Genomic DNA, 231,208 nt, shown 5'->3' with positions numbered 1-231,208 from the left:
TTCTCTCTTAGAATACAGTGATAAACACGTAACTTCAAAGCAGCAATGTATTGTAAAGTGACCATCAATTTGACGTACACTAGCTCTCAACTGAGATACGTGATAAGCCCGCATATAGAATTCTGACAGAATTGTTTTCAAATGTTTGAAAACAATGCTGTCATTGATCTATAAGATCCGCTATTAGACAAATCCGTAAGCCTTTAATACTGACCCATAGACTGCTTTTTGTCAACTTGGCCACGTGTGTACTGGTAACAATGTAGACACGGTACATCTCCGCCAACCTTGCGGTCCATCGCAACCATGAAATGGACCTGTAAACCATTTTGTTCCGGTTACTAGTACAATAAGTTGTCTTTTAGTAAGTAATACATAGGCCTACCGACCTCCGAGGCAACAACACCTTTGAACACGTGAGTGACTGTTACAATATTTAATACTAATATTTTTAATTCAAGCGAGGTTCGTGAATTTCTTGCTAGCACTTCTCATAAGGCTCTATCCCCTTTTCGCACTAGTGGCAAATTCAGTAATTGTAACGACTATCATCAGTGTTAAATGAATTGATATTAAAATGGATATATATTCATTTCGAAATTAACTCTACCACTTATGCTTTCCTGCTAAAACCACTGACTGATTTACAAACTTAGACTATAGATAAAAAGCCCTCTAACTATATCTAGTCCACACGGACAGAGTCGCGGGTAATTGCTAATGATGTAGTTATTTACAAAATTATTCTTCCGCATCGTTCTTAAATATTTAATGTACCATAGACCTTAGGGTAAATTTGATGAAAGATATAAGCAAATAATTCACCTAAAAAGCTAGCGATAAAACAAATTATCCGTATTTGGTAGTATACCACTATCTTCTTCTTCTTAATAATATTGTATCGTTCAGAATATTAGGAAAAAATTATTGATATTAAACATACCCATTTTAATTTTAAACTAAGCCCTGTATTCAAAGGTAAGAGCAAAAATTAAATAATTATGAATATAATGCAAGTTAAATTGGAACATTTAACTTACATTCTTTAACTATTGAAAGACTAAGAAATTAAGAAGCAGAGTACGTTAAACGACTATTTATTGCGCTCACTAGTCGGTTAGCGATCAGAGAGTTAAGCAATTTTTGGCGCGGACAACTCATAGGTTATTGGCCGCTTAGTTTAATTTAGATTTTAGCATCTTCATTCTTCAATACTTAAAAAGCAGGAAATAATCGGTAACAATGATGTCTATTAACAGTTGCTAAACAACTTATTTAAGAAATTTTAACACTAGTTTGTCTACTGCAGTCCTACAGCGTAGTAGAGATCCTAGGTTCGCAGCTATCCGACAAAATTGAGAAGGCTTATGTAGCTGATGGTGGCCAGTCTAATTCATCTACTTTATTTTGGAAATACACAGCAATATTAATTACAGTTAAGACAAATCGTCAATGCCAGACACTATTAATTAACAAGACAATAACTATTCGATAAAAAAATAATTTATAGATTATACTCCTTAAGGTCACAACAGACGTATTGGAACGGAAATAGTCTCCGCCACGCCATTCTTCCTTGCCGTCAAACGACTAACCGTCAGCAGCTCGAGTTAGTACGGTGACGATCCCTTTCCCAACCGACTCTTGCTATGAGCGTTAACTACCGTCCAAAGAAGCTGTTACATTATTATTTACAATCACGTGCCAAGATATAAAGAATCAACACAGTCTGAATTTCAAGGTACATTAGCAATATAACGTAGCCCTATTGTACCTTACAATAATTAACATATTATTACCATCACAAACGATTCGTCAAATAAACATGATTTAAAAAACATCTTATTTTTATTATGGAGGTCACTTTGTGAATGTGAATGGAGCAAAAGTTTGCAGGGAACATAGCTTATAGTGTTCTTTGGATCTGCCTGCTACCGTGGAAAAAGCCGTTATCTATACTAATATTATAAAGTTGAAGAGTTTGTTTGTTTGTTTGAACGCGCTAATCTCAGGAACTACTTCTCCGATTTGAAATTTTTTTCTTTGTTAGATAGCCCATTTATCGACGAAGGATATAGGCTATATACCATCACGCTACGACCAATAGGAGCAGAGCAGCAGTAAAAAATGTTACAAAAACGGGGAAAATTTTGATTAATTCTCTCTTATGTGACGCAAGCGAAGTTGCGCGGGTCAGCTAGTTTTATATGTGTCTCTGTACCTCGATTCTCTACCACTATCGACTACCGACAACCGGCTAGCTATCGACATTTGACATTTAGAATGTACTGCCAAAATGTTTCCGACGACACCCGTCAGAGGCGATGATCAGATTTTCATACAAAATTTCTCGATGACAGTTCGGTTGTCGGTAGTCGATAGTAGTAGAGAATTGAGCTACTGTTCATATGACAGACAAAATATTCATAGATATTACTGAAACAAGAACTGAAAATAATATTCATTTCATGGGCTAGAGGTTTAGGCACGTGTCTTCTCCAACAATGAGCAAAGAGTTCCCCACGCTAGTCAAGCGCGGATTTATAGCTTAGCATTTTTTTGTTTTAGTTTTAGTTTCGTCTTTTAGAATTCTTCCAGAAACTTTCAGGCATGTAAGGGTCAAGTGATGTTAACAATGTTATCTATACTATAATATTGTAAAGCTGAAGAGTTTGTTTGTTTGAACGCGCTAATCTCAGGATCTACTGGTCCGATTTAATAAAAATCTTTCAATGTTAGATACTCGTAGTCCATTTACCGAGGAAGGCTAGAGGCTACATATCATCACGCTACGACCAATAGAAGCAGAGTACAAGTAAAAAATGTTACAAAAACGGAGAAAAAAATTACCCATTCTCTAGCTCGTTTATCATACTTCTAAAAGTAAGTGTGAGTAGTGTCGTAAACATGCTAACTCGCCTTAGTTTTAATAAAATGTTTATAGTATTAAAAATGCGTTATCAAAACGCGTATTCAACGCTTGTCATGTAAACAGGCTTTGCGGGCTTTTCACGTATCTCAGATGACAAATTGTGTATGTCAAATTGATGATCACTTTTCAGTACAGTGCTGCTTTGACGTAAATTGTTTATCACTGTAATCTAAGAGAGGACACAATGTACAGCACAGTGGCTATTCAATAGTTGTCAACTAAGTAACGTGATAATCCCCTGAAGCTGTGCGTCTGTGCGAACTTAACCCTCTTATTCATAAACACACTATAAACCTATTTTAGTTAAAGAACTACTACAATTTGTTTTTTCTTTTTCATTTCGCTAAGGAGAGAAAGAAATAAAACTCTGTACGAGCCTTTCATAACTTCATATATTTTTATGAATAAGAGGGTTAGTGATTTTTTAGTAAATTAGTGATTTGCCTTACGTTTTAAACCCAAGTGGTATAACATAATCTTTCACATTACAAGCACGTGGAAGGCCACGCGTTCAATTAATGCCTTTTCTTTTCGGTTATTACCAAGAACGAAGCACATCGATTGTGTTTTGGTAATGAAACACAGCACCAAGTTGTCTATCTTATTGTTATTTCACTCTTATACCACGTGTCAAGATTGTCATGATTGGTTATTACTGAAGTTACAAGACTTAAATACACTTGTTTTAACGTCTTACTCGTTCGTTTCATAACTAGCGAACCTTTAAGACATGGTACTGCATGAACTCGGAACTCAATTGCAGTTCAATACTCGATTTTTTGTTTGTTTTAAATTGTAGTAGTAGTAGTAGTATAGAATAGTAGTAGTTCGGTGGTTGGCTGCAAGTCAAATTAGATAATATATAAAAATTCTAAAAGACACATACTTAAATATTATTGAAATACGACATAGTGACGACATAGTTTCGTTAATTGGTCAGAATCAAAAAGTGGCAAATGTAATTTTGTAATATTTTTAATGCATACTATGAGCATATTGGATGAACCTTTTACGAGTACAAGTTTAAAAATATTTTTGCTTACTAAATAAATATTTAACTACTTTATTTTCATAAAAACTCATTAACCAATAGGCACACTAAAGATTCTCGCGTGAATCACTTCTATTGGGGAAAACCTTCCCGTCCATATGGCGAGGGTCTTTGTTTTATAATATGTAGTGATGATAAACAACATTTATTCCACAGAAAATCACGTGCAGTTTCGCTGAAGATGTAAAGATTATAAACTGGAATAAGCATGGCCATCATCAATGTGGTCAACGGAGCGGTGCCGAGTCATTGGGAGCAATCCGCCCATATATACAGACAGGTATTTCTATATATATCTCTATTATTTATATATCTATTACAACTGTACATGTACATATTTTTCTGAGTTTTCTAAAAAATGGTATAAGAGCCCTGCCTCTCTAAGACGCCTTGGTGGCGTCGGCACGTATCCCGTACGTATACATACGTATAATAAATAAATAAATTTAACCCATTAATGTCCCACTGCTGGGCAAGGGTCTCCTCCCGTAATGAGGGAGGGGTTAGGCTTTGAGTCCACCAAGCTGGCCAACTCCATTTTGTCAACATACTATGGCAATTAGGGAATAAATTTCGACATTACGAGTATACAATTTTACTTACATACGGTAAAGACATCAGTGTGCTATGTAATTTCTATATTTAAGATTATGTACTGTTGGTCTTCCTATGTAAAATAAAATAAAGTTAACAAATACTTTTATTTCGTATCACAGGTTTTCGCGTCAGTAGCGGCATTTATGCTGACGATATCAATGGGCCAGACGCTAGGCTTCACGGCTGTGTTGACGCCGCAGCTGAAGAATGACCCCAACTTCTCCTATGATATGAGATATGACTCCTGGATTGGTATGTTTACCCAATAACCTACTAGTAGATAACTTACTGTTAACGAGCAGTGGAACCCTTCTAAACTATGCATAGTATATCAATTCATTTTTCACTCACCTATTGATAGTTTAACTATAGATTGTATTAGTATCTATACTAATATAATAAAATTGTAGAGTTTGTTTCATCGAACGCGCTAACCTCAGGAACTACTGGTACGCATTGAAAGATTAGTATACTCTTGGATAGCCTACTTATTGATAAAGGCTTGCTATATAACGCTATGTTACGACAATAAGGAGTGGAGTAGTAACAAAAAATGTAACAAAAACGGGGAAATTTATGACCCATTTCTCTTATGTAACGCAAGCAAAGTTGCGCGGGTCAGCTAGTTTAATTATAAAGAACATGTCGCTAATGAAAATATTATAGCTATCTCTTCTTATATTTCAGCTTCTACCGTTCCGTTGGCAGCAATCATAAGCTGTGTCTTCGCCGGAAACTTGAGCGACAGGATTGGGAGGAAAATGGCCCAGATCACCCTGGTCTTGCCTTTCATTATAGGCTGGGTCATCACAGGCTTCTCGACCAACAGCACACAGATGCTGGTCGGGAGATTCATCACCGGCGTCTGCGTGGGATTCGTAAGACCAACCACAGTAGTCTACGTTGGAGAACTAACCGAGCCCCAGTACAGACCCATCGCCTTGTTCTGTCTCTCTGCAGCCGCACACTTAGGAATCTTAATCAGCCACGCCTTAGAAAAATGTGTTCACTGGAAAACTGCCTGCTTTTTATTTTCAATACCGAATATCATAAATGTGGTGATACTGATGTTCGTAAAAGAGAGTCCATTGTGGCTTCTTGCGAAAGGAAAAACTGAGGAAGGTGTGGAGTCATTTAGATTATTCAGAGGAAATAGTGAGAAGTCAGAGAAAGAACTGGCTAAAGTACTTGAGACTAGCAGGAAGGAAGAAGACAAGTTTTCCGTCAAGGACATGGCGAATACAGTTTGTAGTAAACCGTTTATGAAATCTATGGCCATTGTATTCCTCTTATTTATATCATTTCAGTGGAGCGGTGGAAATACTATATCTTTCTACGCCGAAGATATATTCGAGAAGACATTTTCTGGTGTTGATTCATTCATGCTGATCATGGTAACTGATTCTATGAGGATAGTAACCACAGTGATAATGTGTGCACTTGCTCAGCGCTTTCCTAGGAAACCTTCTTACTTGGTGTGTTGTTTGAGCACTGGGTTTTTATTAATAGCCTTAATTATTTACTTGTGCATAAACCCAGAAGGGCTTGTGTGGTTGCCCGTGACCCTCATGGTAACATACATAATGTTTGCGACTGCGTTAAGTGGAATGACGTGGTCATTCGTCGCCGAAATATTTCCGACCAAAGTGCGTGGATTAGCGTCTGGTTTAAGTACAGCAATATCTTTCAGTTTGTTGTCCATTTCTGTTTTTATTACGCCTGAGATTATGAACAGATACGGCACAACGGCGTTGTTTGCCAAATTCGGGTTTTCTGCGCTTATTGCCGGTGTGCTCTTGAGTATTTTACTACCAGAAACTAATGGAAGAACATTGCAAGATATTGAAGATTCGTTGTATAAGAAGAAAGATGAAAAAAGCGGTAAAGATGTAGCAACTGTACCATCAAGTCAATAAATTATAGTAACTGTTTTCAAGCAGTCAATTATTTTGACACGCATTAGAGCGCTTACTGAAGATAGATACTAGTAGAACTATTTACAATACCCCACTTTAAAATCTTTACTTCAACGTGTGCAACTATGTACTTAATATTTAAAAGAATGACTGAGTCTGTACTAACTAGCTTTGTATAATGTTCATATATTTTTGACTTCAAGAATTAATAAAGTAAGCTTCTATGTAAAAATAAATTTAATACTTAACCCCTAAACCCTAACCACAAGTGCCTAAACGAAATAAACAAGTTGTATAGGTTATATTTAGTATACTTACCTAGGTAAAAAAAGTTCAATTCAGGCAGTCATATAGAACACAAAATTAGACATGTATTTTAGATAATAATATTGATAAAAATAATACTTAGATACAAGGTTGGATAAAGTTGAAAACAAATAGGCTTTTCTTAAATCTTTATTAGGTAAAAAGTATATCACACATAGAATGTTTAATGATCCGAATCAATAATGATATTTCGTATATCAAGTATACCTTTGTGCAATAAAAGAGAGTATAGTTTATCCATTATTGCTGATTATATAGTCGGCGATCTAAGCAATATGACGTCATAGTTTGTATCTATTCTTGTATAGGGCGTGCGCATTTTAAATGGTTATATCAACAAGAAAAAGTTATAACATAAAGGTTTTAACGATACAGTTGATGTTCTTTTGAATCATACTTCTGGTAAAATAGTTATATAGGTAAATATTGCTGGCGGTAATAGTAGATGTATATGAGAGTGAATGGAGCAAAATAAGTTTAATAGTGCGTCTGTTTATCGTATATTTTTTTTTTAATGTTCTGTCTCATCAAGTCAAACCTAATATTACCTTATTACCTAGATTAAACGTATCGATAATGTAGTTCCTAAGTTGTCGATAACTTAATGGTATAGTCCAATCTAGACATCACTGAAGATAGTTGTATTATGACGTAGATATTATATCGCTCAGCGTTCAATATACTTACGATAAGTGGGTTAGACAACCTCTGACTGTTATTGCATAGATTGGACGGTTATTGCTGTCAAAAATTAGCATCTTTTTGCTATGAAAAGCGATTTATAAGTCAGATTTGGTAAAATATATACAACGTGTCCCAAAACTCAACGTCAAAACGAAAACCTGAGCAAGGCCGAGTTGTGTGCAAATAATGAATTGAATTTTGTAGGAGCGTTACTTAAGAATACTCCACATAAAAAAAGAACTAGAAAAGAAGTCATTTGTTGCCACAGTAGACTAAACTCATCAGAGGGTGGCAATTTTACAAAAATGGTTGTCATTTTTAAACTACACGAGATAGATTTTTTTTAATTACTTTTTGAGAGCCAACACAACTCGGCCTAGCTCAGGTTTTCGTTTTGACGTTGAGTTTTGGGACACGTTGTATAAAGATAGGTGCCTCCAAACAACTTGAACTATGTCGCTTAAACATTATAATTATTTATTTCTTATATTTATTTTTCTCTTTTCCCCGGCTAAATGACGGCACTATTATTATAAGCCTATATACCCCCGGTTTCTGAGGTACATTTAGTGGTACTTTATCTATTCAATAGCATTGAAACTCATACAAAACTGAAACATGAACATGAAACTCATGAAAAACGATATTGAATAGATAAACTACCGCTAAATGCACTCAGAAACCGGGGGATAGTCGCACAACATAATCAAAGATTTTAAGGTCCACTTGGAAAGAACTACAGGGTGCGGCGTCGAAAGCTGGCGCTTCGGTCGCCTGTGGCAGAATAGTCAACCGCGCTACGTTGGTAAATCAGTAAATCGAGAATCATCTGCGCTAGGTCTATGTTTAGTTTATTTTCTAAAACACCTGCTTGTGTTCAAATTGTTTATTGACACCTATAACAGGGGTTATGTCCTATCAAATACCTTTGAGTAGCCCGACTAATCCTGCCGTAGGTATCAAGTTGACTCCTACGGTAAATAAATAAGTTCGGACTGTTTTCTCCTATTCGTTATTGTAGTTCATTTACCTATATGACAAAACATCTACATATAACTAATCATATAACTATCGAATCCGACAACTATCAAATATAATAATGTTTAAAAAAAAATTGCCTACGATCTCAAGTAGATATAATTCGCTGTGAATCGCTCAGCCCTAAGTAAGTACCTAAGCCTAAAACGACAACCTACAACTTCTGTACTATCGCATTGCATTACTTGCTTAATGCCTTTATTTCCTTACCTTTTCATCAACGTAACTCGGCGGCAGTTGAAAGTCTCAACCAGTCTGGCTCAGCCAACGACCAACTCTCGCATGATCCTTTGTGTGTTCTAGAAAACATCAGATACTTTCAATCCAGTATTTGGGTCACACGTGCGATACATTTTTTATACTAATTCGCAAGGAGAGTAAAATGTGCATAATGCGTACAAAAGAGTTCATGTTTTCAAAATTACCGGACCATTAATTCAGGGGAGCGTTGGTCCATTCAATCTCGCAGCTGCCCAACGTCCAATTACAGTACCAACAATAATAAAATGCATTTAGGAGACGTATTATATTTGTTACTATGCCGTCGACTCCTTTTAACTGTATAGCCAGATGGCAGACACATAGGGACAGAAGGGTGGCATTTTATAAAGCCATACGCCGGTTTATCAAATAAATACTTACATGGAGATTCTTTAAAGACGATAAATATCAAAAGATCTGCACCGCTTTTGATAAAAGATATGAAATTTCAGGTTGTCGGTTCAATCTCGTATTGTTAAAAAAACGGCCACAGAAAGCTTTTATAATAACAATTATACAAAACCTTTTGTCGGTGGGTTTGGAAGACTGAATAACTACTGTTACATACTTAACAAAATCCTGTTTATTCTTAAAGGATTAAATGAAGTATATTTTAAATCTATCTTTTATGTTTGCAGCATTCAAATAATAACTAACAAAAGGTTCCCAAGCTAACCCTCGTTTTGTTGCTAACCATTTTAACTACTACTTTATATTATTCATAATCTATACTAATATTATAAAGCTGAAGAGTTTGTTTGTTTGTTTGAACGCGCTAATCTCGGGAACTACTGGTCCGATTTGAAAAATTCTTTCAGTGTTAGATAGCCCATTTATCGAGGAAGGCTATAGGCTATATATCATCGCGCTACGACCAATAGGAGAGTACCAGTAAAAAATGTTACAAAAACGGGGAAAATGTTGAACCATTCTCTCTTATGTCACGCAAGCGAAGTTGCGCGGGTCAGCTAGTATCACATATCTGTTGGCATGTGCTCCTAACATATGGTTTTATCAGGGAGTAATAATATGGATACCTGGTTAGACGTCTTCTTTAACTGATATTTAACTCAGCTCGTAGCCTTATCTATACTCTATCTATCTTTCAATTGATCTATCTATACCCTCCTATTTTATGGTGTAAATGAAGTGTCGTTGTTTTATTAATTTTGGTATAGTCATGTGAGGTAAGAAAACAATCTTGTTACAGCGTTCAGGTTAGCACAGCACTTGTGTATGCAACTCAAGTTATTAGCTTTATAGAGGAATAGATGAGATATGAAACTATTTATTACAATAGTTGATAAAACTAGGACACTTTCTTAATACCAGTATGCCTAATTATCATACACTAGCTGACCCGCGCAACTTCGCTTGCGTCACCTAAGAGAATGGTTCAAAATTTTCCCCGTTTTTGTAACATTTTTCGTTGCTGCTCCGCTCCTAATGACCGTAGCGTGATGTTATATAGCCTATAGCCTTCCTCGATAAATGGGCTATCTAACACTGAAAGAATTTTTCAAATCGGACCCGTAGTTCCTGAGATTAGCGCGTTCAAACAAACAAACAAACAAACAAACAAACAAACAAACTCTTCAGCTTTATTATATTAGTATAGATAATTTGACGACGTGACGCTAGAACCAAAATTATCTAGAACAGGGTGTTCCAACCTTTTTTCAGTACGGACCCCTGGCGCCACTTTAAAAGGATTAGCGGAAAAAAGGACTTAGACAGCACATAGATCTGTGTGGTCTGAAAGAGATGTGACTTTATTTGTGTAATATAATCATCATCTATACTAATATTATAAAGCTGAAGAGTTTGTTTGTTTGTTTGTTTGAACGCGCTAATATCGGGAACTACTGGTCCGATTTGTAAAATTCTTTCAGTGTTAGATAGCCCATTTATCGAGGAAGGCTATAGGCTATATATCATCACGCTACGACCTATAGGAGCAGAGTACCACTGAAAAATGTTACAAAAACGGGGACAATTATGATTCTCTTATGTGACGCAAGCGAAGTTGCGCGGGTCTGCTAGTTGGTGATGAAACTCAGGTCACATTGTCACATGTCTTAGCGTCATGACTTATGGCACTATTAACTACCAGTTCTGCCTCAAATATTTTAATATAAACCAATTCTTTAGTAAATTCATGTTAGTGGTGAAGAATGGCCGTGAGTTTCTTGCTAACTCTTCTCATAAGGCACTAAGTTACCCCCTTATCGAGCTTAGATTCAGTAAATGTTACGACTATCATAAGTGTGTGATTAGATTTTAATAATTAGTGTGAAAGTGTACTTAAACGCAAGCAATAGTTAGTTCAGTGATGTACCTACACATTAATAGGGTTAAGGGATTGACATCAAAACCACCAGAATAAGATAAAAAAATACCGTTTATTGAACGGATAGCATCACTGACAATCAAAGATTATATAAATTCGCACTTATAACTAACTTATTATTTAGCTTACACTATACTTCGTTGCTGGCAATGCAAACTCGATAATATAATGTTTGTAGTTAAGCATCATCACATGAGTAATTCTGCCCCCGATAGTAGAAAAGACGCATCTAACATTCTTGGCGCAATTGAGTATATATTGTCGGAAGTAGCAAAAACAGGCGCAATCTGCCCATAGCTTTTATATTTTTCTATGTCGCTCCGTTACAATTTAGCTTAGCGAAATAAAGCGCCTTTGTACACTCTTTTATACTTATTTGCTGCCTTTTCAACTATAGGGCATAAATAAACATTAAACGCAAAATAATTAAAAGTAAAGTGTATTCGCACAGCATATTATGACATTTAAATGACCAGACTAGACAAAATGTGAGAGGTTGTATCTCAATACATATTTGGCAAACCTTATTATTTAAGACTAACATTAGATCAGAATTATATTATTATAGAGAAAAGAATCTTAATTCAATGCGTTTAAAAATACAAAAGTTAGACTTTTACTCAATCACATAATTATATTAATATCAACATACAGTAGCCACCTTTACACACACACTATAGCGCATGAAACAACAATCGCGAGTGTATGGGAAAAGGAAAGACCACGCACCGCGCTCATCTGTCAAGCCCGCGAAGAAAATCGCGAGCGAAGACCGCACTGCCTTCCCGCGCGTAATCCTGCACGCTCCTAAGAACGTGCGGCAGAGTGTATGTGTAAAGGTGGCTATTGTCATTTATGATTACATTCTCCTTATATATTAAACAATTCGCTTTGGTATATACATTACAAAAATTCGCTTGTTGTTACAAGAAATCGCATAGGCTTACATACTATGATATACACACTAAGTTTATAAAAGATACTTATTGAGCTTTCTTTAATTAGTAATTGTAATAATATGAAGTACAAAACAATATATTATGGCAAAGAATAATACTTGTAAAATACACTTAATACAGGGACATTGAAAACAAGTTATAACATGTTAGGTATAGACCCCATACTTCAAATTATATTTTTTATGACATGATTAAATGGTATCCAAGTATTTTCAGCGCAAAACAATTGTATAAATATCAAACTAGCCCATCCTGTATCAATAGATGAATGGATGTATACGAAGCAAGAAAAGTTGTAAGGATCGTACTTAGTGTCGTTACCTGGTCTCTGCTTACTCTTATGGAAAAATGTGTTTGTGTGCAAAGCTCTTTTAAATTAAACTAGCTGTTATATTCGACTTGATCCGTATAATGAGTTTCCGTACAAAGTTCAAACTCGGGTTTGCTTTCGATCCTACAGTCAAACTGCATCGGCAGTTTTGTAGGACATCAACTAAATAACTGTTAGTTCACTCAAAAAAGCAAGTGTACAGTGCGTGAGCGGGATCCTAAGCAATTTCTTCAGAATTCGGTTCAGGATGCTTAGAGTGTAAACGTACTAAAAATCCTCGCCTCTACGACCGACCCGACCATATTCTGACCGATCTTGAATCAATTTCTGAAGTAATTGCTTAGTATCCCGCTCACGCACTCTACACCCGCTTTTGAAGTATACTTTGAGCGAACTATGTGTTATAAAGATGTTTAATAAATAAATAATTGAAAATGTTATACAATTCTCTAGACGCCAGATCTCAGCCACAACTCATTGAATAGAATTCGAACCATACAATCATATAAACTTGAAGAAGTGAGGAAACATCCAGGAATACTTAGGCATAAATATGTCTGCCTAGATGGACATAGTCTCAACTAATTAAGTCATTAAGACTTGTGTCACAACAAACTAGAAAAAGCCAGGGATACCTAGGCACTAAAATATATCTGCCTAAAAGGACATAGTATGAACTATTCAATCATTTAGACCTGTGTCACAACAAACTAGAAAAAGCCAGGGATACTTAGGCATTTAAATATATCTGCCTAGATAGACATAGTCTGAACTAATTAAGTCATTAAGATTTGTGTCACAACAAACTAGAAAAAGCCAGGTATATTAGGCATAAATATGTTTGCCTAGATGGGCATAGTCTGAACTATACAGTCATTTAGACTTATGCCACAATAAACTAGAAAAAGCCAGGAATACCTAGGCATTTAAATATTTCTGCCTAGATAGACATAGTCTGAACTATTCAGTCATTTAGAATTGTTCCATAACAAACTACAAAAAGTCAGGGATACTTAGGCATTTAAATATATCTGCCTAAGAGGACATAGTCTGAACTATTCAGTTATTTAGACTTGTGTCACAACAAACTACAAAAAGTCAGGGATACTTAGGCATTTAAATATATCTGCCTAAAAGGACATAGTCCGGACCATTCAGTCATTTAGACTTGTGCCGCAACAAACTACAAAAAGTCAGGGATACTTAGGCATTTAAATATATCTGCCTAACAGGACATAGTCTGAACTATTCAGTCATTTAGACTTGTGCCGCAACAAACTACAAAAAGTCAGGGATACTTAGGCATTTAAATATATCTGCCTAGATGGGCACAGTCTGAACTATTCAGTCATTTAGACTTGTGCCGCAACAAACTACAAAAAGTCAGGGATACTTAGGCATTTAAATATATCTGCCTAGATGGGCACAGTATGAACTATTCAGTCATTTAGACTTGTGTCGCAACAAACTACAAAAAGTCAGGGATACTTAGGCATAAATATGTCTGCCTAGATGGGCATAGTCTGAACTATTCAGTCATTTAGACTTGTGCCGCAACAAACTACAAAAAGTCAGGGATACTTAGGCATAAATATGTCTGCCTAGATGGGCATAGTCTGAACTATTCAGTCATTTAGACTTGTGCCGCAACAAACTACAAAAAGTCAGGGATACTTAGGCATTTAAATATATCTGCCTAGATGGGCACAGTCTGAACTATTCAGTCATTTAGACTTGTGCCGCAACAAACTACAAAAAGTCAGGGATACTTAGGCATAAATATGTCTGCCTAGATGGGCATAGTCTGAACTATTCAGTCATTTAGACTTGTGCCGCAACAAACTACAAAAAGTCAGGGATACTTAGGCATTTAAATATATCTGCCTAGATGGGCATAGTCTGAACTATTCAGTCATTTAGACTTGTGCCGCAACAAACTACAAAAAGTCAGGGATACTTAGGCATTTAAATATATCTGCCTAGATGGGCATAGTCTGAACTATTCAGTCATTTAGACCTGTGTCACAACAAACTACAAAAAGTCAGGGATACTTAGGCATTTAAATATATCTGCCTAGATAGACATAGTCTGAACTATTCAGTCATTTAGACTTGTGCCGCAACAAACTACAAAAAGTCAGGGATACTTAGGCATTTAAATATATCTGCCTAGATGGGCACAGTATGAACTATTCAGTCATTTAGACTTGTGCCGCAACAAACTACAAAAAGTCAGGGATACTTAGGCATTTAAATATATCTGCCTAGATGGGCACAGTATGAACTATTCAGTCATTTAGACTTGTGCCGCAACAAACTACAAAAAGTCAGGGATACTTAGGCATTTAAATATATCTGCCTAACAGGACATAGTCTGAACTATTCAGTCATTTAGACTTGTGCCGCAACAAACTACAAAAAGTCAGGGATACTTAGGCATAAATATGTCTGCCTAGATGGGCATAGTCTGAACTATTCAGTCATTTAGACTTGTGCCGCAACAAACTACAAAAAGTCAGGGATACTTAGGCATTTAAATATATCTGCCTAGATGGGCATAGTCTGAACTATTCAGTCATTTAGACTTGTGCCGCAACAAACTACAAAAAGTCAGGGATACTTAGGCATTTAAATATATCTGCCTAGATGGGCATAGTCTGAACTATTCAGTCATTTAGACCTGTGTCACAACAAACTACAAAAAGTCAGGGATACTTAGGCATTTAAATATATCTGCCTAGATAGACATAGTCTGAACTATTCAGTCATTTAGACTTGTGCCGCAACAAACTACAAAAAGTCAGGGATACTTAGGCATTTAAATATATCTGCCTAGATGGGCACAGTATGAACTATTCAGTCATTTAGACTTGTGCCGCAACAAACTACAAAAAGTCAGGGATACTTAGGCATTTAAATATATCTGCCTAGATGGGCACAGTATGAACTATTCAGTCATTTAGACTTGTGCCGCAACAAACTACAAAAAGTCAGGGATACTTAGGCATTTAAATATATCTGCCTAACAGGACATAGTCTGAACTATTCAGCCATTTAGACTTGTGTCACAACAAACTACAAAAAGTCAGGGATACTTAGGCATTTAAATATATCTGCCTAGATGGGCAGAGTCTGAACTATTCAGTCATTTAGACTTGTGTCACAACAAACTAGAAAAAGTCAGGGATACTTAGGCATTTAAATATATCTGCCTAGATAGGCATAGTCTGAACTATTCAGTCATTTAGACTTGTGTCACAACAAACTAGAAAAAGTCAGGGATACTTAGGCATTTAAATATATCTGCCTAAGAGGACATAGTCCGAAATATAAATACTTTATCGATCAGATATACCAGGGAATACGCCGGGGACATTAGCGCCAACTGGTATAAAAATTACGTCTAATATTGTAAATATTATTAAGTACAAATAACCCAAGCAAAATAGGAACTAACAAAGGTAAGCCTGCTTGGTTCCCAGCCACTTGGCATAGATGGGAACAACAAAGCCGTTGAACTCACGTAAAAGATCAGAAAGACTCCTGAAGAAACTACTAATTGACTGTAAGCCAAAATGAAAAAGGTGATATGATCGGTCGGTACTGCTAAGTAATTTCGCATTTCCTTTATTAAAGCCGAACGTCCACCGCCAGCTAAAATAAGTTAGTTTTGTTTAGCTCGCATAGTTGAAAAGTTTATATATTTTACTAAGCTTAGCTTAGTTTGCGGTGGACGCACATGTAAGAAAAACTGTCTCGACTATGCGAGCTAAACTGAACTAACTTATTTTAGCTGGCGGTGGACGTTCAGCTTAAACCTCCATTTCCAATAGCTAATGCATTTTAAGTAAGTAGTTCTCGAACTTTGAAACAAAGGAAAAATATATGTCCAATCAGCGTGCATTTTTGGCAAATGGCATACGTTTTATTATGCGGAAGAAGTCGCAGGCTTCAGCTAGTATCAAAATAATAGACAATAGGTGCCTTCACACGCGCTCTTTGAAGTGCGCGCCGCGCTCTTCCCATTGCTGTTTCACGCGCGAAACAGCGTGTGTGTAAAGGTACCTATTACGTGAAAATATTTGTAAGGACTTAAAAGTCCAATTCAAATAATCACATGAGCTCATTACTTATACAGCACTTTAATTATGTATTCCAATATTATCTCCATTCAAATAGCCTACTCATAATTAAATATATTATTCTTTACATACAAAAATATCCCCAGGAGCAAGCATTACCTCATAACGACACTTCAGTACAATAATAAATACCAACCTAAATTAAATTTATAAATTGGTTTTACCTAACTACAAATAAAAGTTTATTATAAATTTTGCGGAAATTCCTAACAGGAAACCGTCTTTAAAAATGTCTAGAAGAGACATTGACAAATAGTATTTTAATTTAAGGGTAGCTGCTATAACGACCCGCTCTGCAATAAATAATATCACCCCTTGAGGCCCTCAGCGTCCATTATAACAGCGCCACTAAAACTATACAAGTACACTACGTAATGTAATTGTATTTCCCTGTTTTGATTTTTGACAGGTAAATTCATGAAATTCAGTCTTTGGCAATATATCGAGTCTTGTTACAAGGATTTTGACTTATATAAGAGTGTAGTTAATCTGTATAGTTAGGTGTTTTATCTACAACATGTTTACCTAATTCAGAAGCAGACCACTAAGCAATGTTTGAACTTCTCAAAAATTTAGATTGACAATGAATATTATAAACGTGTTTAAGTTGCGTCGACAGCGTGAAATAGTGTGAGACGGAACACGGGACGGCAGCGGTAATAATATCGGTTTTCGTTCGGTTTCGATCATGTTCACTACTCATCACACGAATGATACCATCGGTTGCTCGCCAAGAAAGCGCCATTAAACGTATCATTGCAATTAGGACACTGCCAATCAGGCTCGTCATTATGATGTGTATTGAAGTGTTCAACTATCTCAAGCTTTAACTTCGGAGAACCCTTAAAAATTTTTGTACATACGACGCATTCTATGCTAAGCCAATCATTAAAAGGAGGTAAAGATTTGAGATCATGCTTTCCTAATTTATCAACGAACATTTCATAAGATGGTGTGACAACTTCGACAATATGCAAGTCCACGTTCACGTCGTTAGATCTTTCTTTGTACAAAGACCGAACGTATTGGTATTTATTGGCAATAGTTGTAAACGCTGCCGGCACTGTATAGGTGCCGGACATCGCTTCAAGATCAACCATAAGAACGCTGAAGATGACTAGCAACCAATGTCTGATTTCACCTTTAAAACCACGGAGCAGCATCGCGAAACAATCAATTAAATTATCTTTTGTACTTGTTCTAGTGTCACTACTGGCCTGCACTTTATTTAATATCATGTCCAGACTTTCTTTTCTTATTTCATTACCCGGTATCGCTTTGTCAATCAACCAATGTTTACGCCTGTAGTTAACTACTCTTCGTATCATTAAATTTGGTAAGTCAATTATTATCTCGTAAGTCCAGTAGTTCAATATAGATTCGAAACTCAAGCTGCAGGCCCTTTCTACCCTACATCTTTCAAAAACATCGGGAGTGATGTAGGTAATTAAATCTTCTGTCTCAGGGAATACGTGAATGCGTATTTTGTATAAGTTTCGTATTTGACAATATACTTTAAAAGCCAGAATGTTTTTATCATAGCGACTGTCTAAGTAAAATTCTAAAACTTCTTTTTTAGACTGAGTTTCTGTTAGACGGAACTCTCGACTTACATTTCGGTCGTCATCTGAAGTTTGATGAGAATCTCGGTCTTGATCTACATCTCGGTCTAGACGCTGATTTTGAACTTGATCTAAATCTACAGCTAGACTAGCGTCTTCATCAAATTCATTGACGACAGCTAGAGTCGGATCTTCATCTAATTGTTTGACTACAACTAGAGTCGGATCTTCATCTAATTGTTTGACTAAAAATAGACTAGCGTCTTCATCAAATTCATTGTCGACAACAAAACTTGGCTCTTCATCTAACTCTTTGACGACAACAAGACTAGGTTCTTCATCTAACTCTTTGACGACTACAAGACTAGGCTCTTCATCTAACTCTTTGACGACTACAAGACTAGGTTCTTCATCTAACACTTTGACGACTACAAGACTAGGTTCTTCATCTAACTCTTTGACAACAACAAGAATAGGTTCTTCATCTAACTCTTTGTCTACAACTACATTTCGTTCTTCATCTAAGTCGCGGTCTACAACTACATTTCGTTCTTCATCTAAGTCGCGGTCTACAACTACATTTCGTTCTTCATCTAAGTCGCGGTCTACAACTACATTTCGTTCTTCATCTAAGTCGCGGTCTACAACTACATCTCGTTCTTCATCTAAGTCGCGGTCTACAACTACATTTCGTTCTTCATCTAAGTCGCGGTCTACAACTACATTTCGTTCTTCATCTAAGTCGCGGTCTACAACTACATCTCGTTCTTCATCTAAGTCGTGGTCTATAACTACATTTCTATCTTCATCTAAGTCGCGGTCTACAACTACATTTCGTTCTTCATCTAAGTCGCGGTCTACAACTACATTTCGTTCTTCATCTAAGTCGCGGTCTACAACTACATTTCGTTCTTCATCTAAGTCGCGGTCTACAACTACATTTCGTTCTTCATCTAAGTCGCGGTCTACAACTACATTTCGTTCTTCATCTAAGTCGCGGTCTACAACTACATTTCGTTCTTCATCTAAGTCGCGGTCTACAACTACATTTCGTTCTTCATCTAAGTCGCGGTCTACAACTACATTTCGTTCTTCATCTAAGTCGCGGTCTACAACTACATTTCGTTCTTCATCTAAGTCGCGGTCTACAACTACATTTCGTTCTTCATCTAAGTCGCGGTCTACAACTACATTTCTATCTTCATCTAAGTCGCGGTCTACAACTACATTTCTATCTTCATCTAAGTCGCGGTCTACAACTACATTTCGTTCTTCATCTAAGTCGTTGTCTACAGGTAGATTACGTTCCTCATCTAAATCCTTGACTACAACTACATATCGAATTTCATCACAGTCTGGTTCTATCACTAAATATCGAACTTCATCAACATCTGGGCCTACAACTAAATTTCGAACTTCATCAACATCTGGGCCTACAACTAAATTTCGAACTTCATCAACATCTGGGCCTACAACAAAATTTCGATCTTCTCGGTTTAGAAGAACATCAGTCTTTGGAGATATATCGAGTCTTGTTAGAAGGATTTTGACTTCTTTTAGGTGTGCAGTTAAATCTGCATAGCTAGATGTATTATCTACAACATGTTTATCTAAGTCAGAAGTAGAGCATTCCATATTGTTTGAACTTGATCGCAAATCTGGAACTTCTCCATGAATTTTAGTCATCTTTGATAAATCAAGTCTTTCTAATACTATTTTGACTTCTTTTAAGTTTTTGGTAAGATCTACGCACCTGGGTACTTTTAAATTTAAATCTACATCTGAAGCACCACTATCGAAGCTGAAGCCATTTAGGTCGTTGGAACTTCTTCCCAAATCTTGCAAATCTTCATATATTTTAATCATTTGATTTAAATCTAATCTTTTTAAAACCACTTTGGCTGATTTTAAGTGTCTTAGATCTAAATTTTCAGGTACTTTTAAATTTAAGCCTACATCATGTTTATCTGAAACATGTTCATCTAAATAAGAAGTAGAATCATCCTCGAAGTTTGAACATGATTCGAAGTCTGGCAAATCTTCATGAATTTTAATCATTTGATTTAAATCTAATCTTTTTAATACAACTTTGGCTGCCTTGACGTGTTCTAGATCTATATTTTTGGGTACTTTTAAATTTAAGCCTGCATCATGTTTATACGAAACATGTTCATCTGAATAAGAAGTAGAATCATCCTCGAAGTTTGAAGATGATTCGAAGTCTGGCAAATCTTCAAGAATTTTAGCTATTTCTGCCAAATCCAGGTTTTGGAAAAAATCTTTTGGATCATTTGCGGGTAATAAATTCTGACATTTGGCTACTTCTAAACCCAAGTCTTCATTAGAAACGTGTTCTTTCAAAACAGAAGGAGAATTATTCGCGATGTTTGAACATGATTCCATATCTGTAACTATTTCAGAACGTAAACTAGGTGATTCACCTTCCAGACAAGAAACAGACCGTGTTTCATTTTGTAAATCTACGCCTGATACCACTTTGTCGGTGATTAATTCTGCTTCTAAATTAGATTTAGCTCTCTTTGGATCTACCTCTGAGTTAAGAAACATTTTACGTTTATTTAATCTAACTTTTAACAGAGGAACAGGAATTATGTCTACATCTAGTTCTGGACCTAAATAAGCTTTCAATAGTTGGCTGAAAGTTAAGTTATAGTATAAATAAATAGTATCGTTCTTTGTGGGTGTTTTTGGTTCTAAAATTAACATTTTATTACCTCGTTTTTTTACATTTTGTTCAGTATCCGAGTCTTCAGTATTATTTGTTTTTGCTTCAATAATGTATTTGGTAACGGCGTCGTAGACACGTTTTAAAATTTCCTCATAATAATCTCTGAGAATTCTTTCGATCCGTTCGTAATTGTTGGTTACTTGGTCATCTAATTCTTGTTCTGCATCTTCCAAGACGTCATCTTTTAACGCGAGCCATACTTCTAGAGCTTTGTGAACAATTTTTTTGAATCTGCTCTGATCACATTCGGTGCATAAAGAAATGTCTAAATTGCACTCTCTCTTTAGCATAGTTTGAACATCAGGGAAATTTAACCAGTCCCGGAAAGTGCGATCCTCACATTCGTCATATGCAGACCGTCGCATGGCCCTCATAAATGGACGATCTGGAAAAAAATACCAATTTAGCAATAGATACAACTAATCTATAGGGTCTCGTGAGTTAAGTATTAGATTAACTACCTTCGAGCAACACTGTCCGATCAACGATAAATTATTTCTAAGGATCTTTAGGTATTATGTTACTATTAGTAAGTAAGAATATTAGATAGTAATTACACCTGACAGTTGAATAATCTGATGATTTAATTGATCAAAGTAAAGTCAGTTTGAGTACGGTCGTAATTGTCTGCGATATTCGTATTACCTAATTGCGATAGAAATGCGCCGAAGATTCAAGACAACTTTTAAGTACAGTTCTTTAAATTATTTTACAAAACGGAGCAGACAAGAAGAAGAAGAAACTACGGGTCCGATTTGAAAAATTTAGTGTTAGGTATGCCATTTATCGAGAGCTACTATGACTATATGTCATCACGCTACGACCAATAGGAGCAGAATACCAGTAAGAAATGTTACAAAAACGGGAAAATTTTTGACCCATTATCTCTTATGTGACGCAAGCGAAGTCAGCGCGAGTCAGCTAGTCTATTATAATATTATAACCACATACAAATAATTTGTTTCATATTACTAAATATATCGTATCTTTTCAATGCTAAAATTGATGGTTGATATTACATTTTTTTTCTTAACTTGTTCTACATTTCTATCGCAAGTCCCCAGTTAACTAATTATATGATTATTATAAAATTAATGACACACAAGAGCTCCTTTTACGTACGATGCCCGATACGATAACGACCAAACTATAACAGTTTAATATTTAAAACTATAATTATTGTTATCTACACTGCAAAAAAATCAGATAAAAAATCTAGCTGTCTACAAAGCAAAACATACCATGCAAGAAAGTAATCGAACCTGAAAATATGTTTAAATTCTATAACAAAAGATTTAATGTTATGAAGAATACTCATTTTTATTTATTTCCAGGTACAGTAATAATTTTAGTATTGTGTGACTACTGACTTGGTATTTTGACAATATGATGTACTATATAGAAGTAAAAAAGCGATTTTTGGTGGTTAGGTGTAGGTTTTAGTTGTGTTAGTTTATGTAAAAAGCGAAAATAAAATAAACAAAATTACCATAAACTCACACGCAGATGAGTCAAACAGGTCTCCCAGTTTAGTAGATTCTTTGTACTAAAGGAACAAAACACAGCTATTGCATTAAAATTTCTACACAATACCTAATATTAAGCATTTACCTTTATTTACTACTATCAAGTTAAATTCATGAAAATATAAAATAATAATATCAACATTTTAGAAAATAAATTGAACTAAAGAAATACTAGAACTAAATACTCATATCTGATATGCCATAAATAATAAATATATCTTTGCGTTGCAACTTTTCTAAGAAAACAGTTTAAGATATTAGAGAGAGTGAACAACGCACATTGTGTTGATCATGACCACTTTATACATTATTTTTTAACAGTAACCTAGTGTTGAAGTCTTTATCTGTTAACAGGTACTTTTACAGTAATTGGTAGCTCCACATCCTATATTTCAATGTGACAAAATATCTTTTTTTTTTTTATTCAGTTTTAGTGGGATAATTTGTTAATGGGATGGTGAAATCTATGTTTAATGTTTAATGCTGTTATATTTTTACTGATGCACCACCCATAGATTTCATATTATTATTTACCCACACTTAAATAGAAATATATTAAGTATTCATGTCGAATTATATATTGTTCTGCATATACATAAATTCGTAAATGTCGCAATGCATAGTTAATGAATGGATAAACAGACTATCTGTAGAACATAGAATATACACCAAGCAAATAAATTCAATTAACTAATATCCCATGAATCCCATATTAAATGGGGGTCCATTTAATAAATAAGACATCTGCATAAATTTTAAAATTATACATGAAATTAATGATTTACTATAATTCTTGCCATAGATTATTTACATAAACCTCACCTAGGTTAAATTTATGAAGAGAACAATCTTTTTTATAAAATCTGACTCCATCTCTCAATGAACATATCTCCTAACTAGCCTATATCGCAAGCTTATTTTATAGCACAGACTTTTCCAACTATACATTTATGAATTAACTAATTAAGTCTAGTACTTTATTGGAATGGGAGTTACTGCAAGATTAAAGCAGCAAAACTAACCCTATACGAAAAATAAATAACTTATACAGTTGAAATTATATTCTATTCTACTATTTCTATCTTATATCAAAAGTAGTCATGTTTCACACAAAATATGCACAGCATATCCAATACTTTAAAATAAAATCAGAAACAATAAACAAAGCAAATGCACATATGCCAATAAAAATTTTGATACTGTCTTCTCAAATAAAAAAAACAGTGTAATAAAGCCAAAAATTAATAGAGAAATGACAAGAAAATTTAAATACTAATATCGCTAGCTAAAAACTAAATTAGCAGGATCACAATATAAATACTGAACTTACCATCATTTGCTCTTATATCTTCTAGCTCAGGGATTTGAAATTCGGGTTTTGTCCTATTAACTCGAGATGGTCGCGAACTGGCAGCTGGTTCACTACTGCTATGGTGAAAACTGCATGATGGCTGAGCACCGTCAGATTGTTCGTAGTTAGCAGATAGTGTATCTCTTCCTGATGGTTCATGATTTGATGGGTCATCTGTGGCCGGTCGTACTATACATGAATTAAATAGAACATTTCTGGTAGCTGGTTGATAACCGGCTGCTACTGAAGATCTGCCTGGCGTCTTCGCTCCTGTGCTTGATGCAAGTTGACCACTCATTTTTGGTCAGAAGAACGTCTCTCACTTCTTGTTTTAAACACTATTCACTTATTACACAAACACAACCGTTTTTGTCAGTGTTCAGTTCTTAGCTACTAATCACTTCTTACACAAATTATCGTCTGAAAATATTGCCAAACAACTTGAGCGTGGCGGGGCGCCGAGGACTATCGAGTGAACCCGGTGCGGCGTCTAAGTTCTTTTAGGTAACTACTGCGCCATTCTCGGTTTAAGTTGTTTTGGCGGCACCTATAGCTACGCACGACACTAACAGCACGCGTGTGCAACTGCGACTGCGCGAGTTAACCGTTAACGTTTGACAGCAATGGCGGCTGTTCCGTGATGGAGGGGGGTTTATCTGGTGCTACCATCACTTATTGTAGGAATCTACCAAAATATTTATTACGGAAAAATATTTAGCATTTTAAAATTGAAAGTTAATTTGGATACTACTTTAATTTCCTTCCTATGCACTACGGCTTTAAGTCTTGGTATACCGATGCCTCCATTCCGCTCATTTTCCAATCCCGCATGTTACGGTATCAGGGGTGCGGGATTCGCGGGACTGAGAGTGCGATTTGCCAGTGATAGGATGCTGCTGCAGACTATAATATTACCTCTACAGGTACAGTAGTTTGGTAGATGACACTGTCTTGTCTTATAGTTAATTGTCTCGTCGCAAAATAATGTTTGTGTAGAGAGCTGACAGAATTACCGTGAAAAATAATTAAAGCTGTTATTACTTCTATAACATACTTTCAACAATGTTTGTACATTTATCCAATTTTTAATGTTGTTGAGCAAAGTTAGGTGTACCTTATAATACCTAATGTAATACAATAGGCAAATATTTTGTTTCCGTTTCCTGTTTTAAAAAAAACGATCGGTATAATTCAATTGATCTCATGTCATTATAAAAAAAATATCGATTTTAGAGTTGTGTTGATATGTAAAACATATGCTCTATGCGTGTAAAAATCGATCGGAATTCTGACCACCCATGACCCAACAGCTGGAGTTTTTAATCCCGAGGATACCGCAATATTGGAGAATGTTGTGAGCGGGCAATACCAGATTTCACTGGACTGAAAATTCCCATACCGATATTTAAATTGTGTACGGGATGAACTACTATGCTCTTTTCATTCCTGGATGGAGCTAAAGAGAATCATGAATCAGATCCCTGTAGGTATTTAATCGCATTTGTCTTGAAAATTACACTGTTTCTGCTACGAAAAACTATAGGTATTTTCTTTACGTATACTAATAAAAAAAAATATCCCTAGCACCTCTATTCATTCTTATTAATCTACCAAATAGTAGATTTTTTTAAAACTAGTCACACTTATTGCTGCTTATATTTTCAGCGTATTATAAAAAACCGACTATACTCAAATTTTTAGATGTCTGCACCACCATGGTGAAGAGTAACAATTTTAACTAGCAAAGAATGCACTTTAATTGAATTTTTACATATCTGCCCTTTTTTAAAGATGAAAAACAGCACATAACGTTGGAAGCTTTACGCATTTTCACTCTAATGGTTCTACATTTACATAGCTACACGAGATAATATATGATGATAAATAAATAAAATAAAAAAATTATACATTTTTTGATTCTTTAAACAAGTCTCAGAAAATCTATCTAACTAGTATTTTACTATTTTAGAGGCGTTATCACGCGTTGTGCTCATAGCGTGGTTCAATGCTTCCTATCCTTATTAGATAACATAATTTACTTAATTTTTTCATAGGGTTATTGTTCAATTCAGTTGTTAAAGCCGCCCAAGAGGCGGTCGACCCATGTCTAAAGCCTTTCGAGCCTTTAAATTAATATTTACAGTCGTCATATCGACTGTCATTATTTAGCAATCGGGGCCAATTTTTTATGTGCCCTCCTAATTCAAATAATAGCACCTTGAATTTAATATTTTACCGAAATTCTTCTGATACAAATTTGGAAAACCAGTCTGAAGTTCTGCAAATTCAGCTTACTTGTGTGCACTGCAATTGGTTATCTTTATACCATTTAACTATCTTCTGTATGTAGGTAGTTAGGTACTAGACCAAATGATTATATAATAGGTATGTTATAAATAAAACTCAAATTATATTGATAAGAATTGTCTTTTATTCAATTGACAGTTTCTTTATTGACAAAAATGACATTTATTTTCGTGTATATTTACCATTGATAGACCAATTAATTAAATTAAACATTTTAGAGTTAAACTACACAGGTATACAAATTAAGTGACTAGGAAGTGCACTAAGCGTCGCGTCGTAGACTCTTAGTACTCCTTCATGTCATAATCAACTGGTAACATTCGCAGAATGCTGGCAGCATTGCCAAATTGCGTGGCCATACCTACTATTCAATCTTTGTGCCATAGAATGCCACCATTCTGGTATCGTGTTGTCCAGGTGAATGTTTACAATACGTACGACAGTAGTTCTGAAAATGTTATGGCATACAGACATAAAATCTCCTACGTTTTTGAGATCAGTTCATATAAATACCTAGGCTAAAATCCTTACGTCTAAAGCAAAAAATATATAATTAACAACATATTCGTACATGTAAAAAGCATTAAATGCACTTCCATTAAGTCATACTAATTCAGTCCATTGCATCTATTCGCTAAAATTGGACATTTTTTTATTTACTTAAAGTTTAGACACTTCCCACGCAAGTAGTCGCAGGTTCGAACCTAAAATTTCATGCGAACATAAATTCTTAATCCTTGAATATCCTTTTAGGATTACAATATTAATAGTTTAAAGTAACCAGAGGATGTCCGGTACTATACACCGCGACTACATAACTCAGTCACAATCACTGCAGTAAATATGCATTAATACAATTGTTATTCACTTATTCTAAGAATACTACGTACATCAAATACTTATGTGAATAACTACAGTAAATGTTAACTTAAAAATGTCCTATTCCATTCCAAATATTTTTACCTCCCATAATTTTTACCCTCATAGGGTCAATTTCTCAAATTCGATACGTTTCATTTCACTCTAGTCAGTACATAATTTAGATGGCAATATTTGCCACTTGACATAATTTATCTTTAATAATATCTTAATACAAAGGAGGATGCCAATGTTGGTCCCACCCTCAAATAGCTAAGTTTGATCGTTGTATAGGCAATCTAGAGCTGATTAAAAGTAACTTTAGCGCCAAGTTAAATATCTTCGTTCGATCAAAAATATTCTATACTAAACATTGTAGTATTATGCGGGTTGCAGTCCGAATAATATACAAGGCTTAGTACGTTATACATGCCGATTCGAAGCTATGGCCCTCCCACCTACCCCGCATTGTCGCCTATCCTTTGACAGTGCTCTCTTCAATGCCGGAGGCGGGCGCATGGTCGTGTTGGACCGAAGACGGAGCAATAAATTAAAATTGTTACACAATTTCCTTAGTTCCTGGTATGCACAGGACATATTTTAAGAATATCCTAACTCAGCTTGGCTAAGCCGGCTTAATATAGCTTCGGAATAGCTTAGCTTTCATTATGTAACCCGTATTACATCCAAAATCAATGTTACAAATGCTTTTTAAAAAATGGCACCATCCTTTTTAACGTTAATTTACCCCGTTGCCAATTTTTTTTAAATACGATTCCCCTTATTTCTAATAAGAAATTATTATACATTTTATTTTCAATCTTGCCATATTCAGCTTCATGTTTCATTCTTCAGCTTATGACGCTGTTGGTAACATTTTAGGCTCAGCCATGATGAGAATGAATCAATGTATAAAAATTGGTATTTGACTAGCTTCACAATTTCCATTTCAAATCCGATTTCAACAATAGCACTTGCTTTTGATGTCATATGCAAGTATTTTTAATACAAAGAACATAATACATTTTATAAAGAGTAGCTGATTTGACTAACAGTCAAATTACATTATAACTAACAATCTTATTATATTATCGGCACACAAGTTATTTGACAATTATAAGTGCCGGTGTTTAACATCTATGAATAAATAATTTGATTAAATATTATTATGGTTTAAATTGTTAAGAATATTAAGACCCAGTTTCTCCGCGGATAAGGGTCGGACAGACAGCAAATGTTGTAAATCTTATTTTCCTTACAAAAGCCTTATATAGCCGATCCTTATTCGATAGCGAATCCGCACCTTAATTTTAAAATATATCCTTAATAAACATGTATAAATGTTTTGACACCATGTGATTATTATATTAGTTAATACACAATAATGGGTCTAATATGTTAGACCAAAAAGTTACTTAATATTATGAATCACACATTGTTCAAAGTTAAACCTCAAACTTTATTTTTTGGGTTTCTTGCGGCGCGCGTCCGGGTCTTCCTGTGGAGATCTGTTGCCGTACAGATCAACAATGCTATCCCAAGATAGCAAGTCTGAATGCAGCAGCTGAAATAGAAACAACACACCATGTGAGTCAAACTCTCATACAGACTCTATCCAAACTTTTTAAAACCCATTCTTCATACCCACAATGTATAATTGTTAAAAATGTATTAACATTAAACACTAATTAAAATAATATATCGCACCCCGGTGCAACGCTGTCACTTTTGTAAAAAATGCAAAAATGAGTTACTTATGTAGTAATTGTCTTAAAGCACCTCTCCTTTATAATTTTTTAGTGAGTTGAGTGAGATTTTTAGTAAGTGTGAGTTGTCCAAAAAAAATTAGGCACATAAGAGAGAATGAGTTAAATTTTTCCCCGTTTTTGGTACATAGCTCATATTGGTCGTAGCGTGATAATATATAGCCTATAGCCTTCCTGGATAAATGGGTTATCTAACACTGAAATATTTTTTCAAATTGGACCAGTAGTTCCTGACATTAACGCGTTCAAACAAACAAACAATCAAACAAACTCTTCAGCTTTATTATAATATTAGTATATTAGTATAGATTATGAGGATACTAAAATGAGCCGTACCTCCAAAATACGTCGCGCCGCGATGTCCACCGCCACTCGCCTATTGGGGCACACGTCGGTGGTGACCTGGTGCTTGCCCATCGTCATTGTCACTTTGACTTGCCCGTTCGCAAGGTACGTCGTCTGATAACGCACGGGCAACATACTCGTTATTATCACATCTTTTTATACACGACTACCGTCATAACAAAGAAAATTAACAACTAAGTCTACTTAGGCAGACGTACATCATTGATCATTCTCAGATAATTGAAGTTTTATATTTAAAACGAAGAAGCGCCGTTATCGTTGTTTTTAGTTAGAAACTCCTTTTTAATATAATTGAATTTTTAACTCTATTTGCAATATGCATTTGGATTATGGTTAATATTAGGAAATTTTAGTTGTAGAACTGTATTTTGATATCTCTGCTCCTAGTCTAATTACATCTTAGTAAGAGTATAAGATAGCACTTTCCTTTGCTCATTCAAAATATATTCGCTTTCGACAAATTTCACAGCTACGGACTTCTTTCTTATGACGGTAGAAGAGGTTACTGCAATCTAAACTACTAAATGGATTTATATACTTCATGCAAGATTTAAGTTTTATGCAAATTAGGTGCAATATGATGATGAAGTAAACTCGATATTATTATTAATAATACGCTAGTTATGTTGTCAAAACGTTAAGTCTATTGTGGACCTCCTTGACCAACCTTTCGGGCATCGGCCGGGCTACAGACATCCATGGTCTCACACTTCCAGTTAATGCTGATAGCAGATGGCAGTCGGTACGAAAACAAACTTTTAGTGTGGCGACTGTGAAGACGTTACACTGTGCCGAGTTGAGTCATTGTTAACATAATATATTGAGATGTAAGCTATGAATAATACCTGTATATTAATAATCTGTTCGTCCGTGCAATGACGGGCTAAACACGTCCTCAGCAAGTCGTAAGCTGACGAGCTGCGAGGAACGTGAGACACCTCGGCGAGCTAGAGAGGACGGTCTTCATTCATATTGATGAAGTCGCTAGCGTCTCCGCTCTGATAACATTACACAAATGATTCATTATGTAGAAAACATCAAATTATTTATGAAATAGATCATATTTTATTTCATAAATGATTTAACAAGGGATGGCGACAGTTGGGTGACAGTGTAATCTTGTGATATACGTGGCCGCCGCAGATTATTACGAAGTTCTTCTATCATCATTCTCGTGGGTTTCTAGTTTAGTGCTGCATGATGATTATTATCCTTGGGAAATTGGGAAAGACAAAAAATAATGGTAGATAGGTACATCTGTGTATTTTGGAGTTGCTGTTTGTGGTGTGATGATGTCCAAAAATATGCGATTAGCGTAGCAAATGATGTCTAAACTTCAATATATAGTCGCAGAGTCCGATGCGCCAGCAGACGCACAGCAATAGATCCAAGACCGGTTAAAAAGCCAGTGTGGCGCTTCAAATTGAAATCGTGTGAGAGAGATGAACTCAAACTCAAATCGTCAAACGTCCTAATTAGTTAAGGGAGGAACCAGATTTGCAGCATTGATTCGTATGGTGTTCTTTGAGAACTGTTTGTTAGTAAGTAGGTGGTAAAAATAAACACGCAGATATCGATGCCGAGAAAAATGATTCCTCCCTCGAGTGAGCGCCCAGGTGAGAGTGGATGACAGAGCTGCTGGGTGCTGATCACCGCTCACGTGCGCGTTGTCAATGGCCGCGTTTTCACTAGGAGGCATTTATCCAACGATTCTGCCGCTCGACATCAAACCTACGCCACCTGGATTTGTCGCTAATCGATTCTCATAACGTTTATATCCTTCATTATTAAAATGACACGATGCTATTCAATATTGTGGATGTGTGTAGAGAAAAGGAGTGTGGTCCAACAGGAGCATGCTGAATAACCTCTAAATTCTAGGTCGAGAACAGAGCACAAGAGCCGTGAACAATGCTATGTCAAGGGATAATGTCTGCAGTCGCCGAGTTAGTGTACGGCGATGATCCGCGACAGATGAGACGCAACATGTCCCATAGTGACAACGCGAAATAATACGAAGACAAGTAAGAAACACAATCGGAAATCGTAAGCTAACTATACAAATACGATAGTTTGCTTACGATTTTGCTATTCTAATGAAACTTACGCAGTGTGAAACTCACTCTCCCGACAATCCACCCTGAGTATTTAGAGCGCGTTAAATATTGAAAATATGTCGTTCATTTTCTTTTATAATAAAAATGTTTTATCAGTCTATATTCAAAGGAAAAAAGAGGTTTGGGAAAGAATTCTTTCCTATCAAACCTCCATGACGTTCTGTGACGAAGTCTTCGAGCCACCAGAGCACAGGAGCGATCATCGCGCCACACACGCGCTCCAACTCGACTGTAATACATTTAATCAATCTCATCAATCATGGTGGAGGTCTGCCACTCTACACTACATCACCTTGTCTATGGAAAAAACAACAGGTATTGTGTGGAGCTTAAGTAAACTCACTAAGTTCTCTGGGCGAGAGCTGGCGAGCCGTAACACCGACTCGCGACGGTGACCGCGATTGAATTCCAATCGGAACTCCGGTAACGCGACGCCCATGAAGGGCATGTCCACCATAGTCGCTGGATTGCACTGCACCCAGCACATCCTGTACACACACCGTCGCCGATAGTTGGTAAACTTACGAAAGTACACCTCGTACGTCTTAACTAAGGTGGAAATACTATTACAAGCCCCATACAAGTGCGTAATTATAGGAGTGTTAATATCTGAAAATCTGGAATTATAACGATATCTCGTGTGTCTCTTACCTGTTGGGCGCAGGTTTGGTTGTTTCAGTGATCGCCAATGTCCTCGCCGACACCTCTGCGCTCACTATAATGTAATAATGATTATGTTAGTTTTCGGAATATCCGTGGGAGACAAAAAAGTGGGACAAGAATGTAAACTCTTTAATTACGTTATCTTATCTAGTTGTAATTTTTTTTCAAATCCGATGTCAAATACGGTGTTAAATAAAGTAATAGTTACCATATGTGGGGACTTGGTGTAGAAGCCGGCCATCAGAATCATAGTAGCTCGAATCCTCGAAAGCTGAGGTTTCGTAGCTAACAGCTTCAAAACCCAAGGATTCGTAGCTACTTGATTCATAGCCGGCGATGCCAAAGTCGAGAGTCTGGTAGCTGGTGGCGGTGGATTGGCCTACAACAGCTTGTCCAGCCGGTGGAGGTATTGTTATGGAAAAGCGGGCGGTGGTCGGTCCAGTGTCCGGGCCGGTGAAGCGGTCATTAGATGGCCCGATGGTAGACAGGTTAGTGTTAGAGAAGTGGGTTGTCGGCGGAGCGGCACCAGACGGGCCCTCTGTAGTCGAGCCAGAAGTAGGAGAGCTAGTGGTAAATTGTGTGGCGGTAGTTGTTACAGCCGTAGAAAGGGGCGCGGTGTTAGTTTGCGCAGTAGAAAGGCCTACACCGGAAGAGCTTTCTCGATATGAATCGGCGGTGTATGACCGTGAAACGAGTGCGCGCGTGGTGTATTGGTCCTCATCTAACGTGTCATTGTCCGGGTTGGATCTTGGATGGGCGGTGGGAGACCGCTCTGCGGGCGAACGTGTTATATTACGATCTTCAGCTTGTGTGTCCGCCAAATAAAAATCATCATGGTACAGGGAGTGCGGATCGGTGGGGGAAGACCGCGCGGCGGATGGGCGAGCTGTGCTTGCCCGCACGGTGAACGAGCGATTATTAGTTGAACGCGCGACGGATGGACTCATAGTATACGAGCTAGTCGTGTGTGTAACGGCTCTGGATCTTCGTCCACCTGATGACCGTACAGATGGTGAACGAGCAGTTGACGGTCCGGCATCGTATAAGTACGGGTTGTATGGATACGCGGTGTACTGATCGGCGATGGAAAGCTGCGCAGTAGATAAGCGCGAAGCGGATGAGCGCGCACGGGATGAGCGTGCATGAGGTGAACGCGCGGTATTTGGACGGGCAGAGGATGAGCGTGCCGCGTTCACACACGCGGAGTAGGAGGCCACACTAGATGAACTAGCGGGAGATGAACCGGCCGTAGACGACCGAACACTAGATAAACCGGCCGAGTATGACCTCCCAGTGGATATTCCACTGCTGGTCGAGTACGCTGTGGGTGAGCTAGATGTAGATAAGCTGTCGATTGAGGACGGCGCGGTAGTGGTGACAGCCGTATTTACGACAGGAGCAGGCTGCTCGTCTGGGTCTACCACTTGGGTGAGAGCTAGATCTGCGAGGGTATGAAGATTTTCTGTGTTGTAGTGATCTGGATAAGCAGCCATCCCAGATGTATCGGAATGAGTATACCGGATGAATCGTATAGTGTTAGGGTCATCCGGATCCTGTAGATCTGTGCGAACGGTTATTTGCGGACTAGGTAAGTCAATATTGGAGGGGCCGGACCGAATGACGAAGGAAGGGCCAGCCTTGTCGACAGCGGACGGGCCCGCGCACTCGATATGGGCGAGATAGGTAGGGTCGATGCCGGATGTAATAGCCCGCTCATCACCAGCCGACGCAACGGCGCACTCTAGACTAGAAAGATAGTCTGGGTCAATACCGGACACTTTCGGAGGCTCGTTGCCGGCCACATCCGTGTCGCATATAGCGGTAGGACCGGCGGCATCAATACTAGTAAAATAGGCCGGGTCAATACCCGACGCGTTAAAATGGTCGTTATCATTTTCATCGGCTTGGTCTATACTGAGACCTGCGGTGGTGATATTAGAGAGATATGATGGGTCAATACCGGACATGTTAGAGGGGTCGTTGGCAGTCATATCTGCACGTTCTATACTGGTCGGAGAAGCGTAGACCATACCGGAAAGATATGCGGGGTCGATACCGGATAAATGAGCAGTGTCAAAACCGGTCGCTGCGCCGCGGTCCATAAGGGACGGGACCGCGTCGTCAATGCCGGATATCACGGCGCTTTCCATATGGGACGGACCTGGTTGGACTGTATTGGACGATTCGGTCCAAAAAATGCTCGGCTGACCGGCTCGGACTATATTGGACCTACCGGCCCAATCAACTCCTGACGGCCCAGCGCAATTTATATCTATTTGTGTCTTCTTCTTAAGCCGGTCTGTATTGAACTTTCTGGAGCGATTGACACCGGACTGTCGGGCGCGCTTCACATCGGGTGACGCTGCTCGGTCGGCTCCAGATGAACGGGCACGGCGGATAATCGACTTTTTGCGCCTGCTCACTCTCGTCGGTCCGACAATGAAAATATAAGTTGGGCTGACGCGGTCTGCAGCAGAGGGGCCGGCGCGAACGGTGAATGGCGGGCTGACTCGGTTGCTGGACCTCAAGGTGCTGCCGTCGTGAGGGGAAGCGGTGCGCTGATCTCCCTCGGACCTAGCGCGAAGCAGGACACGCGGAATGGGGCGGCTGGGGCTGCCTGCGTCGACTCCGTCCACGCGCACCACTTCTGGCAGGTCCGCGCGCTTGAGAGCGCGTCCACGAGACGAGGTACTATCATCCTCGCTCTCAACCTTGACCTCATTTTGGTCTGCAAAGTAATATACAATTAGCTATCTATGTATTATGAATATCACAATAATAATTATTGAAGATAGAATTATTGGAATATTAATACTGTCCTATTAGGGTATCGAATCCCTGTCTGCGTCATTGACCAATCGACGATTGCACTCTACAGTATGTAGGTACATTATATTATTAATAAATTAGTGGTGTTCACTTTACCACAGCAAACATTTTTCATCGATTTATTCAATCAATTTAGATTTTATTAGAAAACGTTCAGCGCTATTATAACTTAATGTTTGAAACATTTGGTCCTAAGAGAGAATTACGGGGCACGCATGTGCTTTGGTCGCATCACTGCGGACAGCTTACAGTCGGAACTGGCTACGTTGACGTTTGTAAGCAATATGGACGCTTTCGTCTAGAGCAGTGCACCTAGATCAGCCCAACTCTATTACCTTCGGGATCGGGGTTGTTTTCGTCCGAAGTTTGATTATCATAGACATCGACATAGCATGCTGGTTCACTCTCCAGTGGCGACTGCTCATTGTCAGCTTCATCTAAAATATTAATATAAAATTCAGTAATGTGATGATTTAAAAACTACTAAAGGTTATTTCTTTCATTGATTTTATATTATTAAGTTTCAGGCCTAGCCTAGGCAGAATGACGTATGTAGAGGCTCTTACAGAGCTACCGGGTTTATTTTGCAGTAAATAATAATTTGAAATGTTTTGAAATGTTATTATAACTGCTGTGATTTCGTCCTTTGACAATAAAACTCTTGAGTGATTTGGCATTGTTCCTCTGTTTAACCACACAGTGGATTTTGGCAGCAAAACAGAGGAGTATTTTATTTTAACATCATTAAGTTTACATTGATTACAATGATAGAAAAGGACTTTGCCAAAATTCGGTTGGAAACGAATTCCCGGTATCAGGTCCGACGGTAAACTTCCCAGAGGTGCGATTTCCCACCATTATGTACTATCAACAACCACTGATAAATCAACACTCCAAGAGAATCTCAACATATTTTACAAAGATTTTGACCGCAAACGCTGGCTACTCGATAGTACTGACAGTAGGGAACCGCGTTACCGTTTGTAAGTATAACAAAGGACGCAAAGCGACGTGGTGCTCCAACACATTTAAGTAATGTCTTAATATGGACCAGTTTTAAAGGTAACTAATTTATAAGCTATGTTGCGCTTCATTTCATTAGTTAATAATTGCTTGTCGCTGGACTCGAACGAGATACCGTCAGCTACAAATACGGAAATTTTAAATTGATTTATTTGGACGCTATATTGTTTTAACATGCGACGCATTTTACGAGCTTTTGTTTTTAGCTCTATAACTAGTCGGATAGCAGTGACAAGTAATCATTTAGCTACATTAATAATTAGGTATTTATATAATTTGCTGCATACGATATATGTATAACGACTAGACAGATACACAGTGATTAGCTAACCTAAGAACAGCACAGCGCGGCAGAGCTCTATTGTATATTGATTCATTTGTTTCGTCGCTTAACGTCCTATATTGTGAACTGACGCTTAGTTTACACACATTTATTAATCAGTAAGACTAGGCTAACCTGTCCACCAAGGCGAAGGTGAACGCTATTGTATGTTAGAGCATTTATTAAATCTTATTGGTAAAGCTCCTTCCGCTTCGGTGAGCAGGCTGCCTATTAATAATATTAATCTAGGATACATAACATTACATTACTAAAGGGTAACATTCTCCTTCAAGGGTAAACATTTATTAGGATATATCAGCCGAGAGCAAAGCATGCAGCGAAGGGAACATTCAATAACCGACAATATAAAATACTTCATACTACTTAAATGTGCACTAAGCACCTACCTAAATAAAAAAAAAATCGCAATGCAAAGCATAACGTATATCTTTTTATTTTAAGGTACTTAAATACAGAACAGTATCTATTAAAATAAAAAATACTAATGTGATTATAAAAAGCGAGGCCACATATGATTCTTGGACACTAGGTATTCGTCTGATGCGACGTAACTAGAATCCGTCTCTAATCCGGGAGCTGGCGCCAATTGTGAGTCTTCGCTAGCTTGCTGCCGGTTACGTTTACGTAACGCGCGATTCATCCTCCTGCGTTTGAACGTCCGTTCGTCTTCGCCCGACGACTCGTCCGTTGTGTTTAGGGGCGAGATTAGAGGTGGTGGGTCGCGGTCGCTCATGTTTTAACTAAAAAAAAATCAGGGTTCGAAATTATGAAGATAATCATTTCATTTAAATCGAATGGGTGTCAAATCATTATCGTGTGATTATAACATGTCACTGTGTATGGTAATTATATTATCATCGGGTGTCGTTATGCACCAATAGAACACTCAAACTCATTTTATATGAAGTCACCTGAATTTTAAAAGTCTTTTAAATAAGTAATAGATTTTACTGTAGTACTTGTTTAGTGATGTATCATAGACAAATCATCACTTCGAACCCTGAAGAATGCGACTGGAAAGCATTGCATTGAAAATATAGTTATTGCTTTGCATTAGCAGATAACTCGGCATGTGTTAATGCTATGGTAAATAACAAGTGTATATATTATAAAATGCATAAACATTTTACTGCGCAAAGCAAGCTATTTTATTTTGCTTTAGCACAGCAGTTATTTTTGTTAATTTGTTAGTAAGCTATATATTTACAAAATCTTAGCATAATAGCATTATTTAAATTATCACCGATATGATACCCAAAAACTATGAAATATTACTGAGAAATGAGCTTTAATGATGATAATATTTATACAATATGAAATAAATAAATGAAACAAATTATTTTATTGATATAAGCTGGCAGTTTATTAGGATTCTTGCGTTTAAAAATGCATATAATGATGTATAAATATGTAACAACTAGATTTTTTATATACACTGTACAGTTGTACACTAACCATCATGATACAAACTATGAAAATCTATTTCATATAAAACTAACACTGGCCTTCGGGATTCAAATTATTTAGAAAACCACATTCAACAAAAAAGTTCCATTTGAATATAATTTCTTTTAGCCATCAGCCCACTGTTTGAAAATTTAAATTTTAGTCTAACAACGGCACTTAAGTTTACACACTCAAAATGAAAACAAAACACTTATACATTATTTTGTTTATATTCTACATAGGCCTCTTGTTCTAATCCTGACTTGAGAAGTGCTATCCTGTTATCTATTGAAACATTCTCAATAATAGACTGGAGTTTGTAATAGATTTTGAAATACTATTTAATTCACCCTATTACATAAAATCTAAAATATCAATGTCAATAAGTGTGTTATATCTTGAATTTTAGACACACTTCTGCTAACACCTCTGTCTAGTGCAAGCATAGTGTTATAATACAAAGAGATAGTAGATAGAAAAAAAACCAGTACTATCTATGCCCACAACCATAAGAACAATTGTCCAACACTGTATTGCAAAAACAGCTCTAATAAATTTCTAAATTAATAAAATACAAAAGCCTCTTGTCTGAATATTGTATCAGCTCACATTGGATTAATTAGTTGCAAATTTTTCAAGTAACCACAGGTCAATCAATGACTTTTGACCTGATATAGTTGTTAGGGAGTTTCCGGGCTATGAGACAAAAAGGAAACACAATTTATTCTTAATGCTCATGGGCAATGGAATACACAGTTAGTGCTCACTAGTCCTGTTCATCCAAAAACCACTTAGCCAAATAGAACCCGAAAATTTGTAATACTCAAATGAAGTATTTTACTATTAAAACAACTAGTGTGAAGGCTATCTATTCTATTACAAATAACTAGATACTCCCATCTTCGCTCTGATATTAAAGTTATAGTGCAGGGAATGTAACTTTTTGCCGAGATTGGCATATCTCTAACTACAGTCTACTATTGGCTAATAAAACTAATATTATGAATGCGAGCTTATGAGGATGTATGTTTGCATCTTTGTAACTCGTTCACGCAAAAGCTAAAATTTCATGTAGGCTTTCATAAAATTTGGTGCATATAGATTAACACAAGGAGTACTTTTTACTCCGAGAATCTATCCACGCGGACAAAGTAACGGGCAGAAGCTAGTGCTATCATAACTCATTATTACATTAATGATCAAACTATTGCACACACACCATCAATCATGATCCACACCATTAGTAATTTACTGGACATTGTACAAACAACTGCACTTGTTATTTGAATCTAAATAGAATCACAGAAACACTTCCTTCTTAGCACAATATTGATTTAGCTCATTACTTTTCTGACACATTGCCAATGTAGAGTCAATACAAAAATAACTTCAAATATGCAATTTTACACAATTGCACTTACATAGCATCTATGAGCATTATAGTTGATGTGACATTACTTAGTTTATGTTAAAACTGCAACTGCTTATTTTGCAAATTAATAGGAAATGAACCTGAGATCTTTGTCAGCATTATGTGTTACTTATAATGAAATAATTGATAAATCAAAATGGCCAAAATGTTGGTTATTTATTGATTCTTTAATTTATCTTTTATCTGCTTAGGCCTCTTGAGCCATGAACGAAAGTGCACTATACCTGATGCCACCTAAATCATCTGCAATAGATGAATACAGGCTAATGGTAGTATTGACTATTCATCGGCAGTATGTTAAACTCACAATTCATTTAGGTTTGAACACTCTAGATAAAATAGGAGGCTGTTTATCAGGTACGTTCTTTGTTTATATTCAGATGTGTTTTGCAATTCCTGAGTCAAGAAATGTGTTATTATTCTTTGCCTATCTCTTGTGAAATGTTCTCGAAAACAGCTTGGATTTGATGTGACTGATATTTGCGATTAAACTTGTAGTTATTACATAAGATCAACATTGTAAGTGACAAAAGAGGGTGTGTTATGCACTTCTGCTAACAACGCTGTGTATAGCAGGCATAGTGATAAAAAATCCTAAAATGATACTTTCATATTGCATTTCCTGTGACCTATCAGGTAGGTCAATGAACCTTGCTTTAGATTTCACAATATCGTTTGCTGATCGTCGTATTCCTGAATACCAATCATGATTCCCAATTTTAAGTAAATAACTTAATAACACTACCTATACACAGATAACACTCTGAATTGCATAAAACAGCTTTAGTAAAGAAAAAGCATAAGCCTTTTGCTTTATTCTTCAGTTCTGAATATTTCAGATTGTAATTGATTTATTACTGGACTGCACTTTGTAAGGTAACATAGGCCATTGACCTTTGACCTGATTTAATAGATAGGAAGTTTCCAGGCTAAAGGACAAAGAGGAATCACTATTTTCTCAATATAATGTGAACTATGGGATATTTATTGGTTCAAAGTCCTAGATCACACCTATCTTGATTTCTATCTTTCTATTCTCGCTATAATAGGCTATGAACTATTAGCCAGCCCTACCGCTCAACTTAACTCCAGGCTACTATTTGGTCATTTCCTATAAGAGAACTCCATTGATTGTCAGATGCAAGACTCATAACCACATATTATTCTGTATCGCTTAAAACCGTTCAATATACAAGTCCACTGGTAGAGTAGCATTAATTATTGTGTTTTGTTAATAGAATATTTAAATTGTGATAATATTACATTAAAATGTAGGAACTGTCTCAATAAGTTAATAAATATCATGTTTTAGTAACCCGAGTCTGCTCGCTATTGAATTTAGGCGCTCAATTCTTAGTTTTTGATGATGGCTTTATTAACTACTTTGATTGATACCTTTTATATTAGTCGTTATTTTACATATTGGAATGTGCTGAAAGGAGCAGTGGTAGTATGAGACTGTTTTCAATTAATAATTGTTTCTCATCCACTTCTTGCTTCATATAGACTTCCTTTGTTTCAGTGATAGCGGTTTAGCTAAGCAATGGGCCTCTTTACAGCAGCTGAATTGAGCTGAATTATTTCATACGACATATGAGGCTTTAGACAAAGACATCGACCCATTATACAAAATGCCGGCAAAATGCAGAATACCGATAGCTGCATTAAATATGTTACTGTTTTATCAATCGATTAATCCGCAAAACATATTTACGATGTATCGCAAAGAGATCTAAATAATTTTTCATCCATCGCACTTTAGAGAAATTAAATCGATATTTCAGATTTCATTTGTTTTATGCAAGGTAATATATTGATATCAAAAAGATACTTACGCGATGGATCGCTCACTCCTAACTAATCTAAGTTGCTTTTAAGCAACAATTGGACCAATTTAAGGCCCCCTTATTAGAGAATAAATTTATATTCCACTAATTAATTATGCAGTTGCACTCTAGTTTTCCGAGATGGGAGGAAAAGACCTCTTTTTTTTTTCAATTTTCAAGTATTGATTTTAAATTGTACTCCGGTCTGTCAGTGTTGCCTACGGTAATAAATTTACTGATATAAACTTGTATAACGGAACGTAATCTTTTATGCAAAACTAAAGAGCAAAGTAAAAGTTGAGGATTGCTTTTACCCCTATTATTTGTGCGAAAACTAGGTATATTCGTTTCAGGAATCATTTTGACACTTTTGACAAAAAACATATGGAGAATCTGTAAAAATGTCAAACATCTTGAATAAAATTATCTAACAATAACCTATATTATGGGACCGCAACCAATTAAAATAATTAGGTTTTTAATTTTTGAGCACTTGGATGTTTTTTCTAAGCTAAGGACCAAGCCTAGTCATATCCGCGGGGCCGGGCGCTCCTTTTTTCTCCTTAATATCCTATCGGTAGGTAACCTATCATCATTGGCAGGTTTTCATCACTTTCTCTTGGTCATGCTATTATGCATGCCATACCAGTAGGTATGCCCATATTGATCACCAAGACATGTCGGTGCCAATGTTGCTGTGGAAAAACCTATGGGTATTATCTTCTAATACCTACCTACCACGGCCATCCAAAAAGTCTAGGTACACCTTCCAGATGCAGACCATTCTGACAAATCATGAAATCAAGAAATAAATTAGTCACACAGCTGAGATAATTCTTTGAAAACTGATCACCATTTTGTGATATACCTACTTATTTCCCTCTTCTCAGTGGCTTCCATGGTCTAAATTTTATTTTCTGCTACTCCTCACAATACCTATACTTACTTTGTGTCGCAGCTTCCTAGGAGAACTTTAATATACCTACTGGACACATGACCGCAAGCCTGCATTACAGAATTACAGACTATTTATTCATGGATCACATACCTAGGTATTATAACGAACATGAATAATTTAATATGGGTAGAGGTAACAACAATGCTTACTCAGTAGCTCAATGTTAGCCCATTATTATTTAATCTACAGTCGATTCATATTTGAGTAACATTCAATTTTAACTTCTCATGACGGATGTTTACATACATACCTACTAAAAATCACGGCTTTTCCATAGGGGAACTTAAAGATCTAATGATGCCACTTGGCAGGATCCTTACAAACTTCTCTTGCTTCATTCACATCCTTATATGTATGTTATAGGATGTTAATAATGTTGTTATGTATGGATGTTAAAATGACTTAAAAATATTCAATGTCATGATCATTGTAGAGTTCAAATAGATGATAATGTACCAACTTTCTTGGTTGTAAAACGAGGCATAGGATAGGTATACCTACCTACCTACTTCTAGCGATCAGGAAGATACGGACTCTTCAGTCGTTTGCTCTTCATGGAAGTGGAGGATATTGCATTAAACCCTATACATAAGTAATAATAATTATTTAGATACCTACCTTTCAAAATAGGTAAATACCTTCAAATATATAGGAAGGTATTCCTAGTATTCCTACGCCTAATCCAGATATTCATTAAAGAAGGACACATAGTAGGTAGGTAATTTATAAAAGAAAATTTTAAGTTTATACCTACTACACACGTTGATAAAAATGATTGCAATTTGAGGGCTTTCGTTCATGTCCACGATATTCAAAGAAAAGTAGACTATGTGTGGCACAGGATATAACAGGAGCACGTTTATATTAATTTATATCCAAAAGATATCTTCTCCTATATCTTTCCCGGTCACTACATGGTGATAATCCAGACATTATATTGTCTTCCCTTTATGATGTGACTCCCTGAACAATTTAATAATAATTAATAGATAGTAGATACCCATTATTTTTTACGGGAAGAACCTCTAACTTTGTTTTTTTTTTACTGGCAGTAAACAATAATTTTATTTTTTATATTCCGTTTCATTCATATATGTAATGGCGCCAAAAATCGATTTATCATTACATACATTTTCTAAAATTAGAGTATTTAGCATTATTGGTTCCTACCATTATTGTTAAATTGCTAAATACGGGTTTTAAACGCGATGAGAATTTTAAAGTTATTTGTTGGAAACAATTTAAAAATAGTGAAGCCCATGTGAGGGTAGGTAGGCATCAAACTCGCGCCACAAGGAGACGACGCTTGGCAGCTACATCAGTCTCCCCGTGACTATGGTCGATGTATTTCGATTGAAAAGTCGGGCAACAAATAAGGTATTGTACCTTAAAACTCTTTAAGTTATTTAGCTTTATTTCGTTGAAAATCTTCGATTTCGATTAATCATATTACGATTTCAGGTCCGCTTGGAAGGAATTGCGGGGCGCTATGCCCTGTTGAAATTGATAGAACAGACAACCTAGAGTCCTCTGCACTGGGTGACCTAGGTCTACATTGAGTTTGCTTTTAGAAACAATTGAAGAGGTCTGGCGACACATACACAGGTATATAAATAAAATGGTTCTAAAAAGTTATATTAACGCAAGTTTATAAGAGTTCCTTTTATAGTCAAAAGTAAGAAAATAGAATAGACACAAAATTATTACTTTGTACTAGTTTGTGTCTAAAACTTTGTTCGCGATGTTAAGGGAGTTTTGATTGCCATACCATTATCTTCAATTTCATATTAATCTAAAATTAACAATATACCTAGGTAGGTACCTACACAACAATTTTTGCTAAGCAGTACTTTGTAGCTGGGGTTTTATAGTTCCATGTTGGAAGACTAACCTTGAGACTTTATATTTAAAACTCTTAGGAGAAAATCCTCATCAGGGGCATCATTATTTGGTTAAATGCCATAGCTTGTTTACAATCTACACCAGGAATACTAAATTCAAAATAAGTACAGGCCTATAAGTTGTCTAGATTTGAATAACCAAAAAAGGTTTCATTCAAATCATGAAAGTTATACATTGTACACACCATATTCTGACCACTCAATGATTTGAATTGATAATCGCATCTTGGTCTGAGGATAAGATAAATAAAAGGACAACTTTATATTCACTGAAAGTATATTAGGACACTAATACCCCTCAAGGAAAGTTAATACAATAAATTGCTAAAACCTTTTCTATAAAACACAAATACAGGACTATTCAAAATCTCTCAATTTCTTTGTCCCAGACATTTTCTGGACCATTGAAACTGAATTAGTTTATAGTATCGGTTTAACAGTTTACAGAAGGTTTTTAAAAATTCAAGTTTGTGATGTTTTGTAGTGACCTGGTATCTTATGATAATGCACAAAGCATTGTCCATTAACAATTATTTGTGAGGCCTGCAAACTAATGATATTGTGGATTTCAAAGTTTGAATCTAACATCTTGTGAGTTTTAGTGTAACGTAATATTGTATGTTTAACTAGAAAATGTTGGGTTTCCACTGCTGGGCTGTGGTACTGGTGTGTCAAGACTTGAAGGCTTCTTATGTGTTCTGACAGCCAGCATCTGAAATTTATGACATAATCATTAAAATATAAGTTTATTATACTTGGCCAGCGTGGTGGACTCAAGGCCTAACCCCTCCCCCTCGTTTGGGAGGAGACCCTTGCCCTGCAGTGGGACAGATATGGGTTATTAAAAAAAAAAAAAAAAAGGTTTATATCAATTAATGGTGTGCTCATTGTCTTGGTTGTGTAGTTATGAGTCACAGAGTCTATGACTAGTGAACTGAGTTTAGATAAACTACCACTAAATGTACCTCAGAAACCGGGGGTCATTCAGTGATACTGATTAAAGCTAATAGTCGAAACAAATTATGTATTAAGGCTTATTCAATTAAGAGCGAAAAACGTTTGATCCATAAGTGTTTAAGTCAGAACCATAAAATATGCTTTGCACTTTAAATAAAAATCATGTTCAGTAGGATAGTAGTTTGTAACCATTATTAACCTTAGACAGTCAGTTATGTCGTGTCGTGTGATGCACTATAAGAATAAATATAATGTTGATACTTACTATTTTCAAATGTTAGGATGTCTTTTCTTGCTTTTTGTAAGTCATAAGTTATAAGGTCCCCTGCATTCTCTTTGTGTGAGGAATCCACTCCATGTACATAGCTAATGTCATGAGTGAAGAATGCTTAAGTATTCCTGGATGTTTCTAGTTTATTGTGACACTCTTCAAGAGATGATGCAGGGCAAGTATTATTGCAAGTAATAAACATGATGTTACACACAAAACTGTGCATTGTGGTTGTGGGCTTTCATCAGATATTCTGTAAAATACAGTTTAATGATTAGTTTGGATTATGAAGTGGGTAATTTTTTATACATACTGTCATTTGTGCTTGTGCTAATATAACTAGTCTTAATGACTGAGTGAGTGATGCTGTCAAAAGCTTTAGAGTAGTCTGTGAATACAATATGTCAACATCTGGTGAAAAGAACGAGTTAGCTAGAGCTAGTAAGAAAGTACAATGTATATTATACAATGTTTGTTAACATTTAAAATTCAAGTTGAATCTATACTAATATTATAAAGCTGAAGAGTTTGTTTGTTTGAACGCGCTAATCTCAGGAACTACTGGTCCGATTTGAAAAATTATTTCAATGTTAGATAGTCCATGTATCGAGGAAGGTTATAGGCTATATATCATTACGCTACGACCAATAGGAGCAGAGTAGCAGTAAAAAATGTTACAAAAACGGGGAAAATTATGATTCTCTTATGTGACGCAAGCGAAGTTGCGCAGGTCAGCTAGTAATGAATATATCTAGCAATCGTATAGTAGTTAACTGTTGATACTTAACTATTACGAAGTTAATCATTCTTGTACACAGTCTTTGTAATAAGTAGTGTTCTGTTGAAACCTGGATATTTGTGTTGCTTCTTGTAGGTCCTCATTATAAGGTCCCCTGCATTCTCTGTGTGTGAGGAATCCACTCCATTTACTTAGCTAATGTCTTCGAAGAATGCTTAAGTATTCCTGACTTTTTGTAGTTTATTGTGACACTCCTCAAGAGATGATGCAGGGGAAGTATTATTGTAAGTTATAAACATGATGTTACACACAAAACTCTGTACTGTTGTGATTGTGGGGTTTCATCAGATATTCTGAAAAATGATAACAAAACATCATACATTATTTACTAATCAAGAGAGAAACCAGCCCACAAAGGTAGCAGTCTGTGAGACTACATGCCCATAGTAGTGTAATAGAACTGTAACATTCTTAGTTCAAAGTTAATGACTGAGTGAGTGATGTTGTCAAAAGCTTTAGAGTAGTCTGTGTTACAATATGTCAACATCTGGTGGAGAGAATGAGCTAGCTAGAGCTAGTGAGAGAGTTCAAAGAATGTTATACAATGTTTGTTAAAAGTTGAGAAATGAATATAATATATCTAGCAATCATATAGTAGTTAACTGTTGATACTTACTATTGCAAAGTTAATCATTCTTGTACACAGTCTTTGTAATAAGTAGTCTTCTGTTGAAACCTGGATATTTGTCTTGCTTCTTGTAAGTCATCATTATAAGGTCCCCTGCATTCTCTTTGTGTGAGGAATCCACTCCATTTAAATAGCTAATGTCGTCGAAGAATGCTTAAGTATTCCTGACTTTTTCTAGTTTATTGTGACACTCCTCAAGAGATGATGCAGGGGAAGTATTATTGCAGGTAATAAACATGATGTTACACACAAAACTCTGCAGTGTTGTGGTTGTGTGCTTTTGTTGAATATTCTGTAAAATACAGTTAATTATTAATGACCTGATATAAAGTCATGTGATGGATTTTCGAGAATAATAATAACCAATACATATTTATGTATTATGTTGTTTTCCATTGCTTTGATAAGATGTAAGTGCACAAATATTATACTATCCATAACTCCATAGTAAAGGCAGAATATTTGTACATATACAAAGTGTTTTGTAACTATCTAAGATTAAGAATAACATGAATGTTAATTGTTGACACTTACTTAGAGTGCTGTTGACGATTAACACCTGGGTATTTGTCTTGCTTCTTGTAAGTCATCATTATAAGGTCCCCTGCATTCTCTTTGTGTGAGGAATACACTCCATTTACATAGCTAATGTCATGAGTGAAGAATGCTTAAGTATTCCTGACTTTTTGTAGTTTATTGTGACACTCCTCAAGAGATGATGCAGGGAAGTATTATTGTGAGTTATAAACATGATGTTACACACAAAACTGTGCAGTGTTGTGGTTGTGAGGTTTCATCAGATATTCTGTAAAATACAGTTCACATGAAGTATTCTGTAGTGTGGTAATCTTTAATTAATACTGTGCTATGTTGTATTGCTTGAATGCTTAGCACAGGGTGTATATGTACCTACATAAGTTATCTTAATGACTGAATGAGTGATGCTGTCGATAGCTTTAGAGCAGTCCCTGAACATATTATTTGAGTATTTAACTGAACCAATTTTTTCTAGTATCATTGTGGTCAGAGAAGAGCTAGTGAGAAAGTCTAAATTGTGTTCTACACTTTAAACAATTGTTTGCCAACATTTTAATATAGAATTAAAAAATTGCAATAACAGAAGGTTAACAGTTAATACTTACTATTCTTTGCATTGCAACTTGTCATTACATGTCCTCCTGCATTCTCTTTGTGTGAGGAATCCACTCCATTTGAATAGCTAATGTCGTCGAAGAATGCTTAAGTATTCCTGACTTTTTCTAGTTTATTGTGACACTCCTCAAGAGATGATGCAGGGGAAGTATTATTGTAAGTTATAAACATGATGTTACACAAAACTGTGCAGTGTTGTGGTAGTGTGCAGTCCTTGGATGTTCTGTAAAATACAGTTTAATGATAAGTATGGATTTTTAAGTTCATTGTTAAATCATATTGTCATTGTGCTTGTGCTAGTTTTAGCAATTTAGCTTTAAAGTAGTCCCTGAACACATTATTTAGGCATTTAACTTAACCAATCTTTTCTAGTATCATTGCGGTCAGAGAAGAGCTAGTGAGAAAGTCTAAATTGTGTTTTACACTTTAAACAATTGTTTGCCAACATTTAAGTATAGAATTTAAAAAAATTGCAATGAAAGAAGGTTAACACTTAATACTTACTATTCTTTGCATTGCAACTTGTTATTTCCTCCTGCATTCTCTTTGTGTGAGGAATCCAGACCATTGACATAGCTAATGTCAAGAGGGAACAATGTCTAAGTATTCCTGGATGTTTCTAGTTTATTGTGACACTCCTCAAGAGATGATGCAGGGGAAGTATAATTGCAAGTAATAAACATGATGTTACACACAAAACTCTGTAGTGTTGTGGTTGTGATCTTTCCTGAGATACTCTGTAAAATACAGTTTAATGATTAGTTTGGTTTATGAAGTGGGTCATCTTTAATACATACTGTCATTTGTGCTTGTGCTAATATAAGCAGTTTTAATGACTGAGTGAGTGATGTTGTGAAAAGCTTTAGAGTAGTCTGTAAATACAATATGTCAACATCTTGTGAAGAGAACAAGCCAGCTAGAGCTAGTGAGAGAGTACAAAGAATGTTATACAATGTTTGAATGCTTGTCAAACAGTTGAATAATGAATATATCTAGCAATCATATAGTAGTAAACAGTTGATACTTACTATTACAGAAAAGTTCATTCTTGTACACAGTCTATGTAATAAGTAGTGTTCTGTTGAAACTTGGATATTTGTCTTGCTTCTTGTAAGTCATCATTATAAGGTCCCCTGCATTCTCTTCGTGTGAGGAATCCACTCCATTTACATAGCTAATGTCATGAGTGAAGAATGCTTAAGTATTCCTGACTTTTTGTAGTTTATTGTGACACTCCTCAAGAGATGATGCAGGGGAAGTATTATTGTGAGTTATAAACATGATGTTACACACAAAACTCTGCAGTGTTGTGGTTGTGAGGTTTCATCAGATATTCTGTAAAATACAGTTCACATGAAGTATTCTGTAGTGTGGTAATCTTTAATTAATACTGTGCTGTGTGGTTTTTCATTGCTTGAATGCATAACACTGCGTATATGTACCTACATAAGTTATCTTAATGACTGAATGAGTGATGCTGTCGATAGCTTTAGAGTAGTCTCTAAACACACAATTTATGGAGCCTTTAAAGTTTACCAGTCATTTCTAATATCTAATTAATTTTGTGGTCAGTGAAGAGCTACAGAAAAAGTGTAAATTGTGTTTTACACTTAAAACAATTGTTTGCCAAAAAGTGCAACAACAGAAGGTTTACGTTTAATACTTACTCTTATTTGCATTTATGCAACTTGTCATTAAATATTCCCCTGCATTCTCTTTGTGTGAGGAATACACTTCATTTACGTAGCTTATGTCTTCGAAGAATGCTTAAGTATTCCTGACTTTTTCTAGTTTATTGTGACACTCCTCAAGAGATGATGCAGGGGAAGTATTATTGCAGGTAATAAACATGATGTTACACACAAAACTCTGCAGTGTTGTGGTTGTGTTTTCATCAGATATTCTGTAAAATAATAACAGAACATCATACATTACTTACTAATCAAAAGAGAAACCAGCCCACAAAGGTAGCAGTCTGTGAGACTACATGTCCATAGTAGTGTAATAGAAATGTAATATCCTTATTTAAAGGTTAATGACTGAGTATGTGATGCTGTCAAAAGCTTTAGAGTAGTCTAGAGAGTACACTCTATCAACATGTGGTGAAGAGAATGAGATAGCTAGAGCTTGTGAGAGTTTAATGTATGTTATACTATGTTTGTTAACATCTGAGACTAATCGTTGAGTAATGAATAGGTATAATATATCTAGCAACTATAATGAAGTAAACTGTTGATACTTACTATTACAGAAAAGTACATTCTAGTGCACAGTCTTTGTAATAAATTGTCTTCCATTGAAACCTGGATATTTGTCTTGCTTCTTGTAAGTAATCATTATAAGGTCCCCTGCATTCTCTTTGTGTGAGGAATACACTCCATTTACATAGCTAATGTCATGAGTGAAGAATGCTTAAGTATTCCTGACTTTTTGTAGTTTATTGTGACACTCCTCAAGAGATGATGCAGGGGAAGTACACAAAACTCTGTAGTGTTGTGGTTGTGTGCTTTTGTTGAATATTCTGTAAAATACAGTTAATTATTAATGACCTGACATAAAGTCATGAGATGGATTTTCGAGAATAATAATATCCAATACATATTTATGTACTATGTTGTTTTCCATTGCTTTGATAAGATGTAAGTGGACAAATATTATACTATCCATAACTCCATAGTAAAGGCAGAATATTTGTACATATACAAAGTGTTTTGTAACTATCTAAGATTAAGAATAACATGAATGTTAATTGTTGACACTTACTTAAAGTGCTGTTGACAATTAACACCTGGGTATTTGTGTTGCTTCTTGTAAGTCTTCATTATAAGGTCCCCTGCATTCTCTTTGTGTGAGGAATACACTCCATTTAAATAGCTAATGTGGTGAGTGAAGAATGTCTAAGTATTCCTGACTTTTTGTAGTTTATTGTGACACTCCTCAAGAGATGATGCAGGGGAAGTACTGTTGCAAGTAATAAACATGATGTTACACACAAAACTCTGTAGTGTTGTAGTTGTGGGATTTTCTCGAACAATCTGAAAAATGAGTTTATTGCTAATAATCTCATATCATGTGAAGGACTTAAAAGTGGGTCATGTTTTGGAAGTCAGATTAAATTGTGGGTCGGCTGTCACTTTCGAATATCTATGGCAGTCGTTAACAGTTGTCAGAAGCTTGAAAGTCTGACAACCAGTCGTACCCAGGTAACTGTAATGTGGAGGTCTGATAGGCAGTCGCTTCATATAACATACTGGTATCCAGCTGCATCTGGGTGGTACTAGAAGTTGACTCCAATATAATTGGAAGAAAGGCTAGGCTGATGGTGATTGTTATTGATGTATTTTCAAGTGCGTCATCTTAATTAAATACTGTCATAAGTATGTAGTTTTGGATTTCTTGGTTGGAATAATAGAAGGTTATAACATAGTACTAATATAAGCACTCTTAAAGACTGAGTGAGTGATGCTGTCAAAGGCTTTAGAGTAGTCTGTGAATACAATATGTCAACATCTGGTGATGAGAATGAGCTAGCTAGAGCTAGTGAGAGAGTTCAATGTATATTATACAATGTTTGTTATAAGTTGAAAAATTAATATATATAATTTATCTAACAATCATATAGTAGTTAACTGTTGATACTTACTATTACAGAAAAGTTCATTCTTGTACACAGACTTTGTAATAAGTAGTCTTCTGTTGAAACCTGGATATTTGTCTTGCTTCTTGTAAGTCATCATTATAAGGTCCCCTGCATTCTCTTTGTGTGAGGAATCAACTCCATTTAAATAGCTAATGTCGTCGAAGAATGCTTAAGTATTCCTGACTTTTTGTAGTTTATTGTGACACTCCTCAAGAGATGATGCAGGGGAAGTATTATTGGAAGTTATAAACATGATGTTACACACAGAACTCTGCAGTGTTGTGGTTGTGTGCTTTTGTTGAGTATTCTGTAAAATACAGTTAATTATTAATGATCTGATATTAAGTCATGTGAGGGATTTTCGAGAGTAATATTTATGTATTATGTTGTTTTCCATGCTTTGATAAGATGTAAGTGGACTAATATTATATTATCCATAACTCCATAGAAAAGGTACAATATTTGTACATATACAAAGTGTTTTGTAACTATCTAAGATTAAAAGTTGAATATAAATGATTTTTAAGAATATCATAAATGTTAATTTTTGATACTTACTTAAAGTGCTGTTGACAATTAACACCTGGATATTTCTCTTGCTTTTTGTAAGTCATAAGTTATAAGGTCCCCTGCATTCTCTTTGTGTGAGGAATACACTCCATTTACATAGCTAATGTCATGAGTGAAGAATGCTTAAGTATTCCTGACTTTTTGAAGTTTATTGTGACACTCCTCAAGAGATGATGCAGGGGAAGTATTATTGCAAGTTATAAACATGATGTTACACACAAAACTCTGCAGTGTTGTGGTTGTGTACTTTCCTTGGATATTCAGTAAAATACAGTTTAAAGATTAGCTTGATTTATGAAGTGGGTCATCTTTAATACATACTGTCATTTGTGCTTTTGCTAATATAACTAGTCTTAATGACTGAGTGAGTGATGCTGTCAAAAGCTTTAGAGTAGTCTGTGTTACAATATGTCAACATCTGGTGGAGAGAACAAGCTAGCTAGAGCTAGTGAGAGTGTCCACCGTATGTTATACTATGTTTGTTAACATCTGAGACTACTAGTTAAATAATGAATAGGTATAATATATCTAGGAACTATAATGAAGTAAACTGTTCATACTTACTATAATAGAAAAGTTCATTCTAGTGCACAGTCTTTGTAATAAGTAATCTTCTGTTGAAACCTGGATATTTGTCTTGCTTCTTGTCATCATTATAAGGTCCCCTGCATTCTCTTTGTGTGAGGAATCCACTCCATTTACATAGCTAATGTCATGAGTGAAGAATGCTTAAGTATTCCTGACTTTTTCTAGTTTATTGTGACACTCCTCAAGAGATGATGCAGGGGAAGTATTATTGCAAGAATTAAACATGATGTTACACACAAAGCTGTGTAGTGTTGCGGTCGTGCCTTTTCGTCGGATATTCTGTAAAATACAGTTTACATGAAGTATTTTGTAGCGTGGTAATTTTTAATTAATTCTGTGCTGTGTTGTTTTTCATTGCTTGAATTCGTCACACTGCGTATACATATGTACCTACATAAGTTATCTTAATGACTGAATAACCCCCGGTTTCTGAGTACATTTAACGGTAGTTTATCTTTTCAATTACGGTTTTTTTTATATGAGTTTTGACACTTTTGAATAGATAAACTACCGCTAAATGTACCTCAGAATCCGGCGGTAAGTGATGCTGTCGAAAGCTTTAGAGTAGTCTCTGAACACATTATTTATGGAGCCTTTAAAGTATTCCAGTCTCTCTTATTATCTTATTAATAGTGTGGTCAGTGAAGAGCTAAAGAGAAAGCCAAAATTGTGTTTTACACTTAAAACAATTGCTTGCCAAAAAGTGTATCATAACCATTTATAGATTTAATTTGCAATTACAGAAGGTTAACAGTTAATACTTACTATTCTTTGCATTTTGCAACTTGTCATTACATGTCCCCCTGCATTCTCTTTGTGTGAGGAATCCAGAACATTTACATTGCTAATGTCGTTGAAGAATGCTTAAGTATTCCTGACTTTTTCTAGTTTATTGTGACACTCCTCAAGAGATGATGCAGGGGAAGTATTATTGTAAGTTATAAACATGATGTTACACACAAAACTCTGCAGTGTTGTGGTTGTGGTTTCATCAGATATTCTGTAAAATGATAACAAAACATCATACATTACTTACTAATCAAGAGAGAAACCAGCCCACAAAGGTAGCAGTCTGTGAGACTACATGTCCATAGTAGTGTAATAGAACTGTAACATTCTTAGTTAAAGGGTAATTAATGACTGAGTGAGTGATGTTGTCAAAAGCTTTAGAGTAGTCACAATATGTTAACATCTGGTGAAGAGAACGAGCTAGCTGGAGCTAGTGAGAGAGTACAATGTATGTTGTACAAAGTTTGTTAACATTTAAAATTGAAGGTGAATAATGAATATAATATATCTAGCAATCATATTGAAGTTAACTCTTCATACTTACTATTACAAAGTTAATTATTCTTGTACACAGTCCTTGCAATAAGTAGTCTTGTGTTGAAACCTGGATATTTGTCTTGCTTCTTGTAATAGATCATTATAAGGACCCCTGCATTCTCTTTGTGTGAGGAATCAACTCCATTTACATAGCTAATGTGGTAAGTGAAGAATGCTTAAGTATTCCTGACTTTTTCTAGTTTATTGTGACACTCCTCAAGAGATAATGCAGGGGAAACATGATGTTACACTAAACTCTGCAGTGCTGTGGTTGTGTATATTCTGTAAAATTAATGTATTGTTAATTAGCTGACCCCGCAAACTTTGTTTTGTCTTATAGATTATCTAAAATGACTATTAATAATAGGGGTTGTTGATGAAATAGTAAACATTTAAAGATAAGGCATAACGGTAAATTACTAAGGGGTATGAAAAATAGGTGTTGACCGATTCTCTGACCTATGTAATATGCTCACAAAATTTCATGAGAATTGTGCCGTTTCAGAGGAGTATTAGAATGAACATTGTGACATGAGAATTTTATTTATAAGACAATCTAATAACAGTATCTTGTGATGTATTTTGAAGTATGTCATCTTAATTAGATACTGTTAAAAGTATGTAGTTTTGGATTTCTTGGTTAGAATGATTAAAGGGTTATAACATAGTACTAATATAAGCACTCTTAATGACTGAGTGAGTGATGTTGTCAAAAGATTGGAGTAGTCTGTGAATACAATATTTCAAAATCTTGTGAAGAGAACGAGCTAGCTAGAGCTAGTGAGAGAATTCAAAGTATGTCATACAATATTTGTTAAAAGTTGAAAAATGGATATAATATATCTAGCAATCATATAGTAGTTAACTGTTGATACTTACTATTGCAAAGTTAATCATTCTTGTACACAGTCTTTGTAATAAGTAGTCTTCTGTTGAAACCTCCATATTTGCGTTGCTTCTTGTAAGTCAACATTATAAGGTCCCCAGCATTCTCTTTGTGTGAGGAATCCACTCCATTTACATAGCTAATGTCGTTGAAGAATGCTTAAGTATTCCTGACTTTTTCTAGTTTATTGTGACACTCCTCAAGAGATGATGCAGGGGAAGTATTATTGCAAGTTATAAACATGATGTTACACACAAAACTCTGTAGTGTTGTGGTTGTGCCTTTTCGTCGGATATTCTGTAAAATACAGTTCACATGAAGTATTTTGTAGTGTGGTAATCTTTAATTAATACTGTGCTGTGTTGTTTTTCATTGCTTGAATGCATAACACTGCGTATATGTACCTACATAAGTTGTCTTAATGACTGAATATTGATGCTGTCGAAAGCTTTACAGCAGTCTCTGAACACATTTGAGGAGCCTTAAGTTTTCCAGTCTCTTTTATTATCTTACTAGCTGACCCGCGCTACTTCGCTTGCGTCACATAAAAGAGAATGGGTCAGAATTTTCCATGTTTTTGTAACACTTTTTACTGTTACCTACTCTGCTCCTATTGGTCGTAGCGTGATGATATAAAATATGCTTTTTTTTTCACGAAAAATATTCTCAAAATTATTTATTTCTCTTAGTATAACGAAGTCGCGCTAAGATATCCGCCATTAAAACAGTTGCCATGGCAACGGAATTTTGTTAATTCAATGTCATTACAATATTGATTTTTCGCGACTTCGTTGAATTTTCTGAATTTTCCCGGGAATTGCGTCATTTTCCCGGAGTAAAAAGTAGCCTATGTCCTTTCTCGGGTATCAAAATATCTCCATACCAAATTTCATGCAAATTGGTTCAGTAGTTTAGACGTGATTGAGTAGCAGACAGACAGACAGACAGACAGACAGAGTTACTTTCGCATTTATAATATTAGTATGGAAGTATGGAATAGTATGGAATTAGTATGGATTAATAGTGTGGTCAGTGAAGAGCTACAGAGAAAGTCTAAATTGTGTTTTAAAAAATATTATTTATTGAATGCAATAACGGAAGGTTAACAGTTAATACTTACTATTCTTTGCATTGCAACTTTTCAGTACATGTCCCCCTGCATTTTCTTTGTGTGAGGAATCCACTCCATTTACATAGCTAATGTCGTTGAAGAATGCTTAAGTATTCCTGACTTTTTCTAGTTTATTGTGACACTCCTCAAGAGATGATGCAGGGGAAATATTATCGTAAGTAATAAACATGATGTTACACACAAAACTGCAGTGTTGTGGTTGTGTGCTTTCCTCAGATATTCTGTAAAATACAGTTTAATAATTAGTTTGAATTATGAAGTGGGTAATTTTTTATACATACTGTCATTTGTGCTTGTGCTAATATGACTAGTCTTAATGACGGAGTGAGTGATGCTGTCAAAAGCTTTAGAGTAGTCTGTGAATACAATATGTCAACATCTGGTGGAGAGAATGAGCTAGCTAGAGCTAGTGAGAGAGTCCACCGTATGTATACTATGTTTGATAACATCTGAGACTAATCGTTGAGTAATGAATAGGTATAATATATGTAGCAACTATATTGAAGTAAACTGTTGATACTTACTATTATAGAAAAGTTCATTCTAGTGCACTGTCTTTGTAATAAGTAGTGTTCTGTTGAAACCTGGATATTTGTGTTGCTTCTTGTAAGTGATCATTATAAGGTCCCCTGCATTCTCTTTGTGTGAGGAATCCACTCCAGTTACATAGCTAATGTCGTCGCAGAATGTCTAAGTATTCCTGGATGTTTCTAGTTTATTGTGACACTCCTCAAGAGATGATGCAGGATATTATTGCAAGTAATAAATATGTTACACACAAAACTCTTTAGTGTTGTAGTTGTGTGATTTTCTCGAATAATCTGAAAATGAAGTTTATTGTTAATAATCTCATATCATGTGAAGGACTTAAAAGTGGGTCATGTTTTGGAAGTCACATTAAATTGTAAGTTGGCTGTCATTTTCGAATATCTATGACAGTCGTTAACAGTAGTCAGAAGCTTGAAAGTCTGACAACCAGTCGTACCCAGGTAACTGGGTTGTGGAGGTCTGATAGGCAGTCGCTTCATGTAACATACTGGTATCCAGCTGCATTTGGTGGCACTAGTAGCCGATTCCAATATAGTTGGAAGAAAGGCTAGGCTGATGGTGATTGTTATCTCTGCACTCTTAATGACTGAGTGTGTGATGCTGTCAAAAGTGTTAGAGTAGTCAGAGATATACAATATATCAACATCTGGTGAAGAGAATGAGCTAGATATAGCTAGTGAGAGAGTTCAATGTACATTATACAATGTTTGAATCTTTGTCAAAAAGTTGAATATTGAATATATCTAAGAATCATATTGAAGTAACTTGTTGATACTTACTATTATGGAAAAGTTCATTCTTGTACACAGTCTTGGCAATAAGAAGTTTTCTGTTGAAACCTGGACATTTATGTTGCTTCTTGTAAGTCATCATTATAAGGTCCCCTGCATTCTCTTTGTGTGAGGAATCCACTCCAGTTACATAGCTAATGTCATGAGTGAAGAATGCTTAAGTATTCCTGACTTTTTGTAGTTTATTGTGACACTCCTCAAGAGATGATGCAGGGGAAGTATTATTGCAAGTTATAAACATGATGTTACACACAAAACTGTGTATTGTTGTGATTGTGGGGTCTCATCAGATATTCTGTAAAATGACAACAAAACATCATACATTCCTTATTAATCAAGAGAGAAACCAGCCCACAAAGGTAGCAGATTGTGAGATCACATCTCAATAGTAGTGTAATAGAAATGTAACATTCTTAGTTAAAGGGTAATTAATGACTGAGTGAGTGATGCTGTCAAAAGCTTTGGAGTAGTCTGTGAATACAATATGTCAACATCTGGTGGAGAGAATGAGCTAGCTAGAGCTAGTGAGAGAGTACAATGTATATTATACAATGTTTGTTAAAAGTTGAAAAGTGAATATAATATATCTAGCAATCATATAGTAGTTAAATGGTGACACTTACTATTACAAACTTTGTAATAAGTAGTTTTCTGTTGAAACCTGGATATTTGTGTTGCTTCTTGTAAGTCATCATTATAAGGTCCCCTGCATCCTCTTTGTGTGAGGAATACACTCCATTTAAATAGCTAATGTCGTCGAAGAATGCTTAAGTATTCCTGACTTTTTCTAGTTTATTGTGACACTCCTCAAGAGATGATGCAGGGGAAGTACTGTTGCAAGTAATAAACATGATGTTACACACAAAACTCTGTAGTGTTGTAGTTGTGGGATTTTCTCGAACAATCTGAAAAATGAGTTTATTGCTAATAATCTCATATCATGTGAAGGACTTAAAAGTGGGTCATGTTTTGGAAGTCACATTAAATTGTGGGTCGGCTGTCACTTTCGAATATCTATGGCAGTCGTTAACAGTTGTCAGAAGCTTGAAAGTCTGACAACCAGTCATACCCAGGTAACTGGGTTGTGGAGGTCTGATCGGCAGTCACTTCATGTAACATACTGGTATCCAGCAGCATCTGGGTGGTACTAGAAGTTGACTCCAATATAATTGGAAGAAAGGCTAGGCTGATGGTGATTGTTATTGATGTATTTTCAAGTGCGTCATCTTAATTAAATACTGTCATAAGTATGTAGTTTTGGATTTCTTGGTTGTAATGATAGAGGGTTATAACATAGTACTAATATAAGCACTCTTAATGACTGAGTGAGTGATGTTGTCAAAAGCTTTAGACTGAGATATACAATATGTCAACATCTGGTGAAGAGAATGAGCTAGCTAGAGCTAGTGAGAGAGTTCAATGTATATTATACAATATTTGTTAACATTTGAAATTAAAGTTGAATAATGAATATAATATTTTATATAGAGCAATCATGTAGTAGTTAACTGTTGATACTTACTATCACAGAAAAGTTCATTCTTGTACACAGTCTTTGTAATAGATAGTGTTCTGTTGAAACCTTGATATTTGTCTTGCTTCTTGTAAGTCATCATTATAAGGTCCCCTGCATTTTCTTTGTGTGAGGAATCCACTCCATTTACATAGCTAATGTCATGAGTGAAGAATGCTTAAGTATTCCTGACTTTTTCTAGTTTATTGTGACACTCCTCAAGAGATGATGCAGGGGAAGTATTATTGTAAGTTATAAACATGATGTTACACACAGAACTCTGTAGTGTTGTGGTTGTGTGCTTTTCTCGTATATTCTGTAAAATACAGTTAATTTACAATTGTCTCATATTAAGTCATGTGAAGGATTTTCAAGAGTAATAATTTCCAATACATATTTATGTATTATGTTGTTTCCATGCTTTGATAAGATGTAAGTGGACTTATATTATATTATCCATAACTCCATAGAAAAGGCAGAATATTTGTACATATACATAGTGTTTTGTAACTATCTAAGATTAAAAGTTGAATATATAAGAGATATAAGAATAGCATGAATGTTAATTGTGGATACTTACTTAAAGTGCTGTTGACAACACCTGGATATTTGTCTTGCTTCTAGTATGTTCTTGTAAGTCATCATTATAAGGTCCCCTGCATTCTCTTTGTGTGAGGAATCCACTCCATTTACATAGCTAATGTCATGAGTGAAGAATGCTTAAGTATTCCTGACTTTTTCTAGTTTATTGTGACACTCCTCAAGAGATGATGCAGGGGAAATATTATCGTAAGTAATAAACATGATGTTACACACAAAACTGCAGTGTTGTGGTTGTGTGTATTCTGTAAAATAAATGTATTGTTAACTAGCTGACCCGGCAAACTTTGCTTTGTCTTATAGACTATTTCAAATGACTATTAAAAATAGGGGTTGTTGATGAAAGGGTACATTTTTAAAGATAAGGCATAATGGTAAATGACTAAGGGGTATGAAAAATAAGTGTTGACCGATTCTCTGACCTATGTAATATGCGCACAAAATTTCATGAGAATTGTGCCATTTCAGAGGAGTACTAGAATGAACACTGTGACATGAGAATTTTATATTTAAGACAATCTTATTACAATATCATGTGATGTAGTTTGAAGTGCGTCATCTTAATTAAATACTGTCATAATTATGTAGTTTTGGATTTCTTGGTTGTAATGATAGAGGGTTATAACATAGTATTTATATAAGCACTCTTAATGACTGAGTGAGTGATGCTGTCAAAAGCTTTAGAGAAGTCTGAGATATACAATACGTCAACATCTGGTGAAGAGAATGAGCTAGCTGGAGCTAGTGAGAGAATTCAATGTATATTATACAATGTTTGAATGCTTGTCAAAAAGTTGAATAATGAATATATCTAGCAATCATATAGTAGTAAACAGTTGATACTTACTATTACAGAAAAGTTCATTCTTGTACACAGTCTATGTAATAAGTAGTGTTCTGTTGAAACTTGGATATTTGTCTTGCTTCTTGTAAGTCATCATTATAAGGACCCCTGCATTCTCTTTGTGTGAGGAATCCACTCCATTTACATAGCTAATGTCAAGAGTGAACAATGTCTAAGTATTCCTGAATGTTTCTAGTTTATTGTGACACTCCTCAAGAGATGATGCAGGGGAAGTATTATTGCAGGTAATAAACATGATGTTACACACAAAACTCTGCAGTGTTGTGGTTGTGAGGTTTCATCAGATATTCTGTAAAATACAGTTCACATGAAGTATTCTGTAGTGTGGTAATCTTTAATTAATACTGTGCTATGTTGTTTTTCATTGCTTAAATGCATAACACTGCGTATATGTACCTACATAAGTTATCTTAATGACTGAATAAGTGATGCTGTCGAAAGCTTTACAGCAGTCTCTGAACACATTTGAGGAGCCTTAAAAGTTTACCAGTCATTTCTAATATCTAATTAATTTTGTGGTCAGTGAAGAGCTACAGAGAAAGTCTTAATTGTGTTTTACACTTTTGTTTTCCAACATTTAAAAAATATTATTTATTGAATGCAATAACGGTAGATTAACAGTTAATACTTACTATTCTTTACATTGTAACTTGTCACTACATGTCCCCCTGCATTCTCTTTGTGTGAGGAATCCACTCCATTTACATAGCTAATGTGGCGAGTTAAGAATGTCTAAGTATTCCTGGCTTTTTCTAGTTTATTGTGACACTCCTCAAGAGATGATGCAGGGAAACATAAACATGATGTTACACACAAAACTCTGCAGTGTTGTGCTTGTGTGCTTTCCTTGGATATTCTGTAAAATAATAACAAAACATCATACATTGCTTACTAATCAAGAGAGAAACCAGCCTGTGAAGGAAGCAGACTGAGACCACATGTTCATAGTAGAGTAATAAAATTGTAATATTTTTATTTAAAGGGTAATGACTGAGTGAGTGATGCTGTCAAAAGCATTAGAGTAGTCTGTGAATACAATATGTAAATAACATCTGGTGATGAGAATGAGCTAGCTCTAGGCTTGTGGGAGAGTACAAAGTATGTTATACAGTGTTTGCCAAAAGTTGATACTTACTATTAAAGAAAAGTTCATTCTTGTACACAGTCCTTGCAATAAGTAGTCTTCTGTTGAAACCTGGATATCTGTCTTGCTTCTTGTAAGTCATCATTATAAGGTCCCCTGCATACTCTTTGTGTGAGGAATCCACTCCATTTTTATAGCTAATGTGGTGAGTGAACCTAATATCCTGATACCTAAGTATCCCTGACTTTTTCTTGTTTATTGTGACACTCCTCAAGAGATGGTGCAGAGGATTATTGCAAGTAATAACCATAGCTTTTGGAAAATGCATACTGTGCTGAGCTCTCAAACAAGTTTCGAAGCGTACAGGATCAATGTACATCATAAATTATTTAGAAGTGTGTTCTGTGTGTTTAAAATCTCATATGTTTGTGTCCAATTACTGAAGAGCTTTATCTTTAAGACAATGACTTTATCTTGCCTAATGTGGCTGCTTTATTTTAAAATATATTAAAGTATTGGTCAATGAATCTTCACAACTTATTCAGATGTCCGCTTTAGGCTCTCCATTTATTGCTGGGCTTGAGATCCTGCTCCCTTTTCTTCTAATAGCCAGCATCTGAAGTTATTCATTTAGAAATTTAGTTTATTCAAATCAATCAATAATAATTAACACATAAATATATTGACCTCTAACTCTTTCACAAAGTAAATAATGATTTTAACTTCATGTGTTTTCAAGCAAATGATTGAAATGTAGTAACTCTCCCTAACTTGAACAAGGAGAGCATAGGGACCGGCTTCAGTAATAACAACATTAGGACGCCATTTTGTGATGTTGTTGAACCCACGAGGTCAATGCATACAAGCTTGCCGGTCTACTTACTTGAATCAGCCGTGAAATCTTGTTGATAGCGAAGTTCGAAGAGCTGTCCGTCCTGGCCGTTTGTGACTACATCTTCATTCACCAATTACTCTATTAAATTCAAGTAATAGCAAATGTTCTTGTGCTCTATTGAGTTGAAGCCGTAACCGTTTTTAATTGTTATAACTGTCTTGTTTCTGAATGACTTATATAAAACAAAAGCGTCCCTAAAGGTTGCAATTAAAATATCATTCGTTAACACTACACTTCACGGCGTAAAATTACCGTTACGATTTTCGATAGTCCATTGTTTTGTGTACAATAGTTCCGAGACCGACGCTGTGTGAAATGACAGGTGCCAAACGCCGAAAGCTTCATGCGCCGTTCCAAGCTCCCCGTCCCAAGCTTTTTGTCTATGGGCACGCTAACACTCGCGTTTAGTTATTGCGGCAGCTTTGGAGAATAAAATAAGAAACTGGTTATTGGTATTGAGTAAGTTAAACACACAAGGAAACTAAGTAATCTTGAATTAAAAATAACTGAAAATTTTACTTGCGTATGAATTAGGCGGATTTACCCCGCGTAACAAGTTTGGCAGAGTAAATTGTTTGTATTCAAATTATAAATGCGAAAGTTTGTCTATCTGTTTGCTCGGCTAAACTGCTGAACCAATTTAGATATATTTTAGCATGGTGTTGGCATTTTTCCATGATAATAATCTGTAGATATACCTAAGTTTAAGGTTTAGTAAAAGCTTGCCACGCGAACAATACACTTACGTAAAAGTTTATTAAATGGAAAGATATGCATTTTTTGTTGAATATCGTCGAAATTAAAAATATTTATTTTTTGTGATAAATCAACTAACAGACATTTAAAAACAAAACTACATTGTAATCATAAATGATTACACGTGATTGTTTCTTTCGAAAGGTTTGTTCTCCTTCACAGTCAGCTATTGACGATAAAAACCTTGGCTTTTGAAGCCAAATAACCGTTTAAAAAGCTTTACTAATACAATGTTTTCCTGTTAATTCACGGTAGTAATCACGTTTTCCTGATGTCGTAAATTTCGAGTATTGCTAAAGTAATTCCGTAAGAAGATTGTATGACTTCTGAACTGTTTGCACAACTTGTGGTTTCAAGAAAGATGAGGCAATACAAGGAAGAAAACGGCACGAGCTTCGGATGTTTTTTTTAAGACCACTGCTGTACTGCGTGTTGCTCTAGTGTCGTGAGGACTTTACAAACATCGGACTCAAAGTATAACTAAGCCCGAAACAACTACTTGTGGATCGCACAAATAATATAATTGTTCCATGAGGGAATCGAACCCACGACCTCTCGACACAATAAGAGTGACGTGGCCACCTTTTTTCTGAATTAAACAGTTAATAAAATAATTATAAACCCTATCGTATTCTTCTCCGCACTGTGGGCTGAGGCCTTTATATTATTCGAAAACAAACATGTTTTGCAAGAGATGTCGTATTTCAGCCCAATAATATTGTTATCTACATTACCTACCAACCAGCTATTTCATAATTTATAATCTCTATAACAATATACATGTTAGTGTCAAAAATTATATTAGGTATTAAGTTCCGTGTACGAGTACCTACGTGGCAGAGGGCTACGTATTGATTTGGATTGAAGAACAAACCTATCATAGTAAAGAACATACCTACCTTGCACTTGGGAATTCGCGCCCATTAACTGCGTTATGACTTTCCGATATGCTGTTAAAAAAATAAAGTAATTTTAGCCTAGTAAGAAAATGAATACTTTTTACGTTTACGTACGGCTTTTCATTCAAGGTTTCTCTTACTCTATGAAAATTAAAAATATTAATTACTGTACTGCTGATGCCATGGTTGGTAGTTATTGTTCCTATTCGTTATTATTTGTGGTGTGTATGTAGGTACGTGTATTATTGGAATAAAACCACAAAATAAATTTTAGAAAGTTTATTGCAGGTCGAAAAGGCATTGGGGGAACATTAAAGCAATCATACATCGAACCTGCGACCTTACGACAGCCGCTAATCTATTATCCTTTACATTTCTTAATTACAAGTACCGAATGCAATATTATTGATACTTAAAGTCAAATTATGTATTAGTTCTGTCTGACACATTTTTTTAAATTATTTGTATATTTGCCAAAACAGTTTCTGTGATAAAGTTACTAACAATTTTGAAATTATTTTTGCCAATGTGTGATACTGAAACAAATTGTAAAAGAAAACAATTCTTTTTTGTTAATAAAAGTGCCAGTAAAATAAACTTTTAACTATCCAAATAGTTAATTTTAATCGCTCTGTTGATTTTATAGTTGCTTGTTAAAGGAGGTCTTTCCACTCAGTGGCGCGTCAGTAAAAAATCAGTCACCCAAAAATTCTTTCAGTTGCGGACCAAAACTCTCCTTGCAAACCAACTTTTACGTGGCTGAGTTTTTGCGTCACTTTCATGGACTCCGTCCCAAATAATCGAAAACTTTTAAATGAACCGCCACCGCGTTATAATCACTACAGAAATAATAGAAAAAAAGATATCTACAGTTATAATTTTTTTTTTTACTACACTACAACAAGATTTTTTGTCATTTGAAACGTTTAGTTTCTTCAAGGCAGTGTGGTCGCGCTGGTTGCAACGTTCTAGATCAACAACGCCATATAACTGTATGAAAAAAAACAGTATTCCAGATTTTAATTTACGAGGGAGAATCCGCAGAAATATTGATAGCCTCTCTCAAAGAAATGTTATAGCTTTTATAGTTTTTGATGGACTTTTTACTGGCACTTTTAAGAACAATTTTCTGTATTAATTCTTTGACTTGGTTGATTAAATTTTATTTCGATACAAACTAAAATCCTTTCATATAAATTTTGACATTCAACAATTTATTAACATATCTTTGCTTATCGAATTTTACAGCTTAATATTTTGTTTATTCATTGCTTTCGGTACCTCCTCCTACCATTTGTATAGTAGTAACAATAGTCTTTAAATCGTAGGTATAAATATTTGAATACTAATTGTTTCTATTATTCTAATATTAAGTCCGATATGCTGAGATTATGAGAATTAAATAACAATAGTATATTTTCGTTAGCTTTTTATTAAAGTTATATACGAGTTGTCTTGATACTTTAGGAATTATCACTTTTACCAAAGACCCAAGGTGTAGAAGAGTTATTTACCTTATTTACCTACCATTATGTACTTTCCAGTTTTTAAGGTACTCTTGTGTTTGATGACAACTATCTTAGTAAATGTATCTACGTTCATATCAAGTATAATTTTCTTATAATTTCTGCTCATCCATCTTTAAATCCCTATTTATATCGTAGCTTTAAATTCTATAGCTGTTATTGTTCTGCTAGCTTGTGAGTACCTAGTTAGGTTTCTTTGTAAGATGTATTTGTAATTTTCTATTCATTCCAGTGTTAAGCGGAATTCAAGTATCAGTATAGATTTTCTCGTAGACTCATAGTTTCATATTTAGCTAATCGTTAAACTCTGCTAGCTACCAACGTGTCAATGTCGTAATGATCAGACGAAACATCATAGTTTCTGTCATCAGCATTGTTAGTTCAACAGACTTCATGTTCATTACTTTACTTAAACTTTTAAATATTATAACTAACTTCGACTTTAACTTTCTACTAATATCATACTCCACACTATCAACAATGGGGTAATCAGGTCCACAATTATCTAATAGCAATCAACGTTTATTTCTGTCTAGTATATTATATTTATTGTAAATCCAAAGTACATTGATACAAAACTGTAACAATCAGAACAGTACATGATAAAACAAAACATATTGAATATATAAGAGTATAGCTCTTCGCATAATCTCAGCCAACAACGAACAAATATTTCAGTTCACTAAAGAAAAAGCAACACTTATTTATTTTAGTTTAATAGATATAATGTAATAATTGTATCACAAACTTGATACTTAGTGTTACAGTCCTCACAACTGGTGCTTTTTGATACAGTGATATATAAATCTACAGAGTGCTACAATCCTCTCATTATGACAATTCAATTATTTCTCATAAACGTGGTCAACCCGTAAAAACAAACTGGTACATCTGATTCACTTCCAACTGAAACACAAACGAGGCAACAAGCGCAAACGAACAACTGAACAACTCATACGTTTTTACGGGTTTATATACTGTATAACTAACAATAATATATAATATAATTGATATATTTTAAAATAACACAACACATGAATCACATCGTTAAACAACTAACATCTATTAACGGTAAACATTCATCTACTACTTTGATAATCATTTAAATTGAATGTGCTATTGATAACATAATTATGTTATGACTACGTGGTATAATATCATAATATTTAAAGGTAAATGTCGTATGTAATTCGTATTTTCTAATGCCAAAAACAATGACCGCTTTCCGTGGTACCGGACTGACACCGTGACCTCCTGCAACGAACCGTCGACGTTCGCTTACGTCGATCGTACAAAGGAACATGTAGTTGTTGAGTATAGAGACTTACCAAGCAGAAATTATTTGACTCAAGGAAAACAATTATGACGACAGCGGCAATTATATCTTAGAAGGATTGTCGTGATGAGATTTTGAGGAAAAACTTTGAAATTTGAACAGTTGGTTGGAAATTGTAACTCGATTGGCACTGTGACTTTCGTATTTACCTAAGTGGACCCGATTGGAGCAAATCTGAGCGAGTCAAACGTGAGTTGTCTCATCACGACTGCAAGAGAGAGATTGGGTTTGCTTCCCACAAACGTTGCTCGGTGGAGATTGCCCAAGTGTTGCTCCCGAAACGGGCGAGGGTATTGAATGGGAACTCAACGAAAGGGTGTTAGCACCCTGTATGATCTTCGTTAACCTACCGTCCGCCGCTGAACCTTCACACCGGCGAGCTCCGAATGGATACGCCGTGTAAACGTCCAACGACGGAGCTTAGTTACAACGCAATACTACGCTGGCGTGCTGACCGGTGCCTCGGCGGACGAACATCATATCGCCTCATACTATAAATCGAAGGTAAGTCGCGACGAGCGCGCTCAGTGAGCACAGCGGCGGTCAACACGCAGCGTTACTCTAACGTACGCCTCTACCATACCCTCTATTGCAGGTACTAGAACGTGCTCCTGTACTTATTAACTAGTAATAAGTATTAATAGCTATATACATTACAATCTACATGTCCCGACCGTTCCTCTACGCGTTACTCATGTCTGACCAATCTACCGTAAATTTTGTATTCCCAATTTTTTTCAATAAACTTTTATAAACAATAGCAAAATTTCACATTTAATACTAACATCAATAAATATTCGCTAATAAAACATCTAGTCAGATCCATATTATTCAATTTCGCTAGATAAATAAATGTTTAGATCTAATGTTAATATAATAAGATATTCATATAGTTGGGATAGCTTGCACAGATATTACATTCAACAACGATTCATAATACTTGTATCTGCTGAGAACGAAAACAGTGTGAAAACACACATCAAAACATCGATTCAACCATTATACTGTTGAAGGTTACATAGTATATAGAGCTGCATGAAAAGACTCGATCGAGTACAAATCGCAAATATCGATAGCGGAGAAACGGTCTTATGTAGATGATCGAACGTGATCGTGGCGTGCGGCCGGCGCCGGCGGACGTCGGCCGCCCACGTTAGGCCTTAAGCGTTGGACTCCTTGAGGTCCGTGAGCCTCGCCAGCTGCGCCGGCTCCAGCTCGTCGGGGATGGAGGCGCGGCCTCCGCGCGGCGCGGCGGGCGGCGACTGGGGCGCGGTGGGCGGTCCTGACGCCACCGACGCGCCGCCCGACTCGCCCTCGGACGCCGTGGAGCTGGACTGTGGGTGCGGCGCCGAGTCGGCCGGGCCCTCGTCCGAGTCCTGCAGGCAGACGGCCGTCTGCTCCGACAGCGAGGACTCCTCGTCGTCGTTCTCCTCGGGCTGCGGCTCCGGGGTAGGCTCCTGCGAGGACTCCTGCGCGGGCTCCTGGGCCGCGTCGGCGGCGGGCTCTGGTGGCGGGAACGGCTGCTCGGGTTCCTCTACCATGGGGGTGGCGGCGGTGATGACGATCTGCGCTACGCCGAGCCCGCAGTCATCAGACGACGGCAGCTCAACTTTCGGGGGCTCCGGAGCCTTCGCAGGCTGGGGAGGCTCCTCCTCGTCCTACGGAAACGGTCCATTTAGTTATTTGGAAACACAAAAGGGTTCCGAATGCGAAAGTTAGATATAACTGAAGAAAGGCATTCCGAAACCGGTGACATGCATCACGAAGCGACATGCTATGATATCGTGACTGAAGAAGTTGATCCAAAGTTTGTAGAACAAGATTTAGAAAATATAAGTTTCCGCGATAGTTCCTGTAAGTAGTAGTTGAGAAGTAAGACATCAACAGCAACACGCTACTCGTCTATACAAGCGTCGACAAGCAACATTAACAAGTAGTATCGCAGTAGGCGGGATAGATTGCTATGATAGAGCCAAACCTCATCCCAGTTCTCGCCGATCGCCTCGTCGACTGAAGCATGGAAAAGAATTTACACTCAGTTAACATTTATCACATTTAATGTACACGCACAATAAAACTTAAATACAAGATAACTGTACAATGGCTAGTTTAAAATTGCCTATTTTTATTAAGCAATAGTTATATTTACAATGGACGTCAAACATTGATAATATCTTCAAACTGACCTCTGTGCAAGATATGTTTTAGCTAGACTTTAATACGGTTCGTAAAGGAACCTTCAGTTATAAATAGAGAGCTCTAGGGATCCATTCGCTGTTGGATCTGTGTCCGTACGCTAGGAAGCCACGCACTTCCGATCCAATGTACCGAGTAACTCGTATAGGCATTGATTAATTGACTACTGGAAATAAGTTAATTAGAAATATCCCTGCTCCCTGTGGGCAGCGGAACTCAGGCTGTTAGCCCGTAGAGATATCGTAACTTATGGTAGAAGGAACTAGCCGAGTAAATAAGGCTAGATAGTTTGCGTAAAACTTCCGAAGTGAGAAGAATTATTTTGTTCGCATAGTGCAGCTTCATATTTTGATTCAATTGTATTGTATCGTTTGTAAATAAAATCTTTTCACTAGAGCTAGTATTCCGAAAAGCGATATTCGATATTCCTTCAAAATTTGCAACGGAGTTTTATTTTATTCGTAGTAGACTCTATAAAGACAGAATATTTTAAACTTCGTCTAATTTAGTTGGGTCAATTAGAATACCCGGTACAAACTTTCAAATACCCAATGAATCACAGACTTTTCTGTTCGACAAATTAGGGTATTAAGAGCCTAAACTTGTCACTTCTCTGATCACTTGAAACCTTTAGACAGCGTATTACCTGTGGAAGTGACGTCACTCACCTACTATGGTAACGGCGGGGGCTGAAGCGCCGCCGAACTGCGTCCCGTACTGCTCCTGCTGTGGTCTAGACAACTCAAGATTAAAGCTGAAGTCAGGCTGGCTATCCATGGAGTCCTCGAGGTCGGCGGGCGGCGGCGGCGGCGGCGCCAGGGGCGGTGCGGGACCTTTAGTGTTGTTGTTGTCATTCAGGATCACTGGCAGCGTCCACGGGTACAAATATTTCAGCCAACACGAACGTAGCGAATTTCGCATGCAAATTTCGACTCCTCCAGCCAATTTTTGGTTTGGTATTATTCCCATTGATTGTCAACGATTCGCGTTATTTCTAAACTCTATGGTAACATTTCACTATTTTTAATCAAGTCGATTCTTTTTCAACGAATCATAGACAATCGTTACGCGTGCATTTAAAAAATTATAAGACAATCGAAGCTGACATCAATAAAATAAAAACAATTATATCGTGAACACATATTGCTTTTCAATAACATTAAATATAGACGATAATGTGAACTGAACAAATTGCAATACAAATCGGTGTTTTTTAACATTCTTAGTGTAGTAAGTTTTGTATGCTCACTGTAATTTGTTTGTATGTAAAATTATTATAATTGTGAAAGTTATTTAGTGTAAACAATCATATAGCATTCACTAATCGTAGATGTTTCGAATAAGAAGCAAAAGTAACAAAATCAGGTTTTTTTTAAAAGCTTTTTCATCTTGATTTTAGATCATGTTTCAAATTTCAATACCTAAGAAGCGCTATTAGCTTTTAGTTCATATATTTATTAGAAAATAATCCGTTAAACTGTTATAGTACAAAATAAATCAGTAGAAGCCACAATGCAAAGTTGCGCTGTTTCAAAAATAAGAAAAGTCATCAAAATTATGCAATATATTTATTATTATAATACTAAGAGATAAATTGCACAATAATTAATAAGTACTTCGATTTACCTTTATGTTTATACTAGTGAATATATTTGTTTTATAGTCGCAACAAAACGCATTTGATATACTAGTCGTAAAGGTCGTATAGTACATATATATAGTACATATACAGTATATTGAACCTTAACCTCAACGAAAAAAGAGTAAAACTCGAGAAATAGTCTTGATAGATATAAAACATTTTGTAATTACAAAACTGTAATTATCAAAGTTATCCAAAGTAGCGACAACAAAACAAACATTTTAGCGTAGCATCTACTCCTTGCGTTTCGTGCAAATCATGCAAATTTCGTGAAAGTGAAGGTCTGAGACCGTGCTCAATTGAAACCATGCATTTGGGAACCAAACCACTATACCGATATCATTCAGCCAAAGCTAACGTCTCACAGATCTATTTACATATACACTATTTTACTATATTTTTTTGTTTTTCTACACATTTGGCTTGAACGAGGACAACTTAGCTCTTCAAAACGTAATATCCCTTTCCTAAAAGCTTAATTTAAATATGACATTTTAACGTAAGATTTTTTTATGGCTGCCGATTAATGCAGCACCATTTGCGTAAAAGTTTACTTTAGTTTCATCCCGGATTCTTTACTATATCTATCAAAAAAATCGTCCAAATTCTTTCAGTCTGAAGTTTGAATAAGTTCAGCTTGAAAGAATTACAAACATCCTCACAATCATTCACATTAGTCGGGAAGGTAATTTCCAAAAGTACAAATTTAGCTATTCCAAGAACTAACTCGAACAAACATAAAATCCAAAGAAACAACTAAAACCTTATTCTCTAAATAGAAAAGATCAAACGTAATTACAAATACTTCAAAAGGCTCAATACGTTTGCAAGTAACATGCAAAGGCTTAGCTGCTTTGATTAAAGCCTTGCTTTTAAACAGCCGTCTTTATGCCCTATATTAATAATACCTAGTTAATTAAAGACCTGTGTAATTGCTGTTTCCTTCGATACAGCTACAAATACAATGTGTTTCACTTAACTATTGCCTTACCTTGTTATTTTACTTAGTACTATTTGCGATATATTTCAACTTGTTATTAGCGCTGATTGCAGCGATTTGTTAGTCTTTAATTATGTAGATACTTAGAAATTGAAAGAGAATATGAGAAATGTAAGGTTTTGTATTTGCATTTTGAGCTATGTTTTCTTAAGTCAGATAGATTTATAGACTGATTTTTATATATGGTTTGCTAAAGTAATAACTATGTTAACTATAGTTTGACTTATATCCGAGGAAAAATTAGGAAGTTTTGTAGTAGTCACGCATGTTGTTTCTAGAGTCATCTCCAGAGGAAAGAATTTGGAAATTAGATAGTCTTGAATTGACAAGTTTTACATATTTAGACGTAACATTAAATGTACCGGAAACCATTTTTAAAATGTTATAAAGTAAGATTCTCTAAGTTGTCCTCTTTCAATCAAAAACATTTGTATCAAGTATGCCTGCTTACGGTCATCTTCCTGTCCTGGGGGGGAGGCGGGGGGAGACGCGAAAACTGGTGGGGCTGAGCCAGGAGGAGACCAGTCCTCGGTGCCGCTTAGTGGCTCTCCGTTCTAACCCAGTAATATTACCAATTATATATACATTTGTAGAAGAAAATGTAGTTTTATAAAGCAAGTAACTAAGAGATTTGACTTTCAAATTTTTGAGCTACAAGACTTTATTGTCAGCCATGCCGAAACATCAAGTAATCCAAGTTGTATTAAGTATGATCTTGTTTTTTCCTGTGTTATATTCGTTTATGTTTATCAATATAAATTGTATATGTACGTTAAAATATGTTGGAGTACTCTCTGGAATAAGTAATCAAATATTTTTTCAATATATCGTGTAATTGAATTTACACTCGATTGCAAATATAGGTTAAGTAATTTTTTCAATTCAATGAATTATTAAAATGTAACAACAATGTTCCACATGATTTGTTTAATTTCAATTGTAATTTTCTCTCTTTGTTATACAATTTTTATTTATTTTATATAAATATTTTTGTATAAATATTTTTGTATAAATATTTTTATATAAATATTTTAATATAAATATTTTTATATAAAATAAATAAAAATTGTAAAGTCGAGAATTATTGTTCGCAACTCACCCACGTAACTAGCTAAAGTCAAAAACTTATACCAAGATTTTTGAACTTAGTTTCGACGTAAGAAATACATATTATGTTAGATAGATAAGATCGAAAAAATAAACATCAAAGTTGACTGGAAATCTAGAAAAGAAACAGAAAATAAAACAAAATAAACTTGTAAATCTAGCTTTTATAACAAACAAAACAAAATGGAAAACACACAAGAAATCAGAATAAAATTGGAAACACACAAAGGAAATCTAAACCAAATGAAAAAATCACACGAAAACAAAAAAAAAAACATTGTAAAGTAAAGAAAATAAGAAAAGAAAATGTCTACGTTAATGTTTACGACGATATCTTCTACGTTTAGGTTTGCCCACCTCGTCACATTCCTCCACGATCAGCGAGGGGAAGTTCCCGGTGATGCCGTTGGCCTCTCCGCGCCACCAGCCGTCGTCCACGCCGTGGGCATCGCGTGACACGATGCGGATGATCTGTCAACAACACGAGTATCAGAAAAGCGAACTGACGGTCATACTTACGTGAAACGAACCAATCCAGAAGCGCAGGCGAGGACCACGCAGATCCGGTTAATGATGCCCGCTTAAAGCTGACCTGTCCTTCCTCGAGCATCAGCTCGTCAGCTCCTTCAGCGTCGTAGTCGTACAGAGCGAAGCAATATCCCAGCGTCGGCAGCTGCGGCTCGGCTTGCTCGGCGGCCTTGGCCGGTTCCTCGACCTTCGGTTCTTCCGGCTTAGCGGCCGGGGCAGAAATCACGGAGATCTGATCAGGCGACTGCACCACGTCAGCATCCTCCCCTTCCACGGTATAGTCCACGGAGGAGAAGGATATCTGCGACACCAGGCCCGGAGCGCTGGAAGGCTGCAAACAACAGAGTCTTAGGGAGAGCCCAACTGTCGAACAGTGACATACACTCATGCGCTTGATAACAGTGCTCAACATCAATAAAAAAATAAAATTGAACTTATCTTGCTGCATAAATGATAGTCAATAGTTCGGTTTCCGATTGCACGACGAACCTATAATCATAGAGATCCTGCAAATGTTACCTTTACCTATGACTCAAAACCATTACCATTACCATATGTAATTAGCGCTCAGCTTTACCATAGAGAGGGGTCTTGATATGATTTGTATGTGTTAGTGTACAGTTTACCATTGTGATAATGTTCAAGAAATGTAGCACCTCTTCTTCGGACATTGTTGTTTCTTAAAGATCATTCAGATAAAGAGTAAATCAGTCTTGAAGGGAATCATTTCTTGATGTAATGGGAGAAGGAATGAGTCTTCTGTGCTCAGTGTTCCGTTTTCTCTGAAGGAAAACCTAGGGAACCGAACTGGATGGCAGAAAAGAAATTTAAAGAAAGCACAATCAGAAAATGTTTATTGAGAATTATTATTATCAGGCATATTGTAATAATAAGTAACAACAGATATTTCTTTGTGAAGGAACACAACGTATTCACGACAGAATGGTCGGGCAGCACCTACCTGCTCCCTGTCTACGTCAAGATAGTTATGTGGCACATAGCCCTCCTCGCCTCGATAGTTCCTAGCGCGGAGCCACCCGTCGCCGTCGCCCTCGCCGACCACTTCCAGCTGCTCGTTCTCGATTATCGACAGCTCGTCGGGATTTTGAGCCTAAAAGAACGACATGATTAGTAAAATAGCCGGAACAAACTTAAAGATAGAACACACAGTGGAATGAAAAACAATATTATGATCGTATTATCTTTATTTACAATCATTGCCTACTCCTAAGGGACGTCGGGGTGAAATAAAGAACGCAGGAAAACAAGGTTTACCGCAGTTGCTAACATGATTTAATGTTAAAATTTACAATGGTCACTACAACTAGGTCGTGCATTTATCTTTAGTCCCCGTCAATTGAATTTATCAGATATCCTCTACTTAATAATAAACCTGTACTTTGGTTACCAGATTCGATTTTTGACAGCTGATTGCCCGTAAACAGTAGATATTAAATCCAAGATTGATGAGTTGGAATTATTTTATAATCTTGAGCTGTAAATCTTTACTAAAATGTCAGACAGTTTCAATGTTGTAATTCATGATTCATTTTCATATGACAAACAGGTATATTATCATTTTCTGAAAAGGTACTTGTTTCAAAGTGAGTAGTAAAAAATAAATAATACGAAGGTTATCGTTATAGTAAATTCAATTGACTGGGACTATACGTTTACCAAACGTGTATTAAGGTTTGGTGTGTGGTGCTAGGGAGGTCTCCGATGTCGTGCCGTTGTACCCGTTTCTTGCCTCTAACTGAAAACATGACACCCTAGCAGTTTGTGGATTACTGAATTGACCTACTCTATCAAGCTGTGTCAGGATTCATCAGTAGGGAAGAGTTAGAAGAAAGGAAACAAGCACTCTATCTCTGATATAAAGACATTTTGGTATAAGGTATATAAAGTTCTTTGAACAATAATTAGTCTAACCATTCTGTCCAACTGCGCGCTTGCAAATAAATGCGTACTCAGACAGGATGGTCAAATAAATGTTAACTACATCATTGACAGTGCATTGTGTTTCAGGGGTCGATCAATAAGATCCTAATGGTCAAACACAAATAAAACTCATTATTTCATCACAGTCAAATTCTCTTTTCGATATGCATTTAATATACTTGCATTGCCAAAATAGTTTCCATTATAATATACTTATATCTAACAACTTTGAATTAATTAATTCATTGTTAAATCACAACATTCACTTTTAGATTGCTTTCATATACTTGCATAGTCGAAATGTTTTGAACATCAATAGTGGCCTACATCTACATACTCGGTTATAATCGAAGAATGTGCTTTATTCCTTGTCTATCGGGACAGGTGACAATCGGAATGGTTTAAATTGGTGTCGATTTGATGGCGTTGAAGTCCAGTCGCGTGTAGTTCCCTCCGACATGTACTTTGCGGAAGCGCCAATTGAGTTGTGCCTAAATTCAGCAAAAAAGCGTAATATACTAAAAATTCTATTAGAACAATGAAAAAATGATTACTAAGATACGTGGCAAATTTGTACTAAACTGGAGACCAGTGTGTGACTGTTAGAGCTGGCCGGTGTCAGGTAGTGTTCTTTGTTTCGTACGCCAATAAGGTTTGCAAGCTTCAAAACTTCTTTGTTTAGGTTTTATTTTAAGCAGCAATAGCGGGTATCTGAAAAAAAAGGTAGGGTCGAACTTACCGTGTAGGAGTAGAGAGCGGTGCACTTGTAGAGCGGCGGTGCCGGCGGCTCAGTGGTCTCGGGAGCCGGTTGCTCGGGCTCGTCCCAGTTCACCTGGGTGGGGTCATCCCAGCCGACGGTCAGCTGCTCAATGCGCATACGCTCTTCTTCAAGCACAGCTACGAACAAAAGAGGTATGATGAAGACGAATACCGAATAGAAAGAATATGAAAATTTTGTAGCATTGTATCGAAAGAAGTGAGTTAGTAATCAAATAATACTCTTCCAAATTCTAAGTCGTCAATCTAAAAAGACATCCTACTTCTTCCTATGATTATAGTATATAGTTATCTCTTTTTCTCACCATCAACGTCTTCATCGTGCTCCTCCTCGCCCTGGGAGCCCGAGGTGGTCCTCTGGTGGCTGCTGGAGGCCACGGTGGCGGCGGCCGAGGCGCCTTCGCCCTCGGTATTGTCGCTGTCATAGAACGAGTCCGAGCTCGGTTGATCCTGGGAGAAAAGGAAAGGTATGATTTATTGTGGAACTTGATTCTAAAGTATCGAGAAATAATGCTAACTACGTAGGTCTTCATTTAGGAATACCAAGGAACGAAAAAGATTACAGAAACAATTGAGTTTGGAGACCTATAGATTAAATAGAAAAAATGTTCGCGATGCTCACCAGGCCTAAGTCTGATTACTAACTAGAAAGATTTGTAGATCGTAAGCACCTAAGCATTTTGGAATTGGCGCTAATAAGTAGTCGGCCTAATTTTGCATTTAATGCAGACTATCTATGAACAATAAGTATTATATTTTATTATGCGTAATTTTAAACTGATAGTGGTTTAGGTTAGGTATTACAGTAATTGTATTGCCAGCTTTTAAAGAGCTTGTTAAAGGTATTCAATTTTAAATTCCTGTACCTAATATTGATGTTCAAATTTATTAGTAAAATAGTTACTCCATATTAAAAATATTTAAGATTCAAGCTCCAAATTGTGGTTTAAGCCTGTCAAAGTAGATATTTTGGTATAAAATCTTTCAGCATGTTGATCTTTAAACTATTTTCCGATATAGATTCCTTTTACAGGAAATATTTCAGGAGAGAGCGTTTGGCGCTTGCGTTTTTACAAAATGCGCCAGTTTCGCTTACAACGGTATTACAGGCACGCGTATTGGCTGAAAATTCTATCATAAATGGTTTCAGGTAAACAAAGTTATTTAAAACTGAATACTTCACGTCGAGGATAGAATTTAATGCAATTTTAAATTTTGCTTCAGTTTTTGTTGTTGGCGATATTTTGTAATTAGTGGTTCCGTTAAAACATTACAACTTTAGGAAGAATGTTAAGAAAAAAAGAATTATGGTTTATTCTTCATTCAAAATTATCATTCCTCTTCGAAAACGATTAATAAAATAGAATGAATTAAACGAAAATATATAGCATCATAGTAATATATATCCGGCTGCCAAATAAAAAAAAATATCATTCGAAAGATTATTTTATTAGAAAATAGTTCGGAAACATCCTTAATAACAATAAATAACTTTTAATCTATAACCTCACTTCAACTAACTCCAAAAAACCCACGAATATATTCCACAATAGTTAAAAACTGAAATCAAACGCATGTGCAACTGCAACGCAACTACAACTGCATTAAAACTTGAGTCAGCAACTACAACTCGCCGTGTCCACTTTGTCTAACATCCACGATACAATTACCAACGCTAACTAATTGAACACTTTTGTTAAAACTGCAGTTTAATAAAACTACGTAATTTCATGCCAAAGTTTTCTCGATAAGCCTTCAAACTTTATACGCTAAGTTGGCCCCTTTTTTTTCAACACGATGAAAGTTTTTAACCGACACTAATAGGAGGATGTTTTTAATTCGACCGTATTATTTATTTTTTATGTATATTACCACATATTTGCATTGCGCACAATAAATTAACCAACAACTGCGTAGTGTCACTAGAAATAGACCTAAAATATGTATTTAGGAAATCGTTACTGGAATTATTTTTCAAAGCTATCAAACTAAATCATAAAATTACCAATTACTTTAAATTATAATTTACCAGAAACGTAACTGTCTGTTTAATAGTTAAAATAATTTTGTATAAGTACCTACATTCGCGTAAACAATTGAACACTTGGTCATATTAAACTCAAACAAAACTACACGCGAAGCAAAACACCAAAAAAAAAAACTATCAAAACCAATTCTAAAAACACAATTTTCACAACGCGAGACGTTACAAAACACATCATCAATATACTACTTACGGCAGCTCCCGAGGCGTCAGTGCGGACACTGAGCAGGCTGCTACTACGTGGCAGAGAGGTGTCTTGCACTGCCAGCAGGTCTATCTCCTTCAGCCACTCGTCTACCGGAGCCCCGCTGATGCGCAGGCATTCCAGACGAGACTCGTACTTCGCCTTCGACGTCTCGCTGCGGCGGATGCTGGAGCGCAGGTCGTCTAGGCGCACCTCCAGTTCGGGACCGTTAGGGTCGCTTGGGTCCACCTAGGGGGAAATAATTGAGGTTAGAATTTTGTTCTGTGTTCTTCGATTATAATTATTGGAAAATTCGCGAAATTTTTATCGGTTTAAGATATGAAAATAAGATTAAATAGGTGTACTTTGTTGACGTTGTTTTGATTAAATTTTTAAGTGATGAAAACGGGGTTTATATTTAGAACGAAATATTTGAAGATGTTTTAAAATATTTATTTTAATCAATATTATAATTTTTTCGTTTAGTTGCATCCTCAAAGTAAAAATACAAGAAACTTTATTATTTAGTAACCGATTAATGAACGCTCGAAACTTTTAAAAGCGTCGAAAATCTTCTCAAATTGGAATTAAAAACTGTAAAATCACCGACAAGAAGCTCACCAGCTTCCTGCAATAACGACATAAATATGACAGTTGTATTCCCATTGCGAAGAAACAAATCTCTTTGAAAGCTGAACGAAAGTGTAAAACGAGCGTTCAGTAAAAGTGGGTGTGAGTGAGTATGTGATGTGTGGCGCGGCTCGCGTAGTGATATTGACTGCAGTTTCAAGACCAGTCCTGGACATAGCATTATGAATACGATATCAGTGACCTCGAAGCACGACGCAGACATACAACTTGCACGTGGGAATCATCGGAAATACGACCAATTGAATTTTACATACGTCATTACAGTGACATTTGTTTTAGAAGGCATGAAATATTATTTAGAATTTTTTGTTAAGGAAAAAGTTTTTGAGAAAATTATTACTTGTGTTTTCGATCTTGTAATAAACTAAAACGTTTGCGTAATTACATATTTCGGACATTTTTATTAAAGATATTTAATTATCATTTGCGGGGCACGAAATGAGCACCTTGCTCTACTTAGAAAACCTTGTTCTTTAAATTCACAATCAATATGCCATCGAAACAGGTTGAGCGAAAGCGATCGAAAATATTTTAACATGACCAGTAACAAAATTAGAATCTCGATTAGAATTTAATGTTAAATAAATTCCGTGCCTAAAAAAAAAAAAAATTCCAGATACGGAATTAAAAAAAAACTGTAAAAAAATTGTTCTTACCTTCTGGCCAGCATCGCGCATGGCTTGGTAGAGATGCATCTTGCGGGTGGCGTCCCGGGCCAGGGCCGTCTCGCGAACGACGCGTGTGGCCCAGCGGCGGGCCTCTCCGGCTAGGGTCTGGGCCACAGACTCGTGCTCGATGGTCACGGTGTCAATAGGATCGTTGTCGCAAGCCTCGAACTCGTACTAAGCAGAGAAAGAATAAGTTATATTTGGTCTATAATATTTCCTAATATGGTGATACCACTACTCTAATATTTACTTTTAGATCTATTAAATAGCTAAATAAAGACCTTTTTATCCACCATCATACCATATTAGATGCTATTACAGTTCTATTTATTTCTTTTTAACTAAACGTATCTATAGGTACTTTGCTAGGGTCGAGACCAAAAACTCAAGACTAAACGTCCGAAAATACTATCGCTACGATTAATTTTCGGAAAAAAGTTACTAAATAATTAACCCAAATACTTTTAACCCCAGTAAAAAATTACTCATAAAAATGTAGTTACCAAAACCACAGAAGCCTATGTTCTATAACTATACTTAAATATCTGTTAATTATCGACAAACGGCTAGCTATCGACGAAAATGACATAGTTATTATACTTATTTTAAATATCAAACAACTCGATACTCGATAGTAGTGACTGTATACAATTTTGCTCCATGTTTTACTGGCCAGTCATATCATTTACCATTAAAATATTCGTGTTCGAAAAATGGACATACAGACATTTAAATAACTATTTTAATGTACGGAATATTTATAACTTAATTTGCAAAACAAACAAGCGAATTGTCGCATAACGAAGGCTTCATCAAAGGCCTATTAGTACTTATTATCGTAATTGTGTCTGATTGTGGCGGCCCTTAGAGTTCGCACTATACCTTACATTGTGTATAAACACAAACTTATATTAGTCATTAATTGTTTTATTTACTGCAGCTTGTAATTTTGTTCACATAACACAAAGCTTCTTTTTCTATTCCGTGGTTTTGCAAGTTTGTGATTCTTTCGCGCTTTTTGCTATATCTCTGTTCAAAGATTTAGTTAAGTAAGTTTTTTTATCGTCTGTCTAACAGAAATTAATACTGAGGTGCGATTTCCTTCTTCTATCAACTATCGACTACCTGTTATTGACAAATTTTGTATGAAAAACTTAAACTGTGTTAAACTATTTTCTTCATATCATTTGAAATGTCAAACGGTCGCTAATCCGTCGCGCTACTGCATACATCTACCAGGTACCTTGCTAAATAACTACTTCTTTCTATTTCTATCAATTTTCTATTGTTCTACAAGATATTATTTCCTACAGTTTGTAATTTAACCTGTAAACGCGCATCGCATACATTACCATTTAGACGTAGATGATGAAAAACACACGGCTTCAATACGAAGCAGTGTATATGAAATGAAAGTAATGAAAATGAAGAGAATAGATTTCTTAAAATAATGTATGTTGCACGCATTTTCTATAATTTCGTTATATGTAACGAATTACTGTCCTGGGCATGCGTTTGCTCTTGGTGTCATCGCCCGTTGTCGACACCATGTGTTAGTGTCGACAAGCAGATTGCACCGATATTGACTACTAATATAATATACAAAGAATTTATAATCGTTCTGTAATTGTTGCAATGTAAATAAAAAAAAAATATTTTACATTTTAAACATTGGCACAAAACTGTTTAAAAACGATCTGTAGTTACTAGATCTATCATCGACACTTAAGCACAAAAGCACTCGTAAAGAGTCGGCAAGAAATAGTCATGATTTTTTTATATTCTTATGATTTGGTCGTACTAGTTTTGATTTAATTTTCATTCGCCTCTAGAACGATTACAAATTCACGGTATATCACTGCAAAGATGAACATGAGAGTTTTTAAGACTCCATTTTCAGTGCTCTATCAAGTAATTTCAGAAATATTGAATTTAGAAGCCTTATTTAAACCACATGCAATGGGCCTAGCCTATAAAAGCTTCTTGCAGCAAAGCTAAAACCGACTCAACACTTTCATCATACGTGGTGAGATCATTACTATGATTCAATTTTTTCACAATTTAGAGCAACTTAATACAGCACTGAAAACGATCTCAAAATCATGAAACAGAAGTATTTGAAACCTCTGCCATCACAAATTCCTATCGCATTTCTATCACTGAAAATATTTAAGCAAGACTTATTCATAGACAAGCTTGCCCTGCAATGTATTCCCTATTCCCATGCACCTAAAGCCTATCTTCCTGCAACAAATCGGAGCGTCTCTTACCTGGATGTGCTGCTTCAGTACCGGATAATACAGGTACAGGCATTGCAGGTTATATTCCCTGGTCAACTGCTGCGCCTGGTCGCGGATCTTGCCGAACGAGTGTTGAGTTGCGGAGCAAGTGAGCAGCTCCGTACGACCCATGAGGGTGAGGAACTCAGACACCTTCTCATAGACTGCCGACTCCATGGACTGCATGCAGGTCTGCAGTTCTACCAGGAAGTAACGGTTCTGGAGAACGGGAGATACGTTAATATCTGTCTTTTTAAGTCTGGTTGGCCCCATTCGTTTAAAAAAAGATCCTTCCACTTAGTGGGAAATAAAAAAAAAATCAACTCTTAGTTACTGTATTAGCTTCAACAAACATGCAAACAACAAGCAAGAATATACAACTAGAGACGCGATTTCCTATCACTATTGACTAGCACTCCTGTTTAAAGAACTGATCTACCTGATTATTCAGGTACAATTTTTTCAAGTACATTTTAACTCCCAATAGTAAAAGTTTAGAAAATCGCATCTCAGATATTAAATATATAAACCACACAGATCAAAATTTGATTGAAATGAACACTGCAACATCCGCGGTGTCGTGATAACCACTACGCCACGGACATCGTAGGTTTATTTCGAATGTCGGACTGTTTTGTAGCGTATCACCAAGCTTAGTGTAACACACTCAGATACCGTCCTTTTACTCTCCCTCCTGTTTGCGTGACTATTACTATTGTATGTAATGACATAAATCGCAGCAGGGCTTTTTAATCTGTGCCTGTAGTGAAAAAGGATATAAAACTCCGATCTTTCGATGAGTTTTAAAATTTGAGAGCACTTATATCTCACTTTTGCAGTATTTTTTGTGTAAGGTGTTTCTTTTGCACATTGCTAATTCGTTTTTGAAGATAAACTATATCGGTTTTCACCAATTGATAGATTTTTTTTTTCTTAACACGCTGGTATACTTAACTCATTTTCGACAAAATGGGTCTTATACCCTTTTTCACTAGAGGCACCGAAATATTATAGAAAGTAGACGTACTACAATTACCTAAATTTTTTATTGGTTACAAAAATGTTGGGTTTTATGTTTAAAGGGATGTCTTTTGGAGATGAGGGGGATGAAAGAATAGGATTAGGGAGCAGGATTTTAGGAGAGACATGTTAAAACCTGAGAGTATGAATGAAAACATTGATATGGATGAAGTTCACAACAACCGCGGCAATAGCAGACAACCACCATTACGCCACGGAGGTCGACGAACTTCACATGAATGTCAGTCCAGTCAGGGCGTATTACTAAGCTACAAGTAAGACGTAATAGGTTGCACTGTTTGCTCTCCCTCCTGTTTCCCGTTCCTTTTATCATGTATCAATATAAGGAAATGCTGAAGGAGGTTTTCCTAAAATTAAAGCAGTTTAAAGCAGAAACTAAGGCTAAAGAGATTTTTCTAAAAGAAATTAGAAGAAACTCAATAGCACTATGCTCGATCAGTGAATCAAAACCAGCAATTATATACATGCCTTTAGATACAAGTAATCAATAAACTAAATTTTTTAAGGCATTTAAAAAAACGTTGGTAAATATTGCGTTGTCTTTACCTGGTGGGCGTTAGCAGCAGCAATGCTGAGGAGGTAGTCGTTCCTAGCTCCAGTCGACTTCTCCTCGAGCTGGTCGCGACGCGAGGACACCTTGGCGCTGTTCTTCTGCAGCGAAGTGATCGATTGGAAGAAGGAACCCTTCTTTTTCTTCAACCTATGACAAAACGATTCAAATTAACTGGGTTAATTTTTTTTATTGGACATTTCCCGCACTAAGAATCACTTTTTGTCGCGGAGTTTTACAAACATACAAACAACGTCCAACCAGATTCGAAACAATAATTTGTGGATCGCACAAATAATTGTTCTGAGTGGGAATCGAACCATGAACTGATGTATAAAATAAATTATAATTAAACAAAAAAAGAAAAAAAAATAATATGAATGTCGAAAAATATTCTTTAAGCCTTCCTATTTTCGGTTAAGGTCTAGGGCAAAAAATATTTTTCTGTTATTGTCCCTCGTTTGCTCAATCCTTAAAAATGATTAGTTTTTAAGGAGTCGGTGATTAGAGGTTGGTAACTCTGTACAAAATACAACAAAAAGTATTTTTGTACATACATAATATCACACCTTTTCCCATAGGGGTAGGCAGAGACCAAAAAACGTCACTTGGTACAATTCTTACAAACTTCCCTTGCCTCATGCACATCCTACACACACATAAGATATAGTCATACAGGATCGCTGGTTACGAGTACCACGCAGCTGACCTTTTTTCAAGACATCTCCGAGATATCAAATATTTTTGTAAACAGGAATAATAACGTGTGATTCGTCTCCTCTTTGGAAATACTTCATAAATAATGTTAGCTAAGACTAAACGTAGACAAGACGGTGGAACGGTAAATAATGCGGACATTGCGTATTACGGCAAAATTTCTCTTACGCTCTTTTGTATGTCATACTTCGATCTACCAAAAGGCGAACCTACAGTTCGCGTCTTCAAGACGTAAGCGACAATTTTTCAATAGCTCAATAGTCAAAACAAGTATTTTGTCAGCCTTAATCAAAAAGACCATTTCGGTATAGCAACAGGGTAAGTAATCATGTTACTTATGGTTTATAACCAGGCTTCGTTTGCCCCAAATAAGAGGAGACTGTACATACTATCTGGATGAATTTTTGGACATTTTGGCGATACTCCAAATGGAGCGGCGCAGTGGTAAGGTCATCTATAGGAATCGATATAACGCGACCAGTTTGAGCAGGATGTACTGCGAATTTGTACATACTCTGAGTTATATACGAAGGTATAGGAAGTAACGTAATAAAACATTACTCGCATAAAATAAGGGGCGAACATTTTGTCATGTACCAGAGAAGGTACTAAATTCTAGGCTACTATTGAGAATATTCTAGTAAAAATTCAAAACGCCCGAGTCGAGATTTAACTTGACAAACAAAATCAAGACGTTTGGATTAGTCGTATTGTACACTACAATCTAAGCGATGCGCAAATAGTTAAAAACGTTCAAACTGGCACTTAATTTAGTATTCATTTTTGAAAATATGAAAACTCGCAAAACAAAGGTTGTCGCTTATGATATTAGCTATCTTTGAGTTGCTAGTATTTTACAAATAACCCCGTATATACCGTACTACACAATGGCAGTGAAGAATACAGAATTTAAATATACTTGAAGATTTCTAAGAAGTCAGTCTTTCTACATTTCTTTATATTTAAAATGCTGAAACTAACGGACAAGTAACAGCTTTAGCCGACATCTTTGTGACTAAGAGCATGAAATATTGCACTACATTTTGTAACAATAATGTAGCAAAGCGAGCTGTAATGTAAAGAGAAAATTTGGAAAATTCATCGTAGAAGATGTAGGGCATTGTATCATTTTGGATGATTACTTTTAAGCCAAGCAACTTAATAAACAACCAAAATAAGTGATACTTATAATCACTACTACTATGATAAAGTCCCCTGCCCAGCATGTTTGTTTGAATCAAAGCTAAATATTTTTTCTGGACGGATTTTCGTGCTGTTTTCACCAGAGTAATTTTCGAGGAAGGTTTGAGCGACGCACATACGATGTAAGGGTCGCACGTCAGGGCGCACGACTAGTAATATTATGAAAACAAAAAGAAACAAAGAATAGAATTTAAAAACCGAAACAATCTTAAAACGGAAACAAACAACCAAAAAGACAATAAAATTAAACAAGAGTATTCGTGTGTGTGACAATATTTCTACAGGTATGAAACCAGAAACAACTCGTATTCCGCTTTTTATAAAACATACGTCATAATATTACTAAGAAAGATCTGTTTCAGTAGATATGTTATGAACAAGCATATCTCCTTTGCACAAACATTTATACGGACTTTAATAAAAATAGAAAGAGTCTAACAGATAATGAAAATGTAAAATGATATCTTTTACAAATAACAATTCTATTATTCTCTTTAGTTTATTATTGTTTTGATATATTTCTCGATTTATTAGAAATCTATTTGATGTTGTTTATAAGATATTTCTTTTTAAAATTGTTATTAATTGTCAATAATATCATGTTCTAATTGAAGAGAAAACTCTTTTATTTGTTTAAAGATATCGAGTTTCGTTTTCATTGTATTTACTAAATTGTTTCTTTCGATTGTACATAATTGATGTCTTACTAACTAGGTATCCAAGAAAAACGTAAATCTTTAATATAAAATAAGTCAACTGGCTACTATCGAGCAAGACTCGGAAATCGAACCCGAGACTACGTGATCATCAGTCGTACCTACTATCACACAGATGACAGATGCAGATAATTTACTACTAGGTACTAGTAAATACTCTACTGATGGTAATTACTAGTAGTAATTATTAGTTGTACTAGAACATATCTCCCTTTTAAAACATGTGTTACACCGGTTCTTCGTGTACTTACTTCTCCTCAATGTCCTTAGCCTTGTCGCGGACGTCATGAGCGGTGTGCTCCTCATCGAAGTACAGCTTCTTGGTCTTGTCTACGTCCACCACGGTCAGTTGCAGCTCCTTGTGGGCTTGGGCCAGGGAATCCGTGCACTGGACAGGAAACATGGAGTTAGTCATAAAGAATTACTATTGATTACTATGTGAATTCGAATAAAACACAGTTTGTAGGATTTCATAGCTATTATTATTATTTAAAGTAAAGTTTCTTCGTTTCTGAGTTAAGGTATACAAATATAAAATTAAAACAGCAGTGTTATTATGTAAATAACACCCCAGTTTGGAGATACTTTCATCTTATGTAATATTAAAATTATTTAATCAGAATCACCATTATCATTTAAAAATTAGCGACTTTCAATCTCTGTATCGAGTCATTATCGACATTTCCTTATACTAAATAAATTGGGTATTGAGTATCAAACGAACTTTTATTTCTTGAATAGTTTCAATTGTCAAACGCTCTTTCTTTTATAAGACTGCAATTAGATATTGTAGACAGTTGGAGTAGCTATAGAGTATGCAATAAAAGTGTTGCAAATTATTGTTGAACGCGACTGTCAACAGTTTGTTATGAGTTTTTACAACAACTAAGTCGGGACTGCAACCTTTAATATTGCTAAAACAACACGTAAAAACTTTCAAAGTTTGAAAATTAATATAGTTACTATAATTTTAAAAGCATCTGCTTTCACATTTGAACTCTCAAGAGCATCTAAGTCTTAACTAGAAGTGAAACAAAACTTCAGTGAAAGTGAGAGTCACGTTACGTACAACAAGTAAATGCGCTTTCAGTTTCATCTCAACTCTGTAGTTCTATAACTTGATTAAAAACATTTAATACTATCGTGTCGAGTTTGTATCGATAATTTTGTAAATTGTTGATGTAGACTCGATCACTTTTCGATAACGACTCGATCGTGTCCTTATGACGACTCGATTACTACTCTGCAATTTGATAGTGTTTTTGAAATTTTAAATTTTTTTCCGAAATTGCTATAACTAGCTGGATAGTGTTTCGTAATCCCCCTTCTATCTGAGGCTTAATACTTAGCCTCAAACTATCGGAAATTATGCCGGATGTTAATCAACAAACATGAGGACATCTGTCAGCCAATCATCGAACAGTGATTACAGTCCAAGATGACCATATGTTACCATGAAATGTATATAGGTACGTCGTTAATTCGATTCCCAAACCTATTGGAACTAGATTGGAATCTGGCAGACATTATAGAAACACTGAATATGTAGATTGAGTCTAAAGCCTATACAGAAGATGATTGAAAACTGATTAAATCTGTTTCGAGAATATCGGGTCATAGTTACTCGAAAACAGATGTAGAGAGAATTTAACTATAAATCATTTGAAAGGAAAAAATAAGTTATTTGCTTATGATATATGTACTAGCTTTCTCCCGCGAATTTCTGCGCATGAAAATATTTCCCGGAATAAAAAGTATCCTATTTGTCCAGGTTATAAATAATCTGTGTATCGAATAGACGTATAGTTTTAGATGTGATTGAGTCATAAAGAAATTTTCGCACTTATAACATTTGTATGTATAGAATTATAGATATAGTGTCGTTGGTTAATGGTCACCCCAGTTTCAAACCAAATAAGCAACCTGACGTAAATTAACGACTGTTAACTGAATCCGCAACAAAACGTGGCGACTTTTCAGCCTTTTGAAACACGGTGAGCACTAAAACATCCACGGATTGTCCTCGGTAAAAGTTGCTTAACTCGCTGATGAAATTATAAGACCCTATTTAAAAACTAGTAAACTGTCTAAATGTTGTAAAGATGAATGACCGCTGAATAGTTAAAGTTTCTATGTATCGGAAGACATATAAAAGCCAGTATAAAGCTAGCCAAGTTGATGTCTTGGCGACAGTACAGTCACCCGGGCGTCCGGTGGCTACAAGAGATGTAGTCATACAATAGTAAAGTTGAAACTGACTTGTTATGTATTAGTTTGTAGTAAACTTTTGTGTAGATTGTTTAAGTTTGGAGGAAATTAACAGGTTTATTTATTAAGCCTTAGATGAAACTATTGTTGCAGAATTATTTTAATAAAACATTGCTGCAGCAAAAAATAAGGCATACCCCTGGCTCATTTTTTGCTTCGCTCTTGCTCTTGACGGATAGACAAATTAAAAATAGTTAATGTATGTAATTCCTAGTTTCCATGAAATGGCCTAAATGGTAATTTAGATAAAATGCTTTAAATGGAAGGGAGCTAATGACGTCATACGCTGCTACTAAACGTCATATACTACGATGACGTCACTTTCTAATCTACGTAATTATTAAATTGAACAAAACAAAAAAGTCCAACTTTAAAAAGTAAGTAATAGTCCACATTCCTATTAATCTTTATTTACATACATAGAAATTGTTTCTATATATACAACCATCAAACTACAAAATACTCACACGGTACTATTTCGAAACAATTTATAAAAATTACGCTCCATACATTGCCGTGTTGAAAACATCTAATCGTGAGTCTGAATTATAAATACGTTTTAAACGTCCTCGCCTGCTAGTTAGACACTTAATAACACACCAATTGCCACGATTATACCAATTTTCCCAATACTTAATAGTTAGAAACTCATAATGAGTGCAAAGCGATTTGTTTCATACAAAGCGGTAAGGGCGCGCAGTGTTTGAAACATAACGTAACTCTGAAACTTTAATAAGGCTTTATTTTAAGGCGTGGTTTTAGAAAGTTTTCTAATAAGTCCGAAGTATTATTAGTCTATAATTAAAATTAGTATGTAGGTGTTGTGCCCACTACTCCAGACATTTGTCCTTGAATGGAAAATTATTTCTCGATAATAAAGTGGTGGGTTGCTTGAAGCTTATAGCGAAAGATATTGATTCGTTATTTGAGATATTATTATCTCCTATAAATATCTTACAAAATTTATTTTGTATAAGGTATATTAGTAAAGATACTTTATGTATATATCCGTTCGTTCTCGCACGGAACATAGATATACATAGATAGAAAATCCCGGTTCCGGGAAGATATCTCCCGAGGTTTATTACATGGCGAGAAACTTTCAATATGTGCACACTTGTAATATTTGTGTTCAAGAATATTTAAAGAAAATGATAAGTCTTGAAAAATAACCTCCAAAAATATTTTTTACCAAATGATAACGATAGAAATTTCAATTGTCTTTAAAAAGAATTCGATGTCCTATAATCAAAGTGCTTTAAAAAGGAAATAATCAAAGATGGCGGTCCAATTGCCCCGCGAATATCATAGAGTAGATACCAATTTTATAAACGTATGTCGTACAAAACACAGCAATTTACTTCAATCGCTAAACGGTGACTTGAGAATTTAATATTCTGAAGAACGTCATACTATATGACCGACACGTATGGATTTCCTTTTTACCTCAAATTACAGCAAAAAAGCAATAATAAAAAGGATTTGTTTGTCTATTAAAAGTCCCGATTAAACCAAAATTTACGTTAATTATCGTTCAAGAGCAATCAACAAACATACAAATCGATTGTTCAAAAACAAAGTGACAGAAATAGGAAATGAAAAATTGTACGCGAGTAAAGCCGCGAGGATCGGCTAGTTCAATACAAATGTCGTGTGAAACCGTCACATGGACATCTACTCGTAGAGTCGTGTCTTCTATGATGCCATTGACTCGGGCCGCATTTGACGCGGAACCTTCGAAGCGGTTGCAACAATGACACACCCTTTCTACAACATGATTTACAAATACACCGTGCTCGTACAAGACGGTTATGAGATTGTCAAGAAAAGTTTCACTTTCATCGTTCGTAAGACTAGTTGCAAGTGCAAATGCAAATTTATTATGTAATTTCGAGATTCTAAAGCGATATCAGTGGTCAATAATAATTATGGAGGATACGAGTGAGAAGAAATTAATAACGCCAGATTTAACTAAGTTGCGGAAGGAGCAGTATAATAAGATAATACGGTGTTTGACGTCAATTGGGAGTTTTTGTCGAAGAGCCTTTTGGACCATTTTCACGTGCGAATCTTCAAATGATGATGAAACATGAAGCTGTGTGTTTTGGAGGTGGCAAATGTGATGTGATGCTGATATCAAGGACAGTGCACTTGTAGTTTCACGACCTGTCGTTAGGCGTACATCGTAGCGTAGGTACCACTTGTGACACTCAATAAATATTATGTAGAATTTCTGTGTTTTATTTGTTTGTTTTTCAGAATCCTTGATTTGCCTTTGCTATATTGGATTTAATAAGCTTAAATTTAGTTTATGTGATATAAATCTTATCATAATCTAATCTAATCTTTCCATCTTTAAAAAGAAGTTAGAATATTATTTTTTGATAAAAAATATGAGTGTCTATTTAAAATTTTGAGATATAAAATTGACCAAGGCAAATGTATTCCCAGTTTGTGTTTGTGTTGTGTTTTAGATTACAAGGTTCATTGTGGAAATGAAAAGTAAGTAACGTAAGTATTTAACCGATTAAAAACCGCAGTATTTATTGAGATCTTTGAAACGTATAGTTATTTTAATTGAAAAAACACTAATAGTACATTAAGTTAATATTTTTCTATGGCACGAAATGGTAAAGTGAAACTTAGATTTTCAACATTACTATGCAAGGCGAAAGTTTAGAAGGTATATGTGACTCGACTCGTGGCATTTTCTTATCTTACAAGTAATTAGTAGCCGCTGTCAATTTGTTCAAGCCTTCTGAAGGCTCTTGATATACCTGACTTTAGTGCTGCTAGATAGATTTAAGTGAGTGTCTGGACAATTTTTAAGCAACTTTACTTTTTTGCTGGTCGTCAATATTGCCCCTTTGTCTATCAATTAATAATCTGTTATTTTTTATGTCAGATAATTGCAACTCCTTTCAAGCGTTCAGCGAAGTGAAACTGTACTTGATGAAAGAAGTGAAAATGTACTTGATGTAAAAGATTTAGGCAAATTTATAAATCGTAAAAGTTATTTATCGAAAATTTTTGATATGACTATCTCGACAGCAACTACGCATAAGGTCGTATACAAAATAAGGCAAGTTTACAGTACGGGCGTTTAAAGTTTACTTTTGTCATATTTTAAAAAAGTGAAAGAAATTTTCATTATAATGACGCTTATAATTAGTGGTACCTACATATCATCTTTATACAAACAGCATTGATAGAAAATGAATTGTAATTAATGTAAAAATACTGAAATTATATACTTACGACTATATGCGTAGGGATGCAAGTATTATATTATAGAGTTACGACGAGTTACGACGATATGCGTAGACCAAAGTTGTCTTACCTTCAAGTTACGTCGGGTTACTACCTTATGCGTGGCTAGAAATTTACATACCGGAAAGATGCAAATTTTTACGACTTTAGTCGTGGTACTTAAACATATTAAAAAAATCATTTTTTTATTGTTTCAAATCAACTTTATTATTAATTCACAACTACCAACCGAAATTTGAGGGTAAGTCATAATATTAAGTTTTAGACCTGAGTTATAATTTGAGGTAGATAACTTTAACATTGAATAAAATAAACAGTCAAAGGAATCCTAAGTATTATTATATTATATCAGACAATAAATCACTCGTATCATGGTTATAAAAGATAAAAATATTTTTTGGACGACAACTTTAAGCAATTTTCCACTAACATAAAAATAACAGTTTTGCTTAAAATATAATCAGTCTTTAATTATTATTTAGTTTGGACTTATCGAATAATCAGTCAAAATTATGCCTTCAGCTTTATTTGCACTCAGTGCTTTACAATGAAAATTCAAAAAATTTAAATTATGTTAACGTTACCAGGGTATAGATTTATATGATCTTCTAAAGATCGTTATAACCTCAAAAGATATGTTTACCAAATGCTGTAATGGCGTCTCGATCAAGCAGCACTCAGAGTTGGTTACATCTGCTCTAGCGGCTTAAGCTGTACAAAGGCTCTAGTGTTTGCTGTTGTAGACTTCAAGGTTTTGCAGTTGTGGCATAGGAGTGCTTCAATAAAACTGTTTTGGTCGCATCCTAGCGTTTTACTTGTAATTTTAGGGGTCAGTCGTTGATTTTAAAATAGTTTGATAGTCAATTCATAGTATGATTCTTTGAAAACAGTTGACAGACTGAACCACCACTTCACCTAATGTAAATATTAAATATAATAACTTTGAGCTCTATTATAAAGGTATATTACTCGGTTATAGATGTATAGTTACAAGAACGATAGTTCATGCTATTAAAACGCTTTGTTGTGTGCTTTTTTGGTGCTTTAACATAATTCTGTAATCCCCATGGCTGTAAAAATGTTTCGAATGATACCTTCTACATTTATTTGCCGTACAAAAGCCATATAAATATCTGATATAACGCTCAAGGCGCTATTAAAGACCTACGCAACTCTTTTATAAATGAGTAATACCTAGTGTATTGAACCCTGAAAAAATCTGTTATATAACCTAGGGCATTACAAAAAGCTTAGTTACGCTCTTGAGCGCTATAGAAGCAACGCATAACTCCGTTTAAACTCCTTTATCTCCTAAAGTACCCTTATACATTTAACGGTGTTATAGAAGACTCCATTAACTCTATTATACTTCCCTAGGCTGTCTAGCGACGCATGTTACATACTCATATATCACTATAAGTCATCTGGTTCCTACTAAACGGCTACTGTCCCGCTTAGCTGTTAAAGGGTTTTTTAAATAGCTACCATACAATTTATAGAAAATTGTACAGCATTTGAATGACTCTTATGTAACTATCAGGCTGTATAACGACTGTATAAGCAGCTTGTGTGCTAGTTGGGTTGTATTACATCTTGAACTGAGCGAGTATTATGTAAATCATTTAATGCCAATAGTACCTCTTGAGAACTTTTCCTGGCATCATTACAATTACCGTTCCTTGTTAGCGATATGTCGACTATTGACTTGTACAAATTCCAATTATGACCGGATTCACCTTAAACAGGTTCTAAAAAATAATAATAACAATTCAATAATCACTACAGCAAATAAAAATGGTTCAAAATATTAAATTTATTCATAATTTTAGCAAATACATAATGTCATAAAGTCTTATTTAATATATAGTTCGATTCATAACGTCGTATGTTCTAGATACGACTATTGTTACTGAGATTTGGTTATTTCATAACGACGCATACAGAGGTAAGTATTAGTTACGACCCCTAACTTTCAGAAATGAACAACGCATAACGTCGTAACTATAATGTTACGACGTTATGCGTGGGACTAGCTTAAAATTATAAATATTAAAAGAACTACTTAAACGTAAGAAAATATCTAATTTAACAACTTTGTATTGCGTTATCATTTAGAGTGTTTCATAATTAAACAATCAAATATCAACCAAAACTTACCGATTCGACGGGATTCATTGGAGGTTATGTTATTATTGTCATTAAGTGCTAATTTAAAAATTCTTGATGATCGTAGGTTGCTTATTTTGATTATATATAATAATAATATATATTACAACATAAATCACATCAAAGTTCTTATTGTTTACTTATTTACTTAAAATACTTTATCGCACGCGCTGTCAGTGACATACGACCGCGGTAACTGACTGTGATTGGTCAAGAACGAACCAATAGCGTAACGCATATCGTCGTATATCGAAATGCTACCGTATGCGTGGTAACTTTCGAAATATACGACCATATGCGTTAATGAAACTCGTTAATTAAAAGTAATTTTACTATTCTGATTTCAGGAATCTATTAAACTCATACCCGTAATTATGATAGTATAAAAATTGGATTTTCGATGAAAATAGTGTTCCGACCTTATGCGTGGTTGCTGTCGACTTGTTTAACAATTCCGTTAACTTTTTTTCAAATAATTACAACTGCTTTTAACTATTCGGTGAAGCGAAACTTGTACTTGTGATATAAAAGATTTAAGCAAATTCAAAAATGTTGTTTAATAAATAGAAATAGAGAATTTATTAGAGCACATTTGTTTTGCCTTTTGATAATACACAACTAGTACATAAACAAGTAGCGGTTAACCGCAATTAATTATTTTACCAAAATAATCCGTTATAATGATGGCATTTAATGTTTATGCATCAAATTGTAATTTCATTAACGGGGCATCGAAGCTCTCGTTTCAATTCAATTTAATCATCCTGCATTTTACATTACAGCATATTATTATACCAGGAATCATGCGAATACTGTATTTTAATAGTTAAAATATTTTGCTGAACGTTAATGGCGAATATTGCAGATAGCTGAAGTGCTTTATCGGGGTTAATATTCAGATATTTTAGTTTGTCTGAGCGAGTATGTGAAATGTGGAGGTACTTTTTTGTAGCTGTATTTGTAGCAGTAATCTCCCAATTATGTTGCAGAATTGTTAAGCTATTGACTTTTGAAGGGGAGATTTATAACATCATATCAGGCGTAATTTTATATACTAAATGCTCGTCACTCGATAGTTATCGGTAGTCTACGAAACATGTACATCTATACTAATATTATAAAGCTGAAGAGTTTGTTTGTTTGTTTGTTTGAACGCGCTAACCTCGGGAACTACTGGTTCGATTTGAAAAATTCTTTCAGTGTTAGATAGCTTATTTATCGAGGAAGGCTATAGGCTATATAACATCACGCTACGGTCATTAGGAGATGAGCAGCAACGAAAAACGTTACAAAAACGGGGAAAATTTTGACCCATTCTCTTAGGTGACGCAAGCGAAGTTGCGCGGGTCAGCTAGTTCCTGATATAATTCACGGATTTGACAGATGGAATGAAAATACAGAAATCTTCTTATTTCAAGTTAATAATAAAAGAAGAAAAGTAAGAAAGTAGAGTATAGCCTTCAAATGAAACTGTCAGTAAGGTCTTTGAACAACTTTTGACTACTATATATTTCACGGCTACACAAAATTAATGCAGTAGTGCGCTAGTTGAAGTTCGGCGTAGCGCCGTCGTAGAACAGCTACGGCGTAGACAGTTAGTTTGTCGTAGAGTTTGAAACGGCTACAAAAATGTAAATCTTTTGAAGAGATTTTGAAAAAATAGAGTCAATTGTTTATGGCTACGCAGTCTTGATAATTGTCTTAAAGATATAGTTTTTTTTTTCAATCAATCAAAACTTAAAGTAGAAAGCAAAATATTTTATTATGGATTTATTATGAAATTTTAAGAAATATAAAACCATTCCGTTCCTGTCATAAAAAAATATTCTCTACAGACGTTTCCACCAATAATTCTTCAATACTGAATTGCCAGTACAATTAAGTTTATTTCCCTCATATTTTCCCACAATTTACCATAATTTATTGAATCATTGAAATTTAATAACGGCGTGACATAATTGTTTCCATTTATCTCTTACAAAGGGCAGCGAGCATCAGCGAACATTTCATCATATTCGCACATCCACGATTAATCTTAATAAATTCGCAAATAGTCGGGAATAAACTACGCTGAACTCGAGTAAGCCGATATGGCGCTTAAGCCGCTTCGCTTTTACGTCGAAATGTTTGCATCGAATAAATTTCAGCAATTATTATAATAACTCAAAGAGAGAAGGGCTTTTTTAATACGTGTTTATGTTCCAGGAATTACGCATATTCTAGTTTTACCAGACCTAGTTGAGCTTTCGTGGTATTAGCTGAAATAATTGAAAACCTTAGAGTTTGTGTTCTGAAAGTTCAGTAGCGGGGGTGTATGTAGGAATTCAGGAAATTCTATATAGTTACTTTGCTTCAGCAATCGGAAAACACAAATACTACCTACCACATACCCATTTTGAAATAATTTTAAGCGTTCAAGGAACACTCATATCGCAATTATGAAATCTATTTTCGAGTTAAAAAATATTAACGGAAGTGAAATTATTTGGAAAATTTTATAATTGCATAATTTCATTGAATTTTAGTGTGAAAAGTGTAAAATATGATATCGAAATATAAAACTGTCTGAAACTGAAGTATTCATGGAATTTTATAATTATGAAATTTTAATATTTAATTTCGAAAATTCATGGAATTACCGTACCTGCAGTCTTATTAATTTCCGGCTGATTGAATATTTTAAATGACTACTCATATTACTCGTATGTTTTACTAAATTATTATCACATTTTTAAACAACCAATAGACTATTAATACGTTAAATAATACTTTTTAAGCACAAAGAAAAAAATTCAATAATTCGTAATCAAAATATCCTTAATTTCGTAAACTTTTTACAAAGTATTTAAAATAGTCATTGATTGTATTCTTTGACCGTTTCTAAAAAACAGCTTATGAGAAGAGACGGCAAGTAAATCACGGCTTGCTCTTTTAAAGAGTAGACTAATTAGACAACTAGCTGACCCGCGCATCTTCGCTTGCGTCACATAAGAGAGAATGGGTCAACATTTTCCCCGTTTTTGTAACTTTTTGTAACTGGTACTCTGTTCTTATTGGTAGTAGCGTGATGATATATAGCCTATATCCTTCCTCGATAAATGGACTATCTAACACAGAAATTTTCAGATCGGACCAGTAGTTCCTGAGATTAGCGCGTTCAAACAAACAAACAATCAAACAATCAAACAATCAAACAATCAAACAATCAAACAATCAAACAATCAAACAATCAAACAATCAAACAATCAAACAATCAAACAATCAAACAATCAAACAATCAAACAATCAAACAATCAAACAATCAAACAATCAAACAAACAAACTCTTCAGCTTTATAATATTAGTATAGATAATCGTCCATCGTCCAACCATCTTCAATACAAATTACATCCCATCTTTGGAACATATCGAATGACGTCATCAATATGGGTACTGAGTTCGTTGATGCAGCCCTGCAGCAGGTAACTTGATACTCCCGACTAATGAGCACGGTTATGTCATGTGATAGCAGATAAATAACAAGTTATTATAACGATGTATGAGATTATTATTTTTATCTGATAGTTAATTAGGGGACAATAATATTTTCTATTGAACACACACATTATGCGATAGTCATAATTGTTATGAATACCGTATCGTGTCGTGTAAAAATATATAAAATGAGATTTAATATATTTTCACTTTAAGTAAAGACAATTAATATATAAAAGTCGAAATGTTTTGCTGTGTCGTTTATGTATCATTTAATATGCTGTTTCATAAATTGTTGGTCTTGTTTGCGTCTAAACACTATTATATTATTGTGGAACAGACAGTGGGGAACAACTGGTACCAAATGAGGGTGGCCTTAGCCCAGCAGAGGGACGATAATCGGCAAAAAATTGTATATTTACTAAACTAGCTTTGATCTGTTTTGAGTTTAGACCTAACTACATTAAAATGCTAAATTAAAAGAAACCTAAACGTGAAATAAAGTCCAATTAATAACTAGAACGGATAAGAAATTCTAGACTATTAGAAAAATTCCCTTACTATTTTTTATTAGAAACGCACACATACAAGATTTTAATATCCATCAAAGAGATTTCATCCCTTTTGCAAATCAAAGGTTTTATCAAATCCATCTTAATTAAATGAGATTTCAAAATGATTAGTTTTATTTCTAGGAATCGTGAGCAAGAAATATTCATTTCTATCTTTCCAAAGCTATACAAATTTACTAACCCGGAATGTAGTAAAAGATTTACTTTTCAATCAGTCTGCTTGTATTTAAGTTGAAATCTAATTTTAATAAAGTAGGTAATTTGAAATCTGATTTTCATAAGTAGCTACAAAAACTCATAACTTAAAATTGAGAGTCTCCTGTGTATTCTACGTTAGTTTAATTCCAAGTATCTTTAGAAATCTATTCTAAGATCTGTGGGTTAAGCAACCCTTGGCGCGGTCACTCCACAGATGGGTGACCGCATAGTGGTATTTGAACTGGGCGTCTCCGTGCTTCGGAGGGCACGTAAAAAGTCGGTCCCGGTTGTTATCTACTACGATAACAGTCGTTAAGCCATGTCAAAGGCATTCGGGCTTGAACAACTTTGACACTAGGTTGACCACTAACCATACGATAAGAAGAAGTATTTATTAAAATAAGGATTTGTTTGTGGCAGCGGTTAGGTACAGAATCTTTAGACTTAATCGATCTATTTCATCGCCGTTGCCAATATGCTCTAGGTACAATTGCTGAGGACAACACAATTGAATGTTGCACTCTCTCGTTTGCACCATCAATATTATATACTATATAAATGTTTATTTATCTGTTTTATTTATTAATTTTGCTATAATATCTCACCTGTTATAATAGAAAGTTTAGTCACAGATGTATATTACATCCACGTCTTGCTATTTAGACAGTATCATGTTATAGGCGAGAACACTGCCATATAACGAGTGAGTTAGCAGTTTACTCGACTCGAGAATAGAACCTTAAATCTCGTATACATTACTTTTATTTTTACAAATAAATAAATAAACATTTACATAGTGTTTTACGAGAACTCGAAATGGCGGCTCCATACTTTTGCCGTGAACAGGCGTGACCATAATTTTTAATGGTCTTCGCGGACAATTCGCTATCTTTTAAAGCAAGACGCGTTGTCACATAAATTCAATATGGAAAAACTGTTGATACAACACCAATTGTAACATCATATGTACACAGTTATGCAATAATTTATCTAAACTCTGAACTCCTCGCGTTGCATGTTTAATATATAAATAATAGAATACGGAAATTAACGCAAATGGGAATGAAAGCGTTAATTACCGAATTCTATTATATGTATATTAAATTTATCTTTATCAAGGCTCCAATGTGGAACCGCCAGAATGATATACATATTGTTTTTAAACTGCAGGGGTCTCCTCTAACTTATTAATTCACGTACCTTCTTGGCAACGTTCAGCTTATGTTGCCTCAAGAACTTAGCTTCATCAGCGATCTGTTGCTGGAACACTTCGACGGCGGCGAGGCGAGCGCGCGCCAGCTTCTCGTTCTCCTCCAGCACAGTACGCCATACGTTCCACATGTTCCTGGGGACAAGACCAGCACCTTGAGCTTTCCTTACACCAACAATATTATGAAATACGTTATATGGTGTACAATTCTGCCATTAAAAATCTTAAATTAACTTTGCTTTGAGTAAATTTAGATTACTAATTCCCGGTTTCTGAGGTAAATATAGTGGTAGTTTATGTATTTAATAGCGTTTAAGCTGAATATATAAACTACCGCTCAATGTCCCTCGGAAACCGGGCATGTGTTTTTTTCTCTTTTTGTGACAGTTAGATGATTATTTACAAACAAAATAAATATAATGATGAAATCGCAAGCCAAATTATCTTCTTATGTGAAACTAATAAATAACAAAATTATGCACTTAAAAGTGTCAATTAAATAAACGCCAGCGTTTGCTTTTGTTTATTATTCTTTTAAAATAATAAAGTATATGTTCAGCAAAGCTACAGTGTTTGGTGTTGATGTGATAAAAGCTCAGTCAGTACAAAATAAACTCAATAGAATGATGAATGATTATCGCATCAAATCACTTATTTTTTACATCTTTATCAACTGAACTATTATTAAAACGAATTGCCTGTCTCGTTTTAAAAAGTTGCGTATCTTAAACTATCTTACTATACTCTAAAAGCAGTCTTAAAAGTAAACACAGGTTATAAAAGTTTAAAGTATGTTTTTTCTTCATAAATGAAGAGTATTTCATACTTTGTTTGTAGCAGTAGATGTAGCTAGCATTCAATAATGAACACTAGTACCAGATACACCTACTGCCAGGTTACTGTTGGTGTAAAATCTAAGCACGACACATGTTTTATGTCGCGCTCATTCGGTACACCGATACTTATAATATTAATATATAATACACAAATACAATGCACAAAAATACATCAAAAACAGCAAAAATCTATATACAACTTTTTTTTATACACACACACATCTGATACCAAACTCATCAGTAGCGCGATTTTCTACATTTATCGACTATCGACCACTGACTAATGACGTATATTTTATGACAATCTGATCAGCGCCTCTAGCGGGCCCCATAAGAACTATGTTTGAAGTACATTTCAAATGTCAAACTCTCGAGAGTATAGCAATCAAAATGAATACAAAAATGTTGTTGGAAATATTAATTAAGGATGCTAAATCGATAGTAGTAAAAAATCGCGCTACTGCTAAACATGCGTTACCTGAAAAAAACACCTGTAAAAATCTAAGAAACACAGCAATTTTTGTTTGGTTTCCTTTGGTTGTGGCAAATTGTTTTTCAGGTTTTCAAAAAATAATAAGTGTAAAGAAAACATGTGATCCCATTTTGCCAACTTGCTCTGGGTACAGTGTAATAGATCGACATAAGTTTATAATTATTATCGACCCCACGGGTTGCACCGGAGAATATAATAAATATTATTATATTTAAACCATGCGTCTAAGGTATTCATCTATAATAACATACAATTCTAAGTATCATTTTTAACTATCTACGTCTATTTAAAAATACATCCATGCATTTTTCTTCGGTATCTTGAGGTTTATAATTTGTTTGTATGTTTGCTTGTTTGTAGCACTGGATTTTAATAAGTTTAATTATTGAACTAACTTATGAATTGAAGTCGTGCCAATTTGATGTGGGTACATTGGGCTAAAGTCGACAAGACGGTAGACCGACTCAATTTATTTATGCACCGTGTCATGTATCTATATAAAGTCCTTTATATATAGTGAAATCATATACCTGAAAAAGGTAGGAATTTGGCAGTGTTTTGGCGACACCCTTACGGACATCTACCCCGAACACCATGGCATTAAAAATTCCGGTTTCAGCCAGTATCTTATGAACATAAGACACAATAGCCATATTTGTAGCACAACATTTGTAAAGTATAGTCAAAGGAATTACTAGCCTAGAAACAAATATCGTGCACATTGCTCTAGGTACAATTCTTAGAGTCGACATAGAACTAATGTGCCATCTCCATCCTAATGCACCGAAGTCGTATTATTTATTTATTAAACATCTTTATAACACAGTTATTTAGTTAACGTCCCACAAAACTAGCGACGCAGTTAGATTGTAGAAACGGGTTATTATAGATTTTAGTAAAATCTTAATACTGTTTTAATATTTTTTTTATTTATTTTGTACAAACAAACATTACAGTTAGTGTTCATTGCAAATAAACTCGCCAAACTTTGACGTTTGATGGCGAGAAACGCACATTTACAAAAATAAATATGCTCTAGGTACTTTGTTTCAAAGTCACACATATCGTTGCTTGATTTCCTAGTACCGAAGGTAGTCCTTTGCTTGTAGCATCGCGTAATCTAGGTTTAATATTTATTAAAACCTGATATAACACTATGCCTATATGCTGTGGGTACAATTGGCTAACATTGACAATTAATTATGTCAAGCCTATTTTTGTATGTACCGTATTTTTTGTTAGTCTCTTTTTTGTTTCAAATGTGGTTTTTATGTATTAATATTTATAGTTTTATTAAGCAAAGAGATAAGTGAATGCCTAGTTAGCTGTAAAGTAGTTTATGTTCTATAAAATATGCTGAATTTTTCAAAAATCGGCACTGAAATAGAAATATAACTGCACGTGAGCACAGTGTTTCCTTTGCTTGTAGCATCGCGTTTTCTAGGTTTAATATGCATTGAAACCTAATCCAACACTCTGCCTATTTGCTGTGGGTACAATCGGCTAAAATTGACAATCAATTATGTCAACCCAATTTGTAATATGTACCGTATTATTTAATTTCTTTGCTTGCGGCTATGTAACGGTTGGTTGAAGTCTCCAAACTACCTAATCTCCCCTTCTTGTTGCCAATTTTCTCTAAATAAAAGTGATTTAAGAAAGCTTTAATTCAGCTCCATATACATGCATATACGAAGTATCATATTCATAATTACATATCTTCCTATACCAATAGTTATCAAATCTATTATTCCAGTCATGTACAATGATTCATTAAACTACAAGACTCCTACGTGATCTTAGACGTATCTTGTACCTTCAAGGTACAGTAAACTATGAATAGGTTCGTTTTCTACCTACTGTTGGCGTTGCAAGTTGCAAGCACGTTGCGCTGATTGGCTCATTGTATGTCTTACTACCTGCATTCAGGCTTAAACTAATATTGTACTGAGACATTGTATTCAATTAAGCGGACAATAGCGTCACGTGTACCTTGCGGTGTTTTGTTTTGGGTGTATTGTCATTTGTTTAAGGTCATGACGACAGTATCAAATTATTATTATTAGTAGTACGGTAAGTAGTTGTATAACTTTTCCTCAGTATTTTATGGCTGATTGCTACAGTATTATGACGTTAGTACGAAAATAGTATGTAATGAAGCATGTGCTACGAAGTGCTACGAAAAGCGTAGCATTGTAGCACACGTAGCAGTCAACAACCACAGTGAAATTGTAATACTCATAAGGTTTTTTTTAAATCAATCTAGACAATGATTTACCTTTACCTTTTACTATTATTTCATAGCAGCGTAAAAAATTAAATATTTTCAATCTGAATATCTTTCTCTAAATATTTCACAAAACTAGTACCTACTATAATATATCAAAAGAAAATACATAAAGCAAGTGTCAGAAACTCAACGCGTAGGAGTAAAACGTCGGACATGTGGATGTATTTCAAGAAATCCTTTCTCCATTATAACTTTGTCATTCTCTTATTTCTAAACAAGTAGTTGAAAAGTAATTTCAAACTCCAATGCATTGTTTTAAAGTTGGATTTCCGATGTCGCTTTCTAGATCTTATTTATACGCTGACTGCGTTAACACGATTCTTGTAAAATAAGAAATAATACTTAGACTTTTTTGTTTGATATTTATGATTGAAGAAAAAGGAGTAATACAACGGCATTTTAAATATTTTTGTTAAGACTACAAATAATTCTTAGAGTTTAGGAACTTTAAACCAAATTATAGACTTCAAAATTCTGAACGTAGTTTGTTTCGAATATTTGAAGATAGTAATCAAAACCTACATAAAAAATTAAACTGTTTCAAACACATGCATAGTTTTAAAATCTCGATGTCATCGCATCGAGCTCGTATCGATCAAACGTCAAAATCCTGTCAAACTAAATCATTTCTTTTGACAAACGCCGTTCCATTTTACACAGATATATCAATTAACTAGATACATAGTAACAGGTGCTTCATAATTGTCCATTAAAGCAGACAGTGTGGATATTGCAAGTACACCTGTTGAGCTTATCTTAACAAGTAATGTAGATCACCAATCTGAAGTGATCTATGTAATTTAAACTAGACAATTTCGGATATCCATATCCGTACTAATATTATTGTTACGAAAGTCTATCGTATCGTGTAACGTTTCTTGGCTAAATCAAGAGCTACTTTTTGTAAAATTGGAAATAGTATAATTTTGTAAATGTAAAAGTCTGTGTTCTAAACTTTCAAAACTAAACACTGAATCGATAGTAATGAACTTTATCAAAGAGTAGTTAAAGACTCGGAACGTCTTAAAGTCGTTTTGTTTAGTTAAATACTCGAAAAAATCATCAAAGGCGTTTATTAAATATAGGAAATTACAAAAGGAAAGCCTTAAAATTAGACATACTTAAAAACGCAAAACATCCCTAAGTCCTTTTTTAAATAAGGGCTATACTTTTTAAAATTATATTCCCTAGCCGTTTGTTTAATATTTTAGCAAACAACTCCTAAACTGCTGAAATAGGAAATTAAATGTTGTACGAGTGTCAGCTAATTCCGATTATTTAAACCAAATAGTTGTTTTGTAATTGGCAGGTTGACGTAAACGTATTTAACGCAGCGGCCATTTTGCTGATAGATCCTATTTATTCACTTTAGTGTTCGGTTTACGTTTAATAGCTTTTAGTGGCTTTGTTTGTACAAAATTTGTTAAAAACTTGTTTGGTTTTTGGATTAAAATGTAATGTAAATGTTAATTTATTAATTGTAATTGTCAATAATAATTAAAACTTGTTTGTTATTTTAAGTGTTTTTGAGATTATTTCTTCAAGAAAGATCGGTATGGTATGATTTTGAATACGAAAGAAGCATTTTAAGTTTAATTAGAAAAACTACCAAAAACTTAATATATTCCACTGCGGTTTAATTTACATGAAAAAAATCTGAAATGAATGAACGTGTTTGAAAATTTAATAGAGATGTCTTAGAATCTGTTGGTACACACGCAGAATGTTACAGACTTTCCGGCTATTCAGTTATTTTGTAATAGGATGGCGCCAACAACAAAATATATACCTATTTACAAAAAAAACATGAACATCGAGTTTAAACAATATTTTTTTGGCATATTCTATTGAAACTGTCAAAATGTTGCTTTTAAAATAGGTTTCAATGGTTTATTTTATTTCATATGAAAACATACTGCCGCGAGCGTATTCATTCAAAACTTTTGTTTACTAAAATGGACATTTTAAATGTTATACAAATATGACTTTTTAATTAATAGTAAAAACAGAATACGAAAAATAAATTGGAAATATCGAAATAAACAAAAGTATGACAAAAAAGCAATATTTGAAAAATGTTTTTTTTTTAAACTCGCTATTAATTTGCTAGCCAGTCGTCCTAGCTTCCTGCTTTTGCAAAAACGCTCAGCATTTCGGAAGAGTTGTAGTTAGTAAAAAAAACCTTCTAAAATGCAAGTCCAAGACATTTTTTTTGAAAAATGAATGGCAAGGAGGTTGCTACTATCTATGTGCTTTCTAAAACTAAGAACTAGATTTTTTTTGTAATTCAAACTCATTAATCAATTGATTGTTTAGTATTACTTTAATTTATAAGGCCGATTGCTTTTTTGCCTAAGTCATTAATTTGGTACAAGAATTTCAATAAGATAATTTGCTTTTTTATTTAAGAACCGGGTCTAATCTTTAAGTTGGTATATCAATAAGTAGAAAAAGTATTACCAAAATATAAGTAACAAAACCGAATTTCTTGTAGAAATATACTTGCTACGTACATTTCATTCCTTCCGACCGACACGTTCTACACGAATCATATAAAATGAAATACTAATTAAAAAACTCGCTCATTCGAGGCTTACTTCTGCGATTCTCCACTTGAAATTTTACGGAATAAATTTAATATTATTCGAAATGGAAAAGTACTGAAAGCTTTCTATAGACGCAAATTAGCTGCGAAGAAATGAATCTAGAAAAGATTATTAGTAATATAGTTTATTATTTAAGACTTCTTACAGGGAATTACAACTAATCAACTCTATTGATGATTGAACAGTAATTGTGAGTACTATAGGTTGTCTAGATTTGATTGCAAAAATTACCTAAGATTTCCTTTTCAAAAGCAAATTATATCAATTGCTTTGATAGCCGTTATTTGCACAACACGATACTTGTTTGTTGACATTTTGCCGAGGTTTCTTTCACAAATCTTATCACGCAACGCTTGTATGACCTAACGATGTTTACAGTTTGATTTTATGGTATATACCTATCTATACCTACTTGTTATAGTTTTTAACTCAGTAAAATGCCTTGAAATGCATTTAACTAGAATATAATGAAGTTTTGATGTGTATCCAAAACGTAGTCGTAGCAAACAGGCCACTGTACACTGCGTGCAAGTGAATGAATTCTAAATTCTTAATGGTTGTATGTTCTACAAGCCCCTACTAAGTGGTCGAACTATAGAATAGCTTGTATTTTCTTGACTGAACAGAAAATTTACTTTTATTAATGCTGTATTTTTTTTTTTATATCTTTATTTATTTAGAGGTAATGCTGTATTCATAAGTAAATTACATACCTATTTATCTATGACGCTTTGCCCAGATTCCTCAAACTTTTATAATATAAACTAGACTTATTATGAAATAGGCATTATAAAGATATATTTTTTGAATGCAAAATTTTCGCTATCCGTACTTATGTACGTTTCGACGCCATTGTTCTGATGACAGCCGGACCGCAGTGCCAGCGCTGAAACTAGCTGATAACATAATCTGAGCATTATGTTGTCAAAGTATTTAGACACGTTTGTTTCAATAACCCATTTATAGATAGCCAACAAATGAATGAGAATTCACTAAAATTGAACCCTACTTGTGGGTAATTTTGATAAAATTGTGGCCAAATTTTGACTTTGGGTCCTTAACTACTCCTTATCCTCTCGAGCGCCCCAACGTCAAAAACCAAATATACCGTTAAGCGTCCAGGCCAAAAATGGCGCGCGAAATTGAATTGCCGGTTGGCGTTTAAGCGCCGATTCCGTCATATTTTAATACTAACACCCTAGACATACCTTATATATTTGAAATCTACATAAAATTTGCTATAGATTAAAAAAATAAACCACAAATAATATTTGATAGTGGTAGTACAATAGTCGGTTTAATCTGAATATTTTGTGCTTTAGGCATGTGTTTGAAGAAAGTCTAAAAAATATTTTTAGGCAAACAAAATAATATGACGAAAGGTCTTATCGTGTAGTTAATGAATAATGACATTAAAATCCAACTGTAAAATATACTCAAATCTTTAAAATTAGTTAAAAAAAGGATTTACAATACTGGTCATAAAGGAACATGTCGTTGGGTCAGATGTTGTTTAAGGTGCTCTCTGGCCTATATCAACCACTTATTCAAGTGTGTGCATTAGATCGTCGTCTCGTTTCATCAGCTTCAATGTCAAATATGTTTGAAAGGGATAAACATAGTTTTAGCATTTCGTTTCTACGTTTTTTAAATGTAAGATCGTTTTGCCGTACCACGGTGGCGGGGCGCTTGACGGGGGTAGAACATTCAACCGTGAGACGGTGGCCGGGCGCTTGAGAGGTTATTATCAGTGGTTTAGCCGTGAAAGCAAAATAATATCAGTATGGATATGAATATGAATTAAATAACGAAAATGAAACTCAATGATATATTATAAATAAATACCTTGAGATAGTACAGTTTTATGTTAACATAATAGTTTTGAAGCTTTACTTTGTTACACTTTTTTATTTTTTAAGTAAATGGCGGTTAGCAGCTAAGTACTTTCTCATAACTTTATGTATTGCCACCAATTTTACGTTTGAAGGTAAATAGAATAGAAAATGCTACTGACATCATTTAGTGCTATTACTAAAATACATTAAAAAGTTTAAAAAAAGCAATCTCAATGACTACCGTACTTTTTCACCAACAAAAATCTAAATTTATGAAAAAGGTGAGTACATATCATACACTTTTTAAACTTAAATATAATGATGAATGTTGAAGATGTAAAAATTACTGCAATCTTCGTGTGAGAGTAGAAGAAGAAGTAGCTATACAAACTTGGACTTAGTTCGCAAATTATTTACAAACAGCAATGTGCAAAGTAAACCCTAGTTTAGTTATTGCAACTCTCTCTCACACACTCTTTGTTGGGCTAACTTGATGTTCTTCAATTTTTGATAACGATGATTGAGAGGAGATAGAGCTGCCGCTTACAAGAGATACGCAAGACTATCTATCGCGCATCGCAGGTAACCGGCTAACAGTATCAGCTCATGGTTTCTTTGCGTTGTTTAACAAAAAAAAAGTTATATAGCAGGATTAGTTTATATAAATCATTTATGTTGAAACGTATGGATATAAAAGGTAAAGGAAACGAATACAAGACAAAGTCATTTCTAGAAAAAATATTTCAAATGACAGAAGGTCACGACTAGGCTAGGCATGTTTTTTGGAAAATAATATAATGGTTATGTCATGTAGTAACAAACACACACTAGACGGTAAAAAAATAAATAGTGCGAAATAAAGTACTTGTAAGAAAATCGAGCCCCAGAAATTTCGCGTAGAAGTAGCGTAAGTGAGAATGTTATTGAGTTCGTGCATTAATACAGATTGTAAAGTTTCTGAAAAAAGGAGTTCATTTGATATCTTGCTGTATTGCCTAAGTCAATTTTCTACTTTTAAAATACATTTACTATTATGTATATGCGACTTGACCATTCTTTCTTTGAGATTTACGTTCAGCAGGACAGTAATGGAATAACTTTATTTTTACAATCGTTCATACATTTCGAATACAGTCTTTGCTAGTTCCATCGACATAAAGGCAAATAGAATTGAAAAAAGGTGAGTACATATCATACACTTTTTAAACTTAAATATAATGATGAATGTTGAAGATGTAAAAATTACTGCAATCTTCGTGTGAGAGTAGAAGAAGAAGTAGCTATACAAACTTGGACTTAGTTCGCAAATTATTTACAAACAGCAATGTGCAAAGTAAACCCTAGTTTAGTTATTGCAACTCTCTCTCACACACTCTTTGTTGGGCTAACTTGATGTTCTTCAATTTTTGATAACGATGATTGAGAGGAGATAGAGCTGCCGCTTACAAGAGATACGCAAGACTATCTATCGCGCATCGCAGGTAACCGGCTAACAGTATCAGCTCATGGTTTCTTTGCGTTGTTTAACAAAAAAAAAGTTATATAGCAGGATTAGTTTATATAAATCATTTATGTTGAAACGTATGGATATAAAAGGTAAAGGAAACGAATACAAGACAAAGTCATTTCTAGAAAAAATATTTCAAATGACAGAAGGTCACGACTAGGCTAGGCATGTTTTTTGGAAAATAATATAATGGTTATGTCATGTAGTAACAAACACACACTAGACGGTAAAAAAATAAATAGTGCGAAATAAAGTACTTGTAAGAAAATCGAGCCCCAGAAATTTCGCGTAGAAGTAGCGTAAGTGAGAATGTTATTGAGTTCGTGCATTAATACAGATTGTAAAGTTTCTGAAAAAAGGAGTTCATTTGATATCTTGCTGTATTGCCTAAGTCAATTTTCTACTTTTAAAATACATTTACTATTATGTATATGCGACTTGACCATTCTTTCTTTGAGATTTACGTTCAGCAGGACAGTAATGGAATAACTTTATTTTTACAATCGTTCATACATTTCGAATACAGTCTTTGCTAGTTCCATCGACATAAAGGCAAATAGAATTGAATTTCAAATTGCCTTCAGGAATAACTAATATTATCGATCAGCCATTCGTCCAGTGTCACCTGCACTCATGGACAATGCACTTAAATAATACATAGAAAGGAAAGGACAGGTAAAAATAGCAATCACGGCCAGCAAACGGAGGCGGGGTTAGACAGAACTCCGCCTTAGAATATTCTTAACCAATGAGGACTTAACAGGTAATAATGAGTTGGAAAGAACCAATGTATGGATGACGCAAAGGTTCTACAATCACGTTGTCAGTGACCATGGGTTTCTGGTTCTGTTCATCTATAATGCATCAAGGTTTGAGCACATCATTGTCATTAGTATAAACTATATATATCTAGTCTATATTCCCAGTCTTCTAGTTCTATTCTTCTATCTGAAGTCGCTATAATTCATGGAGTGTAAGGATCACAAAATTTAAAGAGATGTACTTTTAAATTTTGCGAGCCTTTAACGCACAAATTACAGTTACAGAGTCTAGCCTCGAGTTACGACTAGTCTATAGAAAAGCTTTTGGTAAATCCCATTGACGTTGCTGTCACTTGCATTTTTGGCGACAAATAAATGTGTAAATACACAACTGCCTTTGAATTCTTATAGTGTAGGGGATGTTTATGAGTGAGGACTATACCCAGCAGTGGACATCGCGCCTTGTGGTTCTCACATCTTGAGCATGATGGTGCTATCGTGGCTGCCTCGTCGTCTTCATCGACATTGTTTTAAAGTTTTAAGTCAGTTTTGGGGACAAACTTCAATACCAGCCCAAAACTTTTTAACTATAACGACGATATTTGACTGCCTTCGTGGCGCAGTGGCTTAGGTCGCCACGCCGTTACCATTGTGTCGGGAGGTCGTGGGTTCGATTCCCACAACAATTATTTGTACAACACAGATATTTTTCTTTCGGGTATGGTTGTAATTTGTGTCCGTTGTTGGTATGGTTGTAAATATCCCCGCGACACAAGAGCAATTCTTAGTGCGGGAATAGTCCAGAAAACTAAATATGCCTTTGAAGAAAATGTGTAAGGGTGCAATATTCATGTGCAGCTTCGATGTGTGATTGGCCAGCAAGAGGATACGAAAGACATTTCGATCTCAGGATTACAAATAACCGGAGAGCAAAATGACATCGTTCCTCCAGCTGAACGTGTAGCAGGTGTCAGCTTCAAATGGTTCTAAAATAAACATTAAAAAACACAAACAGATGAAGAAAATAAATTTCTTCAAAATTATTGAACGATATTAAATTTATAACAATAGTATAAAAGTCGAAAAATGTCGTTGTGTTACAAAAACAAATTTACATCTACATTAGATGAACAAAAACTATGATAAAGAAAATACATCAAAACCAAATTAAAATCGTAAATGTTGTGGTGATACTTACAATTGCAAAAAGAAGCGATCCCTGAACTGAATATATACTACTCAATTTCTATCAAGAATATTGAAACAAAAATTATATCATAGACAATTGCTAATCAATCATCGCTTAAACCAGCAATTATTACTAATAAACAAGATACCTGGCAACCCCGTTAGACGATATTATCGAGAGGTATGCAATGATTACGCACATACCTAAACTATGCCTTTGTACCTATTAATTAAATTACAATACTGCTAAATTGCCTTACATGCACATAAGCCTATGATCGTGAAGGAGATTTAAGATTTAATAACCCTTTATATACATTTTTTAAATTCATTACGAAAACTCAAACAAGCATAGTTATCACTACTTATCTCTGTACGTAGCACCTCGTAGCTACTCGTAGCAATGTCTACGTCGTAGCAGTAGTCTACGGCGTCAAGAATTTAATTTGTTTCAAGCTTGCACTAAGACAAGAATCTTTTATCTAATGAACTTTTAACCTACAGTTTTATATTACAATTTCTATTGAAATGGTACAATAACAGTTAATTATTTAAATCAATATTTTTAAGACATCATCTTTTCAACATTTATTAAATAAATTTAACCCATTACTGTCCCGCTACTAGATATGTTTCTCCTTCAACAAGGACTTAGGTTAGGCCTTATCTCCTAAGTTGGTCAATAAATTAAACAACCTTTCAGAAACCTATACCTCATTTTAGTAGCACGCAATCAAATCCGAACTCATCACTAGTTTAATAACTAACTTGCACTTTCGTGGTACATTTGAAACATAATAACTAATTAATATATTTCGGGTAATTTATTTTGAACAAAGAATGCAGCCATAATACTCAATTATAATGGGTATTTCAAATGAGCTATATATATTCAAGTTTTTAAAATGTCATTTGAGAAAATGTTCCTACTTGATTTTTGTCTCCGATACCATGACTAAGTGTTCTATTTCTTAAAATCAATTTTATAATCGTACAATCGTACAATCAGTATATATTAAAGATCTAGTTTTTTCCTCCGTATAGTGTGTATTTGTTAACTCATGATAACAAAATAAGTATTAACTGTGAATAAAAGAAAACACATTATTCTCCAATGCACGCAAGAAAGATCTGTCTTTATAACAAACAAAACGGCAATTTCCTGCACTATCAACTATCGATAAATGTTATGTAAAAAAGTAATAAAATTAAATGTCCTTAGCGATTTTTTCTAGAACTATATTGATCAAATATATATATAGAAAACTGATCCGAGCCCTAAGCGTATTCCGCTAGAACTAATTTTCAATAGTCATACGCTCGCTTTTCGATAGTATCCAATGTGGAAAGTCGCGAAACAGTAGCGCGATTCTCTACTACTATCGACTACCGACAACCGGTTTGTCATTGAGAAATTTTGTATGACAATCTGATCAGCGCCTCTAACGGGCGTCGTAGGAACTATTTTAGCAATACATTCTAAATGTCAAACTTTCAATACTCGACAATACAGACTATACAGAATTGCGCTACTGGTGTACGCCTCTAACTGGCCTTGTAAAAATTATTTATGCAGTATTTTACATGTCAATTTCTCAATACTTATTATTACCGTTTGTAGATAATCGCACTACAGATGACTAATTAACTAAAAATGTTGTCGATAGTTATAATCATCTATTTCCAATATAATAAGATTAGCGCTTGTCAAAAGAACTAATTTAGTCATTTAATACGTCAAGCTAAAAGTAAACTATCCCTAAAAGTTTGTTGCTTGAACGATACGAGCTATAAATGTTTTGTATCCTGTAGTTTTATTCATAAACAACGTTCTAGACAAATATTGAAGCTCTATGTCTATGTTTGAAAGTAATTGATTTAGTGTTGTTTTTAATTAATTTACAATAAAACAAACAAACAACGTCTTAAGAGACACAATCTTAAATTACGACAAAGATACTCACACTACACTACCACACACACATAAAAAAACTGCTACTGCTAGATTTTGCCAGAATTTGGCGAAGCGGCTTAGTTTATGAAGCATAGAGCATTAGGTACTTAAACAGTGTTTCGTCTAATTACTGCCAGATAACTTGGATTACAGAATAAATGTCACTCAGTCTATAACCTCAAACAATTAGCGCGTAGGTCGTTTTAAAATGGTCTATAAACATCAAAACACAGTCTAAGTAAAAAAGCATACCTGAAATAAAAATGTACTGTTATGAGCAAACATATGTATACACTATCACATTCTCAATCGTATTTCTTGAAAAGAAAATATTAATTAAAGTATTACTATTAGTTAGCAATAAATATACAATGCTTTTTGTGCAAAATTACTTTAAAGCGAAAAACCAGTAGACATTTTACTATTTTTTGTGATAAAAATGCTTTTGAAAGTGTGATATCGTATACGTATTTTTGCTTTAGTTGCGCACTAAATGTCATCATAAGCGTACAGAGGTGGGCAATACCGACACACGGCTTTAAACCGTGTAATCGGATAGAGGAGCCCTTTGTAAACTCTCTTGTCAACCACACAACTCTTTAAAAGGAAATTGCTTGTCTTCTGCGAGCGGTCTCCTACAATAGTATTATAGTGTTTGAAATTCTTCAGACTTAAAGCGACTGCTGAAAAGACTAACAAATGTATGAAGTATGGAAGCGATTCTTGTTTTGCAATTTTCGATATTTTGTAGAATGCAGAATATTATATGGTTTAACGATTTGTAAAAGTATTTTAAAAAATCATAGAATTGTGGTAACGATAGAATAAGGTAAGGTGTTTGTCTTAAAAAAAGTCGACCTCGCACAAAATGATTGTCAAAATTGTAGTGCCTATATTTTTTTATGAAAACGTCGAGATTGTATTCCTTTTATAAATGTCCCTTTTCAATTGTCACTATCAAAAGGACAAAAGACTAAATTACAAGGTAACGTAAATTATACATTGTAAAATTGAAATATGCGGAGGACATAAACCCATTATTTCCACCCTCCATATTCTAACTAAATTCACATCCAGACAATTAGAACGAGCTATAATTAATGCTTTTGCAATAGAGAATCAAGCCCTAACAATTTGACAGTGTACTTAATAACATGTTCAAAACACGTTAAATTTTATGAAATATGATTCATTTTAGACATTTTTAATTCACGGTTTTTCCTCTTTTGATCCAAAGAAGCGTCTGAAGCTTACCAGGCGAAATTAAGACAGTTGTAGTTGTACTAGCTGTCAGTCTAACAATGGGATAAATTTTCTGACACTTATTTTTAATATTAAGCCCCGATTTGACATACTTCTAAATAAGTATTCGTTAGCGGTGGGATTTTGACAGTTGTTGTCATAGTTCATATGTTTGATAGATACTTAACACTTATCCATAACATTAAGAGCTGTAAAACGTCTCCAATTATGGTTTCTTTAAATCACAGTTAACTGAAGTGAGATTAAATATATCAAAAAACTAGTTACGTATTTTTTTTGGATCAATTTTAATTCCAAAAATTGATCCTTAATTGTAAATTCATTTGTTTATTGTGGTACTAGAAACATAGAGATAAATAGGAACATAGTTTAGAAGAAAATCTTTCATATTATGATTCTTGTTATTTATCTTTGTATTATAAATATTTCTAGTGCATTTGTTCTATTCAAATATGTACATTTATAAACTGTATCTAATAATTACTGTGTATAACTCTATAATTGTCACTTTAGAATGTAAACAACACGTTCTGTTGTCGGTTTGATTATATAATTACTAGTTCTTCGCACGTCGTAGTGCATTTAAAACTTTACAAGTGTAGGGTTGCAATAGCAATTATGATATCGAAGGAAAATGTCCGACATGACGTCTATTTACGACTGTTGACATCTATTAATTGGTGTTTTGCACTTGTCTTTAAGTTAAATATACCTATACCTCGGAATATGTTGAAAAAAACTGTATCATCTTCTTGTCGATATTTTTCTGACGTGTTATAAAAGCGTGTAAATATACTTTAAAATTTATATATATTTTTTTAAGTTACACTTAATATCAAATTGTAATTTAATTGTTAAGAGATTAATTGTAACGCATCAAAAACTTTCTTAAACTAACTCTCAAACTTGAACACAAAAAAATATATCGATGTACTCTATACTACAAAGCCCTACCGATTTCAAAGGCTCTAAATCTTTCCTTACCCTAAACACTAACATTTTCCTTACAAATCGTTTTATCTAACAACATAATTACCGGTATTCAGTAACAAACTATTAACAAAATGGAGACGATGCCACAACAGCCTAGAACGGCCGAACCTTTAATTATTCTCCGCTGACCAACTTGTCATGTACTTTGATAAAGGTATAGTCTAATTACCAATATTACTCTACTGAATACTGAACTGCCTCGGTGGTGCGGTTGGGAGTGTATATAACTACTGATCGTGAGGTCTTGGGTTAGATTCCCAGGTCGTGAAAATGGTTTTTGGTCTTGTCTAATTTATGTCACAGTATTTTTCGATGGTAGCTGGATTTTGGTAACGGTCCCGGTATGGCAATAAGCTCGCTACCTTATTAATGGCGAAACGTAAGTGTTTTTCATATACCGCTGCCCAAATTTTTGGATATAATGGGCGTGATACTATGGATAAAATTAAAATCATATTCAGAATTGATAGACAATAATCGAGAAATAAGAAATTTTGAGACTAGAGCGGTATTGTTACGTGATTCTCTACAATTGAAACTTGAGTTTGACATTTAAGATGAACTGCCAAATTAGTTCTTACGACGCCGTCAGAGGCGTTGATAAGATTTTCATTCTTCAAGCAAGACGGTTGTCGATACTCGATAGTAATAGAGAAACAGACTATTGTTTAGGAGGTCGCTTTGGTGTAAATAGCAGGAATACAACGTAACCAAGCGGTTTACCGCAAGCAGTGGCAAATAACGCTTGTATCTAAGCCGGCTTTTAGTTATTATTCCTGTTATTTTGATATAATATTCCGTACTGCGTGACCTTTACAAGTCACATCAACGAAGACGTTACTGTCAACCCCTTTTAGCAGTAGGCGTAAGAGACAGCTTGAGACGTGTCTCAAAATAGAACTCCAAGAATAGGCCACTAATGGCGTTTGGACCACAACTGAGAGAATGATTGAGTGACAGCCATTAATTCATAGACTAAGACAATGAGACTAAAGGCCTCTTTTTAGAACAATCGCTAATGTGGTCACCTCGATATAATGTGTAGTTTGATGGACATTGGACATTCTTGACGTATATGTTGCTAGCTAAAAAGCTATATAGATATCAAGTAAGAGGAAAATTTTAACCTTCTGTAATTAGTATAAAAGGATTCGCACGAAGTCGTGTTATTCTATGTTATCTCTGCACCAAAGTTTAAAATGATTTGCACGCCGAGTAACGTATCAAGAAGTTGCCTTAATGAATTAATTCTCTTTTACAACAAAGGTCGCATTTCTTAGTTCATAAATGTTTCAATATATCAACGACCTGTGTCTATACTAAGTTAATTTGATTGTAAAATCTCTAAACTCCAAAAGCGTTGTAGCCGTAAACAAACGAACGTCCGCGTCCGAGGTCAATTAACTCGCATTCAATTTGGGGTGAGAACTAAGTACCTGTCTAGACTCTGAACCACCACGTATCAAAATTCGACAGTTCGTATAGTACTACCCTTGTGTACAGGGGTGGAACACATAAGGGGAATCAAATACAATTTCAGAAGCACGTGGAAAAATTTCCAGAATATTTCATCAAGCTGTCTGGACTGTTATGTAGTTTCCACAAAGGATGCATATAAGGGTGGCAGATGAAATTATTAGGGATGTTTTGGGGTGCTTGTGAAGTCTGTTATTTGTAAACAGATCAGAAATAATGAGAGGCAACGAAAATGATCCGTAAAAGTATCCTTTGAAGGATTTTCATGTTGAAATACATATTTTCGTAATTGGCGTGGAAAAGTACTTAATTGCTAAAGAGATCGTTAGCCCTTTTTAGCTTTGATAAATGGTAAGTAGAGATTTAGTTGCCAATTTAGTTGCCAATATTTTGACACTGATTTTTGCACATAACAAGTGAGAGTACGTGATCATTGTTAAAATGTTCCTAATTGCTCTTATAACGCTATATGCCAGTACGTAGGTATAAGAATTTCTCAACAATATTCTTTAGAGCGAGACTCAAAAACCTTTTATTACTTCTAATAAATGTATCTTGCAAACACAAAGGCGCTTTTCAAAGAGAATACAACCTTTTAACGGAACGTAAGTGCTCTCAAAGAACATTTTCTTAAACAAATACCTGCCTTATTCAGTTCTTTATTACACTTCATACCTAGTCTTTATTGAAACCATAAAAGTGCATCTATTTTTATTGAAAAATATCTCTATTGTCCGCCTTTCTATTAGAAAATGCCAAGGAAATTGTTTTCATGGAAATTGCACCGCGACGAGCCTACTAATGCCATCTATTTTTTTACAAAGGAAATGTAAATAGTGCAATTGTTTGTGAGTGACAAAGACGACTGTATTGTATCTGTTATTACTGTCGCATATCATTAAAAGATGTCGCTGTCAGTCGCATTGTGGCCTGCGATTTCTTATTTATTATTTACAAAGCCTTGATAGTAGCCTTAGTGTTTCAATACGACAGCAGTTCACTGCCGCCTCGACCTAGGACTGGTCGCCGTGATGACCGTCCCGCGGATGTTTCCGCGATTTTTTGCAAAGTGATATGACTTTCCAAATTAAGTGATATATAAGACAGTGACAATGCTGACATCTAGCGGACATCACGTAAGTCTTTTTAACTTAATCATAATTTTTAAGCACATATAAAATAGATATTACTTTTGAATAAATAAACTTACACGATGCTTCGAGTACATTGACCCGTGGTCTATAACTAAAAAAAACGCGGCGTTAATTACAAAATGTTGTATTTTAACGTTTAGCGATTAAAGGCTTTTTACGAGCATGTTCCAAATAATTGAAAGTAAGGCCTTCGGTACACGAGTATTACATGTATCGATTTCATTGTTCGCGTGTTTGTGAGCAGATTTTTGTGTAATATAGTTAAATTATTGTTTGAAAAGACGCGTTATGTTACAAGTAAACTCGAAATTGAATTGAGGAAATGATTAGCCTTTCCTTCTCAAACCCTCGACTGTGACAAGGCGGCTCTCGAACAAGTATGCAAACGAAATATAGTAGTTTATTTTTAAATAATTTTAAATTATCGGTTATCGTAAAAAAATATATTTATACTGAGTGCGATACCAAAAGTGAGTTCGTAAAATTCGGGACAACTGAGTTCTGGAATTTTAATATCGTGATTTCGAAGGGTTTAAAGCCAACACGCATTATCTATACTTATAATAAATCTGTAGAGAGGTCAATTCTGTACATTAAATATATTTCTAAAATAACTATCAGGGGGTGATTAGTGATCGATACTGATGCCAAAAATGCAATCAGTAAAATTTTTGTCCGTCTGCCTGTCTGTCTGTATATTCTTTATAGAAACAAAAACTACTTGACGGATTTTAACGAAACTTGGTACAGTTTTCTATCTTTAATATAAAACTACATAATTATCATTATAATGAACAATCTTATTTCTCGTCTGTGTAGGGTTTAAATAACCACATGATTTCACTTAAAAGCTTCCGAATGTTGTTTCGTCTATACGATGAATGCAAGTTTATCCGATGTCTGGTTGCCATAGCAACGGGCTCTGCATAGTTTGGAAACAAGCGACCGTATTTACGTTACTAAAGATAACTTTTAGAAACACGGTGTAATGTTTCTGGTTTTATAATTTGTTTAAGTTATAGTTACTTATTAGAATTTTCCGACATCCGACGGCCTCGATCATATTACAAGTATAATCTAAGTTTTATTTATGGTTTTCAATATTATATCCTCAATGATAAGTTTGCAATACATATTTTACATTTACATACTTTTTATTTCCCTAAAGTCCTTTTAAAATAGCATTGATACTTTCGGTGTTTTTGATAGCTAACCGTTTCTGCTAACTATTAATAGCTAAGTCCTTATAAAGTTTACAAAATAATAATCATTATACTCGTGTTTCCTCTTCACTCGAAGCAGGTAAAAATAAAGAGGCCATTAATATTATCGATTATAAGATTACGAGATGGAAATAAATCGTCCAGAATATACAATACAATGAATAAAAAATATTTCAGAGTTGAAATATGAGCGGTATAAGGGAAAAAGGAAATATTATGATAACAGAAAAGATGTTCTAAAAAGGCCTATATTTAGATTTCAATGTTTGTACTTCACAATAAAATTGTTAAGCTCTTTATACAGGAGAGAGAGATCTTTAGAATTTCTAGGTATGTTTTGATGTGAGACGAGGAGTTTGTTTTTCATTGTAATATTATTCTTTTTATAGTTGCATACTTGTTTTAAGAACATAAGATCTTTGTTTCATGATTTAATTGTCATTTATCTAACTCTATCAAAAGTTCTAACTAATTTTAAAACAAGCAATAACTAGCAGAACTGTCCACATCAAATTAAGCTCAAAATTTTGTTTCAAAAGTATGTTTTGGTTGATAGTGCAACAGCAATGCACCAAACCACGATCTCTCAACTGCAACTCGGACCTCTTAACCATTGACTCAACATCAATTGAATTCGGAAAACATTTTGACATGAGACTTATCCATCTTTGCACTAACCAACAATCTATCAATACCCCGACGAAATAAATATAAGTACCAACACACAGTCTGCCAAAATCATTCCCCTATCCAGACAAAATCCATACCGTTCAGACAGTCATATACAAATCAAAGCTCACTTATGTATTAAACAGGGGATGTTTTGAAGGGTACAGACTAATTAGGGGTTGTTTCTGACGGGACTTAATTAAACTGCCCCTGTATGATACAGGCATCAAATTTCGACTGCCTGATTGGACGTCAGTGCAGTGAGTTAATTAATTTGGCTGGTCGCTGCATACGGCGAGTCTGTATTGCAATACTATAGATACAAAAAAGTTCTATTAAAGGCATTTTTCAACAAATATTTGAGATTTTGAGTGCCTCAATGTCTGTTCGTCGGTACATCTATCAAAGGGCTGTTGTTATTTCCTTATTTCTATTAGACTTTACTAAATAATGGCTTGGAGTTTGCTATCGTAATCGGGTAATGAATAAAAAAGATTAGCTTCATCGAAAGGGACTATTATTCAAAATTTCGAGCGGTGCATATTTTCTATAATACTTTACCTACACTTTTAAAAATAAATTTCTGTTTAAGCCGTTTCACAATATGTAAACAAACGGTTTTGCTAAGAGATGTCAATAGTAGAACACAGATCGTATCGACGATATCGCGTGAGTAGTACTCGTAACCGTTGAGCATGTATGACAAGATGTATGAATGTGAATGAAGCAGGCTTACCACGGATCGTAGCAAGTGTTCTTTAAAGTATGATTGCCTTATCACTTCTGCCTACGTCTTTAGGTATAGCTGGCGTGATGTTATGTCTGATGATTTTATATTTGCTAGACTTCATTGCTAACCAAACTTAATTTTATGATGCATCAAAAAATTGTCTGATGATTTTAGGTTTTTTTTAAAGTCATCATTGTTAATTGCGAACCAAATTTATTTTTTTGATGTAAAGCTTTCACTAACACTCGAATTTTGTTGGTTTATTAAGTTTGTGAGAACAAAATTCGAGATTTTTTGTTGATATATTAAGAGATCGCGAAAATTAATGATTCTGTATGATTATGAATTTAGCAAGTAAGTTTGTAAGATTCGTAGCAAATGCCGTTCTTTAGTCTCTGCCTACCCTTAAGGGGAAAAGGCATGATTTAAGTATCACGGAAAAAAAATTACTAATTAATTTGACCAACACATGATTATAACTATAAGAACTTCATCCACGTCAGGCATTCCGAGGTGAAATACGTGTTTGCGTTAATTCATTTGCAATTAAATAAATCAACACTCTATTGTATTTGTTTTATCCGTTTTTACCTATGTTTCTCAAGATGGCGCGCGTTTTCTCATACAATCTAATTGTGTTGGTATCAATTACTAATTAAGTCTTTGCCTTGTCGTATAAATGTAACATTAGGTGATCTATTCCCGGTTAAGTTTTTATATGCTCTTTAAGTAATTGTTTTGATATTCTGTGTATGTTGTACCTCTGAAATATATTCTGAAAGTAATGTGTTTTTGGTGGAATTTAAGTAGTAGAGAATCTTATGAATGAAATTATGAGTTTTTGTTAAGATTGTAGTTTAGTGATTGTAAAAGTTTTGTGACCGAAGTTTGATTTGAGTGCTTACATTGTAGTTGTAAAGGGTCAATTAGGTAATGAGACAAGAGTATTGAAATAAACATAATATGAACTAAGAGAATGTCTAGATAGTAATGTTTTACGATACATAATTAAAAAATTATATTAGTTATAAACTGTCGCTAAATGGATAAAGTAATAAGACCAAGTGAAAAAAAAATTCGCTAGCTGATAGCTATAAATTGATGATTTAAATGAGTGGCTGATGTTAAAACAAAAATTTTGATTATGGTTTTGTTACTTAATGTAAAATTTTGAAAAGAGCTTCCAATTCGCGTGTTAAAAGAAAAGAAATATTCGCCAAGATGCTGCCAAATTGTAATGACTAAAATCTGATTGAAATAAATGTATAGATCAAAATAATTCGTCATTTTAATTTAGAAATTCTCTATTACCTATACCTTGAAGGAATTTAATTTAATGTTACTTTCCAACTATAAAAAAGGAAATGATCAAGCAACATATTGATATATTGCTATTATAATGAAAAGTTTAAATTCATCAATGTCAACTCCATATCTTTACTAACCCCAGAAAATGTATTTTTTCATAATTAATCAGATTTCGAACTCACATAACTGCCTAACTCCGTTTTAGTTGAAGTCCCTTTTGTAAAGAACATATTTAATCTTCATAACTATCTTTGCCTTCGAAAAAACACTCTAGAGGAAATTAACAATTATTTATAAAAATACCCAGACATCCACTTTAAACCAGAAAATTTAGTAACCCGAATTAAAAATTCGACTCAAAAATCTTTCAAGACCTATCACAAACCAAAAAAATGTTATTTTCTGCAACAAAAATTTGAGATTCAGCAGTCGCCCAAGTCTATAGAAAAGCTAAACTAATAGTGTAAAACAAGTGATTTGATGTGCCGCACAGCCTTCATTCTACATCGCGAGCTTATATTCTATGTACTGACCATTTTTCCTCGGCGCCATCCACCTTGATGTCGGGAATATTCGGGATCTTCTTGTTCAGGTACGCGGACGAGATCTTCAGGAGAGCCTGGGGACAAAGGAATAGGTGTTAGTAAATGATTTAAAGAGGGGAGGGGAGGGGGGATCTGTTAGGTCGGGGAAAAAGTCTTTTCGCATAGAGATTTTATTACAAGTTTATACATAGTGTAGTATGTATGAACTTGTAATAAAATCTCTCTAGCTCCAAGAATCACAAATGAGTACACGGTTCATCAGGTTTCTTAGTGAGCTCGTGACGTACACAAATATTGAGTTTTTTTGTGTAGAGAACATGTTCTATTACAAGTTTATACATACTATAATGCGAAAAGACTTTTTCCCCGACCCAATATTGAGGGGTTAATTTGCTTGTGAAAAAGTTAATGACAAGTATTTTAAGTCATTGGAGATTGAGTTAGTTTTCGTATTGATATTCTTGAAATGTGATTGTTTGAAAAATATTTAATCTTATGAGTTATTTTTCAAATACAAAGAAAGACTTAAATGCTTTTTACTAATAACAATATCTATCGTTTGAACAACTTTAAATTCAGAGAAGAAATTGATTGCAACAAAGAGATTTGATTGGGTAGGAAAACTATTAAAGATTGGAAGAACTTCGCATTTCAAATAAAAACCTTGAAATGTTGTAAATCAATTAATATAATAATCGTTTTCTCAATTTCCTTTGAGTAAAACATTCACAATTAATTTTCGAGTTCTTACTATTTGATATTAATTTAGAATTCCCGAATTTTGAGTTTTGCATAAAATCTAGTGGCTTTGAGAGATAGTTGTGAAGCAAAATGTGATGTAATTTAATTTAATTATTTATTTGCAAAGTTATATGGAAGTTTGTTTCATTTCATTAACTTGAATAAATATGAAACTAGGGTGGAGCATTTGGTAGCCGAAAGCGAATTGAAACATTTGTTGCCAGTATTTTATTTTAAAATAAATTTAAAAAATAAATGGCGTAGAATATTAATCGAGAACAATTTTTTTTTATGTAAAACGCAACTAAAGCTTTTAAAGGCTTTATATTTTTATATAAAACTACTAAACCTATCCGTACACTATCATAAAAATATATTTTAAGCACCGTAATTTAAGCACGAATATAATTTTCCAAGTTTACTCTTACTCACGTATTTAAATAACCAACAATTTAAAAACCTATAGTCACTTCTCTTTAATCCCGATACAATAATATATTCCCCTCACAATACTCTCTGAGACAATGTTACCGAAAATACGAAGCAACAATTGCAACTCATTAATATTTCACACATAATATTCAACGAATTCGTGTTGTGAAAATTGAAATTGACAGATCGTAATCGCTTCCGAGATCGGCTATTCATTTAACTACACCGTATAAACCCGGCTGCTTCTAATATTAGTTTCGTTTTAATTGGCCACGTATCATATTCGCGGCCTTTATTCCAATCATTAATATACACTGCAGTTTGAAACTAGTTTGAATGAAGTTTGAAAGAGAACTCACCTCGCTAGCAAATTCCTCCGGTTTCATCTGCACTTTGACGTTAGTATTAACTTTGAAATTTAACGGTTTGGATCGTTTAGCGGGATCGATTTTACAGCAGAATTTTTTGGCCACTAGGAGAGGCATCTTGAAGAAAGTTGACGCGAATTTTTAGGGAAAAATTTAGAATTTATACACTTGTAAGATAATTTGGACTTGGAAAATTCCTACTGGCGGTGATTTATTGGTTTAATTTGTAAAACATGTTGCCGAGACTGAGTCGAGACGCGAACTGAGCGGTGAGAGCCTGCGCTCGCGTTATCACTTCGATAGTGGGGGCCCCGTGTTAATCCTTTGGGGCGGATCCTTTTGCGTATTCGTTCTGTTATTGGCTCTCAGGTATTGCGACGATTATTTCAGGGCGCAGCTGTAAAATAACAAAGAGGAAACGCATACGAGCGCAATGCCTGCACACATCTATTTCTATAGGTGGGATTTGTCTATAGGATATATTATTTTCTAGCTTTGACCGGCTAGAAATTTATTTTATTTTACAAATAAAGTTTGCCTTTTCGTACTATAAATGGAGATAGACAGTGTGTACTGACTGTCGTGTGTACAAAGCTTTTGCCTAAATAAACGCTCATTCAAAGCCCAAAATGTTCTGCTAGTTTTTATGGGATAAAATTTAATGAGCGCTCTTCGCGATGGAGTACGATGCTGCAGGTTAAACAGAGTGGTATCCAGACATTCACAAGTGCAGTTAATTGGCGTTTCTCACTGACATTTAGGGATTTTATCAAATAAACAAGCCGTGTTTTCGGAAAGCATTAAAACGATGTAAAGGAAAATGCTGCGCTATTTCATTTATCATTTCATAAACGACTCGCTTTTCAGCGATTTAAGCTTGCTTTTGTGGCCATTTCGAAATATATAGTCACGTGTGTTACGCGGAAAACGTTTGTATAGCTTTCATTTAGCTTCGAGTCTATAGGCAGCAATAGTTTGTGATTCAAAGCAGATTGTTTGTTTTCCGTCACTTTAGTACAGCTAGCTAGCTTTAGCTAGTTTGAACTGTAAAAAAGGTCATAATAAGAATAAGTTCAACACGATAACCGTCCGTATTTGCTTAAAAATCATTAAGGTTAGCCCTAAAATAAAACTAGTAACGCATTTTTGCCGACGGACAAGAATAAATAACAACCAAATATCATTACACCAAGTAGACGATCGTTTGAAGTTAATATTCAAACGCTTAGAAACCGTAACGATTTTTTCGATAAGAGTATTTATTTACCTCTCAAACAAATTACAGACACAAATACTGAGATGGAATTAAATCGTCGCGGCGCGTCGAGGTGAAAGATTTTTTAATAATCAAAATCAACACCTTTGTCGCTTAGGCTAAATGTTAATACTTATAGTCGATACAACTAATTAATCTAACACAAGCTTGAAACAGAGTATGGAGTCATTAAAGAGGGCTTGTTAAAACTCAAAGCCAATCATGTAAGGAGAGCTAACAAGAGATCGTGGACATTTTTTTCGATCGTGAAATGATTTTCAATGTGATTAGTGATAAGCTGGTCTCGTAAGGAACTGCCAACAATCAAGTATGTAGATAAAGAACCAGTGTCACTGCTTGTGGATAACTGTCGGATAACCAACCCGATATAAAGTGGCCACAAATGTATAAAAAGAACTGTCGGTATCGATACTTATTAAGAGAAGCTGATCATAAACATCAGTCATGAGCTAGAGATTAATACTACACGTGCAACATTTAGAAGGTGAATTTAGTCCGTAACTTGGTTAATCCAAAATGATCATGCAGTCGACTACGCAGTAATTGGACAACGTTGGTTATTCGTAGAATTGTGTGCGCATTCGGTGATTTCCACCGGCAGGCATCAGTGATCGACACGTGCCCGTCTGTGGCATGATATTTTGGATATTTTGCTATGATGCCTCATGATTGGGTTTGCTAACAATTACTGAAATACACGAATGAACTGAAAATACGATATTCGGAATACAGTGTGGAATATTTTGGCTTTGGCTTTGTTGCAGATATTATTTAGGCAGATTCATCATTAATAAGTTTGTGTGCGTTGTTAGTTTTGTGTTATATCTATTGTGAAATAAATATTTAAAGCAAAAGTCTTTTTTGGATTGATTTTTGAAGATAGATACAATGTTCAGCTCTTTAAGATGGATGCTAAAATGTTTTATGTATACAATATACATATTTTGCTTTTTTACACTTTTAGTGTATGTTTTCACTCAACTCATTCACTGTACCTATAATACAGCATAGGAGGACACGTAAAAAGTCAGTCTTGCTAAATAAGACAAGTCATGTCTTAGACGAATTGAACAACTTTGGCCTTACTTTGACTACAAACCACACGACAAATAAATAAAACAGTTGCTTCATAAAGAACCCGTTAAATAGAAATATATACGTAAACATTCACTCCAAGATGTTGACAAGATCAACAGACCGTGCTCAAATATGTGCAGCTAAGTCAATTTGCGATCGAAAGCTAGTAAGACGAGACTTGGAAAATAAAATAAAACCTATCTTGTTAACTCGCGCTTCGATTACACGGATCAATGAACGCACAACTTGCAAACTTATTTATCAGTTAAAATTAAAAGTTTCACGTCGTATTTTCTAGAAATTGCACATTTCAAATTGATACAGCTCGTTATAGGAATCTTTGAAGTGTGAAAGTAACGTGGATGTGTCGTATATTTGTAATATCTGTGCATATTTGCCGGTATGATATGAATGCGTAAATTGCAGGTACTTGACAGCGCCTTCGAGAATTGCGTCGAGAATTGCATACATTGTAGATTTATTGAAGGATGTTTAAGTTGTTTGCAAGATTTATACGTGAGGTGTTTGTTTTGATTATATTTTAACTTTCCAGTTGTGTTTAGCTAATAATTATTTGTCTGTTCATAAAGGCTTTAGGTTAAACAATAGTTGTGTTCGGCTGACCATCATTTACGAGTGAGTGCGTTTAGATTGAAAATCATATTTTCTTGGTGATCTTTAAGTGGCACAAAAATTGCACATGTTTGCCTTCGCTTTTAAAGTAAGGTCAGCACCGCAAGCCACATTGGTAGCGACAGTTACTGCCGTACTAGTAAACGTCGCGTAACTATAATTAGCTATACGGTCTTTTAGTTGTCAGTATGACATACCATCCTCATAAACTTTCGCATTCATACACTTACTTACACTATTGTTACATTATATTACACACTTACATTATTGACTGTATATAATAATAAACACACGATTGCTACACTTTCGTAGCGACATGCTACGTTACTGCTACGGCGTAGCCACATATCGCTACAAACGCTATTACGAAATTCTAAACAATTTTATAAAAATATATTTTACATTAATTACACAACAGTACATAGATTAGTACAAATTTCAGTTGTTTCTTCTCTCTTCGCAATGTGTTGTAAGCAATATCAACTGAATACTTGTGAGATGTCCCTACTTATAGTAGAACCACCTCACAAGAGTTCAGGCGATATGAGTCTTCTTGTCTGGAACCGGCAGTCAGCATGTTTGTAACACAACAAATAATACATACATAATATCACGCCTGTTAAACCAAAGTTGTAGACAGAGGTGACATACACACATGTTTCGCAATTAACAATGTTAGTTCAACGTAATAGGGAAATGTTTAAATATAAATAAATTACGAAACACCTAAAGCACTTTTGTGTGACTCATATGAATCCGAGTCCTTATGGCAGTCAGCCACACTACCGATTGATATATTTTATGATATTTATTTTACTTATATTTTAATATTTTTTCCTTTGTACAATGACAAATTATACATAAAATTAATATTGAAAGTATTTATTAATTGTTAAATTATATTTTATAAATCAATGTAAGAAACAAAATATCTTTTATTGTAATACATATAATTATGTTTGTCTGTTTCATATCTCCGGACTACAGAGTCCCAGACATTTGGAAGGCGTACGTGGGGCCGAAGCCCTTTTACTTAAAGGCGCTTTTTAGACGGCTTTAATCTTTTAGTAATGTTCACACAATCCAATATTATAATATTTAAAATATTATTATTATCTTATGACCTTTCTCCTCTGATGCTGCAATACATGATGTTTCTTGTTCTTCTTGTTGATGATGTACCACTCATAGAGTACTGAAGTATGGTATCGTGTGCTTCGCTCAGCCTCCGATTACCTACTTCGGGACCCTACAAGCAGTGGCGTAGATCTTGTCCCGAAGACATTACTTACACACTGTTACAAGTAGATACATGCAAATTAGCTTTAGCCCGCGTATTCGTCTGCATTGTTTGTGACAGGGCAGTATTTTCATACAAAATTTAATCTCCTATTTTATCCCTTTGGGGGTAAAATTGATTAAAATCTTTTCTGAACGGATGCTGACAACATAACATCTACCTGCATGCCAAATTTCAAACCGATCAGTTTAGTGGTTTGGGCTGTGTTTGATAGATCACCATGTGAGTCAGCCAGTCACCTTTAAGTTATATATGTATTTAGATACAATGTCTTATAGTCTCAAGATGTAGGACTAAAATACTGGATAGTTTTTATCTTGGAAATTTCACGAGACCGAATACAGTGCGAGTCACAAACCAGAATAATTCGATTTTGCAGACGAAGTCGCAGGCAAAAGGTATAGTCCGACGACTTAATAGTGAGCCTTGGCATGCACAAATAATCTAGATTATAGTTTAGTAGTAACAGTTCTATTAAACAACTTTCTGAATCGAACAGTCCACCGTTAGCTGCATATGCCAGCTAAACACTGATGTGTAAACCTTCAAAAACCGCGAACCTTGCGTACAAAGACCCTCTACTAAGTTGTCAAACCAAATTTAAGAATAAAAGTCACATTCAAGTCAAATGCTGTTCTCAAATAGATAAATAAATACCGAGTTTCCTCCACAGAGTTATTCAAGCTCTTCGAAGGAAGTGAATTGACAGAAATAGGAACGTTTTACGTGCCTTTTGAATCACTGTACATCGAAATTGGTACATTGAGTTTCAATACGCGGTATCTTGCGGTAGAATTGCAACGAAATATAAGCTTCAGTTTGATTTAACAGTTACGAATAAGTGCTGGATAACTGTTTTAGATCGATTAACAAATTTTATACATTCTTTTCATTCTATTAAATACATATGCGAAAGTTTGTGAGGATACATGTTTGTTTGTATGTATGTATGTTTGTTACTCTTTCACAAAAAAACGAATAGACGGATTTGGATTAAATTAAGAACACAGATAGTTTATAATTTGAAGAAGCACATGGGATACCTTCTACCACGAGAAATCTTATCACGCCAGTATTATTACAGTCCTTTATGAACACACGTATGAAAGAAAATAGTTTCTAGGTAAAGCAGTAAGTGGCTTTCTTTTCTCTTTGTCTACCCCTTTGTTTACCTTGAGTATAATGGATATTTTACTACATAAAGACCATATGTAAGAAATACGACATATCGTACCACAGGAATATAATATACTAGTTTTCCGCCCGCAGCTTTGCCCGCGTAGAATTTCATCCTCTATGGGGGTTTGTCTTCATACCAAATTTCAACATTCTACGTTCATTAGTTTCGGCTATGCGTTAGCCATTCAGTAACGAAAGAGTTTTATAAATATTGATAATATAATTGATCACTCAAAGTATTCTTGAGGAATTTACTATCGAAGTCTCATAGCGGACTGTGCTCCTTATCCAAAATTATCTAAATCTTTTTTTCAGGTAAGGTAATTTTATTTAATATCCTATAGTTTCAGTTAAATTTACAGAGCTTAATAACATCTCTATCTGCTATCCGGGTCAGTTTACCGTCGGTTAAATATTCTATAGAGAGGGTTTATCTAACTATCGGCGCGTCGTCTCATCTCCGACATTGGATAGTTTGAACCGTGACTGAAACTTTATCTTGTTAGTCTTGGTATTCAATAACGAGGAGAAATGTGGTTTTAAGACACGCGTCTCTTTACCTTTACTAGTGAAATGAGGTGTGTAACGAGTCAGTTATAATTTTCTGTCAGTTATAAGTTTTATTGCACGCTTAGCGCACCTTATAAAGTGAACATCTCGCTTAAACAGTCGTCGCGTAGAGTTTTACTCTAATCCCAGAACAAATATGTCGAAGATTGGATGTAAAGTTTTCTTTTAATATAAAAATTAATTTTTGAGTGTTGCTAAGCGAAGAGCTCAAAAACGGCTCTACCAAAACCACTTATTATTTTCATAATTTTATCTTTAAGACACGAAAATTTACTCGTGTTCATAGAAAAAGTAGCTAATACTAGTTAGAAAAGACTAATAGCATTTTGCCCTGTGTCGTGCACCCTACCTCCAGACCACCGAAGCAGTCAGTGTTGCGACAACACATAAACCTGAAGGTACCTAATCTTGTTCGATACACTACATTTTGAGGAACATAGTCCTCCCATATAACCTTCATGCCTATTGCGACTAAACTCGATCGTGTACCGAGAATCGTTCTAAGCCGAAACTGCCGAGATATTCCTAACAGCCCCTATATTATCTACTCCTATCATTTGTTTGTTAAACCTCCTGCACGTCATATGTTCTCACGAATGTTGAATTATTTCAATAGATTTGATTATCTATACATATTTTCAATAGACACGTAGTACGAAACGTGGCCGGCACGGAACAACACAGACCGTATAAACGGAGTTTGTATTCATACTAAATTTAAACGGAACATCACATAGTACAGGAATAATCTAATTTCCGTGAAACTATTGAGGCATTATGTTAGTTATCGAGAAATATAATGCAATGAAAATACCTCTTGCCTGCCGTACAGTTTGCGTGAACAATATTATATTATATGAACGAAGGAAGAGGAAGCTGAACACTTTGATACATAAACTAGAAGACTGACAAGTTTTATAAAAACAGCTCTGTACTTCTGTACCTCGATTCTCTACCACTATCGACTACCGACAACCGGCTAGCTACCGAAATTTTGACATTTGGAATGTACTGCCAAAATATTTCCTACGACGCCCGTCAGAGGCGCTGATCCGATTTTCATACAAAACTCGATGACAGGTCGGTTGTCAGTAGTCGATAGTAGTAGAGAATCGAGCTACTGGCGTGATTTGTAAAAGAAATTCATTCGAACATGCTTAAATTATGGCATAGATTTTTAATATAAACTTTATTCGCATTGATTGCATCTAACTTAAACAGATCAAGACGGATCTCCGTACATAAAAAAATACCACAAAAAGCCGGTGTTTGTAAACTGGTTTTTAAAAATACGAATCACAATTGGCTGATAACACCGCGTCGGTCCACAGACGGCGGTCAGTGACTTTCAATCTGTGGTCGGGCTGATTACACGTGTGTTTACACGAGCGACCGACGACCGACGACCGACAACCGAGCTCTGGGACCTCCTAGCGGTCCTAGTAAATATTTACTAACTAGTAGGGCTGCTACTAAAAGTAACTACTACAAAGTTAAACAAAAATCTTTGTTGACTCGGTGCGAACAATAAACTAATTTTCGATGAAATCTGTGGATATTTTTTTATCCGTGATACATAAGTATGTAATTACTTTGAAAGTTATGTTTGATCGCGAGGTTTCAAACTGTCTTAAAAATAATTAAAGTCGATTTATCAGTACCTATAGTGTTTAAAAGACAGAAAAAAACGGTATTTTTTACTCAATATGATGTGTATTTATTTTCTATATATTGCTTTAATTTAAAATAATTGATACATCCAATGTATATTTATATCCGTATTTCGTAATTAACAATATTAGTTTCGTGTAATAGGAGGGAAACCTATTGCCATATTGCCATACACCGGGCATGTTACCAAACTCCGAGCTATTAAGATATTCTTATAAAAATTAGAAAAGCTTACTAATTTTCTTGTCAAAACAATAAAGTGTCTTTCCGGAAAGTATTATTTCGTTTAATTCAACTATTTTAATAAACTATAACATTAAATACTCGATAATTTTGAATAGTTTTGCATGCTTTTACCAGTCTTTACTCAGGTATACTTTAACCCACTCATATCCAGTATACTCAATAGTGACGCGTGAAAATGATTTGTGCTATTCACCTCTTCATTGCTATTATTGCGCCAATAGCTGTGGTTTCGATATCAACGCGAAACAAATATTTGTGTACAAATGTTTCTGGTTGCATTATTGTGGCTGCTTTCTGTTTATTTGCAAATAATTTTGGATATTATTCAATCATAAAGCGAAAAGGCTTTGATCATTATTATAGGGTTGCGGTTGATTTTATGCTTAAAAAAATCGGCAGTATAAAATAGAAAAAGACCCGAAATTACATTTGTATTTTTAGATCGCATCAATAAATTAATATGGCGAATGAACCCATGATTCTGTAGCGCTTAAGTAACGACGTTAAATATTATACCATAAATAATCACTTGCTATAGATTGAGATGGAGCCATGATTAAAATCATGAGTGAAGTATATACACCTTTAACTACTAGATCTTTCTTTATCTTCTCCTTATCCCACGTTACGTGGGGGCGGCACAACATGTCTATTCAAAAATATGCTGTAAAGAGATCTGGCTTATGTTTTACAACAAGCCACCTTTGACGTCTACCTATAAACCTTAACTAGGCACCAGAAATTGATCTATAAAAGAGATCTCTCCTAGATTCTCTTTTATAGATCAATTTCTGCTGTTCTGCTTCAAGTTTGTGCTGTGGTTAGCCACAGCACAAACTTACAACTTAAAACATCCTTTGAGTCAGCAATACTTTACCTCCCACCGCACTCCCAGTAAAGTTGAATTGAGCTATCCATGAACCGGTTAGCCCGTAAAGTACAGATGAATAAACTATATTGTATGTCCACAGTAGCACGGCCAGCCCTGTTCACTGTCGTATCTGAGTCGAAGCTTAGTTATTCAGCAATTGTAGTTGCAGGACACCGGACAATCTTTACGAATACTATCTTAAAACTGTATAATGCAGTATGGATAAATAAATAGAATGTACGAAGAGAATATAACCACTATGTTGAGATATGTAGAGAACAGTCTGAGTCTTTGTATTTCAATGTAGATATATATCAACCTAGCCTAGCCAAACTAAATTGGTGTCGGCTTGCAGCCTCATCAGATACAGCTTAATATCAGTATTTTGCATGCAGCGACTACCTATCGAACCGCCACAACCCAGTCACCTGTGCTATAACACGATACTCTTCGTTAAGACTAGTTGTCAGACTTTCAGGCTTTTGGCTACTGTTAACGACCGTCAAAGATCTTTGAAAATTACAGCTGGCACCCGAAGCACGGGAATCGAACACAAAACCTCTAGATCAGTCACATACACTACCGCTTATAGCACATTGCCCCTCATGGGAATCAAACCTAAGACGTCATGATCAGTTGGATACATTAACGCCCAGACAACAAAGGTAGTTACTACACGTTGGATAAATAAATAAAATAAAAAAGGCAAAAATACAAGCTTTGTATTTCAATTTAGAATATACAAGCAAATTCTAAGTATCTCATTGAGTGGGATTTAAACCTTTTTGTAAAATATTATATTTGTAGTGAAATTGTTTCAAGTGAACTGTTTATTATAGTGAAGAGGATTATGAGAATCTTGGAATAGTATTTATTTTGCTATTTTCGTAAAGCTCTTATATTTTACATTTTAGAAGTCATTTTTATATTTTATTTTTCAAAAAGACAACTCTCGCGCTAACAGTTGCTTTGGTGTCGCGGAGACTTTTACAAATATATAAACAACGGACACAAAGTACAACCAGACCCGAAACAATATTATTTGTGGATCGCACAAATAATTGTTTCATGTGGGAATTGAACCCACGCGCCCACGGCCCGTAAGATCGGGTGCGTAGTACTTACAACCAAATCCACCAAATCTAACGGTTCTTTATGACAAGACGAATGGATGTGAATGATGCAAGAAATGTTAGTAAGAATAGAAGCAAGTGGGATTCTTTGTCTGGTTTTATTTATGTATGCACACAATAGATTCCACCTACAGCTCAACATTTGCAATGCTTAAACAAGCTTTATATGATGCAGAAATAAAACTCTCTCTCAACTCTCAGAGTAAATACCCTTATTTTACAAAATTCAGAATAAAATAATTTCAATTTTAATTTAAAACAATTTGTTAGAAAAATATAACTTTGAACAACATCGAGCGCCCTCTAGTGGCCGTGAACAAAACAAACTGTGTAGTTTGAATGTACCGTCTAGTTTTTACCGAGAAACTCGTTAAAAACACAAACTAACAACTTTTTCACGTTCCCAATTGATGAATGTTGAAACAAAAGTCTGTTGTTCTATTTGTTATAAGTTTAATAAACAATTCGGGAATTGGGGTAGAAATATTTTTTAAGAGAACTCTTGCGCTATGAACTCTCTTACAAACATACAACGGATTTAACATGAAATCAAATGCATAGCTTTTAAAGCAAACAGTAAGAGTTTTATCTTTGTCACCAGCAATTTTACAAACATACAAACAATGCACACAATGTGCCACTATATCCAAAAGGACTGTTTGTGGTTTTCAAAAATATATTTCGCGTAGAAATCAAACCCACTTCCCCCGCACTCGTTAGTAGCAGTGCATTCAATGTAACTTCTGTGTTACATGATCAGATAATTTAAAGTGCGATTACATACATACATAAAATCATGCCCTTTTCCCATAGGAGTAGGCAGACCGACGAGACAGTAGAGAGACCAAAAAACCGATTGAGTAGGGCGAATAAAAAAAAATTTGCTTATTACCCAGTAGCCAACTTAATATTAAACATCATATATTGGCCTACACTAGTACCTCCAAGTTGGTAGCAGTGTAAATCTACCGCCATTAACAGCACATATTAGTAAACTCCAGACTGAAACTCAGAACTAGCTAACAGAGAAGCTCTGGAACTTTACAGGAGGACTTTCAGATCAGCAGTCACATGTACCAGCTTGGACTCTCATTAGTTATATTAGTTCGACCGTGTGAAGAGATAATATCGTGATGTTTTGATTAGATTCTAGTTTTATAAATAAAAAGTCTGCCTGTCTTTCTAATATTTTTACGGTTAAGTGTATTCAAATTCATATTGACTACCGACAACCGGCTATGCTAGTTATCGAGACTAAAATCAGTAGCTCGATTCTCTGCTACTATTGACTACCGACGACCGACCTGTCATCGAGAAATTTTGTATGAAAATCTGATCAGCGCCTCTGACGAGTGTCGTAGGAACTATTTTGGCAGTACATTCTAAATGTCAAAATTTCAATACTCGCCAGTACCGACTGTACAGAATCGCGTTTCTGTTTCTTAGCGCCTTTACCGGGCTCCGTAAGAACTATTTTGGCAGTACATTTCAAATGTCAAACTCTCGATACTCGACGGTTCTGAGATAATTGCGCTATTGAATAGATGTTGATGACATTTTAGTATGGAGCTAATCAAATAGGTCTGTTTTAATCAAGGTTTATTTTTCTAAATGCAATTCCTTTAACATTTTTTATTCAAAATGATAGAGCTAGAATAGTTCGGGCTATCTTTTAATTAATAATAAGAGTTAGTTATAGTCTGTAATCAAATAAATATTGTTGTAAGTAGTGTAACGAATAAGTCAATTATCTGTGTGTCTATCAATCCAATTAGACGAATGTATTGACTTAGAATGAACCTTACAAGTACTACATAACTAAAAGCTCTGTAAACACAGTATTGGTATAGTAAACAGTAAATAAAGTCAATGCGTTAATAGATTTAGATGCATCGCACACGTGATGTGAATTCCGACGGCAATATGTAATGGACAACGGCAATCATGCCATCAATCACTTGTACACTACTGCCGGCTATCGGCTATCGGCTACCGGCTACCAGGTACCGGCTAATGAAATCACGTGACACATACCTCTGTCCACTTAGGTATTGAAAAACCTTTTAATTTCTTACTTCTTAAGAGCCCTGCCTCACTAAGACGCCATGGCAACGTCGCTGGCTACGTATCCAAGCAGTTAGCTTAGCTATTGCCACAAATTGGCCACGTTACTAAACCAAGGTCTACTATTAAGAAAAATTTAACATAAAAAAATTATGTGGCAGTCGGTTCATTTATCGGCTGCCAAAAAGAAAGATTATTATATTCGCGCATATCTATTATTTGGGAAGAATAGGACAGTTAGTGATAATGATTCTATAAATACGTATTTAAACTTCGTTGTCCTTCGGTCAACGTCTGGTTGCCATAGAACAATCTCTAACTAGTTACAAAACACGTAGGCGTGTGTCAGTTGTCAGAAGACAATGAACTCTCGCTCTCAGACATTAGGTAGTCTTTTGTTGTATTATTTTTAACATTCTATTTCTTCAACCCGTTACTGTCCCATTGCCAGGCAGTGTCTACTTCAGAAGGAGGAGGAGGGGTTAGGTCTTTTAGTTAACCACAGTGGTGACCTTGCCAGACTTCAAAAAAGTTTTATAAAAAGTAATTTACAGTTCGAATATGACACCTTACGATTAGCAGTCGTTTACACTCCAGTAGCGCGATTCTGTGCAGCTGAGTATCGACGAACGGCTAGCCAACGAAAAAAATGTATCAAAATCCGATTACCGCCTCTAGCGGACGTCATAGAAACTATTTTGGCAGTACATTATTAATGTCACACACCCCAAACTCGATGATTCCGTTTGTATACAATGCGCCATAAAAAAAGACTTACTTAAAAATATTCGTAGACAACAGAAATATTAAATACAATAATAATTGTGAGAAGTAAACTTCTAAAGCCGGCGTAACTAAACTCCTTACATTTGCAAGAACAATTACTCCACTTATAAGACTAACTACGTTTCAGTTTCAATTCTGTACATTTGCTGTTCACCGGCTTCCCGAGCTAAGAAACCACTTGCGAGTGATGTTTAAAGCGTTACCATTGAAATGCAACGTTACTGTTCATGTAACTGTTCGAGGAGAGAATTGAATCTTGTACCTGTTTAGAAACTGTTTAATACACGAATTCGTAATATAAGGGTTGACAGTTCGTGTAATATTTGATATATTAATTTTGTGAATGTAGCTTCTTTTGCGTTTGTATGAGTGATAGTTTTGTAATAATATATTTTTTTATGTTTGCATAAAAGTTGCTTTTTAAGTGTTGTAATATTTCTTTGACCAAGTATTTACGAAAGTCTTACAGAACAGAGAAAAATACCAAAAATTGCAATTGTTTTTTAGCTCGCTATAATCCAAATAATACGATTTTATCATCTATTAATAAAGGATTATAAAGTTTTAAGAATATTGAAATAGAAAAACAATGTAATAATATATATTTGTCTCGTAGAAAATAAATGTATCTGTAGCACCTTACTAGGTTCAAATATTGGGTTTAAAACATCACTTTCAATGCTTTGCAAAGAAGCACAAATGTTTACAGTCTGGTCATAATTTGTACATACGCGGATTGCATGCTTGCAAAGTTTTCTACGACACAGAAACTATTCTAGTACCGCCGGCTGTCTTACAAAATATAAATATATGTAGACGTACTATCAAGTACTTATACGAATTGCATAAGTAGATACATATAAGACATAGTCACGCCTGTGATAGCTGAAGGTGTAGGCAGAGTGGTATGAAAAGCGCCCACGTTTCACCAATAATAATGTTATAAGGGGCGAGTCTTTTTCCACGTATAAGATAAAACCCTTCTATAGTTCAGAAAATATCACATTTAATTACGCAAGGCAAGCAAGATTAATTATTGTTGAGTATGCTTCGAATCCGTTATTTGTCCGATTGTAAAGTCCCTTACGCAAGAAGATTCATTCTTACCATAAGAGTTTTTATTATGAAAAAAGTGCAAATCGGATGTTCCGTAGCAGTATTAATTACTGTATATAAAATACTGTATTAAATACGTAGCAGTATTGAAAACTAAATTAGGAATCCAAAATACCGCTATCATTTTTCGCTAGCCAAAATATACTTTGTTAATAATCTTTATAATTAAGTTTTATTTACAAACATACATGACTAATCAATATAAGCGTCAGTTTTTTACAATTCGTTTACATAAATGTAAAAATACATTTTCAGCACTTTTGAAAGATTTTCCAACTTTTAATCTCAGTGCACTTTAACTTAAGAAGAACTGTTTTTATCAAAACAAATTTCCTCAATCTTTATTAGAAAAATCCAAATTGGAAACCATTACTAAAAATAGTAATTACGTCTTTTAATTTCCGTTCAATGAAACTTCAATGATGAACAATGCAAATGACCTCTCCTCGCCGAGTGCTCTTCAAGACTTGAACAATGGCGACAAGAATCCCAGCTTTTAAGATTCATGGTTGAATATTAAAGCTAAGAAACTGCTGGACTCTGATTAAAAGATCAGCTCGACATTTAGCGAAGTTGAATGTAACGTTTAATTCTGAATTTCATTTACTGTAGCGCGATTCTGAACAGTCTGTACCATCGAGTATCGAAATTTTACCATTTAGAATGTACTACACAATATAGTTTCTACGACGCCCGTAAAAGGCGCTGATCAGATTTTCATACAAAACTTCTTGTTGACTTGCCTTACGTTTTTTGCCGGTTGTCGGTATCCGATAGTAATAGAGAATCGAGCACTGTTAGAGTGATTGAAACACTTAAAGAAAATTTCCTTTTAAAGATTTGTAGAAGAAGAAGACGTGAATTTATGTATGTTTATAAAAGTTATTATAAAAAGTTAAAGTTGTATTTATAAACTAGCCACGTCCTCTCACAACTAGTGCAATTTCCTACAGTCAATATTATCGGCTAGTTTGACATTTTAAATTACTTTAAAGAAAATAGGTCTTTGCGAACCAAGTTGTTAATAGCTAGCCGGTGGTTGATAGTCGATAGTGATTGAGAATCGTGATACAGACGGTAAAAAGACGGATGACGGATACAAATACGTAAAAAGATGATTTCTATTATTATTATGAAAGAATACAGTCGTTAAGTAGCTCAAGGGTTTTTGGCCAATACCTACATACAAAAGAAATCCAAACTAATATTACAAAGTTTCAATTCGTGCCGAAACTGAATTAGAACGGCAAACAAACCGGATGGATTCACGCCTCACGCGTATAGCGAGGCAGACGATGTCCAAACAAACCCCATGACAGTGACGGCCTATAGTTAAAATAAACCCTGCCCGCGACAGTTGTTCATTAAAATTCGTTATTGAAACTGACCATCGCCCCTATATTTGCACCCCTACCCTTTGATCAAAATTTTAATCAATCTTTTTCAATCTAGATATATAGCACGTACTGTCTAGTGCATACACTCCATGTCGGGAGGGTCCGTCAAATATCAAAGTACTTATTTTTCGTAGACAGCGTGTTATTAGATTTTGCTTTTATGTGGGGGATGATTTGTTATTTACGAAGGGGTGATTGAGTTGCTTTTTAGAATTTTAAATTGGAAAATTGATCAGCATAGGCCTAACATGTTCAGGTCCTGTGATCCGAAGTTTCGAGAACAATTTCGGCATTCGATAATAATCATGTCGCTAACTCGTATGTATTTTCGTGAACTATAAGCAGGTTTGGGCATTTTAAAGGGAAACACAATCCATTCAACAAAATTTACGAATTCATGTTAAGAAACATTCGTAATTACGTGAGAAGTTTCATTTCTCTTAGAATTATAATGGGCCTACTGCTACCGTACTCAAAGGCACTAATTTCATCAAATAACGAAGGTGACACGTTACACGAAAGTTCGAAATAGCACTACTGAGAAATTCGAATGGAATCTCTCAATGAGACTGCCCTTCCCGGAATGGAAAGTTTTTGTTAAGTAGTGGTAAGTAGGTTTCAGTATTGCGGCACTTTAGAGCTATTTATAGTTATTTGATAGCTTGTGAAATCAAGGCATTCCACAGCTTAGAATTCCCAAGACATGTCTTTGTGTGGTTCACCTAACATTGTAGCTCAGAGCCAGTTGCACTCACCGATCTGTAAACGAGCAGTAAGTTAAACTACCATTGACGCGGACATTCCAAAGATGGTTGGCTGCTTAGTTGTATTTGAGTATAACATCTCCGTACTTCGGAAGACATGTTAATAGTCGATGTCGATAGCTCCATTCTCTACCACTATCGACTACCGACAACCGGCTAGCTGACGAGAAATTTTGCTTGAAAATCTGTACAGCGTCTCTAACGGGCGTCGTGGGAACTATTTTGGCAGTACATTTTAAATGTCAAACTTTCGATACTCGATAGTATAGACTATAGAGAATCGAGCTACGGTTGTTGTTAATTAAGATAATAGCTGTAAAACGTACAAAAATCTTTATGGATTGTACAACTGTTATTCTAGGTTGACCACCAACCATATGATAAATAGAATAACTAAACATTGCGGTCATTAATTAGTATATTTGTATGTTCATACATGAATTATAATTACCCAATAATAAAATATGCATGCATCATTTACCAAATAGTTATTAGTCAAAGGGAATCAACAAAATGATATAATGAAATTGAAATTTTAACCCTAATTATTTCATACGCATCAAATTGATAGCGATAATCGTGTTAGCATAAAGCAAATGAGTTTTGCATTAATGTTTACTATTCCATCAATGAATATATAATTTTAACATCGAAATAAATTCACGTTTATTTTTCTATAAAGCTTTCATATGGCCACAAACTAAATAGAAACGGACAAATAATAAATAATATTAAAATATGTAAACAAGCGTTCGTTTTAATTTAGACTTTTATTCGTCTGAATAATAATTTTAATCCGTTGCAAAATATTCGTTACAACCAGTTATGCGAAATCTCTATATTCAGAGGTGGGTTGGTCAGGAGTATAATACGTATTCATGTTTCATTCGAGATTATTAGAGCGGTACAAGGGAAAATGTAATCATGTTAAATACGCAGCTGCCCAAAACTCTGTACCAAACAATGAATAAATGCTCCATAGTACTCGATAATACATTGTAATCAAACCATTCCTTTGTGCTGCTTTTATGTAATGACATTGGAAGTATAGGGGTAGAATTCACATAAGCCCTAAGCCGGCTCAAAGAATGCCTGGGGTCGTATTCAAATCGCAATATTAAGTCTTTGAATTCAGATATCAAAAGTTCTTTGTGCAGTATATTTTAAACGTTGCAAATTGTTTAAAGAGAGACTGAACTGTCCGGTTTAGAGACCGGCCGATTGATAAAAAATATCGTGTTTATTGAAAGAACATTATCATTATTATTTCCAAGCAGATGTGTGGTCAATGACGGGTCCAGACTGTTACTTTTTGTGAAGGATTTTCAGGGACGATATAAAACACATCTGGTTTTCAAAGGATTGAATGGAAACTGGTTTTATTTCGGCTGAGCTTTTTGTTTCGTTGTCATCAGATCAGTATATTAAAGCACAATAACGCGGTTTTATCTTAGCTCCTTTATATTTTGGTTAAAAGACATGTTAAGAGTCTTGTATCGCGGGAAAGTTTTGAAAGAAATGTTCAAGGATAACTACAATCACGTCCGTTAAACGAACATATTTGTCGTGTGGGAAATTATTCTGCGACCGTTGCAATAACAGTATGGGAACCATCTTTAAGAATGCATCGCATGAAATTTAAGATGGCCATCACTTGCTACTTTCTTCTCCTCAACAACCGGCTATAGACAATTTTGTATGAAAAACTGATTAGCGCTCCAAATTTAGTTTGTAAGAATTATTTTCTTAATATTGTTTTGATTGTCAAACGTAATAAGATCACGCCTTATTCCCATGAATGTAGACAATGCCTAAAAAGCGCCACTTGCTACGATACCTTAGAATGAAAAGGTAGCATGTTATGTATATTTCGTGTGTCTCCATAAGAGTCTCACTCAAAAAAACCTATTTGATTGGACTTTTCATTTAATTTTGTTTGGATTCTAAGTATTTAGTAATTTTATCTAAGCATGAATTTTGCCTGCGTAATATGAGGTAGATGATTAGATGCGTAATATCAGTTTGTATTCTATACTTCCATTAATCCTTGAGCTAACTATTTGTTTTACGTCAAGGAATATATTTGGAAGTAATATTAAAATTCTCTTTAAAACAGCTCATCAGATTTACAGCCGCTGGTTTTAATTAAGAATCTAGTTTAATAAGTAAATGCTTTTCATTTAGTTTTGGTACTTATGCTTTTACAAGACGCTAGTCAAAGACATCGCGGAACAATAGAAGAGATTTCTGAACATCTTTGAGCTTTTGAATTAATATGCAAGTATAGTTTTTAATAACTGACCCATCGGCTCCTTTCGTGAACAAACTTTCCCGTTTTCAGCTTTCTTTAAGGCTATTTTTTGTAATAAGTGACATTTTTTGACCCCTAAAACTTCAACATGATACATTTTATTGAAATACGAGTTAAGATTTTTATCCGAAAGTGTCATACGCAGACAGACTATCGCATTTACAATACTAGTACGGATTTAAAAGGTTATTATTGCTCGCTAACAAAGAAAAGACACACTGTAATCTTTTCTAAGGAACATTTGAGAATACTCAATTTCGAAGTCACATAATTTTAGCTTTTAGTTTTCAAATAGGTTTGCAATGTTGCGCTTGTGTTTTCCTCTTTTAGTATAAGAAACCTTTAAGAATAGGTGATTTACAAATTCATTGTAAGTTCCCTCAGACAAACTATATAAACGCTTTTGTCCGCCTTAGATGTAGCTCATGATTCATATTTTTTTAAACTTATTACTGTCCCACTGCAGGGCAAGGGTCTCCTCCTAAACGAGGGGGAGGGTTTAGGCCTTGAGTCCATCACGCTGGTCAAGTAAAAAAAATGAATAAAAAAGAGTATCAAGAAATTACACTTGTTCAACTGCTCACTATAATTAAGCCTCAACTAACTAATCGCATGTAAATACGAATGACAAAGTGAAAGTAGAAAACAGAAAGTGAGGATCTAACCGACAATGTTAAACCTCCGCTCCGGTCCAAATATATGCAAATACAGATCACGTGGTTTATTGGGAATACGTTCAGCGAATTGTGTTTAAGCTGTCAGTAGTCGAAGTTAGTTAGAAGTGAGTGGCAATTGGCCGTAAAACTTAGTATATTTGCTATACGAATGTTCTTAAGAGTTTTTAGATGGATCAACCTGTATTTGATTCTGTATAAGATTTCATTTATCGTCGATAAATTGCAGTATAAGATTTTCAAAATCTGTCTTTATGCCAATCAAATATTTTTTTTTAGTTTTTAAAATATCAAATTGTTAATGCCTTCACGCGATCCGCACTCGCATATACATATTCGGCAGAATAATGAGACTTAATAGGTGGACGATACTTTTAAGTTGTCTTTATTTTGTCTCTACCTAAATATCTCATTGCATTTTAATTCTAGTTTTGTTATCAAAAGAAAATGGTAGACACACATATAGGCAATCGTATTTATACTATGCTGTATCAGTATCGTTTGCTTAAACAAAACAGAACCTTAAAAGTGGGATGCATATTAACAAGCAATATGCCACCTAGCTTCTATGTTCTCTGTCTCTATCTCTCACTCTCTTACTCATTTCTCGGTTCTATGTTCCCCTAATAGTTTAACGAGCCTAACACAAAGTACATTGTACACTCAGTGGGCAGTCACGACAAACACGTGACCCCATGACCTGTAGCACTAACAAGTTAAACATTCAGGCGACAATGTACTGAGGCTAAGAGTTTGTAGCTATTTGTTACATCGAATGAAAGTCATCATCATTAGTTAACAGTTACTGTAAAAATATGTTCAGTGTATTAGTAGCTTTGTTGATTACCACTAACAACCGGTTTCTGAGGTACATTTAGCGGTAGTTTATCTATTCAATAGCGTTAAAACTCATATAAAAAATTCAGAAACTGCGGGTTAGGGCGGTAATGTATGATACTGTTGATCATTGTATACTAGTATTAAAAATTTTTTGAGAAATTTTTCACGACAATTTGTTTAGCGCCACTATAGGGGTCCGTAAGAACTACTTTGGCGGTACATTTTAAATGTCAAACCCTAAAGTAAACCTTTTGCCATTTAGTATTTATCTTCTACATAATTGCCATAGTGTTTTTTCATTATCTACTGTATTTCTGTTATCTCTATAAAGATAAATACTGACAATTTAACTTAACAAATTCGTTAGGGGGACTTAATTCAAATAGAATATTTTTTCTTGCCCTGAATTATGTTCGGTACGAATCCCATAGTGCGCGAGTTCGTCGCGCTCGGCCGGTATTTTTCAATTCTTACGACTTCACAGTAATAAAATGTCTCTCAATTTAAAGCACGAACTTAATCAAATAAGGTTCTATTACGTTCACCGTCTTGACTGCAACTGACATAAAAACGGACAAATTCAGTGAATCGAAGCTAGCACAAGTTTGTAGCTAGAACTGTACAGAGTGTTACTTGAACAACTTAGACGATGCTCCTTTGAGTACAGGCTTAAGTCATTCGGAAAACTTGTTTCATTTCAAACTATTTGATATAGACTATAATAATAAATAAAAACCCATTAATGCCCCACTGCTGGGCAAGGGTCCCGTAATTAGGGAGGGCTTAGGTCTTGAGTCCACCACGCTGGGCAATTGCAGGTTGGGGACTTTACTACAATATTTTTGATAAAATCATTTGTAATAATATTATCTGATAAAAATCTGTCTTTACTTCCCTGGGTTGGCGACATCGGACGTGTGTATTCATTGATAGAATTTATTTAACTTTTTTGGTCTCTGCCTACCTATGGGAAAAAGCGTTATTTTAAGTAGTATGTATGTAATTCCGTCATAAGTGTCTAGGACTCATTACTACCCTAAATAGATCTTAACACAATACCTAACTGAACAATACCCTCACTTACAAAATGACGACAAAAGCTTGATAAATAAGATACTGGTTGTAATTAGGGACAGGTATCGAAGTATTATTCTCTTCATGTCAATGTTTCACAATGTAATGGATACTACACACTAGACTCGCCGACATGTCGACGAATGACGGCGACTTAATGTCAGCGACTTTTTTCTACTAAGTCAATGTCTTATTTTAAATCAGCACTCAATCTTATTACTTTGGTAACTTAAAAATGCATTAGTTTATTCTCTATACTATTCAGTTGTATTTATGTACCTTATAAATAATAGTGAAAACATTAATTTTTAACGTTTCGTTATTGTGATGTGTCATAATATGGCTTTAAATGTGCTATACAATTAGTATGGATTTACGAGTATATACATTAATATTTATTAAAATGCTTATAAATATGTTTTTGCATGTGAGCTTTTCGGCGAAATATGTCACATATCATCTCATATTATTAACTATTAGTACCATATTTTTCCTAAATACTTATAATTTGAATTTATTTTAAATACAGTCTACCTCTATAAACCGTCGACATGGTTCTTTTCAAATAAAGATTCTCCGACAACAAGTCGCTGACATGTCTCGGTGTGTCGGCGACTTCAGTGTATCGTTTCCCTATTACCTTTAAGAACAACGGCCAATGACAAAAGAGATCAAGTTTCATGTGAACGAGGACCATCTAGAGTATTCTTTAGTAAGAGCTTTTCTTCACCTTGGAAACGATATAGGTCTCAAATGATCTGAATGTAATATTTCGACATCAATTTCTTTGTTGACAAGGTTTTTAGTATTCTAATTTTAGGAGATAGTTATACTGTTACTTAAAATGGTATATAGTTGACAAAAACTGTTATGTTGATGATAATTAATTTCATTGGTTGCCTTTGCGCCGCGGCCGACAGTGAAAAAGCTGATCTCCAGCAGAGAGGGTCAGGCAAAGTGTTATTGGTCTTTTATTATTTATATTGGAGTATTCTAAATATTAGCTCAGACGTTAGTACATACATATTATTATATTGTAACAAGCTCGCGTCCTATTACATGACACTGGCAGCATATCCTCTGCCTATACTCACGGGAGTAACAGGCGCATGTTATTAATTTTATTTGCAAGTGTCGAGCATATTTGGTACAATTAAGTGACTGTTGTCAATATATTGACATTATCATAGTCAGTTGCGTTTCTCCCGTGATAAACGATCAGTGGATTAAGCAATCTTTGACGCGAACATTGCATAGATGATTGGAGCTGAACGTCTTCGCGCTTCAAACAGTATGTTATCAGTCTGTTTTGTAACCGACTATATTCTAACTGCTTACTAAGTTTGATACGTAGAGTGAAAGTTAAGATTTGAATGTAGGGAACATTCAATTTTTTTTCATTCAAATTGACATTAAATAAACCAGGTTCTCAATTTGTCTGTATTTTTTGGTTATCTTATTTGCTTTTTATTTATTGAAGTTTAGTTTTTTTTATTCCTATTGAAATTTGAGTAGTTATTAAGTTGTCCTTAAAAACTCTTAACTTTGTCTACATTGATGAAATCTCATGTTTGTTTTGTAGTACTAATCAAGTGTCATTTTTAGAAGTTAGCTATTTTTGTAACAATTATAAGATAAAGACATTTATAAGAAAATACTCGAGCGAGTAATAAGGTCTATCCGAATGTCATGGGTGGAGAGCGGATGTTTATTTTCCTAATTATTTTATCTTCATTAATTAGAGTACTAAATATAAAATAACATCAACAATACAAAATATATTTCTTATAAACAAAGCGGATGAGACACACCTACATATTTCCTTCAGTTAATTGGCAATTTGTCTCGCAAGGATTTAACAAACATACAAACAAAATAAAATATTATGCTTTGTAAGACGGATGTGATGCCCACGCTATGATTTCTTACTTTGTGATTAACAAAACTAATTAATGTTATAAGAAATATTAGAAATAATTATCACTTGGAGCTCGATTCTCTACCACTATCGACTACCGACAACCGGGTAGCTATCGAGAAATTTTGTATGAAAATCTGATCAGCGCCTCTAACGGGCGTCGTAGGAACTATTTGGCAGTACATTTTAAGTGTCAAACTGTAGATCCCCGAGTAAGACAAATTCCTTTAATATTTTCTAATTGATATGCAATTAGAGCCCTGAGTTTGATAACGTGTAACGGACACGTTACACTCTAGGCAATATTACATGTCTATTACAGCAGTGCCTCGATTCTCTACTACTATCGACTACCGACAACCAAACTGTCATCGAGAAATTTTGTGTGAAAATCTGATCAGCGCCTCTGGCGGGTGTCGTAGGAAACATTTTGGCAGTACATTATAAATGTCAAAATTTCTATAGCTAGCCGGTTGTCAGTACTCGATAGTTGTACAGAATCGAGTTACAGGACTGACAATGTCATACCTTCGGATGAGCGTGACAGGCGTGGAGTTTTGTATGAAAATAAATAAATACCCAATTTAGAAGGAGTCACCTAAGTTGTGCCTTAAGTGGTTGCTCAAACAGCAAATTTACCGAAATTATTCGAAGTTTTATTAATAAAGCAAGTGTTTTATATTCACTACCAAGCCTCACCGCAAAAAAGGCGTGATTTTGCGTATGTGCGTATATTTTCTGTACGATGTAGTCAAATCAAAGGACAATAGAGGAGGAAATTGAATCGGAATTTTTAACGTAACCAAAATGTTGGCACCGGTAATCGGGTTTCGCAGTTCTACGAAAATTCGACACTTTTTAATTGTCGTATTTCACATAAAAGAGTTTTTCACGTGTGAAATGTTCGTGATGGAAAAATCCTGGCAACGATAAAAAATATATATTTCCCTTAAAAAAAAATGTTTGAATGTTTGTTTTTTCTATCTCAAGAAATTATTATTGCGTATTCCAGCGAGAAATACTAGAAAATATTTTCTATTTCACGGCAAAAGTGAGAAATGGAAAATTGTTATTTACTATTTCTTAGTAATTCTGTTTCCTTCTTCGAGTTAGGTAGTTTCCGTTCCGATAACTTCAGGTAAGAATCCTGTTGAGATTTTATATCTTCAATTCTAGAAAGAGCTGTTGAGTTTAATGTTTTCTTCACTAGAAAATTGCAGGTTCAGTGTATTTTTTTCTAAAGAATCATCGCTACAAGTATTGCAATAAATTATAACTAGATATTACTTCTATATTACTAGGACAGTTGAGATAATTTTTAAATTTATATAAATTCTAGACAACGTTAGCTTAATTCTTTTAGGCAAGTTTACCAACTCACAAACATTTTGTATGAACTAATTATCTCTACCTACAGTGCATTTAAATAAATTTCAGGGTAGAAATTTTGTAAAAACTTTCGACAATGTATTACAGAGAAAATTTTGTGCAAAATATTTTAACATTTTTGCATTCTTCATTTTATCTTTTTCTGAGTCCCACTGCTGAGCAAAGGTCTCGCTCTTCGATAGCCAGGCCAATTTTTCTGTATAAATAGTTATTACTTCTAACTATAAAACTACGTACTCCCTGTCAACACCTCATTCTCGTGGTTATCCGTCAAATAAGTAACAGTCTATAGTTAAATCTGCCCGACAACGTTTAATAGTTCTAACAGCGGGTTTAATTGACACACAACCGCAACAGACGTTTCCCGTCCGCAGCACAGAGACGCTCATTTTCATTCTCACTAACTCAAATATAACTATAACGTTATTTAAAATTAGTTTATTAACTTGTTATTTAAATTGCTACACCATAATGCATTTAGTTTGGCTTTTTGTTTGTAACATGCACTCGCCAACATAGACTCTAGACTTTAATCCTTTTTCATTTCAAGATGAGACCCTTGTAAATAAATACATATATGTACCCTATTTGAGTATAATGACTTAGTTTGTTAGTTTAGACAGTCTATTCACGCGTATCTGAGATCTTAGTAAGCGATTTAGCATGTGAGTGTATAGCACATAACTTAAGAAAACCTTACTTATGAGTTTTGAGCCCAAATCTCATACATAGAAACATACATACATAAGTGTACTGAATATTGCGGGCCCATCACGGCGAAATATAGCACAGGACACCCAGATTTAGAAGGAAAGAGGAGAGACTTTTTCCCCAACAGTGAGACATACAAAAGGCTAACAAAAAAAGAACATCATAAATACAGGACTAAAAAAGATTAACTCTTAGTTCTAGTTATCGACAAAGCTTGAATACAAGCGCGTCTCAATCAATTTATCTCTCAAGAGTCAATCTAGAATCTATTAGATTCTATGCTATTTTTATTGGCTGAGGAAATTCTTTGCATTTTTATTCGCAGTGAAGTCATCTAATCTGTCGAGTTAGTTTGAAAATGAAAAACAAATTCCCTTTTACATTTTACAGTCTATTTTCTCGTTTCCTTTGCCGTCGCCTGTAAGATTCAATCAATGTTTCAGGATGCAAATATTTTTGTGTTGATTTTGATTCGATTGACGCTTGCAACTTGCCAAGAAGAGTAACTTTGTTTACTGTTCTAAGACTGTGTTTACTAGTAAAATATTTTACAAGAAAATGCAAGAAAATGTTCTGGAAAAAACACTTATTCATATAATATTGGTTGTTTGTTTTTTTAGTACTTGTAATCGGCGGATATGTAAGATATTTTAGGAATCGTAACAAGCGGCGTTGTGTTAAATCGGTGTAATGCAATAACTTGATTGTACTAATATGTTACTAATCTACTAGTTTTTTTTAGACATTTGTAAGTAATATCTTACTTTGTCGGAAATAATTCTCACTTGTTCCACCGGCGTAGAAAAAGTCACGAAATTTTGCTTGACTAAAAATTGTTTAACGCATTACTTCCGTGGCATGCAAAGTCCCCAAACACCAGCCAGCGTGGACTCAATGCCTAAGCCTATCAATATGAGAAGAGACCCTCGCCCATCAGTATGATAGAAATGGAATAAATAACTATCTATGCAATTCTTCTTACATAGTAAACGGCTTATTTAGGAGAAAATGTTTGAATATTTTAATGGATACATAGATGGTTAAAATAAAATACCTGCAGCACAATTCTGTATAGTCTGTACTGTCGACTGACATTTAAAATGTACCGCCAAAATAGTACTTACGAGGCCCGGTAGAGGCACAGATTTTCGTGAAAAATATCTCGATAGCTAGCTGGGTAGATAGTAGTAGAAGAATCGATTCGCCGGTTGTTGTTTGCTGTTTAACAATATGAAACAGCTATTTCGGACAGCGTCGAAGTCCGCTAGTGTTTATAAATATGAAAGTGTTTATATTAGAACTGAGAAGTTTATTGAAATGACCGCGACGTATTTGGTCGGACTGTTTGGCGGCCGCTGAATGTCAAGGTGGACGGTATTCTGTGTTGACGATGTTTCTGTATAGCTTACTTTTGTTATCTAAATATTATCACTGTTTTTGCGCTCGTACTACTATTTTGCGCCAGTGCGTTTTATTTTAGTGAGCTATATCTAGGTTTGTTAAGAAGAGTTCGTTAGTTAGGTTTCTGTTACCTCCTATAGTATATCTATACTTACTAATATTATAAAGCTGAAGAGTTTGTTTGTTTGTTTGATTGTTTGTTTGTTTGTTTGAACGCGCTAATCTCAAGAACCACTGGTCTGATTTTAAAAATTCTTTCAGTATTAGATAGACCATTTATCGAGGAAGGCTTTAGGCTATATAACATCACGCTACGGCCATTAGGAGCGGAGTAGCAACGAAAAATGTTACAAAAACGGGGATTTTTCTTTTCATTCTTTCTTATGTGACGCGAGCGAAATAGCGCGGGTCAGCTAGTAAAAAATATTTTTGTTTGTGCGTGGCCTTTTGCGGTAATTGTAACTCCAAACTTATAGGTTCTATTAAAAACTCTTTGTTGAGCGTTTACTTAGCTCTAGTATGTACAACTTCAATAATAATAGTTAAATACACAGTATACACACTGCTTCAAAAATTACGAAATAATACACAAATTCGTCCTTGCTAAAATATCTTCCTCAGATTTGGTCCATAATTTTTAATCATTCCTTAAATAATGTCTACTTTCAAAATTTAATTGCCAACTTCATTTAACTACTGCCTAATTTCCATTACTCAAAAAACGTCCACTAAATATTCTCCATACACATCCTTGATAGCAATCAAGCGATACTTAAACCGCAGGAGCGTTCAATCTTAGTCTACGATCATTGGAATGTATACTTTATAATCTTCACTTTAAAGTGCATATTTGACTATCGAGGAGAGAGTACGGGTTGCAATATTTAATCTTTTGCTGAAGTCGTGGAATAATTACGATAGCCACGGGTTAGCTGCAACCAATTTGTTTGTAGTTTAAATTTGTATCGGTCTATCGGTCGGCGTGTTCGTAAAATTAACACCTCAGGCTGTTTGCATGTATTTTTAACTAACTCGTGTGGGTAGTCGCGTATTTGCGGGTTTTTCGGAAATAACGTTAGTACGTTTTATAACGAAGTTTTAGGGCGTTAGTTTGGCAGACTGGTTTTGTTTTGATGACTAGATTGCCGATTTTCAAACTCATGTGATGTGTATAATGTATACTTAAGAAAAGCCTTCAAAAAAGCAAGTTAAAGTTCTTTTCAAAAACGTTTAGGACGGGTACCCAAAATTCTAATTGCTTACAAAAGCGACCTAGAACCTGTATAAAAGATTTTTTGTAATTCCATCACGCTTATCGTAAATACGACTACTAGTCACAGATGTCGGGTTAGATTCCTGGGACGGGAAGTGTGTTAGGTTGTTATAATTTGTGTTAAAATATTCTCAACAGTAACAAGTTTGGTAACAAGTCCAGTATCAGGCAAAAGTCTCGTATGTGATACTAACAATATTCATTGCGAAAAGTGGATGTCCATTCTACTATAATTCTTTATTATACGACCAGCGTATTGTACAATTCAAAAGATTAAAAAATATAAAAGCGAGAGTGCAAGTTATTAACTGAATATTTTCCAATATTGTTAATGTACTTCAAGCAAATTGGATAAGCCGATTATAGTTTTATTATGATAGGAAGTGAAAAAAGCTGCGCAGCTTGTAATAAACCTTATTAGTCGGGGCTTATTACCGGCGCCCTCATTAATTTGCTTCGATAAAAATGTTGTCCTTTCGCTTCTCTTTGTTATTTATTTCGCTTATAAAAGTTTACTTATATATTTTTAAAAGGCTGTAGATTTTACGGCGTATTTTTGAGATAAGTAAGTGGTAGTGATTTAAGTGGAGGAGAAAGATCAGGAAGACGGTCTCCACTACCGTATGAGATTCATTGCGTGGGGGAGAGAGAAAGAGAGAGAGAGAGAGAGAAGTAGTAGTGATTAAGATGTCATTTTTGTTGAGGCACGTATAGATAGTTGCGTTCAGCTGGTAAATTATCAACGGGTTAAGCAACTTTAGCGCGAGCTGTCCATAGATGGGTGATCGGATAGTGATATTTTTGCTGAACGTGTCTGTGCTTCGGAGGGCACATAAATAGTCGGTCCCGGTTGATGTCTACTAAGATAACAGTCGTTAAGCCACGTCAAAGGCTTCTCGGGCGGCTTGAACAACTTTGACACTAGGTTGACCACTTATACGACAAACAAACAAGTCTGTCAGTAAGATGGGATTATATCATGGCTACCTTAAAAATAAACTCAACATTCCAACAAACGGGGACGAAACCGAAAGAATTTGGTACAAAACAAGGCTCAGGATAAAATCTAACATTTGTAATTTTATTGTGAGAGTACAGAAAGTTTGTGGTCTTTGTTAGTCGGCGGTGAGTTTCGACAAACTTCATTTATTCTTTCAGCTTGGTGATGTGTTTCCACCTATTTTAGGGAGCCGAAGGTAATTTCGTTTTATAACATCACTCTTGTGTATAAAAGAGATGTAGATCTACCCTCTTACTCATAAACACACTATAAACCTATTTTAGTTAAAAAACTACTATAATATGTTTTCTCTTTTTCATTCCGCTAAGGAGTGAAAGAAACGAAATTCTTTATAAGTCTTTCATAACTTCATATATTTTTGTGACGATAAAACACCTCGTATTGTGGTCTTTTAATTTTAATATTTCGAAAATGCCAATCTATATAGTTAGTTATATGGAATATTTTCACTCATAATTTGTGATTTATATTACCAGTTAATTATGTGGATGTTACTAATGAGTCCGGCTGACATTGTTAAACTCAGAGCTCGATTGAAACAGCGAACGAAATTATATGATCAATATCTTCAATAATCATCAATCAGCAATTATCATCTATCAATTAATATGCACAAAACCTGTACGATACATTACAACCTTCCTTCTGCATCACTTCATAATATCCTACTAATATTATAGCGGTAAATGTGAAAGTTTGTGAGTATATATAAAGGATGTTTGTTACTCTTTCACGCAAATACTGCTAAACCGATTACGATGAAATTTGGTATATAGGTAGCTGAAGATCCAGGATAACACATAGGCTACTTTTTATCCCTGAGTTCACGAGGAATCGATCGAAGGATCAGGATTTACACGGGAAGGGTTTCCACGCGAACTAAGTTGCAGGCGGCCTCTAGTATAATAATATGGGTGAAAATACCATCATTCGTTTTTGAGTTTATAACAAACAGACAGGAAGACAACGCTATGATAATGTTAGCTAGAGAGATGAAAGTTTTCAATCTAAATAAAGTAAAATCTTTTATCCTTTTCTAAACCTCATTATAGAAAAGAGAGAGCTTTAAAATAAAACATGTACGACCGGCAGTTATTACTAGTTCCATTACAGAAAGGAAATAAAACTCGCGGGTCGACAACGCATAAAAACTTTTATCTAGGCCATAATCTGGAGTTCCTAGATAATAATCTAGTATTAGTTATTAATGTCTAACTTTATGCCTAGAACAAGCCTTCTACTTGCGATTTTACCCGCGTGGAAACTCTCTCTTCAGGGTGGAATTTCCTAAAATTCACTACACTCTCTTTAAGGAACGTACTAGTTAAATTTCAGTTATGTTTCAAAAATATAGGAAAAGGAATAAGAATGAAAGGTACCTATTGAATTTTCAAAATATTTTGGAAATTTTGAAGCATCCCTTTTATTTTATAATTGTAAACTAACTTAATTAGTATTATTTTATACTTGTTATATGTAACGATTCTTAGGTGATTACTAGACATATCTTCTCAGCTTCTTGCGTTCACCAGTTTCGACTGTGTGTGTTGTCAAAGATTCGATAATTGAAGGTCTTTTTTTCCCTCTTTAAAATACTATCTTAGTAATAGTATAAAAGTGTAGATATAGATTGTTGAAGATTGCACTTTTATAGATAATTTTATTTAGTTATTTTTATCCCGAGGGCTACTGGTATAATAAGGTCATAGTTTAATAAAGTTTTTATAGATAGCTTGAGTGTGGGTGTCATTTGTTGTCCAGGGTTCGACCTCTGACCTATAGGAGGCTAGATAAAATTGTTGGAAAAAGGCGATCGGCTATGAAAATTAGTTTTATAGACATAATCTCTGACGCAGGGTAGAAAATAGAAATTGTGTAGTAATTTATATATAGTATGACACGATGTATGGATGTGAAGGAGGCAAGGGAAGTTTGTAAGGATCGTAGCAAGAGGCGTTTTGTGGTCTCTGCCTGTAGATTAAACAAGATACTTATGTTACAAATCTTACTGGCAAATACTCGTAGTCTGCTACACACGTGCTCCGAGCTAGTTGAAGCTAAAATATATAGATTTAAACCATTTAAAATAACCATTTAAGTTATTTAGATAACTATGTAACACTAAATATACCTATTCAATCGAACGTTTCCTACTGGGAATAAACCCTAGAACACACGATCAGCCATCACGCTTAGTGATCATCGAGGGACTTGAAATAAATAAATATTTCACTGCAATATTCATGCGTACGCCAAACCAATTTCAACTATATTTCCTAATGGATAAAGTCTAAATTACATTAGCACGTTGATTCGATAACCCTCCTGACAATTGGTATATGCGCTGTGGACACACGAGTTGCAGTTGTAAATTAGGCCGTGTGTACAACCGCGTAAATTGTATGTATTATGTCTGAAATGTGTGGTTTGCCTAATTTATTTACCTTATTAAGTCGACTGCCTCTACTCTGAGCTTAGTATTTCATTCGGTTTTGTTCCCGGGTTGGGCTAAATACTGTTGAGTTCACTCGTATTAATATCTACAATGACATTTGACATTACTTAACGATTATTATCTTAATCGATACTAATTTTTAATGTGCCCTCCAAACCTTAGAGACGTTCAGCTGAAATACTTCCAAGTGGCAACCCATCAATGAAATGTCCGCATTGCTTAAAGTATAGATCTTTTTACCGTAAAACGCAACTAGCTATATGCATATATAACGCAATTTTTAATACTCGATATTATCTTAAACAAATGTATGACATATAAAAGTTCTTGAAAAATTTGTAGACGTATGACATTTGAAAGTAGTTAAAAATTACATTTCTTGCGGACTACCCAACTGCAGCGTGATTCTCTACAGTCAGTATTGTCGAGTATCGAAAGTTTGACATTAAAAATGTACTGCCAAAATAGTTCCTACGACGCCCGTTAGAGGCGCTGATCAGATTTTCATTCAAAATTCTCGATAGCTGATTGTAGGAAGATTTCTGCAAAGGAAGGTATAGGATAGAGGGTAGAGGGAACCTACCTCGGAGTAAGACTTCTCGATGGCCGAGCGCTTGATGGTGTAGGTGCGCAGGTCCTCGAGGAGATCGCACTCATGCTGGTTCTTCGCGTGGAGCTTGGCGATCTGCTCCGTGTGCAGATTCTTGAGAAATTTTGTATAGTTACTCTGTAACAAATAAATACATATTAGTTGATTCATACATCCTGCTACTGACTAGTAATATTATAAACGCGAAAGTTTGTGAGTGTGTACTGTGTATGTATGTATGGATGTTTATTACACTTTCGCAAGATGTACGCAAATTTGTTCTACTGATCCGATTACGATGAAATTTGGAATATGGGTAGCTCAAGACCCAGGATAACACATAGGCTACTTTTTATCCCAGAGTTTTTGAGGGATCGGGATTAATTTATAAAAATAAAATTGCGTCCTCTAATTAATGTAAAACTCATGTAACATTTTAATGGACTATTAAATTTCATTTCAATCGGTTTTCGTATTGGCACGTAATAAAAATAAAAAATCTCTTATTACTAAGAGTAAAATTACAAAACAAAGTAGTATTAAAAATAATAGTTCTTAGCCTGTCTCAGGTGGAAATCATTTAAGAGCTCGTAGAACTCGTCTCAAGAACATTCTGAATAATTAAGAATTCCCAAAAGTTCTTCACAGATACTCTCTGTTCTAGGAATTTAAGAAAAGACGCATTCTTGTAAGTTTTTAAAACTATAATAGGTATCATGATTTTCTAAGAATAAGTCGCTTTTCATTTTTCGTCTCATTTAAGAGTAGGTACATACATATTTTTATAATTGTAATTTTTATTTATCGAATGATTGCTTTACAAATGTTTTTAAGGCAGGCAGGATTATAATACAGAGAGTTATAATGCAAAAGTTAGCAAGAAGTGTCACGAGGTTGTTTAAATTTTCAAAAATTATGAGAGGAGACCGGCCGATGTTTTTAATTTTTCTCGAGTTTTCATTTATAATGAAATCAATTAAAATCAGTGCAGACAGATGTCCTGATTATTGCGTATTAATTATAAGTAGATTTGATTGAAATTACCTTGATTTCCTTTAATAGAAATTACCGTATAACATTAATTATTAACTGAAGTAATTCATCAACACCTATGCTCAAGGAAATAAGTAGTAGTTACACTACCAAAACCATAGGTACTGAAAGATACCCCATTCCATGATATCCCAACCACTCATATTACCAAACAAAGGCTTTGTTTGCCAATACCTAGTACTCACAGACACAATATCATACCCTCTATATCCAGTACGCAATGGTCACTGTTTCTTAGATTCAAAGCACTTTGACATCGTATCTGATTGTCCACACAAAGGTATTGATAGCAAAGGAGACAATTACTTGCAGTCTAGCTAGCGGCTATTGTACTGCAGGTTAAGGGTCGTTGCTAAGGTGTGGTGCAGGATGGGCTTTGTGAAAATGTTGCCCGTAACTGTAGTATTATGTGATAACGTATGTTGAGTCACTTTGTAGTTAATTGTGTATTTTTAATTAAAAGTTTCAAATGCCAAAAAGAACTTTAGTTTTTTTTTATTATGAAGCAACTAAGTAAAGTTTTAAAAAGTACAGTCGTTTTCCCAAATTTTCTGTTACCATTTTTGATTGATAGACATTGATAAAGATATTAATCATATGTTAGTATTAATACCTTGAAACATTTTGTTACAGAATAATTGTGTCATTGGACACTGACATTTTTTATTGTAATATGCTTAGTAAGTAACTTAACATCGAAGCGAATCAAAGCTTTTGAGTAATCCATCTACAATTACATGCAAAGAATGCATGTAATTTACTACAACTTTAGATTTAAAACCTAAAATCAGCAATAATGTCAGCTATTCATTACGCATTTATAATTCACGATTAAACTCTAGCGACTTGTACTCATAATACAATCTTTATAATTTATCCAAATTTATTGCAGCTCAACTTTACTGCATATCACTATGCATGCCTAAGTCCTTGTACAAGCATAGTAAGTGTGTATCAAGCCTTAGCTAACGATCGCTTTTTAACAGCTTACCAGCTAACTACCGAGACTAACTTTGATAACGTTCCGTTTAACTACTAAACCACCCTTCTATGATATGGCTGGTAAGTTGGCTGTTCGTGTATTAAATGATGAAGCATCACTCGGGTTGTTATATTATTTAAATTAATAAGTGAATATTTAGAATTTAAAATATGCGATCAAATCACTACGTTGGAAGGTCGTGGGTTCAATTTGTAAACAAATCTAATTATTTTCATGTTTTTTTACTTTCCAAATACTTCATTATCTAACTTGAAAATGAGACGTAGATGCGAAAAAAAATGCATTACTAAGAAGTGCAGCGCATTTTTCTATGCGTGGTACTCTATAGATACTGCATATAGGAATTCGAATAGTAGCCGTAAGAAATATTATTATTTCAAATTACTTTCAGAATTCGCCTAAAAAGTAACTATACATATTTATAGAGATAAAAGACATTGATAGAAAATAATACGCTTTTGACTCTCTCTCAGTATCTACCTAATTTACCGCCAACAATTAATTACCAGTTCAATTTTAAACATCAATACAAATGAGTAATCAAGTGGTTAATGCTATACATATCATTCGTGCAATTCGGCTGCCACAGGTATTCAGTGAGCTACAAATTAGTTCAATCAATAGGACTGTTTCAACTTGTTGGCAGTCAATGGGTACGTGTTAGTTTGGCTGTTCGGCACTAACATGTGCCATAACTGGCTGGAATTAAAAACTATATGCATATACATCCATCTATACTAATATTATAAATGCGAAAGTAACTCTGTCTGTTTGTCTGTTTGTTACTCAAACACGCCTAAACTACTGAACCAATTTGCGTGAAATTTGGTATGAAGATATTTTGATACCCGGGAAAGTGACGCATAATGGGAAAATTAAGGTAGCGGACGAAGTCGCGGGTAAAGCTAGTATTATTATATAGATACATATGTCACACCCTTCTTCCAATAGGGGCTGGCATAGACCAAAGAACGCCCTTATGATTTCTACGCTATGTCTAAAAAATTCTTTTGCTGGCTAGCTATCGACTTTTTTTTTATTAAAAATCTGATCAGCTCCTCTGGCGGGTGCCATAGGAACACTTCTTATACCCGATGGTTCCAATTGTAGAGAATTGCATTCGAACCAATGCTGCAAGGTTATGAACCAGGTCTATCAATCTATCAATGAAATAGCTCGGTAATTGAGCAAAGTAATTATTTCCACTTTCAAAGTAAGACTAAACTTTCTTGAACTTCATTAAGTACAAGGTATTATAAATACAGAAGAATGTTTTATAATCCTATATTATATGTAACTACGTGTCATTATTATTATGTTAATAAATAGTCACTAGAAAAATTATGAAACCCTACAATTTCCTAGATGTCAACAAAGTAACTAGTCTTACCCCGTTTCTGAGGTACATTTAGCGGTAGTTTATATATTCAATAGCGTTTTTTATATGAATTTAAACGCTATTGAACAGATAAACTACCGTTAAATGTACCTTAGAAACCGGAAGGCTAGGAAACAAAAGATCTATCGAACTGGAAATCATGACTAAATATATGAAATGACTACATATAAAAATACTAACGTTTTAAAATATTACAGTTATCCTTCCTGAACGATCATCAATATAAGTTTTAAAAGTAAGTGATCTATTGCCAAGTTCCACTGGGATTTCAGAATAGAAAATATTCCTGCACTACATTTCTTTATTTTATAAAATTGAAAAATATTTTCCTAGATTTTTGTACTCTTGAATAAAAGAATATACGAAGTCTCGGTCGTGGGTAAGATGGATGTTTTTAATCAAACTGATGATATGCGTAACGGGCACGTCTCCAGTGGTCTTGTATGCGTTTTTAGGTCACTGATTCGATTCCCAGGTCGGGTACCTGCTTATAGCTGATCGAAGAATTCTCTATAGCAATCCGTAAGTGAAAAAAGTTTTTTTTTTATTTGACACACTTAGCCATTAGGACTTTTTTGATAATATAGGTCATATTATCAAGTGCCCTATCTCGGTATCTAGCTTTCTTAATGGCAGAAATCTAAAAGCTTTATTCTTAAACCATCTATCATCGGTACACATAAATCATTTGCATTCACTAATACTATTCTTCAGCTTTTTACAATTTTAATATATTTGTTATATTTTAATAAAATTTGCTACCAATAGCGATCGATCTCTCAAACTTTAAGATTATGTCCGCCGAGATTCCAATAGACATCTAACTATCAATTTATTGTTCTGCAACTTTGTATCCCTTACTTAGATATATCTGATTTCCTGTTGTAACAAATAATATTCCATGTTGAAAATTTTAAGTAAATAGAACTATAATTTTAACAATATTATAAAAAGTACCGAATGTCGTTCTCTGGTCTTTGTCGAGCTCTATGCATCAAAAACATGATTTTATGAATGTATATCTAATATTAATATATAGAAGTTAAGAATGTACTAGAATAAGATTTTGTCATTTGCTTTCTGCTTAACCATTGAAGTAATCATTTGAAAAATAATTTTAGTTATTAGAAAGCAAAACTGTTTAAGTAATTTTGAATCATAATTGCAGTATAACAATATGCGCTTATTACTGTATCTTTCTGGACTAATTGTCCCTTGTACATTTATGTCCACTAACCAATAAGGTAAAAATATGCGCCAGTAACATTAGAAAATTTTTATATAGCGAGAATGTAAAACCAAAAACCACTAAAACTTTTCACAGCCTATACGCAAACAGAAGTTAATAACACATACAATAAAAATATCACTACTAAACTCCGAAAAACTCGAATTAAAAACAAAGAATTGTACAGGAGAGTATGACGTACGGCTGCAAACAAAAATGGCCGACAGACGGAAACAATTCTATCTGTAACAAAGTGATTGATAGCGGGCGAACATGTCGACTATTGTGGCGACCATTTTACAGGGTTTTCTCCATTTTACCTGCATTTTAAAAATATTGAATAACGTCTGACGGCTTTGCAAGGTTCCGTAAGGATATGGTAAAAACGGTACTCTGTTAAGACCGCCCTTAGATGATCAGTAAATATTGCAAGATATGGTTGTGTATTGCACAGTATTATGAGCCGATTAGGATTTTTAATGAGGAATATTTTTGCCTATTTTTGTGATAGTTAGATCGAGTTTAGTACTCAATTAAATTGATCAGTTGAGATAGTTGTGAAAAACGTTTTACGATATATTATTGTAGGTGTTGTTCTCCGCTCCGCTTCCACTCCGCTGCCTGCCTGTCTATACTGCTATCCTGGTGTTTGCTAGAGTTTTCTAGACTTTATCACAGATGATGTGCTTCTATTGCCGCTTTAATAACAAATACAAAGAATAAAATTAATATCTGAAAGGAAAGTTCATACAACAGATAACTCTCGTATCTGTTTTTTGCCGTTATTTTATAGAACGGTACTTTATGGTACGGAACCCATCGAGCGTGAATGCGACCCACACTTGGCCGGTTTTTACGAAATATTGTATAACATGTGACGACTTTTTTCGTTCTTTCCGTACGTCACGCAGTTGTCCTTTGATTTTGAAAAACCGTTTTGTCATATTCGCAGAATGTCGGAATGCGACAATGCATTTTTGATTAAATATCTCTGTAGCGCGATTCTCTACAGACGGTACTATACTATCCTATATATATATAACTGTCCTATACTTAACTATCGAGTACCGAAAGTTTGACATTTAAACTGCAAAAACATCCCCTATGGCGCCCGATATCTTGAAATCTGATCATACTAAATTTCTCGATAGCTAGCCGGTTGTCGATAGCAGAGAGTCGCGCTACTGTGCAATTCTCTACAGTCAGTACTATAAGGTATTAATAGATTGACATTTAAAATATACAGCAAAAATAGTTCCTACGACACTCGCTAGAGGCGCTTATCCGATTTTTATACAAGATTTATCAATAACTAGCCGATAGCGGTAGGAAATCGCGCTATGGATAATCACACAATCCTTAAATTGGAATAAAAAATAGTCGTCCTATTGTAGTCAGACAACTGATAAACTAACTTATATTACTTCGGACTACATACATATGATTATACGTAAATATAAAGTTATATTCAGGCTCAGAATAGATACTCATTCTCGTGTTAAGTCTCTAGAGATATTTTTCATATTTAACACACGGCCGTGGATAAACCACGTGCTTAATAATAAGAAAAATGTTTCTCATGGCCGAGGGAATAAAAAGAGCACGTTAGTTCACGTTATGTAAAAAGAATGGTTTAGAACCAGTCTTTATGGAATTAGTAGTATATGGGGGAGGCACATGAGTAAGTGCGAACGTCCTTTACCAATCCTATTAATATTATAAATGCGAAAGTTTGAGAGGATGTATGTATGGATGTTTGTTACTCTTTCACGCAAAAACTACTAAATCGATTAGAATGAAATTTGGTATGTAGGTAGCTGAAGACTCAACATAACACAAAAGCTACTTTTTATTTCGGAGTTTTTAAATAAATGTGACCAATTATTGTCCCACTGTTGGGCATGGGTCTTCTTTCGAAATGAGATAAGATTAGTCCTTAAGTCCACCGCGCTAATCAATTGCACTTTCTGGACTTTGTATTCCTTAAAAAATGGTTTTTGAAGAACTCTTAAATTAGGTTAGCAAGACTTCATCACGATAATTCCGACAACATCAGCCCTATAATCTATCTACTTAATTTAAACGCTCCTGTTATTGAGTAACTGAATGATGGACAACGCACAGCCGAAACTACTGAGCGTTAAAAGTTGAAATTAGGTATGAAGATTCCTTAGGAAATGTAAAAGAGCGTTAGGATAGGATTTTTGGTAATTCTACCCCGAAGGGCGTGAAGTCCTAAGCGGGAAAAGCGGACGGAAAGCTTGTATTATAATATAAATACATCGAAAATCTTCCTCCAAGCTAACATAAAAGTAGCCTTTTATTCTTTAAAATTGTATACTATACTTAAACCTTACAATGCAGTACAACGTATGTAATATGTCCCGTTTCATGAACGAACGCCTACAAGTGCCGATAGGTTTTGAAGTAGACTAGATTGGCTAGGCGTCGACGGCTTAAGTCGCAAATCAGGGTATAATCCGTGTCGTACTACACAATACCTAGTGTACGACGTGTAGGACGGTGCAAGCTCTCGCTGAGAAATTAAAGGAAGAAGAATATAATCCGCGTCAACGGTTTAGTAAAGATTTGTGATGTTGTTGTCTATCTTTTTAAGATTTTTGTGACATTTTCCATTAGATTACTGAACTATCTAAGTTCAGGTTTTATTTAGATTTAACACAGTAAGGAAAATAAATTAAGTAGATACATATTTGTAGATATCATTGTTTTTGTGCATGCCTAAAATTTGTTTAATGCATTTATTGAGGGCATGCAAAGTTCCCAACCCGCACTTGGCCAGCGTGGTGGACTCAAGGCCTAACCCCTCCCTTGTTCGGGGGGAGACCCTTGCCTTTCAGTGGAACAGTAATGGGTTAAAAAAAAAACAAAATATATATTTTCAATGAACATTGTAAAAGTACCTATGTTTAAAATTTTGTATCACACCCCAAGATTGGCTATCGGGGTCCTCATGTTTTTGTCTTTGCACAGTATTTCGCGGCTGAGTAGTTTTGTGATTGAGTTTGCCTATCAGGGTATTAACCATATAGTAACAGCTGTAGCAGGCCAAAGTTTAATATGTCCGGTATACTAAGTGTAATTATAGGGGCAAGAAATCTACCATTAAAACAATATGCCAACCACAAGTTATATTTTAATCTATCAGCTAAGTTTACACCTTACTTTATACTAGCTGTCCCGCGCAACTTCGCTTGCGTCACATAAGAGAGAATAGGTCATAATTATCCCCGTTTTTGTAACATCTTTTACTGGTACTCTTCTCCTATTGGTCGCAGCGTGATGATATATAGCCTATAGCCTTCCTCGATAAATGAGCTATCTAACACTGAAAGAGTTTTTCAAATCAGACCCGTAGTTTCAGAGATTAACGCGTTCAAACAAACAAGCAAACAAATTCTTCAGCTTTATAATATTAGTATAGATTTTAAATTATCTAAGTATCTGACATACAACTACCTTTAGAATCTCAACCTTTCCACAACTCTTTTATAAAATAAAATCAAAAATTTGTTTCCACACATTACGACGGGGGAAGCTCGTTAAGTTTGTATATTTACCGTCCGAAAGAGAAATAACCAAACCAAACTTATGATGTAGTCCGACCGTAGGAACACGGAAATAATTTTGATACTTTCACGTTTTGCACTGAAGCAACAGGTTTCATTGTCGTGTGTTGCTCTCCCGTCAACGTGGATTAAGTTTTTTGATAGTTTTGATTGCTTTATTGTGGACAGTTTATTGTTTTGTTAATTCAATCTCCGTGACACTTGTCCTACCTATTCGGTCGTATCACGTATTTCAGTTAAAAGTATTTGAAATCCATGATGATGTACATTGTTTATTCCTTTAGATTATAGCGATTAACACGTAACGTTAAAGCAGCAATGTACTGAATAGTGACCATCAATTTTATTTTACTTACGCTAGTAAGTTATCAACTGAGATACGTGACACGTATGTATAACTTGTATTTTTGTTTCGGTTCGTAGGTCGGACGAATTGTTATTAAATTCCCTTATAGATCAAGTCCATTAGGTTTTTTATAATGAAACTGTATTTTAGTTGTACTTATACATGCTCTACTATGTATTGTATAAGCTATGACTAATATTCACCAATTACTCAAATTAAAATGACTCTCAAAAAGTATTTCGGTCGTGTTTATACAACAGTATTAATACTGCTTAATATTCAACATTTTAGATAGTTTGCGTAACATAGACAAAAAATAATAACCTTATCTTAGACTTTAGATTATAACAGATTAAAAACAGGCCACAATAGCAAGGCCTAATTCCTGTCTATATCAAATTCGATACGCCTATTCACTACATCGGCTAGATAGATATCGGATAGATAGATCCTACAACAATTTCCATATAAACAAGATACCTGTCTACCGTAGCCTGGCTATCAATCTCAGATATTCTGAGTACTGTCTATCATGCATGTTACGAACAAAAGCCTGCATTGTGATAACTATTTGGAATAGGCTATAGACTTTGTTTCAAGTGAAGTGAGCTTTGTTGTTCGAGATAAACAAAAAAATAAAATGTATTTGATGCATTTTCTTATAATTAGTAATGATTTTAAAGTATTTGGTTGTTTAATATTATTTATTGTTTGCCTAACTACAGTATAAGTCCTACTTTGTTTGAAATTAGGTGAAGGTGTGTAAGTTGTTCAAAAATATTTACTCATTGCGATAGGAAGCCGCGGGATAATGTTGGGCGTTTTTCTATTTGTATATGTTTAGAAGACTTAAAAGTAAATGTAAGTTTATTAGTATTCTTATCTGTTTGCAATAAAAAAACTGTGTATGAGTTGTCCGTAGAAATTTATTTATCCCGAAAGCACAATTTTTTCTTATCGTATGGTTAGTTGTGTTGTGTCAAAGTTGTTCAAGCGGCCCGAAGGCTTTTGACGTGGCTTAAAGCCCTTATAGCAGTAATACCTTAATGAGTTAAACATTGTCATATTCAAGCATTGCAAAAGTTTCATAGTCAATCCGAACATAAACAACAATCCAAAATCTGAAACTAATCCGATTTCCAATTTACATACAGACAATCCAATCACAACATGCATTGCGTCATTTGTTTGTGATTCCTAGAGACATCCCCTTGTGTAATCCGCAATGTACTTGTTACATTGTATTGTGCACAAGTGACAGGTGACAGTGGAGAGCACGTATTCAATTGGAGCCTACACCTTCGACATGATACACTTGAAATGCTTTTGAACAAAAGACTATGTTTGGTTGAAGTCTAGGCCCGATAATTAGCATTATAGCGCTAGCCTAAAACCGTCTACTGCAAGATATAAACCTTCTCTATACTCTATACGCTGTACTTAACGCCCAGTTCTGTACCTCGATTCTCTACCACTATCGACAACCGACAACCATGTATCGAGAAATTTTGCACAACAATCAGCGCCTCTAGCGGGCTCCGTAGGAACTATTTTGGTAGTACATTTTGAATGTCAAACTCTTGATACTCGACAGTACCGACTGTAGAGAATTGCGCTACTGATCTACCCTCATCCAACGGTTTCTAGCGATTCCGTCGTCGGTCTACCTTAGGCATAGCCTCTTCCTTCTTTGTTGCCGTCATAGATTAGATACTAATATTGAAAGAGCTTAATGGTTAGTTAGTTAGAATAGGATTATGTAAAAGCACCACTACATATTAGAGGTGCCATTTTTTGCGAAGTACGGGTTGAGGACATTACATAACTACGTATCTTATAATGTGGCAAAAGTCTAACAAAGGTAATTCATAATGCTTTTAATCCTGCCGTAATGTTGCGAGTAGAAAATTAATGTCAAAGGTCAGGTTCGTAGTACTAGTAACCTGTGTTCATGTATGACAAGATGTTTGTATGTTAGTAAAGCAAAATAAGTTTTTACGGGTCGTATGAAGCGACGTTTTTTGATATGCTCCAATGAGAATAATCCGTGAAAATATATTCGTGAATCCATAAAAATATGTTTAGTGTAAAAATTATAAATTTACTAAAATATTGAAGCTTTTGTTTCTTTGCAATTGTCAAAATCTTATATATTTTCCATCTGCTGACCCGCGCAACTTCACTTGCGTACAATAAGAGAGAATGGGTGAAATCTTTCCCCTTTTTTGTAACATTTTTTACTGGTACTCTGCTCCTTTTGGTCGTAGCGTGATGATATATGTCCTTACTCGGGTATCAAAGTATCTCCATACCAAATTTCGTGCAAATTGGTTAAGTAGTTTAGGCGTGATTGAGTAGCAGACAGACAGACAGACAGAGTTACTTTCGCATTTATAATATTAGTATGGATTGTTTTACTCAATAAGCAAATAGATATACTACAATTGTACATTTATAACAACATATTTGCGAATAAAGCAACGTGGAATGTGATGCTATTGTGGTTCAATTCAAAGCAATAATAAAGTAAGTGCAGTCTCAGTAGTTACGGATGTCTTTAGTTACGAAGACCGTTCTCCACGACAGTATTACTGCACTGAATGTCATAACTCATAAATAACAAAGTTAGCTGTATGAACACTATACAAGATTCTTATTTGTGCGAGGCCTATAGCCTATAGTATTGTATATATTGAGTTAGACATTGCTAGAACAGAAGAATGGTTGTATCTCTATTAAATATCGACAATTGAGTAACAATCAAGAAATTCTGTACAGAAAACTTATTAGCGCTTAATTTTTAAGTGTATTTTTGATCTGAGGATTAAGCAACCGTTTTCGCGGTCATTCCATAGGTGGGTGACCGCATAGTGGTATTTGAGCTGGGCGTCTCTGTGCTTCGGAGGGCGGCAAAGGCCCGGCTGTTGTCTACTAAGATAACAGTTGTTAAGCCATGTCATGTTTGACAATAGGTTGACCACTAGTCCACTAGTCATACGATAAATAGATAGATAGACTATTGACTTTAACTACTTAAAATTAACTTTGGTTAATATAAAATGATGTATTGCAAACACAATTATAGCATATTTTCAGTTGCAAATCTAGACACAAAATAAAATCTGCATCCGTTTCACATGAGTTAATTCAATTTTTCCTCACGATAAGGCTTGCAGCGGCACTACAGACCACCCCCATGAGCTGCCGAGGCACAAACCAGAGAGCATCAGATACTCATAGACAATGTAATTTGTTCAGCGGGTTGCAAGATGACGCGATAGCAATTTGAGCGGCCATTTTGATATTTATAAGAACATTCTAGAAGGAATTTTTAGGTTATATTAAGTTTGAGTCCAGATTTTTATTGTTGTTTTTTGTAAGGAAAATAAAGTCTATTGTGTATATTTTTAGGGATATAAGTTGTCAGTTTTTCCTATACCATAATAGAAGGCGTTTTAAAAAAAAGCTTTCCTTTGGTTATTAAAATTACTTTTCGATAATATCATGCAGGTTAAACTATACTGTCAAATAGTTACTAAAAATATAATTATTTATGATCTAACTACCAACAGACATATAAAACTAGAAAACATATTGCAATACACAGCAACAACAATAAAAACCCATTTTTTCAACCGAAAATCGAACCTAGCACTCTTTACTACTCAATCACGCAGCCTAATTTTTTAAAAGCGGACCCGAATAAATTTAGCTGAACATGAAAAAAAAAAGCCGCACATAGAGGAAGGCTTCGATAACATAATAGAATAGATGCACGACATTGTACCGACACTGACACCCGCTATGAACCTTGTAATTCAGTTTGTACAGCCTTTTATAGCTCACGGTAACGACACGACTACGATGTTCAGATTAAATATGTATTAGGTCGGGGAAAAAGTCTTTTCGCATTATGTGAATTTGTAATAAAATCTCTTTGGCTTCAAGAATCACAAATGAGTACACGGTTCATTAGGTTTCTTTCAGTGAGCTCGTGAGTTACCTAAATATGGACCTTTTTTGTGTAAAGAATGCGAAAAGACTTTTTCCTCGACCTTATACAATATAATTTTTAAAGACAACTTGACCTGCTCTTGTGTCGCGGGGACTTTTAGAAACATACAACCAACGGGCATAAAGTACAACCCGAAAATCATTTTTGTGGATCGCACAAATAATTGCTCCGTATGGCGTGGCGACCATCTTAATCACTGCGCCACGGAGGTCGTTTAATTCCAATAATTTCAATTCTTTTATATATGATGTTAATGTATCTTATATAGATGTAGTATGTATTTAGAAGTATATAAGTATATTTATCAGTTATTTGGTTACCACAGTACAAGCTCTGCTTAGTTTGGAATCAAATGACCGTGTGTGAGATGTCCTATAATATTTATTTATTTATTATTATTTACTATTTAGTAAAATAAACTTCCGTTGCTCTTAAATTCAGATATTTATAACAAAGGACTAATGCTGCGATTGATTTGGTTACTTACCAACCAGATTTGGTCTCAAAGGAACTTTAAAAACTGATATTTTGAACCAAAAAAAAATGGATAGTAAATTTTTTGATGACCTTAATAAGTCAGATACAGTCCATAGAAAGTATTTAACACAAGTTATGCTAGTAATATACCAACAATTCATGCTTACAAACTTACTAAGTATCTACTCATATATCTACAAATGTTAATTTATACATATTCATACATGCAGTCACTTGAAAAACAATATAACTTAGAATTAATATATCGTCACTTACGCCCTTTTCTCACTGAGAGTGCAATGTATGTTCTCTTGAAAGCAACATGCATCTTCAGTTCGAAAAAGGCTTAAGATGATACTGTTTATTTTCATGCCCATAAACGACACAAAACGCTTACCAATCTATTTCTACTATAGGGTATATTCCGATAGAAATCAGAAAACCCAATAACTTGAATATTAGATTGCAAACTAAAAACGTGTGTTATTAGTCTGCTATAGTGAAAATTCATTATTAATGTTTACATATCATGTCGTCTCATTCACTCACAATACGAATGACAGAGACATAACTATAGAATTTTATTTTAAGTCTTCACATCAGTGTATGTATTGGTGTAATTGTCATTCTGTCTCATTTATTCTCATAGGATTTTATGAGACAGAACTATAGTTTAATTTTTAATGAATTTTCACTATTAAATAAATGTACCACGCTGAAAAACCCCCAACAGATGTTTTTTGTTGTGGGCGGTGCGCGCACGTGCCATTTTGTTCTCGGTGCATTGCTTTAAGTAAACCAATAATGGTACTTACTTGTTTAGCATATAACACCTTTCTAACCTTAAGCATTCATGCCCAATATTGCCAAAATCACAAGTTATCTACTGCTATGTCTACGTAGTTTAAAATTGTTTAGGCATTCTCAATACTAGTACTACTATATCAAGATAAAAATAATAAATTTTCAAACATAAAAAAAGATCAGTCAGCCCGTGACCACGATCGATGTAACTCGATCGAAACGTCGGGATAAACAAATAAAGTATTGTAACCTTTAGTTATCAATCACTTTTAAAACCAATAGCATTAAAAAATTATGTGTACAAGCCGCGTCAATTTAAAACTATTAAAAATGATTTTAAAATTGTGAATTTATTTACTGGTTAACACCCTTTAGAACTTTTAGAAAGAGCCGAATTTCCGTTCAATTAATATATTTGTCATCAAAACAAATATTTAAGACTGAAAAAAGTGTCATTATAAGTGTATAAAGTACTAATTCCAACAGCCGTGTCGTCTCGTCACCGTGTCGTGAGTTATAAAGAATACAATGCAAGTCTCTGATATCAATAATGCAAAACTGTCCCACGGTATAATGGCTACTTGTCGTATCGGTAACTGATTAGTCAGAGTCTTTCTATCCGCGTGACGACAACGGTTTACAATATCACACCTGAATACGTGAGTACCTGTTTTATATCAATGAAGTTGTTTTTTAGTTATCTTTGATCTTTCTAGAACATTTTTAACAGATTTTATTTGTTTAATACTTTTTGTAAGGTTATAAGATTGTGTTGTAGCAGTTTTTCGTGGGTGAGTGTTTGTAAATACATATATTGATAAAATAAGTTTTGAACATGCTTTCGTTTTGGTTAAGCTATAGTTTGACTTTGTACTCTGAGATAACGTGTAAATGAAACCTCAAAATGAGGCATTTTTTGGTAAAAAATCGGTTTTTTCATCGAAATGTTTCTCTGTTAAATCTAAGGGTAAATTTCCGTATTTAGCTACTGATTTGATGTATGTTTATTTAAGGTTAAGAACATGGTATACGCAAGGTTTGACTGTTTATTAAGGATTATGAGAAGTTAAAAATGTAGACAAATTATTTGTTCTATTCGTAAATATTTAAACGATATATAATTTCGCAAACAAATGTAAACACTAAACTCTACTATTACAATAATTTATCTACATAACCACAGGTATTCTAATCGCAGTATTAAAATAATTCCCCTTCAAATTGAGTAACATTTACCTTCGCAAATCATTTCTTGAAAACAATGAAAAGTTGAAATTCCAATCACAGTTTTTTTATTTTCAAAGTTAAAACGTTTTCTTGGAAACGTCTTGTATCTACCTCTATATACCTGTATATATGTATATATCGATTATTTTCTGCAATTACCATATCCCATTGACCATAACTTACAACGTCATACCAACGTGCCCGTTCACATGTCAATTATGTACATACTAGCTTTTGCCGCGACTTGGTCCGCGTATTCTGACTTAGGACAGAATTTTCATTCAAATGTTTACCCCCTGTTTTATCCCTTTGGGGGTAGAATTGATCAAAATCCTTTGTAAGCGTAGTGTTAGTCATAATAACATACTTTTGCAATATAAAGTTAATGGAAAATGTGGTTTGATACATCTTTGATTTGCAGTAATATTATTTTATTGTATGAAGGTTTTGGAAAATTATTCGTAGTACTAATATCATAATAGTTTTTGGATAATTTTGTGTCAAAGTAATTCAAGCCACCCGAAAGAGCTTTACAATGCTTGTCGAATGTTATCTTAATTGACAACAACCGGGTTTTTTAACATTTTCATGTCTTCGAGACACGGAGATGCACAACTCGAATACCACTATCCGGCCCATATGTGAAATGACAGCGCCTTCGGTTGCTTAACTTTTTGATCGTTTACCGACTGATTAGCGCAACTTGCTATGGGTGCCTCATTTGTATTGTGGACCCGAAAATAATAAGTTCAATAGGAATAGGCAAACTCAGATAACTCCCACTTGGAGTTTCAAAGTTATGTAAAAGGTCGTGTGAAAACTAGTTTAGTTCGTTTTAGGAATAAGTCTTGAAGGGGTTTGGGTAAATAGTTCTAGTACTTCACCGTTCTTATATTAAAAAGTTTACACTTAATAGTGATGGGCTTTCTTTTATACAAATAATTTGAATGTATTCATAATAGGCGTTTTACTTTACATCGTAGATTGTTGGCAGTTTCGGCATGACTATTATTTATTGTATCAACCACATTGTAAATCTATTCGCGATTGAAAAGAGTGACCATAAGTTTTTTGCTAGCTCTTCTCATATGGCTGTACCTTTTTTCCGAGGTAGTGGTTGTTATCTTTTGCTAAAGCCTTCCTCCTTTCTTGGGTGTCCACAAGTGTAAGTTTATTAAAAAAATCGTAAATATTCGTAAAAGTAAGTCAAATTAAGTAATCGACGAAGGTTATTTTTTAGTGAATTATTTGATGCAGATTTAAAATGTAGTCATAGTATGTCATTTTAAACAGTCTGCTAATGTACTATTAGAATATTTAATTCTACATGTCTATAATTTCTTGAACTTATATACTTAATTAGATGTGAAAGTTTGCACATACAGTCTTAGTTCATACACGTGTTGTTTCAATCAATAAAGTTCAAGGAAAGGTCTATGATTGTCATTGCACTTCAACTTGCGACCATCAATGGCGTATGATATAGTAATTAACTTGTAATTTCTTTGAAATACTGAAGAGGTAGTATATTGTACGTTTATTTTCGTATTTAAGGGATTTTGCGATGTTTTGGAGATTGTTTGGATGTACGCGGTGTCGAAGTTATTTGCATTTTAGCGACTATTCCGATGCTACATAGCGTTTTGGCCTTTCTCATAATTGAATAGGGTATAAGGCGCCTACTATAATTCACATTAAACGAAACCTCACATTAAACCGAAAATTAACGATTAATCTTGAAACTTTTGTCATGTACATTGAATTCTAGGTTTACAATTTCAACTTCCTTACGGCAAACTCTGAGAATTTGTCAACAAAAATTCCAGAAAACACTTTTTGGCCAGACCCGGGATTCGAAATCGAGACCTCTTGCGCGGCAATCGTATACATTACCGACTGCACCAGGAAGGCTGTATAGTGTATAGTTATACGGATTGTAAAAAGTAGCAAACGCCTTTGCAAAAGTAGCGAGTTTGCTGTGGTCCTGAGGAACTTTTGCTTAACTGAAACGCGTAAAACTTTGATTGCTCTTAAAGTTTTTGGGTGTAGTAAGTTTTTGCAGTCATTTTATTATGCCTGGTGATATTGACTTTATGCAACTAAGCTTAGGTTTGGCAACCAATGTTTTATGAAGAGGTATCGCTGCCAATGTCATGTTAGTGTTACTTTGAAGAAAGGCTTAGTAGTTTTAACTTAAGAGGAAGTTTAGTGAGGATTAATATAATGTAGATTGTGCTCGTGATTAAATTTCTCGGTGTAACAAGTATTCGTTAATGTGTACAGAAATTTAATCTTTTTTCCCATGAATCAAAGGCCAACCGGACAGTTTTTACAGCGCCTCTAGTGGGCGCCGTAAAAACTATTTTAGCAGTATATAAATTTCAAATTCTAGATGCTTGATAGAGTCGATTGGATTGAACTGGATCAAAATTCTTGAAACTGTAAATTCTTGTTTCAAAATCAATATTAAAATAAATTTAATCATTGATTCCGACCATTTGTAAACTAAATCATCAAATGTCAATTAATCAATTAACCATTAGTTTATACGTACGCAAGAAGAGCCAGAACAAATCTGCTTTTAATTATGACTATCAAAACCGTGGGAAACTGGTTATTTATTAATAGTTCACGATTAAACATAAATCATTTAATCGTATGTACTCCTTACAAATTAACTAGCGTCCCCTGCGTATTTGGCTAGAACTATTTTCTTTAAGTCTGTAAATGTATCAAAAAGTAAAAGGTTTTTCTAACACATATAGTAGCAGAGAGATTACTCTTTAGTAAAAAATTATCCTTAGAAAAGCTACGATTTCTTAATATAAGAAAAGAATGACTAATTTTTCAACGGAGTACGTAGTATTAGGTAACATTAAGGTTAATTTAGGGGTCTAAAACCATATGTTTGGATAAAATATGGCCATTTAGATATAAATGTGTGTAACGAATAAAATATCAATTCCTCGTTGAAATCTCAGCTAAAAAACTGTTGTTTTCGTACCATTTATTTCGTAAGACATTTTATATTTAGGCACACTTATATAAGCTCTACGTAACTGTAAGAAAGTTGGCAAACTTATACAGAAATACGTATATTTTTAGCTAATCTTTTTGTTGACAAACAATCATGTTCTATACCCCTTCTTACTTAACAATACAAAAGTTCAAATGTTTTCTATTTATGTTCCTTTGTCCCTCATAAACCTATTTCTGTAAATAGGCATAATGTTTTGTGTTTTGTCATAAATTTTCCTTTTACATATGTATTCTGGAATTTTCCATATTACTATAGAAATGGAGATAAATAAATATTGATATAACCGGCGGTCCTGTATAACAATATGTATGGATGTGAATGAGGCAAGAGAAGTATGTAAGGATCGAAGCAAGTGGTATTCTTTGGTGTCTGCCTACCCCTATGGGAAAAAGGCGTGATACATTGACGTTTCAGATAGCGCAGCTAATAAAACTCGAAGTCAAAATATATGTATAAACACCTTCACATAGACTTTTCAGTAAGGAGAAGAAACAGGTTTCACAAAATATATCTTCCTTTCCTACAAAACACAAATACCTGCTAAAAAAAGTTAATTCAATTCAGAATACTTACACCTCAAATTCGTTATAAATGCCGCGACATAAGTCTACATAAACCGACGTCTTTAAAATTTACGATACGCGATGTATTTCCCATTGATCCTCTCCCAGAGCTCGCTATTTAAGCTCTATTAGATTTTATTAAACCCTCCTTCGCTATAAAACTCCGGGCTGTTAAGATTTTTACACCAATATTGTGTAAGTAAACTCTACCAGTAGAGTAACTTTAACTTCGCTTACTAAAGTTCTGCAACTAAGTAGTTTGAGTTTTAATCAAATTATAGTTTTATAGTTTGTTTTAAGATATTGTTTTAATAGCGAATATTATGATGATGTTGTGGAACTATAACTATTGCAATTATTGTAACGCTGAGCATAATATGGTAAAGAATACATGAGTATTATCCATCACGCTTTCCGTCTAATTCAGTGAACGGATTTTAATGAAGTTTTAAAATTAGTTAGGATATATTAGGTCGGGGAAAAAGTCTTTTCGCATTATAGTATGTATGAACTTGTAATAAAATCTCTTTGGCTTCAAGAATCACAAATGAGTACACGGTTCATAAGGTTTATTTCACTGAGTTCGTGAGGTACCCAAATATCGAGCCTTTTTGTGTAGAGAAAAAATTTTATTACAAGTTCATACATACTATAAATGCGAAAAAACTTTTTCCCCGAGAGTAGGTACTCTGGGATATGACAGAATATTACTTTATATTTCTATAATCGAATTATCTTTTTTTCAACCCAGTTACTTAATCGTGTCTTCAAAGTTATAAGCCACTGGTTTACATAAGAAAATCTTTATGTTATAATCGAATTAATTTACCTTTGTTATTGAAAACAAAAATTGGTTTCTGATAACCGCTTTGTAATAGGTATTTATTTGTATAAGGAAGAATAAATTAAAACTTTGTATGCCTTTACGAGTACAATAATAATATACTAGCTTACCGCCGCAGCGTTGCCCGCGTGGAATTACATCCACCACGAGCTGGAATCCCTAAAAATGTTCAATCACTCAGTAATTTAAGTTTAAGTTTTAAGTTTAATTCATATTGATGATAATTAGAGGTGCTAAGCCACTGACGAAGACCTAAGGTCCTGCCTAAAAGCCCGTCAATTGTAGTAGATACTTGGACGCATCTAACATAATCATTTAAAAGTAGCCAGAGATCAAGATATTTTTAATGTAAATCCATCTCCCTTTTCAAAAGGTTGAAAATTAAAGCTTGCAATCACGAAGATTACTGTAAAATTATGAAGCAATTTTAATATAAAAAAATTAAGCTACTCAAAACCAACAAGCCAGTAACTCATTTAGTATTTTAAATTATAGTATCTACAAAATACTCGAAATTTTAAAACGACCTTAAACGTTTTATTCTAATTAATTTATACTAACATTACAGTCCCTATAGTTGATAGGCCGGCGGTATAATCATTTGCGTCCCACGCAACTTTAAGTTTTGACAAAGGGCACACACCCCTGACTTTTAGAAGTCAGTATGTATTAGGAATTAACACGGTTTTAGAGGTAAAACATTACTTATGTATTACATGAAATGTCTTGTTCAAACTTAATATAAACTCGCTATAATATTCTTAAGATAATGCAGTACAAAACTTGCACTTTCTAAGTATCATGTTGAAACGAAGAACTTTTTTAATGAACGAATAATTAGTGATCTTTATGTTGGCCAACATTATTATTTTTAATTGTTATGTTGGTACACTTGACGCTTGCAGTAAATAATTTTACCGCCAAAGTCGTATCAAAACATAAAAAGATAACCTCGCGCTGAAGGTAGTGTTGTGTTTAGTTATCTTGCAACTCTTTACTAATTTTAAGAACAATTAAAAATATTATTTGCTTTATTGTCATAGGATGGTAGAATTAAAAAGATGGCAGATTAAGATTTATGCGTCGAATTCCTATTTGCTAATTTAGAAGTATCCGCAACCAACTTTAGAAAATGGCGCTCCTGGACGCATTTCGGAATTACTAGTCAGAACTTATCACCGATTTGGGAAGAAAGGAGTAATGCCTTGTCTAGCATTAGGAAAGGCTTTGAAAAACGGGACATACATTTCAAACCGGAAAGCTAATATTTTCGTAAACTCCTGTTAAACTATTGACCTGTAAACCACCTGAATTGTAGTATAAATGTCACATAACGACCTAATTGTTGAATTACAAACAATATCGGTCAATTGATAGCACTCGGTAACTGTCAATTGCTTTCACACAATTCAATGGATGTGCAAATTTACGCACATGAGTACGTTGTTTAAAATTGAAGTAGGTCCATTCTCTACTATTATCGACTACCGACAACCGGCTTGTCATCGAGAAATGTTGTATGAAAATCCGATCTGCGCTTCTAATGGGCGTCGTAGGAACTATTATGGCAGTACATTCAAAATGCCAAACTCTCGAGACTCGACAGTACAGATTATACAGAATTGCGCTATAGGCCCGCGGCATTTAAAAGACGTTTATTTTGACTACGAGTATTATTAGCTACTCTAACTGAAACGTCAACGTATTTTTTCGACTAGAGATACTGCCTGCCTACAATGCCTATTTAGTTGTTTACTATAAACCATCGTCAAATTTCTCTATGACTGATATTGTAATTTTTTTCAAAGATTATTGCGACTAAAGAATATTTTTGGAAACTTATTCATTCTTTAATTCAAAATCCACGTATCAGAATTCTGACGTTTTTGTTTTATTCAATTTACTTACACTTCACTTATCAGATAAGTTATTTAACAAGTTATTTAACACTTATCTGCCGTAAAACATTCAACATTTTAAAAGAAGAACACTGTTACCAATTAAAAGTACCAAGCTCACATAAACCAAAAGAGGTGTAAATTCAAATCTTGTTGAAACGTTCTAAATAGTGTTGGGACATTTGTCGGTATAGCTACATCGCAAACACCGGTCGACCACGCTGACCGCAAGCGGCCCGCATCGATGCAGTTCAAACGTTCGCATTCATTCACTCACCGTTCAATTTTCAAATACCATTCGAGCCTTTTCACGCCCTCTAATAGAGCGCTATTTACAGTTGGCGAAGCATATTAAATGGAGTATTATATTTTTGCAGCAGTTGCATTTTTTGAGAGCAGTGATAGCCGAGTGGTTTAAGTTGGCACCTCCCACGCTAGTGGTCGCAGGTTCGAATCCGAGGCAACACACCAATGACTTTTCGAAGTTATGTGTGTATTAGAAATAATTATCACATGCTCCAACGGTGAAGGAAAACATCGTGAGGAAACCTTGCATGCCTAAAAATTTGTTTAATACATTTATTGAGGGCATGCAAAGTCCCCAACCCGCACTTGGCCAGCGTGGAGGACTCAAGGCCTAACCCCTCCCTCATTACGGGAGGAGACCCTTGCCCAGCAGTGGGACAGTAATGGGTTAAATTTAGGTGCAGTGATAGCCGAGTGGTATAAGTTGACACCTCCCACGCAAGTGGTCGCAGGTTCGAACCCGAGGCAACACACCAATGACTTTTCGAAGTTATGTGTGTATTAGAAATAATTATCACATGCTCCAACGGTGAAGGAAAACATCGTGAGGAAACCTTGCATGCCTAAAAATTTGTTTAAAACATTTATTGAGGGCGTGCAAAGTCCCCAACCCGCACTTGGCCAGCGTGGTGGACTCAAGGCCTAACCCCTCCCTCATTACGGGAGGAGACCCTTGCCCAGCAGTGGGACAGTAATGGGTTAAATTTATTTATTTATTTATTATATTTTTATTAAATTTTAAAGAAAATGCTGTTTTACTTTAATATCATTACACCCACGTTTTGTCTAGTATTAAAACTGTCAGATAAGTAAAAAGCACGTTGGTAACTAAATAATCAAAAATGCGCTTTAAATATTTTCTTCTGATTTTACACAAAATATATATTAGATTCTGTGTAGATTCTCCGTATTGTTAAAGATTTTGATGTTGACCTTTACACAAAACAAACTTTCATATTAAAATAATATTAGAACTATTCTCTCTCTAAAAATAATCGCAAATGTGTTCAGTGACATGCAATAACTGGCTGTTTTATAGAAAAGGTCATAAGACTCGCACCCTCGCACTCCGCTCGCTTGACTGACAGTCGTTCTGTATAGGAAATGAAGAAGCTTCGATGTAAAACGAACTCAATAACCGTGTGAGTGCGAGTCGGATGCACACATCGACTACATCACTATTAGCTTTTATTTTTAATTCTGCGCTGGCTTTTTCTTGAACGCGTGTATTTTCGGCCAAATATAAAAATATTGTTGGACGTTTTTATTTTACTTGTTAGATTATCATCAATAAGTATCTATTCCAAGTCTAATCATGTCTGTAGCCCGATTTTCTACTACTATCGAGTATCGACAACCGGATAACTATCTAAAAAAATTGTATGACAATCTGATCAGCGCCTTTAGCGGACTTCGCAGAAACTACTTTTGCAGTACATTTTAAATGTCAAACTCTTGATGGTTTCAATTTTAAAGAATCGCGTTACAAAACCTTTCATATTTTCATATTATTTTTTAAATACGCGAGAGCGCCATATTCAGTTGTCACTACACGAGTGAGATAGGTTTTTATTATTAACTAACCCATTAGGTACTGTCCTTCGACCCAATTAGATGAAAGGTTACAACCGCGCGAGCCTTTTCACTTAAATATTAAACACTGAACATAATATTATAACATCAACATTGTGGTTTCACTCTCAATTTAATATAAACTTTAACAAAATTTGAACATGCACTTGGCATCAAAACCGCTGTTGAAACCGTCACATGTCCAGCCTCTATTGTTACCTGTCGCCATTTTCACACGACCACCAAACACCAAAAGCCTTTACTAAAAGGCTTATCAAAACAGATTTTCATAAATAAATTCGTCTCTCATCTCTTTTGACCGTCACCCGTCATTCAGCCTTTGATAGCACACTGCTCTGTGCAGTTAATAAACAATGCACCCGAAATTCCGGCATCAATGACGTGCGATTTTTTAATTGTTTCCGACATACAAAGCATAGTGTGTGCCGTGGAACTAGGTATAAAAAGCCTTTGTTCCACGACGCGACGTTAATTAATTCAAAGGGAAGCGAAAAACGAATGAACAAATTGAGTGTTCTCTTTGCTAGAGGCAGAATGGACAGATGCCTGTGCATTTTTTTAAAAACAAAATCTTATTTGTCTATCAGGTGGCAATAAAAAATTAAGATGTAAATTGTATTATGGCGGGAATGGAAATAAAATTTGTTTTATTCGAAAGTGTGAAATAAAGTACTGAACCAAGAAGAAAAAGAATGAAATTAAAAGCTTTGCAGTTTTAAAATATATTTGCTGGATGAATTAATGGATAATTTGTTTTTGCTGTGAATTCATTTGCTCTGCAATTACTTAAGTGATTAGATTTTGCGAAATAGTTTTATCAAAGTAATGTTTTTCTCAAATCGTCTTTCATTTAAAATGTACTGTAAGGCGTGATTTGATTTAATCTCTTTCAATTCAACAGATAAAAATAAAGTACGAGATAGAAAGTAATATAAAATAGCAGTCATTTTCCCGGCTTATAGGTAAATGCCGGATAACCAATCCAATGGATTATATCGTTTACAATGCTAATCGTAAAATAGGAGGCGAGCTTATTGCCATTTTACCATACCCAGGACCACTATTGAGAATAATCACATTTAAACTAGAAAAAAAACAGATTATACTTTGCCCGACTTGGGAAACGAACCTAACCTCATGATCATCAGTCTTATACACTACCGACTGTGCTTAGGCAGTCAAGCCAAATTAGCTGTGTACTTTATTATTATAATAATCTTACATCATCATCTAATTATAGGCCTTCCTCAAAGGCTACTTTTAATATTTGAGTCACTAATTAATTGCATATTGTTAGATAATGTTAAGTGGAAGAGCGGAGTTCTCCTAATACAAGCAATCCCTTTGCTTAAATGGCGACTCCAAAGTACTCCAAACCATGTAACTGTTTTGCACTTATGTAATTGAAATATTTTTTTTTAGATCCTATTTAAGAATTTTCTAGTTTCTTACTCCTTTGGGAAATAGGCGTGATTGTATGTATGTATTTCAACACGAGATATCACTAGAATTCATATCTGAAAGTTATAATGACTATGAAACACGTGTCGGGGTTCCGTCGTACCTAGTACGTAGTTATAGACTGTGTGGGTTCCTTTGTATCTGTTACACGTGTACCGATGTTTCATGTACCAGTACACAAAACATATTTATATTATTCTTAGTAAACATGTTAGTATTGTGATATAAGTTTTCTAGAATAATATTTCAAACTATTATCGAATCTCTTCTGTTTTCTATAAGGGATAGGCAGTGGAAGACCTCTTGTTTTGATTTCTACCAAGTTATTTTGCTTTATGAATTAACGAAATCATAATTTTTTATTTGGATTTCTTGATGTTTAGGCAGACTACGTCGGTCGTGGTTGCATAAATGTACAACTCAAAAGTTTTAAATATGACTATAATTAAGTCATTTATAATTATATATTATAGCACTTATGACAGAAGTTACGATTAGTTGATCTTATCATAAGCTTGGATATGGGTTTAGAGCCTTATGAAATGAGCTGCAAGGACATTTTTTCATGACTTTAATAGACCTTATATATTAAATTTCCATGTCACAATGTTAGTTACCGCACTCCTGCGAAACGGCTTTACCGATTCTCATGAAATGATGAAATGTGAGCATATTGAGTAGGTCTGAGAATCGGCCAACATCTTTTTTTCATACCCCTAAGTGGCACTATTTTTTTTTAATTTATATGACAACTCAACGTTTGCCGGGTCATCTAGTCTTTTTATAAAGATTCGTACAACATTTCTTTTAAGAAACGATAAACATCGTTTTAAAATACATCACGTTGCTCAGAAATCAAGCATTGCTTCAAAGAGATGGTATTTCAATGTCTTCAATATTTTAATTAAGTGGTTCATTATATCTATTGTAGAGAATTAATACAATTTCGGTTTTACCACACGGAATTATAAAGTACATATTATCACTTAAATATGTATGCTTTAATAACTGTTATTGCGAGTGTAGTGTAAATGTCGAACACTTTTCACCTTTTTTTAAACGAGGGATAATTTTCTTTCTTGTGCATGAATATGTAGGTATTATTAAAATTTATTATTTTTGGTGAAGTTTTCAGCAATCGTCAGCTAGTTTTTAGACTATATCGCCCTGTTTGACAAGATGTATGGATGTGAATGAGACAAGCGAAGTTTGTAGATATCTTACCAACTAGCGTTTTTTGGTCTCTGTCTGCCCGTATTGGAAAGGCTTGACTTTATGTACGTTAAGTATTAAAAATCATAAACAGACATGTTAATCAAGTATTTTGTCCTTTGTCAAAAAAATAGTTTCTGCTCAAGTCAGAGATTTTAAGCGTCTAGTCCTGCCAAAGTAAAAGACCGACAGATTTTTAAATTTTTAAAAGCAGAAAACATATACAAGAACAACTTGTTAAAGAAACTAAAGTCACTATAGTTAAGAAGTTACCTACACAAATTCTAGCGTCTGTAAATCGTCACAGTCGAGCGCGTTCTAGACGACATGTCACTTTGCGTTTAGTATGCGTATGAACAAGATGCATACGTGAGCTTTACTCTCAATAAATACATGACAATGTAACAGCATGAATAAATATGTTTACAGTGTTTATTATTCTAGAACTGTACGGTCTGACTTAGGTTTGTATACGTTAGTTGGTAGATTTATTCTTCAACTGTACGGTAGAGTAACTGGTTTGCACGTATTGGAGAAGGAAAGTTTTTTTTTTCAATCAAATTTATTGGCAAAGCCTTTAGCCAACAAAAAGCTATGTCGGCCTCATAGGGAAATTCAAATTATGTACTGCAAAATCTTAAAAAAACACTAATTTCCTAACTGAAGGCGATCAAAATTCGTGAAAAAAAAAAGAAAAATAAATTTAACGAATTTAGAAGGAAAGTTCTTATTTGATTTTGTGGTTAAGTGTCCTTTTTATTTTGTAGCTTATCGTATGGCAAAATATATAAAAAGCTTAATATCTGAGAAATTATGTATCAGTAGCTTTAGTCCGAGATTCCGTTCGCATAAAGGTATCTACGGTAAACTAGCAGGGTAAAAATAATCCTCTGTGTTAATTAGACTGTAAACTATCTGTGTACAAAATCTGATCTCAAATTTTGGTGTGAATTAGTTACAAACATCCTTGAACTTTCGTATTTATAATATGAGTATAGATAGGACAGTGCAGACATAAAACAATTAGAAACAATGTACTACATAACTTACAAAACGCACCTTTTCTGAAAGTCATACGCGTATTAAATGCACATATCTAATTTCATTTAGTTTCATTATAAAACGGTGCGAGTTCTCTTCCACCTTGCCAAACATATAAAATGAATCTACAGCCTTTAGTCTATAGAAAAGTTTCTAGCTACTACCGCAGCAATAATTGTTACAATTCTACTTTTTATTAAACACTAGCTGACCCGCGCAACTTCGCTTGCGTCACATAAGAGTGAATGGGTCTTAATTTCCCCCGTTTTCGTAACATTTTTTACTGGTACTCTGCTCCTATTGGTAGTAGCGTGATGATATCGTGCCTTCCTCGATAAATAGGCTATCTAACACTGAAATAATTTTTCAAATCGGACCAGTAGTTCCTGAGATTAGCGCATTCAAACAAACAAACTCTTTAGCTTTATAATATTAGTATAGATATAGAATCAGTCTGCAGGAGTACCACAGCCTTTAGTATATAGAAAAGTTTCGGCTACCACAGCAATCATTGTTACATTCTACTTTTTATTAAACACTAGCTGACCCGCGCAACTTCGCTTGCGTCACATAAGAGTGAATGGGTCTTAATTTCCCCCGTTTTCGTAATATTTTTTACTGGTACTCTGCTCCTATTGGTAGTAGCGTGATGATATATAGCCTTCCTCGATAAATAGGCTATCTAACACTGAAAGAATTTTTCAAATCGGACCCGTAGTTCCTGAGATTAGCGCGTTCAAACAAACAAACTCGTCAGCTTTATAATATTAGTATAGATATAGAATCAGTCTGCAGGAGTACCACAGCCTTTAGTATATAGAAAAGTTTCGAGCTACCACAGCCATAATTGTTACAATTCTACTTTTTATTAGTCCGGGACCACATCTTTTTCTTAACAAAAGTATAGGGTGTTAGTGTATACTGTATACTACTGCTAAACACAAACCCTGTTATTCATAAAAATATATTTAGTTATGAAAGGCTTAAAAATTGTTTTGTTTCTTTCACTCCTTAGCGAAATGAAAAAGAGAAAACATACTTTAGTAGCTTTTTAACGATAATTAGTTTATAGTGTGTTTATGAATGCGAGAGAAGGTCTTATTATACCTTCGATGCGATGCTATGTATGCATAATTTTTAAAAACTCTATACTCAGTGATATAAAAAGTTAATGTAGTTAAAAGTTTCACAACAAACCTCATCAATCTTTGTTTTGAGGTCAGACAGTCACTAGTTAATACTTTGTTGTACTTTCAGTTATCACTGTATTTGTACTGCTTGTTTGTCTAGATTTTTATGAGTTTTCGTCAACATGTCTGTTTACCAAATATGAAAAAATATTCGCTTTGTATATTTCAGTTATTAAAAACTCTGACTAAAAATATTGTATGAAAATAAAAAAAAAATGAATTCTTTCTATGTTGACCATTGGTCTTAGTATTTTTTTTAGTTTGATAAGCGCTTTGAGAACTTTATGGTTTTCGTTTGTCGTAAATGTATCATATGTACATAGGCCATGTAGAAAGTGGCCCGCTCTTATCAATTACGATAGCAGCCGTTCAGTTACATCAAAGGTAGGCTTTTGCCAATTGCTGTTTGGTTGTTCAAAAGATATTTACCAATACGAAAATGAAAAGATTTTCAATTATTCATGAATTCATAATCATAGATCACGCAATATGTCATCTCATCCGTCATTGTGTAGGCCTAATTACTAAACGGGGACAGATACCGAATGAACAATAGTGACCACATCTATGCAAACTCATTGTTTGAACAGACCTACACTCCTACTGTGGATTTAAGTCCAAACACATTCCATACATCACGTATTTATCACCGCGAAACAACATGGCGACCGTGCGTCGTGTATCTGAATAAATGCTTCAATTTCACAAATTTACCACTATTTCTATTCAAATATTGCTTTGAACAAGTCTAAATATTATATTTTTTTATTTCCTTTGACAGGTATCAATTGGGACTTTTTTATCTGTGCACTTTTTAAAGCGCGCAATTTTTTGAATTGAGAAGCTTAAATCGTGGCCAGAGTTTTTGTTGACAAATGACGATTTATAGCTGGAATGAAAATAAAAATGTTTTTGCGGAATTGGTTGCAAGTTGTTATGATATTTCAACTATAAATTGGAAAGCATGAAAATTCTGCTCACATGCACGTTTATATGAAAATTAGGCAAAGAGTAAGCGTTTGATATGCATTTATCTTACTTCTAGATATCGTCTAATGAATAGGTCGCAAAAGTGTCTACTAATAATATTTACTTTTATGCATAAACTTTACATTTCATATTAATAAAATCTACTTCTTAATCATCATTCGGAAAATGATTGGGAGAAATTCACCACTACTTTTAAGTATCGACAACCGGCCAGCTATAAAAAAAAAATATGAAAAACTGATCAGCGCCTCCAGCGGACGTCGTGAAACTATTTTGGCAGTACATTTTAAACGTAAATCTCTCGATAGGCGATGGTTCCAATCGTAGAGAATCGGGCTGCTGTCACGTCTATCAACTCTCAAACTCCGTTAACTTTTACAATTCCACAAAAATAACCAACCAACAAACTGGGCGTCGAAAAGCCAACTATTTTATTTTTCACATCAAAAATTGAACATTTAAAACAAAAGTTCTGCTACACGGCCTCTCAATTTATATTAGATAGCATTCAATTTTGACAGCTCCATTTCGAGCTAAATAATAAACAAGTTTAGCCGGTTTAAATAACTACCAGTTATAGTTCAGTTAGAGTTCATTTTGACAACAGTACCTCGATTCTGTACCACTATCAACTACCGACAACCGGCTAGCTATCGAAATTTGACATTTAGAATGTACTGCCAAAATGTTTCCTACGACACCCGTCAGAGGCGCTGATCAGATTTTCATACAAAATTTCTCGATGACAGTTCGGTTGTCGGTAGTCGATAGTAGTAGAGAATCGAGCTACTGTATTCATGCATTAGCTGTCAACGTTCATCGGATGGTAAGTGGTGAGCCGTGCAATTGGCGACTTTAATAATAGATGCTCGATGAAATAGCTTCTGTTGCATGACAGGTTTATTCATTGACTTGACCACGGGGAAAGAAGTGGAATAAAGCTTGTATAGCCGACTACAAAAGTCTCTAAGCATAGTCGTTAAAAGAGTTACAATCCGGTACTTATAATCAAAATGAAGTCATTTATTCGTTTATGGCAAATACAGACACCTAATATTATCAAAAATACTGTAAGTGAATTAATCGCAGGTTCGGAAAGTAGGGCTATTGAGAAGAGCTGGCAAGAAACACTCGGGCATTCTTATTGAAAACCAATTTTTTTTTACAACTAATTTTATATCATGAATACAGGCTGTGAGTATCTGGTACCAATCTTTTATAAATTCTGAAGTGATTGCCTAACATTAGAACATATAATAAGCATGCCTTCCTTCAAAATACATTTAACATAGGTAGAAAAGTTTCATCAAACATGATTTTGTTCAGGTACTTATTAAAATTTCGAAATAAAGTCTTTGAAAATATGAAGTTGTTTGTCCTATGTAGCCGACTGTATATTTATATAAAAAATTGTTAGACAAAAGTACGACAATTACTTAGAACTTGTTTTTCTTTGTAAGCAATTTCTAGGAAGGATAATGTAAGTCCAGTTGTTAGTTTAATAGGACAGGTAAACGACTTGAGACTTGAATAACTTTAATGAAGACTTTTAAAATACTTTTAAATGGTCGTATTATTATAAATATGAAAGTTCTGTTAGAAACCATTCAGTTTGTTCTCTTTACTTAACAGTACTTTCTTATAGTCGATGTCTAATAATGTTTGCAGACATAACCCCAGTACTGGTTATGTACATAGAAAAATATGAAGTCGTTGTTATTTTTTTACTTATGCTGTTTAAGCAGCCCAACGTCTATCCATCCTAATCCATTTCTTATTTCCCAAATGTATATTCGTTACTAATTTATTAGAAATAATTATCACTTTTTCTAACGGTAAAATAATACCTTGTGTTGAAACCTTACATGTCTAAAAGTTCTTTTAAACAGTTCCTGAGAATTTAAAGTCTCCACACTTAGCTAGCGTGGTGGACTCAAAGCCTAGTTCTTCTTTCTGGATATTTCTGGATAAAGACCTTTCTGAGTGGCCATGTCATAGGTATTTATTTATAAACATTTCTGAAGTCTTAATCAGTACCTAAACATAATGGTACTGTAGCTGGATTTCTACAACTATCGACTACCGACAACCGGCTAGCTTTCAATAAATTTTCACGAAAATTTGATCAGCGCCTCTAGCGGACTCTATAAGAACTATTTTGGCAGTACATTTTTAATGTCAAACACTCTATACTCGACAGTACTGACTAAAACAAATTGAGCTGCTGCAAGAATCGTTATCACATTAAAACTAAGTATATAACGACAAAAATACATAGCAAAAGTCACAAGACCTTATATAAAACTCGAGGGATGTTTATTAATCTACGATGTCACTGAAAATGAAACTGTAATCTGTTATTTGGCTGTACCGTTTATATTACAAATATTTATGCGAAATATGAGACGGATTGCGCGTAGATTTGCCTTGTGTTTTTTTGTATGTTTATTATTGTTTCGCAAAACATTATTAGTAAATTCCTCGTTTCCCGGTTACACCCTTCTGGATAAGAATCAGTGAGCTTATTAGTAGTGAAATTTAATCAGTTTTTAGATGGGAAATTTTGTTGTGATAGTTTTTGATAGTATTTTTATACAATGCCATTGTATCAGACAGATTATCATTTATCAATAAGCTGTAAAACTGATATTTAATTTCATTTATTAATTAAAAATATATCAGTTTTGTCCATAAAACAAAATGACGCTCTAAATTCGTAAAGTCGTACCAAAGTAGTAGCTTTGATTATTAATCAACAATAACATTCTGGTTATTGCGGTTACAATTATTGCAAGATTCTGGTAACTGTAAACTAATAAGTTGACTCAATTAACAAACTAAATTTTCTAAAATTCTTGTCGTAGTTTTGGTATACTTTGAGTGTTTAGTGCCTAATTCAAAAATAGTTCTTCCCCAGCGGCTAGCCAGAGCCTAATAGATCCAAAGATAACTCAGACCGGGCAGACATTCTTTACTCATTAACTAGTCGGAAAATTTCTATCTATCCTTTGTTTGTTCCTGAAAATAGATTTAGAGAAAAACCTCTACCGCATTGCTTAATCTTTCCGGCTTTTCAGGACACAGTACCGAAACTTCAGTGCTATTATTAATTTACAGAAAAATAGACAGTCAGACGAGAATTAGACTTAACTTTGTTATAATTATAGCCATTTACTGAAACTATTGTCGGAGTAACTTAATACTTACAAATATTTTTTTGTATCGGCAATACCTATATGTCTAAATCCGAATAATAACAATTAACGTTTGTTAAAATTAGTAATATTTTTATTCATCGCTATATTTTTATTTGCGTAGATAAAATATATTTCATCCATATTAATTGTAAATATTCTTATCCAAATAAAATACTAGCTCATTAAACCCAACAAACAACATCCAGTCCAACGAAAACTTTACTATTCCTTCCACACACCTTCCATTCACAATCTCAAATAGCTATTCACCAACAAAATTTCCACGAACTTTAAACTAATACTTCACAAAACAAACATTTCTTGAAATCTGTCAATACTTCTCAGCTTCAAACATAATCCTTTGCAAGTACTACACGTACAATATTTCACAGGCGTTAGTGCTCTGAGCCTTTGAGAGATTGAAGTGCACTAATGGACCGGCTAGTACGTACAACATTTCTGAACTGACATAGCCGTCTCTTAGTTTGGGCTTACACGTGTTGCGATTTTGCTTCAGACTGTAAGTCGTTGTCAATTTGTTGGTATATTGTTTTGACAACTACGTATTTTGTAAGTACTTTGAGTTTGTGGATTTATTGTAATTTTAAGGTTTATATTTTGTAAAATTTCTGAAGATTGGTTCGGTACTTATATCATGCCTATTTTCTATAGGGGTAGACATAGACCAAAGATCGCCACTTGGTACGATCCTTACAAACTTCTCTTGCCTTATTAACATGCGTACATCTTGTCTCAGATAATTGATTCGGTAATGTTCTGAACATTTACTAATAATGTTAAAGTGATAGTTAACGCCTTTTAAAGAAAGTGGCCAAACTTTTACAGATCTTTGGACTATTCCCTGTTTTTTTACTATTTGATAATCAGGAATAGCTCTTATTTTTTGTGCCGATACTAATTACGACCCTATTTATCCCATATTGAAAAGCCAATTAAACGCGTCTAATTGCAAAATAATTTACTTTATAGCGTGTTTTCAGAGCCTGTTTATCCGCTCTAAAGTTTATAAGTACTTTAACTAAACTACAAGTTACCAACTGAAGCTGCTAACCTAGTTAACATCCAATCTGCCGGCTACCCATCTCTGGGTCAGCGTGGCACATTTCGCTGGTAAATAAACGACCTGTTGATCGTAGCAACGGCGTATACAAGCTTTAAACTACACATTTTGCGTCAACTCTTCCGAACTGTAGGGCTAGATTTATCTGAAAACTGATGTAGGCTTTCATAAGACGTGGCGCAGTGGTTTAGGTCTTCACACCGCCACCATTGCGTCGCTAGTCGTGGGTTCGATTCCCACACGGAACAATTATTTGTGCAATTAACAAATAGTTGTTTCGGGTCTAGTTGTACTTTGTGTCCATTGTTTGTATGTTTGTAAAAGTTCCCGCGACACAATAGCTATTCTTATTGAGGGAATGCTTAAAATCCTTAATTCGTACATCTCTAGCATGATGGGCTATATAAGTCTAACGCCCCCCTCTATCTGAGAGGAGACTCTTGGCTAGCAGTAGTTATGTAAGGTTATTGATTTTCATCAATTATATTTTGGATCATACTCATATACCCTTATAATGTAAGAGGTTGCTTCACCAATATCAATGCATAATAACTCCTCATTGATGTACATTGTGTGGCCGTTCGTAAATTGCACGTGAACTCTCGATACTAACTAAACTGGCTTGAAACTTCACCCACGGGGATGTATTTTGTGGGAAAAGTAGCTGATGCGCCTGACACCAGAGGTGCGATTTCCTAACTCTATCGACAACAGTTAATAAGTAGGTGTAGAGATTTTAACCTTAACTATTATTTTGTCAAGTTTATAATTGGCTAATACTTGAAACGGTAACTGTTGTGTAATTTTGAATAGCCGGTTCTATCAAATATAGAAATGTTTGATATTTGAAATATACTAAACCATTAGTTCCTACGGTACGTGCTAGGGGCGCTGATCTGAATATTATTTTGTGGATAGCTTGCCGGTAGTAGATAGTAGTAGGAAATTTTGTTGGTTCCATATAAAAGGTAGCGAGTCTAATACCATTACCAAACTTCGGAATACTATTGAGCATAATCTAAAAAAAATATAAACGACTAGTGGCACTTTCTTCAACCCGGGTGTCGAACCCAAGACCTCATGATAAGTGATCGTATACCCACGAAGGCAATCATAGCCTAACAGCTTCTTTTTAACAGTATCGTTATAACAAGAAAAGCAATTATAAAAATTGCTCAGATCGTTATATAATGTAAGCGCTAAAGAGATTGAGGCACAGCATCGGTGCCGTATAACTTTGTAAATTAATTAAACAGACATGTACTGAGACGCTCTTTGAGCGTTCCCTTTCGTAATTAAACCATATTCATTACTTTGATAAAATGTAAGATTTTATGGTGAAAACAATGTTTTTTTGTTAGTATTACACTTGCAAGTTGCACTTGGCTAGCGTGGTGGACTCAAGGCCTAATTTTAACTTCCTTCGAGAGGAGACTCTTGTCTCATACAGGCATATAGATTAAAGAAAATATAGAGATTACGGTTATCCATTATTAGGGTGATATAAGTTTGTTACTGGTATTTAACAATATTTTCTATTACTGGCAGTGTCCACGCTATTGAAAGTTAATAAAAACCTTCCGGAAAGCCAAAATATGACTTCGAATCTTCAACCACCTACCCAATCTCATAATTAAATAGATATCGGTTTATTGTTTACAAGCGTAAAATGCAGATATTTAGACAGACTTGAAAATCGAGATGCAAATTTTTTACCGAATAATAATTTAAAAAATTTACCATGGGATCGTACCAGGTGGTGTATTTTGAGCTCTATGAAAAAAGGGCGTGATTTAATTCAAGTATGTACCTAAAATTTTGCAAACATGCATTTTGTGAATCGGAAATCCAAAAAACGACCCTTATGTAGTGTGCAACCCTTTTAAAATGAAAGATCCCTCTGTCTGGTACATAGATTAATGCAGATATCCATTGCAACTGACCACCTGGCTTTTATTCACAATGCATCTGCTATAAATTACATCATTTTGGGACAAGCATAATTCATTCGTAATTCTTCTTCCGTCAAAACAGGACGAGTGTTCTTAAATCAGTATTTTTTCGTGATTTTCTGAGTTTCTTTGCTATTTTAAGATTTGCTTTGATAGTTTTAAGTGACTTTATTCTAAGTGATAATATTATTAGTGATAATAGTGTAAGGATAGTTGCTTTACGTGTCTTCGGTAAGTACCTTTGCGTATTAAACATGCAACAGCTAATGCAAGAACGCATTAATTCGAAACTCTTAACTACTGAGGTAATGCATAACCACGTTAGTTTCGTAATAATCCCAGATACATACAATCTTTAACTTAGGACTATGTCCGCGTGAAGTGATTTTTCGTGGTAAAAAGTATCATAAATCGTAATCCTAAGGTATAAACTATCCTTGCACCAATATGTGAAAAGCTTACAAAATGCTGACTTTGTTCATATTCTAATGCTTGACATCAACAAAATACGTAATGTAGTTTTTACGTGGAAGGGTTACAAAGATACACAATCCAGTAATTATATTCTGTGTTCTAATCCTTTGCATTAAGCAAAAGTTACGAAAATTTTGTGTTTACATATTTTACTAGCTGACTCGCGCTGCTTCGCTTGCGTCACAAAAAAGAGAATAGGTCAAAATTTTCCCCGTTTTGAAACATTTTTTACTGGTGCTCCGCTCCTATTGGTCGTAGCGTAATGTTATAGCCTTCCGAAATAAATAAGCTGTACAACAGTAAAATATTTTTTTCAATTCGCACCAGTAGTTCCTAAGCGCGTTCAAACAAACAAACAAACTCTACAATTTCATAAAATTAGTATAAGTTATATACACAAAAGGCTTACATTCGCGGTTCTAAATAGAAGATGTCGGGTGCCCTTGAACTGCGAATCGTATCGGATCGGCACATTGACTTTGCGAACCTAGTATTCGGGCTCGGTAATATTGGAAGTGATTGTTTTAGCTTCTCTTTAGTTATTTGTTATGTCTTGATTTAATTGAATATGTGGCAGTGTGACTAAGGAGCTGTGGTTTCAGGTTTGATTCCCGTGTCAGTTAAAATCGTCACAAAGTTAATTTTGTTCACGGTAATGATAAATACTACGCCTAATCATATGTGCACTTCAGGTCCCAATTACAGTTAACCTCAAGTTTTATCTCAGTCAGTGTGTAATTGTAATCAAATTAAAACTAGCTATAAATTGTTCCTATATAATAACAAGTGTTTTAGACAAAAAGACTAAATCTTTCTTATTTCACGTCCATTAAAACCAAATGTAACTAGAAAGTAGACACTCCTACCTAAACAGTAGCGCGATCGAGAGGTTGACATTTAAAATGTACTGCAAAAATAATTTCTACGACGCCCGCTAGAGGCGCTGAACAGATTTTCACACAAAATTTTTCGACAGCTAACCAGTTACTCGATACTAGTAGAGAAAACTACAGCAAACAAAATTCACCTTTATTCAACCACCTCACCAAACCAAACGACAAAAGAATATCAAATAAACATTTCAATCGTTTTCAAGATATTCCACAATATACAGTCAATTGCAAATCAAATCACCGTATATCTATGAAGATAGACCGAGTGGACGATGCCGGGTCACGTTGAAATTGAAATGCATTTTCCATTTTTCAATAGACGTTTATAGTATTCACATAGCTCGGGCTACGGAAGCCTTACAAGTTATTGAAGATGTGTTTCTCTATAAAATATCATTGGTTTTGTTTGATGTTCAAGTATTTTATTGACTAGTATAATACACGTGGAAGAGTTTGTTTATTGTTCTTGTTTTATAAACTGTATAACCAATTTAAATTCAATCAGGTAGGACATCATATTTTGAACGGAGATGCAGGCATAAACTGGTAAAAAATATGAGTGAAATTGTGTGGTCTGCTCTGACGGAATTTCAAGTTTTTTCGTTTAAATAGAAAGTTTTCAAAATCAAAATCAAATCATTTATTTAGGTAATAGGTCAAATGCAGACACTTATGATAGTCAATGATAAATCAATGTTTTTTTTGTTACAAATAGGGGCCATCCTATTACTTGTATTATTCGTCCTAATACGTCAACATATTATTTGCATCATATTCCAGTGGAAACTTTATCACACTTAAACCAAACCAGGAATCGAGTATAGAAACTCAAAATCAACAACTTTTCGTACCACTTGATGACTAAAAAGCTAACTTTACTTTAAACCACTATTAAATAAAACTACCAATATAAAAGAAACAGCGCTAAAATCCCGCTATTGTTAGTTTAATATCGTACTTCCAATACTGCCCGCAAACAGAACAAAAAACTTAAAAGCGCAAAACGACTCCATTTTGTTCCAAATGAAAACTTAAGGTAGCAATAAAAGTGCACTAAAGTAAATAGTTTCTTAAGATTGTAGCAAAAAGTGAGATTTATTTATGTATCGCGTATCTTTAGTAACTATATTCGTACATAACGTTTAAATACATAGAAACAAACTTTTTATTGCCCAAAATGTCACTTCTTTAACACCATTGTACATGGTACCAATAAATAATGATAATATGCCCAGCGATGTGGGCAGAGGTGTAAGAAATACATTCTCGTTTCGCTGTTTGCAATATTTGCCCCATATAATATGGAGCGGACATGTTACAAAACTTTGGGTTACTATGGAAAATAGTCTGATATAAATAAGAAAGACTCAGGAATCAAACCCAAGACCTAGTTGTATACTCTAACGTCCAGACAACAAAGGCAATCACGGTTCCCATACGCAAAAATTCGTAGTCTACCGCTTAGACAGCAAAGCAATCACACAAAAAAATGTTTGCTTTTAAAGTTTACAACCATAGTATAGGCGGTTGTCGATAATGGTAGAAAATAGCGGTACTAAAAATATAAGCCTCATAGTCAATACCTCTTAGAAATCTTGACACTAAGATCCCGTTTATCTAAAAAGGTCTGTAAGTAGGCAAGAGACTGCTTGCGACTTTGAACTAATAAAAGCAAAGTGCTTCATTGCTGAAAGGGACATTTATGAAAACACTATAAAGTGCCTTACAACATGCACTCTTATGCAATAAACTGCTGTTTGCACAAAGCCTGTTTGACGTGAAAACTACTTGAACGTAGTAATAGCGATGCAGACAGGATGACAAAATGAAAATTCTAATTACCTACCAGATATTAGATGTCAGATAGTAAACAGGAAACCGTGTTTTCCATTTTATAAATATGAGGTGACTTTGCACGAAAATATATAAAAAAATATGGTACGATTACGGTCATACGATGCCTAAAAACTAGCCTTGGTGTGATGCCATATCGATTTACAACTCAATGGTGTAGTCATATTAAAAAAAAATAAGAAATAACATGATATAAAACTAACATTTTCTATCCACGTTTATGTGTATATGTAAATGCATATAAAATGATGCTGAAGGTATCGTAGCAAAAGGCATTCTTTAGTCAATACTTTAAATTAGGTCCTTTTTCCCATAGAGTTTAAAAAGGTGAAAAATGTAATTTTTGATTTGCAATAATATGTACATATGTGTTATCATATAGGTACTTATTTATAATGCAATCTATCGCAGAGCAAAATAAAAAGTAAAGATCCTATCTTATCATACTCTATCTCCCTCACTCTTTTACAAACATATGAGAGCTAATTAGACTTAAATTAGCCCTTTGAATCGCATCTACGGATAGTACTAGAATTTCAATTAAAGTGATTCTCCGCAAGTCTAGCTCGAGGCGTATTAATTAATGATGAAACTGATTCCTTTTTCCAAACGTGTACAGTTTTATTCCGATACGTTTCGTTTTTGAAGTAGACTAGCTTTGAGAAAACTAATTTAGCTTTAAAAGAACTGTTTTTTGCTTGTTTTTTTTTTAGTTAAACGAAGCTGATTTTAAATTAAAAAGGAGGTTATTAAGTTTTTATACTACCTTTATTGTGCCGATTCGATATTGAAAATATGACATTTTGATTGTCATCAAAATAAATCTTGATGATACTGTAAACGATTAATTTTTTTTGGAATTTAAACCTTTTCAACTCACTAGAATCAACTATGCTTATATTTTAACCTGCCTCTTTGAACAAAATATGATTTTAAATAGTAAAAGACAGTTATTGGTGTTTGCGTGTTGCTGTTTTTGTTTTAAAAGCGTTGAAAATATACCTTGAACTTAGATATTTTTTGTATATTTAAGTTGTATATTTTGTATATACGTTATATAATAATCGTCTTAATTACTGGGTATTCGCCACTTGTTATCATCTCAATATACCGCTTTTATCTACCTATCTAATATATAAAATTCTCGCGTCACAGTTTTCGTTGCCATACTCCTCCGAAACGGCTTGACCGATTTTAATGAAATTTTGGGAGCATATTGAGTAGGTCCAATCGGCCAACATCTATTTTTCATACCCTGTGACACTTGTTTTTAAAATTTATATGGCAAAACAAAGTTTGCCGGGTCAGCTAGTTACCTATATAATAATTATATTGTCATACGTGCATCACACTACGCATCTAACCTTTTAAAATTCACCGTCACAAAAGAAAACCAAGTTAGGAATATTAAAGGCCTGAGAGTACTAAAACCTTTTAACTTTTCAATTCTGTTATGCTTTTAAAAACCTTTTTCAATCAATTTGTAGTTTATAAAATTACTTGTACTAAAAATTCTTGTCATGCAAAAGAAACTACGTCATAGAACAGCACGTTTGGCAAAATAGTTAAACTGGTCGCCATGCTCCTTTCTTTTTTACTGACTGTCTTGGGTTCGATCCTAAAAAAATGTACTGAATGAAATAGTTTTGATGTTGTGACCTCACCTCAAAATTAGTTACTCGTTCAATAGAGTTTTTTCTATGATTGAAAGCTGTATAAAGATCACTATTTTAATAGGGCAGGTAATTTAGTCACTTCTTTATCTTTCTAATAAGAAAAAGACATAAGGGATGTTTTGCACCAACATTAAATATTAAGAAAATAAAAATACCCAGCTACTTTATTCATTCAATTCAATGCCAATTGTATTGCTCTCATTTTATCTCTCTCTTATGTTACAGAGGTGTTAAAATAAGGTTATAGTGTCAACATGAACCCTGTAAGATCGTAGCAAATCTCTTATAATATAATTATTTTTTAAACTACACAGTCTTTACTTAACCAGTAGTGTTGAGAAGAAACGTACAATGCGGGCTCCACTTACAATATCAAAAAAACCTTTTAAAACTGAAGTTTAAAGAAACCTAGAATGGGAAGTAGACAGACAAGTGGAATGAAAATGCGAAGTGTAGGGCGCAAGGTTCAACGACCTTTATATAGGACAAGGGCGGGCATCAGACGCCGAGGCGACACTGAACATGGAAGGAATTCGTGGCTGTCCCACTCATGATATTTTACGCATCTCTTGCCCTATATTGGTGAAAGTATACAATTATAGCTTAACAGTTTAAATTCTGTGGTTTTTGGTGCTTTTTGCTGACGATTTATGTCTCTAACTATGAGGTTGGGATATTGTCCTGTTTGTGAACTAAAAATCAATGTAAAAATAATGTACAGTTTTGTTCTGAGTCTCAGGTTTATACTATGAAACAAGTACCTCGATTCTCTACCACTATCGACTACCGACAACCGGCTAGCTATCGAAATTTTGACATTTAGAATGTACTGCCAAAATGTTTCCTACGATACCCGTCAGAGGCGCTGATCAGATATTCATTCAATTTTCATACAAAATTTCTCGATGACAGGTCGGTTGTCGGTAGTCGATAGTAGTAAAGAATCGAGCTAAAGGTTGTTATTATTATATGAATTGAAATGTCAGTTAGATGTCTCTAGATACAAAAGAAATAATTAATAATGAAATTTTATATCTTCCCAATTTTGTTTGTTTTCGTTTTAAAAAGTTATCAAAGCGTATTTTTAATTTATTTAAACATAATTTTATTAATAGCAGTGCATTGTATAAATTTTAATGTATTATTACAATTGTATGTACCACAAGTAATTTTGTATAGATTATGACTAGAATAAATGTAATTTAGTAATGGAAACTCAAATATAGGGTTAATTTGACGTTGTAGCTATTCAAGGTAACGGGAGGCCTTATTCAAACTTTTACTCTAACCAACCAACTTATTCCTTCAATTAGCACTAAACGGTCACCTATCTATAAATTGCTCGAGTCAATAACTGCTTAATACTGTACCAAATCGACCGACATATGCGCTTTATGCGCTTTAAACAAAACCATGAAGTTGAAATGCGTTTTCCTTTATTATAATTAAAATTTTTTAGCCCATTACTGTCCCACTGCAGGGCTAGGGTCTCCTCCCAAACGAGGGGGAGGGGAAAAATATATATTAGTTGCGACTAATATAAATTTTCCTTTGAGAAAACATAGATCTAATAAGTAAAATCAAAGTAATACTACCGGAAATCGGGGTAACTTTAGTAAAATTTGGGGTTAATTTGATAATAGAAATATGTTAAATAGCTTGCATTAAAAAGTTCCATTTCCCAGTTCTTGGTAGAAAACCTAATGTTACTAAAATTGTGTCATTTTAAAATAGTATAATTTTAATCCTAAATACTCCCATATTTTCCATTTTGCAGTTGCCCAAGTAAAAATATCGTTTGTCAAAATAAAACAGCTGAAGTACCGTCCAATAATTTTCAAAAGTATTTAGTAGCGTATAGAGCTTGTATTTCATAAGCCCTGTTGAAAATTCTGCAATCGGATCCGTGATTGAGGATGCTCAGCAAAAAGTGACAACCACGTCCAGGGATAGTAACAGCCCAATTAATTGGCAGGTTTCATTGGAATTTATTTGGAATATCTTTTTGTTTTTCTGTGGTGTTTGGAGCGTACGTTCCTATTTTATCAAAGAGAAGATCGTTCTAAATATTTTTTTTGAAAATAATTAGTATTTGCATACCTACATACATATTAGGTATCACGCCTTTTTTCCATAGGGGTAGGCAGAGACCAAAGATCTATCTATATATTCTAATATACCTAATTTGTATGAAAAATAATTATTTGTCGTTTCATTCTTATTTTCTCAAATTACAGGAAAACCTACATTTCAAGACTTAGTTCAAGTGTTCTGGAGAAGGCATCACTTCTACACTTTGCCGCGGATAAAGGTATAATTTCTCTTACACCAATCTAAGACCGATGCTTAATAAGACAGTTATTGACAAAAACTAATAAGGCAATAAGCTCCTAAGACTAGAAAAGACGTAGAACTAAAATGGGCGTAATTAATCTATCTTAATAATTGTATCTTAATTAATTCCTGCTAATATTCTCACTGTCCTGTAGCACGACTCTCCAGTCTACAGTCGGTACAGTCGAGTATCGAAAGTTCGACATTTAAATTTTACTGCCAAAATAGTTCCTACGACGCCCGTTAGAGGCGCTGATATGAATTTCATACAAAATTTCTCGATAACTAGCCGGTTGTCGTTAAGCGACAGTGGAAGAGAATTGTTTTGTCTTTTTCACTCATGTACAGTTTAAATATAGATTGATAGTGACAAAATACTGTATAACTAATCAGAACTCACACGACGTTTATAAGTAAGACATAGTAAAATAAATACAATGATGTAGAGTTAGTTTCCATTCTTTTCAGGAAACTAAAGATTTGAGTTTAAAGATATTAAATTGTTAAATAATCAATTTATTACGGAAGACTATAGGCACTATAACATCACGCTATGCCTAACGAGAGAGGAGCAGCAAATAAATATTATGAAAACGGGAATATTGCTAAACAAAAGTCCACACGGACAGAGTCGCGATCGCTCGCTAGTTAATAATACAGTAAATGTCAAGCCTAAACCTAAACAATCTAGCTCAATATAGTACTCCTAGTATAAGTACTAAGCCTTCAAAGGCAACTTAGCACAAATTATTTCGCGGTATTCTGTTCTCCATTATAGTATGATAACTTTAGAGAGAGCCTTTTGATGCACAATTTATTTAGAGTATAATGGAGTTTTCGGTGTATACTGTTATATGTGATACCCAAAAGTGGAGACATGAATTACACACTCGTTTCGCCAATAATCGTTAGTGTCATGTAATAGAGGGTGAGCTTATTTCCATTTACCAGGTACCTTAAAGTACTCCGTACATGCGTATAAATTAAATAGTACCACTAGTACTTTGCATGACCCAAGAACCAATTCCTAAATCTCATACTCAGTAGCCGTAAACATTAGCGTTCGCCACACAGGAACAGTTTCAGTGTATTTGCAAAAAAAATGTAGTGGTTAACAGGCAACCGTCCGCTGTTTAAGCGACTTACAAAATTTTGTGTACCTCCGACTCTCACCCTGTATACTAGCCCCGCTATAAAGTTGTAGGACTATATTCGTCGCAATGAGCTTTGATCTGAGTGCAGCCTATGAACGTCCCTTTGTCACACGATTATTCTGATTCTACGGAATATTGACGAGATTATAAGTGATTACACTATTAGGTAGCATTATGTGGAGGAGATTAATTATTGAATTACATTAGTTATAGTTCGTTATATACATATATGTATACGAAATTGATAGGCTAGACTGTTATGTACATATAATTAGGTATGAGCTTGCTTGTGAATTTTGATGAATTGTAAAACTTTTGGCGATTGAAAAGAGTGGCCGTGAGTTTCTTGCTAGCTCTTCTCATAAGGCTCTACCCCCTTTCCGAGCTAGTGGTAGATTAAGTAATTGTAGCGATTATCATAAGTGTCAATATTTGACCTAAATGAATAAATGATTTGATTTTGAATGGATCCATACCCGAAAATGTAGAAATACATTCACGTCTCGTAAAATTTAAATTTTAGTCCCATGTTATAGAAGGCGAGCTCATTACCATATTCAGGGCGCGTCACCAAACTTCGGGCTACTATAATTATTGAGCAATATCATAAGGTCAATTGGACAAAGGTTCGATCTGAAAATTGAACCCAAGATGTCGAGATCAGAAGTCATATACACTACCGACTGCGCTATAGAGGCTGTCAAGGTTTACATTTTGCTTTAAATCTATTTATTCGACTGCACTGTCATATCAGTGTATTGTATTGTAAGCTTCATATTGAAAAGCATGACATCAGAATTGGCACCCTACACGGATGTCGGTCATGTGATGTTGTTTGATTTTTTTTATTATTTTTAGATTGGAGCGGGTGGTACGCTAATCCCATCCTACCGGTTTAAAAAGTTCCCTTTTCACAATACCCTAACAAAGTATACACTTAAAATATGACACTGGAGTTGCTCTATCAATCGGTAGAAATCGCATGAAAATCCGTAACATTGATTTTAGGTTTATCGCGAACAGACGGACCGTCGGGCTTTAGGTGAAGACATAAAAACAACATAAAATGAAGATTTTAGAATATTCCACCACATATTAATTATTATTTGTGCCCCTTTTTGTATTATTTTATTGTATAATGCTTCACATCTAATAATTATTAAGGAATCCAACTTTAAGATATAAATAGTAAACGAATTCTTGTCAGTTCCGAAAACCTATTTCAGACAAGCGATAGCCTCAAGCCTTAAAAGTAAAATTATTAAAATGTATTTCAAGTAGTTACAGCATTCGAACTACAATAATCCGCATAATACATTCTATTCATAAATAAAAATACATTTATATAAATAGGCCTACCATTGTTCAGTGAGTAAACATAAGTCCGTTCTTACCTATACTTGACTGTTCACTTGTATTATAATACAGCATTTGAGGCAAATGAAACATTCTTCATATAACCCTATATACAAAACAAGTGGTTATAGAAACAGTTCGTTCTCAAGCATTTCAACGCATGAATGGCAATAGTATTTCGAGTAGTTGGGTCTGGTTATAGTACTTACTAAATCAAGTAACCGTAGCTTGATTAAATACTTAAGAATAATTATAATTTCCATGTGAAATCTATACTAATATTATAAAGCTGAAGAGTTTGTTTGTTTGTTTGATTGATTGTTTGTTTGTTTGAACGCGCTAATCTCAGAAACTACTGGTCCGATTTGAAAAAATCTTTCAGTGTTAGATAGCCCATTTATCGCGGAAGGTTATAGGCTATAGCCAATAGGAGCAGAGTACCAGTAAAAGATGAAGAGAATTGAGAATAACTTTATCTATTGCTAAAAAGTCAATGAAAATCCCTTTAGTAGTTTTTTAGTTTATGGCGAATAGACTGAAAGATAAGGCGAGTGGGCTTTATTCTGTGATATGTAGTAATTCCAATTTCCTATTTATAAATTATTTAATTTCAAATAATCTATTTTATACATTTTTTTAATATTAATTTCCTATTGAAATTGTATACTAATTACAGTGTAATTGAATTAAAAACTGTCTTCGCATATTTAGTGTGTATTTTTACCGACTAAAAATGTTACCTAAAATCCAATTCTTAGCATAATCACTACTTAGTTTAGCTCTAAATAAGCATCCCTGGCGTAACTGTTATCTTAATTATGAACAACTAAGATGGAAGTGCTATCTGAAGCACGCAGACGCTCAGTTCAAATACGCAAAGCACGCCTGTGGACTGACCGCCATGAGTTATGGCAATTCATCGATCATTTATTTTAAAATATTTTTTTAAATCGGTGCGTGCCTCATAGAGTAATGGTGGAAAAAAAATAGGTATGACTCAAGAGAAACTACTTCTTTTTTTGAAGTGATTTAATTATGTAGCATTATGTAAATATTGATGATGAAGCTGTTAAATAATGTATTTAATGAAAAACGATTAATAAAAGGTATTGTGGAATTTTTCAGGAAACGTCAAAAGTGAATTTCCTTGGGCTACCGCTACGTCAGATTGGCTTGATTTCATGTAAGTATAATTACATTTTTTGGATCAACTAGTAGTATATTAGAACATTGTTGAATGGGCATCTATACTTCATTAAATTAAATAAAAAATATGAAGTGTTTTAGCTACAACTTCCAAACTTAATAGATTTTTACTAAGCCATCTTATTTTTAGGAATTCATAAAAATACAGTCTAATTTCTAATCATTTACCTAATGAACTAATAAGTATTTCATTTCTTTACTCTACCACCATTACTATAACCATCATCTTTAAAAAAACCCAACGATATTTAAGCAGCCGTAATATTTGCGTTATTTTTATCTCATTGAGAGAGTCCTATGAAGTGCTTTAAAGCACTGAACTGTAACCGAGGTTCGGAGCGCATTTCTTAGTCTTCATACAAAGCACTTGTAATGCACTTCGCCAACAACAGTCTTAAGAGAACGTAGTTAAAGGACCAGCAATAATGTAAACATTTCTTTCGCCATTGAAAATTGAGCTTCAATAAATAAGTGTACAATTTTTCTTACGAAATGTTGATACGACCGCGTTAACGTAAAGATTTCTAAAAGAAAATATGTATATCTAATGTTCAGTGATATAAACGTGTAGATATTTAGAAGTATTTAAGTATACATACGTACATAATATCACGCGTTTTTCCCATAAGGGTAAGCACTAGTAGGCAGAGAGCAAAGAACGCCACTTGGTAGGATCCTTACAAACGTCCTTTGTCTCATTTACATCCATACATCTTGTCATACAGGACCGCCGGTTACGAGTATGTAAATGTATATACGAGAAAGTTGTCTGATTATTTGAATACAAGCAATTTTCTAAAAGTGATATTTACGCGTACGATAATTTGGCATTTCAAATGTACTTAGCGATTAGTTCCTAGGGTACCCGCTAGAGGACGCTGTAAAAGTTTTCATAGTTAGCTAGTTGTCAATAGTATTCGAGAATATATCCTCAAAAAACCATGAGCGAATTGCCGAAATGCCCAAAGATATTTTTCTCATTTAAGTGTCAAATAAGAAACTCCATTCAATAGTTTTAGACTGCAAGGGTAACATCTATACAAATAAACAGCAGTATTTATAATATAAGAATTTCAAATACGAACCGTGAACCGTGCGTCTAGCATTCAATGCGTAATATTAAATTTTACAAAGCTTTATTGCTGAATCCCTACAAGAAATGGAAATATATTACGTTCTATTCCGATCTAGAAATATGACTTTTCCATTTTATTTTATAATGTTGAAAGCTGTATCGAATGACAGTTACGTAGGAGATGATGTGAACTTTATTTTATTGAGAATAGATAGTAATATGATAGTTGTTTATACAATTGAAATAGAACTGCAATATCAAATAAAGATATTGAATAAAATGATATTTGTTGTGACGTTAGTGATCTTTCTAGACTCAACGACTTTTCAAAGTCTTTAAAACAAGAATCCTTAAAAAACTAGAGGTTTTTACTGCAGAAATACACCGTCTAAAGATAGAAGTTTGTAAAGTTGAGACAAAATGTTCTCAAATTTAAAATCACACAAAGTCAATCATAGTAAACGCAGTTTTCTTCTCATCACCATCACGCTCTTAGTTCTCTAATGGGTTAAGTTGAAGAGCATTACGCTCAAATACTATAAGACTAGATGCTATAATATTATTATTTATATGTGAAACATCACATAGATAATACGTTGTTATGTAAAATTAAGAAAGTACTTGGTTGAATTAAGTAATTAGTAAAATTCTGTCTCATTAACCGGGAGTTAACGTGCTTTATATTCAGTACTTTGCTAGTCATTTTTCAGTTTACAAATCCGTACAGTCTCTACTCACACCTCGCAATACACGTGGCCCGTAATCCAAAAATCTCGAAGAAAAACATTGCACAAAACCCGTACGTTCACCGGAAAACCCGCACATGTTGACACGAACCCGAATTTCAGACCTTTTCCCGGCAGCTTCAACTTTCCAACGCTTAGAAAATCGAGGAAAAATCCCTATATTTTTTATTGACAAACGTAGACTTTGCTTTTAACCCGTTCACCGGCTGTGCCAATCTATTTCTCTTCGCGTCTCGTGTGAATTTCCACGCAACCAAATTACTAGCAAACGGGATGCACCGCAAGCTTTTGATTTGCTTTTTTCATTGCCTACTCTATCGGAAAACAGCTTATACAAACAAAAAATGTATGCTCTGAAATTGTACTCTAACGCTTTTAATATGTACGCAGTCATTTTGTACTTTTACATGAAAACCCGGCTTTACATGGATTTTTAACTTTTATTATTATTTATTATGCCGTCACGCCACGCCTACTTATTTGATGTTTTTAGGGAGGCAAAAATACATAGACATATTATTATTGTCGCTGGGCGTCTCCGTGCTTCGGAGGGCACGTAAAAAGTCGGTCCCGGCTGTTATCTACTAAGGTAACAGTCGTTAAGCCATGTCAAAGGCCTTCGGGCGGCTTGAACAACTTTGACAGTAGGTTGACCACTAACCATACGATAAGAAGGAGAAGATTGTCGCTGTTTTTCCAAGGTATAAAGGATGTAAGCGTATTACCAATCGTTACTTTACTCCGTGACTTGCATCGAAAATATTGCGACGGATATTAAAATAACTAAAGCAAGCAATCAAGTGAAATACAAGTAATTTCTATACCTTTCTCTAGTATCTAACACAATTATACAGCTATGTTTATTAAACTTCATAATTTATATAATTAAAATACAATATCATCCTCTACAATAAAATTTCCTATAATAATTTAACACGCATATATCGCGAAGCAATTAATACCGGCCCACTTAATTCCAATTACCAATAGCTTTCGAATTAAAACTGAAGGCGCATATGACATTCAATTATGAGGAGCCGAAAATATATTAATTAACGGAAAATAAAGCGCTAGTTGACAATAATTATTAAAATGATGCAACAGGCACGTTTTACCTTACTCATGAATAATCTGAGTTTTAATTGTAGCTCAATTAAGTACATATTTTTGATAAAATATCATGTTAAGCCTGTATGTAGCGCGATTTTCTGCCGCTGGACCACCGAAAATCTAATCAGCGCTTCTAGTGGGTGCGTTAGTTGCTAGTTAGTGCTACAGGAATACTTTGTTACGCGGACAATTAACCAATTCTTGCAAGAGACCTGCCGCCGCTAATGAGTATGACACAAATTCATTGACTTAGTATAAGTGATAAGTATATCTCATCTTCATTGATGAAGTAGGTTCAATTTTGAGGTAGGTTCAAGTAAATATTTTCGGAAATATTCGTAGCACTTGTTTTATTAGGTATCTGTTTCAAACTTAAGTAAATCTGACCCTAAAGTTATATGCATCTCTTTTCTATACAGACATTCTATTTAATTCACAACGTCTGACATGATATACGTGAAGAACTAGGTTTTTTAAACCATTACTCAGAATTTGGAGCTACGTTTTGCACGCGATGTAGTCAAGTCAAAAGCTTAGCCGGTTCGTGTATCATCCAATACGCGGGACGTTATAAAATGCACCCCTTTATTCATTATTCAGAAAACCGGTCAGCCTCATAACGGTTTTGCGTTTTAATCTTTGGTATATATTGCAGACTTATTTGTATTATAAGATACACGTGTGAAAGGCCAGTTGCGCAGGAGCATTCAGTAGTGACGTAACATAATTTCGTGGTTAAAGTTCTTCTGCGTGATTTGTTTTACTAGTGAGTGCGATTAAAACTATTATATATGTTTTTTAAATGATTTAATACTTAATTAATACTTAGTTAAGAATTTTGACTTTGTTACTGAAATAATAATTGAAAACTTTTAGTGATAAAGTGTGTGTAGAATAATTTAAGTGACGGACAATTATTTCGTATCCATAAGAATGAACTCAAAGTCTCACCTCTTCGCTCATTACGGGAGACTTGCCCAGCAGTGGGACAGTAATGGATTATATTTATGTATAAGAATGAAAGCAGAGACTTCACAAATACAGAAGACAACCAAGCACTTCAATTCAAAATAAGGAGGATACGAACCGAATTACCTATTCAATTAACCAAAACCAATTTTAAGTAAGTTTTTGTATTATCTCTAAATTCGTTGTTTCTTTATTGTTGCTTAGAGAGTAAAGAAATCAAATAATTAGATAGTCATTTGTAACTCATCATTAAGTTTAAGGAAGTCCCCTAAACCGGCCGCGTCAGGATAATATTTGTCTATACCGATTATATTCCAAGTAGTGAGTATATACGATACTTCCGTATTTATAAAGAGCTCAAAGTCGCATATACAATTCTAGAAAACCCGCGTATAAAATAAGCCAATTTTATCTCTATGAGATATTATACCTTCTATAAGCATCTTCAATTATATCATGACAACCATTCAAATCACTGAGCAGCTAAGCTGAATTTAAGGATATAAGTACTAAGAAATACCCTCATTAATGATTTCGTGGTTAAGCCTTAGATTAAGAACATAGAAAATTAAGTGTATGCAAATCCTTAACTTTAAAAACTTCGCATAACACGTTACCAAAGTACACTCGAACTAATTTTCTCAATTTCCCCCGTTTTAAGTGTTAAACAGAAAAATAACCCGATTCGTCTTTTTATTTTAACTTGTTGAGTGCGAAGGCAAAGTTTCTAATGATTTCTAGTTGACCGGTACCTGAAGCCTTGAACTTTGGAAATTAAGCCCTCCACTGCATTTAGAAGTCTACGTGCATTTATAATCACTTTATTTTTAAACTTGAAGGCTAAGTAGTGGAACTTTCTTACACTAGGTATTATGGAATAGTAAGTAGGCTTTTGGCATTTAGAATTTGTTGAAAAATATTCTTACGGATTGCGCTAGAGGCGCTGATTTAGAATCCGAAATATTTGGTAGTTAATCAATTGTCGATAATTGCTATTGGTAGAAATTCATATTTTTAAATTATTCTTATTAAGTCTCCGCGAAAGATCATTAAAGCATTTAAATGATTTTGACTAAAATAGCTTTGCATAAAGGATGAAAACCCTGAAGAATTATTAATAATGTCAGCGCTAAACTGTGTACATAATTTTTGATAACTTTCTAATGCTGCCGCTAAATCGTCAAAGTAATTTAAAATATTTTGTTTTTCATATCTGGAACTCTAATACCTAATTTCAAACAAATAATTAATGTTCACAAAAGTAAGAACAGTTAAAAATCGTAATTCATTGTTGGTTTTTTTTGCGTTACAAACACAATTTGAAAACAGTTAATCAACACATCTATTCTCATCAATAGCCTAAATAAATGAATAAACGAAAGGTACAGCACAGATGTGCTTCAATCTTGATCCTCCGACCTACATGTCGTGTATTGCAATAATGTAATGATTCTATCACGTCGCAATTTAAAAGAGTGTCCTCATCCTGTGCAGCGCTGCTCCCGCTTGCATGCACATTACGATCAAATGTTATTATTTGAACGTTTTTAATGCTCAATTTTGGCTTTCTAAGTGATCGTTTTTGGAAATTATGTTGGTGTATATATTCAAGAGGCAAGTAAATCTTTTTTTGTTGAAATATTGTTATTAATAAAATACTTGTGGTCTTTGTTATTTTACTGCTAAGATGTAATGAATACAAGCTCAGTTAAGCTCTTCTGACAATCTTTTAAAATCCCAAAATTGACAAAAAGTTTTCATGAATATAATAAAATTACAAGTTGTTATAGATCAGTTGTCGCTTTAAGTGTAATTCTTCAAATTTTGTATATTACTTTTTTTAATTCTTTCAAGACTTCCTAATAAGTAACTTTATACTTAATCCCCATTTTAAGCTGACTGTCTTAACGATGGAATGATTTTTGTATTCAAAGTATAAACAATGTAGTAGCCGTAACATTTTCAACATTTTTTGCTCGTATGAATTGTAAATATAAATTATATTACACAAGTTTCCACAAAAAGTTTCTAGTATGCGAGGTAAATCTGAATTACCGTAGATATAAGGTACCGTAGACCTTTTTAAATATCATAATATTGCGTTTAAGACCTGTTCAGAGTAGAATTATGAATACGAGCCGCAACAATTTAAAATCTATCTAAACTAGATGAACTAAATTACTACTTCTCAATCAATACTTTTTTAATGCAATACCTTACAAACTACCTACAATCAGAACCATTAATTCTAAAATAAACTAATATTTTAAATATAAGTTTCCGGCTCCACTATTAAAAGGCAAAGCATTGTTTAGTATACTTAGTAGTTCAAAAAATATCTCCGGAATTAGTTAGCAGAGTTACTAAAATATTTCTTTCTATTAGAAACATTACGAGAATGTTAGAAACCGGAAGAAATTTCTAGAATGAGCGGAGAACAAAAATGTTCTACAATTGCAGGAGTATACTTTTGTGATATTTTTATCCTGTTAGTGACATTATTCGTGTAATTTTCTTTCATAAAATGTACTGCGACGTGCAAAAGTACCTCGTATTTTAACTGTAGACTACAAGAAAACAATCATAGCGCAAGTTTTATTCATTTCACATTGCGCCGGATAAAAATAGATAGCAATTGCTTTTTTCCTTTTACGTCATATTTTTTCTTAGTTGCTTGATAGTCATTTATTTTAGATAGCTTTCTGCCCGCGGCTTTGCCCGCGTAGAATTTCACCCACTTGGAAGTTATTATAAAATATTATTTGCTGATCTTTTATATAAAAGTATTTCCACTTTTTTCCTCCTTTCGGGGAGGAATTTCTAAATATCCTCTAAATGCTTCCCTACACTTCTTAAGGAATCTTCATGCTAGATTTCAACTTTCTACGCTCAGTAATTTCGGCTATGGGCTGTCTATTAGTCAGTCACTCAATAATGGAAGACTTTTATTTATTTATATTGAAAGTGTAAATGTATAGATAGTAGGTATATTTTTTTGGTTAGTGATTAGCTTCAAATAACAACAAGATTGATTTTATTTACCATGTTTTCAAAAGCACAGCAACGCTCAGCAGTAAGGCTCATCGGCCATATAAAAAATGACCGCGTCAAGAAAATTGTCTTAAAATAGAGTTTGCCGCGTGTCTTATTCTACAACCACGCTTAATATAGCGCAGTAACTTTAGTTTTTTGAATTTACAATATTATTCTGAAAGTATGTATGATATAATTACAATAGAGCTTAAACTTGTCCTATTCCGAACGGAGTTTTACCCTTCTCCGAAATAAAATAGCATTTTCATACTATCTATCTATCTATCGTATGGTTAGTGGTCAACCTACACTAGGTTGTCTAAGCCGCCCGAAAGGCCTTTGACATGGCTTAACGACTATTTTCTTTATTAACAACACTCGGGACCCTTTTTTTACGTATCCTCCGAAGCACGGAGACGCTCAGTACAAATACCACTAGGCGGTCACCCATCTATAGAATGACCGCGCCAACTGTTGCTTAACCCACAGATCGTACTATGAGCTCTTTCGACATTTATTTCTACAAGACATCTCTGCCAGCTCCTTCAGGCAACAAGCAAGATGTAACTTCTATCTCTGAAAAGAGATGAGGCTATATTGTAAACCGGAAACGCCACGAGTATGTTCACCGGATGTGACGATGAGCTGTTCGGGCGGAAATTACACCCGCTACATTGTAACAATGACATTTTACATTATTTCATATTTAAAAATAAAAGTAAACTTTTTATCGATTGAATTTGTAATTTTTTTATTTCTTTTTTTTCAAAAAGCCTATGTCTCGTTGTCCTCACTGGAGGGTAAACGATCAAATGGCTTAAGCAACCTTAGCGCGGACGTAACATAGATGGGATAGCTAATATTGCTACTATGATTACTTTATAAGAAACTTTTAACATTTTCCAAACTATAGTAGAGTTGAAATATTGTAAAGCTAGATCAAGCTGTTTAAGTAACAAGATAAGTATTTATGTATTAAGCAGTAATAATTGTCTTTTTAGTATTTTTCCAACTTTTCATTTATTTTAAGTGATTAAAATATAAATACGAAAAAAAACTCTCTCGTCTCTTCTTCTTGCTAAAACTTCTAAACCGATTTGGACGAAATAAACTACTAAAATAGTTTCAGACCCGAAATTTTAAAATTATTTTTTACCCCAATAATTTTCTCGAGAATTTATGCGTATAATAGGCCGTGTAACTCGCGGACGGTGTCGCGGGCAAGAGCTAGTATTATAAGGTTGTAGTTCGATTGCTAGATAACCCATTAGAGAAATAGTAGTGTGATGGTATCAGAAATATACCTGAAAAAGTACATCGCATAAAATTATACAAAATATTGCAAATTAGGGTAGGAAAAGGTAGGAAATAAATAAAAATAATGTAAAGAAATATGTATTTAAAATAATAGAAGCGATTATTCAAATCTAAAGGCTAAGCTGTTTTATTATATTTACGAAATATTATTAAAGTAAGTATCTTTACTTTAATTTAACTATTGGATAACTGTTAATTATTTGTTTCTTTTACCAAATATATTATTGTTGTCATATTCGTAAAAATGTAAAATGTTTTTTAAGAACTAAAACTAATTATATGTCGATAGAAATGCCAATCTTATGATTTTTACTTTAAATTGTAATACAAGTTTATAATTTTGGCTTCAAAATGTTTATTTAATTTCTAATATTATTATATACATTTCATGGAAAATATATAACACAAAGGTCGAACTTTTAATTCGATTCCATGAATCGTATGAATTAAAGACGTATTCTCGAAGGTTAGCGTAGTTTATGTATAGAGAACCATCCGCTTTGTATTAATGAGGAACTTCATTATTAATATTTAGTTTTGTACTAGCCACTTGCTTCTAAATAAATTAACTTGTTGTCTGTGCCTTGATTCTACTCTTTTCATTTTAAATAGAACAATAATATTTTTTCACGAATTCACTAATATTTTGAATAATGCGGTAGGTTATATGACAAATTACAACACTATTTTAAAACTTTACTGGTTATAAGTTTGAGTTAAAATTAATTCTTTATATTTTCGTTCATTCTTCCAAGGTTTCTACGTTAAATACCGATATCGTTGCTCCGGAATGTTTCACACATTTTACTTGCTACTACAATTGCCCCAACCGCTACGAAACGCTACGACCTACGAAATTAACACTGCCTACGACAAACGTCTACACATTTTTTCACATCATTTCACATTCAGTTTTATTCACCAAAAAGATTTCAAAATTATTATTTGTTGGCGATACTTAGGAATGTTTACCACAGCCTGTTTATACGAGATTAAGCATTTATTGATTTAACCGTCACGCGTTCTATTAATCAAAAATGCCTCATTGCGGCTCACTGTCACTAAATTAACTAAATTTTATATTAACTATTTAGAAAGTCACGGTTGCACTGAATATGTTAAATAAAAAATAATAAACATAAAGCTTATATAATTTGTGGACACGAGGATCAAATAAAGTTTGTAGGTTTGGAAATGTAAGTTTTGGTATGTGTGGAAGTGGGTTATTGTTGATGGGAAAAGTGTGGGGACTGGGGGGTGACTCACCTTGCGCGGTGGCGGCTGCATGGTGTCGCGTGGCGCGAGTGCGGCCGGGCGCAGGACTCGGACGTGTGTGTCGCGGACGGCAGATCGATGCCGACTCAAGCGCGATACTCCGCCCACAGCCGCTGTCGCGAGCGGTGTACCATCAGCGCGACTCCGCGCATGCCCTCCCAAGCCTCGCCATTACCACCCATAGACGAACCCGCACTTTTTTAATCGTAGCCCAATGTTACCCTGTCATTTAAATATTGTGACGTTTCGTCGTAGCATATTTATTCGTTTGAAGTTGAACAGATCTCAAATGAGGTATAGCTCGCGGAAAAAATATCAAAACAGTGGCAAACCATTACATCAAATAAATATCAGAACAAGAGTGTTGACAGGTTTCGTTCAGTAACACAAGGACGTGTCGGGACATTTTAATTTATTCAATTTAAATATTAAAATAATCGTATGCTGTGGTTTACCGACTTCTTATAGAATATTATTTATATAAACTGCCTGACAGAATATGTAGTTAGCACATACTTTGAACATTGTTGAACGAAGCGTACGGGATAGGTCTCGGCGGAATATCGATCGGCGTGGGTAAGGCAGACATAGCGGCTCGCAAACTCTGGGCTACATCTCTGCGCCGCCTCCAAGCAATCTCGCAATATCAGCATTTATTTTCAGGTAAATGGCTATATTATATACTTCGGACTATTTAAATTGTAACCCTGTGTGACTAGATACCTGCTGGCGTTAAAACGAGCGAGCTATTGTTCCGAATACTGCGACCGTTATTTGCGTAAAATTTTATGTAGCTCTTTCATTGTGCAAGCTAATGAAAACTTTATTGCAGATTATCTACTATACGTAAAGACAATGTCACCAATAAATGTATAATGTTTGTTTGCAGAGTTCCCGCACGACGTTCATTCCCGCAGACGCAAAGAGGCGAGCTGACACCACTACTAGTATAAAAGTAAGTTCACAATATTTTACTCACTTAATTAGTAAAGGATGATTTCATATTAAGGGTGGTGGAAACAATCAGTTAACTGTTCTTGTGATCAAGTGAAACAGTTTAGCTCAGCTCTTTATTTCTATATTCCAGATGTCGGAGGCAGAAGATCTATAGACAAAAGACCATCCGCTGCAGCCGCCATTCAACGATGCTGAAGCGCCGCTATTCTATCAAACGCTGAAATATGTAGTTGGAAGCCGTCGCGATAAAGGTGCGATCAATAGTAATAAGTTAATTTCCATTCAAACTAATTTTGTGGCAAAGGGTACCTAGTTTCCAATGCTAAGAAAAATATGATATTTATTTTAATTATAAGCTAAGATAACCTAATAATAACCCATAAAAATGTTATCTCATTTTGAATTTTTAAAACAAAGAAATGTAATGACAAAACACAAGTTAGCTTCATAGCCAAATAAAAAATCATAAGCCCATACTGTCCCACTCTTGGGCGAGCGTCTCCTCGCGGAATGAGCCATCCAAGCCTATTAATATTATCTAATTGATCAAATTAATTGCTATTCTTGGTCCCGTATAGTAAAGGGGGTATGATAAGACATTTCTACTACTATATAACTTAATCCGAGAACTAAAAATGCAGAACCCCCATCCGCGCGTTGAAGAGGTCACAACGGTCGTCGAAGACCGAAACATGGTACATCATTCGTACATTCAATATGGTCAACCACAATACCAACCGCAGTGGTATCCTGCTTTATCCATACCGGGACCCCAAAACGCTCAAATGCTCAATTCTCAAGCGCAGCAGGCAGCGTATGACCCCACTCGGTTGCAGCCGGCAATACCACCCTATCCATACCCACCAGGGTGTGGGCCGTCATTACGCCCGCCGGAAGCTGTGGGACCGGCTGACGCACCGCCGCACCGAGTAGCTGAACCGAGAACTGTGCCAAGCACTACACTGCTGCCCGGGCAGTTGCCCTGTTTGCCACCACCAGTCACTAACCTTGCCGAAGCGCAACACTACCGAGCTGCTGTCCATAACACAACTATAACGTCAGGGCAGATGCCCTGTTTGCCACCACCAGTCACTAACCTTGCCGAAGCGCAACACTACCGAGCTGCTGTCCATAACACAACTATAACGTCAGGGCAGATGCCCTGTTTGCCAGCACCAGTCAGTAACCTTGCCGAGGCACAACACTACCGAGCTGCTGTGCAGAATACTTCACTGGCCTCCGGGCAGTTGCCCTGTTTGCCAGCACCAGTCACTAACCTTGCCGAGGCACAACACTACCGAGCTGCTGTGCAGAATACTTCACTGGCCTCCGGCCAGTTGCCCTGTTTGCCAGCACCAGTCACTAACCTTGCCGAGGCACAACACTACCGAGCTGCTGTGCAGAATACTTCACTGGCCTCCGGCCAGTTGCCCTGTTTGCCAGCACCAGTCACTAACCTTGCCGAGGCACAACACTACCGAGCTGCTGTGCAGAATACTTCACTGGCCTCCGGCCAGTTGCCCTGTTTGCCAGCACCAGTCACTAACCTTGCCGAGGCACAACACTACCGAGCTGCTGTGCAGAATACTTCACTGGCCTCCGGCCAGTTGCCCTGTTTGCCAGCACCAGTCACTAACCTTGCCGAGGCACAACACTACCGAGCTGCTGTGCAGAATACTTCACTGGCCTCCGGCCAGTTGCCCTGTTTGCCAGCACCAGTCACTAACCTTGCCGAGGCACAACACTACCCAGCTGATGTGCAGAGAACTGTGCAGGGTACTACGCTGCTGCCCGGACAGTTGTCCACTTTACCACCACCAGGCAGTAACCTTGCCGAGGCGCAACACTACCGAGCTGATGTGCAAAGCTCAGTATACCCAACTCCGCACTTAATGTTGCCGACCAATAATATTCCGCAAATACCAGCCCTTGAGGGGACTAGACCTGCAGGACCGATATATAATCATCCTGCGACTATGCAGCCCTACCGAACTGATGTGCAAGGCTCAGTGTACCCACCCCTTCACCAAGTTTTGCCGACCACGAATTATACGCAAATACCACTAAATATTCCAAGTTATGTGGGAGCAACAGCCGCGGGTCAGGCAGCTGTTGGTCCAGGCGTCTCGCAACACTACCAAACTGGTGGGCAGAGCTCAGTGTATCCAATGCTCCACCAAGTATTGCCGACTACCAATTATACGCAATACAGCAACCCAGCTCTGGGTCAGATAGCGGCAGGTCCCTCAGCTGTAGGTCCCTCAGCTGTAGGTCCCACAGCTGGTGTTGTATACCGAGCTGATGAACAAAGCCGTGTGCATAATTCGCTGCGCCTGCCAGTTCCATTACCAACGAGCGGTTCACAACCACGCTGGCGGGCTCCCAATCAAGCGCGACAAGGAGCACAAGATGCGTTTCATCGATCACCAAACGCATCTAACCGTGAACAAAATAACAGTTCACAAGAATCCAACGGAATTGAAAACGCTAACACGGACAACAGCCTGTTAACAAAGTTTATTAAAAAGAAGGGAACTTTAGTTGCCGAAGGCAATCTATTAGACTTGAATCTAAGATCGTTGCGTGAAGCACGCGCGGAGGTTAGTGAAGCACAAAAGGAAGGACGCTCGGTACCTTTAAGGTTTACTGAAGAAATAAAAAACTTGGAAATAAAAACCCGAGATAAATTAAAATCCGTAAAAAATGATATCATGACCCTTAATAATCTGATTTTAAAATATGAAAAAGTTTCTTCGTCTAGTTCTGGTACATCCCAAGACAAGTTCGATCCTAACGGCCACTGGTGCCAGGATTGTAACGTGTTCCCGTTGACAGTCTCTGATATGTTAGAACATTTACGCTCACCTGGACATTTCGAAAAAACAGTGAGCCAAGGCTCAGCGTGGCATAGCAAAATACCGGTAGACGAGGATCCACCCCTGTTCGCGCCATCCGTAGACTTGCCGTTACGAGGAATGCAATTCCTGGAATCTGCGACAGTATATTACTGCAAATTGTGTGACAAGATCATCAGAGACGAAGATACTACAATAGAACATTTAAAATCGGTGAATCACGCCCGCAGCTATTTAGGACTCACTAGAAGTACTCCATCATGGGAAAATACGTGGCGATTAGATCGAGAACGAGCTTTTAATGAAACACAAAGCAATGTGACCAATAACGAGAACAAAAAAGAAAACCACCCGGTACAAGATCCTAACACAGCAGAATCAAAAGGTAAAAAGCTAGATAAGAAGAGTCTAGGTTATGACGCCGCAAGGGCCGCCGAGTTTATCGAGGCCGCAGAACGTGAGCAGGCCCTTGAAGCCGCCGCTGCCATCGAAGCCGCTGCGGGCCCCGCTGCCAACCGGGACTCACCGGTGCCTGGACCGAGCTGGCGATACGATGAACCGCCACGCCAACCACAGAATCGCTCCGATAACAATGCAGAATTATCACCGTCGGAGGAACAAAACCCAGTTACCTCCCTGCGACGAGAACTGACGGCATATTTGCACACTATGCAATGATTTGTAAGATGACGCACAAACTATAAGTACCGAAGTTAATGCTGAACAAACTTCAACACGTATTTCTTTTTATTAACTTTTCGCACTATTTAATTATAATATTGAACTTTGAAGAATGACAGAAAAGAAGTATGGTAGATAGTAATGTTTTAAAGGATTTTTAGATGTCGTCGTGACGGACGCTACCATGTCAATGAATGTTAATTGAATATTATTATAGCAGAGCGAGTTGTCGCTGCAACTACTATTTGTTACCGGTAGGAAAGAAGTAAAATTAAGTAATTAAGAATTCTACGATGCCCAATTATTTTGTTTTAATTGTAAATGTTTTTTATAGTTTCGTGTAAAGATCAATAAAAATTACAATATTATTAATAAAATAATGAATTTAGATAATATGCTCGTTTTGCGCCCTCTTTTATATATACGGGACCAATGACCGGTGAAATTTGGGTATTTACTACATGTTCCAAAAAGTATTTGACAATTTTATTTAATCGGTGCGTCGTGTTTGGAAAATGGGTAGGCTTTGATTAGGGGTTGCTCGGTCATGATGGTTTATTGGTTTTATTAGCACTTGCGACTTCCAAAGTGTACGCTGTACTTACAATCATTGATTATAATTATACATAATATGTATGTACTCTGTTGCTTTAAGCGAGTTTTTTATGCTTTGTGAGCTATATGCTAAGAACACACACAATGTAAATGTTTAATGATAAGTTGTCAGAAAAAAAGGCAGAATAATTTATTGCTTTTTTCTTTTTGTTCAACTACATACAGTGGAGGTTATATTATACCTACTGTGTGTTGACTATGAGACCCTTGCCCAGCAGTGGGACAGCCACGGGTTATTAAAATGTCTCCCAATAAAAAAAGAATATGACAATTACTTACCTAAAATACTTTGCGTAGATGATATAATTGTTTAATGTAGTTGTCTATTATTTTATGGTGGATCCACACCTGCCCGTACTGCAGCTCAAAGGGTTTCAGTGCGACGGCGAACCATAATTGTGATGATTAAATTTTGAAATGTTTACCTTGTGCAACGTCTGCCTCTAAACTGGTACTATGTTTTTTCATCGCGATTTTAAAACTAACTGCTCGCGAAAATGCCTAATGTGTGATGCTGTTTGCATAGGTGTGGATCCAGCTTTGAGTTAGTACAAGCCCTGTTTTACGTGAACTCAGAACAGAAGAACGTCGTGCTCGAGTGTCGTTAGCGTGACAACTACTTGTAATTATTATTATACTATCTTGGGGTATCCCGTTCATTTTCCTCGCGTACATTGCGTACGCTGGGTTCGCAGATTTTCGCATAGCATCGATATTGCATAGCTTTCGCCAGCTCGTAGGAATTTAAACGCTTAACATAATACGCTTCTTGATGGAATATTAAATGTCTCATTGCCTAAAATTATATTTCAATGTTTAGTTTGCAATATTAGATGATAAGAAATTATAATTAAGTGGCTTATACAGCCTAGTATTTTAAGATGTGAATGTTCTTAATAGTTGTGGATAATGCCGAGAAAGATATTTTCGCTGTAATAAGACTTGAGTGTTGTACGCTACCACTGTCTTTAGTATACTGCCGAAGTTGTCGTAAGCGGTAAACGGGTATGTTTGGTGGAAGCAACTAACAAACAGTATGAATACCCTCGGCTTTCGATAACTTTTATATCCGAACAGGCTTCAAGGAAACTCTATTTAAGTCTTCAAGCCCATGCAACTATCTTTTTATATTTCTAATACTCTAACACAATATGCTGCCTTTGTCATATTTAGTTACTTCTGCAAAATCAAATAAAATTAAGTCCGGCGATGTCTTCGAATTATTAATGAAATATAAAAGTGAATAAGGAACGATATACGTTGCGTAGGCGGTACGAGGTGGCTGTGTTGATAAGATTGACTGGTTTTTAAATATTAAATGTATGACTTAGTACCTTCTATACGCTTCGAATGTCCATTAAATATTATTTCGATAGATTATAGTCAGATCATTTTCGAATGTGATAATGCCACGGGTAAAGACTGAAACGATTTGTGAGACAATAAGTACGAGTGAGACTGGTTTGCCGTGGCAACGTTATTGTCTTGAGTTCTTTTAATAAAATGAAATTAAAAACAGGGAAATTTATATTTTAGACTAAACGGCCAGTCGTTTAGAAAGACTTTAAGTCAATTTTGTTATTATATTTATTACTATGACTGTAATCGTGCAGGGTTCTAATACGAGAGGGTTTGTTTTCAATGTACCCTATCCTACTTTTAATGCCTAAGTGTTATTAATGTGTGCCTAAGAAAACATATCAAGGCAATTAATTTGTGTAAAACTAAATCGAAACGACCAATTAGATGGTGGTCCAGATACTAATTGAATTGAAACAATTTTGATCAAAATTTATAAATTTTCGTTTACCCTTTCTTCTGTATATAGAGATCCCCTATTTTCTAAGCATTGTCTATACGCTTTCTGTCCAACGTGCGCCGGTAGCAGTAGCTTAGTAACTCGAGCCGCGCGCACAACTATGTATAACTGCTAAGTACATATGATAAGCTCATAGGGCTACGTGCTACGTCTATGAACTGTTTAGCGTCGACATTTTGTGATTTTAGATTCGTAAGCACGTGGTCTTTATACATATTGTAAGTGTCTGATGGACGTTTCTTGAGGTTGTAAGGCTGGCCTTCTCGTACCTGACGTAGGTCTCCTGCCAGCCTTCCAGCCCCGACTCTCGTCCACTGCGACGTGGAATTAAGTACCGCGAAGCACAAAAATACAGGGACACAGTATATTATTTTTATATTATGATAAGTATGTTTTAAACAAATTTTTTATGGAAAAATGCAGTTCAAAATCGCGGCGTGTCAATTAAAAATATTTGATATTTATTTAAAAAGCATATTTTATTTTAAAAAATCTAAAATACATATTAATTTAAGAAGCATATGTTTATTTAAAAATACTATTATAAATTAAGTAGCGTTTATGAAAAATGCCAATTCCTTTTGTACATGATAGTGTCGATTACGTTATACATGGATGTATGTCATATACCTCTGCCTCAACCATGTAACAGATTTGATAATGTGTATGTATTATGTATGGTATAGTTTCATAATAATTTTGGTACATCTATGTTGTTTTATAAAACTTTTGTAATACTGTGCTGAATGATGAATTTGATGAAACCAGATTTTATATGAGCTTGTTAATGGGAAACGTGTCGCGAGACATTTTAAAACGCGTCACTTGTTGCGATATGTCCCAAGAATCATGACGCTCCCGGCAAGTACCGATGGCATATAAGCGTGTGAATCTGGACATTGAGAGTCATGGGAGATACAGTATTCATAAGAACTTGAGGGTGAAGTGATAGCCGAGTGGTACAAGTTGGTACCTCCCACGCAAGTGGTTGCAGGTACAAACCCGAGGCAACACACCAATGACTTTTCGAAGTTATGTGTGTATTAGAAATAATTATCACTTGCAACGGTGAAGGAAAACATCGTGATGCAACCTTGCACGCCTGAGAGTTCTTTAAAACAGTTCTTGAGTATACAAAGTCCCCAACCTGCTATTGGCCGGCGTGGTGGACTAACCTAACCCCTCCCTCATTACGGGATTAATGGGTTAAACCTCTCATCAAAAAATGAGAGGCGTGGCAGCGCGCTCACTGAAATTGCATATGCATAGGCTACAATGCCAGAGTGTAAGGTCACTTTATGCCTAACAGGCGGCTGCAGACACGCTCTCATACAAAGATTACTTTCCTCACCATACCTCAATTTATCGCACAGTGACTAACACGACACATTTCCCCAATAACGAGCGTATTATTTACTCGGTGTTAGCATATATCGTATTTGATAAGCCTCTTTGTATACCTAAGTAGATGTGCCAATGAAATGTTAGATTTAATCTCAACGTTCGTACAAGAACGATTAACATGTAATACTTAACTAAAAATAAATGTCTGTTTAATAATAACTCTTGTAATACGTACTTAATCAAACTTTTTAACTCATAATGTAATCAATTTAATAATAATAAATGTGTGTAAGAACATGTTTGGGTTTTAGTCATCTCCTTTTATTTCTTTATTTGTTATCATACCTTCTTTCAGGAAACTAAAGGAAAACAAATACAAGTAACTTATGCAGTAGAATATTTTAATTTTTCATAAAATAAGTACATTCTGATCTTTACTATTCAAACATAATTAAGTAAGAAAAGTTATATTTTAACAACACTGAAGGTTAAAATCTTTGACACATTATGTACTTATGTAAAATGTTGCCTAGCTTCAATAGGAATGAAACCTTGCTAAACTAGTCCCAAAAATTAAGGGATATAAAAAAACATCCAAATTTTTGGGTGATTTTCAACAAGCTGTAACTCTGAGTAAAATGGTTGTACAGAAAAAATAAAAACAGCAAATTGTAGCTCCAAGTGTCTAGTTTTCAGATATGACCATGATTTTTTTTTGTCATGGCCAGGTCTGGAGAAATCCTACGAAAACTACCGAAAAAAAAAATTCCAAATTTTTTCCCGTCTAAAAAAAGGTCCACGGGCTTCAAAAAATTTTTTTTATTGTTTCGTTCAAAAGCCCTTTTAGAAAATTTAATCTTCTTTAATTTGCCGTATTCAAAAAGCCTGTACGACAATTTGCCGCGGAGTTATCGTCAATCAAAGCAAAAAAGTTCTTTTTGACTTTGATATTCAATAACTCCGGAAATAATGATCGTACAGGAAATCAAAGGAGGGTTTTGAAAACTGCACAATATTCTCTATAAGAAAATGTAAACATCTTTGAGAAAAAAAAAATTGAATTGAAAACTCGGACTGAAAAAAGGACAAAAATTCGCAAAATTAAGGATATTTGGATAACTTGGTATAATTTTGGATAAAATGGATGAACGAAGGATATCGTCGGTAATTTTTCAACCTCAAAGTGTGCCCTAGAATCCCTCAAAAATTCAAAGCGCTGCGATGTTTTTTTCATTGTGCCCCGAAGCTTCAATCCCTGCAAACTTCAAAATATACCTAATTGACGGCTGATCATGAGGTTTCAGCAGTCAGAAGCTTAAAAGTCTGACGACCAGTCTTACTGAGGGGTATCGTGTTATAACCCAGCTGACTGGGTTGAGGAGGTCAGATAGGCATTCGCTCCATGTAAAATACTAGTATTCAGCTGCATCATGTGACACTGGAAGCCGACTCTAACATAGTTGGAAGAAAGGATAGGCTGATGATGATGAATTCAATCTGAATTTAAACTAACAAACCCTTATTCCCGATTTCTGAGGCACAATTAGCGGTAGTTTATGTACTCCAACTGTTTTTTTCTATAAGTTTAAATACTATTGAATAGATAAACTATCGCTAAATGTACCTCAGAAACCGGGGGTTAGTTCACTCCTTGGGTAATTAACATTTATGATTCAATAAGGGAAAATACTGCAATTGCGTTCCTCCTCGTCGATTAAAAAGATATTAATTATGTAAGGTTTTGACAGCCGTCGCCGATGATTGTCGGGTATTACCCAATAGAAATTGTACGCGTATTTGTATGTTACCAGTTAACTCGCGTGGCTCCGCTCGCGTACAAAATTTGAACCCCTAATTCAGTAATGCTATTTTCTACAGTACTATTGAGGTTCCAGAATTGAAGGGTTGAACATTGTCCTTTAAAATTAGTTTCTACGGCACCCGCTAGAGGTGCTGATCAGGTTTTTATACGACTTTCGTCGATAGTCGTAGAAAATCAGACAGTAGACTAAAAGCATATTATTTTGAAAAGAATAGGTTATGTGTGATCAGATACTTGTGAGTAACTGTCAACTTAATATCCTGAAAATCAGTTCAGTGGCAACAGACGTAACTAACAGACAGACTTTCCCATCATATTAGTAAAAATTTTAAGGTTTTTATTAGTAGTGTTCAAGAAACGTGTAATATCGAAGAGTTTAAACGTTGCCTCCCCTATGAAGGATGGGTGAGACAATTACTGGTACTAAAGGCGAATGCAGTTTGTTTTAAAGTAAGAAAGGTGATACAATAACGGGCAAGTCTTTCGAGTTAGTTTGATAGTATTTTTTCTCTATGTGGAAGTGAAAAAATATACTAAAAGTATCCATAATTATATTATATATTTTTTTGTAATTGTTTGTAATGCATGTTTTTGTTATTTCTCTTATCGATAAAATTTCTTTAACATGTCTTCTTGGGGATAGGCAAAGTCTGCAATTCTCAACAGCCAGCCTGGTGGACTCAAAGACTAAACACTCCCTCGATCGGGAGGAAACATTGCCTAGCAGAAGATGAATTTTGCATAATCTTTAAAACACTACATCATTTGATTATTATCTTAAAACTAGCTGACCCGCGCAACTTCGCTTGCGTCACATAAGAGAGAATGGGTCAAATTTTTCCCCGTTTTTGTAACATTTTTTACTGATACTCTGCTCCTATTGGTCGTAGCGTGATGATATATAGCCTTAAGCCTTCCTCGATAAATGGGCTATCTAATACTGAAATAATTTTTCAAATCAGACCAGTAGTTCCTGAGATTAGCGCGTTCAAACAAACAAACAAACTCTTCAGCTTTATAATATTAGTATAGATTTCAACAATGTGAGTATCTCGATAGCAACTGCAATACGTAGGTAATTACTATATCAGTCGGTCAACGACCTCGAACACCAAAACAATAAGTGAAATATTACTTCGCATTGAAATTCCCGTTTTCAATACATTATTTAAAGTACACGCTACTTGGACACTGACAAGTTCAGTAACATGTGTTTAACGGAGTGATGAGTGTTACCTAAGTCCTGTCTAAGTTATGGAAGCCTTAGTGTCTTAACACACTATGCCGAACGTACGCGACCGAAGTTCGGCATGATCACGCCTGCAATGTTATTTGTATAAAAACCCTGTCTCACTAGGACGCCATGGCGGCGTCCCCGGCTACGTATTTAAGCAGTTAGTATTGAAATGTCACCTTGCCACACCGTTGCCACGTGAGTTAGGTGACATACATTTCATGAGACAGCACATTACGCCGAAGTTACATTGTTATATAAGCAACGTAATTTCGGTCGGGCGTTCAGCTGTAGTGGACATATTATACGCAACCGAAGTTCGGTTCTATTGCCGACGAGCATCTAGCGGGGGAGGGGAGTACACTAAAGACATAACACACATTAAGTAACGCAACTGAATCGCTGCCGAGTAAGGCACTTATAGTGTGTCATATTAGCCGAACATATGTCAACGTAAAATCAGCCGCGCAACTTCGGCACAGTGTGTTTTGTCACTTAATTTCTAGTTCCTACCCCTAAGGAAGGCTTTGGCGACGGTGTACGTGGTGCCGCTATGAAAAACTAATGAATTTTGTAGACTAGGTATTCGACAAGGGTTATTAAGGAACCCTACGTCTGTAGGAAATTATTTTTGTTATTTGCCTGCGATGTTATGTTTGAGATATTTTACCATTCAATAAGAGTCGGGTGGCAAGTTCATTTTTTATAGATTTTTTTATACAGTCTCTCTTTTCTATCTACAGGAGACATATTATTGTCAAATATATATTTTCTATAATAATACTAGTTCCTGCACGAGATTACGCTGTAGAACGATTTCGCAGCATAAAAAAGTATCCTCTATAAATTATGCCAGATTGTAAATCACCAGTGCGAAAATTTTCATCAAAATTCTTTTAATACTTGTGGCGTGATTTAGTAACAAAAATCCTCACATCTTAACATCCAAATTTCATATCTATACTAATATATAATATTAGTATAGATATGAAATTTGTAAAGCTGAAGAGTTTGTTTGATTGTTTGTTTGTTTGAACGCGCTAATCTGAGGAACTACTGTTCTGATTTGAAAAATTCTTTCAGTGTTAGATAGTCCATTTATTGAGGAAGGATATAGGCTACGTATCATCATGCTACGACCAATAGGAGCAGAGCACCAATAAGAAAAAGTTACGAAAACGGGGAAAATGTTGACCCATTCTCTCTTATGTTACGCAAGCGAAGTTGCGCGGGTAAGCTTGTTTATAATATTAGTAAAATATAACTGTATAGTACTCACCATCAACTTGGATTTTCTCCTGAGAGTCCCGTATTTTCTTTCATAGTAACTCATTGTTAACACATTCAAAACCCACACTTAACAATTTTATCACGATTTTTCTAACACCCTTAACTTAACACTGAAGAATTTATTACACTGTTAGTTTGCCTCTTTATAAGCCTCAGTTAGACTTTTAGTATTATTCACAAGATACCCGACACTTTATTTGTTAGATAGTCTATCCGCAGACCGCGAAATCTTCACTTTAAACCCAATCACAAACACTTTTTTTTAGCAATATTTTCGATAATATTGTAAATTAACGTATGGAGAATTTATCAGAAAAGCAGTTTTTTTTTCAAAAGTTATTTTAAATAGAGCTACAGGCTTACTTTTCTCCAAATTTGACGTACGCGACCGTTTCAAAGTTGAAAGGGAAGCCTAAATTTAAAATTTTGAGGTTATAACACCGGTAAATACGTTTATACGTACAAAAGATGATTTACGATAGTAACTAAAACAATGTTTGTTATCAACAGCCACAACACGAATAAGCGATAAATAAATAAATTAATCAACGAGTTATTATCAGTATACAATATGATTTGTATTGACCATTATCGATAAGGGCAAGGTCCTTGTGTAATCATTTGTTTTTTTTTTTATTTGCAAGTGGAATTATATTTATTACCACGCGACTTTGAAGGAAACAGGGTAAAGAAATTTTGGTTATGTACGCAAAATTATGATTTTTCGTTGTACGTGAAAATATAATTTTGTATAACATTCTTTACTTTTTTGTACTTTGCTGATTTTATATCTGATTCTAATACCTATTTGTTATAGTACAAGTAACTGATAGTATTACAGTTAATGCAATATTTTAAAATTGCTTACTCTTTTATCAATTATTAAGTGTTCGTTATTGCTTAAAAGTATTATAGAAATTAAATAGATTTTCACTACATATATAATTGCGATTTTAGGAATTCACGCAATATGTGTATGATAAATTTACAAGTACATAGTTCTTTATCGAGATAAACAAATGTTTATGTGATCTAGAAACACTTACATAGTATTTTCAATTATTATTTTTTCTAGGAATGCTTATGTGTCGCGACTTTTAAAAATAACGGACACAAACCAGACCCGAAATTGTTATTTTTGGATCGCACAAATAATTTTTCCGTGTGGGAATCGAACCCACGACCTCCCAACGCACGTTTGCGGCGTGGCGTCCTAAACCACTTTTGTTTCGGGTCTGGTTGTTAGTTACTGTGCTCGCAAAAGCCCCCCAATACAATTTAATATATTTATTTAAATAAAAATTTTCAAATAAATCTACCTACAATTTTTCAGCAAATTCAAATATAAAATTTTCAGCAACTCATCGTTTGTCAATAAACGTTATCTATTATTAGAGCCACAGTGCATTGACCTGTTGTAAATAGAGTAGACTGTATCGGCCAGCACGCGGTCAGCTCCCACGGTCCATGGTCAGTCAGGTCAGTGTCAAGGTGCACTGGCTGAAGTTTATTTAGGTATATTGTTTGTTTTTGAACTTGTAACGTTTAAGAACTATATCTTCGAGAAAACAAAGCAAGAGCGTAAATGAAGAACTTACATTGTAATGCTAATTTTTTTTTTTCTAAGGTAGTCAGTGCGTTACTAGAATGTTTTTTTTTAATGTATTTATTTTATTAGCAGGCATGCAGTTGTATACGACTGGTTATTTCTAGCTGTTTTTTTTCGGTGCACTTAACTCGCTCCTTCAATGCAAAAGGGCCACAACTCAAAAAAAAATGAAAATCGTTTTATTGCAAAAATGACACCTGAACCGACTATATTTTATAGTAAAAAAAAAACCCCCATCATTTTTGCTTATATTATGGCTGCACTGACTTACTGCCCTTTTTGCATTAGCTCACTTTGACAGGTAATGTCAGTGCAAAACAGCCACTTTGCGAGTTGCGCCCGGAGATTCAACGCAAATGCTCGTCAGTTGCATGAAAAAGTGCCACAATCCAAAATATGTCTGTGTTGGGTGCAAAATTTCAAGTTAATGTGATTATATTTTACAATACAAAACTGCCATATTTTGGAAAACGTCCTTTTTGCATTCTAACTATAGTATTTGTTACCATATTTTGTAATACAAAAGTGCCATATTTCTGAAAACGACCGTTTTGCATTCAAACACTAGTATTTGTTATTATATTTTGTAATATAACAGTAGCATATTTTGAAATACGTCCCTTTTGCATTAAATTATTGTGGAATAAATAATCATTTTTACCGTGCTAGAATGGGAAGGCCAGAAATATGACCGTTTGGTATGCTAATAATTTTAGTTTTCGTTACAATTTTAAAAATAAAATAATACATTTTGATGCAGGCAAAGTAAAGAGGCACCCTTTCCTTTCAAATTCCTCTTTCAGGGGCAAGATCCGACCAGTCCTTTTCAAATGCGTCTAGGTCATCCCGCCATCTCCATTTAAGTCTCCCGCGTCTGCTATGACCATCTTCTGGCATCCAGTTGGTAGATATGCGGGTCCACCTTTCCGAATGCATATGGATAATGTGGCCGGCTCAGTTCCATTTCAGCCAGGCGGTCTTCTCCCTTACATCGGCTATGCGAGTTTGGGAGCGCAGTATAGAATTTCGGACGTGATCTGTTCTTTTGATGCATAATATACTATGCTCCATCGCTCTCTGGCTCTTTCTGGTTTTCCGTAAGGGACCATGTTTGGGCAGCGTAGGTAAGAACGGGTAGTAGGTATAAACATGTCGACGAGCTTTCGTTTCAGTGACAGTGGAAGGTTACCCTTCATTAGCTCTTTCCTGGACCAGGATCTCTTTCAGGCACTTGTGACACGTTTGTCCAACTCTTTGTCCCGTCGGTTGTTAAAAGAAGTTATCTGGCCCTAGCAAGTGTACTCGTCGACATAGTCTATGACGTGCCCGTCTACCTCGACCCTACGTTTTGTGTTGTTGGTCATAACCTGGGTTTTTGTACAGTTCTTACTCAGTCCAATCTGAAGGTTTGCCGTGCTCAGATCTTTGAGCATTGATTCGAGTTCCGATGCCAAAAAAGAGAAGAGGACTATGTCATCTACAAAACAATGGTTTATTAACTGTTTACCACTTACAACTATACTTTTGATTGCCATAACACCGCCAGGCTCCTGAAATTTCTCCGAGGGTGCTGGTAAATAATTTGGGAGATAGCGGGTCTCCCTGTTTCACGCTTGGAATGATATTGTTGTCTATTGCTTTGACGAGTTTGATGTATGAAGGTTCGATTCTACATAGTATCTTTAAGTAGGACTTGGATGGAGTGATGATTCTATGGCGGAATGAGTAATGCTGTCAAAAGCTTTGGAATAATCCACGAATGCTAAATATAAAGGCTTATAAAACTCAAAAACCTTTTCTATTATCTTATTTCTTTAATGCTCCTGCTGCACTCAGTCTACTCGTCACGTTACCCATTGATGATGATGATGATTGATGTTTAATTTTACTAAATAATGAAAGTTACGCACAACGTTGATCTCAATAATTTTACTTACTTAATAAAAAGTTAAGATTTTTTCATTTAGATTGTTTAATACGATGTTTTCCTGGTCTATTCAGTTATGGTTTTACTTAGTAATTATTATTAAACTTTTTGATACGGTTTATTTACCAAAAAAGTACAATTAACCATTTTTATTTGTAAAACTGTGTTTAATTTTTGACATATTTCTCATAATATTGGTTCAAATTTTGAATGCAAAAGGGACTTATATGCTTTTTTCTCTTAATAGGTAACAGCTATTACAAAGTTTATTTTGTAGAAAGATAGAGCTAAAAAATACGCATCTAATGATATATTAACATCCTATATTTAATAAATAAATATATGAAATGTTATAAAAAAACAGTTTCAAAAATTTGTTTTGGCTCTCCTGTAAAATTTATAGATTTCGATTTGTGGCCCTTTTGTATTCAAGGAGCGAACTGTGCCAGCGTAGAAAGGCACGGTTTTCGTAGGCTCGCTGCTACAAACTACCACCACTCCCGACGACGTCGCCGGTTGCCAGGAACATGACGTCACAAGCAGGAGGTGGAAGACAGACCCAAGATAACACACCAATGACTGAATGCATTAGAAATACTCTATAACTACTCTGAACTACATCATGATCTGCCGGATTCAAGTGAATTTAGCATTTTCGTCCACATCTTAAATTACATTCATATGAATAAAAATGAATTACCGAAATGTATGTACGCGCATAACTTTTGAACAACAGAACTAGATTGGATAATTCTTGTAATGTGCTTGTAACTGTCGGGAGAAGGTTTGTATGGGATCGATGGGATAAAAATCCCTACTGAAATATAATCAACGGAATGAAATCGTTCTATACCTGGACGAAGTCGGGCCAGTCCGCTAGTATGCAATAAAATTTAAAGCACACACGTTCCATTATTATCTTATAATACATTACCTACGCGTCTATCACTAGTACCTAATAATTATTTCAAGAAGCCGCGCTAATGTTTCTGAAGTGCCTTTATCATTCCAAGGGCTTCTGTACTAACAATGAACAAAACGTTAATTGTACTTACTTTTCCCGTAAAAATTATATAAAGTTGGTTTATATAACCTTTTCGAAAGGGTTCGTAAACCTGACCTATGTAACTACGGCATTCTTGAGTTTGGACCCGCCGTGGCAGTAAATGTCGTCCCTTGTGATAAATATAAATAAAGAATTAGTATATTTAAAGATATAAATTAACTAAGACATTATATAAAAGTGTTTCGGATCTTGGGACGATAGAGTCCCGGATGTATTGAAGACGTGCATCGAACCTAGGGCTCAATAAGTAGAGGCCTTTTAAGACTGCTTTCATATGCAATTTAATGTGTGTTATTGAAATATAGCAGTCGTTTTTTTATAAAATTTGCCGAGATCGTGAATCTAAAGTGTCCAATTTACGCATAAGTTAATGTAAAATTAATCGAATGAGACATTTATTTCATGGATACCGTGGTCTGCGATAAAGTGACGTGCAGGTTTTAAGATAAACTCTAATAAGAATTTAATCGGTTACGGAAATAGTGTGATTGCTAAGTGAAATGATAACATATCATATATGACTGTGTGGTGTGTGACTGAAACTGAAACTCTAATCGGGAACCACCAGGAACGAATAATTCAATTATACTTGAGTAAGAACTCTTTATCCATATTTTTATTATATGTGTGTTTAAATGTTAATAGTGATATGGCTAAAGATAGATGAAGTTTCTAGCTCAACATAACGCCGCGCGTGTGAATCTGCATAAAAGAAACTTGTAAGACCGACTGAACTTGAGATTTCACCTTACTTTTTTGGACAGTACCTAATTAGAATTGAAAACGCTAGGATATTGTTACATATATTATAATATATATCTAACTGAACGTTTGGCGCAGTGGTTTAAATGGTCACCTCGCCGCAACAACCGTAGCGCCGCGTGTGGTGAGTTCGAATCCCACCCAGGACAAATCTTTGTTTTGCGATTATTTGTTCTGAGCCTGGTTGTCAATTTATCTATATAAGTATATATTTAAAAGTATATAAGTATGTTTATGAATTATTTGGTTACCGTAGTACAGGCTCAGCTTACTTTGGAATCAAATGACCGTGTGTGAGTTGTCCAACAATATTTATTTATTTATCTAATAGATAATCCTGCAAACTTATGACGCAATGTTATTACAGGTCAACGGTAAACAAGAGTGCGTGTCATCTAGTTCTGTCGGTAGGTATATTTAGTATTTAAGACATCAAAACAGGAAGCCTATTATCATTGACTAGCTGACCCGCGCAACTTCGCTTGCGTCACTTAAGAGAGAATGGATCAAAATTTTCCCCGTTTTTGTAACATTTCTCGTTACTACTCCGCTCCTAATAGCCGTAGCGTGATGTTATATAGCCTATAGACTTCCTCGATAAATGGGCTAACTAACACTGAAAGAATTTTACAAATCGGACCAGTAGTTTCTAAGATTAGCGCGTTCAAACAAACAAACAAACTCTTCAGCTTTATAATATTAGTATAAGTAGATAGTATAGATAACATTGCTTTCAAGTTTCAACGTTGCATGCAGATCTTAACCCACAGGCTATCGTGACGAAACAACGCCTTTTGAAAAACATATTATTTTATGAAGATAATAAAAATTCATACCTATTGAACTTGTTTTTCTAGTTTAACAATGAAAATTATCTTAGAAATTCATTGTAAAGAATAAATGCCTATCAGAAAATCATTGTCAATGTCACTGCTACAAATATGTTTGCCTAACTTGACCTTTGTGGGCTGATGCAATTTTTACATTGTAAAAGAATTGCGTACAAAGAAACTATCATATTTCTATCTCTGAAAATGTACAATAGGGTGCAAGGTAAAGTCAAGAACGTATTGTAGTGTTGATTTGTCTAAATAGGTATGCTAGATAAGGAATTGCGTGCAACTTTGTTTGTGTAAAAAGATTTATATTTCTTCCGGTTGAGTTACAAAAGAATTCTACACTATTTTGTGATGCGGCCATGAAATAATCTTATGAATCAGTTCAGCGGGGTTGAAGATTATTTACCTACTAACTACAATAAATTTTAGATTTACATAACAAGAAAACATAGCCGGAAGAAAGGCTTGGCTGATTTTAACCCTTGATCTGTCTTAGCAGTGTTAGGAAAAACGTTATGTCATTGGTAATGAATATAAAATAAATAAATGTTTGGTATGCTATAGCTTTTGATGATTACCAAAGATTTGCTAACGTATCAACACACTGAATGAAACTTAGATTTTTGCATTATTAGTAACATAGTTTTTTTTGTTATAGGTTTGTTTAGAGTTAAGTAGACTAAACTAAACTAGGAGTTTTCAAAACTATTTTAAATCTCAAATACTACTGTAATCGCTAGAACGTTAAATTGTTTAGTTTGTTACATTCTAACTCTACTATAACGTCCTATATGAGCACGTCAAGTTGCCAAAAAATATATAGGTTAATATTCGTTTTTCCCTTTTATCTTTTTTCAATTCGATATGACAAAATGGACCACAATAAAACATATTGGCGCAGGATGTTTGAATAACTCAGTATAACTTTCCGTATTAGAAACCATTATCACCTGAATGTAGACCTAATTATTAACGTCACTAACAAAGATTAGTCTAGACCAATAAAATAAATTATGTGAAAGCCGCTGAGAAAATATCTGTCATTATAATTACTCAGAAAATCTAGTACCCTACTCTTCAAGTAGATAAAACAGTTATAATATTCATTTAATAGTATTTTTTGTGTCCGGCTTTTTACCCATAAGAGGGCTACTTTCAAGCGATAGATAAAAGAGCAAATGTAATTTTAAAAATCAATATTCCATTATGTAAGTTAACCGGTACTAATTCAGAAGTAGAGAACCTACAAAAGTACCTACCTATTACTAACCAGCAACTAGTAATTTCAGTGTATTTAAATATTTATCTTTCAGGCATTTACGTATTAACACTAACCATATTCGAACCTAATTTATTACCCAACAAAATAACTTCAAAGGTCTCTCAAAACCTGCCAATATTAACCTATTTATTCATAACCTGCTATGTTAATTAAACCAGTTGATAACAAATTCTTACCTAATAAAATAATCTAAAAGAGAAATCAATTTAGTTAATTACTAACAAAATCTTAACTTAC

At 34.8% G+C, this 231,208-nt stretch overlaps 5 protein-coding genes and 3 long non-coding RNA genes across 16 annotated transcripts in view; 4 read left to right on the top strand and 4 right to left on the bottom strand.

Annotated features, from left to right (window-relative positions):
- The window catches only part of LOC142986366 (uncharacterized), a 108,213-nt gene extending 83,838 nt beyond the window's left edge, over positions 1-24,375 (bottom strand). For both annotated transcript variants that reach the window (XR_012960356.1, XM_076134832.1), the window contains exons 1-3: positions 23,756-24,375; positions 20,886-21,284; positions 8,756-8,844 (exon numbers count right to left, since the gene is read on the bottom strand). Coding sequence is in view for 1 of the 2 variants with exons in the window: in XM_076134832.1 (XP_075990947.1) it covers positions 8,792-8,844; positions 20,886-21,284; positions 23,756-24,074 (771 nt within the window). In the remaining variant the exon portion in view is untranslated. The remainder of the gene's footprint in view (positions 1-8,755; positions 8,845-20,885; positions 21,285-23,755) is intronic.
- On the top strand, positions 4,192-6,496 carry LOC142986745 (facilitated trehalose transporter Tret1-like). The gene is made up of 5 exons (XM_076135360.1): positions 4,192-4,263; positions 4,700-4,832; positions 5,268-5,824; positions 5,888-6,012; positions 6,316-6,496. The coding sequence occupies exons 1-5, from the start codon at positions 4,192-4,194 to the stop codon at positions 6,494-6,496; spliced, it is 1,068 nt and encodes a 355-aa protein (XP_075991475.1).
- A 1,815-nt stretch (positions 24,376-26,190) lies between the features above and the next one.
- On the bottom strand, positions 26,191-40,945 carry LOC142986267 (uncharacterized). Of its 5 annotated transcripts, XM_076134676.1 has the most exons (9): positions 40,762-40,945; positions 36,601-36,788; positions 35,018-35,119; positions 32,062-34,581; positions 31,842-31,905; positions 31,534-31,678; positions 29,919-30,071; positions 29,044-29,166; positions 26,191-28,505 (listed from the first exon to the last, which is right to left on the bottom strand). In XM_076134676.1, the coding sequence occupies exons 2-7, from the start codon at positions 36,779-36,781 to the stop codon at positions 30,021-30,023; spliced, it is 3,063 nt and encodes a 1,020-aa protein (XP_075990791.1). In that variant the 5' UTR covers positions 36,782-36,788; positions 40,762-40,945; the 3' UTR covers positions 26,191-28,505; positions 29,044-29,166; positions 29,919-30,020. The 5 variants fall into 5 exon arrangements, with proteins under 5 accessions (XP_075990791.1, XP_075990794.1, XP_075990792.1 ...); XM_076134679.1 differs by lacking the exon at positions 31,534-31,678; XM_076134677.1 differs by lacking the exons at positions 26,191-28,505; positions 29,044-29,166 and adding an exon at positions 29,173-29,795.
- A 2,931-nt stretch (positions 40,946-43,876) lies between these two features.
- LOC142986428 (uncharacterized) lies at positions 43,877-62,162 on the bottom strand. Of its 2 annotated transcripts, XR_012960366.1 has the most exons (27): positions 61,846-62,162; positions 61,014-61,578; positions 60,511-60,734; positions 59,861-60,167; positions 58,994-59,258; positions 58,423-58,729; positions 57,524-57,805; positions 56,889-57,195; positions 56,085-56,381; positions 55,549-55,781; positions 54,422-54,725; positions 53,550-53,824; positions 52,982-53,216; positions 52,193-52,495; positions 51,617-51,879; positions 51,062-51,365; positions 50,182-50,453; positions 49,662-49,939; positions 49,086-49,321; positions 48,447-48,753; positions 47,923-48,155; positions 47,409-47,641; positions 46,801-47,071; positions 46,255-46,558; positions 45,628-45,931; positions 44,834-45,092; positions 43,877-44,323 (listed from the first exon to the last, which is right to left on the bottom strand). It is a non-coding gene; the product is annotated as an uncharacterized LOC142986428 (long non-coding RNA). The 2 variants fall into 2 exon arrangements; XR_012960365.1 differs by lacking the exon at positions 51,617-51,879.
- Positions 62,163-63,776: 1,614 nt separating this feature from the next.
- On the bottom strand, positions 63,777-211,159 carry nwk (FCH and double SH3 domains nervous wreck). 3 transcript variants are annotated; one of them, XM_076134628.1, is made up of 18 exons: positions 210,861-211,159; positions 154,882-155,025; positions 121,596-121,681; positions 98,767-98,911; positions 85,870-86,006; positions 82,979-83,132; positions 81,383-81,610; positions 79,101-79,286; positions 77,803-78,042; positions 75,871-76,015; positions 75,528-75,685; positions 73,809-73,958; positions 72,912-73,178; positions 72,677-72,790; positions 71,664-71,766; positions 69,239-69,433; positions 68,353-68,384; positions 63,777-68,032 (listed from the first exon to the last, which is right to left on the bottom strand). In XM_076134628.1, the coding sequence occupies exons 1-18, from the start codon at positions 210,879-210,881 to the stop codon at positions 67,535-67,537; spliced, it is 3,003 nt and encodes a 1,000-aa protein (XP_075990743.1). In that variant the 5' UTR covers positions 210,882-211,159; the 3' UTR covers positions 63,777-67,534. The 3 variants fall into 3 exon arrangements, with proteins under 3 accessions (XP_075990743.1, XP_075990744.1, XP_075990745.1); XM_076134629.1 differs by having other exon boundaries at positions 69,239-69,403; XM_076134630.1 differs by lacking the exons at positions 154,882-155,025; positions 210,861-211,159 and adding an exon at positions 123,140-123,458.
- On the top strand, positions 169,427-201,321 carry LOC142986527 (uncharacterized). The gene is made up of 3 exons (XR_012960391.1): positions 169,427-169,461; positions 197,532-197,605; positions 201,264-201,321. It is a non-coding gene; the product is annotated as an uncharacterized LOC142986527 (long non-coding RNA).
- Positions 211,160-211,433: 274 nt separating the features above from the next.
- LOC142986549 (uncharacterized) lies at positions 211,434-219,423 on the top strand. Its single transcript, XR_012960395.1, has 4 exons — positions 211,434-211,532; positions 211,759-211,824; positions 211,957-212,077; positions 216,504-219,423. It is a non-coding gene; the product is annotated as an uncharacterized LOC142986549 (long non-coding RNA).
- LOC142986548 (uncharacterized) lies at positions 212,222-216,512 on the top strand. The gene has a single exon (XM_076135064.1). The coding sequence runs from the start codon at positions 212,462-212,464 to the stop codon at positions 215,357-215,359; it is 2,898 nt and encodes a 965-aa protein (XP_075991179.1). The 5' UTR covers positions 212,222-212,461; the 3' UTR covers positions 215,360-216,512.
- Positions 219,424-231,208: the final 11,785 nt, after the last annotated feature.

This window comes from Anticarsia gemmatalis, chromosome Z, assembly GCF_050436995.1.
Source record: "Anticarsia gemmatalis isolate Benzon Research Colony breed Stoneville strain chromosome Z, ilAntGemm2 primary, whole genome shotgun sequence".
Lineage (NCBI taxonomy): Eukaryota > Metazoa > Arthropoda > Insecta > Lepidoptera > Erebidae > Anticarsia > Anticarsia gemmatalis.
The sequence above is the reverse complement of the archived record's forward strand: the minus strand, read 5'-3'. Positions and strand labels throughout refer to the sequence as shown.

Excerpts from the sequence above, each read along its gene's own strand:
- LOC142986745 (XM_076135360.1), top strand. The coding sequence starts at position 4,192 with ATGGCCATCATCAATGTGGTCAACGGAGCGGTGCCGAGTCATTGGGAG. Across the intron at positions 4,264-4,699 it reads CCGCCCATATATACAGACAG|GTTTTCGCGTCAGTAGCGGC; the intron begins GTATTTCTATAT and ends TTCGTATCACAG. Across the intron at positions 4,833-5,267 it reads GAGATATGACTCCTGGATTG|CTTCTACCGTTCCGTTGGCA; the intron begins GTATGTTTACCC and ends CTTATATTTCAG.
- LOC142986267 (XM_076134676.1), bottom strand. The coding sequence starts at position 36,781 with ATGAGCGACCGCGACCCACCACCTCTAATCTCGCCCCTAAACACAACG. Across the intron at positions 31,679-31,841 it reads ACCAAACCTGCGCCCAACAG|GATGTGCTGGGTGCAGTGCA; the intron begins GTAAGAGACACA and ends GTGTGTGTACAG. Across the intron at positions 30,072-31,533 it reads GCTCTCGCCCAGAGAACTTA|AGCGGAGACGCTAGCGACTT; the intron begins GTGAGTTTACTT and ends TAATGTTATCAG.
- nwk (XM_076134628.1), bottom strand. The coding sequence starts at position 210,881 with ATGCAGCCGCCACCGCGCAAG. Across the intron at positions 155,026-210,860 it reads TGCAGCCGCCACCGCGCAAG|AGTAACTATACAAAATTTCT; the intron begins GTGAGTCACCCC and ends TATTTGTTACAG. Across the intron at positions 81,611-82,978 it reads CTGCTGCTAACGCCCACCAG|AACCGTTACTTCCTGGTAGA; the intron begins GTAAAGACAACG and ends CCCGTTCTCCAG.
- LOC142986548 (XM_076135064.1), top strand. The coding sequence starts at position 212,462 with ATGCAGAACCCCCATCCGCGCGTTGAAGAGGTCACAACGGTCGTCGAA.